General features: G+C 48.6%; 89 protein-coding genes across 89 annotated transcripts; 48 read left to right on the forward strand and 41 right to left on the reverse strand.

Moving 5' to 3' along the window:
* Positions 1–7,092: 7,092 nt before the first annotated feature.
* DSM5745_01416 (uncharacterized protein) lies at positions 7,093–9,919 on the forward strand (the record flags this gene model as incomplete). The annotated part of the gene is made up of 3 exons (XM_026743432.1): positions 7,093–7,318; positions 7,365–8,224; positions 8,273–9,919. 3 exons carry the CDS (start codon positions 7,093–7,095, stop codon positions 9,917–9,919), a joined length of 2,733 nt encoding a protein of 910 aa, XP_026609277.1.
* Positions 9,920–10,256: 337 nt separating this feature from the next.
* Positions 10,257–11,843, forward strand: DSM5745_01417 (fungal specific transcription factor domain-containing protein; the record flags this gene model as incomplete). The annotated part of the gene is made up of 2 exons (XM_026743433.1): positions 10,257–10,777; positions 10,826–11,843. 2 exons carry the CDS (start codon positions 10,257–10,259, stop codon positions 11,841–11,843), a joined length of 1,539 nt encoding a protein of 512 aa, XP_026609278.1.
* A 669-nt stretch (positions 11,844–12,512) lies between these two features.
* On the reverse strand, positions 12,513–13,588 carry DSM5745_01418 (SDR family oxidoreductase; the record flags this gene model as incomplete). The annotated part of the gene is made up of 5 exons (XM_026743434.1): positions 12,513–12,565; positions 12,613–12,707; positions 12,776–13,365; positions 13,419–13,505; positions 13,559–13,588. 5 exons carry the CDS (start codon positions 13,586–13,588, stop codon positions 12,513–12,515), a joined length of 855 nt encoding a protein of 284 aa, XP_026609279.1.
* A 2,123-nt stretch (positions 13,589–15,711) lies between these two features.
* DSM5745_01419 (uncharacterized protein) lies at positions 15,712–16,711 on the reverse strand (the record flags this gene model as incomplete). Its single annotated transcript, XM_026743435.1, has 2 exons — positions 15,712–16,254; positions 16,541–16,711. The coding sequence occupies 2 exons, from the start codon at positions 16,709–16,711 to the stop codon at positions 15,712–15,714; spliced, it is 714 nt and encodes a 237-aa protein (XP_026609280.1).
* A 2,767-nt stretch (positions 16,712–19,478) lies between these two features.
* On the forward strand, positions 19,479–20,910 carry DSM5745_01420 (uncharacterized protein; the record flags this gene model as incomplete). The annotated part of the gene is made up of 5 exons (XM_026743436.1): positions 19,479–20,028; positions 20,093–20,187; positions 20,249–20,614; positions 20,675–20,824; positions 20,878–20,910. 5 exons carry the CDS (start codon positions 19,479–19,481, stop codon positions 20,908–20,910), a joined length of 1,194 nt encoding a protein of 397 aa, XP_026609281.1.
* A 2,465-nt stretch (positions 20,911–23,375) lies between these two features.
* DSM5745_01421 (glutathione S-transferase family protein) lies at positions 23,376–24,053 on the forward strand (the record flags this gene model as incomplete). Its single annotated transcript, XM_026743437.1, has 1 exon — positions 23,376–24,053. The coding sequence occupies one exon, from the start codon at positions 23,376–23,378 to the stop codon at positions 24,051–24,053; it is 678 nt and encodes a 225-aa protein (XP_026609282.1).
* A 266-nt stretch (positions 24,054–24,319) lies between these two features.
* On the forward strand, positions 24,320–25,574 carry DSM5745_01422 (Nif3-like dinuclear metal center hexameric protein; the record flags this gene model as incomplete). Its single annotated transcript, XM_026743438.1, has 4 exons — positions 24,320–24,387; positions 24,457–24,500; positions 24,558–24,683; positions 24,742–25,574. 4 exons carry the CDS (start codon positions 24,320–24,322, stop codon positions 25,572–25,574), a joined length of 1,071 nt encoding a protein of 356 aa, XP_026609283.1.
* A 345-nt stretch (positions 25,575–25,919) lies between these two features.
* DSM5745_01423 (Tim22-complex subunit TIM54) lies at positions 25,920–27,414 on the forward strand (the record flags this gene model as incomplete). Its single annotated transcript, XM_026743439.1, has 2 exons — positions 25,920–26,016; positions 26,078–27,414. The coding sequence occupies 2 exons, from the start codon at positions 25,920–25,922 to the stop codon at positions 27,412–27,414; spliced, it is 1,434 nt and encodes a 477-aa protein (XP_026609284.1).
* Positions 27,415–27,893: 479 nt separating this feature from the next.
* On the reverse strand, positions 27,894–29,877 carry DSM5745_01424 (uncharacterized protein; the record flags this gene model as incomplete). Its single annotated transcript, XM_026743440.1, has 3 exons — positions 27,894–28,779; positions 28,828–29,433; positions 29,486–29,877. The coding sequence occupies 3 exons, from the start codon at positions 29,875–29,877 to the stop codon at positions 27,894–27,896; spliced, it is 1,884 nt and encodes a 627-aa protein (XP_026609285.1).
* A 1,805-nt stretch (positions 29,878–31,682) lies between these two features.
* DSM5745_01425 (putative C6 transcription factor) lies at positions 31,683–34,355 on the forward strand (the record flags this gene model as incomplete). Its single annotated transcript, XM_026743441.1, has 4 exons — positions 31,683–31,829; positions 31,901–32,399; positions 32,452–33,214; positions 33,272–34,355. The coding sequence occupies 4 exons, from the start codon at positions 31,683–31,685 to the stop codon at positions 34,353–34,355; spliced, it is 2,493 nt and encodes an 830-aa protein (XP_026609286.1).
* Positions 34,356–34,957: 602 nt separating this feature from the next.
* On the forward strand, positions 34,958–36,479 carry DSM5745_01426 (uncharacterized protein; the record flags this gene model as incomplete). The annotated part of the gene is made up of 3 exons (XM_026743442.1): positions 34,958–35,597; positions 35,711–36,345; positions 36,399–36,479. 3 exons carry the CDS (start codon positions 34,958–34,960, stop codon positions 36,477–36,479), a joined length of 1,356 nt encoding a protein of 451 aa, XP_026609287.1.
* A 718-nt stretch (positions 36,480–37,197) lies between these two features.
* On the forward strand, positions 37,198–37,803 carry DSM5745_01427 (DUF4202 domain-containing protein; the record flags this gene model as incomplete). The annotated part of the gene is made up of 1 exon (XM_026743443.1): positions 37,198–37,803. The coding sequence occupies one exon, from the start codon at positions 37,198–37,200 to the stop codon at positions 37,801–37,803; it is 606 nt and encodes a 201-aa protein (XP_026609288.1).
* Positions 37,804–38,234: 431 nt separating this feature from the next.
* DSM5745_01428 (VIT1/CCC1 transporter family protein) lies at positions 38,235–39,161 on the reverse strand (the record flags this gene model as incomplete). The annotated part of the gene is made up of 4 exons (XM_026743444.1): positions 38,235–38,279; positions 38,303–38,600; positions 38,655–39,033; positions 39,095–39,161. 4 exons carry the CDS (start codon positions 39,159–39,161, stop codon positions 38,235–38,237), a joined length of 789 nt encoding a protein of 262 aa, XP_026609289.1.
* A 2,002-nt stretch (positions 39,162–41,163) lies between these two features.
* Positions 41,164–41,480, reverse strand: DSM5745_01429 (uncharacterized protein; the record flags this gene model as incomplete). The annotated part of the gene is made up of 2 exons (XM_026743445.1): positions 41,164–41,170; positions 41,236–41,480. 2 exons carry the CDS (start codon positions 41,478–41,480, stop codon positions 41,164–41,166), a joined length of 252 nt encoding a protein of 83 aa, XP_026609290.1.
* Positions 41,481–41,906: 426 nt separating this feature from the next.
* DSM5745_01430 (oxidoreductase, short-chain dehydrogenase/reductase family) lies at positions 41,907–42,953 on the reverse strand (the record flags this gene model as incomplete). Its single annotated transcript, XM_026743446.1, has 3 exons — positions 41,907–42,339; positions 42,401–42,839; positions 42,899–42,953. The coding sequence occupies 3 exons, from the start codon at positions 42,951–42,953 to the stop codon at positions 41,907–41,909; spliced, it is 927 nt and encodes a 308-aa protein (XP_026609291.1).
* A 1,301-nt stretch (positions 42,954–44,254) lies between these two features.
* On the reverse strand, positions 44,255–46,758 carry DSM5745_01431 (guanine nucleotide exchange factor VPS9; the record flags this gene model as incomplete). The annotated part of the gene is made up of 5 exons (XM_026743447.1): positions 44,255–44,300; positions 44,354–44,982; positions 45,055–45,230; positions 45,288–45,365; positions 45,414–46,758. The coding sequence occupies 5 exons, from the start codon at positions 46,756–46,758 to the stop codon at positions 44,255–44,257; spliced, it is 2,274 nt and encodes a 757-aa protein (XP_026609292.1).
* Positions 46,759–47,153: 395 nt separating this feature from the next.
* On the forward strand, positions 47,154–48,991 carry DSM5745_01432 (asparagine synthetase domain-containing protein; the record flags this gene model as incomplete). The annotated part of the gene is made up of 2 exons (XM_026743448.1): positions 47,154–47,894; positions 47,951–48,991. 2 exons carry the CDS (start codon positions 47,154–47,156, stop codon positions 48,989–48,991), a joined length of 1,782 nt encoding a protein of 593 aa, XP_026609293.1.
* Positions 48,992–50,900: 1,909 nt separating this feature from the next.
* On the reverse strand, positions 50,901–52,952 carry cpcA (amino acid starvation-responsive transcription factor GCN4; the record flags this gene model as incomplete). Its single annotated transcript, XM_026743449.1, has 2 exons — positions 50,901–52,577; positions 52,740–52,952. The coding sequence occupies 2 exons, from the start codon at positions 52,950–52,952 to the stop codon at positions 50,901–50,903; spliced, it is 1,890 nt and encodes a 629-aa protein (XP_026609294.1).
* A 2,696-nt stretch (positions 52,953–55,648) lies between these two features.
* On the forward strand, positions 55,649–56,488 carry DSM5745_01434 (alpha/beta hydrolase; the record flags this gene model as incomplete). Its single annotated transcript, XM_026743450.1, has 1 exon — positions 55,649–56,488. One exon carries the CDS (start codon positions 55,649–55,651, stop codon positions 56,486–56,488), a length of 840 nt encoding a protein of 279 aa, XP_026609295.1.
* An 839-nt stretch (positions 56,489–57,327) lies between these two features.
* DSM5745_01435 (uncharacterized protein) lies at positions 57,328–59,109 on the reverse strand (the record flags this gene model as incomplete). The annotated part of the gene is made up of 4 exons (XM_026743451.1): positions 57,328–57,968; positions 58,023–58,521; positions 58,574–58,772; positions 58,832–59,109. 4 exons carry the CDS (start codon positions 59,107–59,109, stop codon positions 57,328–57,330), a joined length of 1,617 nt encoding a protein of 538 aa, XP_026609296.1.
* A 4,007-nt stretch (positions 59,110–63,116) lies between these two features.
* On the forward strand, positions 63,117–64,505 carry DSM5745_01436 (uncharacterized protein; the record flags this gene model as incomplete). The annotated part of the gene is made up of 1 exon (XM_026743452.1): positions 63,117–64,505. The coding sequence occupies one exon, from the start codon at positions 63,117–63,119 to the stop codon at positions 64,503–64,505; it is 1,389 nt and encodes a 462-aa protein (XP_026609297.1).
* A 241-nt stretch (positions 64,506–64,746) lies between these two features.
* DSM5745_01437 (putative prefoldin subunit 1) lies at positions 64,747–65,281 on the reverse strand (the record flags this gene model as incomplete). Its single annotated transcript, XM_026743453.1, has 3 exons — positions 64,747–64,912; positions 65,014–65,180; positions 65,252–65,281. 3 exons carry the CDS (start codon positions 65,279–65,281, stop codon positions 64,747–64,749), a joined length of 363 nt encoding a protein of 120 aa, XP_026609298.1.
* Positions 65,282–65,786: 505 nt separating this feature from the next.
* DSM5745_01438 (isopenicillin N synthase family dioxygenase) lies at positions 65,787–66,946 on the reverse strand (the record flags this gene model as incomplete). Its single annotated transcript, XM_026743454.1, has 3 exons — positions 65,787–65,986; positions 66,052–66,553; positions 66,608–66,946. 3 exons carry the CDS (start codon positions 66,944–66,946, stop codon positions 65,787–65,789), a joined length of 1,041 nt encoding a protein of 346 aa, XP_026609299.1.
* A 1,715-nt stretch (positions 66,947–68,661) lies between these two features.
* DSM5745_01439 (uncharacterized protein) lies at positions 68,662–69,402 on the forward strand (the record flags this gene model as incomplete). The annotated part of the gene is made up of 1 exon (XM_026743455.1): positions 68,662–69,402. The coding sequence occupies one exon, from the start codon at positions 68,662–68,664 to the stop codon at positions 69,400–69,402; it is 741 nt and encodes a 246-aa protein (XP_026609300.1).
* A 1,137-nt stretch (positions 69,403–70,539) lies between these two features.
* DSM5745_01440 (uncharacterized protein) lies at positions 70,540–71,677 on the forward strand (the record flags this gene model as incomplete). Its single annotated transcript, XM_026743456.1, has 2 exons — positions 70,540–71,548; positions 71,607–71,677. The coding sequence occupies 2 exons, from the start codon at positions 70,540–70,542 to the stop codon at positions 71,675–71,677; spliced, it is 1,080 nt and encodes a 359-aa protein (XP_026609301.1).
* A 1,051-nt stretch (positions 71,678–72,728) lies between these two features.
* Positions 72,729–74,079, forward strand: DSM5745_01441 (Rcd1-like cell differentiation family protein; the record flags this gene model as incomplete). The annotated part of the gene is made up of 4 exons (XM_026743457.1): positions 72,729–73,209; positions 73,264–73,419; positions 73,479–73,854; positions 73,902–74,079. The coding sequence occupies 4 exons, from the start codon at positions 72,729–72,731 to the stop codon at positions 74,077–74,079; spliced, it is 1,191 nt and encodes a 396-aa protein (XP_026609302.1).
* Positions 74,080–75,003: 924 nt separating this feature from the next.
* Positions 75,004–77,718, forward strand: DSM5745_01442 (putative PHD finger domain protein; the record flags this gene model as incomplete). The annotated part of the gene is made up of 5 exons (XM_026743458.1): positions 75,004–75,216; positions 75,260–75,357; positions 75,419–75,638; positions 75,689–76,534; positions 76,579–77,718. 5 exons carry the CDS (start codon positions 75,004–75,006, stop codon positions 77,716–77,718), a joined length of 2,517 nt encoding a protein of 838 aa, XP_026609303.1.
* Positions 77,719–89,379: 11,661 nt separating this feature from the next.
* DSM5745_01443 (HMG-box domain-containing protein) lies at positions 89,380–90,937 on the forward strand (the record flags this gene model as incomplete). The annotated part of the gene is made up of 3 exons (XM_026743459.1): positions 89,380–89,547; positions 89,601–89,657; positions 89,723–90,937. 3 exons carry the CDS (start codon positions 89,380–89,382, stop codon positions 90,935–90,937), a joined length of 1,440 nt encoding a protein of 479 aa, XP_026609304.1.
* Positions 90,938–91,893: 956 nt separating this feature from the next.
* DSM5745_01444 (DNA replication protein PSF1) lies at positions 91,894–92,753 on the forward strand (the record flags this gene model as incomplete). The annotated part of the gene is made up of 3 exons (XM_026743460.1): positions 91,894–91,920; positions 92,010–92,557; positions 92,660–92,753. 3 exons carry the CDS (start codon positions 91,894–91,896, stop codon positions 92,751–92,753), a joined length of 669 nt encoding a protein of 222 aa, XP_026609305.1.
* A 911-nt stretch (positions 92,754–93,664) lies between these two features.
* DSM5745_01445 (sulfate transporter family protein) lies at positions 93,665–97,101 on the forward strand (the record flags this gene model as incomplete). Its single annotated transcript, XM_026743461.1, has 6 exons — positions 93,665–93,878; positions 93,949–95,274; positions 95,322–95,521; positions 95,568–95,801; positions 95,846–97,020; positions 97,077–97,101. 6 exons carry the CDS (start codon positions 93,665–93,667, stop codon positions 97,099–97,101), a joined length of 3,174 nt encoding a protein of 1,057 aa, XP_026609306.1.
* A 1,175-nt stretch (positions 97,102–98,276) lies between these two features.
* DSM5745_01446 (uncharacterized protein) lies at positions 98,277–100,023 on the forward strand (the record flags this gene model as incomplete). Its single annotated transcript, XM_026743462.1, has 3 exons — positions 98,277–99,593; positions 99,656–99,721; positions 99,778–100,023. 3 exons carry the CDS (start codon positions 98,277–98,279, stop codon positions 100,021–100,023), a joined length of 1,629 nt encoding a protein of 542 aa, XP_026609307.1.
* Positions 100,024–100,474: 451 nt separating this feature from the next.
* Positions 100,475–101,519, reverse strand: DSM5745_01447 (putative mitochondrial carrier protein; the record flags this gene model as incomplete). The annotated part of the gene is made up of 2 exons (XM_026743463.1): positions 100,475–101,388; positions 101,450–101,519. The coding sequence occupies 2 exons, from the start codon at positions 101,517–101,519 to the stop codon at positions 100,475–100,477; spliced, it is 984 nt and encodes a 327-aa protein (XP_026609308.1).
* A 693-nt stretch (positions 101,520–102,212) lies between these two features.
* DSM5745_01448 (ceramidase) lies at positions 102,213–103,359 on the forward strand (the record flags this gene model as incomplete). The annotated part of the gene is made up of 4 exons (XM_026743464.1): positions 102,213–102,299; positions 102,361–102,547; positions 102,619–103,135; positions 103,185–103,359. The coding sequence occupies 4 exons, from the start codon at positions 102,213–102,215 to the stop codon at positions 103,357–103,359; spliced, it is 966 nt and encodes a 321-aa protein (XP_026609309.1).
* A 312-nt stretch (positions 103,360–103,671) lies between these two features.
* Positions 103,672–105,179, reverse strand: DSM5745_01449 (putative toxin biosynthesis protein; the record flags this gene model as incomplete). The annotated part of the gene is made up of 3 exons (XM_026743465.1): positions 103,672–104,714; positions 104,778–104,916; positions 104,982–105,179. 3 exons carry the CDS (start codon positions 105,177–105,179, stop codon positions 103,672–103,674), a joined length of 1,380 nt encoding a protein of 459 aa, XP_026609310.1.
* Positions 105,180–105,732: 553 nt separating this feature from the next.
* DSM5745_01450 (BRCT domain-containing protein) lies at positions 105,733–108,353 on the forward strand (the record flags this gene model as incomplete). Its single annotated transcript, XM_026743466.1, has 3 exons — positions 105,733–105,828; positions 105,883–107,682; positions 107,733–108,353. 3 exons carry the CDS (start codon positions 105,733–105,735, stop codon positions 108,351–108,353), a joined length of 2,517 nt encoding a protein of 838 aa, XP_026609311.1.
* A 1,046-nt stretch (positions 108,354–109,399) lies between these two features.
* Positions 109,400–110,637, forward strand: trm8 (tRNA (guanine46-N7)-methyltransferase; the record flags this gene model as incomplete). Its single annotated transcript, XM_026743467.1, has 3 exons — positions 109,400–109,569; positions 109,660–109,847; positions 109,919–110,637. The coding sequence occupies 3 exons, from the start codon at positions 109,400–109,402 to the stop codon at positions 110,635–110,637; spliced, it is 1,077 nt and encodes a 358-aa protein (XP_026609312.1).
* A 314-nt stretch (positions 110,638–110,951) lies between these two features.
* DSM5745_01452 (LIM domain protein) lies at positions 110,952–113,463 on the reverse strand (the record flags this gene model as incomplete). The annotated part of the gene is made up of 3 exons (XM_026743468.1): positions 110,952–111,278; positions 111,326–113,241; positions 113,367–113,463. The coding sequence occupies 3 exons, from the start codon at positions 113,461–113,463 to the stop codon at positions 110,952–110,954; spliced, it is 2,340 nt and encodes a 779-aa protein (XP_026609313.1).
* Positions 113,464–114,509: 1,046 nt separating this feature from the next.
* On the forward strand, positions 114,510–116,075 carry DSM5745_01453 (uncharacterized protein; the record flags this gene model as incomplete). Its single annotated transcript, XM_026743469.1, has 2 exons — positions 114,510–114,680; positions 114,786–116,075. The coding sequence occupies 2 exons, from the start codon at positions 114,510–114,512 to the stop codon at positions 116,073–116,075; spliced, it is 1,461 nt and encodes a 486-aa protein (XP_026609314.1).
* A 196-nt stretch (positions 116,076–116,271) lies between these two features.
* Positions 116,272–119,422, reverse strand: DSM5745_01454 (exosome catalytic subunit DIS3; the record flags this gene model as incomplete). The annotated part of the gene is made up of 2 exons (XM_026743470.1): positions 116,272–119,168; positions 119,227–119,422. 2 exons carry the CDS (start codon positions 119,420–119,422, stop codon positions 116,272–116,274), a joined length of 3,093 nt encoding a protein of 1,030 aa, XP_026609315.1.
* Positions 119,423–119,662: 240 nt separating this feature from the next.
* Positions 119,663–120,739, forward strand: DSM5745_01455 (carbon-nitrogen hydrolase family protein; the record flags this gene model as incomplete). Its single annotated transcript, XM_026743471.1, has 5 exons — positions 119,663–119,674; positions 119,744–119,836; positions 119,900–120,183; positions 120,238–120,316; positions 120,383–120,739. The coding sequence occupies 5 exons, from the start codon at positions 119,663–119,665 to the stop codon at positions 120,737–120,739; spliced, it is 825 nt and encodes a 274-aa protein (XP_026609316.1).
* A 364-nt stretch (positions 120,740–121,103) lies between these two features.
* Positions 121,104–121,521, reverse strand: DSM5745_01456 (uncharacterized protein; the record flags this gene model as incomplete). The annotated part of the gene is made up of 2 exons (XM_026743472.1): positions 121,104–121,182; positions 121,259–121,521. The coding sequence occupies 2 exons, from the start codon at positions 121,519–121,521 to the stop codon at positions 121,104–121,106; spliced, it is 342 nt and encodes a 113-aa protein (XP_026609317.1).
* Positions 121,522–122,269: 748 nt separating this feature from the next.
* DSM5745_01457 (bifunctional ATP-dependent DNA helicase/ssDNA endodeoxyribonuclease DNA2) lies at positions 122,270–127,355 on the forward strand (the record flags this gene model as incomplete). The annotated part of the gene is made up of 5 exons (XM_026743473.1): positions 122,270–123,766; positions 123,824–123,919; positions 123,973–124,467; positions 124,517–124,778; positions 124,837–127,355. The coding sequence occupies 5 exons, from the start codon at positions 122,270–122,272 to the stop codon at positions 127,353–127,355; spliced, it is 4,869 nt and encodes a 1,622-aa protein (XP_026609318.1).
* A 217-nt stretch (positions 127,356–127,572) lies between these two features.
* On the reverse strand, positions 127,573–129,139 carry DSM5745_01458 (ribonuclease P protein subunit p40; the record flags this gene model as incomplete). The annotated part of the gene is made up of 7 exons (XM_026743474.1): positions 127,573–127,798; positions 127,864–128,197; positions 128,272–128,418; positions 128,476–128,577; positions 128,627–128,689; positions 128,796–128,940; positions 128,993–129,139. The coding sequence occupies 7 exons, from the start codon at positions 129,137–129,139 to the stop codon at positions 127,573–127,575; spliced, it is 1,164 nt and encodes a 387-aa protein (XP_026609319.1).
* A 349-nt stretch (positions 129,140–129,488) lies between these two features.
* Positions 129,489–130,720, forward strand: DSM5745_01459 (WD repeat-containing protein; the record flags this gene model as incomplete). Its single annotated transcript, XM_026743475.1, has 3 exons — positions 129,489–129,601; positions 129,685–129,997; positions 130,052–130,720. The coding sequence occupies 3 exons, from the start codon at positions 129,489–129,491 to the stop codon at positions 130,718–130,720; spliced, it is 1,095 nt and encodes a 364-aa protein (XP_026609320.1).
* A 401-nt stretch (positions 130,721–131,121) lies between these two features.
* Positions 131,122–134,061, reverse strand: DSM5745_01460 (putative C6 transcription factor Prf; the record flags this gene model as incomplete). Its single annotated transcript, XM_026743476.1, has 6 exons — positions 131,122–131,892; positions 131,962–132,228; positions 132,279–132,770; positions 132,829–133,348; positions 133,401–133,689; positions 133,746–134,061. The coding sequence occupies 6 exons, from the start codon at positions 134,059–134,061 to the stop codon at positions 131,122–131,124; spliced, it is 2,655 nt and encodes an 884-aa protein (XP_026609321.1).
* A 733-nt stretch (positions 134,062–134,794) lies between these two features.
* On the reverse strand, positions 134,795–136,067 carry DSM5745_01461 (mitochondrial 54S ribosomal protein uL2m; the record flags this gene model as incomplete). Its single annotated transcript, XM_026743477.1, has 2 exons — positions 134,795–134,896; positions 134,949–136,067. The coding sequence occupies 2 exons, from the start codon at positions 136,065–136,067 to the stop codon at positions 134,795–134,797; spliced, it is 1,221 nt and encodes a 406-aa protein (XP_026609322.1).
* A 1,378-nt stretch (positions 136,068–137,445) lies between these two features.
* Positions 137,446–138,992, forward strand: DSM5745_01462 (B-type cyclin nimE; the record flags this gene model as incomplete). Its single annotated transcript, XM_026743478.1, has 3 exons — positions 137,446–138,651; positions 138,704–138,842; positions 138,895–138,992. 3 exons carry the CDS (start codon positions 137,446–137,448, stop codon positions 138,990–138,992), a joined length of 1,443 nt encoding a protein of 480 aa, XP_026609323.1.
* A 527-nt stretch (positions 138,993–139,519) lies between these two features.
* DSM5745_01463 (uncharacterized protein) lies at positions 139,520–140,329 on the forward strand (the record flags this gene model as incomplete). Its single annotated transcript, XM_026743479.1, has 3 exons — positions 139,520–139,792; positions 139,882–139,999; positions 140,061–140,329. 3 exons carry the CDS (start codon positions 139,520–139,522, stop codon positions 140,327–140,329), a joined length of 660 nt encoding a protein of 219 aa, XP_026609324.1.
* Positions 140,330–140,468: 139 nt separating this feature from the next.
* On the reverse strand, positions 140,469–142,168 carry DSM5745_01464 (tRNA (guanine-N2-)-methyltransferase; the record flags this gene model as incomplete). The annotated part of the gene is made up of 5 exons (XM_026743480.1): positions 140,469–140,522; positions 140,587–140,711; positions 140,770–140,975; positions 141,028–141,929; positions 142,055–142,168. 5 exons carry the CDS (start codon positions 142,166–142,168, stop codon positions 140,469–140,471), a joined length of 1,401 nt encoding a protein of 466 aa, XP_026609325.1.
* Positions 142,169–142,687: 519 nt separating this feature from the next.
* Positions 142,688–144,387, reverse strand: DSM5745_01465 (putative histone deacetylase SIR2; the record flags this gene model as incomplete). Its single annotated transcript, XM_026743481.1, has 4 exons — positions 142,688–142,867; positions 142,920–143,099; positions 143,155–144,074; positions 144,141–144,387. 4 exons carry the CDS (start codon positions 144,385–144,387, stop codon positions 142,688–142,690), a joined length of 1,527 nt encoding a protein of 508 aa, XP_026609326.1.
* Positions 144,388–144,659: 272 nt separating this feature from the next.
* On the reverse strand, positions 144,660–145,909 carry DSM5745_01466 (ACL4 family protein; the record flags this gene model as incomplete). Its single annotated transcript, XM_026743482.1, has 2 exons — positions 144,660–145,302; positions 145,353–145,909. The coding sequence occupies 2 exons, from the start codon at positions 145,907–145,909 to the stop codon at positions 144,660–144,662; spliced, it is 1,200 nt and encodes a 399-aa protein (XP_026609327.1).
* Positions 145,910–146,306: 397 nt separating this feature from the next.
* DSM5745_01467 (RWD domain-containing protein) lies at positions 146,307–147,076 on the forward strand (the record flags this gene model as incomplete). Its single annotated transcript, XM_026743483.1, has 2 exons — positions 146,307–146,373; positions 146,433–147,076. The coding sequence occupies 2 exons, from the start codon at positions 146,307–146,309 to the stop codon at positions 147,074–147,076; spliced, it is 711 nt and encodes a 236-aa protein (XP_026609328.1).
* Positions 147,077–147,519: 443 nt separating this feature from the next.
* Positions 147,520–148,668, reverse strand: DSM5745_01468 (uncharacterized protein; the record flags this gene model as incomplete). Its single annotated transcript, XM_026743484.1, has 3 exons — positions 147,520–148,350; positions 148,400–148,584; positions 148,620–148,668. The coding sequence occupies 3 exons, from the start codon at positions 148,666–148,668 to the stop codon at positions 147,520–147,522; spliced, it is 1,065 nt and encodes a 354-aa protein (XP_026609329.1).
* A 456-nt stretch (positions 148,669–149,124) lies between these two features.
* On the reverse strand, positions 149,125–149,792 carry DSM5745_01469 (E2 ubiquitin-conjugating protein MMS2; the record flags this gene model as incomplete). Its single annotated transcript, XM_026743485.1, has 4 exons — positions 149,125–149,185; positions 149,234–149,520; positions 149,567–149,646; positions 149,714–149,792. The coding sequence occupies 4 exons, from the start codon at positions 149,790–149,792 to the stop codon at positions 149,125–149,127; spliced, it is 507 nt and encodes a 168-aa protein (XP_026609330.1).
* A 513-nt stretch (positions 149,793–150,305) lies between these two features.
* On the forward strand, positions 150,306–155,707 carry DSM5745_01470 (putative endosomal peripheral membrane protein (Mon2); the record flags this gene model as incomplete). The annotated part of the gene is made up of 6 exons (XM_026743486.1): positions 150,306–150,383; positions 150,441–150,507; positions 150,559–150,732; positions 150,782–150,988; positions 151,042–151,130; positions 151,181–155,707. 6 exons carry the CDS (start codon positions 150,306–150,308, stop codon positions 155,705–155,707), a joined length of 5,142 nt encoding a protein of 1,713 aa, XP_026609331.1.
* A 489-nt stretch (positions 155,708–156,196) lies between these two features.
* Positions 156,197–157,942, reverse strand: DSM5745_01471 (vacuolar protein sorting-associated protein 26; the record flags this gene model as incomplete). Its single annotated transcript, XM_026743487.1, has 5 exons — positions 156,197–156,411; positions 156,835–156,951; positions 157,071–157,095; positions 157,150–157,622; positions 157,723–157,942. 5 exons carry the CDS (start codon positions 157,940–157,942, stop codon positions 156,197–156,199), a joined length of 1,050 nt encoding a protein of 349 aa, XP_026609332.1.
* A 2,268-nt stretch (positions 157,943–160,210) lies between these two features.
* Positions 160,211–161,079, forward strand: DSM5745_01472 (gluconokinase; the record flags this gene model as incomplete). The annotated part of the gene is made up of 2 exons (XM_026743488.1): positions 160,211–160,468; positions 160,588–161,079. 2 exons carry the CDS (start codon positions 160,211–160,213, stop codon positions 161,077–161,079), a joined length of 750 nt encoding a protein of 249 aa, XP_026609333.1.
* A 604-nt stretch (positions 161,080–161,683) lies between these two features.
* Positions 161,684–164,552, reverse strand: DSM5745_01473 (uncharacterized protein; the record flags this gene model as incomplete). Its single annotated transcript, XM_026743489.1, has 3 exons — positions 161,684–162,404; positions 162,462–164,358; positions 164,417–164,552. The coding sequence occupies 3 exons, from the start codon at positions 164,550–164,552 to the stop codon at positions 161,684–161,686; spliced, it is 2,754 nt and encodes a 917-aa protein (XP_026609334.1).
* Positions 164,553–165,215: 663 nt separating this feature from the next.
* On the reverse strand, positions 165,216–166,821 carry DSM5745_01474 (putative 2-oxo acid dehydrogenases acyltransferase; the record flags this gene model as incomplete). Its single annotated transcript, XM_026743490.1, has 4 exons — positions 165,216–166,280; positions 166,333–166,404; positions 166,456–166,559; positions 166,644–166,821. The coding sequence occupies 4 exons, from the start codon at positions 166,819–166,821 to the stop codon at positions 165,216–165,218; spliced, it is 1,419 nt and encodes a 472-aa protein (XP_026609335.1).
* Positions 166,822–168,507: 1,686 nt separating this feature from the next.
* DSM5745_01475 (putative transcription factor with C2H2 and Zn(2)-Cys(6) DNA binding) lies at positions 168,508–169,903 on the reverse strand (the record flags this gene model as incomplete). The annotated part of the gene is made up of 2 exons (XM_026743491.1): positions 168,508–168,833; positions 168,889–169,903. 2 exons carry the CDS (start codon positions 169,901–169,903, stop codon positions 168,508–168,510), a joined length of 1,341 nt encoding a protein of 446 aa, XP_026609336.1.
* Positions 169,904–171,192: 1,289 nt separating this feature from the next.
* DSM5745_01476 (phosphatidylinositol-specific phospholipase C) lies at positions 171,193–172,653 on the forward strand (the record flags this gene model as incomplete). Its single annotated transcript, XM_026743492.1, has 1 exon — positions 171,193–172,653. One exon carries the CDS (start codon positions 171,193–171,195, stop codon positions 172,651–172,653), a length of 1,461 nt encoding a protein of 486 aa, XP_026609337.1.
* A 253-nt stretch (positions 172,654–172,906) lies between these two features.
* Positions 172,907–173,968, reverse strand: DSM5745_01477 (mitochondrial 54S ribosomal protein uL10m; the record flags this gene model as incomplete). The annotated part of the gene is made up of 1 exon (XM_026743493.1): positions 172,907–173,968. One exon carries the CDS (start codon positions 173,966–173,968, stop codon positions 172,907–172,909), a length of 1,062 nt encoding a protein of 353 aa, XP_026609338.1.
* Positions 173,969–174,370: 402 nt separating this feature from the next.
* Positions 174,371–175,716, forward strand: DSM5745_01478 (anthranilate phosphoribosyltransferase; the record flags this gene model as incomplete). The annotated part of the gene is made up of 2 exons (XM_026743494.1): positions 174,371–174,694; positions 174,757–175,716. 2 exons carry the CDS (start codon positions 174,371–174,373, stop codon positions 175,714–175,716), a joined length of 1,284 nt encoding a protein of 427 aa, XP_026609339.1.
* Positions 175,717–176,110: 394 nt separating this feature from the next.
* Positions 176,111–176,396, reverse strand: DSM5745_01479 (Rpo12/RPC10 RNA polymerase subunit family protein; the record flags this gene model as incomplete). Its single annotated transcript, XM_026743495.1, has 2 exons — positions 176,111–176,135; positions 176,194–176,396. The coding sequence occupies 2 exons, from the start codon at positions 176,394–176,396 to the stop codon at positions 176,111–176,113; spliced, it is 228 nt and encodes a 75-aa protein (XP_026609340.1).
* An 861-nt stretch (positions 176,397–177,257) lies between these two features.
* DSM5745_01480 (putative monooxygenase) lies at positions 177,258–179,448 on the forward strand (the record flags this gene model as incomplete). The annotated part of the gene is made up of 6 exons (XM_026743496.1): positions 177,258–177,486; positions 177,542–177,621; positions 177,677–177,963; positions 178,019–178,336; positions 178,394–178,536; positions 178,589–179,448. 6 exons carry the CDS (start codon positions 177,258–177,260, stop codon positions 179,446–179,448), a joined length of 1,917 nt encoding a protein of 638 aa, XP_026609341.1.
* Positions 179,449–180,009: 561 nt separating this feature from the next.
* On the forward strand, positions 180,010–181,849 carry nar1 (iron-sulfur cluster assembly protein NAR1; the record flags this gene model as incomplete). The annotated part of the gene is made up of 2 exons (XM_026743497.1): positions 180,010–180,111; positions 180,167–181,849. The coding sequence occupies 2 exons, from the start codon at positions 180,010–180,012 to the stop codon at positions 181,847–181,849; spliced, it is 1,785 nt and encodes a 594-aa protein (XP_026609342.1).
* Positions 181,850–182,366: 517 nt separating this feature from the next.
* Positions 182,367–183,830, forward strand: DSM5745_01482 (uncharacterized protein; the record flags this gene model as incomplete). The annotated part of the gene is made up of 1 exon (XM_026743498.1): positions 182,367–183,830. The coding sequence occupies one exon, from the start codon at positions 182,367–182,369 to the stop codon at positions 183,828–183,830; it is 1,464 nt and encodes a 487-aa protein (XP_026609343.1).
* Positions 183,831–184,331: 501 nt separating this feature from the next.
* Positions 184,332–185,560, reverse strand: DSM5745_01483 (DUF924 family protein; the record flags this gene model as incomplete). Its single annotated transcript, XM_026743499.1, has 2 exons — positions 184,332–184,995; positions 185,187–185,560. 2 exons carry the CDS (start codon positions 185,558–185,560, stop codon positions 184,332–184,334), a joined length of 1,038 nt encoding a protein of 345 aa, XP_026609344.1.
* Positions 185,561–186,121: 561 nt separating this feature from the next.
* Positions 186,122–186,967, forward strand: DSM5745_01484 (uncharacterized protein; the record flags this gene model as incomplete). Its single annotated transcript, XM_026743500.1, has 1 exon — positions 186,122–186,967. The coding sequence occupies one exon, from the start codon at positions 186,122–186,124 to the stop codon at positions 186,965–186,967; it is 846 nt and encodes a 281-aa protein (XP_026609345.1).
* A 165-nt stretch (positions 186,968–187,132) lies between these two features.
* DSM5745_01485 (putative formamidopyrimidine-DNA glycosylase) lies at positions 187,133–188,273 on the reverse strand (the record flags this gene model as incomplete). The annotated part of the gene is made up of 2 exons (XM_026743501.1): positions 187,133–187,634; positions 187,681–188,273. 2 exons carry the CDS (start codon positions 188,271–188,273, stop codon positions 187,133–187,135), a joined length of 1,095 nt encoding a protein of 364 aa, XP_026609346.1.
* A 447-nt stretch (positions 188,274–188,720) lies between these two features.
* On the forward strand, positions 188,721–189,376 carry DSM5745_01486 (MIX23 family protein; the record flags this gene model as incomplete). The annotated part of the gene is made up of 2 exons (XM_026743502.1): positions 188,721–188,793; positions 188,856–189,376. 2 exons carry the CDS (start codon positions 188,721–188,723, stop codon positions 189,374–189,376), a joined length of 594 nt encoding a protein of 197 aa, XP_026609347.1.
* Positions 189,377–190,669: 1,293 nt separating this feature from the next.
* Positions 190,670–193,333, forward strand: DSM5745_01487 (peptide alpha-N-acetyltransferase complex A subunit NAT1; the record flags this gene model as incomplete). Its single annotated transcript, XM_026743503.1, has 3 exons — positions 190,670–190,751; positions 190,861–192,813; positions 192,870–193,333. 3 exons carry the CDS (start codon positions 190,670–190,672, stop codon positions 193,331–193,333), a joined length of 2,499 nt encoding a protein of 832 aa, XP_026609348.1.
* A 1,136-nt stretch (positions 193,334–194,469) lies between these two features.
* Positions 194,470–197,413, forward strand: DSM5745_01488 (uncharacterized protein; the record flags this gene model as incomplete). The annotated part of the gene is made up of 6 exons (XM_026743504.1): positions 194,470–194,586; positions 194,645–194,969; positions 195,024–195,220; positions 195,271–195,544; positions 195,595–195,734; positions 195,782–197,413. 6 exons carry the CDS (start codon positions 194,470–194,472, stop codon positions 197,411–197,413), a joined length of 2,685 nt encoding a protein of 894 aa, XP_026609349.1.
* Positions 197,414–197,882: 469 nt separating this feature from the next.
* Positions 197,883–199,657, reverse strand: DSM5745_01489 (phosphoribosylaminoimidazole carboxylase ADE2; the record flags this gene model as incomplete). Its single annotated transcript, XM_026743505.1, has 2 exons — positions 197,883–199,037; positions 199,094–199,657. 2 exons carry the CDS (start codon positions 199,655–199,657, stop codon positions 197,883–197,885), a joined length of 1,719 nt encoding a protein of 572 aa, XP_026609350.1.
* Positions 199,658–200,386: 729 nt separating this feature from the next.
* On the forward strand, positions 200,387–201,505 carry DSM5745_01490 (uncharacterized protein; the record flags this gene model as incomplete). Its single annotated transcript, XM_026743506.1, has 2 exons — positions 200,387–201,011; positions 201,072–201,505. The coding sequence occupies 2 exons, from the start codon at positions 200,387–200,389 to the stop codon at positions 201,503–201,505; spliced, it is 1,059 nt and encodes a 352-aa protein (XP_026609351.1).
* A 552-nt stretch (positions 201,506–202,057) lies between these two features.
* Positions 202,058–205,612, reverse strand: ctpA (Cu(2+)-transporting P-type ATPase CCC2; the record flags this gene model as incomplete). Its single annotated transcript, XM_026743507.1, has 1 exon — positions 202,058–205,612. The coding sequence occupies one exon, from the start codon at positions 205,610–205,612 to the stop codon at positions 202,058–202,060; it is 3,555 nt and encodes a 1,184-aa protein (XP_026609352.1).
* Positions 205,613–206,993: 1,381 nt separating this feature from the next.
* Positions 206,994–207,962, forward strand: DSM5745_01492 (COP9 signalosome complex subunit 7; the record flags this gene model as incomplete). The annotated part of the gene is made up of 1 exon (XM_026743508.1): positions 206,994–207,962. One exon carries the CDS (start codon positions 206,994–206,996, stop codon positions 207,960–207,962), a length of 969 nt encoding a protein of 322 aa, XP_026609353.1.
* A 643-nt stretch (positions 207,963–208,605) lies between these two features.
* Positions 208,606–209,685, reverse strand: rgsB (putative RGS domain protein (Rax1); the record flags this gene model as incomplete). Its single annotated transcript, XM_026743509.1, has 3 exons — positions 208,606–208,691; positions 208,736–209,463; positions 209,531–209,685. The coding sequence occupies 3 exons, from the start codon at positions 209,683–209,685 to the stop codon at positions 208,606–208,608; spliced, it is 969 nt and encodes a 322-aa protein (XP_026609354.1).
* A 991-nt stretch (positions 209,686–210,676) lies between these two features.
* gcnE (histone acetyltransferase GCN5) lies at positions 210,677–212,217 on the reverse strand (the record flags this gene model as incomplete). The annotated part of the gene is made up of 7 exons (XM_026743510.1): positions 210,677–210,682; positions 210,728–211,435; positions 211,497–211,611; positions 211,665–211,873; positions 211,924–211,980; positions 212,042–212,142; positions 212,208–212,217. 7 exons carry the CDS (start codon positions 212,215–212,217, stop codon positions 210,677–210,679), a joined length of 1,206 nt encoding a protein of 401 aa, XP_026609355.1.
* Positions 212,218–213,041: 824 nt separating this feature from the next.
* On the forward strand, positions 213,042–214,226 carry DSM5745_01495 (putative DNA repair protein Rad1; the record flags this gene model as incomplete). Its single annotated transcript, XM_026743511.1, has 1 exon — positions 213,042–214,226. One exon carries the CDS (start codon positions 213,042–213,044, stop codon positions 214,224–214,226), a length of 1,185 nt encoding a protein of 394 aa, XP_026609356.1.
* Positions 214,227–214,721: 495 nt separating this feature from the next.
* On the reverse strand, positions 214,722–218,942 carry DSM5745_01496 (MRX complex DNA-binding subunit; the record flags this gene model as incomplete). Its single annotated transcript, XM_026743512.1, has 6 exons — positions 214,722–214,730; positions 214,793–218,482; positions 218,533–218,616; positions 218,667–218,757; positions 218,821–218,848; positions 218,900–218,942. 6 exons carry the CDS (start codon positions 218,940–218,942, stop codon positions 214,722–214,724), a joined length of 3,945 nt encoding a protein of 1,314 aa, XP_026609357.1.
* Positions 218,943–219,698: 756 nt separating this feature from the next.
* DSM5745_01497 (alpha/beta fold hydrolase) lies at positions 219,699–220,767 on the forward strand (the record flags this gene model as incomplete). The annotated part of the gene is made up of 2 exons (XM_026743513.1): positions 219,699–220,029; positions 220,106–220,767. The coding sequence occupies 2 exons, from the start codon at positions 219,699–219,701 to the stop codon at positions 220,765–220,767; spliced, it is 993 nt and encodes a 330-aa protein (XP_026609358.1).
* Positions 220,768–223,646: 2,879 nt separating this feature from the next.
* On the reverse strand, positions 223,647–226,225 carry DSM5745_01498 (Zn(II)2Cys6 transcription factor; the record flags this gene model as incomplete). The annotated part of the gene is made up of 10 exons (XM_026743514.1): positions 223,647–223,650; positions 223,707–224,198; positions 224,469–224,488; positions 224,544–224,960; positions 225,015–225,325; positions 225,372–225,739; positions 225,791–225,850; positions 225,917–226,020; positions 226,090–226,113; positions 226,184–226,225. 10 exons carry the CDS (start codon positions 226,223–226,225, stop codon positions 223,647–223,649), a joined length of 1,842 nt encoding a protein of 613 aa, XP_026609359.1.
* A 267-nt stretch (positions 226,226–226,492) lies between these two features.
* On the reverse strand, positions 226,493–227,430 carry DSM5745_01499 (Hydroxyacyl dehydrogenase; the record flags this gene model as incomplete). The annotated part of the gene is made up of 4 exons (XM_026743515.1): positions 226,493–226,678; positions 226,731–226,887; positions 226,955–227,062; positions 227,123–227,430. The coding sequence occupies 4 exons, from the start codon at positions 227,428–227,430 to the stop codon at positions 226,493–226,495; spliced, it is 759 nt and encodes a 252-aa protein (XP_026609360.1).
* Positions 227,431–227,998: 568 nt separating this feature from the next.
* DSM5745_01500 (uncharacterized protein) lies at positions 227,999–228,752 on the forward strand (the record flags this gene model as incomplete). Its single annotated transcript, XM_026743516.1, has 2 exons — positions 227,999–228,287; positions 228,352–228,752. The coding sequence occupies 2 exons, from the start codon at positions 227,999–228,001 to the stop codon at positions 228,750–228,752; spliced, it is 690 nt and encodes a 229-aa protein (XP_026609361.1).
* An 860-nt stretch (positions 228,753–229,612) lies between these two features.
* On the forward strand, positions 229,613–231,664 carry DSM5745_01501 (MFS transporter; the record flags this gene model as incomplete). Its single annotated transcript, XM_026743517.1, has 7 exons — positions 229,613–229,973; positions 230,026–230,214; positions 230,265–230,301; positions 230,350–230,480; positions 230,530–230,573; positions 230,627–231,281; positions 231,330–231,664. 7 exons carry the CDS (start codon positions 229,613–229,615, stop codon positions 231,662–231,664), a joined length of 1,752 nt encoding a protein of 583 aa, XP_026609362.1.
* Positions 231,665–256,729: 25,065 nt separating this feature from the next.
* DSM5745_01502 (uncharacterized protein) lies at positions 256,730–258,363 on the reverse strand (the record flags this gene model as incomplete). The annotated part of the gene is made up of 2 exons (XM_026743518.1): positions 256,730–258,190; positions 258,244–258,363. The coding sequence occupies 2 exons, from the start codon at positions 258,361–258,363 to the stop codon at positions 256,730–256,732; spliced, it is 1,581 nt and encodes a 526-aa protein (XP_026609363.1).
* Positions 258,364–258,937: 574 nt separating this feature from the next.
* DSM5745_01503 (uncharacterized protein) lies at positions 258,938–260,045 on the reverse strand (the record flags this gene model as incomplete). The annotated part of the gene is made up of 4 exons (XM_026743519.1): positions 258,938–259,467; positions 259,521–259,598; positions 259,651–259,669; positions 259,815–260,045. The coding sequence occupies 4 exons, from the start codon at positions 260,043–260,045 to the stop codon at positions 258,938–258,940; spliced, it is 858 nt and encodes a 285-aa protein (XP_026609364.1).
* Positions 260,046–260,774: 729 nt separating this feature from the next.
* Positions 260,775–269,313, forward strand: DSM5745_01504 (type I polyketide synthase; the record flags this gene model as incomplete). The annotated part of the gene is made up of 13 exons (XM_026743520.1): positions 260,775–261,389; positions 261,442–261,875; positions 261,932–262,091; positions 262,143–262,835; positions 262,908–263,028; positions 263,084–263,243; positions 263,295–264,309; positions 264,366–265,655; positions 265,702–266,028; positions 266,080–266,141; positions 266,190–268,050; positions 268,109–268,429; positions 268,480–269,313. The coding sequence occupies 13 exons, from the start codon at positions 260,775–260,777 to the stop codon at positions 269,311–269,313; spliced, it is 7,893 nt and encodes a 2,630-aa protein (XP_026609365.1).
* Positions 269,314–269,388: the final 75 nt, after the last annotated feature.

Raw genomic sequence — 269,388 nt, forward strand, 5'->3', positions numbered from 1 at the left:
TAAGCTAGGGCATAAGACTTTACTCTAGCTTTTTTTTATTTTTTTTTTTATATATCTTACTTTTATTTTAATTTATATACTTACCTTTTTGCTAATTATCTTGCTTTTTTTTATAATATTCTTTATTTTAAAAATTTTTAACTACTATTTTATAAACTTTAGCAGTTTAATTAGAATTTACTAGTTAAAAGTTAGGGTTTTATGTTAATTTTATATAATTAAGTATAATATAACTAGGTTTTCCGCACTTAAAATATATTATAAAAGTTAATTTTAACTAATTTTAATTTAGTACTATTCTAGTGCAACTTTAAAAGGGTTTTATTATACTAAAAGCTTATTTTATAAATATTTTATTATAACTTTTTTTAAAAGTTTATCCTATAAGATAACTCCTTTCTTAGGTTTCCCTACCACAAGTAAATCTATGTTAATTCTTTTTTAAATTAGTGATGTTTTTTTCTTATTTAGCAGGTTTTAATTATTTATTATAATATAAGGTAATGCAAGGTTATAAATATAATATATAAAACTAATATTATAAGGCAAGTTAAATTAAATATTTTTTAGTATCTAGGAGTTTTGCATTATTAAGATTATAAATTTTATTTTAAAGTAAAGGTAAAAGCTTACTAAAATAGTGTTAAATTTATATCTTTTTATTATTTTTTAAAAAATACTATTTTAACATAGCTAAATAATTAGCAAAATCCCTAGGATCTTAATTTTTTTTTAATAAGTTAACTTTAGTTTAACTATAATATCTAGTAAACTAGTTATTAAACTTCTTAGGATTATAGCTATTTATTTTTTAAAGTATTCCTAAAAAAATTCTTAATATTTCTTATTTATACCCTTTAATTTATTAGCATGTTAAATTTAGTTACTTTTATATACTAATTTTATTATAGTTAAAGCTCCTAAAATTTATTATTAATTTAATCTATATTTTCCAGGTGCTTTTTTAAAGTTTAATTTTAAAATGCCAAGCTAGTTAAGGCGTTGCTGCAGGCTAAAATTAAAATTATACTTAGGTATATTTTTATTTTTAATTTTACTATAATCCTCTAGCAAATTATCCTAATATTAATATTATTTTAAAAATGTATTATATTTAACTAACTAATTCTTTAAATATTTAATATACCTTTTTATATTTTATAATTATTAGGTTACTAGCATTTTGCAAGTGTTTTAATAATTTTTTATAATAATACTTTTAATAATTTTAATAATAAAAAATTATTAAGTATTAAAGGGTCCTTTTCCAGGACTATTAAAATAATCTTATTTAAAAATAAGGTGTAAGTATACTAGCGGCATAGTATATGTTTTATAGGTAATTAATAGGTAAAAAAGTTAAAATTATAAAAACCTTAAGTAGGCTAACCAAGTATAAAACAAAGTACTAAAAGGGCTATTTAATAAGGGATTAATATTAAATTTTAAGGCCTAAAATATATAAAAACTAACTTTTAGCTAACTATTCTTTGCTAGGGCATTGGCCTTAAATATATTATTAAAAGGGTGGTAATATTATTGCTGCGTGGCGGGTTAATATTACCGTGACTCTTATTTTATTAGTTCCCTTATCTTATCGGGGCCTGGCACCCGTGGGTGTGACATTTAATAAGTTATAGTAGTTATTTAAGGCCTATTAAAATATATATATTATAACTGTAAACCCTTCTTATATATAAATTATTATTACTAATATAAATTATAAGGCTATCCAGCTGCCCTAGTTTTAATAAGAAAATATACTTACTTATTTTATGTAGGTTATAAATTATGTACTATACTATTATTATAATATAAATTATTATTAATAAAAAAATAAATAAACCAAGTAGGTTATTTATTACTTTTATTTTTTTATAGTAATATAACGTGATTTTTAATTAATAAAATTAATTAATAATATATACTACTATCTTTTTTTAGCCTGTAATAATATAACCCTAAATATATTTAATTTAATTATTAGCTTAAAGTAGCTTATAAACTTAAATATAGCTATATATACTAGTAAGTACTTTTTACTTTATTATATTACTAAGTATATTATAAAGCTTAAAAAAAATAAGGTTATATAAAAAAGTTATAAAATTAGTTTTTAAGTATATTAATATATGCTATTTTTTACTATTACTAGTATAAAAAATAATAAATACCTTAATTATAAAGTAAGATTAGTTTATATAAAAGGTTTATTACTATTTATTAAGCCTACTACTTTAAATATTAAGCTATAGTATAGTTATTATTTTATATTTTATAAATTAAAAATAAGATAACCTATTTTTACTACTAAATATAAACTATAATAATACTAGTAATAAAAAAGGCAGTATTAAACAGGGTTTAAATATAATAATAAAGTATATATAATAATTATTAAAGCTTATTAATTTAATATTATTATATTACATGCGCTGCTATACCCTATAGCCTAAAGTATATAAAAAGGTTAAAAGCAAGATAAAAAATTATATTATTTAGTACTACCTAATATATAATTAAGTTATAAACTTAAAAAATTTTGCCTGTGTTAAGTTAATACTTTATTATTTATTTATTAAAATAAATAACCTACATATAATTAATAAATTAATATTTAATAGCTTTTATAATATATATAAATACTGCCGCAAATACCATAGCTATAAAAAAATAGCTATATATAAAATAATAAAAATATAAAAAATAAAACTAATTTATTAACTTAAAATAATAATACTAGCTTAATTACTAAAATGCTTTTTTAAAAGGCTATGGTAGCTTAGTAGCCTAGCTATAATAATAGTTTTTTTATAAAATTTAATAGCCTGGGCTAGTATAATATTAATTAATAATATAACTAAACTTAGTATATAAAAAAACCCGGTTTTAGTCTGGAATTTTAGGATTTAATAAAGGTAAATTACCTAGTAAATATATTAACTTATTTATTAGCTTATTTAAATAGCCTAAAGGTTAAGCAACGCTAGCTATATAATATTATAATTAAATATTATAAAAGTATCTTATAGTTACGTGGTTTATTAATTTTTTATATAAATAATAAGTAATAATTTATTTTTATATATTTATTACCCTTACTAAAGTAATTATTAATTAATTTAAATAATAAGGCTAGTACTAGTAAATTTTATATTATTAGCCTGTTATTTATAACCCTAGAATATATAGCTTTTTATACTAGTAATTATAAAACCTTTATTATTATATAAGCTGTTTTAACTAGTATTATTATATATAATATTAGTAATTAAACCCTATACTTGCTATTTTAATTACTAGTTATATTAAAAGGTAAGGGGGGTTATAATTACTTATAGCCTTTAATATTATTAGCCTTGCAGGCAAGTTTTTATAACATATTATATTTAATTATTAATAAAAAGTTTATAATAGGTTTAAAATAACTATATTATATTAATTAATAATATTATAAAATATTCCTGGACTATAAAACTAAACCCTTTAGTAGCTTAAATATTATTTTAGCTAGGGACTTTTACTAGCTGCCTTTAATTAACTAAAGCCCTTTTTTTAAGACCATGTTTTTACTTATAAATAAAAAAAAAGGCTAGTTAGTATTTATATAATTAATTTAACCTTATTATTAAGCTAAATATTATTTATTACTAAACCGCAAGCTTTTAAATAGCTTATATATTTATTTTTATACTAAAGTGCTTAAAAAAATATTATTATAATAAAAAACTAGGAGCTTCTTATAACACAAGTATAGGCTAAGTTACTTATAAGTAAAAGTAATACCTTTATAAATATAATTTATATATATAAAAAAAAATAATATATACTAGTATAACTATAACTATATATTAAACTTTAGTAAGCCTATAATTATTTTATAAGCTAATTATATTAAATCTAGTACTATAACTATAAAAATAAATTAGGCTAAAAATCTAGCTAAAAAGCTTATAATCTTTTTTAATTATTATATTATGCTAATATAAAATATTTAAATAAAAAAGGGTTTTATAAATAATACTATAGGTATATTAATAAATATTATATAATTATTAAAAATTATAAATCCCACCTAGAAGGCGCTGCTTATTTTAATAATAATTTTTAACTAGTATAATAATCCGCATATTAAAAAAAATAATAACTATAACATGGTGCTAATTTTTTATATAAGGTAAGACTTTTATTACTATAATATTATTTATACCTATATATAGTTCCCGGCTATACTAGCATATATAATAATAATTTATAAGGCTTAGGGGGTTATTATTAAGTAGGTTATTTTAAACCTTATTATATATAAAAAGTTTTTACTAGGTTTTATATACATGGCTATATTATATATATAGTTATTTAAAAAATTATTATTTAAAAAACCTTTTAGCTATAACTAGTTAGTTAGCAGCTTATTTAATATTAAAAAATAAAGGTATAAGGATGGTTATTTAAGGTACTGCTAATATATATTTACTATAATTATAAATAATATCTTTTGCTATAAGAGTAATAATAATATAAGTATAAATTTAAAAATAAAATAATAATTTAAACTAGCTTTATTAACTAGAATTTAGCCTTATAAACACTAATTATTTTTTAATAACTTTTTATTAAAATTATTTAATAAACCAGGGAATTTATCCCCACCTTTTTTTTTTACTAGTAAACCCACTTTTTTTATAAACTTAATTATAATACTAAGGTATATTTTAGTAAATACCTTTTAAGTAATAATAAATATATTTTTTTAAGTAATTATTATATTAAATAAGTTATAAAGCTACTTAGCGCGGCCGCGGGTTTATAATTAAGCTAAAGTTAATATTTAAGTAAATACTTAATTATTTACTAGGTAATATTATAACCGCTTTATAGCATGGCTATTATTTTTTTTTTTAATTTTATATATTTTTTTTTATAGCACGGGCGGCGGTAGTAATATTATTAATATTAATTTTTAGGTTATTATAATTAGTTACTAGCTTTATAAACTATTAGTTAGGGTACTTATTATAATAATTATAATATTTACTTTTTAAAATATAATAGTAATTAGTGCAGGTGCTGGATAGTAACTTATTAATAATAATATAACCTATAAATAATTTATTTTTTCCTATGCACTAAACACAGGGCGTAAAAGGGTACTTTTTAATAATTTATATTATAATTACCTTTATATTATTAAGTAATATAAAGGTGGTTTTTAAGTACTTAACTTATAATTTTAGCTTTTATACTAGTAGTATTTTAGCTAGTAATTATTAATAATAATTACTTATAACCTTAATATAATTTATAATATACTATATAGCTAGCACGCCGGGTAATAATTTTATAATAAAGTATAAAAATATAATAAATAATATAATTATAAATTATTTTTTATAATAATATATTAAAAAAATAATATAATTAGGTTTAATTCTAAAGGTAGCTATATTAATATATAGCTTAGTATTATAAAATTAAGTTTTAAATATTATAAAAATAAATAAGGTAATAGCCCTTTATTACCTATTAAAAGTAAAATATAACTTAAATATTAATAAAATAAGGCTATAATATTTAACTAACAGGTTATAAACTATAATAATATACTTTAAATAAGGCTTTTAAAATTATTAAGTAGTTAATTTATTAGTTTAAAGTTAAATAAAAGGTATTAATAAATTAAAATAATATTAATATTTTATTAAATACTTACTTTTAAATACTAAATCTTTGCCTATAGTTTATACAAGTTATTTTTAATAATATTTATAGTTAACTATACTTAATAAGTTATAATAAATTTAAACTTTTTTATTACTAGGGTCCAGCCCCAGGGAAAATAAACTAAAAGAAACTACTTATTTATTATTATTATTATATTTAATACCCTTAAAACTAGCTTTATTAATAAGGTTATTTATTATAAGGGTTATAATATAGGATAAGGTAGCTAGCCTGGCTATAATAATATTAAAGTTTATTACTACTATAATTATAAGGTAATATAAGTAGTAAATAAATTAAATAATATATATAAGCAGGGTGGTAGCATTTACTTTTTTTTTTTTTTTTTTTTTTATAATCTTTTTAGCCTTTTTTTTTTATTCTTTTTAGCCTTTTTTTCCTTCTTTTTCTTTATTTTATTATTATTATTATTATTATTATTATTACCCAGCATAAAAGCTAAATATATTAGTTAATATATTTATAAATAAATAAAAGCTATAACTTATATTTATTAGTATATTACGCACCCAAGCTATTTTAATAATAATTTATATAATTATTATTAAAGTGGCCTAATATAATAATATACTTTATAAATAGCTTATAACCTTAGGTATAATACCTATAAATTAAATTACCCTTAATAAGTATATTAATATATTACTTAATAATAGCTTTTTTATTAATAAGGCGGGCTATAATCTTTTTTATTATATTAATTTTATTAATAAGCTTATAAAGTATAAGCTTATATTATAAATAATATAATTATTTATAAAATTTTTTTAAAATTATTAATTTATAGCCTAAATAATTTATTATATTAGTAATATAGGCTGCCAGCAGCTAGGTTAATAAAAAAATAAGTAAGTAAGTAAAAGTAGGCAAGTAAGTAAAAAAAGCAGTATTATTATTATTTTTAATATTAGCTATTATAATAAAAAAAATTTAAAAAATTAGGGGTTTATAAATTATAGGTTTATATAAATAAGCTATATATTACTTATATAATTTATTTTTTTATTATTTTTTAAATACCTTTATTAAATTTACTATTATTACGGCTATTAAAAAAAGTGTTATTATTTAAAATAGGTTATTAATAAAAGTATTAAAGATTAAATAAGCTATTAATAGTAGTATTTTTAGTATTTTAGGTGGAATAAACTTTGTTCCGGCCTCGCGCATTACTCCCGGCATTAAAGCTTGCGCCTAAGAAATGACGGGACCTACGTTGCTCACATTTCTTTGACTTCCGCTCGCTCTTGCTCCCCATGACTTATTCATTAAGTCGCCAGATCGATCCAGTCCTGTTCTTGATCAGTGTGCCAGCCAGTCAGGTTGCCATTCCTTGATATCAATAGTATGGAGTCCTTGATTTTCGCTTTCGCAAACGAGACCCGTGTCGTCGTCTGCCAGAAGTGCGGCATCCGTGTTCGACCTAGTCAAATCGAGAAACACCTGAAGAAAAGTGAGCATAGGCTGAATGATGAGGAGGCCGCCACAGTTGCTGCAAAATTGTTCCAATGGCCAGGAGTTCCAGTCAACGACGACGATATTGACGTCCCGAAATTTCTATATCAACCAATCCGTGCGTGGTATTCCACGCCATGACGACGGTAAGCTTTGCGTGGTAGACCCAAGCTGCCGAAACGTGTGTCGCAGTGTTGGATCCTTGGCCGTACACTACAAAAGTGTCCACAACATATCGACGCCCTATGATAAAGCGCCCTACCGGACTGTTTCCTTTCAGCAGCTGTTCACCATATTTGCGGGCTCCCACTACATCCCTATCATTGGCCGTACCGAAGAGATAGAAATTACCCACTGCACGTCGCCCACTCTTCGCCTCGAGCACTTCCTTGCATATGCCACTGGCAAGTTAGCAAGTGATGATGCTGCCCTCAAGGATGCGATGAGCCAGAGGACTGACGGTCAAGAACAAATCACTTGGATGGGTAAGACACAGTGGGACAAGTATCTACAAGGGGTGCACCTTCCAGATCTTTTGGAAATTGTTGCTGCCCCTGCAGAAGATGTTTCCAAACCGAGTGAACGGGCAATGCGCGTGATCTGGGACGCGGTCGACCAACTGATCCAACAGAGCCAGATGGTGGTGCAAACGTGCGGGGCCGATGTCCAGGTAACTGCTACACGGCTAAGCAAGGGTGAAATACCACTGAACACTTGCATGGACAATATTAGTACGCGGAGGGCAGTTCGTCTGTGGCAGGAGATAGTGGTCTGTCTCGGCCGCGTCATGAATGGCTGGAGATGGCGGGAAGCGAAGCTGGAGATATTCTTCACGAAAGCGCAGCGTGCTGGGTGGAAGCAGCTTTGGCTCTCGGCGCAGGATGAGGCAGTCGTCAAACAAGCAAACTCATCCATGAAGCAACACAATTATTTCATATCAACCATTGAGGCTCGATGTCTTCACTTTTGTTTGGAGTTGCTGATTCAGCCCCGAAAGGGACACAACGTCTACGAGTATGCTCTAGTGTGTGCCATGGGAGTGCAGGGATATGAAGGAAAGGGCTAGCAACAGCCGGAGACATACACTCGCAAGCTATCGGGGCTGATACAGGTGGCACAGTCTCTGGTGGTGTATAATGCGTTTTGCATGGATCCTTCAGACAAGGGAAACATCTTCCAGTCACAGGGAAAGGCCACTAAACGTAGTGGCGGTGCTGTCATGGCTGCCAGTGGCAGCGTGTCCGACAGCAATCCTTACCCCTGCTCAAGTTCGTCGACCGTGCTCTCGCCGTCTGATGCAGATGGTGTTGAAAAGAGATCTCTGGATTTTCGCGATTCCCTCGCGTGGGCGGTAAACCGCCTCACGAGCGATCAATGGGTCTGGCCGATGGACATCCTCCTTGACTGGCACACCTTTGGGTCGAAGATAGGAGATTTCCAATGGCATGGGCCAAACACGCTATTTTATCGGCAGGTCAAATACACTATGAATGAACTTCGCGGGCTCGTCTATAGACTTGTCAGAGCGGCCAAGGACAAGCTGGATTGGGCTGTTGGTGGATCAGATGCCGCATGGCCTGTCATTCCATGGTCAAAGCTGCATGAAGACCCGATGCAGGAAATCCCGGGTTGGAGTTTCCTCAAGCATGGGGAGACGCCATGGCCGGTCGATGGTACGACATGGCTATCTGACAGGCTCGCATCGGATCCGTGGGTCCATAACCTTGTAGCTGTCGATCATGTCATAGATCCAACCAAGGTTATTGAGTACTTCCAACAAATGACTCAATTTCGAGTGCTTCTTTGCATAATTGTCCATATGATTGTCGCAGCACCAGCCCGCGTGCCGGAGCTATTGGTCGTCCGGCATAAGAACACTGAGGCTGGTCTGCGCTGGAATGTGTTCATTGAAGACCAGCAAGTGGTGATTGTGACCGCATACCATCATGGACGTATCGCTGGTGATGAGCACGAAATAATGTACCACTACCTCCCGCGCGAGGTGGGCGAGCTCTTAGTTCGATATTTGTGGCTGGTTCAGCCATTCGTGCGGCTCCTATGCCTTGGTCTTGCAGCACAACGGCGCACCGAGGCTTCTGGGATTACATTACCGGAATATGAGACGAGTAGCAGCAGCCCGTACCTGTGGGGTAATGATTCTGAGCGCTTGCTGCAGGTGCTCCGGCGAGAGACAGGGACCCAGTTCCAGCTGCCCGAATACAGCCGCATCTTGATGGCCATCAAAGATCACTTCCTTCGGGCCGAGACCGGCTTCCTGGACAACGGGCATATGGAGCGACAGGAGCACGCGGCGATGCACCTCGAAGACCCGGACCCAGGGCATCGTAGCACTGTGGAGCTCGACGCCACACACTCGTCGCACATAGCTGGGCTTGTTTACGCTCGCGAGGTTTGTGATGGCCAGTCGGAGGGGAAGAAACGGAAGCGACAGATGCTCCGCACTTCCAGCACCAACTGGCACCAGTTCCTTGGTTTCCCATCAGCCAAACTAGCCAGCGTGCTGGGGAAGCGATCAAACGCTCCATGTGAAGCGGAGGAGAACATGTCTCAAATGGCAGGCCGCAGCGGGTGCAGCGAGTCAACGAGGACAGCACCATCAGCAGCTGACACCGATGTAGACCGTCCCGACAATGATCTTGGGCAACAACAGGTAGACAGGTCCGACCAGATGCCTGTTCGTCGCCGTCCACGCCTTTAGGGCTCCCCAGATCTGGACCCCAAGGGACAACACCTTTGTCGGTGCAAGACAGCGACGCCACAGCAAATGGGTACGCGGTATGAATGGCGATTAGAGAGTCACCCTCCTCGGGAGTGGGTGCTCTGCGTTTGGGTCCCCAGCTTACTCTCCGACCAGTTAAAATAATGTGACTGTGCTGGCGCTTACTGAGCGAGACATTGTCTAGACTAAGAAATCACGCCTGTACGGCCCGAAATATGCCCCATTCGCCACATTTGCCGCGAATGCAGGACCCGTACGGAGCGAGATAGCTCTGGCTGGCGTCCATCAGCTTCTTCCACCGCAGAAAGAAGCCAGAATGCTATTCAACAACTTCACAGCAACGATGCATCACGCAATTGGTATCTTGCATATACCATCGACGCGTCAACTAATGGGGGAGGCATATCGGGGTTTATCTACTGGAAAGCCTCCGGATTTGTCCGTCACGATGCTGCTCTTCGCAGTATTTGCCGTCTCAGCTGCGTCCCCACCTCCTGCTCTGTTGCGCTCACTTGAGCCTTCGCCTGAACAAGCAACTCAAGCATATCAAGGGTATTTGCGGACTGCTCGGTCTTTTGTCGAAAACATCGAAGCAGTATCTGCGTCGACTACTGCCTTGGCAGCTCTGACGCTTCTGGCGTATCTGGCCACCAATGGCAGCGGCCATGGTCTCGGCGGACACTTACTCCGGTCTCAATGCTATTGGATGGCGCATACAATGGAGATACATCGACTCGACGGGTCACAACGTCGCGCAGAGCGCAAAGCAAACGAGTGCAATGTGATTGAGCTAGAAGTCCAGCGGCGAATTTGGTGGAACTTGGTTGCGGCAGACTGGTAGGGCTAATATCGCCGAAGTTGACTGTTATCACTAATAGTAATTAGGCTATCTGTATTCTCAGGAAGCACACCGGAAGATGCTTACCTCTACCATCCGAGCCACATGTGCGTTGACCTTCCTAGCCAGCTAGATGATATGGACATTACCGCAACAGGATATCGGCACCCCAAGCCTATGTCAGAGCCAATAGCATCGACCTTTCTGATAGCCCGCGCAAAACTGGCATCTAACTGCCGTGAGGTCGTCGATTCAATGCCATCTATAGCCCCAGGTGTTGAGCCCAGCTATGATACAATTCTAGCCCTGGACGCACGATTTTATAACTGCCTTGCCGAACTCCCGCCTATCTTTCAGCTCAACCAGGATGAAGCAGCCCAGCATAGATGGGCCCGGAAGCCCTACATTAGATGGCAGAGAATAACCATGCATCTATCGGTACACACCAGGCTTTGCCGCCTCCATCGTCCTTATTACCTCAAGGGCATGGCCGATCCAAAGTACCAATATTCCCGCGACGTATGTGTCATTTCCGCGCAAGTAGTTCTCGACCTGTGGCACTCAATGGACGAGAAAAAGACGAATGTCGGTTTGACGCCGGATCAGTTCTGGGTTGTTGCGCAGCATGCTTTCTCGGCAGCGTTAACCCTTGCGACGGATGTTTCGTTTGATGCAAGTGCCCCGGATGCAGCAGAACGCAAGGCCAAAGTCCTCGCTGCACATGATATACTGGAAAGGTCGACGGATGGATCGTGTGGTTTCAGGGAAACGATCGAGAAGAATTTGTGTACATTCATGGCAACGCTGAACTGGCAAGGGCCGAGCGCAAATAATCCAACACCTGGCGCACCGTCGGGTGTAATAAGGACGCCATCGGATATGAATGCTTCTGGGCCAGCAGATATTCCCGGCCTTACCGGCGATGGGGAGGAAAGTGCGGAGATGATTGCGCCATGGAACGAGGACTGGGTCAAGCTGTGGTCGGAATTCTTGACAGTTGCACCGGACCTCGACTTCTCACAGTGGGACCAGATACTTGAGGGGACAGATCCACATGTTTTTTGAAGCCCTAACTGGCTAAGTCTCTTTTCAAGTGAGACAAATATGGCAAAGGTTGCAAGGATGTTTGTGGATGCTACTGGGATCGAGAGCTATCCTTATAAGCCCATCGGAAAAGATGCGAGCCGCCCACTGAAACAAGAGGCAAAAGCAACTGGAGAAGGCACGGTTGGGAACTTGTTTTAACAGAGTGCACCGGTGGAGGGGCGGTTCTTGTTTGGATGGGCAAAGAAACGAGCTGTCACCTATACCCATCCCACACTTGACCTGGGGTTCTGGGACGTGAAATAGAATCGTCTCAGCGGCCAGACTTTGATACGGTACTCAAATGGTTCCCATTATCTATGGCCAGTCACCCCCGCATACTCAACTGATTATGCTTTGGAAACATCCTCAATGTCCATAGCGGTGGCTCATCCTCACCGTGACCACGCTAAGCGGGAAAATCTCGAAGTCCACTTCGGCACTTTTTATGTTTGGTGTTTAGCATCAAATCGGATGACTGGAATTGATAGGTAGGAATACGCCTGAGGGTCCGGAACGAATCTAATTATGTGTTGACACAAACTTTTGAACACGACAGGCTTTGGTGTCAATGACAGCAGTCTATACTGGTTGTTCATCACGCATTGTTATAAGTATACGGATTCCTCATATCCAACCTTCGTCCATAAACTACTTGTTTCTCTCGCTCCACGACCGGTCGAATACGTTGAGTGATCTTTGTGCTAGTGGCAGTCAGCTATCAGCTCACTCAAATTCTTCCATCACCTACCCGATGGAACCACATCCAAAGCCTTCACAGATATGTTTAATGGCTGGTGGAGCATATAGATGGCAGCACCTGCAATTTCATCCGCCTCGAGAGGTCTAATATCAATTCAGCATCAGCACATGTCACCTCAGATACTACGCTTCCGGGAGAGAAATGAACTCACGTATATCCCTCCATAAAGCCATCATACATCCCCTTATCATGCCCCACGCGCAAGGAGTGGAAATTCGTCGCAACAACACCAGGCCGCAGCGCAAGAACCCGGATATTCGTCCCGCTGAGTTCATTACGCAGGGCGTTGGTGAACGCTTCCTGCGCGGCCTTGTTGGAGTGATACACTGCTTCACCGGGGAACGGGGGCACTTCCAGGCCGGTGACAGAGGTGACGTTGAGGATCGTGCCGTCCTTCCGCTTCATCATGGACGAGTTGAGGACGGCATATGTCACGAACATGAGCCCGTTAATGTTCGTGCTGTTCATGGTTACAATGTCGGAGACTTTGAGGTCTGGGAATGCGGCGGGGGCGCCGAGGGCGAGGCCGGCCTGTCTGCAGTTAGTGTAATCCATGATCTGGCGGAGCGCAGGGTAGGTCCAAACATTGTTGATCAGAATGTCGATATCGCCGAGCTCTTTGACCGTCTCACTGACGGCTTTCTCGACGGCCTCGTAGCTCTGCAGGTCGATGGCCTTGTATAGTACCTTTGACCTTGGGTTTTTCCCCTGGAGATCGGCTGTGATTCCTTGCAGTTTGTCCTGGACTTATTAGACCTCGCCGTCTGCCTGGAGATAAAATGCAAGCGTCTCACCACAGAACGCGCAAATAGGGCGAGGTTTGCCCCCTCAGCAGCGACTTTCCGGACGATTGCTTCCCCAATGCCCATGGATGCCCCAGTCTAAACCGTCATTAGTAACGAATAATTGTGGAATCAGGTTTCCGAGAACCTACAATAAGAACATTCTTGCCGTTGAACGCCATTTTGGTCGAGTGACTTGTGCTTCTGGGGTCTGTGAAGGGCAGGGCTACAGACTACCCCAACGAACCATGTCCCTTTTATGAGAGACAATGCAGTTAGTCAGGCGATGGAGCCCCGCGGAAGCCTGGCATTGATAGTGATTTTAGTGACGTCAATCTGCGATTCCATGACTCGCAGCCGTTCCTGTTCTGATTGGCTGAGTCTATAGTTCTACTCCGTACGAGGAAACGAGGGCACAACTTAGGGCTTGGTAGCCTTTAAGGAACCGGCGCTGTTCAGAGAAGATGCTTCATTCACTCATTGGTAGAACTCCTCGACTAGTATTATCTCTCCATGCGTCCTTTATTCCGCTCTGGCACCCTCGTTCAACTGCCGCTTGCCCTGCGACCGAGCCTACCAAGGTGGGTACTCGACGCCATCTGCACAGATCTGGGTAAGAATGATATCCACTGGTGATTGAGAGGTGGGATCAGAACGAACCTATTCGGCGTCGTGGCGTTTCCACGGGGGAAATATGGGGCCATCTAAATGGTCAGAACGGTGCTGGATACCCTTGCTCAGGAGCTGACATACCGGCCTCAGAGTTATCGCGCTTCCACGGGGGAAATATGGGGCCATCTAAATGGACTGTAAGAATGGTGCTGGATACCCTTGCTAAGGGTCTGACATACCGGCCTCGGAGCTGTCACGCTTCCACGGGGGAAATATGGGGCCATCTAAACGAATTGTAAGAATGAGGCTAGATACCCTTGCTCAGGAGCTGACATACCCGCCTCAGAGATGTCGCGCTTCAAGCCTGATGGGACTACGCCAGCTGCAGAGCTGGATGTTAGAACGGAACATGCAGTGGTGAGACCGGGTGCTTGTGAAGACAAGGGTTGGTACCGGCAATGCTGGCGACCAAGGCCATGAACGCAGTAACGGCGAGGATCTTCATGATGAGGATAGGCGGTAGAGTCAACGACGACTTCAAGAGAGGGAGAGAAAGATGGATAGGATGCCGTTCTGTTTCCGGTTATGGTTTACTCTACTCGCAACGGATGCAGGCAGTAGTATTTATACCCAGCAGTGTAGCTGGATCAGGCAACGAGTGCTATCTGAGACCTTTCATCTGACGACTGGCAATCATCGAGTCAGCATTATCGTGCATGTTTACATATTCACTCTCAGAAGCGCTCGTCCTTGAGTGGTGGATAAATCCTATGCTATACACTGCCCTGGACGGAAGGCTTCTGCCAACACCATTCTGGCGCAGAAGGACGATAACACGAGTTTATATAGAGACTATGTTTATTAAGAAGACCCGCGATCTGGGGTAGCCACATTCCTGGATGCAGAAAGGCCGGCGTCTGGGCATCTGGGCTAGTGTACACCTCTATGCGGGTGTCACTTACTAGTGCGTTATGTAAAGGTGACCAACATCGTACCATCACAAGTAGTTTTCGTTGGAACGGCTATAGTATGCCTGGCGTCCAAGTTGGCTTGCAGCTTGGGGTTACATAGCCTGGGGCAGCGGGGAGCAGACGCGATACAAGAGATGGAGGATCCAACTCTTGCTGGGTGCCTTCTTGCTCGATGTAGCCCCCGTATCCAAGTGGGAACTTCCCAATATGCTCTCTCATTCCTCCTTTCACACTTGATTATGCGATCAGTATGGGGTTTCTTGTCGAGGTGATGAGGAACTTACAGGTTCCTGGAAAGAGGATTCCCTGGGTACAATGCCGAGGAACATAGATCAAATCTTCTATAATACCCTCCAGTTAATGTCTTGCCAGTCGAGACTTAGGGTATGGACCACTGACACGCAGTATCAGGCGTTACGGTCCTCAAAGTCCGCGACCGGTTAGGAAATGGGAAGTGTCTGAGATATTCGCTCACGTACGGCTTCCCGATACTATGCCGTCGGAGTCTCCAGAGAGCTAATTCATCTAGGGCTAGTCAGCGTAGCGCAATGTAGGACATAATCCTGAAGTTGAGACTTAAGGGAGCCAGGTTACATTCATGATGCACATATGGCCAGCACGCCCTGTAACAGCATTAGCCAACACATTACCATCCCATATATCCCCATGAACCAAACAAGGCGTGACCTTCCGCTCACCCGTTTCCATCTGCCGAAAGAGTCTCAGAATGGCCTTGTCCATAACTCCCCCCTGAGCACCGCCATCACGCCATCAGGCCCCTGCACCTCTTCCTCAGCGTCGAAAAACTGCTCCATGCTTCTAGAAAATGCCTCCTCCCACGTATCACACTGCGTATTATCCTGAGCGAGTCGTCTCTGACATGTCCGCAGAGGGAATCCAAACTTCCCATCCGGCGAGACCCCATTCTTGTGCAGCTGCGTCACCACGCGCGGGAAATCCGTGAGATCGGGGATGCCACCCGTTATGACGTGGAAAGCGCAGAGGAAGAAGTGCGTTGTTGGCTCGTTTTTGTATGTACCCCATGCTAGTGGTTTCGGGGCAAGCGTGGGCTGGGCGCTGTGCAGGGCGGACATGGAGTGGTACTCTCTGTGTAGCATTCCCTTGCCGGTATTGCCCTGCGCAGCTTTGAGGAAGTAGGAGACTTTGGCGCCGGTGGGGGTTGTTGTTTTGATTTCCGCTGTGCGGGTCCGGGGGGGAGTTACGGGTGGGGGTGATGCCGAGGATGGTTGAGCTGGTGGGGATTTCTGTGGGATTTGAGGCGGTTAGCTGGAAATAACGAGGAGGAGTAAGCGAGGATGCTGCTGACCTGCTAGGACATGGTCATCGACGTGGGAGATCCTCGGGTGGGACGGCGATTCCCTGGTCCCAGACGGAATAATCTGTCATCTTGATATGTTTTCTTCAACTGTGGATGCCTTTGGCTCAGATAGTATATCCAAACAGAGGATCAATCATTGAGATCTTGAATTCTGGGACCCTACCCAGTCTGTGCCTTGGGAAGTTGGAGTTGAGTTCTTACCCACAACGCACAAACTGCGTCTGGCGGCATTGGGAGTCCTTTGGCGACCGCCGAGCTCTTTCTTTGTTATGATATCGGTCATAGAAGTAGCTGAAATTGCTGCTGTTCCCGGAGCTTCTGGAGAGAATCGATGCCTTGAAGGGTGTGCTGATGAGAAAGAGTGTGGATGGATGACGGGCCATCGCCTAACAACGTTCCCCTCTCTGTGTCTCTCCCCTCCAAATCACTCTCTTCCTTTTCCTCCCCGCACCTGGCAGACACAAACCATGTCTCATCTCCCAGGGCTTGAAGAATGTCTGAGCCTCAAGAGCCTTACACAACCGTTAATTTTCGGACAAAAGCACTGCCTGACCTACCTCCTGACCTACCTGACTCTCGCTTCATTCTTGACAGCCACAACCTACTTCCCGCTCATCGACCTCCTCAGCCTGCAATACCGCATCTCCAATCAGCTGATTAATGTCACCATTACCATCTACGTGGTCTTCCAGGCTGTGTCGCCCGCGTTCTGGGGTCAACGGGTAAGGGCAAATGGGTCATACCATACCCGCTTTCAGTGAGAATCATCTTATACCGAGACACATTGCTTATACTGTGGATGGCTACCTCCCCATATACTGTATGGTACTGCATCCAGACTTCTATCCCTTTGATCTTTGGTAAAGACATTTGCGGATACAACGACCTGATCGGGCTCTGCTTCCTCCCCGGCGGACTCGGCGTCATCCTTGGAGGCCTCATTGCAGGACGGCCAATGGACTGGAACTGCAAGCACACGGCGGAAATGCGGTATAGGAACCAACGCAGAAGTGGCATCGGAAAATCGAGGACCATTCCCGTACGAAATAGCCTGATCTCGAGGCTCCTACACCATCCTATCCCTCTCCATCTTCGCCTTGATCGGCTACGGATCGGCGATTGAGCGACATACCCGCCAGAGCGTCCTTTTGGTTCCTAAAGGCCTTCCTCGGCGCTAAATGCACCGCTGCCTTGCAGATGTTCGGCGCCTTGCTTGTCGATATCTTCACTGAGCGGCCGGATACGGCCGCAACCGCTAATAACCTCACCAGATTTGCCTCTTTGCTATGGCGGTTGCTGTCCTTCAGCCGTTGTTGGATGCGCTTGGGCGCTCGTGCTTCTTTGCGGTGCTTGGACTGGTTGATGGCAGCTTGGGGCTGTCTGCTGTCTGGGCTTTTCGGCGATGGGAGGCTTTTGGAGACGGAGGAGAGAGGCTTGATGCGCCTTTCGATATAACTTGGCTCTTAGTCTTGTCTTAACTGTCCATGAGAGTGGCTGTTATTTACTGAGGATGATGCTGTACATTTCACCAACGTGGGGCTCTCGTCATCTGAAACCCTAATTCAGCCACCAGGCAGTCTAGCCATGGAAACATACAAGTATATTCCAAGCTCTATGGACAATACTATTCGAACAGCATTCGCAGATTATGTATCTGCCGCTGAGCACTTACGATTATATGATGATTATGTCCAGATTCTGTTCATATTTACTGCTCTAATAGCATGTATGAGCGCCTGGACCTGTCATACTCCATCACAATTAGTGCCACATACGTCAATCACAAGCAGCCTTTCCCTGGGGCATTGCGTGGACGCCAACATTACAATGTATCAAACGATCATTGACTTGAAGGTAACAGAGATGTCATGCTGATAAGGGGTTGATGTCACATCTGGAAGTCAGGATGGCGGCTCTTATAACTAGCCCCTACCATACCACCGCCAGCCCTTTAGACTCCGAGCCATCATTCCAGAATGCTGCTTTCTCACTTCATTCTAGGCACCATTGCCCTACCGTCTACTTTGGCACTTCCAGGTCCCGACATATTGACCATCCTCAAACATGCCTTTTCCAACGGAAGCCCAAACTGTCTCCAGGCTCGGTTCTCGCAGAAGACGGCCTGCCCGGAGAACATGGTACCGCTACCTACCCACAGCGTCGACGTTCCAGCAGTATTCGTCTATGACTAACGACTTGACTGAGTTCTAGGACGCAACTTACCTAGTCCAGGTATAGAGACGCTGCCTCTGCCTCCTTCTCTATCCCTTTAGCTTTATGATGGCTCACGATCAAAACCAAGAGCGACTCCTGGACCTGCTGCGTACGGACGATGGCCGAAGACAACAGGGCTCCTCGCCAAGCTGGCACCGAATTCCCAGGCGCCGAGCTAGAGCAGCCCCTCCGAGAACGTACGTTCTACCCCGTCCGCTCTTCGGAAAAAGCAGAGCGCTAACGACATACGCTATCCATTTAAACCAATCAGGGCAGTGCCAGAAGCTTGGTTACTCGTGCTGCATACGGGGTGCGTGGTGTCCTGGGTGCTGTGAGGGACGTTGCTATACTGGCACCGACCCCTGGGAGGCTTGGGGGCTGTGCGAATACTAGCCTTGGTAGCAGAGTCCGACTAGCAAGAATATCAAACTGGGCTTTATGCTTTTATCTCTCCCGCCGGTCTTTAGATCCGCTTGTCAACGTCGACCTGAAATCTGCAGTGTCAATGACAGTTGTCTCCTCTGCTAGCTGTAGTTGACAACGTTTCAGGCCTACAGGTCGTTCGGCAATGCTACGGGCATTTCCATTGAGATATGAACGCAGTCTACGAAGGTGAGGTTGAATTCCAGCTACTGTAGGGAAAGGAGGGCAAACAGAGGCCTGGATGTCTTGACTTGAGACATTATATATCTTCTAAAATTATCCCGCCTTCCGATTCAATAGTACCGGTCACAGTTTAGAGCTCTCTAGCACGGTCGCCTTCGTAGATCGAGTGTGTATTTTGCTTTAATGGGGTTCTAAGCGCATCTCACTCCTGACACCACCAACAGACATAAACATCAACCACTAGACATTAGCATCAACCAACGTTGATTATTACCCTGAAAGCTACCTCCAACAAAGAAACAGATGCTACGGGGCTCATGAGACAGCACAATGCCGGATGCGGTCGACGGCCTATATTTGGTCCGCTTTGTCTCCGTCGTCCCAACAAAAAGACCGTCGACGTCAACTCCTGGCTTGATCGGTCCCCTGCATGTATTGTGCAGTTATCCATCTAATCTATCAGCGAAGATTGAGCAGATGTACCGGTATATAGATCTGGCGTCGCCGCGAGCCTGGCGAACGGTGACTGTCGTTCTCTGCTTCCTCATTGCGGCCGCAACGCTGTTCAAACTGCAGCGGCATTTCTCAATCACAGGCCATGCTCATCCTTCTTCGTTCCATCGTGCAGACCCGGTAGATTGGTCTCGCTTCGCATACACCCAGTATGCCACGAATACCGCGTACCTTTGCAACTCGGTCATGCTCTTCGAGACGCTGCATCGCTTGGACAGCAAGCCCGATCGCTTGATGATGTATCCAGACAGCTTCTCCGTTGATGCGCAGGGCCCGTCGAGAGAGAGCCGGCTGCTTCGCAAGGCGCGGGATGAGTACGGCGTGAAGCTGGTGCCTATTAAAGTGCAGAGTCGCGTTAGTGGTGATGGTACGCGTTCGCCTCCTCCTTCTTCTTTTGTTTTCCCAGGCTAACCTCCATATCTCGCGTTCAGTCACTTGGGCAGAAAGCTACACCAAGCTCCTTGCTTTCAACCAAACCCAGTACGAGCGAGTCCTGAGTCTAGACTCGGACGCAACTATTCTCCAGGTACCACACACCCAACACGCCCTCCGCCCTCTTCCCTTTCTACTCTAACCGACCCTACTAGTCCATGGACGAACTCTTCCTCCTCCCACCGTGCCCCATAGCGCTTCCCCGAGCATATTGGCTAAACCCGGAGGACCACACCCTTAGCTCGCAACTCATGCTGATCGAGCCGTCCGCCTTCGAATTCAGCCGCATCATGGTCGCCATCTCATCCGCCGGCCCATCAGACTACGACATGGAGATCATCAACAACCTCTACAAACACAGCGCGCTCATCCTGCCGCATCGTCCTTATACCCTGTTGACCGGCGACTTCCGGGCCAAGTCCCACGCCGCATACCTGGGCAATGAGCTGGAAGTGTGGGATATGGATAATGTACTGAAGAAGGCGAAGTATTTGCATTTTTCGGATTGGCCGGTCCCGAAGGTATGTGGGTTATCCATGCTCGTTGCTTTGGTGTGGTGCTGACATTTGCCTAACCCTAAGCCCTGGCTTGCGGGCAGTGCCTCCACCTCCGCGGTTGTTCAAGAGCAACAGCCTACTTGCGTCTTTAATGAAGCGACCGGGCAAAACGATGATTGTCGGGCTCGAGATCTCTGGCTAGGGTTCTATGCCGATTTTGCTGCTCGGCGCAAGGTTGGTTCACGGAGCCCTAGATTCTCTTGGTTTATGATTGCTGACCGGGATAGGATGTCTGTGGCTCTGATTTGAGCGTCGCGTAGAAAGCCACAAGCTTAGTCTGGTATACGTTTCGAAGCGAATCCGGGGAATGCGAGATATAGCTCATGGTAATGATTGACTCAAAGATGATGGAGCTGAGGAGCGCATGCTTGGACACGGGATGTACATATGAATAGACTTGTCCAGGCGATAGGCAAGTGCACATATAGGTGAAGAACAGGGACATGTACGAATAGCGGCACTTTCCAACTTCTATAGATGCAATCTATCTGAAAACGATCGTCCTTACTATTACTCTTACTCTACGAAACAGCGAGGCCACACCAGCAGGGCTATAGCCTACCATTGACCATGGCCAACGCGAGCATCGACAAAAATTACAACAATATTCAGGGCCTGTCCGACGGGCTGGAGTGGAGACTGGACTGTGCCCTAACTCTCGCAGCCTGAGGCACAAGTTTCAGAGGGAAACACATTGGGAATTTAAACCACAATATATTAATGCAAGAGGAGATTCGGTTGGAAGACCCGAGTACCGTATCATACCAGGAAATGGTCATGGGCGTAAACGAGGAACTAGCTCAGAGCTCTGACGCAGCCCGGACAAGCGCCCGTTAATGAGGGAAAGACGCTTCCACTGACTTGCTGGGTTACATGTCTTGGTCCACATACTCTGCACGTTGCCATCCCCGTCAAAGATCAGCCCATCAACGTAATTTCACTCACCCGCATACTCTTCTGCCAACTCGCCACCCTTGGACCTTCTAGTTGATTGAAGCTGGAGATAGTGACCAATTTGGCTTCAACAGCACAGTATTAAGGATATATGTCAAGCTGGGTCTAAAATGGTTGCGGCACTTTGTTGGTCAAGTGGACCTAATTGGGAAATCCCCTGAAGAACTGGGAGCAGGTGCGTTCGTGACCATCCAAAGCTGCCGAGGATAGTGACAAACTGGTCGAGATTTTGCGGCCATGAAGCAGCTGTAATGCAGGCCGTTCTTTTAGATCAACTTATAAAAGCCCTGGCTAGTACATGAGATGATGTTTCCTGCCAGGGCTGGCAACGAGAGCAAGGCTGTTGTAGGAGAGCTTCATCCATCCTCACCCGGAGGAACTCGAGTCACCAATCCCTACAAATTTGTTGGACGTTGGTGAACTCGACGTGCTACAGTTAGTAGATAAATGCAAACAGCGGGCTTTTCTGTTCCATGTGTCTCAGCTGCAGCTCAAACCGTGTTCGGATTTGGAGATGTATGCAACCTCTGGAGGCATCCTGGAAAAAATTCCCCTCCTCTGTATCTGAATTTATCTGTATCAGAAGCCGTACTGACTGTTAGCCTCGGCCTGAAAGTCTCGATGCCGAACTCGGGCCTCATCGAAAGCAGGCTTGTCATCAACTGCCACCTGCAACTGCGCGGCTTTTCACCAAACATGAGACTAAGCTTAAATCTCCAAAGCTCAGCTACGTGGGGAATAGATCCATTATCCTTGTGGTTATCAATGTTTTCTAGTTTATCTCTTAGGTTGATGTCATATAGGTATATCTCGATGTTATACTATACTAAGCTTTCCACCACTCAGCTTTTTGAGTCTGCTCCTAGGACATGAAAGCAGGAATAGATCTTAGCAGTTCTAGCAACATGTCCCTAAGCATCTCTTTACCTACCCCTTACAATCGAGACAATATATAGATCCACCGGGTCATATATACGGGTTTGTCTTGTTTTCTTTACTATTAGGCTTAACTAGGGGCTATATTCACTGCTGATACACGATAGCTTCAGACTGCAAACCTCGGACCCCAAGCCATGTCAACCGCTGAAGGAGCTACAAGCGCACTGAGTTCAAAAATGACTGGGGCACGCTTTTTGGCCGTTAACATGAGATCTAGAAACGAGCCAATTGAGGGTCAAGGAAGCATGCACGAAGCAATTCAGTCTGTTTGCTCATGCTATCCTGTGAGCCCCAGTCAGATATGTGGTATCGGTGTGTGCTTGTGATAGTATCAATTTAGGACAAGGACAAGCCAATACACTTCATAGTATCTATGATTTTATGTAGCACAAGAATAGGCTAGTTGGTGAACTAGATCCCTGCATAACGCGCAGATCCGCTTATGCAGGACCAAAAGGTGGGTCTGGACCTTATGCAGATGGAGAGCTAGTTGGAGGGCGTTCCGAAAAGCCATTCACTCCCAGTCCAGGGCTTGATTTGCTGCAGGTAAGGTCTATGGCCTGGTAAGAAACACCCGTATGCTAGGGTGTCATCTGCGGAGGAAACGGAGGACACGAAGAAAAAGGTTCAGTTGGTCGACAAGAATGAGCGCGGAGCATCGGAGATTATTATGGGATTGGCCCGGAGAGTCGGAGGTGACGATCTTGGCGGCGATAGGTAAGATAAGCAATGATCGTCCGTCCATGGTGTCGTAAGGTGCCACGGCCCAACTATAAAGCTTCACTGCGACCCCTTTTCATTCTATTATCCCAATTGTCATAATACACCGACCATGCCGCTGACAGTCCACCACCTCCGCGTCTCCCAGTCCGAACGCATAGTCTGGCTCTGCGAAGAGCTCGGCCTCACCTACACCCTCAAATGCTACGACCGCTCGCCCCTCCTCGCCCCGCCAGAGTTCAAAGCCATTCACCCGCAGGGCTCTGCGCCGACTATCCAAGACACGGACGGGGACAGAGACATTACCCTTGCCGAAAGCGGTGCCTGCATTGAGTGGATTTGCCGCAAGCATGCCGGTGGAAAGCTACTCCTTGGCCCTGACCACCCAGCATACGCGGAATTCCTCTACTGGTTCCACTGGTCGAATGGGACGCTTGTGCCTGCCGCGGGACGGCTTATGATGGCGAAGTTTGCGGGTCTGGATGATTCAAACCAGATGGTGGCTTTTACGAAGACGAGGTTGAACCACGGTCTGAAGTGTCTGGATGATCGGTTGAGGGATAACACGTGGCTTGCAGGGGAGGAATTCACTGCCGCGGATATTATGATGGGGTTTCCTTTGACGACGATGCGGTATTTCGGCCCGTTTAGTCTGGAGGGGTTTCCGAACCTTATCAAGTATATTGCACGGTTTGCGGAGAGGGAGGCCTATCAACGTGCCATGAAGAAGGGCGATCCGGACATGGAGCTTGTTTTGGGGGCGGCACCGCCGAAGAAGACTTTTATTTGATGTATTAGCATCATAGCTTTTATGATTTAATTTGATCAACGCTACTCCCATTGTTTCCTCCAAAGTAGTCGTGCTAGAGATCTGATTGGTCCGCTGGCTGTAGTATATTGTGGCTAAGGCTTCTAGCCTCAGGCAGGAAACTGTGGCGCCAGCTTCTCTCCGCGTCTTAAATCAATGCGTCTTTAACTCCGCACTCATTACTTCTTGACATCTCACCCATATCTCAATCATATATGAACCGTTTTCCGATACGCTTGTTCTCCGCCATGTCTGCCTCTGCAACAGTCACCTCATCCCCTTTTACGCGGGCAGTGGTGAACTCGATGAGGAAGCTGTAAGTTCCCCGCAGCTACCTTGACGAAGCTTTTGCTCCGTTGGACATTGTTGACTCTGACTTGCAAAGTTACCCAGAGTCCTTAGCAGATAAGAGCTTTGACAACACAGGCTGTGAGTTACCCTTGCCAGCGTCAATGCCATCCCCTCACTGACGACGTCACACCCTAGTACTCCTCGAAGCCCCCTTCAATCCTACGCGCAGACAGAAAAACTCGGTCCTCCTCGCAATTGACCTGACCAAGGCCGTTGCCGATGAAGCCATTGCTCGCAAAGCCTCAGCCGTTGTAGCATACCGTACGCAGCTCTGATTTATCACAGCACGCAAACCAAGCTTACCAGTATCCTGGACTAGACCCCATCATCTTCCGCGGCCTCAAAACCCTCACATTCAACGACCCCCAACAACAATCCCTCCTCCGTCTCGCCTCGGAAGGTATCAGCGTCTACTCCCCACACACAGCCGTCGATGCGACCCCCGGGGGAATGGGCGACTGGCTCTGTGACGTCGTCACCGGCACGACCACCCCATCCACCCCCTCCGTCGCCTTCCAAGAATCTTCCTCCTCTAAACTCTACTCAGCCCCAACATACCCCCAGCCGGGTCCCGTCTCGCCTTCTTCTACAACAATCCCCCACGCCCGAAGCACAATTCACCCCTCCCCGGCTCCCGTCCCCACAGGCCTGGAAGACGCAGGAATGGGCCGCCTCGTCACATTTAACGACCCTCAACCTTTGACTACTGTCATCGACAACATTGCCAAAGGCGTAGGCTATCCCGGCGGTATTCCCATTGCTATTCCGCAATCAGCGTCTGTCGACGACATCAAAATCCGCACCGTCGGCGTGTGCCCCGGGTCTGGATCGAGCGTGTTGATGAAGGGCGTGAAGCAGATCCCGGACCTGCTGTTCACCGGTGAGATGAGCCATCATGAAACTCTATTCGCGATCGAGAACGGATCTGTGGTGGTTGCGCTTGCGCATTCGAACACTGAGAGGGGGTATCTGAGGGCTGTTATGAAGGATAAACTGGAGGAGGCTCTGAAGGGGGAGTGGGAGGAACTAAGGAAGAGGGAGGGGGAAGGTGCGGAGGCGAGCTTGAAGGAGATCTATGAGGATGGAGCGTGCGAAGTTCATGTCAGCGAGAAGGACCGCGATCCATACGGCATCATGGTTAGGCAGAAATAGGGCTGTCTGATCTGAACCATGGGGAGAACTTAATATCTCATCCATACGGTGCATATTCTCCACCGGGGCACACTGTAGAACAAATTATCGTCCGTCTCGAGCACATTGCGAGCAACAACGCAATTACTCCAGTACGGAGTTGGTGTGTTGTTTATGCCTCATTACTCAGGCAGAACACAGGCCGGAAAAACCGGGCCCGGATAGCTCTGCGGATCCCCAACTTTTTCCCAAGCAACAGCACTCGAAGCCGACAAACAGCAACGGAGGTGGTGATCTCATGCATTCAATCTAAGACATATAATCCACTATATCCATCAATTTTCTATACCTCCATTCGTTCCCATCATGGCGGACCCGTCAAACACCGCCTCAGCCTCCAACGAGGCCTCAAAGGCCGCAAAGCCCGCGCCGAAGCCGCAGAACCCAGCCCTGAAAATGATGGGTATGCCAGCACCGCCAATCCATATCAGTCGGAAGGGCTGCTAATTCTGATGACCAAACAGGCCTCCCAAACATCCGCCTCAAACTCCCCTCCCGCAACTGGCTCATCTTCCTCACAATCACCGGCTCCTTCACCGGCGCGCTCCTCTACGACCGCCGCGAGAAGCGCCGCGCCCAGCAAAAATGGTGCGAGCTCGTCGCCCACATCGCAAGGGAGCCCCTCCCCGTCGAAGAGTCCCGCCGCAAACTCACCGTCTTCCTGGCCGCGCCGCCGGGCGACGGGCTCCGCTCTGCACGCGAGCACTTCAAGGAATACGTCAAGCCGATTCTTGTGGCGGCCGCGCTGGACTATGATGTTATTGAGGGGCGGCGCGAGGGAGATGTGCGTGCGAAGTTTGCCGAGGAGATTAGGAAGGAGAGGAGGAAGAATGGGGAGCTTAGTGTTGTGTCTGTGGCTGGGGCTGGTGAGGATGGCGTTAAGTCCAAGGAGGAGGTTATTGCGGAGGCGCGGAGGGCGATTGGGGTTAGGGATGAGCCCGGGCCACGCGGGGATCTGGTTATCGGGCGGCATACGTGGAAGGAGTATGTTCGGGGTTTGCACGAGGGGTGGCTTGGGCCGATTGATCCGCCGCCCGCGCCGGAGCCGGAGAGCGTGACGGCGCTCGAGGAGCCGCGGGTTCCCGCCGTTGAGGCGCCAGAGCAAGCAGAGCAAGCGCAAGAACCAGCAGAAGAGAAGAAAGACGAAGAAAAGAAAGAAGAGAAGAAACCCGCCGGCCCGACACCCGCCTACGTCTCAACAGCCGACTACCCCAGCCAACCCCTCCCGCCCTCAATCCCGCAGACCCTCGACGGCTCCGCGCCAATCCCCTTCCCGCACCTCCTCGGCTTCCTCAACACCCCCATCCGCATCTACCGCTTCCTGAACCGCCGCTACGTCGCCGACTCCGTTGGCAGGGACGTCGCGGCGCTTGTGCTTGCTTCACAGGCTCGCCCGTACACGGAAGGTCCTGTCTCAGACAACTCAGACTCTGATAGCCCCGTCGATGTATCGGGAACAACAGCCTACGAGCAACAGACGCAGCTCGCACACGAAGAGCGCGACTGGCATAAATCCGTGCATAAGACGGATGAGGCGAACCCGGATAAGGAGCGCGAGTGGTTGGGTGATGTTGTTCTGGACCCCCGCGTTGCGGGCCGGATGCAGAGGTATGTTCTCTCCGGGGAAGAGGAGGCCCGGGCGCAGCGTATTGCGGAGGGCGTTGAGTATATCCGTGGTGAGGAGAGGCCGCCTCATGTCTCCATCTGGCAGCGGGTGTGGATTAAGTATGGTTATGGAGAAGATCCGGAGGTTGCGAAGAGGAAGCCCATCTATGGGAACATTGATGAGGAGAGTGCGTGAGGGAGGCTGTGCGGACTGTTTTGATATGGGATGATGATTTACATAGACGGTTGGGCTTTGAACGGTCTGAGTTCAAGTTCATATCTACATAGACATTTGGCTGGATCCACGGGGATAAGGAAGAAAGAATGTATTACTACCACCAACTCCTATACATTGTACAATAATTCATGCATATTGTGTTTCAAGAAATCTTACACTCGAATCACCTCGTGCCTGTAGGTTCCCGGAGTTTGAGTATTGTTCGGATAGCTGGAACATCAGTGTATACTCATTCATATGCTCCGAAGAAAACACGTCTACCATACGTGAACCATATTGCGACTGTTCGTTTCGATGGTGACCATGCTGAACCAGGCCATTGCCTTTGCACCGCATCTTCATGGCGTTGCAAAGTGAGAAGCCGAAGCATTTCACGAAAAGCGCAAACAGGACGGGTCAGAAAGGAAAGCCACCCGTGCCTTTTGGCCCATTCGAGTTCAGCCATTAATATTATAATTATAGTTGTCGGGACTTGAGTGCTCGAGATTGAAGCCAGCATACTGAAATCCTGCCGGCGGATAGATCGCAGGCCCTTCAGGCATATAACTTGCCAGACCCGGAGCGTAGGTGACAGCCGGAGGCAACAATTTCCTGCGGACAGGCGATGACAGCTTCTGAAACTCCTGCGCCAGACTATGGTGATTCCACCGTCGAGCCCCGTATTGGAGAAGATTGCCCGCTTGGTTCAGACATTCAAGGACACGCTCATGGCATTGCAGACAGTCTTCTAGCTCCAAAGATGGCGGCTTAGGGCAGTCGTCAGGAACCTGGGGTGCAGGTGGGACGAGGCTCACAAGAAGGTCAGGGCTTTGGTTGACAATGTTGATTAAGCGTTGACCGACTTGGTAGACGCGTTGAATCTCGAGAGAAACCATCACATGCCGGATTTGGCTCTCCAGTATCTGGTGAAGGTGATGGACGTACTCTATGCAGCGATTGAATAGAAGTAACTTGGTATAATCGCAGTGTGGCAGATGGCGGGTCGATGGTGATAAAATGAGGATTGTGGTGTAGAGGTATTCCAAATTGTACTTGATAGCAAGGACTTGCGATGCATCCTTGGGTGCATTATTGAACCATTCAGTTGCGTGTAAGTATAGTTTCCACGTAGACGCCGGGGTTTGAGAGAAAGATTCGATAGGGGCAAAGTATTTTTGTTGATAAGCCGCTGACAGTATACGTCTGATTTTGACCATGTTCCAGGCCGGCTCCGAGCTCCGAGAAAAGATATAGCTCTTGTCGACCCTGGAGTGAGACGGGAAAGCGACGCTGACGGAGTCGTCGGAGAACGAAAGAGTTCGATCCAGAGATGTACTCGTAGCCCTATAGGTCGTTAAACGCTACCGTCAACTGGAGTAAGAAAACAAATACCTGTCCAGAGAGTAAACACAATGGAAAACGCGGCGTCGAAGATCTTGCTGTTCTGGAGAAGGTACAGCTTCTGCATGATGGTCCTGGTGAAGCCCCAAATCAACAAGTACCCTGGCTGCCATGCCTACGAGATACCAGGTCCGAAAATGAACCGGGTCGACGAGAGAATACTGAGCTAGAAAGAGGATTCCCTGAATACCAACTAGGGCTCCAGGACGAAGGACATCTTCGGCATACTGGAGTGCTTCTTGGATAAGAGAAAGAGCCTTGCGATGATTGACGTCCATTTGTGAATTGGACATGGAACCGTAGGCAATGGCCAACACCATCCGTACGGTCCAGTTGTCGAACGGCTTCGCAAAGTGAGCGCCATTCTGGTAAACACTATCGACCGAGGCCCAGAAGCTTGTTTCGTGGAAGAAGGGCAGCAAGACGAAGAAAGTATCGAAATAGTGTTGTATAAGCGGAGTGATCTCGGATCGAGGCGGTAGCGGCCGTGGGGACGATCTTGGAATCTGTTCGCCGAGTGAAACTGACAGAAGCAGATTGGCAAAGGAGGTGTTGGATGTAATCCCCTGAAAGTCTCGCGAGGTTGCACTGACAGATCTAGAGGGATGTCAGTAAAGCAGTGTCCAGTATTCGAGAAAGAGCCACCGACAGATAACCAAAGTCGCCAACAAGATCATCTATGTTTGACACCTCTTGGCGATGTGCGTGAGTCGCAGGAGCTGATGAAGCTGACGTTATGGAGCTTTCATGGACGACACCTCCTTCACTACCGGTGAGCATCCGTTTCCGCTGGCGAAGCTCGGCGGCCTTTTTCTCGAGGCGTTCACAGTAGGCTTCCAGAGAACCAACATAGCTTCGTTCTTTCCCCCGTGGGAATTCGTCGCTGCTCGAGCAGGTATCTGCTTTCCCTGCTCTCTCACACGCCGAACAAGCGGGGAGCTTTCCGTCGCATCTGATCTTGGCGGTTCGACATCTTGAGCATGCGGCGACTGGCCGACTGACTTTGAGCAGTGGTCTGTCCAAGAACGAGGAATCGGACATTCTAACTGCACATATTCCCTATACAGATATCATAATCAGAGAGAGGCCCTCAATGTGATTCGACAATGCTCCACAAAGGTGTAGTTTGCGATGTTCAAGGCGCAGGATAAATGTGACGAAACTCGGTTTGTTGAAGAAAAGAGACTATGGTCCTCAACGAACAATTCTCAAATTGCGGCAAGAGAATAAGGAATAAGTTCGTAATGATAAAGACCCAGATGCCACTCACCACTTGTCGCGCCACTGCGAGTGGTTCAGATAGTTGGGTAAAATGAAAGACAATGGGGTATGGATAAATTTCGGAGGCTAAAGAAACCAGAACAGAGCCGCTATCAAGACGGAAAAGACGCAGATTCCATTGCAGATCACAGGGATAACGGCTGGGTTTGAGCGGTATAAGCTAGTCCTGGGCCAAGGCACGAATGAGTTCCAATCCCAGCGCGTCAACGGCTCAACGCCTCACATAAGGCGCGCACCTACGGAAGTACCGTAGACTGGTGGTCCCGAGCAGCAGTGTATCCAGGTACAGCCAAGCCTTGAAGCGGCAAAGCAGGCAAGAATGAGTAGAAATAGACGAGATGGGGCAGTACCTGTAGCGGGTTGCGTCTGGATCGGAGTCCGTGACATGTATCAGGACTAAAGAGAGCGGAAGCTGCCCCGCGGATGTCACCTCCACGCTAGTCTGCATCGGGCACGTCACGAGCTCCGGACTGGTCAAGGCTCCATTTCGATTTGCACGTGATGGCCGAAGATCACCCAAGTCAAAGGAGCCCACCATCGCAGCATCGCTACAGGAGGCACCTCTTGGCCGAGATGACGGAGTATAATTAATGGGCACTGTTATCGAGACCCAGAACAAAGAACACGCCATCTGGACTCGACTGATACGCGTAGATTCCACGGTTGCTGCCCTTTCACCCCACCACCCCCGCTCAGCCTAGATCATGTTCTGGCTGTGCCTATCCGAATCCTCCACACCAAATCAGTCAGTCACTGGCCACTGCTGAGGCTAGGGAGCTCATCGTTGAGCCTGCTTCGGCTCATTTGAGGGCAGGGAGGGCGAAAGAAAGCCTTGGACCTGAGGCTGTAGGCATAAAGCAGAATAATCTGCGTTGCTGACTACATATGCTCTGTGAGGCTCATTGGTCCGCGGATTTGGGTTTAAGACGGAACCGTTTCCCTGAGCCCTCCCATGATTCATGAAGCCTGCCTTAGCTAGCTCGTCCATTTTCTCGGCTTCATCGGCCAGAATTGCCCGGCACTTGACCTTCACTCTTATCCGTGATTCCAGATCGACTCACCGTTTCCCAGGACGCCTCTTTATCCTGTTACCCATTCTCGACTCTCCGCGGCTCTAGCTTCTGGTCTTGACGTCTCATCGTTTGAAGCGGCGACCAAGTGGGCCCAGGTCAGAGCTTAAGGCCGACAACCTCGTCCCTCTTACTCTTCGCGAACCGCGACGACAATCCGTCATTTGAAGGCGCCCGACCGAAGCCGACATTGCAGAAATCAGGAGAACAGATGCCTTGAAATTAACCGTGAGTGACGATCGCACTCTGCTCGTTGTACGACCTCGTCCTGTCCCTCAGTCGCGCCGCGCATTCAAGCCTCGCTGAAACGACATGAATATTATGTCGAAACCGCAATTACTCTTGATAACCCATTTGTCAAACACAGTCGCATGTGCTTGATGGCCTTTTAGACCGTCTTCTTGGTCATACGGATACGGAACAATTGCCACTTTCGAGGCTATATGGAATACTGGATATCTCCTCTGCTGGCCGATTGTAGTCTGATAAACCACCATGGCGCCACAGCTTGACTTAGCCACTACACAACCGCAATTCGCTAATCCTTGGGAGACCTCTCCGTCAAAAGCGTCCGACGAGTCTAGCCCTAGCTTCGATGGTCGCATTGCGCACACATTGGCGGCTTGTACTAGATGCAGACAGGTACGCCATTCAGATACGCCATTCTTCGATACCTTATTGAAGGGCAAGTCATGTACTAACTATTCGCGTAGCGCAAGACCAAATGCGATCCCGGAATCCCAAAATGCGGCCCATGCGATCGCACCAATGCCCAATGCGTATATTATGATTCTGCTCGGAGGCGCACAATACCGAGGACGTACATTGTCCAGTTGCGCGAAACGGCGCGCAGGCTGGAAAAGGAGCTGGAGGAGGAGGAAAAGGATGTCCAACAGGCCGCAGATGCTGAACTGATTATTCGTGGAGCTGGTCGCATTCGGTTCAGAGAACACGATGAGGCCAGGTTTCTAGGGTCGTCAAGTGGTATTGCGATTACCCGCTTGGTTATGGAACTGGCAAAGCAAAACACACAGTCGAAAAGCATCAAAGATGTGGTGCCCGAGTCTATCGCGCAAAAGATAAAGGATGTGTTCAACGATGAAAGCGGGAAGCCTACTTCCAAAGTCAAACCAATGATCAGCCTAATAGCTCAACCAAATCTGCCGATGAAGCATCTGACATACAGACTCATCGATGTCTTTACTGTCAAAGGTATGTAGAGAGTTCCTTCTGTGAATGCTTGGTTGGCTGACCTGCTACCCAGCGCAAGCAATGCTTCCGACGTTGCATATTCCCACTTTCTACCAGGAGGTTGAGGAAGTGTTCAATGGCTCCAATGATCCTTGCCAAAACTTTCAGTTACGCATGGTGATTGCCATTAGTATGCAAAAAATGAGCACTGAATATGCAGGCCTAGCGGACAGCTACTACCTCGCCGCGTTACCGTTTCTCGAAGCCTCCTTGCGAAGAATGGACCTCAAGTCGTTGCAGTGTCTGGTTTTGATAGCCCAATACTCTCTATTGACCCCCACGCGAACGGCCGCGTACTGGGTCGTTGGTATGGCTGTCAAGCTGTGCCAGGATCTCGGGCTCACGGAAGAAGCGACAATAACGCAGTCGCGCACTGGGAAACAGCTGGATCCGCTAGAAGTGGACATGCGGAGGAGATTGTTCTGGATCGTGACTTCCATGGAGTTCGGGCTGTCACATAGTTTGGGACGGCCAAGCTGTTACTCTGTGAGCCATGACCATATCCACGTCAAATTCTTCGAACAAGTGGACGATAAATACATTACTCGGGAGGGGATACATCCGGATGCCAAACCAATCCTGCCCAAGTGTATCGCAATACACTTTTTCAAGATGCGTCTTTTGCAGCTTGAAATTCGGCGAACCCTCTACCTAAATAAACGGGACACTCCTGTTGACGACCATGATCCGTGGTTTTCGCAGATGCTCAGCAAACTTAATCAGTGGGTAGAATCCTGCCCTACCCATGACGGAGGTAGTGGCTTAAGCGGAAAATGGTATAGTCACGTTCCCCTGTGTCACCCCAGATGAGACTACTTACGCATGTCATGCAGGTTCAATGGCCGGCTGCATACCATGATCATTTTCATGTATCGACCATCGCCACAGATCCCTGAACCTTCTGTTTACGCGGCGCAGCAATGTTACGAGTCTGCGGTTTCTAACATCTTCATGCACTTGGACCAAATCAACACAGGGTCAGTTGACCTCACTTGGATATTCACCCAGTCGCTTTTCATGGCGTTGAACACTCTTCTTTGGACACTTTCGTATCCTGAGATTAGAAGGGAACATCCGTTGAAAGAGGTTGAAAAAAACCTTGAAGTTGCATTAGAGGGCATCTTGAAGGCTTCAGACAGATGGCCCGGGGTAAGATCTGCCGGGATGCTCTATGAGACATTGATCGCCGCTTGCCTTAGGGCATATAATACCGAAGAGTCATTTGTCGTCCATTCACCTTCGAACCCGTCTAGCCATGCGACACCGGCGTCCTCTCAAGATGTGCAATCCCCGCCATCTATGGCAAGCCCTGCAAGCACCGCAGCCTCAACACACTCACATAATATCCTAGCCGGCGGTTCTTCAGTAGCAGACACGACATCGGCTGGTACCTTCTCGAGGGGCCCGTCAGCTGACCCTTCCTTCCCTTTTCCGCAAATGAACACTTCGGTATCTATCCCTACCGACTCTGTGAAGGCCCTACAACCGCCTCCTTGGGACCCTACTGTCCCACCAGAAGCTACAACCGAGGCGCAATCCTCTGTGGGCTACGATGCGCCCGATACCTCGCTACTACCCAGCTCCGACCTGAACTTTGATCCAACCACGCCTTTCAATTCATTTCCGTCCGTTGTTCCTGGCCTACCGGGCTGGGATCCCAACTTCTCCTTATCTTCTATAACCACAGCTGATCCGATGCCGTTTTCGAGCGCAACCGCTGACCCAATGAACTGGGCCGATGCTTTCGGCGATCAATACTCTCACTATTTCAACGGCGACTACCCAACGAATTCATGGAGAGGAAGAACTTTAAGTCAGCAAGAACAGCTGGAATTGATGGATTCGCTGGCCGACCACATTCCAGATGTTACTACTCAGCTGGCGATGCAGACGGCGACAGCGCATTATCAGTCCTGAACAAGCCGCGTTCGAAATCTCTGTGTCCGATGGTGTATCTCATCAATACATGTAGTGTACCAAATTTTCTGTTCCAGCGTAGAAATCCAAGGCTTAATCTGATCAACCTTCGGTGTTCTGCAAGTTGCATATGATAGGTGCAGATGAATGTGGGCCCGACGCCTGCCGCCTCATAAATGCGAAGGCTGAAAGCGGATCACGTGCTCTCCGTCATCCAAGGCCTTTCAAGTCCAAGGTTGGTTTCACCTTAATACTGTGCAGATCAAAGGGTCATCGATCTTTCCACCACCACCAACCCGCTGACCTTCAACTCTCCGCTCACTCGCTCTGCATCACTTCATCCTCACTTTACCGACAACTCTGCTGGTTTTCAGGGCGGTCCCTTTGGCATGTGCGACTACCAGAACGCTCGTCCTATCGTCGCTTGAGCGAACCTCGTCCGGCCGTCCCTCCGTCTCTCCTCCGTCTCTCGTGGTCTGAGTGCCGCAATCCGTCCTGGTGGTAGAGGAACTTCGATTGGGGTCTTCTCTTAGGGCTATAGGATAGGGCTGCTCAGACATCCGCCGCCACTCCTCCATCCCCCCCTCCGCCTCAGACTTCCCATGTCCGATCGCACCTCCTCGGCACCATTCCGGACAGGACCCCCTTCGCCGTCACCATCATCTCCCGCCCCGTTCAACTCTTTCAAGGACAGCATATATTCGACGATTCCTCCCGAGCAGATTCCACAGACGCCGACATCGCCTCCGTTGATGTCGGTAAGCGCTCCGAACGATGCCTCCAATCTCGCAAACGTGCAAGCATCTAGCCAGCCTCCGTCGCAACCTGCCAGCCTCTCTACTCCACCTTCCTCGGTGCCCATGACTACCCAGAGCTCTCAGCAGCCGACAGCGGGCGTAACGAACTCATTCCCCACCCCGGCCAGCAGCGTCGACCCCGACCACATGGATAAGTCGTTTGGCGCAGGTTTTTCAGAGGCAGGAGTGCCTAACACAAATAGCGCAAGTGTCGCGCCTGTCCAGCAATCTGAACACAGACGCACGGATCACAACCGGGATTTCGCATCCGCTGAAGCAGGGACAGGAGTACGCGATTTCGCACAAATGGGCGGCTCTACGCAACCACCGCAAGGCGATGCCATGGAACTCGATACGAAAACACCAGCGCAGACTAACTCCAATTGGCCCAGCTTAGAGTCTTTGCAGAAAGACTTCTCGTCAGCTTTCCATCTTTGCAAAAGCTGTAAGAGCTCCCTAATCCTTGCTATGGCTGTTGCCCCTTGTGCACCCCACAATGCTCTCCCATACTTGTTTGGATCTCAACTATGTTAACACAACGTCTTGCAAAATTTACAGCCCACATTGCGACTGGACCAGACCCATCAGTCGATCTTATCTCGCTGTACGGCTTAGGACCTATCGCAAAATCGGTTGTAAGGAATGACCCTGTCACGGGTGCGAAGATTAATCGGCTTCGAAAGTCATACGAGGGCAAATTGAAGGGGTTAGGGCTCGCTGGAAGGAACAAACCGGTCAAACACGATCCTTCAATGCCTGGCGGGCTCAGGCAGATGACGATGTGGCCGGAGGAAGAGTGGCAAAACCAGAAAGTCTTCGGCAAGGAGATAAAAGTGGCTGATATTGATTCGGCGCTTTACAACATGCAATTGAAGGCTATGAAAATGGAACCGGGTACGGTACCGAACAACGACTACTGGGAGGACGTGCTAGGTCATGACAAGCCAGCGAAGAGTAGCGCGGGAGACGGCCCCAAAAAGACCCCTACTTCCGCAACCGCTCCTCGAGCTGTGGGTCAACCGAACGGGACATCTATGCCAGCCGATTCAGAACGAGGTCGCCCGAGCCGAGGCCGAAAGAGGCATTATGATGACAATAGCTTTGTGGGGTACGGCGAGGGCTATGCGGATGACGATGACGATAGTGCGTTCTATTCAAATGGCGAAGGGGGAGGAAAGAAAAAGCGAAAGAAGGTATGAGTGTTATACCTGTCGCTTGAAGATATCAGTGTACTGATGTCTACAAGGATCACGTCCCAAGGATCTCTGCTCCTCCCGACAGAGGGGGCAGCTATGGGGTCGGTATGTTCGGGATTGGTGCGAGGTGACGAACCTCAGACTTGCGCGCAAAAAGCAGATTTTTTACCTATTTATGTTGCCTTCTACTATGCACATCGCATAGCTACGTTACAGACCCACTGCAGAGGCTCAGCCTGCCCTTGAGCCCAGTGGAAGGAAATGATCTCCAGCTCGACGACACCATTGATCGTCAGCATATTCTCAGTACATTTTTTGCATCACGGTGCTGGATATACCCGGCTTACTTGATCGGACGGCGTTTGGGTGTTTGATTCACACGGGAAGGTTTCTTTTGGCACTTTGCCTCTTCGAACGGCGGAAACATCAAATGCTGTAATGCTTGCTTTCATCTTGTGTTAAAGGTCGAATCCGTTGGTCGGATTCCACATGTTTTTCAATTGTCTCGACGCATCACGATAGCGAGACGCGTCCTCAGAGCTGCTTGAGCAGCAACCAGTGCAGAGTCAGTAGATAGAATCAAAGATCTATCAAACTTGTCCACCTCCCACGTAGCTCTCTGTAGCATATACTCCGTAACAATGCCGTACCTTGCTTCCAAATCCCGAGACAGGCAAAGCGGGACTTACCCGGGATCCAACCGAGCCATAAAATCCAGATCTATTACAAACCTACCCACCCCGCAATCACTATATCCTACAACTCAACCGCAATCGCACGCATACTTTGCTACTCACAAAGCACTTCCCCCTCCAATAACCCCAAATCCAACCATCACAACCAACCAAAATGACAACCCCCTTCGACAAAACCCTCTCCCTAATCGACGCCGCCCACGCCGCAGACCCCAAAACCATCACCCCGCCAACCTCCTCCCCAGAAGTTGAACCCATCCCATACGAACTCCACTACGCCAACAAAATGACAAAATACCTCGCCCTCCGCTCCCCCTCCGCCTCTGAACCCCTCCGCCTCGCCGTCCGCGCCCAACACCTCCGCCGCTGGGAGGTCCCCCGCACAGACTTCCCCGCTACGAAAATCGGGTACCACAGCTGGCGGAGCTACCTCGCGAAACGGCAGGCGGAGATCGCGCGGGCGTTGTGCGTTGAGGGCGGGTATGATGAGGCGGTTGCGGGGAGGGTTGCGGCGCTGGTGCGGAAGGAGGGGCTGAAGGGTGGTGAGGACGAGGAGGTGCAGGTGTTGGAGGATGTTGCTTGTCTTGTGTTTTTGGAGGATCAGCTGGAGGAGTTTCAGGAGGGGTATGAGGAGGAGAAGGTCATTGGGATTTTGCAGCGGACTTGGGTGAAGATGAGTGAGAGGGGACGGGAGTTGGCGCTGGGGATGGAGCTTGAGGGGAGGAGTCGGGAGTTGATTCAGAAGGCTTTGGGGGGTTGAGAGAATGCGTGATTTGGTTGTGGGGAGGGGGGTTGCGTTGCGTTAGGCTTGCGCGTGGTCTTTGGAGGGGGTGGGCGGTTCTGGTGATATCTTTGCTGGGTGTTAGGGCTGGGATGCGCTGTCTTGATCTTGCAAGGAGGGTATATTGTTATATTTTGGTTTCGTGACTATAGTACAGAGAGTGGTGGACTGTTATCTAGTCCACCGGGTATCGATATGAGAAGTGAAGTCTTGCGAATCGCGCCGGTCGAGGATGATGCCGAAGAAAAAGGACAGAATATGGGTGAGAAGATCATGTCTCGCCCCCAATCAACCTCACCAACCCAATCGCCGCGCCCGCTGCAACGCCCCCAACAATGACCATCTGAATTCCGCCCTTAATGCCAGCAATGACATTCTCTCGTCCACTCCACCCGCGCACAACGGCCGTCTTAATGTACCCAAAGACCAGCAACGTGACCGCCATTACCGCAACACTGCAATACAGCGCAACAAGCACTTGGTTGAGAAAGAAGTACGGAACAAGCGGAATGAAGCCGCCAATGAAGTATCCCAGGGCAAGCGTGATCGCGCTCGTCCATGCTTGGTTGCAGTCCGGCTCGGACTCCTTGTGATGGAAGGTAATGAGGAATTCGCGGAGGCGGTCGCGCGATGCGTGCAGGGAAGCGTTGATGGGTGCGATAGCGTCGTTTGGAACACCGTGCGAGGCGAAGATGTCGTAGACGATGGCTTCTGTTTCGGAGGGCGAGGAGTCGATGAGCTCTGTCGTTTCGCGGACGGTGGTTTGATATGATTCTCTGCTAGATGTTAGCGTCAATCCATCCGGGGCTAATGAAAAAGGGTAGACATACGCTTCACTCTTTGCGCCAACGTATCCTCCCAATCCCATGGAGATCGCGCCCGCGGCGAGCTCCGCCAGCCCACCAAGCACGACGACCTTTGTGTTTCCTAGCGCTGAGAGACCAGCGCTCAGGGCGAAGGGAACCGTGAGACCATCCGACAGTCCGAGGATAGCATCTGAAACGATCCGGGGATCAATGCGTGACCGCGTGCTGGTGCTACTGCTCCCTGTGCTCTCGACATCGTAGGTGGATGATGATGGCGACGAGTCGCGGAATGTGTGGTATGCTCTGGGCCGCTGGCTTTCAACGTCGCGGTCCATGCTGCCGTTGCTGTTAATGATAGTGTCGGAGTCGTCGTCGTCTTCGTCTGAGCCGAGCAGTGGCTTTCCTATGCGACTGTTAGCTTTGTTCTAGTTCCTGGCGTTGCGCTGCGGGTAGGGCTGACGAACTATAGCTTGGTTGTGATTTGGTGCGTCGCTCAGGGAAGAGTTTCTGCTTGATGAATAGAAAAGCCATGCTGTAGTGTTTTCAGGACAGCAGACTCCTCTGTTTGTCGTGAAATAAAAACGACGCTGCCCGGAATTTCCCTCACAATCGCAGCGGGCGATGTTCCCAGAGTCCCAAAGAGGAAAAAAGCTCCCAGACCCTGACGTCAGCGGGAACCAAGTCGATCGCGAGTGTTTGATGTTCTTCGCAACGAAGCTCGAGAGAAGGCACGTAGAAGGTTGGAAGTGGGTTGAGCAACAATTATGGCAGCAGCGCAACCCAGATATTTATCTTCCAGGCCTAACCTAACTCCGAGCTATGGACGTGCACGTCTGATGTTGCCAATTTTTTTCTCCTCTGCTTCACCCGCGTACAATGCCCCGCTCAGCCAATGACAGTGGAGGCAAAGGTCAGCGCGCAGCAATCGGCCTCAAAAACTATGCAGACAAAGACAGGGAGCAACCCACGGTGGGAGCGGTGGGAGCACAAAGACAAATCAGAGTCCAGGTGATTACTTTCGATGCTGCATCATTACTTTGGGCGTGCTGTCAGTGGTCAACTTTATAGTTCTGGGCTTCTGGACTTCTCGGGATTTTGCCTCGTCCCCGAACTAGTTTCCGCGGGCTCGGTGATAAAATAGTTCAGCCATGCATGGTGATGTCTTTCGAGTCGAGGCCGGGGTCGGAGATGGCAAATTTGCCGGCGGAGATGTGAGACTGACTCGGACAACGACAAAGGGAGCATAATCTTAACCAAGTGTTGATCAAGACTCCAAAATGTCTCTGGAGTCGACGACGAAGCAACCAATGTAGGTACGGGGTACAAAGGCGCAGCCGTGCAGTCGTACGTACTCTATGGAGTACGACCAACTCGTTGAGTCGTTGTACGAGTTGGCATATCCACCCGCGGCAGAAGCAAGGCCTCATTGCTCACCAGGGCCCAGCGGCACATTATTGTTTCAACTTTCAAGAGCCGTGCCCGGAATCCGCGAACGCCGAACGAGAAGATCTTACTCAAAGCCTCAAACTCATAGCCTCAAGTTGCTCCGCTGTTTCAAGGGGAGAGTTCCCTAGCATCGTCTGGAGCTGAGCTTTTCACAAGGGACTGACATTATTTTAATTGCTGCAGGCTTGCTGCGCGGTTTCTTGATCCTAGTCTGAACGTTAGCCAACTGTTCCCGATGCCTTTATCCATATTCCAAGGTACAGCATCCGTCTTACTCCTTTTGTCAGACTATCAGACGGGAAAGCTCCCGTTTCCCACCCAGGAATAAGATACGCCATGGCACTAAGCCGCCCTTTGGGCCCTAGTAATCCGTTGATCAGCACGTAGTCTAGATGCTCGACCGTTCAGGTAAATGGTCGTTTCAACCCCATCAGATCGTCCGACCAGGTCTGCGATTCGCGTATTGTGGGCTGGTAATACCGTAATGGTAGCAGACAATTTTCTTCCTAGAGAGTCGAGGCTCTCCATTGGAAAACTAGTATCATAATGACAACCTCACGGCTAAGGCAGGGGACAGCTGCCAAGCCAGAATTTTGATGTTCCTTTAGCGCACGGGCTACATCCGCATCCACCAATCATAGCTGTTTATTTTCTTGCAAATTTGCTATATAGGTCATCATTAAACAATAACTGTTGCCTTCGGGCATTTGGTCAATTTGAAACGATACAGAGAAGATTAGCATGGCCCCTGCACTAAGGATGACACGCTCAATCAAAGAGAAGCTACCAGTTTTTTTTTTATTACTCCCCGACCTCATCTGAGCGAGATTTCCTTTTTGGGTATTGGGATTGGAATTTTGAAGCTAACTGGGCACGGGTTCGAACCTGGGCGCGGCCTTGAAGATTATTTCCACCCCTCTCCTCTCTGTTTACCACCGCACAGGCTAAGCATAGTCAAATCAATCGAAAATCCACTTAGGAAAGTCATTATTTGGAATCATATTCACATATAATAATAAAGAGGTAAGCACAAGCATCAAAACTATTTACAACTAATCACCCCCTCAACCCGTCCAATCCATACCTCCTAGCGCCTCCGACTCTCAACCTCAAGATCAACATCCATTCAGCTTAGGCACCCCCCTCCCTCTTCGCATACTCCTCCTCCATGCGCTCCTCGTAAAGCCGATCAGCCTCCTCCTTGCTCAACCGCTGGCCCTGCGCATTCGTCGCAGAGGGGAAGCTGCTGCCTGCGAAGCTGGTTGTCGTCGCGTGGCTGGTGTTGCCGCTGCTGCTGGAGGTTGTGCCTGGGGCGCCGGCTTGCTGGGAGAACTGGGTTGTGTTCGGGTTCACTTTGCCCTGGAGCTGGTTGGTGGTTTGTTCTGTGAAGAGTGGGACGGGCATTTTGGTGGGTAGTTGGAGGGTTTTGATTGTAGATTTTGTTCGGTTGGTTCAGGGTGTCAATTTGTTTGAGACACAGGGTATTGTAGATGTATACGCAAGATAATTCTGACTGTAGTATGCAGCAAGAGTGGCCGGAGTCGAAGTAGATATAGCGGAGGTTTACGTCACAGAGCACGGAGATAGAGGCGTTAAACGTCAGGTCAGGTGACTTACGTTAGCCAGAGTATGGACGGTGGCGATGTCTACTTTTGAGCGAGGTACGCCGTACAACGGATACTGGATGGAGATCAATACGGATTTTCGAAGGGCCAGGCCAGGCTACAGCTTTGAGAACAGGCACCAATGACTCATGTTCAAGTTCGTATTATCGTTGCCACATTACGCCACAGCATAAAGCTGTCCCTTGCTAACTATACAGAATCACTATTAACCGTTGAGAACAACACCTCCGTTGGGGTGCAAGCTCTGTCCAGAGATGTAGCTGCTGTCCTGACTGGCGAGGAACACAAAGCAGGTTGCGATTTCGCTAGGCTGTCCTGCACGACCCATCGGCACGCCACTGAACTGCTCGATAGCTTCGGTGGTCATCGTTGCTGGGATGAGAGGAGTCCAGACTGGTCCGGGACACACGGCGTTGACACGAATACCCTTGCTGCATTGCTGGTTCGACAGGCCACGAGTGAACGCAACAATGGCGCCCTTGGTCGATGTGTAGTCGAGGAGATCGGGCCGGCCGATGTAAGGGTTGACGGAAGCGCAGTTGATGATGGAAGAGCCGGACTTCAGGTGCGGCATTGCGTACTTGGAGAGGTAGAACACGGGGTGGATGTTTGTGTCGAACGTGCTTTCCCATTGAGACCTAGAGTAAAGAGTCATCGTTAGCAAACAGTCTCGTCTCCTTTAGGACCTGGTCAACCCACTCGTCCAAATCGCTGATATCAGGAAGCATAGTCTGCGTTCCGGCGTTGTTGACCAAGATATCGATTCCTCCTAGCTTCTCCAACGCTGTGTCGATGACCTTCTTGCAGTTCTCCTTCTTGCGCAGATCCGCAGCAAAGAGATAGCACTTCTGCCCGGCTTCCTCAACCCGTCGCTTCGTCTCCTGCGCATCCTCCTCTTCCTCTGGTAGGTAGGCAATCAAGCTTGAGGCGCCCTCCATCGCGTACAGAATGGCGACCGCACGACCGATGCCAGAGTCGCCGCCAGTAATGATGGCCTTCTTTCCTGTTAACTTGCCAGCGGCCTTGTATGTCTGGTATCCCTGGTCTTCGGAAGGGATCTGTGTTGAGGTAGGCTGAGGCTTCTCCATCTGGGATTGAAGGCCTGGCTTCTTTTGTTGCTGGACGGGGACCTCATGGCCTAGTTGAAGCGTAACACGTTAGCTATGTCTCAATGACCATGTCCCTGTCGCTGCTCACCGGATTGGAATTGGCTTTGAGGTCCGCGCGATTCCTTCTGTGTTTCAGGCTCCATGTTGACTGTTGGTTACGGTTCAGTACCACAGGATAGGTGATTTTGGATACAGTGGATGTATAGTAGTGGAATTCGTAGTTCAGGAAGGATAATTAGAAGATCATAGCTGGTCGAAGCAGTTATACTGCACCGAGGCCGTCTAGGCGTCAGTATGACGTCTGATAAGAGCCCTGAGGAACGCAACATTCGCTCATGAAGTCAGAGCTCCAGACCATGTCGGCTGGTTTTTCATATCCTCTTGGCACTGCTGGAGCCATCGAGAAGGGCGTTCAGAACAGGTAGCAGGGTTCTATCCTGTGGTCTTGGTGGTGTGGACGGTGGTGATAAATAATGACGCATTAAGCCGATCTCACCCTGGGGATTGAAGAAATATATATTCTCCATAGAAGCAGTGGCCTGCATGATGATTTGAAGAAAACAAGAATAATCCAGTTGGTTAAATATTAATGTCACGGCAAGCAGCTTGGATTCGGTTTATGGCGAAGCGGCGACTGGTGTTGGTTCTAGTTAGGGGTCCGTAGCGCTACGATTTCGACGACAGCCAACGATCGCAACACCGAGTATACGAGCAACTTCAGACCTCAAAATTGTTGCTTGCCGACTAGCTTGACTACTAATATTGGACATGGAACTTGAGTGAACTTCTTACACAGGAACAATCGATTCAATACTATGGAGGCTATGGAAGACCAGAAACGAAAAGAAACCTCTTCTCCACCCTCGAGCCACTGGCTCAAGACCTGATGAAAAGGAGTCTCTCGAAGAGAGGAAAGTGCCAAAGAATACGCCTGTCAATGACCCGAAGGCCGTTGAACAGACCGTTCCGCCGCGCTGTGCAATGCAGGGACCAATCTGTGGTGGACCGCCTTCTTGATCGCAGCCACCCAAACAAGGTAAGTATGAAGAAAAAAAGAAGAAAAAGTCCAAAGGGACGCGGGCGGACGAGGAATTTATAGCCTGGCAGGAGGCTGGGAATGGCACTAGTGATTAGCGAGGATTGTTTGGCGCTAAAGCCGCACGTGATCGTAGCTTTGCTGCTACTAGTCACTCCTTCGAGGCTGGCAGAATCCGGCGACGATGATGGTCTAGGTACCGATGCTACACGATGCTACTTAGTGGTAGTCGGTCCGGACGATTATCAGGTGTCAATGGATCCAATGGGATCGGTAAATGTTCATTTACTACCAAGCTGACCTCACTCAGGCTACTACTACTACGACTGACACGGTATGCCCAGTTTAAGACTGAGAGAGCCAGTAACTAGTTCGAAATTAGAGGATAGATTGCTGGTCATCTATGAATTAACCCCCGCTGAGTGCAAGACACGCATCTACCGCCAATCCAACCCTGATTCAGTCAAGTTAGCCAAATCCACAGAACGATACTGCAGAACGACTCACCTTCCCTCCTTCATCTTGACCACATCGTCAATCACGTCACGGTCAAGGTTGGGAAACATATTCGCGAGCGTCTCAACTACGTTGTTATGCTCGGCGCGCTGAATCCGTCGGGCCTGCGCATCCTCAGCGCTGGCCTGGCGGGCAGCCGCATCTTGAGCATCAAGCCTTCGTGAAGGTGAAGGCTGTGCGGTACGTGACCGGGACCTTTCACTAGATCGCCGGACCTCTTCGCCACTGGCACGGGGTGGTTGGTATACGTTAGGCGTGAGCCGCCGTGAGATTTCAGGACGAGGTGTCGTGTCTTGCGGAGGTTCTGTTTCATCCGAAAACATCCTCCCTATGGTAGATAATGGTTTTTGGATCGTTCGCAATAAGCCCGCTACTGGTGCACTATCTTCCTCCCTAGATTGTGACTGGTCCCTTCGACTGGGATTGTTGCGCGGTACATCGGCGGATTTGCGCGATGGCCTAGGTGCGCTCTCGGTTGACGTCCTTGGATCTGACGCTTCGGATGCACGGTGCTGCTCGGCGATAGCTGATACAGCGGCCTCGACGTTTTTCTCAAATTCTTCGTCACTGACGGTCAGGCTGGTCCGGTCTAGTGTTTCGATAAATTGGATGGCCCCGGACTGAGAGAATTGTTTAGTAGACTGCGTAGAGTAGACTGCGTAGACACTCGTGATGATAATATGTGTACTTACCAGAGAAGATAGGTAGTAGCCAGCCTCTCCACCAAGCTTTTCCTGATTACGGAACCGGAGGATATACTGTATATTGGACACCAGGTGCTCCGGGTTGGCCTGGAGTACGACGTAGATTAAAAGTGGTATGAACGAATCTGCCGAAGTGTCGGATTTCTTTGCATTCCGCAATAGACCTCAAGGTGTCTCAGCCACGCACGCAATCTTGCGGTCTTCAGGGAAGTCCAACTTACCAAATATGACCTTGCAGCAGTTGAGAATGCAGATGACTTTGTCGCGAGGCGCCCGATAGCCATTGATTTTCAGCAGTTCTGGAGCTTGTTAGGATGACTCCGGGATAAGATATGAAACGAACTTACCCTGCTGAGCAAGGTTCAGAAATCGGCGGCCGGACGAGCTCACAGGTGCGATATCAAGATGCTCTTCCTTCACCCAGCTGTAGATCCGCATCTTTTGCGCTAATACTTCGTCCCGCTCAACATCTTCCTGGTGTTGACCTTTCCTCCACGGTCCATGCAATCTCTCCATCTCACGCCGCTTGCTTCTGCTCGCGCTCCGCGGAATCGATGGGGGACTTGGTATTGTAGGTGAGAAGGTCTGGGAGTAGAGTCTATTCATCACGAGCTTCTCCATGCCCTCCTTCGCGTTGTCGAATTCGCTGTCTGATACGTCTCGCCATACTTCGCAAGCTGCCATCTTATTCGTTATAAAAGCGAGAAAGTCACTAATAATCTTGACCTGCTCGTGTACCATCCACTGACGTTTCCCAAATTCGTGGAGGAAAGATCGTAGGAATTTAGCGACAGGGTCGGCGGTGCGATGCCGTAATTGTTCGAGGAAGCGGTGGAAATCGAATGGTTGGTCGGGCTCAGGTTCAGGAGGTGGAGGAATCGTTGATGTCGAGGAACGCCGAGTCAAGGTAAATTCCTCTGCAGTGGAATTTCTATGGAGGGTTTTGGCAATCGTTCCAGGCTGTTTTTCGAGGGTAGACGAAGACGCAGACCCAGCTTTGGGGGTTTGCTGATTGGTGCCGGCGGCCATCCCATGATCCAAGCTTGATTTCCTCGGTGGGAAATGACTCTGGGCCCCAAGAAACTGCTCAGCCAATTCCATCCGGGGGGACAAAACCTGCTCCTGAACCCCATCCTGGGTAGCTTCCGCGAACTGGCCCATGATGCTCTGGATTTCCGACTGAGAATCATCATCCTTCGCGCGCCCTTTGCCGTTATCCACCTTCTTTTCATCGCCGCTCGGCACTTCTGGCAGCTCTTTCTCCGTCCACTCGGTAGTACCGGTACGGTTGGTGTAGGGCTCGTCCTTCTCCGGGGGAGGGGGCGGGGTCGCACCCATGTCGGATACGTATTTCTGCTCCGTTTTGTCGTTTGCTATTGAGAGCGCCCCCATCTGCTCTGACGGGGCGGCGTCTTTCTCAGACGCAGTGCGTGGAGTATCCATCGCCGGTGGCATGTCCGATAGCCTTTGAGTTTCGGCTTCTGATGCGTTCCAGGTTCCTTCTCTCATATCTTCCAACGGAGCGCTTCCTACACTATCCGTGGTTGAAGTCGCATGCTGTGTTTGCGCTGTTGATTCGACGGCAGCCGACGTCACTTGCCGCTCAGCCTCGTCCCCCTCATTGGGCGTCTCTGATCGAGTTTGCCCAGGTGTAACGGGGGTCGGCGCGTCTCGGGGGTCTAGGGCGGACATAGGGTATTTGCACGTGTCGCGAAGCAGAGAGAGAGGTACGTTCGTCGAGTCACTTCTAGTAATTCAGGCGGCAGTATGAATCATGTTGCGGGGAGCTGTTCGGAGGAAGCTCGCCGGCTTGGGCGAGCTATCGCGGTACGGACGGAGGCCCCGACTCGGTAGCTATGACAATAAGCTAGACCGGAATATGGTCAAAGCAATATTTGAAACCAGCCCTTGTATAGCCAGGTGGTAGCAAGCTCGTGAAGTTGAATTGTTGACCAGACAATCCGGGTGGGATCATTGTTCTCCCGGGTCCGGTGCCTTCTTGTGAAATTATCTCTTCCCTCGGTGTTGCTCTCTTTCTTTCCGTGTCCGAGAGAATCGGCCCTTATGGGAGCCTGCAACAAAAGAGCATGTGCGGAATCTTCTTCTCGCTGTCCGCGGCTGAGAACCCCGTGCTTCTGGACAAAGACCTACGCTATCTGTTAACTAAACGAGGGCCAGATGAGGGCTCATACAGCATTGGTGTCCGCGGCGCAGGCCTGAACTTGTTCAACCATGAGGGTAGTGGCCGGATATGGCTTTCCTTCGCAAGCACCGTTCTCGCCATGAGGGGAGAAGATATCATTCGTCAACCGCTCACAGACAGCGGCAGAACGGGATCCATATTTGCCTGGAACGGGGACGCTTGGAAGATTGATGGACAGCCTATACCTGAGAGGAACGACACGCAGATTGTTTTCAACCATTTCCTCCAAGCCACCACGCAGGACTACTCATCAGAAGACTACAATGCTGTTTCTAATCCGGTCCAAAGAATGGCAGACGCTATCAGTAAGATTACCGGGCCTTTCGCGTTCGTCTTCTACGACGCCGTCAACTTCAGACTGTACTTTGGAAGAGACTGCTTAGGGAGACGGTCTCTTCTTTGGGGCCTTGATGAGGCAGGGAACTTCACGCTATGTAGTCTGAGTGACGCTTCTTCGCCTTCCTCTTTCCAGGAGGTCGAGGCAGACGGCATATATATGATCGAATTCGAAGATGACCAAAACGCGGACCCTGAACCGGCCCCAGCTGCAGGCCCTCTACGCTTTGACATCAAAAACATACAAAAGATACCATGGAGTCATGAGGTCTTGCCGACATATCATATGGTACGGCCTAACGCGAATGCTCTTTGCTGATGGCGGGTAACTGATCGAACCTCTAGATAAGTCCCATTCCTCCAATGAATAAGGCAGTCCCCGAGGGCATTCCCTCGCCACTAACTACTACATCGTCTGTCCTCAGTGAGCTGGAACGCAGACTCCGTCAGTCGCTGGCATTGAGGATTCAAAATGTGCGCGATCCTCCGTTTGGAGGGGAAGGCAATGTCAAGATTGCCGTGCTGTTCTCCGGTGGCCTGGACTGCACTCTCCTCGCAAGACTTGCCCATGATATTTTACCCGCCGGGGAAACGATCGACCTTCTGAATGTCGCTTTCGAAAACCCGCGAGTTGTAGCGGCAGCATCAAAGGGGCTAGAACAACCTTCATCTGCATACGAAGGTTGCCCCGACCGTATCACCGGACGAGCAGCATTTGCCGAGCTTCAACGCATCTGCCCAACTCGCAACTGGCGATTTGTTGCTATTGACATTCCGTACATCGTGACCGTCACGCACCGCGATACTATCAAGCGCTTAATGCGGCCACACAATACTGAAATGGATCTTTCTATTGCGTGTGCACTGTACTTTGCAGCCCGCGGTCAAGGCACAGCACACGACAGCCAACGACCTGACGCCAAACCTTCACAATACACAACACCTGCCCGTGTCCTCCTTTCCGGCCTGGGTGCGGACGAGCTGTTCGCCGGTTATTCTAGGCACGGAATAGCATTCTCCCGCAACGGTTTCGAAGGTCTCATCGACGAAATCGAACTCGACGTCAGCCGCCTAGGAAAGCGCAATCTCGGCCGTGATAACAGGGTCATTGCACACTGGGGCCGCGAAGCACGGTTTCCATTCCTAGATGAAAACTTTGTCGCCTGGGTGGTGCAAACCCCAGTCTGGGAGAAATGTGGCTTTGGAGTCCCTAACTCTCCACCATCAGATACCGGCATTGACCCTGAGAAGAAAGCCCTTCGTCTCCTAGCGCTCAAACTGGGCTTGGAAAACGTCTCTCGAGAAAAGAAGCGGGCTATTCAGTTTGGCTCCAGGACCGCAAAGATGGAAAAGGGCAAAACCAAGGGGACTGATGCCTTGGACTGAATGATGGCGCTGATTTACTCTACGACCGCTCACTACCAAACGTCGCCTTGTCTCAAATCATATATAAAACGCAGCAATGATGACAATACGTGGATCAGATACTTCCGAGACCTCCTCTTCAAAGCTTCGTTCAGTCCACTCCGTTTCACCCGCGGGTCCTATTTCATTCAGCCCTCCCTAGCTGACGGAGACTGCAACCGCCTCCCGCAAGGGAGACAGCTGGTTACTTCTTCTCGGTATGGGTGCTGGCGCGAATGGATGGGATTTGCATTGTGACACGGGATCCTGGATTTGAATGGGCAAAGGGGATTTCGGGTCTATGAGGTACATTCAAAAAGGCAAGTCTGAGCTGCTCTCGACTTCACATCTTACTATGTCTATAACACCCTCCGTTCCAGTCTGTGCTGGCTGGGTGATAATGCATATATAACATTTACGTACATAGACAGTCTCAATTATGAGTTTGAAGAAAATAGTAGATCTTCTAAACATAGCGCGTCTTGGACTATGTATCTTTGTTCATGGGCGTAGACCTACAGTATCGGTATCTATGGTACACGATATCAAGTATGAATAGTAGGAGAAAGACAGGAATCTATTCTGAGGGTTATTGATTCGATCTGGCGAAACTACGTCGCTAGATAGAATGGCTTTGGCTTCCAATGGAAAAGACTCACCGCGACGTATAAAAGTAAGAGAGACCCAAGGAAATAACCCCCAGACCAAACCAAGAAATGCCAGTAGAAGAACTATATCCAAGTCATCACAAAAGCGCACGTTCCTTACTGAGATACAGAGTATTCTCTATCCAAAGTGTTGATCCTCGCATGAATGGGCGAGGTAGGGAGGGGGCTTCGGAATAGCTTCAACCCTGCCCAAATAGGTATTAAGTACGACGTTTGTCGCGCACCAAGACACGCAGAGGCTAGAGCGCTCCCAGCTACACGTTGCCCCTCCTACAGATCCAGGCCCCAGAGGCTCGTGCTTGCCGCGACACCCGTGTCTGTGCGAGGCTCGAGAAAAGCTGCTGGGTTTCAGCCTCCAGGTCACCGGGGCCCACTGGAGCCAACGCAGTGCAGGGCACTGACTGCAGAGCCGCATCAGCCTCATGACGTGGCACTGTCACCTCGACTGCTGCTTTGCAGATCCCGGAGTCTCGCCCACGGCCAACTCGGGTAGAGTGCGAGGGAGCGGAGTATACAACAATAATAATAGCCTAGTAAGTGATTTTTTCCATCATCATCATCCCAAGACGGAACTCTGTTCCGGCGGGGTCCTTGCTCTCCGGGGGTCAATGGCGGTACTCTGTTGCAGCATCGTGAGGGCAAGATCTAGAGCTGATCTTGGTTCAAGAGTACGATGAGGTGCTAGAATGTCTATGGAGGATCTATGAATAATTTACGAGGACGCAGTGAATCTACGAAATGGACGGTGGAAATGATTGGAGAGCGAAAGTGGAATTGGTAACATTCTCGTCACATGGAGAAAATGACAGACCCAAAGAGAATATAAAAAGGACTGAGACATTCTGGTCCAATAATTAATTAAGAATAGAAGATACTCGAGCACATATAAGGCCACGAGTCGATCCATTGGAGACAGTCAGAACCGGCCTCAATGCACGCTCGAGCAAAAAGAAGTATAATAAAACAAGAAAACCATGGAGATTGAATAGAGAAAAACGCGGCGTAGACATGGATACGCTTGACAAGAGAAGAAAGAGAATAGAAACTTTTTTTGATGTCGAAGCGTCTTCGCCAGGTAACCAACATGTTGGAGACTGGCTGGTACTTCGGCGGGTTGAGACGGAAGGCTTCTCCGCCCCCGCCCACGAAACAAGAACAGCACCGGGATATAGGGAATCAGTCATGAATCAAACGATTTGTCGTGGCAAGGAGGAACGGAACTTTTAATTGACGTTGGCGGTGCCTAGGGCCTCAGCCAAGCGGGCTTTGTAGTACTCAAGGCTCTGGCGGGTTTCCTCCAGCTCCTGTTCGAGCAGAGCGTTTTTGTGCTCCAACTGCGCCTTAATGTCGGCCTTGCGCTGCCGTGACTTACGAGCTGCTGCCGTGTTTCGTGCACGCTTGGCGGCAATCGGGTCTTCGGGGTCGTATACGATCGCCGGAAGTGGCTTGGCTTTTTTGCCACTTGCATTGACCCCGGCAACGGTCGAGTGCTTGTTTGCGGGGCTCGAAGCGGCGGTAGAAGGGACGGGCGGAGAAACAGACTTCACAGCGGGAGTGACAGAGGCATCGGCCTTGACTTCCGGGAAAAAGGATGGCAGCTCCGAGGCAGCCGAAGCGAAGGGAACGGGGAATGAGTCATTTTCAGGGAATAGAGAATTCCAATCTTCGCTGTCGGGAGCCAGTTCCGCGTCCGCGGCGAACATTGGAGACGTGTCGTTGCTGAAGCAGCCAGGCGAATCGAAAGATGGCGTACTGAGCTCCGTCATTGAAGCTGACGGGGGAGCTGATGCATCCAAGAACAGTTCGCTCGGCGATACTGTGTTCGTAGGCAGGTGCGCCAGAGAATCTTTGGATGCCATCATGCCAGTTGGGATGAGGTTAGGCGAGGAGAACATGTCGAGATCGGGTTTGAAATCGTCGCCAAACGACTCAGCGAGGTCGAAAAGTTCTAGAGCATTCAGATCAGTACGCAGGACGAGACGCTCAGTGTCTGTACAATTAAACCCACCTTGATACATGATGCTCGGGGTAGACATGATGCGTCGGCGATGGATTGCTGGCGCGTACTGATTCTGGTTTGGGGAGTTGGTGGTGCTGCTATTGAAAAGCGGAACAGGTGGACGAAAGTGATGAGAATTAGAATTCGAAGCCGCGGGAGCAGAATTCGAAGCAGCGAATCGACGCAGAGCGTGCGATTGATTCGAAGGACTAGACCGAAGAGATGTAGACAGAGGATACCCGGTAGACTGCGTATTCAGTCGGGCTACTCGAGGAACCTGGAGTTTTGAGGAAACTCGGGAGCCGGCGAGCTGCTGAGGCAAGTTCACGGAGTGACTGCGCTGGCTTTGACCAAAGTTTGTTTGCAAGTTTCGTCGCGGATTGTGACCCGACTGGACGATCAAGCGTTGGTAGGCCGCAAACTGTCTAGGGGAAAGGTATGCCGGAGCAATCAAGTCCGTCTGCTGATCTTGAAGAGGTTGCGGACACGGAGCGGGAAAGAGCACAAAGTCCTCCTGCGGAGAATTGCTGCTGTTGTTCTTGTTGCTGTTGGGATCGGAGTTCAGATTCTGAGCCAGAGGCTGCGTGGGCGAGGGTGAAGGAAGCCATGGTTGCTGATGGTTATCCGTGATGAACGACTGAGAGTCGAACGTGGTGAAAGGGTTCGGGAGAGAACTTGAGCTACGCGAAGCGATGCTGAAGTTCAGAGGTTCCTGGGAAGGAGACTCTGAAGTTGTTTGAATGTTGGAGAGGGGAGTTGAAAACGTAGTCCGTTGAGGATCTATGATGTCTGTCTCGCTTGAGAAAGACGACGCGGCGGGGGGTGCGCTTAACAGTCCATCTTGAGCTGGACGTCGAGGTTGAAAGCGTGGAGAATACAGAGAAGATATGATTACGGCTGTCTAAAAAGAGCGCCAGGCAGGTTTGAGAGGATAATAATGTGTGATAGATAAAGACGGAGGAGGGTTCCGGAGAGATGCAAGAAAGAAGGAGGAAAAAGAGAGAAGAAGGCCAGGCAGCGACGGGGGATAAGGCACCTTTTAACTCCGAGTTTGTGTGCGCACTCGCCCGCCCTCTCCACCAATCAGCGGCCCTCGCCTCTCCGCCTGGGCCGCCAGCCGTATGAGGCCTAGCGCCAATTTGACGGTCAGCAGGTGTGAGTCACAGGGCCAGTCGCCGTTCCCATTGGTGGTTACGCGTCTCAAGTGGATCTTCACAAGGGACAAACTCTCGCTGCCTGGACAGAGCCCCAGGCGGGCAGGCTCGTACTCGCCCATCTTCCTGACGTCGTGGTATCAATTGACCAACCAGACGTGCATCTCAATCTACGTTCAGTCCTTCACAGCCCCAGGCTCCCTCGGGGAATGGATTGGGAAATTCCTATGCAGATGGGTTGCAGCGGCGGCCGGTGAGACAGGAGGCTCAGCCCCAATCCTGTCTCCGACTCTCCAAGTCCAAGTCCAGTCCAGTTCGAGTCCGCGACACTCCAGGCCATGGAAACCGCAGTCGAAAGCAGCGCGCTCCATAATTCAGCCTTTCATGGTGACTTTCCGCAAGAAAAGACCGCACAACCTACGTGAGCGATAAAGCCTTGGTCTGCCGCGCAGTGGAGATCACCTTCCCAATCGACTCCCCGCCGTGTCAACTATCCTGGTTGGCGCCGCCGAAGGGCGTGCCCTTGACATTCCAGAACTCAAACAACCGGATTTTTCCGTCGACAAAGGAGTTCATCTGACTTGGAGATTGGTGTCGCTAATGCGCGCTAGTTCCTCCAGATTGATTAGTGCAGGCTCCTGAATATTTTGACACGGTAGCCGGGTCGATTCGCCATTAGCCTACTGCACTGCTGCGATACGGTAATTGATTGAGGCTTGAGTCCGGATGTCGCTTACCACATTACCTCCACAGGAACCAGAGTCGCGTTGATGTAGTCCATTGTTGACTTGTAATCAATAACGGTTCAATAAGCCAACCAAATTGCTCGAGTCTGAGGATCAGGGATGATTTCCGGAGACTCGACAAAGCAAGCCTATCCACGGATCCCGAACGCCGACGCTTTTTGAATTCAAGCGATTTGGACGGGATTCAAGTCCGCAATCTTTCTTTACATGAAAGTGTAGGTGAAATTTTTCTTCTCCAGTCCATCCAAAGTTCAACTATCACTTGGATTGCGCGGCATTGACGACATGATTGTTCTGATGACATTGGTCTGATCTGTGGGCCGTTAGCGGTGGTCCGTGCAGTCAGGAACTGGTGGCCTGATTAACAAGGCGCCAAGTCGTTTGAATAGCCTATCCCCAGCCCTCACGGCTTCCGATCCAGCAAGTAGTGAACCCTGGACAACAGCCTGCAAGTCCCGATGAAACGGACATTCGAAATACATATTCAAAGCGCAGCCCGTCGAGTATGCCCGTTGTTAAGGGGAACCACCACTGGAAGACATCCACAGCCCTACTCCATATTGCCCACACACCTTCTCCATGGCAAGTTCACGCGCTCAAGAATGGCCTTTTCAGATCCTTCTCGAGCCTATGCAACTCTGTGTCAAAGCACGGCGCCGCAAAGAGTCTCTGAATGACGATGACAGGCTTGTCTGAATCTCTCGTGGCTGCAACAACGGTCGAGGTGTAAGAGCTCCCGGCAGTCAAGATATATACTCACGACGCCCGTGGGAAGAAGCAATTGTAGCCTGCCGTAGGCCTCGGTCATCGCAGGAGCAATGAGTTGTGCGAGTCCATCCATGGTGGAAAGATGAATGACATACTTTACAGCTGAAGCATCCTTTTCCGGCTTGGATTTCCATTTGTCCGTCGGCCGCTGCCTCGCCATTACTGCCAACCCGCAGCCGCTTCAGATCCTAGAAACGGGGGCCAGGACCGTACAGTTTGATTCCATGTGCCATAAGGGGGTTTTGATCGTCTGCAGCTGCTCGAAACACGCGACATCCAAGCCTGCGTGTCCTCGCCACTGGCAATGATCAAGCTCCGCCCCACGTAGCTTCCAGAGTTAACCCGGACAAAGCCTCGACAACACTCCACGTACTGCTCACCATCAATAACGAAGAGTCTGAACTGAAACCACACCCCGCTCGTCGGCTGCGACTCCGTGGACAACATAAGCTGTGTCTCCAGCTCGTCCGTCGCATATCTGATCAAGAACCAGGCGTGCTGGATGACCATGGGCATCATTAACATAGCCTATGACATTACTGTTCTTCTCATGCCCCAGCCATTGGTCTGGGGCCTGCAGATAAGCCGCCGCCGCAAACTCTCGCTCTCGGGTGTTTTTGCTCTGGGCGGGTTTGAGAGGCCCTGCCTCCATTAGATACCGATCGGGGGATCTGGCAGATACAAGATTCTTTTGCCTGTAAGTCCAGTACGCGGCGATTGGAAGAGGAGGCGGGGAGGGAGACTCACCTGCACCAGACCAATGCCTGAGTCCTTGGGCAGATACGCTTTACATCGCTGGCATTTGGACGGCGGTGGAGACATACATGAGCATAATCTGTGCCTGTCTGCCCACTCTTCCTAACCTCGTCAAGCATCTCGGGAGAGTCAAGAGTGTATCCGCCGCCTGGACGGGGCGAAGTCCTTCTCAAATGCGAGATCACAAGGTCCGAACGGTGTAGTCACCCCGAACAACTCCTCTCGCGTGCGTCCAGACGGAGGTGGACGTTGAGTGGAACGCGAGGTGATCCTCCAGCTCTAGCGTGGGCTTGGAGGGGTGACGGAGACAAAGGAATCACTGCATTAGCCTCTGGCACTGTAACGACAGACCTCACTGCGTGCTTACCTACGTCTAGTCACCTCCCAGTCCTTTTTCATAAGCTTAAATAGACGGGAGGCTTCGCCTCTTTCTGCTTCGCTGCTATGCCCAACCGCAACACCAGCTCCCCTCCAGTATACCCTACTGCCTCTGCATTCTCCATCTACTCCGACTCCTACTACTCCGTACCATTGTCCCCATCTTCGACATGGCCAGCGCCAGTGCCAGTGCCAGCGCCAACCTCCCTCCTCCCCCTCTCACCCCCAACCCCAACCCCACAATCGTCATCATCCACGGGGCATGGCACAACCCCACGCACTACAGCAGCCTCAGCAACGGCCTCCGAAGCCTCAGCCACAACGTCCTAATCCCCTCGCTCCCCTCAATGAACGGCACCCGCCCCCCAACCTCAGACCTCCACACCGACACCGCCCAAATCCGCCGCTATATCGAATCGCTCGCGGACGCAGGCCACCGCCTCGTTATCCTAATGCACTCCTACGGCGGCCAAGTCGGCACCAACGCACTGGCTGGACTCGACACGCGCACACGCGGGGCTTCAAACCTGCCCGGCGGTGTTATCCGGCTGGTATACATGTGCGCGCATGCCCTGAGCGAGGGCATGTCCATGTTCGGCATTGCCAAGGCCGCGGGCCGCGAGAAGGCGCTCCTCGATGCATTTATTGTTGCTGATGATGGGATGGTCGAGTACCGCGAGGTAAGGGAGCGCATGATTGGACCGCCTGGAGATCTCTCGGAGGAGATGGTGGAGTCTTATATTGCGCGGTTGAGGCCATGGAATGGGAAGGGGCTGTATCAGGAAATTCAGGCGGCTGCCTGGAGGGACATACCAGTGTCGTATCTTCTTACCTTGCAGGATAGGCTGATGCCAGTTGCATATCAGAATGCCATGGTAGCGCGCTTACGGGCTGAAGGGGTGGAGGTTGAGGTGTTTGAGTTGGAAACTGGGCATTGTCCGCATGCTACGACGACAGGGAAGGTGGTGGAGATTTTGCATGCTGTTACAAACAGAGAAACGAAGAAGTAGTAGGACAGTTACTAGACTTGGAAACTCCATGGTTGCGTGTCCTAGATAGATACAACCAGTCTAGCCGAGCTATGTACTCAAAATAGTCCCACAAAATAAGATCATTCAGTAGACGACGACAATGTCGTTAGCAAAGAGCTCAGACTACTTCTATGCCTGACTCGGGGTTCAATAAGAGAAATAATGCAGTGTTTTCTTACGATGGAAGACAAGCCGATGTATAGTCATAAGCCCAGGCACGAAAAATATATATCAAAAATGCATTGGTTCTATTAGCTATTACCTATGTTGCCAATCGACGAACCGCCGGCGGCGGCCCATGGTAGGGTCAAAGAGTAGAGTGAGCATCCAAACTAAGCCAGATTCAACACGTAAATCACCCTCGCAGCCCCAAATCACGACAGTGCATCAAACGGCCACGGCAATCAAGTCACAAAGCAAACAACAAAACAGCAAGTGGTATCAATCTAGAGAGACGGCGCATGATCTCCCAGGCTAAAGGGGTATCCCCTGAGAGATCGGATATCATAAAGGAATGGACTGTGACTCCCGATATCATAAACATCAAAAGCAGCCACGAAATCGACCGTCAAAGTAGCAGAGGGTATCATTGACACACCGGTGCATGGACCAATGCTCACAAGCAATGGGTGCAAGCGGCGCGACAGTGGCGATATTAAGCTGGACAAGATTCGAGTATCGACTGGAATATACTGAGAATTTTTATTGGTTTTTCGGTTTCTTATTGCTTTTCCGTCTTTTGATCATGACGCGGAAGCGCAGGAGAACTGATACTGTTTGTCCCACCACTTCTCTAACTCGACCGGCCTTTGTGAAGTTCAAGCAGCAGCCTGAACAGGGGCGGCGGTGGAAGGAACGACAGGCTTGGCCTCCTCAGTGGCGGGGGCCTCGGCGGGCTTGGGGGTCTCCTCAGCGGGGCCCGCCTCAGCAACGGTCTCGGTCTTGGGCTCAGCAGCCTCAGCTTCGGTGGTCTCCTTGGTCTCGGGCTTCACGGCCTTGCTGGGCTTGCGGAAAAGGCCACCGAGCTTGTTCTTGGGCTTGGCCTCACCCTCAGCGGCCTCGTCACCAGAGTCGGCCTTCTTCTTACCGAAGCTGCCGAAGAAAGATGTGCGGCGCTTGTCCTTGGTGGCAGCAGCGGGGGACTCAACGGGAGACTCGGCAGGAGTCTCCTTGGCGGCCTCAACCTCGGGAGCGGCGGTCACGCTCTCAGGCTCAATGGGCTTAGCAGCCTCCTCGACAGGGTTGTCGAGCTGAGGAGCGGTGGTAGCGACAGGAGCGGGTTCGGCGGGGGCAGCGGCTTCCTTCTCACTCTTCTCCTGAGAGGGGCTGGTGACCTTCTGGAAGAAGTTGCCGAAGAGAGAAGAGCGCTTAGACTTAGGGGCGGGAGCGGCCTCGGTCTCCTCCTTCTTGTCCTCTTCCTTCTTGTCGGCGGCCTCGACAGCGGCAGGAGCGGCAGAAGCTGTGTTGATGTCAGTAATATGGCCAGTGTCCGATGTTTTCAAATGTTTCGTACCCTCAGCAGCAGCAGGCTCAGCGACAACGGGAGCCTCAGCAGCGGGGGCCTCGGTGGCTTCAGCGGGCTTAGCCTCCTCAGCCTTGGCCTCCTCCTTCTCTTCCTTCTTCTCCTCCTTCTTCTCCTCAAGCTCCTCCTTCTTACCTAGGAGAGTACCGAAGATGGAGGTCCTCTTGCGGGAACGGGAACGGCTCTTGTCCTTGTTCTCCTCGGCGGCAGCAACAGCAGGAGTCTCCTCCTCCTTCTTGTCCTCTTCCTTAGTCTCGGCGGCCTTGACGGGGGCAGCGGCGGGCTTGCTCAGCTTCTCGAGCTCAGCCTTGTAGCCCTCGCTAGAGGTGATGGTGTCCTTCTCGGCCTTGGCCTCGGTGGACTTGGCCTCAAGGGCAGCAATCCAGCTGTCACGCTCAGCAGTGTTGGAGGCCTGGAAAGTGTGCTTGTGACCGTTGAGCTTGAAGAGGAACTCGTCGGAACCCTCCTTGGTCACATCGGAGATGTCGGCCTGTAAACATATCAGTGCTTGCTTCGACCCGAGTTCCTACTGCGCCACTCACCAAGCTGATGATGCCAGCGGGGGTAGCCTTGTCCTCGGCGCGCTTCGTGAAGAAGAGCAGACCCTTGCCGGTCTGGCTGGCCCAGGCGACAATGGGGTTGGCGACAGCGGGCTTCTCGTTGCTGCGGAAGACGGAGAGCTGCTTGGCCTCAACAGCCTCGTCGCTGAAGTAAAAGAAACGCTTGGCAAAGCGGAGGCTCCTGGAAGTTGCAGATATTAGCTATCATTGCATGCGCCGCCCACAAAATCGGAAACTTACTTGACCAGACCAGGGGCCTTGTAGCCGAGGATTCCCTCAGAGGCGGGGATAACCTCCTTAGCCTCCTCCGCAGGGGCCTCAGCCTTGGACTCCTCGGCGGCAGCGGGGGCAGCCTCAGCAGCAGGCTCGGAAGCCTCAGCGGCGGTCTCCTTGGGCGCTTCGACGGCGGGGGTCTCGGTGGCGGTAGCAGCCTCAGCGGGGACAACAGGGGTCTCGGTGACAGGAGCAACGGGAGCAACCACGGGGGTCTCCTCAACGGGCTTCTGGGCGTCAGACATGGTGTCGATGGTAGATTAAAAAGTAATTATAAAAGGTATGGATGGGATTAGATAGTCGTAGAGAAGCGAAGAAGCTTCGGTAAAAGAAGTGACGTCGAGCTGGGTATCTTAAGGGGGTATCTCAACAGAAAGAAACAAGAGCAACCTCAGCACAGGGCTAGAAGAGCTCGGGTATCACAACGAAGGCAAAGGTGGTGGTAGAAGGGCAGGTATCTGTGGCAGAGAAGGAAGAGAGAAGAGAAAGAGAAGGAAGAAGAGGCGGGAGGAGCGAAGAAAAAAGAACTTATTTGAGCAGGGGCTGGAAAGGAGGGAAAGGAGGGTAAGGAGGCAGTGGGCAGGTCGCCCGATCAGGAAAGGAGCTGCAGGGCGGCCTCTTCACCAAGTTAATTTGGTCCTTTTAATTTTCTGATCGCGTTGCTAGTAGCAGAAAAGGGGCCTCGACTGGAATTAGCTATGGCTAGTGCGACTCAGAGCACAGGAGCAGGGCAACTCTGGCCCTTTGACGAGGGGCTTTGGCGAAAAATCTGTTAGTACGACCTGCAGTGTCAGGACTCAGGACAGAGCTACTGGTACCTATAGTGGCATGGAGAGCTTGCCGATATGCAAGACGGACGGCTGTCTCTCCCGCTGTCTACAAGCCTGAAGTCATATTCAACCATTAATATATCTGATGGCCATGTCCACAGCGATAGATGCCCTATATATGGCTAATTTACTCGAGATGAGAGTGATCCCTGATGGATGTTGTTATTGTTGAGAACCTTGGAAAAGTCAGGTGCTCAGTGGGTCCCTTGGATCCATCAAAGAAAAGTGCCTGAGACTGCCCTGAGCTTCACCACCAGCTCGTTCATCCATGCCTGAGCTCCTTCTTCATCCCTGCCACACCGAGATACTCATATCCCTCCAGGACCAGCGCATCCTTCCATCCAGGCGCCCATGCCTCTTCTCCCTGGCGGTGCAGGAGCCGTTGAGCGAAGAGCGCAAACTAACTCTGGCGACTTGTGGTCGTCCATGGTTCTGGCCGCGACCAACCACAATAGGCAGTTAGCTTGACCCGTGGTCGCTTACCTAAGCCCAGCCAGTCCTCGGCCACGCGACTCGACGACGAAACATCCCATGACTGCAGCCACCACCAAATTCACCAACCAGCGCCCAACGAGCCCCTCCACGACCGAAATCCAACGCCCATGTCATAATTCCCAGGCATACTTCATGGTCCTCACCTGGTATCAGATTACGTGCTAGCCTGCTAGCCTCCAAGCCTGATAAGTGATAACATCTCGATGGCCACGATGGCGCCCGCCCCACCGACCAGCCCTACAAAGAACTCTCAATCTGTACACCATGACGGAGCTCCCGGTCTCGGAGTAGCCGCGCCATACTAATCGGACTAATCACTAGTAAAGCGCACTTGCAGACTCTCTACGAACGACGTCGTTTGCCTCGTACCTGACTCGCCACGCGAGACCTTGGAAGACAATCCGATAGAAGTCGAAACCTGCCATTCCAAATGGTGAGATGTTTCGGATCCACCCCCTATTCAGCATCCCACCGACGACCGTCTCCCGTCCCCGTCGTTTCTGGCTCTTTTGATGGTGATGGACGCCAACCAATCAAGGCCCCGTCGATCTGATGATCCTTTTGAGCCGTGTCCAACTCTTGCCGACTTTAGTCCTGCTTTCTCTTTGGCTGTCGGAAATTTTCGTCAAGCCGCTGGCGCTCAAGCGCCGTGTTCTCGCCGAATCAATTATCATGCACGTTCTTCGGTCCCCTATCCGCTTGGAGCTGGATGCTAACGCTCGCTCCACTTATCTACTTGGAAGCTGAAACACTCGAGGATCGAACTGAGGTCCAATCCAAGCCACATGCGCGACTCGCGACGCACAGAGGCTAGAGCTAGATACATTGCGTGCTCAAAGCACGGTGTACACGAAGATCATGTAGATAACCGGCTGTCTGTGCAGCTGACGGAGCACAGAGTCCGATAGTGCGAACAGCTCAAACTCAACGAGCCCGTACCCCGCTCGCTCGGCTTAATTGATATCGGCATTCGCGACAATGCCAATATGGATGCGACATTTCGTTTCAGACGCAGAGGCGCCGGACGCCGGTATGATGTATCAGCCCATACTGCAAAGTGGCAGTTTCTCCTGCAGAATCGCAGCCCGCGGCCCTCATCGCCAGTCCGGTCCTGCAGCCTGCAGCGCATCGACTGCCCCTCACCAGCATATTAATTAACCATCTTTATCGCCATACCACCTTATATGCCTAATTAGCGTCATGCAAAACGAACATCACATACCTCAGGCTCAGGTGAGCTAACCCAAGGCCGACCTAGTCTCCAAGTCCATCGGAAACGGCAACCAGGCGCCTGATCACCTCTTGCCTCTTATCATCACAATCATCCCTCCGATCACGTTATGCGCGTGCCCTGATTCCGTCCCATTCGTGTGTACTTACATGCTCCCGCGCAGGTCGGACTGCAGCTGAATCGCAATAGTCAGGCCTCGGAGCTTTGGAAAAGGACTGATTTGCTGGCCATCTGTTGTGCGACCCGAGTCTGCGAAGGAAGTCTTCCGGACGGTTGGTCTGCATCCAACGACTCAGCGTCTAGATGCCGTTTGGGCTTTAGCTCTGGCCTCGACAACCCCAAGCATAAGCTCATAGGTCTAGCCCACGCTCCGGCGGGTCGCTGGACTTAGCAGTATAGATTGATATCCTAGCACGTATACCGTAAATCGCTGGTATCTGGACCACTCGCAATGGAATGGAATGCAACTCCAGATACCCCCCTCCCGCAGTCCCTCTGGCGTGCAGTGCCGTGCACACGTATCGTGTGCAAAGATCACCAGCTGGAGCTTCAACGATCACTAAGACTTGCGATAGTAGCTTGGACTGGTGCGCTGGCGTTTCTATCTCGCTACGGAGTGATGTAATACTCAAGCCAGTCCCTTAGCGATATTCCCCTCCTGCCGTAGCGCGGTGCCTCGTCGTATCCCCTCTGGCCTGTACATAAGACCGTGTGTACGGTACGAAGTAATTAGGTAGACTCTTCTTGAGTACACTGAGAGACCCCTGTTGTCAAAATCTGATAGGTAGTATATTGAACATGATCTATAGGTTCACGGGGAGAGTAATAACCCTGAACATTAGGGAGTCCTGCGTACACTCCAAGGTCTTGCATGGTAGGTAGATTACGGATTGACCGACCATGATACATGCCAGCTATCTGGCTGGTAAAAAGAACATGTAGCTTCATACCAAGCAAAATGACACTCGATTGGAGCTTTGTGAAGCAATCCTCTCGCATATCGCAGGTATAGACGGGTGTCAGCCCCATCGACCACGAGAATCTCGTGGCTCTCGTCCGAACAAAGACCAGGGACAGGAAGCAGAGAATGATGGGAACAGAGTCTCCATGTCCGGCGCTCTTTATTCTGATGTCCCGGGCGGATTTTGTGGTTGGGTAGTGGGTTCATTTGCAGTTTGGTGGTTGCGAGTTGTAGTGAATGTGAAAAACCTCAGAACCCGATGTTCACTTCATTCACTTCATTGACTGGGGCTTCGAACCACCATAAATACCCCACGAATTTACCCCCAGGATGCTCTTTAGCACTTACCATCCCTCTCACTTGCCTGTTTCCTTCTACCTATCCGCTCTTTCCTTGTTGAAACCGTTTTAATTGTATGTTTCCTGTTCACCTTGGTGTCGAGTCCAGCATCAACTTCACCCCATCTCTTTACTTGCCTGTTCTCCGGGCTGTCCGTTCTTTTTTCGCTGTCAAAAGTGCCGTCTCAGGGTATGCTTTCTTCCTTCGAGGTGTCGGTCGAGTCCAGCATTGAAATATTCGTTCATAGGTAGTCATTGGGTCCGTCCATCCTCACCGATCACCGTACCATTACAACGCACGGCACTGCAAAGCTTCATTCCTTAAAGTCCAAGTGAAATCAGTACCATGTATCCACGCTTCCCCCGTGCAGATTTCGGTCATGACATGGTCCCTCCCATGTCTACCTCATCGACCACCAGAGGCTCCGAGAACCTGCGTCCGAACGAGTTGCGCTCTTCTGGTAGCAACCAGGGCCAGCGCCAGCGCCATCCCGAGTTACAGCCACAAGCAAGCTTCCCCAACAATCATTCGGTTTTCCTCCGTCGAGACCCTGCTCATGGTCACTTGAACCCTCCCACGCCTGCCTCAACCACCTGGGATTTTGAGAGCCTGCGTCCATACCAGCTGCAAGCATTCGGTGCCAACCAGTTCCAGGCCCGTGGACGGTCCCAGACAGGCTACACTCACAGTGATTCGGTTTTCCCTCGTCAAGGCCTTGCTCACAATAGAGGTCTTCTCACGCCGCCCACGCCTCCTACCCCCAGCTGGACCATTAAGGACAAAGCAAATCATCCCCCGGCCGAGCGCCAGGCAATGGGAGCAAGCCAGCTCAACCTACAGCCGCTGTCGCAGTTTAACCTCTCGAGCAATTATCCTGCGTTTCCCCGTGCTGACATGGGTCATGACATGCGCATTCCCACGCCTACCACGCCTGTCTCGTTCATAGGGGGCTCGGAAAGCCAACGTCCAGAACATCACCGGGCAGTTGGTATCAACCAACTCCAGCTGCAATCCCCGCCCAACTTCAAGGGCCTTTTCAACCTCAGGGTCGACATGCTGCGCGCCCTCAGCGAGGCCATAGTCCAGTCACTAGGTCCTGGAACCTCGTTCAACACGAGCGACTGGTACACAGAGACAGCACCCCGTCCCACACCTCCTGTGACAGGCCATAGAGTTCTCGCAACTTTCTTGCCAGCAAAAGTCACAGCAGCAAACGAGGCAAGGGTAGAACAACAGGCAGGCCCGGCAAACAAACAGCCAAACGACTGCTTCTGCCCACCAGCCCGTAGACCGTACTATGGATACCGCGATTTCACGCCCTTTCCGACTATCGTCATCATTACTGGCTCTAGTGGCGCGAGCTCACCCTCGGGACCCCCAGGCTCGGACGGCTCGAACCAGGATTTCGTGCGCGACGCGCGCTCCTGGTTCGCAGCCTCTAAAGGCACCACTCGCATCGTGCTGATCCACACATATAATGCAGAAGCGCACACGCTGACGATTGAAAAATGGCAACTTGCGATGCCTCAATTGAATGTGCCCGCCAGGAAGACGGAGTGCTCCATGAAAGCCCAGGAGCTACCGCCGTTGGGTAAGGTGCCTGTGGCGCTTCAGCAGCCTTATTGTTCGCAGCGGATGGTGCTGAGTGATGAGGGGCTTGAGGGAGGCCCGCTGCATATGCATTTCCAAGCGCTTATGAGTAGGCCTCCTGTTTCACAGCAGGGGGAAAGGGACGTTGTGCTTATTGGTTGGGACTTGCTGAAGGATGTCGCGCGCAAGCTTTGAGTGTTTGTCAGACTGTTGCTGGATTTTGTACCGGGGTCAAGCGACTCGGAAGGACGAGGTACCTAGTGCATACCATGTTAGACGGTTCAGCATCTCAGTGTCAAGATTGGCGACCACAATAGCCCGGTTTTGGAATAACGATGTTCATAAAGCGCCATGTTTTGAGCCATCCATCCATTTATAGGAAGAAGAAGATAAAGACAAAAAGAAAAAGGAATCAATAAAAAGGAGAAAGAAATAATCACGCCCGTCCAGATTTCAAAATCGCCTCCAGGTTCTCCCGACTGTTCTTGAACGTCATCTCTAGATAGTTCATCCTCTTCTCCAAACTCTCAATCTCCCCCTTCAGCTCCCCGCTCTCTGTCGATATCCGCTTGTCAACTGATGTTCTGGGGACCGCAACGAACCTACGAAGTGGCATTAGCTCCATTCCGCCTTATCCTCCCGATACCTCCCAAGTCCCAGTCCCAGTCCCAATGTTGGTGGTCCACGCGGCGGACAAACTCACATCTTCCCAACACCCTCATAGACCTTCGTCTCGGCAGGCAAAGTGCCCAGTTCCTTTGACGTAAGCTCCAGCATCCGGATATCACGGTTCTTGCTCGTCATCTGCGCCTTCGTAATCCCGATCTGTTGCTGTGAGGTAATCACGCGGGATTCGATCTCTTGGAGGAGCTGTTGAAGAATAAATCGTTAGCAGCCGCAGCTATAACTGGGTAAGACAAGAAGCTTGATCGCGAACGCACCTTTTGGAGAGCTTCATTTGGAATAGACATTTTGGGATGTGATGCGGCGGGCGGAAGGAGGGGTTGCGATGTGGTTAGGGCCGGATTGTGGTGTTTCACGGGCGTTTCCGTATTTTGAAATGGAAAGAGGTATATCCCAGCGGACCAAGAGATGTGTAGACGGTTAATACTGAGTTCAGGACTCGGATTAGTTATAGTTCGCGACTGCAATAATTTGTTGTTCTGATGCGGCGAGTCGGGCGGAGCTGGAGACAAACGAACGATGCCGCCGCTCTTATCGGCTTGGCTCCGAGCTGTTTCTGCCTTAAGGCATCAAATGGCATCTTGAACGAGGGCTTAGGGCTGGCTGGTAGGGAGATATGCTTCAACTCATTTAATAGAAATAGTCACTAGGGAAAAAATAATAGCAATGAATATAACGTTTGTTGTAGTTCTTGTCATTTTTTTGATATATTTCGTTTGTGGTGTTTGAAAGAGATGTGATGCTCGATCGCCAGATATATATTTGCAAGCCATGAAACCAACAGGAGTAGGTTCAATACATCATAGCCATCCTCATTTTGTTATAATCTCCGCGCGTGATAGGCTCATATTTCGCCGGCTCTCTGTCACTAATGCAAGACGGTATACACTCCACGACAATATCGTCATCCGGAGACATGAAGAAGGGAATGGAGTATCGTTCACGAGTCATCCGGTTCGGACCCTCAATTCGATCAGACAGTTCGGGCAAGCCTACCCGGTGGTTCGTGGAGCAAAGATGATCTGCCATGCATAGATTAGCCCTATAAAGTACGTACTGACGGTACTGCCCGTATCATTTGCCCAACGAAAGGAAAACAGATAGGGTTTCCAGAACGAACCGTTACTCCACCTCTGCAATAGATCCCCTACGTTCATGATAATACTATTCTTCACAGGCCGCGCAGGCACAAACGACCCCGGCCGTGAGACATCCTCCACCTCGAGCCCGCCACAGTCGTCTTGGAAGAGCAAGGTTATTGAGCTCCAGTCGGTATGCGCTGCGCAGCGACTCACGCGGTCCTGCTCTAGATCTTCCGCCGGGACTGGTAAGTAGTGTAGAAGTCGGAGCTGATGGGAGTTTCCCGAGTGTTTCATCGTTAAATATTCTGCGTCCTCGAGATCCAGGCCCACGGCCAGGGCCCGGAGGATATCGTTGCCGACACGGTCACAGTCGCTATAGAACTGTATCATGAATTCCCTAAAGCCAGGAAGCGTGGCGTCGGGAAGCCATTGATTTGGTTCATGGGTGTTGTTCTCGCTGCCGATATCGTAGACTTCCTTTTACGGAGTCAGCAATGTTCAGCTACATGGCTCCCCCGAAAAGCAACGCACCTTGACATCAGGCACCTCTCTCAATTTACTCCTCACCTCCTTGTCGTCACCGGTGCTCATAATCTGCGAAACCTTCTCTAGCCCAGGCCACGAGTATCCGCGGTGGACTGCCCAACCTTCTGGGTGAGGGGCCTTCATCTTCTCCTCTTCTGGGAGCGCAAAGAATTGCCTCATCCACTCGAATGCCCCATCGAGGCTGTCTTCTGGCAAAGAGTGGTTGATGATTCGAACAAAGCCCACTCGCTGACAGGCGTTTACCAGCTCTTGCGCCACGCCTTTTCGCGAGGCTTCATCATCGAGGTTATACCATGACGAAAAATCTACGACGGGTAGCGCCATGATTGTAAAAGTAGGCCCGGTTCTTTTCTAACAGATTGACGACAGCTGGGGAAATTAATCTGAACGACCGGGATGCTTGTCTAATCGGCTGACGGTCACATGCTCTGCAAAGTCATCCTTAGTAAGGAATGATCTGGTCTCCTTGCTACACGGTCAGATTCGTAATCGAGAAAGCGCCTCGATTGGTATTAGACAAGGTCAGTTTCACTTGTACTGATGTTTAATCTTGGTGACCTCAATATATGGGGGTTGCCGCCTGCGGAAAATCCAGCCGTGAGCTTATACGGAAAAGACAGCCACCCGCGGGGTTCCTGATATCCTCAGTCAGGAGATCTTAGACTATGGAGAGCCATGTCTTTCAAGTCTCAACAGTCCTGTATTGTATCATATGAATCACCAACTTCAGTGAGATTTTAGCACCAGTCGCATCCATATCCGCCTCGCTTAAGCCAAAGAACTCAAGTGTTAAAGTAAATGTTGCCTTTGAATCAAGACACCTCAAGCTGTAACTCAGGTACATTCAAGGCCACCAATAGAAGATGCATAACGGGCCAGAGTAGAAACTTCAACCCTAGATGTTTCTGGTTGCTTGATCCTTCTTTGACGAGGTGATATGTCAAAAGCCTAGGGACCAAGGGTAATTTAGCAACGGCTGACGACGTTTCCGGCGAAGCTTAGTATAGAGTAGCTATGCCGAAATTATATACCCTTGGCGCAGGGGAGAGCTTGACTAGGGCAGCCCGGCGTGTACTATTGCCATTTAAGACCGAAGAGTGAAATCCAGGTTGAGGCAGTGAGTACCCTCTGCGAACAGAGCAAGCGTTTCGACATAAAAAGTAGTCGGTACCGCAAAGAGTAGAACTGTATCATGCCTTGCGTTGTTCAGAATGGCTAGCCACTCTTCTTTCGCACGTCATTTTGAGACAGAAGTCTCCATTATCGGGTGAAAACAAGGCGTTAAGTGTTGAGCATACGCGTTCATTGTAGGAGGAGTTTGACAAAGAAGGCTGATCAGATATCGGCATTCGGTCAGGGACGCTCGGGTCTTTTGCGTTTGATCTGAGCCATGCATCATAAGTTCAGCACGTTAGTAGTAGTGAGCCATTGGCTACGGGAGAAGATCTCAACAATGGAGCCGGGCGCTCGGAAGCCGAGCTGGCATGTCGATGGGTCGTTTACATTTAGGCATTGAGCGATCCTGATAAGATTGACTTGGGTCGCGCAATATCCAACAGACGAAAGACACTTGCCATATTCGAGAAGGGTCCTTTGATTGTGGAGATCGCTCAGTAGATCAGGGTGTGGAAGATCGTGGAGGCGGATGCTGCCCGGCATGGATATGACGACGATATGCTAAAGACCACGACTGGACAATGGCTTTTTAGCACAGCTCTCAATGTTAATATGCTTATTGTATTCATCCCGAGACACTTGCTCGGGATAGTTGTGGTTCGGCATTGTTGCGAGTATCGTGAAAAGCAGGAGGCTGGGGTCCACGAGTCTAGAGCGGGACCGACGGCCTTGCCATTTTTAGTAATTTGTTGATTGCCCCGGCCCAACCACCTCACAGCCAGGGCTTCACTCCATCGTCATCGCTACCTAACGCCGATTCTTGGCCGATTGGAGGTCCCTGCAAACCCTGTTCTTCTTCACACCAAAACCGCCCATATACACCAATTCCCCGACCGGCGGGACGACGAAGCCTACCGCACGAAATGAAGCTATCCGGTTGGATCGCAATCGCATTCTTCGGCGCAGGCGCCCTCTCAACCTCCCCGTCACACATCCCCTTCGACCACCCCATCACAGCAAGCCCTGAAACAAACCGACGGGCATACGATATCCTGCAACTCCTGAACAAGCGCGACGGCAACTGCCCCGGCGGCTACAGCCCATGCGATAACCTCGACAACTCCGGTATCTGCTGCCGCACCGACGCAATCTGCACGAGCGACGACGCAAACCACATCGCGTGCTGTCCCAGCGGCGCAAGTTGTACGGGGACTCTGGGCGGAGGCTCGACGTCAGGGTCTGGAGGGTGGCAGACGACATCGGACGCTACGACGACAACCGACGATGACCCGACCTCGACGATCACGGGCTCGACGATGAACGGCGGGTACCCGTTCGTCTATGTGCCTACTTCATTTTCGGATGCGGATGAGTGCTCGTCGTACTACGATCGCTGCCAAAGCAGCTACACGGCGTGCGTTACGTATTTCGGGGGCTATGGGGTGACCGTTACGGGTGGGGGAGCGGACTTTACGCAGACCGGGGGCGCGGCGAGTGCGGTTGAGACGTGCTCGAGCTTGAGTCAGAGTGCGTGCCGTGGGCTGAATCTGGGGGTTTGTGGGAATTATGAGGGCGGGACGGATGGCGCGGGGTATCGGAGGACGTCGAGCCTTCAGGATATTGTTGTGGGGATGGTTGTTGGTGTTGCTGGGTTCTTCATTTGAAGACACTGATGGACAATGGACATGTTACGACTTGGATGACGGATCCTTGGTAGGGATTTGTATATGATTTTTCTGTCTATGGATGATATATGGAATGACTGAATGAGTAATGTTTGTACTGTTCTACGTTTATGTACCTACTACTTTGCTATGTCGAGGTCAGACACCTATCTACATACCAGCAATTGAGCCTCTACATAAGCCTCGAGTCCTTGGACTGAGACAAAATCGCATGACCACCTTCAGACACACCGCTTGACCCTCAACCCAAGTCCTGCAGAACAAGCGGGATCGACGGATGACTGCCATGCTGTCTCTGTAGTCTCCATAGCCAGCAACCAGTAAGTGAACAGCGCAGTGGAGTGCCCGACGCCTGATTAGCCCGAGCTGCCCAGTACCTGATAACGCGAGGCGTTGGTGCCAGTAGGGGAGTACCCGAGATAAAACCCGGGTATTCTACACCTCGTGAGTCAGAATTGTGACCTGATTGACCAGATTAGGTACGGAGTACGAGCTGCCCAGGCGAGACTTGAGAGTGGTAATATTAATAGTCGGTATTATTGTTCTCGTAGTGATGCGGGGCTGGCCGTTGTACTGAGGGAGGGGCAGATGCGATGTATTCAGCTTGACGAAGTGAGGGTTGGAACGTGACGAAGCAGGGTCCAGTCCAGCCTCTAATTTCTAAATAAATCCGGAAATCTACGGTGTAGAATTGGCCATAGTAATAATGGGGAACTGTCGCTTGGCCGTGGTTGGCCTGTAATTGCGGTGGTTGGGCTTTGTATACCACTTGCATGAGGAGGCTGGGAGGTTCGCCCGCAGACTCGGCCAGGGCACGACAGCAAGCCTGAGCTCCGACAGTGCGACACCCCTCCCAAGTCCATCCCTTCGTTTTCTTCTCCTCTTTTAGTTATCGTCATACTTTCCGCGTATCTTCAAGATAATTCTTTATTCTCTCTGTCGTCTCAGGGAGTTGTTGCTCGCTGTTGATCGCAGCCGCAACAATCTAGGGCAGGTTTCTGGAGCGACGGAGTCAGAGTGTCTCGGGCCCTGCAGCCAACAATTGCAGCTGTCAGAGCATTCCTACCTACTTCCATTCCGATCGTTTGAAATCGTCGGGCTTTTTCTATATTAGCCATGCATACCTCGCGATTACTACAATCTGCGATATCGATCTTCGCATTACTGGGTCAGGCTCGACTCGCCGATGCGACGCCGTTAGGGCCGAGCGCTGAAGGAGTTTCGCTCGAACAACGATCTTGCGACAACCCCTGTGGCTACTACAGCCAGCTTTGCTGTGCCTCAGGCGAAACATGCACTACAGACGATAAAGACCAGGCGGTTTGCTCTTCGAGCAGCGAGTCCAGCAGTGGAAGCGGCAAATGGGAAACGTATAGCAGCACCTGGGTCGTGACCGAAACAGACGTCGAGACACGCACATCGGTATGGAGCAGTTGGGTCGCGAGCCCGACGGGCGGTAGCGGGAGCTGTCGAAGTGACCTTGGTGAGAGTGAGTGCGGTAGCGACTGTTGCGATGCCTCGCAAGTTTGCAACTCCCACAAGAAGTGCGTTCTGGCGGCCACCACCTCAGTCTGGGCGACAGATACTGGAACCGCCACAGCCCCCGTACGACCGACAGACTCGAGCACTGTTACCAAGACCGCGACAACCACTCAGGCTTTCGAGACGCCAGTCACCACTGATGGATCGCCAGCGCTCGGAGTGGATGCTCCGGATGACGGCGGCGGCTTGAGCGGCGGTGCGATTGCGGGTATAGTGATCGGAACACTCGCCGGTGTATTCCTTTTATTCCTACTGTGCCTCTGCCTGTGCGCACGAGGACTCCTCAATAGCATCCTCGCCTGCTTGGGCATTGGACGGAAGAGACGGCAGGAGACGACATATGTGGAAGAACATCATTCGCATCACACGCATCGGCCTGGCCGCACGTGGTTCGGCACTCGCCCGTCTGGGCCTCCGCACGAGGACGAGCATAAATCAAAATGGGGCAAACTCGCGACTCTTGGAATCATATTCGGTGCAATTGCGCTTTGCCTCGGGCTGAGAAGAAAGGGGGACCACAGCGACGAAAAGAGCAGCACCTCTTACACGTACCCAAGCTATTATAGCTATTACACCAGCACGAGTAAGTGCCCTCCTGGTCTCATTGAGGGTGGATCATCCTGCTAACTGTTCATAGCGAGCTCGAGCTCAGACCGACGGACTCGACGGAGCAGACGATCAGGACGATCTAGGTCCCGGGCATAACGATTGATGACGACACGGTGAAGTGGCCGACATGATTCCACGATTTCTTGATATGATTCGACCTCTCTTCATATATGTGAGACGACACGACTGATGTACTTGTTCGACTGCCTTTCGATGGCAGCTCCCCTCTGTTGCAAAATACCTGTATTATGAGCAATGACTTTGATGTGTTGTATGTTTCCTTTCGCATTGATGTTGCATGTTGATACGCCTTGACTGTAAATAGCTTATGATGAGAATGTGAATACCCCTTACCAGACAGTTTCTTCACCAATGGTATAGATAAAGAAGCAATATGACATTAACAGCAGGCAGCCCGGTTTTTTCAAGGAGTATAGTCACTCCGTCAAGCTCCTGATATCGGAAGGACGTCGGAGCAACGCAACAACGCAGGCACAGGAAGGGCGCAGTTGGCAAGGGAGCTGCAAGTAAGACGCACCGAGTCAAGCTGCTACCACCAAGGTAGGCACGGGGTACCTAGATGGATACGAATACTGCACGTAGCTCTGTGCCAGCCATGCATCTGTCAGAATAACCCGTGCGTTGCGTGTAACAAGCTCGGGCCTCGACGGTTGTAAAGCTGGGGATATTTCAAGTAGCTCCACGTTCCCGAGCAACAAAGCAAGCCATTGAATCTGAAGTGAAAGAATTGGCCAGATATACTCTGGACTCTGCCCTGGACCTGAGGAGATGGATTAGGCATGAGTGGACGACGCTAGCTTGAAGCGTACTGTATCTGAGTCAGTTGAGCCCCCGGTCGGAACCTGCGTCTCGCCGTCTCCCCGCCTCCCGGAGCCCGAACCTCGCTCGCCTTGATCACCGTTTCACATCCAAGCCAACCTGACCCTCTCCCACTCACTCGCTGCGAGTGTCCCCCCTCCATTCACTGTTTGCAACCCGGCTCGGCATATCAATCAATGAATTTTCTATCGCCTTCAGCTCACTGACAACGCTTTCTTCCCCCGCCCCTCCCTACCGTCAATTCGAATTTTCCGGTCGGCCAGGGCCGATTGCAGCACTTACGCTCCTGAGGACTGATCCTTCGTCGGCCCGTCATGCTCCAAACGCAAAGCCAGCACGTCTTCACTCACCAGCATCAGTACCCGCAGGCTGATGCCGCCTGGTTGCAGCATCAACAGCAGCAGCACCAAGCCCAGCACCACCCGCACCAGGCCCAGCAGCATTCCTCGCTGGTCACTCAGCAGCATGCCCAGGTACAGGCCGCCGCCGCCGCCGCCCACATAGCTCAGCAACAGCACTACTCGAGAATCGCCATGGCCAACCCCAGTGCCTTGAACAGTAGTGCCGCGGCGAACAACTCCACTCCGGGAGTCGGTGCTGGGGGCGTCGGCGGGGATGGCGCGCTGTCGAGTGCGATGTCCATGATCGATGGCGGAGTCAGCGATGAGAACCGGAAGGTCTTTATGTGGGTTGCGGAGCTTCTCGACCCGGCTCGCAGGGAGGCTGCTTTGATGGAGCTCAGCAAGAAGAGAGAACAGGTGCCGGAGTTGGCACTCGTCATCTGGCATTCTTTTGGTAAGGTCTTTTCGATCAGGCTTCCCATCTCACCCGCTGACCTGATACTATTAGGTGTCATGACCGCTCTGCTGCAGGAAATTATATCAGTCTACCCCCTGCTGAACCCTTCACAACTTACCGCTGCGGCTTCAAATCGGGTCTGCAATGCTTTGGCTCTGCTACAGTGCGTAGCGTCTCACAATGAGACTCGCACCCTCTTCTTGAATGGTACGTTGCGGCCCCTCTTTGGTTAGAAACCGCCTACTAACCCTTTCACGTTCTAACAGCTCACATTCCTCTGTTTCTCTATCCCTTTTTGAATACCACATCGAAATCTCGGCCGTTTGAGTACCTACGTCTAACATCGCTGGGTGTGATCGGCGCGTTGGTCAAGAACGATTCGTCAGACGTCATCAACTTCCTCCTCACTACCGAGATAATTCCTCTCTGTCTTCGGATCATGGAAACCGGTTCGGAGTTGAGCAAAACAGTCGCCATCTTCATTGTTCAAAAGATCCTCCTAGACGACATTGGCTTAGCGTACATCTGCGCGACATATGAGAGGTTCTACGCGGTTGGGACGGTTCTGAGCAATATGGTCACCCAGCTCGTTGAACAGCAGACCGTGAGACTTCTCAAACATGTCGTGCGCTGCTTTCTTCGGTACGTCCTTGCTACTTATCGGTTTAGCTACGTTCTAACATTACTAGACTCAGCGATAACAGCCGTGCTCGTGAGGCCCTACGCCAATGTCTTCCTGAACCCTTACGCGATGCCACCTTTTCATCGGTCCTTCGCGATGACGCAGCCACGAAGCGGTGTCTCGCCCAACTTCTCATCAATCTCTCCGATAATGTGTCCGACGGCGCAGCGGGTGTTGCTATGTAAAAAGTTGAAAAGCATTGTTTCCCCTCGATTTCGATTTCGATTTCTTTGGTATATTTGATACACTTACGACTTGCATGGGACGGCTCCGGCGAAATGGTTACAAGGCGCAACTGCGGTATACATGCATGACGGGAAAAACGAAAACCCCAAAAACAACTGAAAGAACTGGGGATACCAGCATGAGCAGGGGGCGATTTGTTTGAATGAGAGATCAACAGCAATGGTGTTCATCAGCATACTGGGCTGGGTTTGGTTTCTTGTTGGCCAGGGTTTGCTTTCTTGTGATTATTTTTTTGTTCTGCCTCATCTTCCGGTCACCTTATTCCCCTGTTTATCCATCTACACACTATTTCTTATGGTCATCATGGTACATGGCTGTTTGATGGCGTGGATATTGATATGGACGGCGCTCTGTTTCTGTTTCATTGTCCTCTGGTCTTTTTCCGCCCTCCATATGAGTGAAATAGACCTGTGATGCGAGATACCAAGATCTAGTTATGTGTTTCGTTAGTTGGCTGAGACTCTGGTTCTTTAGTCGCAATTGATCATACCTCACCTACTCTCAAATACAATTGTATTACCTCCCGATCTCTTCAGTGCCTCCCTAAGCTGCTCTGTACTTTTATACTACGGTTATACTACGATATACTCTCAGCGCTCTCAGCCTTATCGTAGGTCACCTGACGGGCGGATCTCAACGCGCCTCCCGGAGATTCTGTGAGCTCATCCGTTCTTCTCGCCTGAACACGCCCACCTGTTGGAGTGAACCATTTTCTGATTTTTAGGATCAAAACGGCAATTTTGCACACCTTTGCTCTTCTCTCATACCTCTAAACGTCATCTTTCCCGCACGTTGTCGAAAGCTCAGGTTGTCCGAATTTTGCCCCTGCGCCGCGGCGCCTTTTTAGGTCTCGAACCGCGCCCATGGTATCGCGAAAGCGCACCCGCTCCGAGGCGGACGCTGCCCCGGAGCAGACCAAGCAGCCACACGAGGAGCCTGGCCTGTTAACGCAGCTTCGGAACTGCTGGGAGTTTGCGAACCTGATGCAGTATATTGCGATCTTTGGGAAACTCATGAAAATCGACGAGGATTTTGGAATTGAGGTACGCGACTACGCCGGCCCTAAGATCGCTAGCGTACGTGTAATGTATCGCGGGCTGACATATTTCGCGTCTTTAGGACCTGGAAAACGAATGTCTCAAGCCTGGTCCTTCGGAAAAGCTCTTGGAGATTGGACTCTGCCTGCTCAAATGGGTCTCGTCGCATCGCGGCCTCACGTACGTGCACAACCCTGTATTTGCGACTGCCGAAGCTTATAATTGTCTTTTATGGCTGCAGGTTCGATAACTTCGATGAATACACGCGACGTCAGTACAATGCGAAAGCTTCACATCTTACGAACCCCTTCGGGTACGACGAGGTCCCGAATAGGTTTTTGGATTTCGATGTATTCCTGAAGCTGCGCGTCCTTCACCAGCTTACCGTCTGGACGTTCTGGAACCCCGATCGGATCCGTGATAAGATGCCGGAGCAAAGGGAGACGGATCAGTTACAGTGGGTGAGTATTGCATCTTCGCGCCACCTTGCGACGCAGGCTGACGGACGCAGCGTATTGAAGAAGTTGGATATGACCGACAAGGCCGTTATTACTACATTCTAGACGACAATAGACTTTATCGCCGCACCGATCCTCCCCTTCCTCCCCCGAAGCCTGCCAAGTCGAAGGCAAAAACAAAGAGAAAGAACCCACGAGCCGTGAGAGCATCCAAGCGGAGAAAAGTCGCCAACGCGGAGTACGATGAGGAGTCAGAGGAGGACAACACCGAAGTTAATGTCGACGTTGAGAACCCTTACGCGTCGATGAAGTGGGAGTGCATTGCAATTTCGCTGGAGGACTACCAAAAGTTTCTTGATTCGATACGGAATACGAGGGATGCAGATGAGAAGGTACTTCGGGACAGAATTGAAGATCAGGTGCTCCCGATCATTGAGCAGGAGCAAGCGGCCCAGGAGCGACAGAAGGTCAAGCGCGAGAAAGAGCTTGTCAACCTTCAACTCCTTGCTGGCGCTAAGAGGTCTAGTCGCCTTGCCCAGAAGAGCGAGAAAGAACGGCATGAACGAGAAGCCATTGAGGCAGCTCAAAAGCGGGAGGAAGAGTTAGCGGCCGCTCGCAAGGAGGAGGACCGGTTGAAGAAGATGGAGAATGATCGACATTCACGTATCATGACTCGCGAACAGCGGATCAAAGATCGTGAGAGGAATCGCGTCCTGCATGAGGCTGAGCTGGAAAGGATCGAGGAGGAGCAAAAGAAGCTTGAAAGAGGAGAAAGCCGGATCTCCGAACGTCAGCTCAAGGCTGAATTGGAGAAGCAGCGAAAGAACTTGGAGGACCTCTCTCAAGAGGATGAGTGGATCTTTGATTGCTCCGGCTGTGGCGTTCACGGAGAAAACATTGTAAGTCTAACTCGCCAACACCTGTGCTTTGCTAACGTGGTTAGGACGATGGTTCCCACAGTGTTGCCTGCGAGAATTGCAATGTGTGGCAGCACAGCAAGTGCCTTGGAATCAAACAGGAGGAGGCCGAGCGCGAGGACTTTCATTTCGTCTGCCGGGATTGCAAACGCCGCGAGGAGGATGCAAAACTCCCGAAATTACCGCCGCTTAAATTCAAGGTTGGCTCTTCGCCATCCAACGCCGATGGTAATTCTGAGACGAAAGCCATTCCACCTACGAACGAAGAAGATGCGGTCGTCAATGGGTCGCCCTCAAAACAACCTTCCCTACCTCAGCCTACCCAGCTTCCGTTGCCTACTTCTCCTGAACGCCGACCTCAGTCAAATGCGAGCTCATTCAGCCCGTCGCGCGCTCCATTCTCCCCTTCAAAAGGTGTAAACGGCGTTGCTCCTTCTCAAGAGCAGCCGAAGCTGCCTCCGATTCACCAGTTTGTCCCTAACGGCCGTGGCCCGCTTCCTCCCGCTCCTTCCTTCGCACAACGACCATCATCCTCTCACTCGATCCACAGCCCGACTCTCCCGTCTCCTATCCAAAACAGACCCTCGATGTCACCGACGCAAGGCAATCGCGACGTTGGTCCTCTGGCGGGATTCCCCCCCATGGCTTCGTCCGACGGTCCCGTCCCAGCTCCTACGCCATGGACGCCGTATGGACAGCATCAGACTCCGCGTCCCAGCACCGCCCACCAGGCTTCATTTTCGTCAGTCCACAGCGGGAATGGATCGTTCGTAGCGACACCTACCGCCAACCGGGCATCGTCCCCCCATTCTCATCATCTGCTTTCCGGCCTTAGTCCTACCAAGCCCTCGCCACGGCCTCTGACTGCCGGAGGCATGGCGGGAGCACCGATCTTGCCTCCAGTACAAAGATTAGAGCCAAGCCCGAAGTTGATGGGGAGGAGTTCGCCGGACGCGCCGATCCCGCCCCCAGTGAAGTGCATGACGCCGGAGCAGGAGGAGCGCAGGCAGAGAGAGAACGCGATGGGTCTACACGGCCATCTGTCGCAAGCTAATGGTCAGCATGCAATGTCGCCGTCCATCAATCGCATCCCCCCGCTGGAGCCGTCGCCATTGGTTCCGAAGCCCGAGCCCACGCAGCCAGGCATTGATAGTTCGCGTCCATAGATACCACATCAGCAGTTGAACCATGTTTCTCTAACCGACCACTTCATTTCCACTACTTCTTACGTTATTGATTCATGAGCTGCAACATTGAACAAAGCCCGCCAGTTCGGATACCTATGTGGGTCCAGTCACGCATCTGGTCGGATATACGCGCTCCCCATCTGGTCTGGTCTGAGGTCTGTGCTCGTCCGACCATGCCTCGGAAACATTAGCAGCGACAAATCGGTGAAGCTGTTTCACTGATCGGAAGCAGTGGGTACGCCCGTGAGGTTAATTGAACGACAGCACTTGAGACATGACGGCAACCTCCCGCTGTCTCAAAACTATCGATTTGATAGACGATTTTGTACGATTATCATCTGGTATGGGTGGATCTCTCCACGGATTGGATGTGATGTTTACTCCTTCTTTGCCTGTCGTCAGCTTATCTCGTGTCGCCCCATTTTCGCTTTTGACTTCTTCCTCCTGCACGCTTGGACTTTCAGTCAGTCAGTTCGGATGTACTAAGAGTCGGATTGGGACGGATGCATGCATACACTTCTTTATACACAAATGGGTACAACGAATCGGATAGGATCTCGGTGCAGCAGTTGGCGTTGGTCTGGTATGGTTTGGGAGCTGGAGTTCGCATACATGAGACACCTATACCTGATAATCTAGTCTCCCATCAATATCAAGGTCTAATATAAGGCCTTACCTGATATATTCCCATGTATACTCCCTTTGGACAATCTGAACCTAGTCCAGTCCACCCTCCTACTCAACATCCAACCCTCCCAGAAGGAGAACCATGCGCTAGCACGCACCACTAATGCACCATTACTTCTCAATCCCTGCAGAAGCAGTAGCCCCCGCTGGCGTCACGCAGGATAATCCTATTATCATGTACGACTACGGAGTCGCTAGCCCCCACTGCCTTGGGACATGCCCGCAGGACTAATCCCATTGTCCGTAGTCCGCACAAGCAGTGCTAGGCTGCTAGCACTTTAGGCGCATAGCAAACAAGCTCCAGCTGCAGGATGCAGGATGCAGGACGCAGCATGCACATTGCACAGCCGCCCATCTCGCACCGCACCCGCCGCCGCCGCGTCGACGGGCGGCTTGCTTACCCGAGAGTGAGACTCGAAACGATGGCTCTGTACTCCGTACTCCGTACTACTACTCCGCAGTCTCGTACTCTAGCGCGGCGTGAGATTTCAATTCGGGCTGCAGGGGGACAGGCGGGGCGCGGGGTTTGCCGTCTGGGTGGATGGAGCCCGTTGCAGGGGGCTATCCCAGGCGCGTCCGGTGCAGTGCATTTTCGGTATTGGTAACGACTAACGAGATACCTGGCTGTGGATTTGGATAGCTTGGTGGGTGGTGTCGAGGAGGGAGTGTGGGAGGCGAGAGGAGAGACGTATGGTCGTCTCGGATGCTTGCAGGACTGACCTGCCGATGCGATGGATGAAGAGTGAGACGGCTTAGTCTAGGTGGAGCTGGCTCCGATGTTATGCCCCAAGGTTGCTACCTATCCGTATTGCTACTGCATTTGGAGGCCCTGATGACGCTTCGAGACAAGGATGGGGTAGGTGCATGAGGAACCACTGTCAGTGCACCGAGGACGACAAGGCTCAGCAAGATGCCGACTCCCTTGTTGACAAAGGGATCCAGTGTTGGACCTAGAGCGTAACTAGTTGTGGTGTGGTGAGCAGCAAGTACATCTCTACGTCAACGAGTAGTCTACCATAGACTCCTAACCCAGGACTGACACGTCCGATAGAGCGCTCCGCATGCAGTCCCAAGCCCAAGCCCTAAGTCCCCAAGTTCCGTACCTAATCCCTGCATATACTCCGTATCCCATCCGCCATTCCGAGTATAACCACGGAAATATACTCCACCGGTCCGCGAGAAGACAAAGGCAGAGCCCTGCATGAACCCCTTCCCGTCGCTCTCCGCTTCCACCGCTTCCACCCAATAGCGCACCCTCTTGTGTATCCCAATATACAGTTTGCGGAGTAGACGCACTGTCAGCCGGGAGTGGTACGACCAAGGAAAAAAGAAAAAAAGCTGGCGGAATGGGTCCCGGTGGCCGGCTTAGACAATGTCTCTGTTTTTCGGGAGGCTGCACAGATTTCGGGCGGCTGCTTGCATGCAGCAGATGCATCATGCAGCAAACCTGGGGCGTCGTTGCTTTTAACGAGTCTCGCTCTTGGGCTTTGACGAGCTTGCCTGAGCTGATGTCAGAGGCTGATGTCTTAAGTCCCGATGCCTTGAAATGCAATGTCTTATCGAGCACACATTCTGACCATGCTTCGGTCTTCTTTGGGTCGTTGGTGGTACTCGGATAACTGCATGCATGTCCTTTGGCTCTTAGCCCCAGCCTATAACTGATGCTGGGCTCGATGCTGCTCGAAACTTGAGACTAGGGCCGAGTCTGGGTCCTCGCTGCACAGGGGCGAGCGAGACTGCGGGGAGAGAAGAAGCCGGACTAGGCTAAGCAATCATGCAGGCAGCCTAGCAGGGAACATGTTGCTTAGCTGGGAGGTACATGCATATGCATCCTGCAGCTGGCGCGAACTAGATATTGAGGAGGCAAGACAACATAGGCCCCAAATAGTCCATATCTGGCATGTAGCTTCGGTCCTTGTTGCAGTTGAGATGTTGTGTTAACCGCAACGCTCAGAGACTATCTACCCCTGTACTTTAGTCTGCTTGGTGACTGGGTACGCGTTGGCAGGTTCTCGGTCCTGTGCGTATTTCGAATTTACGGGCGAAGCGGTAGCAGCGACTCGTGCAAGGGGGAATACTGTGCTCGGCAGCTCGACACTCCTCAGCAGATATGGAGTGATATGAGAAATATATATGCAGAATATCGGATGCTAGCCCATAGGCAAATGCCGGCGTCTATCTTTGCTCCTGTCACATAGTAATGCGAGGGACGCCTCGCTAGACGTTACTTGATCGCAAATCAGAAGACACTGTTTAGAAAGATAGACTTACTCGCATACTTGTATAGCGGCAGGACATAGTACAAACTTCATCGCAGATCTACTCCGTAGAATGCATAGCGATATGCTGAAGTAATGCAGTAAATATGCATGCACTATTCAACCGCCAAGAAGGCGCCAGCGAAGTCCCGAGTACAAGTACGATGCGTGCTCCGTACGCACGTAACGTAGTACAGAGTACATTCTACAATCACGGTTAGTGAGTACGCAACTGGAAACGAAGATGGATTACCGTGTAGAGACTAATCCAAAAGCCACTGAACTCACGACTGAATCACAGAATCATCACTTCCCGATTTCTAGGCAGCACTCGTGATGGCATCTCCTTTTCCTGAGGCCGCCATGGCCAAAGTACTCTTACGGCCGTAAGGAGTGGGGACCGCTGGAGAGAGCATCATCATCGACATCATCCATCACAGCGGGTCCAGTCCACGGATCCGGCGAACCTTGGCCAGGCCCAGCGCAGAATCGACGCTATACCGCATTGAAGACCCCGGCCCGAGGTCCATCGGCGGAGTTGGCAGCGATCCGCCGATGCCCCGGACCACCGACTTTGGGTCGTGATTGGACTCTTGGAGAGACAGCCTGGACGGGAGGCGGGAGTCCATCTCCGCCTGCTCTGCCATTGCCCAGTGATTGTAGCTGGATGGACAGCTCTCTGAGAATCAAGCAATTGGATTTGGAATCAGCCTCCTCGGTGCGCACTTGGATTCCATTCTGGGAATGCGTTGGACTTCACTAAGGCCGGAATTGAGCCCCGTCTCGACTGGACAGTCTAGAGCAACCGAAGCGTTCGTCGCTCATTCCTGCAGATTGAAGCTCGATAAAAGTACTATGGGGTTGTTGTCCTATTTTCTAGGTCACCCTCAAGAAAGTTCAATCGCCAGATAATGGTCTTTGCGATAGGATGGGGAGAACTCGGGCAATTGGTGTATCCCTATGGAGTGCTGCAAGGTTTGCACTTGACAGGCTTGACAGGTTTCTAGCCGTTACTTTCATAGCTCCCGTGAAAGAGCGGATGAAAGAGCCTGACAAGTGACAATGGTTGTCATCTCGGCTACAGACAATCGCCTTCAGAATCCTTGGGGGATCGAGGGCCGCACACCCTCAGTGGACAGTGACAAATGAGAGGCTTATGGGTCCAACATTGAAACGAGGGCTCCAACGTTAATCAATTCGTCCAATCATTTTCAACCACAGACGAGATTTCCCTCGCTAGTATGTGTGCCGTCACAGCTGTCATAGAACGAATTCAAGGACAGTCTAGCCAGGGCAAGAACTGGTTGTGATTTGCGATTTGCGAGTTCGCGAGCTGCGATCCATCTCCACAGTGCGCGCCAGTGGCACAGTCCGCTAAGACCCTAAAGGATCCGATCCGGATGCGTTAGCCCCTTTGCGCCTGTCTTCCCCCGAATACCCGACCTGCTCATGCATTACTTGGAAGTTAGTGATGTCGTTGACTTGCTGATTAACTCGAAACAATCGGAGACTTCGGCCGCCACCGACAGCCACTCATAGCCGGCTGATCATGGCGAAAGATCGAACCTAAAACTGCCCACATTGTCAAGTGTGTGATCCGATGAGGTTCGGTGATTGTCCGTATCTCAAAGTACGTTCCAGGCTTTCTATCACCTGCCCATCACAGGCGCTTGTCTCCAACAGTAGAGCGATGGGGTCTCGTATGGCGTTGGAGTAGGTCCGGGGCCTCCGGACAAGCTGAGAATGACAGTCAATTTCAAGATTCCTTTTGAAGGTTTATGGCACTCAGCCGAGAAGAGTACGGAGTAAGGTGCTTACTTCGGGAAAGCCGGCGCGTACCCTATCTAACTCTAATTTCCCAGAAGGAGAGGTTCGTGCGCTGCCTGCGCATTGGTGCAGATGTCAGGCGCGTTGCCCAGGAAGGGTAAATCAAGTATACCGCCAATTAGGATCCTCACGCCAGCGCAACTGTCGCTGCATCGATTTCACAGCGCGTAAAATATGCGAATACCCGACGCACAGTGCATGAGCGTGTTTCATGAGGGTGCTTGACAGCTTATGTACTCCATCTTCGTAGAACGTCATCTGATAGGCATACGGAGGACGCGATGATCGACGCCCGGCAGCGGGATCATTTCCCTCAACAAAGAGAGAGCTGATATGACAGCGACGAGCGTACGGGGAAGCTATCCCCCGCCTACCTACCCGCTAGCTCTCAGCTTCTCATCGATAACAATGCTCCATTGACAGCCAGCCATGAATCGCAGGTCGGTATCTACGGAGGCGATACCCGTCCATGAATATGGCGATTATTGAATATGACAGACATAGATCGACTGCATGCAATCAACGACATTCTACAAAACCGTCCTGAAATCGATAGGCGGTGTTGTCCGAATTCCGGCCTTATGTCCGTTGGAAGTAGCCTTGCTGGAACTCCGTTATACGGAGTATGAGTGGTCGTCAGCGTCCGCTATGCGCCGGCAGATCTCCATAACACTTTTCGAATGTCATTATTACCGTTGGGTAAAGTTAACCTCTATCGCTCCAAGCCAACCACAGGCCTCGCAGGGAGCGTGTGTTGGTTGGAACCATTTGCGAGTGTGTACCGCTTGGCTGGAGCTTGAGACCCATAGCATCACGAAAGCCGTTAGAACGAACGCTAAATAGGCGTCTGATAGGGGCTCTATGGAGGATATGGGAGGCAGAAGCCAACGTGACCGAGATGCTATGCGGAGACTGGAAGAAGGGTGCGGCCAACTACCAAGTGCGATCATGAGCGGCACCAATGAGATCGAGCAAGTGCGGTAGAAGTGTTGGATGTAACGTCTCAGCCGCTGTTCAGCCTGACCTGCTATGGTCCATGTCTGAATGCCTGATCCCTGCCTTTTGGCTTGAAAGGTGCAGCTTTTGAGTCATTCGGCGACACTATCGGTGTAGAGAGTTCTTGACGCCCATAAAAAATGAGCTCCTCTCCATTGCAGCCTGCAGCAACTAGTCTCCACCGACATTCTGCCGCAGACTTGTAAAGCCTAAACGTCAGATCACTGGACGGGCTCGTGTCCACGTTCGAATTTAGGTTATGTCGTAAGGGAAAAACGTGCAGCTCCCTAGGTTGACTTGCTTTACCGCAAGAGCTCGGCTCGTGACGCAAAGCCAATTGCAGCGCCGTTTAATCAGAGAGGCATTTGCTTGATGTCATGTCGATCTATACTGTCTATCTTCTGGGGCCACGTTTGTCACTCGTGCGCGGGAGCCCTCTATTCAAGTAGTGATTTCTGGGAGTAGAGCAACAGGCATGCAGCAACCCGCGGACTTCAGAATCATGGAAAGGGTCGAAGTGCTCTATCATGGCCCTGTAAGTCAACAAGACTCAAGCTCGAGCTTGACGACCGTAGGCTTATAGACAAGCATAATACTCCGTAATAATGTGTTCGGGATCGGGTAGACTTGCCTTCCCCAATCCCAGAGCCTGTCCGATTCAACCAATCTCTGCTTGATACCAGTTTAAATGCATTGATAGGCCCAAGGTCCGCTCTTGCTTACATGAAGGCCACCGTCGGCTATCGCTTGGTCGTGAACCCGATTGGAAAACAAGACTTCGGAGAGATTGAGAGTGCCTTGGCCATATTTTGGCACAACTTCTGGAAGGAACTAGGTCGAGGATATCCCGGGGTGCTGCGCCATATTCTGCCGTGTAATTTGAGGAGTTGGAAGCCCCAAGCCCCAGTATCGTGCTTTATCGCAACTTCATGATCATCGTAAATAGTGACCCTGAAGATAAGAAGACGCAATTTCCCTAGCTGCTAAAAAAAAGCGCTCCCCTGAACACCCTAAAACGAACGTACAGTTCGAGACGCAGTGAGGCGCAGCTTTTCAACCACGGGAATGGCTCTAGACGGAACAAAAGAAGGTGGGAATTGTAAGTATTCTTAGCCTCTCTAAAACAGCAACACTGCTGTTTCAGTAACAAACTATCTGGAGACAGACAAGACGATTCAAGGAACCAAGGTCAGATGCCCTGAGAGGGGTCGAGAACGGCAGGATTCGAATACTCGACGCCCTGGCGCTGTCAGGCTGTCAGCCGAGTCGCCGACCTTCCACGAAGTTTCTCGGATTGATGATCAGAGGGGACCGTGAGCAGACCAAGGACCGGATCTGGAAAGGTGCATCTGCCTGGCGTGCGTCGAGCGCTCTAAACTTTTTCTAGAACGCCTTAGAAGGTCCAGTCAGCCACGGTTGAGTTGACCTGTCGAGGGATGAAGGGGTCCGTAAGTTGGCGTCCACGGTTGCTATGGGTACTAATGGCAATCGCATCAACCATGTTCCCAGCTGCAGGCTACTGTACGTAACGCCATGACTCGTAATGGTGTGCGTGGCTCTGTATTCATATTCATGTGAGGCAGAGCTGCTCAGCAGGTGGGATCATCGACGCTTTACTGGTACAGAGAAATCCAGTCGGCTCCTAGAAAGCTCCATTATGACCAGTGGGCCGAAATCGGATCTAGGGAGCCTAGGGTTGGTGTGAGGATGAAGGAGTAATCTGGCGATAGGGGCTCAGCACCACCAACCCCGGATAAATCGCTAGACCAACAAGCCAGGAGAATAAACTTTCCCTAGTAGCATGTAGTTCATGCACTTTCTGGCCCAGGCCGTTAGATGAAAAAGAAGAAAAGAGAGTTCTTCCTTTGGCGTTCCAGCGCCGTTCGTGTGCGGTTGATGGAAAGAGGACAAAGAAAATGGCCGCGGAACTAGCTTGGCTCTCTCGTTCCTGCGTAAGTCGTCCAATAATCCAACCTCTCAAGACGTCCATTTGTTCCATATGGCAGCCGCAGAACCGTAGATCATGAATCGGGCACCTGCCGCCATGCATTAACAGTCTCTAAGCCCCTCACAACATTACCACTCTGGTTCACCTGCAACCTCACAGACAATGAACTATCCACGAGGCTGGATTGAGAACCAATGGCATTGAAGCTGGGGATGTTGTAGACAGTTTCGACAGCACGGTATCAGCTCGAAAACCAGGGTGGTGATGTTGGTGCATAGTCGTTCCTCGGGAGCAGTCCGCCATCATCCAACCGCACCCATAGGATCTGTTATCCATCCAAGATTAAACCACTCCTTTCCCGTTCCACTGATCCGGTGCCTTCTGGGTAGCTTGGCGAACCTCCAAAGTTTCAGTGGCTGCCACATGCGGAGGTCCTTCTGTCGGGTCCAATGGTGGTCGCTCTAGGAAGAAGCGGCTGGAAAGTAGTGCACCACGAGCTGCAGGTCAGGAGATGAGCAGTTAGCATACGCATGCAAGGACGGGTTATCTAGCTAAAACAGCAGTCAACAGTTCGCTCCGGACGTGAAGGGCAAAAACACCTGCATTTTCGATAAACAGCCCAGGTCGCCAACAGAACATAGTCCTCATGTCGAGCGAAGGAACTGAAGATCGCGGCCTATACTGCGATGGGTTAGACTGGACCAGGATGACAGGTGCCATGAGAATAACGAGGAGATAAGCACCCCAAGATGGGAAAACAAAGTTCTTGTCGCCAAGATCCTGCCAGGGTCATGCAGCCTGTCAATGTCAGGACGAGGACTTGAGAAACGAATAAAATGTCGACGTTGTCGAGGCGTCGTTGGGAAAGTAAAGTGCAAAGTTAGCCGGGAAGGTGTGAAGCGACCCAGAGATGAGCCATCGAGTTGACTTTGGCCCTGTTGACACTTGTCACTGGCCTCGGAGTTAAAACCCGGAAGTCCACGGGCCTGGAGAGACGGGATCAGTTCGATATGGCCAGCACCCGAGGTCAGGGTAGAGGTACAGGTACTTAGATACGAGGTACTCGGGACTACTTGCTTCCGTGGTCCCGATCTTGTAGTCGGTACGGAGACATACAGACGCAGGTGACCTCTCAGCTGTATCTACCTACGGAGTACAGGGGTCTGTCGGAGCCTCAAGGCAGAGAGGCAAGGCCGCGAGGAAACTCTCCACGGTGATACAGATTGCGGAGTTGGCTTGGCTTGTACCCCGATACCGTATGTACCTATGTACCTACGCATCATGGCCATCCGCGGAGTCGCCAGCTGAAGTGCAAGCCCGACAGGCTGGATACCCTACTGGTCCCCGATTGCCCGATAGTCAATTATGCACGGATGCTTCCACAGGCAGAGCCGAAAGCTAAAGCCGAGAGTAATTGTCACGACTATCTTCGCACTACCATGCTGGGGAAAGTACTGTTAGCAGAGAGATGGGCGCTGCTGGATCGATGATGATCTGCTGGTGCAGTGGTGCTAGCCAGTCTGCGAATGATAGCGCGACCGGAAAAGGGAGCCCAGCCAATGTGCAGCCAATGAGAAGCACATGGCAGATTAGCACGGTGTCATCGAGATGAGCTCCAGGGCTCTTAATCAGCGGGTCCGGAACCGTACCTGTCGCCCAGTTGGGATTAGTCCTTCCTAGTTAGTACTTCTACCTACGGAGGCTAGCACAACGAGCACTGCACAGTCACACACTACCTACAAGCCTCACTCCGCGGCTTCTGTATACTTGGTTCCCTGGCTGAAGTCAGCCATGACCTCCTATGTACTTCTGCCGCGAACTCGGTAGCCATGGCTGCGATGTCAATTCCATGGACAACTTTCTGTTTGGTTTCTCCTATCAAACATGAGCTGCCTGCTCCCGAACCAACTTTTGTGGGGAGGCCCCCTCAATTTCGCCCCTACCTGCCGTCGCGATGGCCGTGGCACAGCACTCAGTCAGTCTAGTTACAAGTTGTTGCAATTGAGTCTGCAGCAGACCTCCTGAGTTTGACCAGCTTAGGGCTCAAGGTGCCAATCTCGTTGCCAGTCTGAGCGTTGGTGGTGGAGAACTGTACCTAGACCTGGGGCGATCGCCATCCGCGCAGAGCTCCACCTCATTTTCCTCCGCCGTACGGGCTTACGAGCTGTCACGAACGGGCGAAAACCAAACCCCGCCCAGATCTTGCGAACTGATGGTTGATTCATGTTCATCAAGAACGTGGACGGGGAGGGAAGTTTGGTTGACGTCCGAAGGTTGCATCCACCTGACGATCTGGGACTCTGGGACGCCCCGCCACTCACTGTCAGTCTGTCACTGTCAGTCAGGACTCAGTAGTCGGGCAGTAGTACAATCCGGTAAGTTCGGGACTCTGGGGAACTTGTATTACTGATGCGATAAGAACCGACAGCTGAGACGAGGCCGATCACCTATCCAGGCTCTGCCGTTCTGATATGCCCAACGCGGGGAATTGTCTGAATCCGGACAACAGTCCACCCCGACCATAGAGTAGCTCCTCTATAACCTCGCAATTTGAGGCAGCATTTGACTTTCTTGGCCGCCCCGATCATTCCGCATCCTCGATGAATTTGCCTGCGAATGGTGATAGGTCTACCTGTCATGGCCAGACCGTCTAGTGCCTCCTGTTCGTACCTACAGTAGGGCCTGGCGCAGAGGATCCACCGAGCGAGCCACAGGGCCATGTAGCCCCGCGGCAGAATCTCGCCAAATTAAGCTGTCACAGCCTCTGTGGGGGGTATTATTAGGTGCTAATTGATAGACCCTGCTCCTGTGCCCTGGTGCGAGTCATCCGCTAATTTAAGACTTGGAGGACTACGGGGTACGGTTTGGGGGAATCAGCAGAGCCGGATCTGGCAAGCAGAGTTTCGCCCCAGAGTTCTAGAAACACAGGCAGGATTCTTCTTCAGATGCTGAATAGATTTGGCACAAAGAGTAGCTCTTCAGGGCCGAACTGGAAACAACCGGTGAAACTGAGGGCCATTGTAGAGGCACGAGTAGGGGAGGGCAGAAGGATGGATTCCAGACAGAAAACGTCTCATGGGCCCAATCATAAAATAGCAAAAAAGAGAGAAAGATAAAAATAAAAAGAGATAAAAGAATTAAAATAAAATCCCAAAGAAAAAGAAAAGAGGCTTTCCCAGCAGTCTGGTAACAGCCTAACTGGACTGGGACAAAGACCAGCCATCGCGAAGACAGAATTAATCCTGGCTGATGATTTTCACTAGAGCAAGTGCTGCAGCAAGATTAGCGTGTCCATGGTTGTGCTGCCAGAAAAACGAACGCCGCATATCTGCACTGCAGTCTTAAGCAGCTTGATATCCACCTCCTTTGCTTCTACAACCAACAGCACAACAACACTCCCTCCTCCTGCCTTTCCATAAGGCACCAATAGCCAGCTCCCTTCTGAATCCTGTCTCTCCGCCTCTTATTGTCTGAGCCTCTTGCTCCCGCTCCCCTTTCAGACTCTCCATCGACAAGCCTCTGTCCTCTGTCCATTGCCATCTCATCGCCCTCCTCTATCATCCATCCTCTATCCTGTCTACTACCTCCACTGCTGTTTTCAGACAGAATCAATCCTAGGTGCCTGATTTCATCCACTCTGAGGTCTGAGTCGTTTGTCTTAGCTGTCAACCGATAAGAGGACTGTTGCCTGTCTCACCTGGTTTCCGCTCTGGCCGGAATCCTTATTTTTCAATTCAACGTCAGGGGCTTTGACAGCGTCATCTCCCACCAACCTCTTCTCTGTCTAGTCATTGACAGACGCAGCCGCCCAGCTTCGCCATCCCAAGACGCGGAGCAGAGTTAGCTCTCAGAGTCGACTAACAAGCAGAACTTTTCTCCCGTGGCGATTTCAACGTCAACAATCCCCTCTCGCGACATAGAATCATGCAGCAGCAACTGCTCCGCAACCCCCCACCCTCTCCTCCTCACTCCAACGACGGCGACCTGGCCTCCGACGCTGATCTATACTCAATGTACGGCACTCCGGAACCCTATGCAGGTGGCGGGCAAGGCGGTGATGAGAGCTTCAGCGAGCAGAGTTCGGTGGGAATTGTAAGTGGTTAAGCACCTTGCATCCTCTACCAAGAACTAACACGATTTGGCAGAACATCCGATATGCGCCCACGAGCGACTATCCTCAGAATGCGTCTCTGCATCATTCGGTAAGTTGTCAGACCCTTCCTGTCGGTTGAGATTCGTGACTAGGCCACGACTAATGCAACCATAGATGATGCACAATGGTGCTCGGGTCAGTACGCCACCGACCGATGACTCGTTTGCTCCTGGGAGTCTTGACTCAACGGCATCCACCAGGTGGTCGTCGCCCGGACGGAGGCAGAGCGCTGCACGAGCGAGAGTATTGAGGTCCCCCAAGCAGCGACGCAGGGCAAAGAACCGCAGTAATACGGAGTCGACATATGCTTTCAAGGAGCCTTTGAGTATCTTGACGGCACAACTGACCCATATCGAGGTCAAGGACATGGACAAACATGTTAACCGACCGATTGAGGAACGCCTGATCGAAGTACAGAAGAAGGACGGGAAGATCCCCAGGCCCATGAACTCGTTTATGCTCTACCGCTCGGCGTACGCTGAGCGGGTCAAAGAATTCTTCAGACAGCAAAATCACCAAGTGGTATCGTCTGCGTCGGGCGTCAGTTGGAATAAGGAAACACCAGAGATCCGGGCAAAATACGAGCGACTCGCGGTAATTGAGAAGAGAAATCACCTCAAGGCACACCCCGGCTATAAGTTCACTCCAACAAAAGACAAGAGAAAGCGTGGGACACTCGACGATACCCGTTCCTTCAACAGTGAGTTCGGCGGGACCTCTGACGGCAGCCCAGCGTCGCGTCATATCAGTCGGCTCAGCACTTTCAGCACCCCCGAGATTAGCAGTGGGTGGAACAGCGGGCATCCGACGCCTCCTGACATGGGCGACCATGGCTTGCCGACAGACTATGGTTTCCCACCTACGTGGCCTACAAGCCATCCTGCCAGGCCAACATCGGGAATGATGCTCACCTCTGACCCTTCGCACTTCATACAACACGCCCCACACCCAGAAGAAATACACTATGCTCCGTCGACAGCCCTGGCTGGCCTACCCGGCGCAGCCCATCACGACCTCCTTCAACCTCAGGGACAACCAGGCGGCCAAGTCGACCCTGCGCTGCTGGACTATCCCAATAGTTCACTGCACCCCGAGGGTGGGAACCATGCCTACGGGCACCCCCATTACCCGGTATGGCAGGAGTCCGGCACCAATGCTTATGCTCCTTTCGAGGCTTCCATGGCACCCAGCCCTAACGGCCTTTCTGGAGCTCAGCCCATGCAACAAAGTGTGGACGGCCAGGAGACATGGGAATCAGGCCAAGCGGCAACCCTCGAGCCCGCTGGCGGTGAATTCGATAGCTGGCTCAACCACCCTAATGGGTACTGATACCCTTCTTCCTGAATCATGTAACTAATGACAAGCTGGATGAACCTGCTGGACTCTGGTACATGAATCAGCTTGTCTTCCCCTCCTTCCCTTCTCTCTGTCTGAACAAACTTGTAATCAAAGTTTCTCGGCAATGAAAACTCGCATGACGGCAGCTTGGGTGGTCTTTGTCTTGCGTACGAACGATGCGTTTTCCTTCTTTTTCAGAGTGATATACCTTCTTCTACTATCTGTTTTGCTATTGTCTTTCCCGTGAGCGCATCCGGGCGGTGGTCTGTTTTCCTTCTTGCCATTTGGGTGGTTATTTCCAGGATTTGTCACATAGAGGTATACCAGTTTAGGGCACGATACTCATCCATCTTTTGACCCTTAATTAGACTAGAGAACCATTCTCAATGTTGTCTTATTCTCCAGAAAGAAAATATAGATCCCTAGTCAATGATAGGACAACACCAGTCGTCTGCTAAGTTGAAGACATGGATTGGGCTGACTTGAGACATTGACGGTAGTTCGGCTGGTACCCCTGGGTAACAACGCCTATCCACGTGGTGACAAGACTGGCCAAGAACACCAAGAAAAGGCGTATCTTGCAGATTTGCTGATGGAGTACAGAAACAAAGAATCGAGGGGATCCCAAGAGCATCAACAAAACCACGATGCCGAGCGCTACGTACCAAAAATCTTACCTCAAGTCACGTGGGTCGCGTTAAAGCAGCGCGACGGACCGCAATAAGGTCGAGACAAAGAGATCCATCAACAACACGAACGCACCTTGACGAGACCAACAAATCCCTCTAGCGGAACCACAGAACGCCTACAGCTAGGTTTAGCCACATCTTCAAAAAGCCCCTCGGCCATTGATCGCTCCCCTCAGTTCCTCGGAAACGCGTCCACGAAGCGCCATAACCACCACGCCTTGAATACCACTGAATCACCGATTACCCATTCCACACACAATGTACGGAGAACTAGGGAATAAACTTGTATGACAGAACAGATTCCAAGCACCCTTCAGCATCTCCGGGAAGACCCCGGGGAAGGATCTAGATTGTGCTAACCAATTCACCCTCAGGTTCAACACGCCAAACGCACCCAATCTCTCGCCCACCTCCCACCCTACCAAACAGAGCTCGTCCGCACGGTCGCCCGCGAAGTCCGCGACCTGGACCGCGACCTCGCACACCTCCTCGCCCCCTTCGAAGGTTCCTTCAACCCGTCCCAAGAACCGGCCGTCGCGTGCGCATTGCTAGTCGACCATCTCTGCATCCGGCGCAACAAGCGCTGCCTCCTTGCCTACCACCGCGTGCGCACAGAAAAGCTAGAAGAGCTATGTTGGAAGGGCATTGATGTGCTGGAACAACAAGCGGCCGCGGCGGGAAGAGATGATGGACAACCGGGAGGGCACAATCCGAACAATGCAGGTCCGCAGGTCGGGAGCGGGAATGAGAGCTCACTTAGTCCCGAGGAGGAAGAGTATTTTCGGCAGTATAGCGACATGCTGGCTACGTATAAGGGGCAGTGGACAGATATCGATCTTACGGGGAGCCTGGAGCCGCCAAAGGATTTGTTTATTGACGTCAGGGTCTTGAGAGATGCAGGGGAGATACAGACGGAATATGGGTATGTCTTCACCGACTCAGCGGCATCTACAGATCTGCATAGTGCCTTGCGTCTGCTTCGTTGACTGTTTGTGCGTCATGCGCCGCTAACGTGTTGTTGCAGGGTGATCAATTTGACGAAGAATAGCCAGCTGTACGTGCGACATGGCGATGTGGAACGGCTGATTGCGCAGGGCTTCTTGGAACGGCTGAGTTGAACCCCAGTAATGGTCTGATGCAGTGTGCTTAGCGGCGGTGGTTACGTACGACGCCAGTTGGAGTTGGGATTGATTTTCGTGATACCCTTGTTGTTTCTGATGCGCTAGGCATACACCATTTGCAGTAGACCGTAGACTACTGCAGACCATCTTCATCACCCTCATTAGTGTGATAGCCAATTTTCCTATGAGCACGGGAATCGGCGCCCGTGCCGGATATCGGTGTCTACATTCCATGACTAAATGCGCGGAGAGCTTGGCTGCTGAAGTGGAGTGGAGGTGCCAAACGCTTCAGCTGCACGTCAAGCAGGTGCGACGTTATTCTTCCCGCACGGGCGCCCTACCGTAGCTTCGTTTCGGCCGATCTCCGACAAGCTTGTAGTTGTGGTCGACTCGGTCTTGTACACAAAGCACTGCAGCCGCTGTCATCCTGATCTCACCTGCTTTACTACACCGTACACAGACACCGGCGCACCTCAATTGACCCTCTCTAACCTCATGGACCCCAGTAGTAGTCTACTAGCACCGACCTCAGGCGACGGACGGGCAGGAACCAAGTGGGCCCGCCAGAGTCCAGAATCCAGAACCCCCCCAGATAAGAAAGACTTTTTACTCAATTCGCCGACAACAGCCTGGTAACCCACCAAAGCAAAGCTTGCTGCCGTTTATTATTATCATCCAAGGCTGCTCTGACTCTGTCAGTCCAGCTTCTTCACTCTTCTCTCTCCCCTCTCATGTCGTCATCTGTACGTTTCGGGCGTTGCGAATTGCTCCCGTCGCCCTAGAACAGTCTTTGCGTCATCCCCAAGCTGCCGACAGCTCGGATTCGAGACTCGCCTGCCTACGTGCTTGATTAGAGCATCCGTTGCGAATCAACACTCTTCCTGTTATCTGCACGTGCCTCGACAGCTATGGGCGTTGCCGGCACCCGCGCCGACTCGCAGGCCTCGCAACCTCCACCAATATCCAATGACAATGCCGCTTCCGAAACGGTCAGTGTGCACGCCGGGGCGGGGTGTTTTACTCGCGTGCCGGAGTCAGACCCTTTAGTACCTGGAGGGATGGGGGCAAGTTATAGAACGCCGAGCCGGTCATTTTATCACCGCTCATTCCACAATGCTTCCGGTATGTCTACTAGTGAGGACCTTATGGCTTGCGCGATGGCTAGCTTCACTTTTACTGACTGGGGCTTCAGATCCGGCGCACTACTCCTCTCATGGCCTTCGTGAACAGTCTGCGGAGTTGGCTTCCCTCGCCTTATCCCGGGAACGGAGTGCTTTGCCACCAGCTATGGATATCTTTCGGTCTTCGGAGGGATCGACTGATTCGGATGCGCCATTGTCGTTGTCAGGTCCAGATGGGACGCATGAGGTCGGTCAATCGCAGACCATCCATTCTGGGGGCTCCTCGGTATTGACAGCTTTGATTCGCGATCCGTCTTCAAGCGTCAATAAAGATCAGGGAGAAAGCACCGGGGATGATAATGCTTTAGTTGAGCACGCCCATACAAATGGGGCATCTGCTTCGGTTGATGCCGGAGAAGGGGATGCGAGCACGGAGCGGACGTCTTTGCTGGCCAAGACTCCTTCGAGACCCTTCAAAAGCTATGGGGGAACCCGCGATGTTGAGAGCCAAGTGCATATTCCGAGACAGACGCCTGGAACTGTTCATATCGCTATTTTGCAGATATCAACATGCTTTCAGACACTGTGCCATCCGAAGTCGTGGGACCGCCGGACAGTTTGGCAGCAAGGCGTTGTGCATCCGCTGAGTCTGCTGCCTTCGGTATTTCTGGGTCTCCTGTTGAATATCCTCGATGCACTCTCATACGGAATGATTCTTTTCCCACTGGGCGAGCCGATATTCTCTCACCTAGGATCGGATGGTATATCCATGTTTTATGTGAGTACGATCATTTCCCAACTGGTCTTCTCCTGCGGAGGGTCGATATTCCGTGGGGGAATCGGAAGTGAGATGATCGAGGTCGTCCCATTCTTTCATCAGATGGCGTATACGATTCTGGCCAGGGTCGGGCAAGACAATCCGAAATCAGTTATAGCCACAACGATCCTAGCATTCTCGGTCAGTTCCATCCTCACGGGGTTGGTGTTCTTCCTGATGGGGACGTGTAAGATCGGTTCACTCATTGGGTTCTTTCCCCGTCATATCCTCATTGGATGTATTGGAGGAGTAGGCTTCTTCCTCGTTCTAACCGGCCTCGAGGTATCAGCTCGGCTGCCTGGATCATTTGAGTTCAATTCACCCACCATGCAGAAACTTTTCCATCTAGCCACGATCCCCCTTTGGGTAACGCCGTTGACTCTCGCGATTGGTCTTCTCGTCTTGAAGCGTTTCCTCAGATCTAACTATCTAGTCTGTGTTTATTTCATTGCGGTTGCCTTGTTGTTCTATATTGTCAAGTTCATTGCGCATATACCCATCGCTTCATTGCGGAATAGCGGTTGGGTCTTTGATGCCCCTTCGTCTTCTAATCCGTGGTACCACTTTTATACCCTCTATGGTGAGTCACCTGTCGCTGCATGATTTGTCGCAGTCTGACGGTTTTAGATTTTTCGGCCGTCAACTGGTACGCGTTTGTCGATACCATCCCGGCAATGTTTGCGCTCACTTTCTTTGGAATTCTTCATGTTCCCATCAATGTGCCGGCACTGGGAATCTCCACTGGCGAAGATAACTTGAATGTTGATCGGGAGTTGATAGCTCACGGTGTGACGAATGCCCTCTCGGGATTCGCTGGTAGTATCCAGGTAAGACTGATGCTATTGCTCGGAGGTATGTGCTAACATGATTTAGAATTACCTCGTATATACCAATAGCTTGCTCTTCATTGACAGTGGAGGCAATTCTCGCTTAGCCGGTGTTATGCTTGCAGGAGCTACTACGGGCATCATGCTGGTAGGCCCCATGATTGTGGGTTATATCCCTGTGATGGTTGTAGGCGCTCTGATATTCCTGCTGGGAATCGAGTTGATGGAGGAGGCTCTTGTCGATACGTGGGGGAAGTTACACCGACACGAGTACTTGACGGTGAGTTCTAGTTCACGGTTGATGGGCAGCGGCTGATATTCTAGGTTGTCATCATTGTCGCGACCATGGGTATTTGGGATTTTGTTGCCGGTATTTTGGTTGGAATAATCCTGGCGTGCATGAGCTTTGTCGTTCAAACGTCACGAAAGTCTGCCATCCGCGCCACATACTCGGGCAAAGTTGCTGGCTCTACCGTCCGTCGCCCTCCGATCCAACACCGGTACCTGAAAGAGGCTGGACAGCAGACCCTCATCCTCAAGCTCGGTGGATATCTGTTCTTCGGCACGATTGTAGATGTGGAGAACACGATGCGAGGATTGATTGAAGACGAAGCATTCAGTCGGCTTCCAATCAGGTTCATAATTTTGGACCTGTCCCGGGTATATGGCATCGACTTTTCGGCAGCCGAGGCGTTCACTCGTATCAACCGAATCTTGAAGAAGAGGAACGTGCGCATGACGATATCTGGGCTTGATGTGGAAGGAGAAGTTGGGAAGAGCCTTCAGAATGTGGGACTGCTCGAGCCAGAGTTGGGCGTCCGGATTTTTGAGGACTTGAATTCTGCGCTGGAGTACTGCGAGAATGATTACCTTAATGTTTTTTACACCCACCGAGAAGCGTTGTTAAGGAGGAGGACCAGCCCTCAGAACCTAGAGGTTCCAACAACGCAGCAGCGGCCGCAGACTGTCGATGAGATTTTTGGGTCTCCACGCCACCAATACCTCCAGCGCGCAGCCACAACAACACTCAGCGAAGACGAAAGCGCGATTCTTGTCCCGGCCGCTTGGTCTGCTATGCGCCAACCCCTCCCTCTGCTCCTCCAAACCTTTCAAGGCTTAACCTCGCGCAACGAAGACTTCTGGTTCGCTGCATGCCCTTATTTCGTCCGCACAACATACGCAGCAGGCAGCATCCTGTTTCAAGAAGGGGAAGTCGCTGATGCGTTCTACCTTCTTGAGGCGGGAATGCTTCGTGCAGAGTACGAACTTCCGCAGGGACGGTACTTTGAGCTGATTGTTGCCGGACGGCCATGCGGCGAGCTGCCATTCTTCAGCGAGACGCGCCGGACTGCGACGGTCAAGGCGGAGCAGGATTGCGTGACGTGGAGCCTTGATGCGAAGAATTGGAGGGCGCTTAGGGAGAAGGAGCCGGATGTTGCGCGCGAGCTGTTGACGGTTAGCTTGAAGCTGACGACGGAACGGATGGATAGTATTACTTCGTGAGTATTTCGCTGACTCGGCTTTTTGAGCTGGGCGCTTGCTAACCTGGATACAGTTATGTTCTTACGACGGCGGCATGATGTGATGACTATTGGGTGGTTGTGGTGGTTCTTGGTTGGTTAGCGCTGTTGCATTCGTGGATCGCATGTGTTCATGCAGTAGGTAGTTGTAGATATATCCTGATTTGTGGTTTCCGTTTGAGGGGCTGTTATCATTAGCCATTGACACTTGGATATTCGGAGTATCTTGAGGCACAGAACGAACTTCTGTGCGCAATGAGGCTCTTACCTTTGCCAGAACTTATAGCATTTGGGCTACCGTGAGCTTATCTTCTCCCGGCACTTGATGGGCATAGACAAGACTGGCAGATGCAGAGTCTGGATCGATCGATTCTAGAATCTGACAGCGGGGTATGGAGTACCGTATGGGCCCCGGCACGAGGTGGACTGGTAATGCGGTCAGGCATGCACGGAAATTTTCTGTTTCCTTTCATGCCTGAGCATATGCACTCCGGAGGACTTTCTGCAGAAACCAGATTGTCTGTACAACAGCGGGCCATTGTCGGATTGTCCTTGCATCTTGGAATGATGGAATCAGGATTGGGAACTGACAAGGCTGAGCCGCTGAGGTCAGTGGGGCGGCGGTTCGCTTGCAAGTTACTGATGCAGACAGGCAGGGGCCTGACTGTACTTGGTAGTGAGTAACCTTGGATTCACTCGGGATGGACCGTGGTGGTCCTTGGTAGGAGACAGGAATAGAGTCAGCTGTAAACATGAACTTCAAGTAGTTTCATCAACCGCCAGGATAGTTAGTAGCTAGCAGCTACTCTGTAAGCCAGCCACTGCTTCATCGGCCGATGTCATTCCAGATGATCAGCCGCCGCCCAATCGACCCAATGACGCCGATTCCCCCACTCCAGCTGAGCCGCCCGCTATACCGCTGCCCTCCCCTCCTCTCGTCATCTCTTCCTCTCTTCTTATTCCTTTGTCGCTGTGCTTTCATCGCTGTTTCATCCGCTGCATCTTCACTCTCTCCGGTTGGTGCCTGGCGCTTCAGCCGCACTGCCCCTCGTCTTCCCATTTGGCCCCCACCACTCACGGCCATACTATCTGCCCAGTGCCCTCTGACCTGGCTCTTCGCTTCCTGCCCACCTTGCATTGGCCTTCGTGTTCCCTTTTCCCACAATCTTATATTTATCTTCCGAGCCGAGCCTTATATCGTGTGGTCATCTCATCTCATCTCATCCTCTTAAGACATGCCTCGTCGTCGACACGGGCGCCGTTCTTCCTCTTCGGAATCTGAAAGCGACGATTACTCAGAGACCGACCTCTCCATAATGGAGGGAGCCCGCAGACACGTTAGGAGACGATCTATCTCCCGTACCCGCTACGGCCCCAGCTCAACCACCTACCTAAGCCCCCACGGGCATCTCTACGAAGACGTCCACATCAAACGTTCAGCTTCAACCGGTGCCCGCCGCGACCGCGAGCGTCAACGGGAGAAAGAGAGAGACCGTGAGCGGGACAGAGACCACCGAGATCGCGAGCGAATTGACCGCATCCAGCCCCAGCCATCGACCGTCATCGTCGACATCAAGAACGACTCCCGCAACACAAGCTCCAACAAGAACCGCAAGCAGCACCGTGAGTCGGCCTCCCATAACCTCGAAGAGAACTATATAGACCCCTACGAGGAAGAAATCGATGAGGCGGCCATCCGCCGTCGTCAACGGTCTAGGGCACGTGCTGCTACGACTAGCGTCTCCCACTCCCGCGATGCATCGCCCTTCCACGCTCCTGCCCGCGACTATGACCTCGTCATCGACCAGCGGCTGCTGGAGAAGAACGACCAACGCCAGGACCTTGAGCTCCTACGTCAGCAGCAGGAGATCGAGCGGCTCGAGCGGAAGCTTCATCGCCATCGTGACCGTAACGAGCAGACGGAGATCCGCATCGTGAAAGAGGAGGAGCATGATCGCTACGAAGATGACATGACTGATAGACTACGGCGGCTGCAGCGGTACGAGGAACAGGAGCGCCTAGAGGAGGAGAAGCGCAAGGCCGAGCGTCGGTACAGGCTGCACCGGCTGGAACAGGCCGAACGCGAGGCCGCCGAGCAGGAAGAGGTGCGTCGGAAATTGCGTCATGAGCAGCTTGTTGAGCTGCAGAAGAAGATCGAAGAGGAGGAGGAGAAGGAGCGGATCAAGAAGGAGATCCGTGATGAGGAGGCACGCATTGCCCTTGCCGAGCAGGAGAAGAAAGCCAAGGAGGCGAGGATGAAGGCCGCTGCTGTGGAGGAGTGGAGGCTCCAGCAGGAGCGTGCTGCCATTGCGGCACGGGAGGCCGCAGAGAAGCGCGATAAGGAGTTTAAGGAGCGTCTGCGTCTTGAGTTCGGGATGACGCCGGAGGAGTTTGCAGACTTCATGAAGAAAAAGGACAAGCAGGAGGAGAAGAAGGAAGAAAAGAAAGAGGAGAAGAAGCAAGAAAAGAAGGAAGAGAAAAAGGAGGAGAAGAAGGAGGAGAAGAAGAAGGAGATCAAGGAAATAGTCGACCACAGGTCTGCTTGGATCAAGGTATGTCGAGCCGCCATCCATCTATCATCAATATCTTTTTATCCTAACCGGGAGCCCAACAGGTCAATCGGAAATATCTCCTCCCCGAAACTCTAGACGCATTCCGCCTCCCCTGGAAGTGGGACGAGGTAAGTCGCCAATCAATCCCATCATACCTTTCCTGATAAATAACAATGTACCCCAGGACGACGGCAACTTCCTCGTGATCATGACCTGGATCGACGAAGACCTGCAAGACGAACTCTTCGCGCACACACGCCGCATCCGCGAGCGCCACGCCCACGAGCGTGAGCGCTCCGAACGCAAGATGATCACCGAGACCTCCAACACGCTGACCGAGCTCCGCATCAACGACCGCGATAAGGACCGCATGTACCTCGTGCGCAAGAAGAGTCCCGGCCGGAAAAGGCTTTTCTTCACGGGGATTTAAAATATTGGCGCATCCGGGTCTGCGTCTGCCTTACTTTGGCTATATACGGTTGCTTCAGTTGGGACTTGATGAGTGAGACTGAGCGGATTGGTGCTCATTCGTTCATTTGACTGTCTACCTATGTTGTTTTGGTTATTCTCTCCACTTTTACGGCTTATATCCATTTGCTTTCTTTTTTTTTGGACATATCCATCGAGATGCTCGGCTCCTTTTCACGAACGGGAGTTGCTTGTGAGATAATTTGTCTGTCCCTGTTGGATGTCATGAGTTGTGATTTATTTCTTGCTGTTTACGATACAGATATGATTTGAACGAATTGACGATTGATACGTATTCTTGGTCTAAACCGTCGCATTGCAGATTTCACATATGGTACAATAGTAGTATATCATCCGTACATTACACCATGGCATTCCATCCCGCCGCGTAGCGTTGCATATACTCCGTACTCTTACAGTCTCGCTTCCGCCTCATCCTTCGCCCACTTCGTCTCCGCCCTCAGAATCAACTCCTCATACACCGTCCACGCAAGCGCCGAACTCAGTGCCTTCCGTCCGATCCGGAGCCCTAACCCGCCAAACAAACTGCGCACTCCGTCCTCCCGCACCATTAGCCGTACAGCACGCAGCATGTTCCCGTACTTCGCCGGCATGAGCTGCAGGCGCGTCTTGACGGCATCGAACGGGTTCGTGATGGCCGTGGCCAGACCGGCGGCCAGACCACCCGAGATGAAGTTTATAGATGAGGAGGAGGACGAGGTATCCGATGTAGTAGCGGCTAGATTCCGCTTTAACTGCTCGTAGAAGAGCACGTAGAGACCCGCATATGGTGCATCCCGGGCCGCTGTTGCGCCGAACCCCGAGAAGAGACCGCGTACGCCCTCTGTGCGCACGATATCCCGACCAGCGCTGTACAGACTGCGGTAGGCGTAGTAGTCCGACTCGTAGCGGACTTTGAGGACTGTAACGGGCATCATGACGAAGCCCGCGGCGACCCGCGCCGCGGCTCCGGTGGTGAGGTTTGCGGTGTGCGAGAGTTTCGGGAGGGCGGATGATGACCCGCCCCCTGCGCCCTTATTTAAGTTTGGATTGAGAGCCGCTGAAGCAAGGCTCGTTCGTAACGCGTTGAGAGAGGTAAAGTACAGCGCGGAGCCGAAGCCCGTGCGGAGGGCGGAGGGGAGGGTTCCGCGCCATAGGTTCCGGACCGGGTTTGGAGAGGAGAGTATTGTTTTTACGGTTGAGAGAAGGGAGGAGGGATGGGCGGATTGCTGGACGCGGGTTTTGAGTAGGTCGGCGGGTTGGAGGAGGATGGAGGATGTGAGACCTGAGAGAAGGCCGGCTCCGAAGTGGAAGGTTGTTTTGGAGGCTGGAGTCGGGCAATCGGTTAGCGAGGTGGTTCGTTCTGTTGAAGGGGGATAGTTAGGTACATTTAGATACTGTCTTTACCGGCGGAGGTGCGTATGTAGCGCTCGCGCCGGGACTGGCATTGTTTGCCATATCGCCTCCGATGTCCTGAGAACGAGCTCGATTGATCTCGACGTTGGGCGAAAGCAGTTCTGATCGGAGTGGACCGTTGATAAGCACGGTCAGAGGACGGCAGGACCTGCCCGCATACTATCCAAAAGCGGAGGATGCGAAGAGTCGGAGTGAGCGAAGTCTTTGATATACGGTTTAGAGAAGTAGTTTTTTCAGCCCTGGATGAAGTCATCCATCCGCGGCTTTGCGGAGTGGGCGCTGATTGGCTGGCTGCTGATAAGGGCTCGAATGTCGGTGTATTGTCGGTATCGGCCGTAATCCCCGCAGGCAGGAGTCAAGCTGATGAACTGCAGCTTATTAGTAGATGTATACCGTCCCTCTGTGACAGGTACATACGGAGTAATACTGTGCAGAGTGCGCGATATAAGCAACATATTAAGTGGCTAAGATTGTCCGGAAGCTGCGGAGCGTCTCGAGCACAGCCAATCGGGGTGCGAACAGCGAGCATGGGCTGACTACGTCACCGGCCCTGAGCGCCGCCAGATCGGTTCCTGCTGATTCGAACCAAACCCTCTTGAGGCTGTTTGTTACTTCCTCTCACTATCCCATTGTACTTTTGTTGACGATCTCATACCTAACCATATCTTATTGCTCTTTTGCGAGGCACAGCCAGGTTCCGGTTTCCTAGGAGTCTGTGGCTGCCTTTCCGTCACTATGCCTCTACTTCCCTCCATTCCGTATCCGCCCTCTGGCGTTGGATATTGGGACCCTGTTACCTCGACCTTGAACTGGTGCGAGGAAGTAAGCTTTCCATTCTGAAGAAAGGTCTCGGGGGTGCAGGACTAATTATTTTGTTTTATAGGATTACTATGCTACCATCTACTCCGCCGAGATCGTCAATACCCTAACAAACCTACTGTTCATGGCCTTGGGAGTAAAGGGCATCCAGAGCTGTCGGCGCAACGGGCACGATACAATATTCCAGGTGGCATATTATGGCTACATTATCGTTGGAACAGGCAGCTTTCTCTTCCACTCGACACTCAAATGTAGGCCTGCCCCTCTCTTCCCCGCATATCATGAGATGCGACTACGGAGCTAAACACCGGTCCAATTACAGACCCAATGCAGCTCGTCGACGAACTCTCTATGATCTACACCACATGCCTAATGTGCTACGCCTCCTTCTCCTACTCCCGCTCAACAACCTACCGCGTCCTCCTCGGCGTGTTCCTTACCTCCCTAGCGATCTTCATAACCCTATACTATCACTACCTGCAAGATCCGCTCTTTCACCAGAACGCCTACGCCCTCCTCACAGCAATCGTCCTCATCCAAAGCATGTACACCATGGAAGTGAAGTTGAGGCCGTCATGGCGCCATTCAACTGAAGAAGACAGACTCGAGCGGCAGAGGAAGGGCCTCCCTGTCCTCTCGAAGGAACGTCAACACTATGAGAACGTGCGCGACTTAAAGACACTCAAGACAATGTGGCTTATGGTTGGGTATGGGCTGAGTGTCTTCCTTGGAGGGTTTGCTATCTGGAATCTGGACAACTTCTTTTGCAGTACGGTACGAAGGTGGCGAAGGGATATTGGCCTTCCTTGGGGGATTCTGCTGGAAGGGCACGGTTGGTGGTAGGCTGAATTCCCTATAATCCTTGGGTACCTGCTAATATTCGATCAGGCATATCATGACCGGTACCGGCGCGTACCTTTACATCGTCTGGGGCATCTGGCTGCGCCACTGCCTGAACGACCGGCAAGAAGAGTACCACCTGTGGTGGCCGCGTATCTGGAACATCCCCGAGATTGTGCGAACGTCAAGCACGGCAAACGGCTCCGCTAAGAAGCTGCAGTGATGCACTAGCTACAGCTTCTATTGACTACCCTCCTCCGGCATTACTTTACGAAAGGCAGTGGGCGACATATCTTTACGACAGGCAGCAAAGGAGGTTATCATTAGATCGTTTTTGCATTGGATACCTCACTCTCCATCATTATGGTTGTGGCTCGGTTGCATGGTTGACTCATTGATAGACATGTCGACTCTTGTGGTTGGTAGATGTTATAGAAAGACTAAGGGCGGTCCTAGAACTATACATTGATTCCTTTCGTATGTGCAAAATAGTTGGTTGTAGTCTATGATGTATATATGGGTGGCACAGACAGCTTCACAATTTCGACTTCACCTCGTTCTTCTTGGGTCGCACAGGAGCCGGTACGTGCGCCTTCCACCGGTGATCGATAGTGACCTTCTCAACTTTGGACTTTTGACTCCACTGATCCTGAAACAGCTTCTCCTCTTCTCTCCAGCGTTGGAGTTCGGCTCCTAGCCACTTGCTAGTCTCTTCGGCGCATTGTACTGGCGCTTCTTGGGCCACGAGATGCCCTTTACCCTGTAGAACTACGTCTCGGACACGACCGGCCACGACTCCGCCACTACCGCCCAGTCCGGTACCTGTGTGTGATAGCTTGTCCGCTATCATCGTAGGCGAGGACATGTCTGATGTTTCGCCAAAGATGTAAAGCACGCTTGGGCGAAGATGGGGAAGCTGGGCGAATATCCGGGACGGCTCTGGTCGGTAGAAAGGCCACGACCCCAAATGGTCGGGGTCAAGATCTGGATGCGTTACTTTGTTCACGGGAACAGCAAATCCTGGCGGTCCGTCGTAGTTCGGTCGGGAAAAGGTGAATACTTCTTGATGAAGGGTTGTTCGTAGGGTTACGGGACGGTCGGCGCTGTTGTTTGAAGCTTCATCGAGCGGGTGGATGGATGTAGGGAGGTCCCGGAGGCCGTATTCGACCCAGCGTTCGAGAACACGAGGATCCCAGGACTGATAGAACGGGTTCTTCTTGTATGAGTCCAATGCAGCCTTGCGGGAGGGCCAACGGTCGCGTCTGTATGTAGAGGACTGAGTGGTTTTGGCAATGACGAGTTTCTGCTTGCCTAGATCGCCAGGGTCTAGCTGTGTGGTTTGACGTTGAATAACGGGATCGAGTAGAATCAGACTGTGAAGGAGGCGTGGATGAATAGTCGCTAGCTGGGTACTAAGAAGGAGACTGTTATCGACACGCGTTTTACTTAGAGGAAAGATGGGGACGAACAGGTGCGCACCGCCCATACTATGTCCGACGCCGATGATAGGGCGTGGCATCTCTTTGCGCTTCACATTAACTAGGTGTAGGAGGTCGCGAGGATGGTCGAACCAGCTGGCTATTGGCGCACACTATCAGTAAGAGGGTAATGATGAACGTGTCAACCAGGCCTGTCACCCACGGTCGTTCCCTAGTAGGTCCTCGTTGATCACACTACTTTCTCCCTGGTGTGCAACATCGGCCATCCAAATGCTTCGGATACGGAACCCATTGACTTTTGATTGAGCATGTAACTCCTCCCACAGAGGCTCATAGAGCTCCTATCCGAGCCATTGTTAGATGCGATACATTCTTTAAGGAGTAAGCAGTATAACATCAGTCGTACCTTTGGGAAGCCGTTCGCATGTGCCGCGAGTATAGTGGCATCTCCAGGCTGCGGATTGGGGTTATCCAAAGGAATATATTGTTTCACAACCAGGTTTAGGACATCCTCCTGTTCATTCGCAGTAGCCCCAGGATACTCCCGAATGTGCTGACCGGCAACCGTATGCTCGACGATGCGGAAGGGGCCGGACGTCGACATGGCAGTTGTATCAGCGCTCCGAGGCGGAATACTGTAGAATCGAGACCATTTCAGGCTGGGACCCCGGGTTTAAGAAGGATGGGGGCTGACCCGCCGGCCTGGGGTATCGGGAGCATCCGAGTTGACTGTTGCCGAGGGGCGCCTTGACATCTTGAGCCGAGGCTCTCCAAGCTGCCCGATCACGACTTCAGGAGCAAGACAGGGGCCAGTCGGACGAAGTGACCCTCTCGTGGTATGCTCCGCAGAGACCAGTAGTTGTCTTGATAACTAATCTGAAAATAAACCCAAACAAGTCTTGGACTGGGTGACGATGACAAAGTGAGTGGTCTCGGAGAAGGAGCGGCGCGCACGTGACCTGGCGTTTGGCCTGGCGCGTTCGAGCGCGTCGCATCGCATCGGGAAGGAACACATCCCACCCGACTTTTCAAGACACTGCAGGCAACACCCCTTCTTGATCGCGGGGTTGCTCATCTACGTCTAATCTCATCCCACCTCCCAAACATTCCAACGAACTGGACATTCATCTCGTTAGCTCAATAGCAGGTGTTTTCCCATGGCGGAACACCAGGACGAGAACCTGCAGCTGTTCGACCAGTTGAGGGTCTGCATAGTCTGCTCCAAGGACCTTAGCCCAGATGTCGCCCACCAGGTGAGTATGTTATCCTCGTTTCTCTTTCTAGATTCTAACGTCCATCTACATTAGCTCGCGTCTACCTTAGAAGCCCATGGCGGCGAACCGGTCGTTTACGAGCCTCCGGCCGACTTCCCAGACCTTGGGACTTTCAGTCATATCATGTCAACTACAATCGATTTTCCTCAGTTCGACGCTGCGAAAGACGCCTTGATTCCGGTCGTCAAACCCCAGTGGATGCACGCATCGCTGGCAAAGGGAAAGCTCAATAACGTCCGGCAATACAGCCCCGATCCCAGACTCTTTTTGAACGACGTTGTTGTCACATGCGGTGATATCCCAGAAGGTGATAAGGATGCCATCATTGGCGGGGTTTTAGCGAAGGGTGGTCTCTATAACCCTAGAGTCACTGGGCTGTGTACTCACCTTGTTGATTTGACCATTGATTCGGACAAAGCCAAGCAGATCAAGCAACGAAAGCTCAACGTCAAGATTGTTCTTCCTCACTGGTTCGACGACTGCTTGAAGCTTGGACGGCGAATTGATGAACGACCTTATACGCTCCCTGACCCTGAAATTCTTCGCTCAGCACCAGACGCGCCTATCCGATCTGCAGAGAGCCGCGACATTATCGGGGCATCTACCCCAGAGCCTAAGCTGCCCGCGCCACTTGCTTCTCCTTCTAGGCCCAAGTTGAGCGTCTTTCAAGGAAGAGTTGTTATGCTCTCATCGGACCTGGAAATCGGCTCGCGCCTTCAAAACACGATATCAGGGATAATCGAAGAAAATGGAGGCAAGATAACCAGTGAAGTTTCCAAGGCAACTACCTTCATCTGCCGCTACAGAGATGGATTTAACTACCGTGTCGCTTCCAGGTTGAACAAGGATGTCGGAAATCTGTCATGGCTTTATCATCTGATGACCTACGATACTTGGACTTCTCCCTTTCGACGCCTATTACACTATCCGGTGCCAAAAACCCCTATACCGGGATTTGAGAAGTTCAAGATCAGCTTGTCTAATTACGTTGGCGAAGCACGGTCATATCTGGAGCATTTGATCACAGCCACGGGTGCGGAATGCACCAAGACCCTGAGGCAGGAAAACACGCACTTGGTGACTGCTCATGATAACAGTGAAAAGTGTGCTGCAGCAAGAGAATGGGGGTTGGAGGTTGTCAATCACCTTTGGCTAGAAGAATGTTACGCGCAATGGAGGATACTTCCTATTTCTGACAACCGATACCACCATTTTCCCCGACGAACGAACTTGGGCGAGGTTGTAGGCCAGACCAGATTGGATCGGTCTGTTCTCGAGAGTATGTTCTTCGCGTCAGCAGAGACGCCATCGGCACCTCCACGAAAGGCAATGCATAAGAGAGACCAAAACATCGCATCCAAGAAAGACTTGAGCTCCTCCATGGATATCGATGAGACAACTGTGTCCGACACCGCAAACGCCACACCAGTGGGCAAGTCAAAGAAGAAAACGAACCTACAGACACCTTCCCATCTACGTCTTGCTCCTGATGGCAAGGAAAACGATACCCCGTCCTCTACCAGCAGCCGCAAATCCAAGGAGGCGGCAACAGCTAGGCTACATGAGATTGCACCAGACATCGCGCTGTACGAGAAGGAGAAGAAGCGTGTCGGTGGTGTGATCTACGGTGGCCGGAAGAAGACGGACGAAGATCGAGTGATTTTGAACAACAGCAAGAAACGAGCATCAATTGAGGCTCAGTCCGAGAGTGAGGGAGAGGACAATGCGGAATCTAAGCGGCAAAAGAAGTCAAAGCCCCCTATCACAATGCATCTGCTCATAACCGGCTATCAACGCTGGGTGAACAACATCAAAAAGGAGGATGCCGACAAGGTCTGTCACTCTTCTAATCTAGACAAAAGCAAATAGCTAACCAATATTAGCGTCAACTCCGGGAGCTCGGGGTCATGGTCGTTCAAGATGCACGCAAATGCTCCCATCTCGCTGCACCGTCTGTCCTGCGCACTCCAAAATTCGTCAATGGGCTCGCATATGGCCCGATGATTATTCAGATCGAGTTTATCGACCAGTGCCTGAAGAAGAACAAACTTCAAGATCCCAGCGATTTTCTTCTTGACGACAAGGAGGCGGAAAAGAAGTTTGGGTTCTCGTTGGAACAGGCCAAGGCCAACGCGAAGGCGAACAAAAACAAACTTCTTCACGGATACCACTTCTACTGTGACGAGAATATTCGTGGAGGATTTGCAGCTTTCCAGTCCATCGTCAACGCGAATGGGGGAGAGTGCAATTTGTTCCGAGGCCGTGTTTCCCAGCAAGCACCACGCGGAGAGAATGAGCGCGAAAACGGCGAGGTTTACCTCCTCAGTAGTGCATCTCCCGACCACCAGAAATTGTGGCCACGATTCAGGCAGCTGGTGAACAATATGGGCAAGACCCCGCGTATCGTGCGAGTCGATTGGCTCCTGGATATGGCGATGTCTCAGGAGCTGCGTGGCGCTGAGGACTATGAGCTCAACGAGGAGATGATTGAGCAGTCAGAGTGATGAAGCTGGTGGCTTGGTGTTTGACATCTCACTTATGATACCTGCATGTCTTGTCTGGAGTTTTTGTACGGCGTATATCCCATAACGTTTGCATAATAGTTGGCGATTTGTGTATTGGCGACATTAGCATATGAAGGAAGGCTTGTTTGAGCGAGTTTAAAAGAATTTCACTCCCTCTTGCCCTTCACTGCCAAATATCTGGGCTTTTCCCTGTTTGACAAGAACGTTCAATGATTTCATCATCACTTCGGGGTCCATCCCATGCCATTCTACACTGTCAGTAATTGCTTGGAAGTCTACCAGTACCAATCATCTTACCTTGCGAAACAGTGGCTTCCCCTTCGAGCAACTCATAAACCGTAAGCACGACATTCTTCTGCCCTGTACCGTCGATCTACACCCAAATGTCGTTAACCTAACCCCAACCATGAAGGAAAGCAACATACCCAGTCCCCAATAATCTCCGCCCACTCCTCCGGCCTCCTCCACCAAACCCACCAGATCCACGCCGAGGTTCTGGTATTCGCATCAACCCACTCCGCCCGTCGCCCGCCACCCCGCTCCTCCTCTGGCTTGCTCATCCACTCCAGCACCGCCTGCGCATCGCTCAAGCTCAGCTGCTTCTTAATCGTCGTGTTCCGGAATAGCGGCGAATCGATAGCTTCCACGAGGTTGAGCTTGTAGGCCCGGTGGTGTCGGCACCAGGATTGAATTAGCGACGACCAGTGCTTGAACTGGACATCGCGCGTGTTGTCATTTGGTTGGATGCTGAAGAAGGGTGGGAAGGAGTACCGCGCTGGGAAGGGGAAGGGAGCCGGCTGCTGTCGTAAAGCCGTTGTCATTTTTAGGTATATGTCAAAGCAGTGATCAAGCTGAGAGGTGTCGAGCTGGGTCGGTGATTTGGATGGAGGTCTGCGATGCGGGGAAATGATCGGGCCAGCTCCGCTCCGCCAAAGTGACGTCCGCTCCCGCCGCGAAAAAAATTCCGCCCGGTCTTAACCTCAACTCAGTCAACGTCTCCAACACCACTCCCAATAACGATCACCATGGGCGCCACGGCAAAGAAACAAAAGCGCGAGGTCTACCGCAATAAAGTCGCTGCTGCGACCTCTGCGGAGGTCGGCGATGTAGCCCTAGCGGACCTAAAGCTGCCGCAGAAGAAGTACTACCGCCAGCGCGCCCATGCGAATCCATTCTCGGATCATCTGTTGAAGTAGTATGTTCTCCTCTCTCATTACAGCTCTCTATTTGATAGCGGGACCGATTGATTGTTTTGGAAAGAGGTTAAACTAACCAATGTATGAAGCCCCCTCTCCCCAGCACACATGGACTGGAGCAAGCACTTCCCGGCCTTCGTGAACCCCGACCCCACACAGACGAACCTCGCCGGCACAAGGAAGCTACTCAGGGACGTGGAGGTCGTCGATATCGGATGCGGCTTCGGCGGCCTACTCGTTGGGCTCGCGCCCGTTTTGCCCGACTCGCTTATGGTTGGTACGTATCAGCATCAGCCATCAAACAACCCCCAGAAACGAAAGGAGTCGGAATCTAACGAGAACCGGCAGGAATGGAAATCCGCGTCCAAGTAACCGAATACCTCACAAACCGCATCAAAGCCCTACGCGCCCAACAAGCCCTAAAACGCCAAATGACCTCGACATCTACACCCTCAACGCCCGCCCCCGAACCCTCCCCTGCCCCTGCTACCGCCTCCGAAACCAACCCCAACTCCAAACCCGCAACCCCCGACCCCACGGTCGACGACTCCGAAGTCTTCCCAAACTCCCTAATCCCCGGCGGCTACCAAAACATCACCGCGATCCGGGCCAACACGATGAAATTCCTGCCGAACTTCTTTGCGCGCGGGCAGCTGTCCAAGATCTTCATTTGTTTCCCGGATCCGCACTTCAAGGCGCGCAAGCACAAGGCGCGCATTGTGAGCGAGACGCTGAATGCGGAGTATGCGTATGCGCTTCGGCCTGGTGGGTTGCTCTATACGATTACGGATGTGGAGGAGTATCATTATTGGATTTTGAGGCATTTTGGGTATGGGACGCCTGTTGAGAAGGGGCAGGGGCCGGAAGGGGGAGAGGAGGGGTTGGAAGAGGTGAAGAGGGAGGGGTCGGCGGAGTTGTTTGAGAGGGTGAGTGAGGAGGAGATTGAGAAGGATGAGTGTGTTAGGGTTATGAAGGATGCGACGGAGGAGGGGAAGAAGGTTGCGAGGAATAAGGGGAATAAGTATGTTGCTGTGTTCAGGAGGAAGGAAAACCCGGAGTGGGTTTGACTTGAATCCATACTGTGAGAAGTGCTTTTTACTGGAGTTCCCAGGGTTACTTATACGTTTCTAAATTTACTATGCTTATATTTAAATAGACCATATATGCTTACCTACCAACACCAACATGAACTCGATATCGAAACAGAAGAAGAAGGGCCGCTAATGTCATCAAATCGTAAGAATATCGCTCGCCATGCACATATGCAGTCATATAGAAAAACAAAGAGATGAGAAAGATTTTTAAACCAAGGCATAAACGAGATCTTGGAATGGCGTTAGTCCTGAAGCCCGAGATTGCCTAGGTGCCGACCGGGACGATGTCAAGCTCTAGGTGAAGACTTCAGTCGAATGCCCTCGCATCGCTCGCACACGGCCAGCTGGACCGGCCCTCCAATGATTCGGCCTTTGGCGGTCCGTCTAGGCTCGCCCTCCTTGACGAAATAGCGACCTTCCGGGCCGAACCCATCGCCGCATTCATGGCAGACAAAGCAGTTTTCATGCCATTTGCCGCCCACCGCGGTGATCACGACATCATCGAGGACAGGCTTTTTACAACCTGCACATGTAGGTGCAGTTCTGCGAGAGTGGCAGTTCAAACACCAGGCATAGCCATCTTTCTCCACAAAGGGAGTTTGCGAGTTGAAAGGCTGTGCGGAATTAGCAGGAGATCTCGAATAGGGTTATGGGTACGTACATCTCCACATTCGGCACAGAAGAAGTGGCCGACATGCCACTCTGCTCCGCAGGCAACAATCACTTCTCCTTCGATAGGTGTCTTGCAGCTTTTGCATCTCGGACTGAACATTTCGTGGAAGTCAAGATGACAGTAGAACCTCAGAGAGTGAGCGTCTTCATCTGCCGAAGATTCTGCAAGTCGTTCATTTCGCTTTGCATCCGGCTCCTGATAGAACGCCACGCATTCTAGTGCGGTGTGGCAGTGGTGACAGGTGAAGCACTCTGGGTGAAAACGTGTCCCGGCAGCGGTGACAACCTTACCGGCAATAGGAAGTGAGCAAGCTTCGCATGACGCAGTAGGTACGCCGGCACGGGAGTAATGAGACATCCACCGATCTTGAGATGGCACAAACTTTCTGGGCCCGGATCCCGGTCGCTGACGGTCCTTTAGTTCTGATGGCGGTCGAGGGATCGGTTTGTTGTCCTTGGAAGGACTCATTTCCGCTATAGTGGGCTCCTTCTCATCCGGTAGATTGATAACAGGAACAGAAGGCGCCTCGGATACTTCGATAGATGGGGGTGACGGAGCAGACTCAGGAAGTTGAATTTCCGGTATCTCTCTCTTGGGAGGGCTCTGCGCTACTGTTGGCTGCCAGGACGAATCGAAGCTAACAATTGGTCGGCCGACACGATCACTGACTGCAGTAGGCATGGGGAGCCTTGAGCTGCGCTCTGATCTCTTCTTGCTCGTAGCTGCCCTGATATCTTCGCTGCGGATTTCAAGTCCATCTTTTGTTGGAACCGGCTCAGTATTCTCTTGCGATACTCCAGCAATAGGCGGAGACGGTGCGTTGGTCTTGTACTCGGCATTTTTTGACTGAGTAGGCGGGTGTTTATGTAGCTCAAAGCGAGACAATTTATCAGCAAACGGAATGCTACCAAATCGGCCTGGTAAAGGTCGAGATCCTTGAGGAAGTGCATTGCGCGGCTTCGTTCGGAGGGCCGACGAATCCGACCTTGAGAATACAGAACGTTTGTCGTCATTTTGGTCAGGATTATGGGGCTCTTCGTAAATCTGGTCTTTCGGGTTTCTGAAAATGCCTTTAGACGAGTCTTTACTTGCCCCCGCAAGCGCCAGTCCACGGCTACTATCAGTTTGCTCCGGATCCCCCGCAAGCGCAAAGTCAACCTTATGGTTTTTCCTTGGGATGCCGCTTTTTCTGGGAGAGCTTTCCTCTCCTGGTTCAGTAGAGTCGGTCTCTGGAATGGTTTTGGTAGATTGACTTCGGAAGGAAATACGGTGACTGTCACGCCACGACTTTCGAAATGGGCTTCGAGGTTCGTATGGTTGTTTCTGATCTTCGGACTTCTGTGGGCTCTTCATGTCTGGGTTACGGTATGGCGCATAAGGGTTCTTGAACTGGAGACCTGGGTTTTGGTGCATCCAAACCAGTTCCGTCGCTTCGTTCTGTGCATCTTCATGGATACGCATTTCGTCGTCAATGCCCATTCCCTGCAAGGCGTCACGCAGAGCTCTTGCTTCCTCCCGCTCTTTTTGCCGTTCGGGACTTTCTTGGTAGCTCGGTGTTGGAGTACTCGCTGAAACCCGAGAGAAAGCCCGAGTTGGCGAGACATTCTGTCGAACGGGAACAACTCTCGGCTCCTGAACTAATGGGCGGCCGTTTGAGCTGCTGAAAGAGCTGCGGAATGAGACTGGTCGGTGGTTCGAAAGAGCACTGGCGGCGCGGGGTCGTTCAATCTCAGCTGGCGCAGCTGCTGGAGGCGCTCTCGAGTTCCCGTACATCGACATTGCAGATGTAGCCCGTGGCGGAAGTTCGTCTCGAGGTTTGGAAGCTGAGTCTGTCCTGGTAGGTAACGGTCGAGAGCCACCTGGACGTGTTGGTCGATTGGTCCGCAAGTCTTTCAGATAGCTTGCTGAGGGCAATTGATTAGCAAGAGATGGAAAGAGAGCAAGAACAAGTGCAAAAGCAACATTGACAAAGCTCAGTAGGCTATCTAAATGGACGAAGATCGCCAAGACTCGGCCACGCTGCACTCACCGATCTGATCGTTGGACATGTATGAGGGGCCAGGCGGAGTAACCTTCCTCTGAGGATCTTTGCCCTTGTTGTGCTGAAGAGGAGATCGGTGGATCATCTTGAACGAGGATTAAGGTCTTTAAGTACCATATCAACAAAGGAGAAAGCGCGAAACGGGAAATGTATCAGTGGGACGTGACCGATCGTGTCGTGTCAATCTGGATACAGTTGGCGATGAGGTACGCAAGTAGGGCCAATGAGCGTCGAGGAGGTGGCTGGGAAAAGAAGGGAGTGGAAGGCGAGAGCTGATGTCGGGCGCAAAAGAACGTGGGTCGGTCTCAGTTGGTGAGGGTGTTTCAGATACTTTCAGGAAATGAAGTTGGAAAGGAATGGAAGCGAAGGACAATGAAGCTGAAGGCTGTTATCAATGACGACTGTAAACAAGGACCGGGATTGGGCTCCATTGCGGTGCCTCGGGAGACAAGGAGCTATGGCCACATTCCAGCCAAACAATGCAAACCCAGTGAGGGGTCTCTCGAGCCGCTGAGTCAGTCAGCCCTGCCTCGGCCAGAAAGGGCTTAGCGCAGCTGAACGGTCGTACCTTCCTATTCGGGATGTTCGCTCCCACCTCCAGCCAGCTACTCCGTACAGCTTCTGATAGTACTATCCTGTAGCAAGCCTCCACAGAATCAGGCTATTAGCAGATGCTCTAAGCTATGAGACCGAGCACTTGGCGTATCTTCTCGTTCTGACTTCACTCTTGATCGGCACCGTTGCCGGCCGCATGGATCCATGGATGCCATGGCCCTACCCCAAACCCCAAGCCCACCTCCAATATGGGCGCCAATGATAGCCAGCACGGCCCTCGGACTTGTGGCCGGCCTTATGCCTTTGGGTCTAGTTAGCCTTGGGGTTTAGCTTCTACATTTTTTCTCGAAATCCATGACTCTTCACCTCGGATCTTTCCTCTGTCTTTCTCCTCTTTTGTTTGAGGTCGAGATCTTTATATGGAATTGACTTATCTATCTGCTCCTATGTGCGGTTCAACTTCTTGTCTGAGTCATTAGAGTGTGTTTCCCTGCGCAGTTCACGGTCCCCTGCCATATATGACGCTAGGCTAAGGCGTCATCTCCGTATCCTCTGTACACGCTCTGGGCCTTGTCCATGGCAGACAATACCCCTATCGACATAATCCACTCTCACGACGATGACCGTGGTCTAGGTCTGCGGGAGTCTTTCAAAAAAAAGCACCCCGAAAGCCTAGAGCATAACCGAGGGCTTGCGGTGGAAGGGAAGTCCGGAGATGACCTGCCGCCAGATGGCGGATATGGCTGGGTTTGTGTGGCCAGTGTCTTCTGGATAAACGCCCACACATGGGGGATCAACAGCGTCGGTATCACCGGTCCATGCAGTAGATGGAGGTGCTAACGTGCGTTATAGAGTTACGGCGTGTTTCTTTCCTACTATCTTTCCCACGATGTATTCCCCAACACCTCGGCACTTATGTATGCCTTCACTGGTGGCTTGAGTATATCCTGCGCTCTCCTAGTTGCGCCTTTGGCCACCTACCTCATTCATGTCTTAGGAACCCGCGCGGTCCTGAATCTGGGCGTCTTTTTCGAAACGCTGAGTCTGATGGCATCTTCCTTCGTCAAGCAACGATGGCAATTGTTCCTTAGTCAAGGTGTTTGCTTTGGTATCGGCATGGGATTCCTATTCGTTGGCAGCGTTGGGATCACGCCTCAGTGGTTTCACCGTCGTCGAGGCCTCGCTATGGGAATCAACGCAGCTGGGTCTGGCCTGGGAGGCTTGATCTACTCTCTGGCGGTGGGGGCAATCATCCCACGGCTGGGGCTTAGTTGGGCATTCCGGATACTAGGAATTGTCTCCTGCGTTGTGAACCTGGTGTGCGCGAACCTGCTGAAGGATCGCAATGCAGCTGTTGGCAGCCGGTTCAAAGCGTTTCAGTTCCCGCTGTTCAAGCGCCCCGAGTTTCTTCTTTTCCTTGGATGGGGTGTTTTCTCCATGCTCGGCTATGTTGCTATCTTGTTCAGCATGTCCAGCTTCGCCCTCTCTGTCGACCTCTCTGCTCACCAAGCTAGTATCGTCGGTGCCCTGCTCAACCTCGGCCAAGGGCTTGGCCGGCCCTTCGTGGGTATGTTCAGTGATAAGCTTGGCCGTATCAACATTGCAGCCTTTCTTACCTTCCTCTGCGGGGTCTTCTGTCTGCTGATCTGGACATTTGCCCGCAGCATGGGCCTTGTGTCTTTCTTTGCGGTACTAGTTGGCACAGTTGCAGGTACTTACTGGGCCACGGTGGCGCCAGTGTTGGCTGAGATCATCGATCTAAAAGACCTACCTGGAGGACTTAGCATCACATGGCTTGTCCTGGTGGGACCGACCACCGTTGCTGAGCCCATCGCACTTTTACTGCGGGATAACGACTCAGTCAAACGCGTCTATCTGCATGTTCAGATCTTCACTGGCCTGATGTATATTGCGGCCGCAGTGTGTCTCTGGGTTGTGCGAGGCTGGAAAGTGGGAGACAACCTTCGGGTGAAGCAGGAGAAATCAGCAAATGCCGTGGTCACGGATGGGAAGGGCGAGGATATCGTCCAGCAGAGTGGCGAATCTGGGTCTGTTGCGAGTCGACCACAGCTGCCTACAGGGATTGCGCTTTGGTATCCGCATACCCTCATGCGCAGGATGGTGTCGAGCAAGAAGGTCTAGATCTCGTACCGCGGAGATTATACCAATTAATAACAAGTAATGAAAATCACCAGCTTGAGTGGCCCTGAATCGGGAAATAAACATATATTTTCTCAAATCGTATTGTCAAGACATATTTTTCAGGAATATCCATCAAGCGCCGTGATCAACCCATCTAGAACACAAATGGACAAGCAGTAATTCTTCTATCTAACGCTTATTTCTTTTTGTTGAGGATCAGGATTCTGACTCTCCTCTTGCCAACGCCGCGTCCAGTCTCCTCCTTCACAGAACTAACATTAACCTTAACCCTCTGGAAGAGCTCCACACACACTGATCGCTCCTGTTGTCCCTTATCAGAGACCTTGAGGGTATACTCCTCCGGGTCAAAGTCACTCTCGCGCCGCGTAACAAGCTCCCTGCGCTCCTCAACAGCGCGTAGCGCCTCGTCACTGGGTAGAACAAAATCCTCGAGTCTGACGACGCCCTCAATACCAAAGCGCGGCACAAAGACCACAACACCATTCTCGAAGACGCGCATGACATACGCGTCTTCCTCGATACCGCTGTCGACGCCGTCGGCGGCAAGTTTCTCACTGCGGGCCTTGAGGGCCTGGCCGACGTAGTACTCGATGCTGGCGCGGCCGGCGTGCTGCGCGTTGCGGTGGCGGTAGTTGATGTTGCGGCAGATGTCCTCGAGGCGGTTCCGCGTAATGGAGCCCTCAATTGTGGCGCGACCGTCTTCGCCCTCGTAGTTGATTGCAGCTGCGAGTTGGCGGTGGACGAGGAGATCGGCGTATCGGCGGATTGGGGATGTGAAGTGTGTGTAGATGGGCGAGGCAAGACCGTAGTGGCGGAACTCGGACTCTGCGTGCGCACCGGCGCCGAAGTACTCTGCGGATGTCATGCAGCGGGTTGCGAGGATGCGAACGAGGGTGTTGAAGAAGGGGTTTTCGGCGTCGGTGCAACGGTCAAGTGAGTCGGCAAGAGCACCAGAGCTGGAGACTTCGAGGCGCATGTCACGCTTCTTGGTGAGCTGGTTGATGAGTTCTTCGAAGTTTTGGGGTGGGGGTGTAGCGTGTCGTCTGAGCATGGCGGTTTGTGGGAATGTGCTGTAGATCTTGGCGGCGACGGTGATGTTGGCGTGAAGCATGAATTCTTCGACGAGGCTGTTTGTTGCGAGCATCGCTTTGGTCTTGACGTCTGCGAGGGGGTCGCCGACCTCGTCGTTGTCTGCTTCGATGCGGACTTCTGGCGATGCAAGGTTCAGGGCACCAGCATCCATACGCTTTTGGCGCAGGATCTTAGAGAGATGCAGGAGAGTACGCATGCTTTGTGTCAGTTCGTCTGTCTTTGAAGGGTCGTCGATCCGTAGCTGGGCTTGTTCGTAGCTGAAGGCTTCACGCGATCGAATCACAGATTTCGTGAAGTCAGCGGAAACAACTTCTGCATCCGGCGTCATTTCCCACAGAACTGAAAAGGCATAGCGCTCTACATATGGTTTAAGGGAGCAAAGATCTGTACCGAGAAGGTGCGGAAGCATGTCGATACGCTTGTCCACCAAGTAAACTGTTGTTCCACGAACGCTAGCCTCGAGATCCATGGCATTGTTCGGCTTCACGAAATGAGAGACATCTGCGATGTGAACACCCACTTCAAAGTTGCCGTTCGGCAACTTCCGCGCATGAAGCGCATCGTCAATATCTTGACAACCTGGAGGATCAATACTGCAAATGAGAAGATCTCGGAGATCCCTTCGCCCTCTCCAACCAATGTCGTCTGTGCTTTGGGGAACACGCCAATCGTGGCCCTCTGAGGGCAGGCAGTCCAATACAGACTTCGGGAACGGCTTGTACTGCACATCCCACTCGAGGAGCAGAGCTTCTGTTTCGGCAGATTTTGTCTCCAACTCTCCCAGTGACCGAATGAAGTGTCCGGTCGGGTATCGTGAGTCGCGGTTCCAAGCATCGATTGTGACAAGAATCCTTTGACCCAACAGATCCGCAGCCTGCCGCGTTCGGACTCGAATCTTCGGGACCTTTTTCTCCATCGGGAGAACGAAAACATTTTGCTGTCTGCGCCCAGAGGTTTGAGAGCCTGTAGAGGTTGAATCAACGGTTCCGACGTATTGGCGCCAATTTCGCTTCACGACGCCCACAACCTTCGCCGTCGGTTGCGGCCGACCCTCCAGATTCTTCCCATGCGCTTGCCTAACCTCCTCTTGTAAAGCTCTCCGCTCCCTCTCAGTGACGACAGCTTCGTTGTCCTCGCCCTCGGGGTTGTCATTCTTCGTTACGACTTCTTCGTCCACAATCTTTGTCGAGGGTGACTTCCATTGGTCCTTGGGTAGAACTTCAACCACAACGACATCTCCGGAAATGGCTCGGTTACTGTTGTGACGGCCCATGATGATGAGTGGCTTATCGAATGCCGCTACCTTGATTTGCCCTTCGAGATAGTTGTATGGCGAGACATTAAAAACTCCTTGGTGGAGGTTTCCGGCCCGTAGGCCTGTCATCATCTTCGACATTGAGTAATACTCTGGGTAAAAGAGTTCTCCGCGAGCCTCCTTCGCTTCTCTTGCTTCTCTAGACTCGTTGATCATATCGAGCAATCGATCCGCTTCCTCCAGTCCACTGACGTAGTTTTCCAATGACAAAGCGGTCACATTCTCCTCCTTTGCTTTGCGCAGGTTCTCCTTGTCATCCGTAATAACCACGATAGCCGGCACAGACTTCTCCTTCTTGCTCTTCGTGACTGCGCGCAGGTGGTCCATGTACCATTTTGCGACGGTTCTCACGGCTCGGTCATTTCGGTCATTTATTGACTCATCCTGCTCCCTCCTAACATGTGTTTCAAGGCGGAACTCGTTGAAGAAGAGGTAAAATCGTTTCTCGTCCGTTTTGATCAGCGCAAGCAAGCGGTTGTACAGTGGAAGAGACTGGTTCTTAAGCTCTTCGAGAACAGTCTGAAGGATTATCACATCGTAGAAAGCTCCGGTATGCTCGAACAGGTCCATGCCATTCAAAAGCGCATTCGTATCGGGGACGATGTAGTGCCCGCGAGGGAAAGCGGTTGTGCCGGCGGGTTGCTCGGAGAGAACGAATGGTACAACTGCAGCATTTTGAATTAGCAATGAACTTCAACGGCACAGAGTGAAGGTCTTCCTCACTGTTTCCATTTGCATCTGTCGGTGCGACCGACGGACATATCGTACATAACCTCGATGAGCAAGGAATATCCTGTCTGAGGTAAAGCTCGCGAACAATCTTTTGCACCTTTCCACTTTTTGTGGACCGGACGAAGACTTTGCTGGTCACATTTGCAGTGGAAGGGTCTCCAGAGAAATCGCGCCTGAGACTCTTCATCTTGGCCCAATTCAATATCCCACTTCACGAATGTAGTTGTCTTGGAGCAGAGCTGGTTGTTGCAATCGCTACAAGTGCGGGCGGCGATTATCTGATAATTCCGTAGTTTGGAGGCCGTCCCGAATCGGGAAAGTCTCCCGGGGCGCCGATTGTAGATCACCTCAGGCTCCAACTCGTCGACGTGATCTTGTACTTCGCATACCTCGTAGTACTTGATAATTCACTATCTTGAGGATCAAAATGACTATCGCAGTAAGTATAGCCACTGCGACTTTTCTCAAGGTCAGGTATTTACTTGCGCATCTCGTTAACCGCTGATAGGCCGTTGGGCAACTATGTTCAACAGCAAGCGTCTCAGCCAACTTGGCTCAGTGTCGAGTCCTTGTGCAAAAGGCAGCTGAGGCAGGCGCGAAGGTATTGCCTAGATAGCCCTATTGCCAGAGATTTATCGCCTGACCAAGACGTGCCATATACCAGGCCTTATTCCTGCCAGAGGCTGCGGACTATATAGCGTCATCTCCGGTAGAGTCCATATCACTCGCTCGCCCAGTCCAGCAGAGTGAATTTGTCCTAGGTTTGCAGGATGAGGCTCGTAATAACAACTTGCATATCAATGTTGGCATTCATGAGCCTGCATCCGATGAGAGAGTGAAGAACACTCTTATCTGGATCGATAATAAAGGTGACATTACACAGCGCTATCAGAAAATCCATCTATTTGATGTAGATATCAAAGGAGGGCCAGTGCTGAAGGAAAGCTCGTGAGTTGTATCTCTACTATCTCCCACGATTCATAAGCTGATCGGTGTATAAAGGAGTGTGGAGAAGGGGAACGAGATACTTCCGCCATTCGACACAGTACTCGGCCGTGTTGGTCTAGCGATCTGCTTTGATGTAAGTTCCCTTCCAGTATGCTATATCTACGGCAGAGAAGGGGATACTGATGGCTTGATACTACAGCTACGCTTCCCCGAGATCAGCTTAGCATTAAAGCGCCAGAATGCTCAGATTATCACCTATCCATCAGCGTTTACAGTCCCCACAGGCAGAGCGCATTGGGAAACGCTTCTGCGTTCCAGAGCAATTGAAACACAATCCTATGTGATAGCTGCTGCCCAGGCAGGTCCCCATAATGAGAAGCGACGAAGCTATGGTCACTCAATGATTGTAAACCCATGGGGTGAGATCGTGGCTAAGCTTGGTGACGAGTATGAAGAGCCGCAGATTGCTATCGGGGATATTGATTTGGATCTTCTGGCCAAGGTCAGAAGAGAGATGCCGCTGCTTAGAAGAACAGATATATACCCAGAGATATAGAAGGCCTATTTCCTTGTCACAAGTAGAGCGGGCTGCTACTCATACATAGATGAAGACACGCCATAAAGCCAGAGTCAGTTCAATGCTAGCAACCTCTCAACAGCCAGAAGACGTCTATTGGTAGATTTTCTCTTCCTTTTTCGTAGCTTTCTAAATCAAAGCGTGGGAATGGACAGTTCATGATACAGTATGGGAGAATGCGCGCGGAGAACAAGCAAAGAAAAAGAAGGTGGAATGATATAAGACAGCCAACACCTAAGGGGCGACGCATCTTGACCGAGATTAGATGCTAGGATCCGACCGGGATTGTCTTGTTGTGCCACGCTATGTACACAGTACAACGAAAATCGGGCGATATCACAATTCACTTGCGCTGAGGATCCTCGAGGATACCTTCGGCTTCCAGCCTCCGTCGGGCTTCCTCCAGAGCCCATGTTTGTATCCTAGATATCAAGTTAGTCTATTATCCCGTAGCTTGAGAAGGCGGGCATTCGGTAAATGCCAGTGCGCGGGACATACGAGGTGTCAGGCTTGAAGACGTATGCGACACCGGCAACGAGCAGGCTGCCGATGAATCCGTAGTACCAAGCGTTCTCCCAGCCTTCCTTCACGTACTTCTGGCCGGGCTTGACACCGAAGAGGTAACCGGTCGGAGGGTCGTAGTGGTCGCCATGGTCGGCGCCGCCGCGGAGGTTGCTTCGCGTAGAAAAGCCCTGGATGTTCTGGGGGTTGCGACGGACGCAGCGGGTGCGGAGGCAGTGTGACAGAGGACGGGCAGTCATCGTGAATATGTGAATTGCGCTTTGTACTTGATAACCGATTGATACAGGCGGTGGCGTATGGACCCCTGTCGGACAGAGTGCGGCGAGCTCGCGGAGGATGGGTCGAGCTTGGGGTTCGTTATTTTCGACGGAGGATGAGAGGAGATGGCCCAATTGATAAGCCCCGAGGGAAACTCGTTCGCTGGGATCGCAGGATATGACTGGTAGAGGGGTGACGAGATGAGCCGGTGTACGATATTCAGAAGCCGCAAAAGGCCGATGGAGCCAAGCGGCTAGCCCCAATCGGGCCAGCTGGTATGCCGCCTTTATGCCTTACTTTACAGGCATCAGTTTCTAACTAACAAGGCAACATGGGACTAAACGCGTCGACGCGCCTAGACACACGCTTCAATGACCGTGCTCTGCCCTGGATTCCAGATTGTGCTCCGTACGGGGTACGGCTTAGACCATCGGCTTGCACGAACAATATAGTCTTATTCTCACTTCTTTCCTTCTCAAGGGGTTAAACCAGACATTGACTGGTAAAGTGTCCATACTGTTCGGTTCTCTTCCTACACGCGCTTTTACTCACTTTCCGGAAGCAAGACCTCGAAATGCCCTGCCGCTCAGCTTGCGGGGACAAAACACCAACATGAATCCCAACATGAATTCCGTCTATAAAGACCCGCGCCCAATTCCAGCCTCCGCGGCTTCGCGCTCGAAACTAGACGCGTTCCGATACAGGAACAATAACCAGGCTGGTACTGCAATGTCCCCGAAGAAGACGTCGCCCAAGAAAACATCCCCGCAGAAAGGACATACAAACAAAGAAAACCAAACTTCATGGCTAAATGGTGTGGTGGAACAAGGTGAGTCGAAATCGGATAATCAGCAAAATCCGCACGAAACGTCGGAACCCAAGGGGATCAAGGATTGCCCACAGACTCCGGGTAATAGGCTCCCTCTGGCAGATCTTATTGGGAACGCAGAGGACGCTTTCAGCAGGGCCCCGGTAGGGCAGGAGCTCACGCCAGAGGACTATGTTATATGGCAACATGCCCCTCCTAGTTCAAACCCGAGTACACAAACGCCCGCAACACAGAGCAAGAAGCGCCGTCACAGCTCGTCTCCGAGTAGTTCTCCTTTAGCCGGTTCTAAAGGGAAACGAAAAGAGTCTTTTGACCTCCAAAATTTTCAAAGCTTGCTTAAAACTCCTCAGAACGATCTCGCCACCGACCTATGGAATAACTATGTGGCCAAGACTGCCGCGAATGTACCCGACCTTCAGCAGCCACGCTTTGCGAATCTCCTGTCATCCTCCCCACATACACCCGGGTCGGCCAGAACCGGTCAGGACTCTTCAGGTTTAAGGCGATCAATTAGCTGCAATGCCGAGTGGCCTAGCACCAAAGCGAAGCGGAGGAAGGTGGATGGAGAAAGCTACCACAAAGGCCGTGCTATATTCTCACGAACGAGAAGCAACATTACGGTACCGAAAGACCTCAAGGCGGCGAACTTTAGCTCTCTCGTTCAAGAGATGGAGAGAAGCCTTAAAAAGGCGGCTCCAAAGCAATCCGACCCATCCAAAACTGTACCGGTGATAGTACACAATGCGACGCGACAAGATCGATCGCCCTCTCCATTAGAAACCAAAGTCGCTAAACCTCCTACTCGGCAGGCAAACACGGGTAATGAAATGAAAGTTGCTGCTCCTGCACCTACTAATAGAAAACCCTTGGAAGATTCATCGTCTGATTTTGGCGATGATGACCTCGATGATGAGTTCCTCGGATTAGCAGATACTTCGGACCCCTTCGTTGAGCATACCCAGGTGAACAACTTGAGGCCATCAAACACCGGAAACGAGCACGCGTTACCTGCACTGAACGCAGTCCAACATTCTTTCAACTATGGAAACAGCAATATACGCGCAGAAGCGAATACGGACGTGAAAGCCGTCTCTAATAATGACACTGATATAATTGACATTGACGAATTTGACGACGATTTCGAGGGGCTCTCAGATAATATCGATGAACTCCTTGCGGGTTGCGACCAGACCGCAAGCACCAAGTTTTCCAGTGTCGTTCAGCAAGAGCCTTCAATATCAGAACTTCAGCCGGAAAAGCCGCCGAAATTTGGAACTGAGTTGCAAAATGAAGCAAAACAACAGCCTATAGCTTCCAGCGATGAGTTTGATGACGATGACTTTGACATTGATTGCTTGGATCAGCCCATTGCACAAGGTGAAGACAGTCCAGATGATGTTCGTCCTTCTTATGGATATATTTATCGAGAGTTTCGCTAAGTACTATATAAATAGACCTATAGAGGCCGCAAAACTATCAAACGTTACTTGATCGTTGATATTGCCGAATCTACTTATGCCACGAAGAGAGGACGCATACAGCCAGAGAAGGTTTGCCGTTGCCTGCCTTTATAGTCCTTTGACCCAAACTAACTCTGTAAAAGGTTTTGTTGGTCCAAGACGAGGCTACAAAGCTTGAAAAGGTCGTCGTGCTCAGAGAATCTTGGTATGATAGCCCTTGCGACAAGGACCATTATATACACTTGATCGGCGAATTCGATATGAACGGTCACTGCATCGTCAGCGACGCTCAGAATATGATCATAATCCATCCCGACCACCTTATATCTGCGACAGTTGTTGCGGACTCGATCAGTTGCCAACGGCGGGCCGTGCTTCAGGACCGTATCAAGCGAACTTCAGATCTCGGAAAGCCGCAAGTATTCGGCAACATATTTCATGAGGTTTTCCAGGAAGCCATAACTTTGAATCAGTGGGATACCGCGTCCCTGAGGGCGTTGATCGAAGATGTGGCAGTTAAGCATGTGGAAGAGCTCTACCTGATCCACATGAGTATCAACGAGGCTGTTGACCATGTGATGAGCAGAATTCCAGGTATACAGCGTTGGGCAGAGCTCTTTCTTCGAAAAGAACCAGGCGTAAGTGCAAACTCAATCGATATCCATTCCTCTGGCTGACTTGCGGAAGCCACAATCCTTTGTCGAGGACAGGAATAGTTCGAAGCTGAAATTAAGCGTCAACAAGCTGTTGGAAGTAGAGGAGCACGTCTGGTCACCGATGTACGGCCTCAAAGGCAACGTTGATGCAACGGTTCAAGTTGCCTGCAATGACGGTACTGGGGATAAAAACCTGATAGTACCCCTTGAGCTTAAAACCGGTCATAAGGAGACGAACGAGGCTCATCGAGCACAAACCGCGCTATACACTCTGCTACTCTCTGACCGTTATGGTAGGCATAGACCGAGCTTTCCTTCTTAGATGGGGTTTGCTAACCATGCTTTTACCAGACGTCGAAGTGACGTTCGGACTCCTATATTATCTTGAGACGTCAAAGATAATTCGAATTCGAGGTATACGTCACGAACTTTTGCATATGATACAGGAGCGCAATCGCGTGGCGGGATATGTACGTGAAAGGGCATATCTGCCGCCAATGATTAAGAAGCCGACGTTCTGTAACAATTGTTATACGAAGACAATCTGTTTCATATACCACAAACTTGCCGACGACGGCAACGGTGAGACCAGCGGGCTTGGTGACGATTTTGATAAAGCAATGGAACATCTAAACCCGTCACATCGAGATTTCTTCCGGAAATGGGACGATCTGCTGACTAAAGAAGAAACGAGTATGAGACGATTCAAGAGAGAACTTTGGACATTGCTCAGCCACGAGCGAGAGGCTCTTGGGCGGTGCTTTGGCAACATCGTTATCGAACCCGGAACAGCTTGCGAAGACAAAGATGGAACAAAAATCAATCGGTATCGCTATACCTTCATCAAAAAACAACAATCGCCCACGTTCTCGTTCACCGAGTCCCAGATAACTGTTGGAGAGCCAATTGTCATCTCGGATGAGAATGGTCACTTTGCCTTGGCCAACGGATACGTTGTGCAAATCAGCCCTAGACGTGTCACTGTCGCGGTCGACCGGAGGCTTCACAATGCCAGAACAAGAACAGGCGGGTTTGATGCTAAGATGAACCAGTCATTTAGAGGTATAATGGAGATCGAGGGCAGCACTTCGACCGCGTCTCCAATGGAACTGGATGAAGAGATGCTGTATCGACTGGATAAAGACGAGTTTAGCAACGGAATGGCTATAGTCCGAAGCAACCTTGTTGCAATGATGGAAAAAGATTTGTTTCAAGCCGGGCAGCTGAGGAAATTGATCATCGAAGGGAAACCGCCTGCGTTCAAATCCAATGTTCCCAAGCTACCTGGCTTAGAAGAGGCAGGCCTGAACGTCGACCAGAAACAAGCGATCAACAAGGTCATGAGCGCACAGGATTATGCACTTGTTCTAGGCATGCCTGGAACAGGAAAAACCACGACTATCGCTCATATCCTTCGAGCTCTTGTAGCTCAAGGAAAGAGTGTCCTGTTAACCTCCTATACGCACACCGCTGTGGATAACATTCTCTTAAAGATTCGCGACGACAACATGCGTATCCTCCGCATTGGAGCAGCCACCAAAGTACATCCTGATGTTCATCAGTTCGCAGAACTTGCCGCTACCCCCAAGAAGACAATTGAGGAGCTGAAGGCTGCTTACGAAGACTCACAGGTGGTTGCGACTACTTGCCTTGGAGTTGGTCACCACATATTCAACACGCGCGTCTTCGATTACTGTATCGTCGATGAGGCGTCTCAAATTACACTTCCAGTCTGTCTAGGACCTATCAGGATGGCGAAGACGTTTATCCTTGTCGGAGACCATTATCAGCTTCCTCCATTGGTGCAAAACAAGGAAGCGCAAGCCGGTGGTCTTGATGTTAGTCTATTCAAGCTGCTTTCCGATGCTCACCCGTCCTCGGTGGTCAATCTCGAGCATCAGTACCGGATGTGTGAAGACATCCAGCTTCTTTCCAAAACGCTGATTTACTCCGGTCGTCTAAAATGCGGCACCCCCGAGGTCGCTGCGCGCTCCCTGGAAGTTCCCAATATCAGCGGTCTCAAGCAACACCACCTTAGTGATTTTTCTCAAGCAAGCAAAAGCCGCCAGCTGTGCTTGGGAACAAGCCAAGGCAGCTGCTGGCTCCGTGATCTCGTGGACCCCTCGACCAAGACGTACCTCGTCAACACAGACACACTTGGAACACCTGCTCGCGACGTCACCAACGGCGCGCGAATTGTAAATGCCACTGAAGCAACCCTATGCACACAGCTCGTGGAGGCGTTCATCTCTTGCGGCATCTCAGCCCGCAGCATCGGCGTCATCACTTTCTACCGCAGCCAACTCAGTCTCTTGAAACAAAACCTTCGCCACCACCTTCCCGCCCTGGAAATGCACACTGCAGACAAATTTCAGGGCCGAGATAAGGAAATCATCATCCTCAGCTGCGTCCGCAGCAATCAAGACAACTACGTCGGCGACTTACTGAGCGACTGGCGCCGCGTCAACGTCGCCTTCACCCGAGCCCGCACCAAGCTCCTCGTCCTGGGCAGCAAGAATACCCTCCGCAACGGAAACGAGCTCCTCGGTAAATACGTCAACTTGGTCGAGCAGCGCGGCTGGGTCTATGACCTTCCGAAGAACGCTGTTGAAAACCATATCTTCGACGACGTGCCGCTTTCGACATTTGATCGGTTCACACCTAGTCCCGTGAAGAAGAAGAGCAGTCCGAACAAGAGCCCCAATGTGGTGAGAAAGGCAGCTCGCAATCCATTAAGTCCTGTTCAACAGCGATTATCTCTATCGGGCCTCAGGAAGCCCGCAAAGAAGGGCATGAATATATTGAGTGGCCAGAAGATCCTGGGGAATCGACCTGTGCTGCAGGATGTGGTTAATGACGTTGTGGGATGATGAATAATATTTTTGTCTGGTTTTGCATTACTTGATTTGGCGTTTCTTTTGGCATTTGTTTATCAGGTTGCGTCTGGATATCCATAGGCTTGGTAGGTTGGTTTGGGTTGGGTTTATGATTCATTAGTTGGGAATTGTACTCGATGACTGGATGGTCTTATTTGGTACAATGCATAGCGACGCGTGATAGCTTACGGTCAAATATAATCTGTTTCACTCATAATATCGACGCACCTATATATTCCCAGGAAATGAAGTGGCGAGCGTCCATTGCCTTCGCATTTTCGTCTTCATGGGCACTATTCCCAGCACTAGCGGAACTTACCGCGGGCAACGCCATGATTGTATACCCATCTTTACTCTCGACTGCGTCTCTTCCAAGGGTACTTGCAGAGAGAGCAAACCAGGCCGGCGTCCCGGTAATCCGAGGTGCAGTTTCTCGGCTATTTCATGGTCAGCATGTTCTTCCCTTGTGGGTCCAGGTGCATTTAGGTAGAGTAGCACATACAAAAATGTAATAAACAACTGCAGAATCCAGTTGGGAGGAATGAACCCGCGCCACTTCAGGCTGACGAGATCAGTGGCACTGTTCGTCCCTATCTCTGGCGCATCATATCGGCACAGGTACGGATCTATATCGTCGTATGCGGAAACACGGCCAGATCGCAGAGACACCAAGGCTAGCCATTCGGAGATCTCGCCGCAGATATCCCTCATGTCTAACTCGGACTGCGCTGCGATGTTAAAATCTGAGAAGGAGGGTGTTGTGATGTTTTGGTGGGTTGTGAGGACTGGTGAGCAGGGGATGAGTTCGGGGTTGGTGCCCTTTAGTGATTGGTCATCTATTTTCCCTATCAGCATGTCCTTGTTGGGTAGGCAAGCCTACATATCAGTTAATTGGGATTGTGCCGTGTACCTTCTGCTACACCTGTGGAGTCCGTGCCCAGATCAAAGAATAGCCATTGTGTGGGCTTGTTCAGGACGTTCTTGAAAGCCCATTCTATCCTTTGGAAGCCCTTCTTGCCATGCAGCATTGATGGCAGCCGTAAGTTGAGCTCGACGACTGCAAAATCCATTAGCTAGTGATAGCAGTAATTCGTGATGTAACAAGACCGCATACCGAACCTCTCCTTTGCATGCTTCTTTGCACCAGTGCGGACAGGTTTACCCGTCAACCCTGTCTTTTCGTAGTCCTCTTTGCCGAGTTCTAGCTTTAGAACTCCTGAGAAGAGTCAACTAAGCCCAAGCAAGGACACGCCTGTATCTCTTACCGTCTATAAGGGTGTAGACACTGTCCAGCCCTGACCGGCCTTCAGATATCATAAGAATGTTTCCTGCGGTCGTTATGATTAGTAACGTTGAGATATGGATAGGATGTGATTTCGTCCGACCCGGGGCAGACTGGCCATGTGGATAGATTTCTAGTTACGGGTCTTGTACCTGTTTTGATATAGGTGTTGAAGAAGTCTCCGTCAATCAATAACGAAAGTGTCATAGAAAGGCGAGCATATTGAAGCTTTTGCAGCTTGGAATTTAATTGGCTCTCAATGGAAGAGTAAATTTCTTTGGGCATGGTAACTTCAACCTACTACGCAGTCAGCAAGCTTCTGATACCTCTAGAGAAGCTGGGAACTTACCGTATGCACGAAGTGATTGCTCAGAATCGTAGAGAATGGGGACTGCTTGGTGGGAGGTTGCTTGGGGTCAATGAACTGAGGCAGGCTGGCTATGGTGGTGTAGCATTTCTCGCGCCCTGAGGCGCCATCTTCCTCTAGGCCAAACATGGTAGCAGAGTCAACAGAGTGCTGGAGAATGATATATCTATGCAAGCGCAGCTCAAGCTCAGGTAACGGGATCCCGATGTTGAAAATGATTGACGCCTCAGGCATTCAGGCAGCAACACCACCGTCGAAACACCGCAAACCAGAGCATTGGCTTGGGTGTGATCTGCTGGAGCTTCAAGCTGCAACTGAGCTCAGCCCTTCGTCGTCAACCCGGTGACTCTTCGCCCGTGTCTCCTATCTACCGCTGTCGCAACTCTCGCGTTCACCCGCATTTATTCGCTGTCGCATATCGCCAGCCCCTCGGGGCATCAACTCCGCTAGCTACTCCGTACGCCGACGAAATACAAAAATGGCACCTCCGCGGCGAAATCTACTGGCCAAAGAGCGCTTCAGTTTCGCCTTCGGCTCACTCCGAACACAAAGCTATCATGATCCCGCTGCCAAGGGACCTGGGACGCATACGTACGTCTCCCGGAGAAGCGCCGCGCGACTCTGGACCAACGCATCCTTGCAAACAGAAGCTCATGCTTATAGGAATGCCGCAGGATACGCTCAATTGCATGGAACCCAACAGGCCAGCTGATCGCTACGGGGTCCCAAGACCGCACCCTTCGAATCTGGAACCCGGAACGCTCGCAGGCGCGATATTCTACGGAACTGCGCGGCCATAACGCAGGAATCGAAAAGGTCCTCTTCAACCCGGCCAGGGACTCAGAGCTAGCTAGCTGTTCCGGAGATGGCACCGTACGGATCTGGGACGTACGCTCTAAAACATGCGTCAGCCGACTAGACGTCGGGCCTGACGCATTTACCTTATCCTGGTCCGCCGATGGGAAGGTCCTAGTCGCCGGGAGAAAGGTAAGCCATCATCCATGCGTGCGGAAACCCCAGGCCATAGCTTACCAGTACTAGGACGACACCCTCATACCCATATCCGTCGAATCACCCTCTTCCCCAACAATCACAGGCACAATCAACCCCCCCAAACCCGCCATCTACAAAACCCTCGACCCGCACCCGCAATCCATCCAAACCAACGCAACCACCTTCTCAAACCACATCCCATCCGCCGACGATCCCAACCCAACGCGCCACCTCTTCGCCACAACCGGCGAAGGCACCGTCAAGATAATCTCCTACCCATCCTTTGAAACCCTTTACACCCTGCACGCCCACACCTCCGCATGCCTCTCCATCGCCCTCGCCCCAACAGGCCGCTACCTCGCCATCGGCGGCAGCGACGCCCTGATCTCCCTCTGGGACACAACGGACTGGATCTGCCGCCGCACGGTGTCGAGCAGCAATGGCGGCGCGGTGCGTGGGGTGAGCTTCTCTTTTGATGGACGGTTTATCGTCGGCGCATGCGATGAGCAGGGGTGTGGCGGGAATGGGATTGAGATCTTCCATGCGGAGACGGGCGAGAGCGTGCATACTGTTGCTACGGGCGGCAGCTCGAATACGGGCATTTCGGCGGTTGCGTGGCATCCGTCGCGGTATTGGTTGGCGTATGCGATTACGGCGGATTATTCGACGCCTGGCGGGTTGAGGATTGTTGGCGCTGCTGGGGGTGGAGGGTTATAAAAATTGTTGCAGATGATACCTATCTCATACATCTTTGTTCATGTTTCGTGTCTCGTTATGCATTGTTGTCGAAGGTAAATGGCGGCGCCAGTCATATTATCTCAATATATAGATGTATTCTATGTGAACCCGATGTCTATGTTATAACTCGCTAGCCAAGTTAACGATATGCGTCTAGAGACGAGATTCCAATGTATTATACAATAATGTTGTAACCTTTAGATGACCACCGCCCAAATCCAAACACAACCAGTCCCATCTTACAAGCCATACACCAAAAGCAGAACTCCAAGCTCCACGCCCAGACCGTGATGAAGTCCAGCCAGTCATTAGTATGTCATTATATACTCCAAGCGTATTTACGTATGTAGATGTCGTCAAGGGAGAAATGGTACTATCAATCAAGGATTCCACCCTCCAGAACCCAGGATATGAGCCCATTGGGCACTGTTGAATCCATCCATATCTGTGTTCATTAGATCGATAGCCACCGAATTCGGATCATTCGGGTCCCCGCTAACATTAATTGGAAAGTCCCAGGGAGATGGCATGCCGGTACCCTGTTGAGGTTGGTTTGGGCCACCAGGTGTATTCATGGAGCCCATATTGAACAACGAATTAGGCGCACTATTGTTGTTATTATTAGGATTGGAGGAGTCAATAAACTGGTCTAGGTTTGTGCCGTCAAATCCCCGTGTTGCTGTAGCCTGGTCTTGAACGGGGGTATTCAGTGCGCCTGTCGAAGTCTGGGACTGGGATTGTGGCTGTTTTGGAGACGAAGGTTTGTCTCCTCTCATGAATGACGGTGTGGATGAGGAGTTCATAGTGGATGAAGCAGAGCTTTCGGTGGCGGAGTGTGAGTTCGTTACGTCGTGGAAGCGGGAGGGGATTTCGAGGTCAAAGAGGACGCCGCCTGTAGTGGCGGTGGCTGTGGGTATTGCTGGGGCTTTACTGAAGCCCGGCAGGTTATTCATCACGGATAAGGGCGGCACTGCGGAAGCACCGATAGAGGAAGGTTGCTCTCGCGTGGTCTGGCGTTGGCGATTTGGAAGACAAACGGGCAGGTTGGCTCGGTTAGGGTTATTGGTATTGGTGGATGGATCCCATACGGTACATTTGCCTTGCTTGTCCACCTGAGGTGAACGATTGCGTACCTGCGAGTATGGAGCGGTCTGTGCATGGAGTAATGGATAAAATTAGAGACAAATTCTCGTGGGCAACCAGGTTTGAAGTGCACGTACCTCCCCATATGCATGATCCGCAAAGAAATTCCTGGTCGACGGGCTAGCTGAAGGCAGTCGGACATCTTGGAACGGCGTTCCTTCGATATCAACCTCCAGTTGGACGAGAAAGGATTCGGTAAGAGGATTTTGATTCTTCAGAGCATCAAGGACAGCAAAGACGAATTGCAGCGAAGAACGGGCGGCCGTGTCATCGGGGCGGAACTTGAGATACTGTACAAAGACGCGAGCTGCAACATACACACAAAATGATACAAAGGGGTTCATCTAGAGGACATTAGCACGTGTTGTGATAAGTCGCAACATCGCCATCTTACCTTGCTCATATCCATTGAGCTGACCATTTTCATGATGCTAGAGATCTGGTCGGCGGCAACGATGCACCTCCGCTTGCTTTCCAATATGATCTGATTCGGCATGCTGTTTCTCTCAGCTTTGAAGATAGCCGCCTGGTGGAGACATATCGTGGAGGTGTGAACTGCTAGATTGCAGAAGAGGACATTCGGATCGGCAATTCCAGCTGGAAGCCGCAGATGACTCGGCATCGATAGCGCAAAATGAAGTAAGATGTTGTCATGAGACCTATGGCGCTGCCAGAAAACGCCATTAAGATCGTTGTCATTGTCTTGAGGTTCAGGGCGATGGAGATGAGTCAGGTTTCGGCCTAGCAGACATGAGACGAATGCAACGCTTCCAAATGCTGATAGTTCCGCCAGGTCGGTGCCCTGCAGCACGTCGCTGAGACGGGCGGTTTTCTCTGATTTGCCGTTGATGAATGCTTCTTCGGTCGCTGGGAGATTTGTCATGATCTATTGGCGCTTGTTAGTCCCTTCCGACTCTACAGTCCAGTGTGAGAAGATAACTCACATCCCGCTCGTCAATACAAGTGGGCCACCCAGTCCCGATGCTTGCATATCTGTCAACGGCGAATGCCATCCAGAAAACCCTTCGTCGTTCCTCTTTCTCCGTCCAGTCTCTCGGCATTGGTAGGCACTGTTTCACCTCGAGGCCCTCACCATCCAGGCGATGCAACCCGAGCATAACGGCTAGCCTAGCAGCAGAACCAGCACTAAGCCATGCCCTAGGGAAGAACATCATTTTGTACTCGTAGCAGCCAATGAGAAGCCATGCTTGACAGTGAGTCAATGTGAGGATACCCTCTCCGAGACCCTTCATTTGATCCAACTCGATGTATTTTCGGGCACGTTGGTAGAAGAGTGCATGTAGATTGGAGTACTTTTCACTGACGGCTGCTGCATGTGCCCAAACGATGTACTGTAGGCATGCTGGCGGTCGCGAGCTAGGCGCAAAGTCCATCGCAGCCATGTACCGAGGACGGTGTATAATAGGCAAGAAAGGGTGCACCTTGTCGAAGTAGATGAGGTTCCTGGCAAGGGTGTGAGAGGAGTGCGCCTGAGAGGTGCGGAAACAGTACATACAACTCATGGATGACCTCCCGAGCCGGAAAAGGCTCCTCCAAACCCAAACTAATCATATCCCATCCAAATGTATTCGCGGCATCCATTCTCTCCGGTGTGAATGATGAGGTCGGTCCGCTAGCCGCTGGGGCTTCCGTCGGGGATATTGAGTTGTTCATGCTGCTCCCCATGACATGCATCGAGGCGCCGGAAGGCTCATTTGGCAGGTTTACAGGGAATGTATGCTCTTGAGGTTGTGATACGCTGGCAGTGCCCGGTTCCTGGGTTTTGAGTAACGTCTCAACCTGCGCTGAAATTCGAAAACAGCATTAGCATCGATTCCATGAGTTTGCGACTTCAACGCACCCAACCGGGCTTCCAACTGCTTCACGTATCCCCTCTTTGGACCGCTCTTCTTCCGCGCCTCATCGTATGTGCATTCATGCCCTAGACGCGAGCAAGTCCCGCAGCTCGGCTTTCTCCCATCGCATCTAAGCTTCCTCCGCCGACAGACAGCGCACGCAATGCGCTTGGGGCGCGGGACGTAGCCGCTGTCGCCATTACTGAGGCCCGGGGCGGCGGCTTGAGAGTGGTACTGGCTTGTGGAATCTTGTCCGGTGTGTGAAGGAGGTATATCGAAGTTGATTTGCGGCTGTGTTTGATCGTCGAGATAGCCCGCCATGGCGTGTCGATGTCGTGGCGCTCCGGTCTCGATACGGAGATTTCAAAGGAAATGCGGGATGGGAGTCAATCAAGGCCTCAGTCACAAAGAAAGTGTGAGCCGGCCTGGGGACCCCGCATCAGGGGAAATGAAGTGAGGCCACAGCTGGGACTGGATAGCTTGATGAATAATGTAAATGTCGGAGCCTCGCAGGATTATCGATAGGCAGCACTGCGCCACGAAGTCTGGAGCTTCTTTTGGGTCCCATGGTGGACGGATACGGGCGCCACGTCTCGTATCTACAGAGTCACGACTCACAAGTCGATGACTCTTAAGTCTTTCCTCGGGTCTGGAACGATGCGCTTATTTGATTTGACTTTATTGACACTGCACATGCAAGATGCAGAGTCTTTTCTCGAGTTTCCCGAGGCTCAGATAAATACTCCGTGCACAAATCACGTCTACGGGATACAATGAGACCTTCGAGACGTTGAATCACCACAGCATCGTCATAAGCCATAAGCTACCCGGAAACAACATCATAAGCAGGCTTGTGTGTTTCTATCGCAGCCCATAATTTTAAATTTAACGCCGCCCCGAAGAAACAACCATGAGCGAACTTAATACAGTAGAACAGAGAGATATCCAGGCCCGCCCTGCAATTGAGAGATCAACATTCGTATAATACAATAGGTACAACAGATATGAGAAAGCAGACGTTTCGCGATCCCCAGTCAGGCGAACAGAAGTACGTCTAGTGGTATCCTCTGCGACGCTTGCCCTGGTTGCGGACTCTTGCAACAACAACTGCCTTGTTGACCTTCCACTTAGGACGTGTCTTATAACCGGATTTGGCCTATGACAACAGTTAGCAGGTTGAAACAATATGCAGAAAGCGGATTACGTACCGGTAGACCCCAGGGACTCTTCGGATCGATGTTACCCTTCGACTTTCCTCGTCCACCACCGTGAGGGTGGTCTTGGGCGTTCATGGCAAGACCGCGCACAGTCGGTCGAACGTTGAGCCAGCGTGATCGTCCAGCCTTTCCGAGCTGGGCGTACTTCTTGTTCGGGTTGCTAGCGACACCAATGGTAGCACAGCAGTCCTTGTGGATAAGGCGAACCTCACCAGAGGAGAGACGGATGGTGATGTGTTGGAGAGTGCGCTCCCGAGCTTGAATCTCTCGCTGCCGCATGGGCTTCTTCTTCTCTTCCGAGCCTGCCAAGCTTTCCCTGCTCTCTTGGTCGGCTGCAGCCACCTGGTTGACACCTTTAGAGATAACAGTCGCGAACGTACCGGCGCTGCGGCAGAGCTGTCCGCCTCCGCCAGGGCGCAGACCGACGTTGTAAATAAGTGACCCAACAGGAACCATGTGTAAAGGCAAGCAGTTTCCTCTCCAGGCAGTCCTAGCAGCCATAACACCAGGATCAACCGTTCCTCCCATGCTTCGCCACAGGTCTTCAGGAATACCAGCCATGTAACTCTGCACGACATCTCCAGCCCTCATACCGTCCGCAGCCACAATGTAGCTCAGCTTTCCGGTTTCTTTGCTGCGAAGAAGGGCGATGTGAGCACTGCGTCCGGGATCGTGTTCGATGCGCTCAACAAGTTGAGGGCCGGGATCAGCCCGCGTAAAGTCTACCATTCGGATTCGACGCTTGTGTCCACCACCATGGTGTCGGACGGTAACTCGACCGCTGTTATTCCGGCCTCCTTTGGCGTGACCCCTCTTGGGAAATGTCAATTTGTGTACCGGACGACCCTTCCACAGATGATCGTTCACGGGCCTTCGCAAATGTCGAACACCGGGAGTGCGCGGTGTGTATTTTCGGATGTTAATGGCAGAGTCCGATCGGATAGGAGGAGGAGCGAATGAAAGGCTGGGATCGATGCTCGAGCTCGAAGACTGAGCGGGAACAGTCTCTGTGTGTGCCTCAATGCCCGTCGAGTATGAGCGAGGGAGAAGAGATGAGACGCATCGGAAGGGAAGTCGGACACCCTTAAGGGCAATCCGATGCTGAAGCATATTGTACGATATGCTCCTGTGGGAGATTCAATCGCCCCAGGCGTGGCAAGTCGTAAGAGTCGGAGGGCAGCGGATTATTGCTGGATCATACTAGCCCGAAAATATGCCAGTCCTGCAGAAGTGTCGTCAGGGAACCGTGACTTCAATTGCCAATAGCACTCCGACCCCGATTGAGCAAAAATGTCTCCGGACGATTTGCGGATGCGGCGGTGCGGATTGGCACGTGACTGCACCGCCACTGCCAAGGAACGTGTGGCTGAACGGAGAGTCACAGGCGCGTGTTGTCCGAACCACTCGAGTCCATCCTATTGCCCGGGTAACAGCTGTTTATTGACTGCCTGATCTTTCAGGACACGCGCCTTAATCGCGAGGATCGCGTTGTTCAACCTCATCGCCTGGCCAACTTCCGCTCCACGCTGCTGTTTCGCTCCCCGACCGTGGTCCGTATTATAAGGTCAATTTTACGACTTGGATACGGTATCCAACAGCAGGCCTCTTCTTTAATTCACAGTTCCCTCCGTCTTCCCTCCCTTTCCTCTTCACCGTCACCAAACTCCTCGTTTCTCTCTTCCTAAAAGCCTTCCCAGTCAATCCCAACCGTACATAGGGGACACTATACAAAAGTGCAAACAAGTACTCGGTACATACTCCTGCCAGCGACGTAATTGCCCGCGGCCGAACAGGTTGTGCTGCTGTGCTGTGCCTGTGGGTGGGGCAGCGTCTTTCCCTTCCCACGCTAAAAGAGGGCCAAACATCCTCTTTGCCCTGTCAAGTGGCCTACCCGTCTTTTCCTCCAGCATCCACCTCATCAACATACCTACAACCGCTGCCTCTACTACACGCTTCATTGACGCTTCCTTGTATCTTCTCGCGTCACTGTTCATAATTTATCCTTGCACATTGCTCTATACCCTATTTCACAACCTTGCTCCCGTGCTGAAGCGAGCTGCGCGTCCTGAACTTACGTGTTGACCCCAATCGACACCAACAGACCCCGTAAAGACCACGATTCGAGGGACTTGTTCCACATTCTTCTTGATTTATCTTGTCGTTCTTGCATTATCTCGACCGATTGCTCGAGGTTGACATACTTGCGTCTGGTACGTGCACCAATGCTGTACCCCTGGTTACTTGGTTCCACCGAAGGGGAATGCTGACTGAACGTTAGCGACGTGCATTTACAGAACAGACGACCTTGAACTTTCTTCTATCCGTCGAGGGCTTTTCTTGCACCTCGCCCTCTTCTAGCTATGCCTCCGGTAAGGGTTCTCCAGATCTAGACGCGTCGCCAACCAGTTGTGACTTAACCTGGTCGACGCGTGCTGTGGCTAATATCTTCGCTTCTATGCAGGCCCGCAACCTTCGCACGCGAGGCGCCATGAACGAAAACGATGAAAATGGTCCGTCAACGCGTCTTACTCGCGCCAAAGCCGCCGCCCTTACAACAGACGCTCCCGCTACCAACGGCGCCCTCAAGAAGCCTCTCCAGACGAAGAAAGCCGCCACTGGTGCAGCTGGGACACAACGAAAACGTGCTGCCCTTGGTGATAAGAGCAATGTTGGAAATGTGGACAATGCCGAGACCAAGGACGCGAAAAAGGTCACATCTAAGACTGGTCTGACGTCAAAAGCTACTTCGCAATCTGGAGGTGTCCAAAAGCTCAGCCGTAGCAACCTGTCACGCACCGCCCTCGGAGCCAAGGACAACAACGTGAAAAAGCCTGCCCCAGAGGCGAAGCGCCCTGGGAGTGGATCCGGTATGGGAAGTGCCATGAAACGCACATCTAGCCAGAAGTCTCTACAGGAAAAGACGGCCCAACAAGAAGAACCTCCCCGCAAGAAGGTCGACGTCGAGAAGGCCGTGGAAAAGCAACCTGAAGTTTCAGTCAAGGAAAAGGAAAATGTCAAGTCACGCACACAAACAGGAGAACTCGAAAGAGCCCCTCAAGATTTCGTTGCAGACCTGGATACTGAGGACTTGGATGATCCCTTGATGGCCGCTGAATATGTGGTGGAGATCTTTGATTACCTTCGTGAGCTGGAAATGGAAACTTTGCCGAACCCCGACTACATCGATCATCAGCCCGATCTGGAGTGGAAGATGCGCGGCATTCTCGTCGACTGGCTCATCGAAGTCCACACTCGCTTTCGCCTTCTTCCTGAGACCCTTTTCCTCGCTGTCAACATCATCGATCGTTTCCTCTCTGCCGAAGTCGTTGCCCTGGACCGTCTCCAGTTGGTTGGTGTTGCTGCCATGTTTATTGCTTCCAAGTACGAAGAGGTCCTCTCACCTCACGTCGCCAACTTCAGCCACGTCGCCGACGAGACCTTCACTGACAAGGAGATCTTGGATGCCGAACGCCACATCCTGGCCACCCTCGAGTACAACATGAGCTATCCTAACCCGATGAACTTCTTGCGCCGTATCTCCAAGGCCGACAACTACGACATCCAGACTCGTACCCTTGGAAAGTATTTGATGGAGATTAGTCTTCTGGATCATAGGTTCCTGGGTTACCCCCAGAGCCAGGTTGGTGCAGCATCCATGTATCTGGCTCGCCTGATCCTCGACCGCGGGCCTTGGGTAAGCTTCACCACGCTTAATAGCGTTAATTCACGCGCTAATCAAGTCATAGGATGCCACTCTCGCTCACTACGCTGGCTACACCGAGGAGGAGATTGACGAGGTCTTCCGCTTAATGGTGGATTATCTCCACCGCCCCGTCTGCCACGAAGCGTTCTTCAAGAAATATGCAAGCAAGAAGTTCCTCAAGGGTAAGGTCTCCTCTGATCGAACATTCTCTTCTTTACGCTAACGTCCAAGCAGCTTCCATCATGACACGAGCGTGGGCCAAGAAATACCACCACTTGTACATCGAGAGCTCGCTCACAGAGCCATACACTTCCATCCGAGACAGCGAATAGAGAAAAGTGGTATTTCGACAGTCTGCATATTCGTTCCCTGTGGCTAGGAGTTGGTTGATTTATGTTGGCATTTTGTTTTTGATGGGTTTAGGCACTCTTGCATATGTTTACGACGGCATCCTGGTTCAGTTGCGGATATTGGCATTCTTCGGTTTCGAGGGGGGTGTCTGGCGCTATGTTTTGATGCTTGCTATTTTCACTTCTCTATAACTTCTTGGTGTCTTCGGGATGCTTCACCTTTGCTTAATGAACTTTCCCGACACTCAGCGATTCTTCAATTCATACTATTCTATTCAACCTGGTGAAAGTCATGATGATTTGAGCAGTGGCGGCGACACTGTTTACATTGGTCAAAGTCATGATTGATGTATATTTTGAAGCGAGTGGGTGCTCGGCAACAGCCGAGGCCCGGAGAACCTCGAACACATAGGTATCCATATCATCCTTACCAACATTCTTCTTCTATACAATGGATTATTGATCATTCTTCCCTGCCAAAGTTAATTCTCCGATATCATTGCCGAAAAATGTCCCAGTCATGCCCCTTCTGTAAGATCGCCGCCGCCCACCCTCCAGTCGCCCCTTCGGCATGTCTCCGAACAAGTCCCATAGAGTGTGAATCCTCAGCATCAACGCCAAGGCCTAGCGTAGGCGAAGATGGCCACGCCTTTCTTATCCTGTCCACAAACCATGTCCTAGCATTTCTTGATATCATGCCCCTAACGCGCGGCCATGTGCTCGTTGTTCCGCGCCGACATTATGAGAAGATCACTGAGGTGGGGGTCGGGGTTAGTCGGGAGGTATGTTTCGGCATCTTCCAGTTGCGTCTTTCTAATTACAGTACCGGGCGCCTGTACGCATATCACGGTATACTGATCTCTGTACATAGCTCGGCACATGGCTCCCAGTCCTCTCGCGTGCCATTATGAGGACCGTGTTTGGCGAAAGCGAGCATGAGAGCTCAGCTACGGAGCCAAGCTGGAATTGGAACATCGTGCAGAACAATGGTACCCCGCGCCCTCCTCTGGTACTTATACTTTAACAAGGGAAGACTAATGAGACGTAAAGGAGCCGGGGCTGCCCAAGTTGTCCCGCACGTACATTTCCACATTGTGCCTCGGCCACCTCTAGGCGCGGCGGGGACAGCGGCCAAAATGAGCTTTGTGATGTTTGGGCGCGGGCAGAGGGAGGATCTGGATGATGAGGGGGCGGAGAAGTTGGTTGGTGAGTTGAGGGAGGAGATTGCGATGGAAGTTAAGAGGGTAAGGGAAACAGAGGGGGTAGATCTTGAGGAGGAGTTTAGGGTTGAGAGTCAGAGTGAGAAAGGGAGGTTATAAATCGGTGGTTGAATTTGTAGAAGTTGACGATTTTGGTTCATTGGTATTTTGCTTGACTTTGGCTTCCTTCAGCATATATAAGATGGTATAGGGCATGAGCTTATGCATTGAAAAGTTCGAAGATCATACGATCCGCTTATCATTGGGGAGCCGGGATAGGGCTTTTCTTCTGCGGTGGCTTTTTTGAGAAATACTTCAAGATAGTCAGAATGTGCCCCGATAATCAGTTAGAAGCAAGTGGGAAAAGTTGGACATACATTTCTCCTGAAGGCGTTCAAGTCATCAGCATTGACGCCAGCTTCATCTTCCTTTCGACGTCCCGTTGATACGTCCGACAGCACGCCCTCTGGGAGTCTCCGGTACGTAATCAAACGTCGTGACCCTAGTAAAGTTGTACTTTTAGCTTATGTAGAGGCAAAGGTCGCTCGAGCGGTGCTTACAGTTATTGAACGGCTGGACGGAAACGCTGAGGACCTCAAGATTCTCGTGCATGGGGATAGAAACCTCTGTTCCTTCTTCAATGGATGTAGGCATCCACATGCATAAGCGACCATCAGTGACGAGCGTACGTGCGGCAAAGGCGAGGATGTCGTTCATCATTGCTTCAAAGCCATAGGGCTTCTTGGGCGCTATGTAGCCGGGTCGACTGGAAAATATCAGCAGGCAACTCATAGCATAGACACAAAAATAAGACATACAGATGCGCAGGGAGACCGTCAATAATGAGCTCCTCCTTGCGACGGTGGGTATCTCGCATCCCCAGTACTCGAAGACCTTCACGGACGCCGTATGGGGGATCACAGACAATGCCGTCCAAGAATTGCCGGTCCAGCAGTGGCGTATTTGTCAAATCCGAAGTAAAGCAATCCCCAAACTGGCTGCTAATTCCGTACTGCTGGAAGTTAAGCTGCACACCCGTCATCTTCCACTTGTCCATTTCTTTCCCACGGAAGCTTCGCCCATCAATGTCAGAACCCAGCGTGATGGCACCGAAATGAGCTGCCGCAACACTGAAACTACCAGTTCCGACGAAGGGATCATAAATCAACTTCCCAGGCGCCGCATGAGCCATATTAGCAGTGATCAGAGTCAACTCCGCATCCATAGACGTAGTGCTGATGTACCGCCGCTTCTTCAGGTCATACTTGTTCACGACCTCACGACTGCTCTCTCCAAGCTTACGCGCCAGGTATATATTCACCGGAAGCGCATCCGGCCCTGTCAGCGGCGGGGGGTGCGAGGCACCAGCAGCAAGGAAAGGATTATGCGTGCGATCATAAAACTGCTCCATGACCCAGAAGTCCTCATCGGGGTTCTTCAGCCTGATTGGACCCTTAAAAGCCATGTAAGAAAAGGACTGGATGATCTCTGTCTTTTGAGTCGAGCTGCGCTTGCCCGCGAAACTGTCCACGTTGAACTTGAACGAGACTTGCTCGTACTGCTCCCAGAGGTGCTGCGTCCGCCTGCGGACGTCGGCGTGCAGGTCCTCATAGGTGGTGCCGTGGCCCCAGAGCTCGAAGACATCTCTTGCTAGGATGCTGCGAGAGATGAGGGTTCGCGCTGCTTCTTCACTTGGGAGACGGACGACGCAGTATGGAGACTGGAAGTTGTTAGCTGGGTGATTCTATTTTTCTTTGCTGAACGAGGGGCAGCTCAGTATGCCCCGCACCATGCTAGAGGCAGATCTCAAGTTCACCGGAGAAATTGAGAAGAATTAGCACTTACTATTTGGTCATAGGAAATGATCTCGAGATCGATATTGTGCAAACTCGCAAGCGCCTGAAGTTCCGGTTTCCGGAAGGGCTCGTGGGTTTGGGCGAAGCGGATGAGGTATTCCATCCTTCGCGTGGTGCTCAATGTGCCAAATTGATGCTTGGATAATCTTCCTGTGGGAATAACTTAGACAATGCCGCAGTATGGGTGATTGTATTTTCGGATTATCAATGGAGTTGCGGTGATGTGGGTTGTGATGGCGGTTGTGATGAGTTTTTTTCTTGTCGAGATAAAGCTGGTACGACAGAAGGGTCGCGATTTTACCTATCTATAAAGAATATTCAACTACAAGTACTTAAAAGAATAGAGTGAACATGGAACGATTGGAAAGCTTGTTCTCGAAGTAAAAATTGGCATCTTCTACGCGGAATCAATAAACGGTCTATAACATACACTTGATGCCCTAGGTATCGTCCCTCGGGATATCAGCAACTGCCTGGGAATCTCTCAATAGCAGAAAAAAACCATAAGAAAGAACAGGAATAACAACCCCAAGCATGCTTTGAATGATAAATATCATGAAATGAATTGTCGGTAAAGACAGAGAAACGCAATAACCATCCGACCAGAAACTCCACCGCTATGCTACCCGCTAACCTTGAATACATGTCGTGAGCCATATCCGAAAACTGGAGTAACGTCGACGTTCTCGTCGGGGGGTATCATGTCATGGTTGAAGTCCCATCCAGCTCGACGGCAGAGCTCGGACACCACCACATCACAGTCGCCTAATAGATCAATATCAAAGTTCGTATGTGTTACAGGCTATAGAGCGTTAGCACCAAACCTCAGCGCTTGGAACAAGTCAAAGACATACGGTTCGGGATATGTAGATCTGAGGTATGTGAGGTGGCAGTACGCCTGGAACTTCCGCGACGGGCGCGACTTTCAGCGACGTTCCAATGACAATGACCAAGTCAACCTTGTCCCGATCATGGTGAAGGAGACGGTGCCCAAATTCATCAGGAAGATCTTCTCCAAAGAATGTGATGTCCGGCTGAGCAAGTGGGTCAGTGATCGAACAAGAAGCAAAGCCAGTCTCGCCTACTAACCTTCATCACCCCTGGCGTGGGTATTTCGTAGTCTTCCTCATCAGAGCTGTCCTCTCCACTCTTACTTCTATCCTTGTGAGCGCCAGTGCTGTTGCGCTTCCGCTTCTGTCCTTGGGGCTTCTGCGCCTCTTCGGCGATGCGCTTGCGGCACTGTGCGCATTCAGGGACCACACCTTTCTTAATATCGTCATGGATTTCATCCCCAGGGACCTTATACTGACACTTGACACAAGTGGCCTTCGCAAAGGAGCCGTGGCACTGCACGATGTTCTCAGGAAGCACACCAGCGTTGGCCTCTATGTTGTCGATATTCTGAGTGTAGTTGGTAAGCAGCTTCCCCTTATCCTGAAGCAGTCGGATGAACCCATGAGTCGGCGAGTGCTTCTTCTCGGTTGGGAGAATATCCTTCGCAATCGAATAGAAGATACTAGGGTCTTCGCGAAAAATGTGAATATCGAAGACTTCCTGAGGATCACTTAGACCAAGGTGCTCCAGCTTGGAGTAGAGACCAGTGTCTTTGGATCTGAAATCCGGAATTCCGAGACTCGTAGAGATCTGATAGTTATCAATACCCGCTGCATGTCTGAGAAACAATGCGCCACTTACACCGGCTCCAGTCAAGACAATGATATTCTTGGACTGCTTAAGAAGTTCCACAGCATCATCAACCGAATTGTACTGGGGTAACTTCCGACGCCTCGTAAATTCTCGGGATATAGCGATCGCCAACAATGGATGATACGCCTCATCGGGTGCGCCCTCGAGGAAAGAGGGCGGAAGAATCCCAAAAGCAGTGCACAGTTTCTTCGCGGTCACTGTGTCGCGAGCGATCGTCTCCTCCACAAATTGCGCCTTGCCGACTTCATGCAGTCTTTTCCGAAACTCAACAGCCTCCTCGAAGGTACAAGCATCGGGGATTGCTGACACCCGAGACACGGTCAGCCACCGTTCTGGACTTGGGCTAGGGCTTAGATCTAGATACTTACAACCGTCGCGAAGCTGGTCGTCGCGGATCGTTTGGATGGAGTCCTCGTAGAGAGATTGACTCTCCCATTCATCTTCCAAGCCATCGCTGTCAGTCTCGTACTCGGAGTGGGTGTTTGCTCCCTTCTCCTCCCCAGCCTCGGCAGTGTTCTCTTGCGGGAGGCTTCTTTCCACCTCCGCGGACTCGATCTCCACCAGCGGGGTCTTCAACGGCGGGCTCTCCCCACGGGGCGCTGAAGCGAGGTCCATCCTGATAACGAGAATGAGAAACCCTCAGCAGCCTCTGAATATGTCGACTGAATCACTCACATTGAGCTTTTCGCCACGCCATTATAGGACGATTGGCTCTGCACCATTGTACGGGAGCGTGTTCGGATTTACATTAATCCGGAGGATTCCGATAAGGATTTCGAGTCTTTATCTCCAACTGATAGCGGATCTTCTTGCATGAGGTTGGAGAATGTGAAATGTGAAAGACAACTTTTCTATTGGTATCATCATGAGCATTCGTTCTATAGACATTACGAGTCGGCCATCTCGTGGTCACTATCTGACTCAATTCCTTCCCACTCCTCTTCACCTTCGGCGTCCTCAGGGCCGCTTTCGTCTTCCATATCTTCTCCGAGCTCCTTGTTCATAGCCTCGACTAGCTCGAGAGCGTGCTCTTTGAGCCTTTCATCCTCATATTGGACAAGGTCGTACAGTGTCAGACTTTGCTTGAGCCACCCTCGACTGGCAACAAGTGAGGCATGTCTCTTGGACTCGGGCGTCTCCTTTGACTCTTCCTCTTCTGGATCCTTGGGTGCTTCTCCCTTCTCAGCCAAAAGCTGAAGACACCAGCCTCCTAGATACCATGCCTCCACACTCTGATCATCTTCCAGGATCAGGCGCTCGAGCACTTCCAGCGCCTCCAACAACATCGAGACCTCCATGAGAAGACGCGAAAGACTGATTCTTGTTGGGAAGTCAGGAACACGCGCATCCTCTGGGGGCAGATCCTTCCATAATTCCAAACTCCTTGAGAGCGCTGCCCGCGCATCATCTTCTCGTAATTGCGAAATGCGAATCGACGCCAGCGTCTGTAGTACTTCGGGAGAGTTGGGCTGGACCAACAGGGCTTCGGTGATCAGATTCTCACAGCGGGCTTCCGCGTCTTCTTCCCATCTAGAAACGATCAGCTCGAGAAGGAAAGACTAAAAGATGAGGGGACCTACGAAAGATCGGTCATATAGATCTCCGCAACACCGCAAAGAGCGTTGGCCATCTTTCCCTTCTTCTCTTCGAGTTCCATTACTTGTGCAGCACCATTGTTCGCCTCTAATTGTTGAATGACGTTCCTAAGAGCCACAACGCCCTTCTCGAACCACTGGACACTATCCTTCCCGCCGAGTTCACTCAACTGAGCCAACCATAGAAACTTTTCAGCGCCGCCTCCCTCAGCCTCTGAGATAGAACCCGTCGGATCGAGCTCAACCGCTTTCAAGAAATGTTGCCTCGCGAGGTCGACCTCACCTAGCTCGACGTAAATTTCCGCAACCGCATTCAGACTCGAAAGCTGTGCGGGGGAATTGGCGGGCACAGCGTCGAGAGCTTGTTGGGCTAGCGAAAGCGCAGCATCAGCCTGTCCGGTCTGAAGAAGTATTGTCGCCTGCTCAAGGAGCTTGGTAGGATCCTCGTTCATCTTTCGTTTTGAGATCGAGCCGCCGGCGCTCAAGACGGACTTTTCGCGGGTTTTGGAAGCTTTCTTCTTGTGAGGTCTGGGCTTCCCCATGGTATAGTTGTCGCAATATAAAAGAACGTACTGTCTGCGATGTCACGGTAGATAATGACCTTGCCTGAAGGATAGCTATATATTCAAAAAGTTCTCGAAAATTTGTATGAAAGATCAAGTCTATTTCCTGATTTGGGTGGAACATTTTTGGTCGCTTTTCTTATCTGTTTGCTTGGTTTGCATGAGGGTCCGGCGATGAATTGAATCAGTCAAGAGAATTGCGTCGGCGCTCTCAAGCTCAGAAAACTACGTTAAGAAATCCGCTATTTGCACTGTTATGCAAAACACCCCATTACGGTCTTCTAACCATATACCTGTTTTGTGAATGTTGCAGTAGCGGCAATTTCCTTCTCTCCGAATAGCCTCAAAATACCCCTCCTCTACAACAGAAGCTAAGATGGGTCGCGAGGAGCAGATCGAAGAGCGCGAGGTGCTCGACTCTATTTTCCCAGATGAAATCACAGGTAAGATCATAGATGCCATATATGACTCAAAGACCAAACCAGAAGCTAATTCAACGCAGATGTATCGGACACATCCTACCGGATATCAATCACGCTCGAGGCCCCAGACAACGACGAGCAAAGCGCCGAAGCCGAACCTCCCGTTCTCATCCTCCAAGTCTCCTATCCTGAAGACTACCCCGATGTTGCGCCAGAGCTCGAGCTATCCGCACCCCCCAACGCCCCCAAACACCCCCGCCTAGACATCGCCGAAGACCGGGACCGACTCCTCGAAGCCCTGCAGCCGACCATTGAAGAGAACATGGGTATGGCGATGGTATTCACTCTTGTCAGCGCGCTGAAAGAGAGCGCGGAGTTGCTTATGGCCGAGCGCGTGAATGCTGTTCATGCGGTGCAGCAGGCGGAGGCTGCGAAGGCTGAGGAGGAGGAAAACAAGAAGTTTCAGGGGACGATTGTGAACCGGGAGACATTCTTGGAGTGGTTGGATAAGTTTAAGAAGGAGATGGAGGAGGAGGAGAGGAAGCTCAGGGAAGAGAAGGAGGCCGAGGAGAAGAAGGCTAATAAGAAGGGTCCCGCGAAAGAGGAAAAGAAGCTTACGGGGAAGCAATTGTGGGAGCGGGGGTTGGCTGGCAAAGCAGACTTTGATGAGGAGGATGAGGATGGGATGCCGGCTGCTGTGGAGAAGATGAAGATTGCAGCGTAGGGTATCTTCTTCCAAAAATAAATCTATGGTACATGAAAGTAAACTTGTATATAAGGAGAGCGAGGCGTGTCTGGCGTCTTGAATGCCCCAGGATGATGTTTCGCAGACTAACGGCGATATGGCCTTGGCCAACGCTCGTAGATTGCCAGGTCGGCCACTCTGCTTGATTGAACGCCCGCTTCCAGGAGTTGTCTGAGTGACAAGCCGACACAGCAACTTGGCCCGACGAGTGTAAAGTCAAAGCTGCTGGATAAGAAGCAGATATCGTGAACCAGACCCGAGCCATTAGCGCCAGCATGTCCTACAGACCGCCGATCAGCGAAACTGGGCGGTGCTCACGCGTATATAAACCCGGAGACAGCTGTCGAAGCCAGTAGTCATGATATCTGGACTGATAAGTATGGTGGCATAGTGCAATGTTGTGCAAAGACTTGTCTCATGTCTCATCCGTTCTTTGCCTGCCTTTTCTTCGGCCTGCCTCTCTTCGGCTTCTCTTCGTCCTGTTTCTCTTCAGACTGCCTTCTCTTCGGCCTCCCTCTCTTTGGCTTCTGTTCGGCCAGCTTCTGTTCGGCCAGCTTCTGTTCGGCCAGCTTCTGTTCGGTCTGCTTCTGTTCGGCCAGCTTCTCTTCGGCCAGCTTCTCTTCGGCCAGCTTCTCTTCGGCCTGCTTCTCCTTTTCAGCCAACTCTCGCTCTGCAAGAACGATGTTCCACATAGATTTTGCAAGCGCTGCCCTCTTTTCGTTATCTTCACGTATTTGAACACGGATATCGTGAATTGCGGTTCTGAGCGCGCTAGACCACTGCTCTCCATCCTCACATCCAGTCGTCAAATCGTCCCATTGATCTTCATCTTTGCAAAAAAGCACCTCCAGCTCTAGCCTGTCGCGGCGGTCTATCCATTTCTGTCGTTGGACAATCTTACCCCGTATCAAGCGGCTGAGCGATTGTGGTTGCGGCTTGCTGATTCGCAGGAACGGAATACCGGAGGCATTGACAAGGGTGGGGATACGACGCTTGCCGCTCACCACAGCCCGAGGGCGCTCTAGTATAGGTCTTGCCTCCGGATGTCGTTGAGCTGTCGCCGTCTGGAACCGTCGGTTCTCTTCTGCCTTAACTTGCTTTTTGTTCAGCTCCTTGACGGGACGAATTGCGGCTAGCGCGTTTTGATGCTGCCGTTTTCGCTCCTTAGCCAATTGAACCTCGGAGAGTAGTTTCGTTAATCGACCAATATCTTCTTTATCCCCTTGCGCGGCCGAGTATACTAGGTCCAGAGCCTGACGGATTTAGCCAGCGGTCATTGGGAGTGGAATGATGGCTGCATACTTCGTACCCAGCTCGGAGAGCGTTTGCAGTTTGCGATGGACTCTGAAGGTTTTTGTATCTGCGAAATCGCTCTCGAACATGGGACTCCGGAGAGACGAGGTCCGGCCTCGATTGCTGTAGGCTGTTACATTGTCGAAGAAGTGCCCGATAGAGTGCTAAGCCTGACAAGGCGTGTCGTGTGAGAACTGTAAGAAGAGTAAATAGAACTTTCTATACTTACATGCAACCCGATGAGCATGGGATTTCTTTGGAACAACCACGCGACGCATTCTTTTTCTCGTACATTCGGAGTTCGGTCGGAGGTGACGGGCAGATAATCGCAAAAGCTAAAAGGTGATGGTCATATCACGTGCCACGTACAATCTATAAACCAAATGGCTAGACAATAACAGGATTCAACGATCCGTATATGAAATTGATACCAGAAGGCTGATTATATGGTCAAGATGAGTATTAAATTCGATAGCATTATATGGTGCGGCTGTCAGCCCTCAGGGTTATAACGCCATTCGAAGGACATCAGTCTATGAGCTTGGGTTTTACCACACAAAGAAGCCTGGGAAGTTGTTTAAATGAAGTTAAATTTCGACGTTGTGAGTCGAGATCTGCTGCAATGCGTAGACTAAAATATGCTCTAGAAAGTCAAAGAGCACAAGCTAATGAACTCGACGGGAACTGACCGAATACTCCGTTTTCGACTCGTGATTTATTCATGATGCAAGAACCTAGAACGTCGAGCCCTCGGGAGGTTGAGGAAGCTTCTTATGTTGTGGCAAAGCCATGTACCTGAAACCCTAAGTAACGCGCCCAACGACTAGGACTACCCGGACTTACCTCCGAAGTTCAATCAAGACAGTCTCCATAGTGTAGTCGCGCTTCCACTGGGCCAGACAAGGCAACTTGGCGGGGTCGACCTGAGAACCATTAGCTTTCCCAGCTACTGTCTGCTCGGTATTGAGTAAATCGAACCTTGCCCGAGTGGGCATCAACGCATGGGAGGTTGACGCGCGAGATGAACTGCAGAGTCGGAGGGCTATCGGGGTATTCGGGACCGCAATGAATGTTGAGGCTGTATATCCTGTTCTCGTGGACGCTCTATTGTCGCGTGACGCCGATGTTAACTAACTTGATCCTCAAGCATCGGAGACGAGATAGTGTGCGCCGTACGTGAGGGGGACCAAGGACGGTGCCATTCCAGTTGCTCATCATCATGTCCTCGCCATCGGCAAGACCGTAAGAGCAGGCCTCTGTTTGGAAACGAAGTAATAGATCAGCTCGTAGATCTATAGAAATTGGCCGGAGCAGCATGCTTACCTGCTCCTAAACCCTTCTCGCCTTTCTCTAGCTCTTCTAGGAGCCTGAAGTTTCGGGGAACCTTTGCGTTTGAAGCCATTGCTAATGAAGAGCTCTAGAATCTAGAAGAGAGAAAGTAGAGGGAACAGAAAGTCAACAAGCGCGAGCCTAGCCACAGTGAGGGGGGCGTTGGGCGGAAGAGAAACATGGAATTCCGTCACAAGTAAAATGAGGGGCTGTCGTCACGGTCCTTATCGCTGATAGACACGCTGCTGTAATTCCATTACGGCATCTAGCTAAAAGGTAGATTCGCAGGTAATGTGATACGGTAAAGTAACAGGCACGTGGAGATAAGTGCTATCACGTGAAGATTGTCTGTCTTGATGCCACGGCGGATGGCTCGCCGTTGTTTATACCTGGTTGTCTTTTGTTCCTATGGGATGCTGGCCATTTCTGTTACATCTGTGTGGAGATGAAACTGGGCTGCTGTTAGTTTTTACTGGGCTGTTCTCGGTTTCCTTGCAATCCATGAAGCTCGCGTATTTGTCCGCTTGATTGTCACCCTGTTGCTGGACGGGCCTCGGCCATGCGTAGTCCGCAACAATAACTGGAAATGTCCTCTCAATTATTGCAGGGAGAACTCCTGAATCTTATACAAGAATCAAAGAGAAAGTACTCCGACTTGCGAAATGTCTGCCTCTTCCCCTGTGGAGTATGCATGTCAGAGCCTCCAGCTGACTAGATGTAGGCCGCCGAGGAGTCCCTCAATGACCTGAAGGCGCTTCCTTCCACATCTGAGGCGCAAATCTCCGCTGGTGAGCTTGGAATCCTAGATAACTCCTAAACAGAACACTAAGAAACCAAAGATCTGGCGCGAAAGCCTCGGTTTGTCAATCCCTTTATCTTGGCATGTCATACACGCCATGCCAAGATCGCCGGCATAGGTGTTGTTTGCCTGCAAAGACTTGTTGCTTCTAAATCCCTGCCGTCAGAGCGACTGAAAGATGTCCTCGGCGGACTGAAGGAGATCACGAATCTGAGTTGGTTTCAGCCTCCACTACCGTACGGAGTGAGACTAATGTGGTGAAGCCCTGGACATCCAGCTCAAGATCCTGCAGACCCTGCCATCTCTGTTGCAGCACTATTCCAAGGAATTGGGTGGTGAGCTCCTTGTCACGACACTTGAAATATGCGCCACCCTACAATCAAGCAAGACCCTTGCGGTCTCAAGCACGGCAGCAGCTACACTGCAGCAGCTTGTTGTTTCCACATTTGAGCGGGTATCAATAGAAGACAGTAAGTCTCATAATCTGGACGCCCCATCTGTGGTGTGTACTTATATTATTTAGAGATGCAGGAAGATTCACGGCCAACGACCACGGTGAAACTTGATAGTGGTTCTGTAAGAATAGGGTACTTTGCCCTTGATGCTCTGCGAGTGAGTTGACAAAGATTCTTGACTAAAACTAATCCAACTGACTGTTCAAGGTTTTGGATGACCTTTGCCGCCTTGTCGATGGTGAACAGTTGCACTTCTTGAGAATCAAGTCGTTGTCTCCAACATTTACCCTGGAACTCATCGAAAGTGTTTTTCTCAATAGTGGCCAACTATTTGTCGACCACCCCGAACTCACGCAAGTGCTACGGGCTCGTCTCATCCCCATGACCGTTAGGTACTTATCGGAAAGGCACCCTTTCTCTCAAACAGTGCGAATTGCGAGGATCCTTCTCATTCTTCTCAAGCGATATCTGTCCCTGATCACCGCGGAATGCGAAATGGCCCTTGTGCTCCTGACACATCTCCTTGAGCCCGATGGAACGGCATCATGGAAGCGAGTGCTATGTATGGAGATGTTTCGAGGTCTATACGCCGAGCCAGGGCTCGTCAGGATCATCTACTCATTATATGATGGAGTGGAAGGCCGAAAAAACATTCTTCGAGACCATATGGCTTCATTAGTCCGCCTGGCAGCCGAGAAGCCTTCTTTGATTGGCGTGAGCAGCCGCTCAACGGTACCGTCGAGTGCGGAGCATTCTAGTTCAATCACTGAAGAGCAAATAACTCTCGAAGTCGGAGGAGTGGCTGGAGTCATTGGAACAACCGTTCCGTCCAATGATACTAACGTTCCGGGCATCAGCAGCCAGTGGAGTGTAGTCCGCTCACCATACCTAGAATTGCTCGATAAACCCGATCCTCCACTGCCGCCTGACACATATATCTACAGTTTGGTGTTGAACTGCGTAAGCGCCTTTTCTGAAGGACTTGCCAAGTTTATACTTCCACTTACAGTGCCTGACCTAAAACCGAAGCGCAAAAGTCGTGTTGCTAGCGAGCGAAATGGCGGCTCAACGGCGTCATCACCTGATCTACACAGGGAAGATTCTCTTAAGCGATCGAAGTCGACCAAGAGATTCCCTATACCAATCAATCCTCTCGATCTAGAGTCTCATCCTCAGCTCTCGGCAATCAAGGCCTGCGCCGGGATTGTCGAAGATTGTTGGCCCGCTGTACTTGCGACGTGTTCCACCTTTCTATACGCGTCATTGGACGATGATTTCTATCACAATCTTGTCCGTTCCTTCCAGAAACTCACCCACGTCGCCGGTCTCCTTAGGCTCTCTACGCCTCGTGATGCTTTCTTAACTACGCTTGGGAAAGCTTCTATGCCAGCTGATACGAGCATCGCTAAGCCCGTTAGTTCGGTAGCAACACCGAGCTCTCAACATAATGATCCTTTAGAAAAGAAGCAAAAAGGCAACGAAGCCTCCTATCTCACTCCTCAGACACCCATGGAGGGTCCGGCAGCGCCTGTGAGTGACCAGGCCCTGTCTCTCAGTACAAGGAACCTCCTTTGTCTACGTGCTCTGCTCAACCTGGGCATTGCCCTCGGTCCCACACTTGACCAGCCTGCTTGGTCGATAGTCCTCGGTACGCTTCAAGATACAGACTTGTTGGTCAACAAATCCCCGACAAGGACGCAAGGCTCAGTTAGTAGCTCTGGAGAAGCGGCAGTCGGGACCAAAGGAGACATGCCTCAGGGAAACCTGGGAACAGAAATTATGGCTGTACAGTCCGCATCTTTCAAGTTGTTTGAGAGCAGTAATGATTACCCAATTGGCACTTTTCAAGACTTTCTGGTTGCACTATTGGATCTCTCTGCAACAACAGAGGAACCCGCGGTGTCCAAGGCAACAGAAATGGCAGCCGGACAAAAGCACTTGCAATCGAGCTCCGGCCGCATGCGGCGTTCGTCCCGTCGTGCTTCACATGCGTTGGGTAAATCAAGAATCCAGGATGAGGAGCTGAGATTTGTTTTGGAGAAGGCTCAAGTCTTAGCTAAAGCGAATCTTGAAAGGCTGTCGTCGTTGGCAGACGACGACCAAAGTGCCTGGCAGCTTCTTACAGACAAGTTGATGGCAACCGCAGCTAACGGAGAAGTCAGCCAAGACCTCCGTCTGCTCGCAAATGAAGTACTCAATGGTCTGGTTTTTGAAACCATGAAACAAAGTGGTGATGAAACTGATGGAGAAAGGGATGCTCGACAACTGAGAAATTTGGAAACACTCCAATCTCAAGTCAAACTGCTCTATGAGTGCAGCGAATGCACGTTAGGCTCACCATCAGCTTCGGTACTCGAGGTTCATGAGCAAAGTTTGGAAACGTTGAAAAGCATCTTAGAGCAATATGCTGAGGCCTTTGTTCAGTGCTGGACAGCTGTATTTGGTCTCATCTCCAGTGTATTCGGCGAGCCGGCCCAGGAGGAGAGTCAAGATAGCACGACAGACGTTGGAAGGGGCAAACGGATGCTCATAGCCAACTCACCCCGACTAATCCAAGTGGCATACAAAAGTCTGCAGCTCATTGCGTCTGACTTTCTATCGCAGCTCCCGCCGCCCTGTCGTCTTGACCTTGTGGAATCCTTCTCCAAATTTGCCCTACAACAGCAAATCTTCAACATCTCGCTTACTACAACATCATCCTTTTGGAACGTTTCTGACTTCCTTCACGAACAAACCGGCCGATTTTCCATCGAGACACATGTTGATCTGTCTGTCAGCGAAGAGAAACTCGCTGCATTAGCCAAGACGGATGATCCATCTGCTTCGAGCAATGCGCTTTGGCTACTCCTCCTTTTACGAATTGTAGACATTACGACGGATAGCAGATCAGAAGTCAGGAATTGCGCAATCCATACTGTACTGAGGATCTTCGATGCCTACGGCGAACAGCTCTCACCTAATGCTTGGTGTTTATGTTTGAACCGTGTCTTGTTCCGGATGCTTGAGCAGATCGAAGCCACTTCCTCTAGCATAATGAGCAGGGATGGAGGGGCGTCCGAGGCAAAGGCATGGACAGAGACGACAGTTCTTGTGATAAGAGGAATATCTGACCTTGTTACCAACTTCTTTGAGACTATCGTCAGAGACGATAAGTTTGACCATTCTTGGGAACGATTACTTGATCACTTTCGAAAGCTGGCAAAATGGCGCCTCTTGGAATTTAGTCAAGCTGTCTTTTCGAGTTTGTCAGACATCCTCTCACGGATCCAGCCGCCCAGCGAACTGAGCACACAGTCGTTGCGGTCAGCCTGGGCAGTTTGGTCCAATGGCCACCCCTTGGAAACGGAAGAAATACTCGACTTGGACCAACCCAATCAAGATGCTTCCATTTCTTACTTAAATACTTTCCAGCAGGTATATCGTCTGTACAAGGATAAATTGACGAAGAAGGACATTGGCACAATCCTACAACATATGAAGCTGATCGTGTGGAACTCGATAAGTCCGAAATACTCGCCTGACATCGACCGGCCGTCGGCCTTGCAGGTGCTAGTAATTGACTGCGTGAGAATGATGTGCCTAGAGAAGGACGATTCTCAAGGACAGGTTATCCAATGTCTATCGGAGTTTACGGACTCTGCTTTAACGAAATGGTCTCCGGAAAACGACTCGAGAAAGCCGACCTACGTTGCGTTCTCCAAGAGCGCAATAGATCTTCTCACATGGTATGTTGCGGAGTACGGCATCAAACAAGACATATTCGCGGACGGCTCTCTATCAACAGCATTGGAACACATCGCAGTGCCGGTTATTCAGAGGTATGAATGGCCTGGGAAGGATAAAGAGCCTAGCCTTTGGCGAAAGTCTACTACAGCATCGCTGAGCATTTTACGCGTAGCGATTCCGTACGTCGAGAAGCAGTATGACACTGCAGGCGAAACTGAAGTATCCAGATTCTGGAATGGGGCGGTTGAGATTGCCAATGGCATTATGGCCGCCAAGGGCTATCGGACAGCAGTCATTCCGGCACCTACTCTGCTGTCTGACGAGGCTTTCGACGTCGAAGCGTTTTCCACACTGAAGCTCCTGATTATTCCTTCCCTCGGTGCATCAGCTATCCCCGACGGTATCCGACGGGATTTCGCCTGCGCCCTGCTCCACTCTTCCTTCATCTACCTCCCACAAAGGCACGACTTGCCCGCGAAGTACCGCGAGGACGGACTTTTGGAAGGTATATATAACGTGCGGCCAGGGCGAACCTTTGAACCACCACCAACCACACGAAGCAAGATGGCATACGTGGCGCTTGACACTCTCTTCGAACTATCGTCATCACCCGATCAAACCCAACCCCAGCCCCCCAACGAAGCGATAACTAAACGATCCTCCATCGCGCGCTCAATATCACCATACCTCATCCTCCGCTGCGCCGTCTCCCTAAAAGGCTACATCGCAGACCAGCCCCTGCGTGGCCTTATGCCGCAGCCAACACCAGCGCGCAAGGCCCTCCTGCATCTCCTCCGAGGAATGGTCGAGCTGCAAAGCGAACCCTCCGCTATCCCGCCGCCCCCTATGGCGAGTTCCTTATCGGGCGGGGATCAAAGCCGCAAGAAGCACCTCGAGTGGATTTATCCGCTTGCTGTACAGGCGGTGCAAGTGGCCGGCAAGGAGCGAGGCGGTGGGGAGGTTCTGCGTGCTCTTGGGGAGGTGTTAAGCGTTGTTGGGGCTGTGTAGTACTATATCGGTAGATTATGGCATCCATTATGTACAGTTCTCTGTTTCCAGTGTCGAATTCATGTTGTGCTCGGTATTATCGCTAGACGTATATCGTAGCCGCGTTCAATGGGGCGAGCTCTAGGATCTGCCTTGGGCGAGAGAACGACAGTTGATGCAATAGACCGTAGGCTATAGAATTTAACACTGGGAAATTTGCATAGAAATTGGCTCCATGGTCTGTATGCAGGGTGGGTAACCGCCACGAATCCTCAAGTCAGGATAGGATTTCCGCGGGTCTAGGGAAGTGGAAAGTAAAAGGTAGAAGTGTATTCCACACATGGCAGGCTAAGATGTAGTCACAATCTTGATAAAGACACGGGTTACGTTTACAGAAATATACATTGTAGGAGGACTAGTAGGGGAGGGGCAGAAGGGGTATATGTCGATCTTGGCTGATATCTAACCATATCAGAAGTAGGTATCTGTATACTAAGGAATAATTCTGATCTAAGCTGCAGGAGCAGAGACAGCTTGGTGTTGATTGCTCATGTGCTCTCGTCCTGGGCCTGGAGTCGCAGAGCCGGGTGGCAGCTGGTGGTGGTTTTGCTCCGCGGCCTGCTGCATCTGAATCTGCTGCTGCCTGGCAACCTCGGGTGTTGGAGGGATCTCAGGTGCCAGACGGTGGAGGATGATTTCGGATTGCTTAAAGTAGCGGCGGGCGTCTATAGATCCGAGGAAGTTAGCATAAAATATAAGAGCAAGCAGTGAGAACCTGAAATACAGCGACGTAACGTGATGACGGTGTAAAGTGTAAAAAAAAAAAGACAAAAAGGGCAGGAAAACTGGGGACGATGCAGTGGAGTCAACCACGTGAGGGGTTTGGTTTAGCGTGGGGGTTTCCAGCCGGGGAGAGGCCGATAGCTTGGTGCCTGCGACAGCCCGGGCCGAACGCCGCGCAATGTTGAGTGGTCCGAAACCGTGGTCAATTGCCGACGGTTATTGAGGGGTTGGAGATGCAGGATTGGCGGTGTAATAAACTGTACTCAGACCAGGTGCCACCACATATGGCTGAAGAAGAGTTTCAAGAGTAGGTGCAAGGTCATAAGGGGAGACACATCACAAACGTGTGTAACCAGCCAACGTACCTTCGTCGATGAGTACCAGACTCAGATAATAACGGGTTGAAAACTTCATGTTGACGTCGCGGAATGTTGGTGTCAAGTCAAACCCACCAAGGAACAGACGGATAGGTATGGTTTCACCTGTTGACGGTAAGCAAGGGTCATTTCTCCCAAGTTTTCGCTCGATAAGCTCTTTGCCGAGGAAGTCTAGAAGACAGCTTCCCCAATTTGAGCGCACTTCAGCAACGCAATGAGCTTACCTCTAGAAGGTGACCCGTCCATGATCTGTGATGCATCCATCAGCAAACAATCCTCTAGGAATAGCGTCCTAATACTAACCTCGAACCGAACCAACGTCTCACTTTCATTATATTCATTCGGCCGCGTCCCAGTCGTCTCTCGTCGAATGATCGACAGCTCCATGTGCTTGATCTTCAGCCGCACGAGCAGGAAATAGATGCGTCCCACGATCACATCCTTGAGATGATACTTTGATTTCGAGTACTCAAACTCAATATGCAGACAATCCTCGATACCGACATCCATCTTGATCGGGCTGTTGGTCTCCGGCGGCATGCGGTAAGAGTAAACCCACAAGTCCTTCTCCCGGATCACGTCCGCCATGCGCCGGGATACCGTCACCCGGACAAAGTATCGTAGTTTCACGTTGATGCCATTGTATGATTCGTATTGCTTCTCGACGTTCTTGAAGTTGAAGGGGAAGGTCTGCGGGTGTTGCAGCTCGCCGGGAGCCGCGAGTTCCTGAACCAGGGATAGGAATTCGTGATGGTTGCCTCTGTCATAGAAGATTTCTGTTCCGCAGGAGAGTTGTATTAGCATATGGACACGGAATCATCACGCGATGGCTCGTTTCGCATCAAACGAAGCCAGCGGCTTAGGCAGCGCCCATACCTATCGTTCCAATGAATTGCACTTTAATACCCGTGTGCTCCAGCCGTTTCCCATCCTTCGGTCTGACAGTCACAGCACCCTTGACCGATTCTCCGTCCATGTACAATGGAACTTTCTCCCGATGGCCTTTCTCCAGCTTGGTGTCTATCATTTGGCGCTCGTCGCCATCCTCGAGAACAACATCGATGTCGAGCGGGGTTGAGAAGAAGAGGGAGGTCATCGCGGATGTACCGATATAATGGTAATCGGCTAGGCTGATTGAGTAAGGACAATGGTGGCGGTTAAGGCGAGATGTGAGCTCCGTCGAGCTTCTTGCTGGGTTGAGGCTGGAGCCGCATCACATCACTGCCTGCCACTGGCGGTGATGCGTAGGACGCCGATTACGTAAGGACCCTGCCGCGGGTCTGGGAGCAACAATGTTTCCCTCTGCTTGAACACCGGCGATGACTTGAGATTCGTATTCTCTTGAGCTATGTCTGGTATCACAACGTTATTCCTCCGCATGGCAAGTGGCTTAGTGTTGCTAAGCTGCACATTGGCTGATGGCTTACGATCGCTGCTGAGAAGACAACTAAACGGTCAACGGATGCGTATCACCAGTCCAGCAATTTGACTAGCTCGCTAATGACCTCGCCTCTATGGATTACATTTAAGAGCTCTCTAGGACGTTACAGAACAGGTGCCTGAAGACCCAACGATACGTATAACAACTGAACCGGCGATTTCGGAAGGGATGCCACATAACAAGTGTGGCTGTGCAGCCCCATACCTACTCAAGGGAAACCCATTTCCGCTGCACCTCAAGCAAGGAACTGAAATGTAGTTGCTCAATTAGGCAGAACTGTGCCGCGAGCCCAACATGCTCGGGAAAATGATGTCGCGTCATTCGCGGAGAGCGGCAAGATCATCAGGGAATTGTCGCTTCCTGCAGGACGACATGCATCATGATGCATGGTTGGCACCCCATGAGCCGCTTAGCGGGCTTCCCCGGATCTCAGCCACACCCAACTGTGACTTTCCGGCCAATCACAATGCCCCGGTGTTCTGTCCTCGATGGGCGTTCAAGATGAGGTTCCGTCATCATCGAGCGGCCTGACAGGGCGGGATTCTGGAGCAGGTCAGAAGGACATGCCTTTGATAGCTCGCGTCACACCATCCAGGGCTGAAAGTGATATTTGACCAGGGTGCGAAAGTACGGATGTTTTGGCCGATTGTTACTTGTCCACGCAGCAACACGAAGAACGGGGTGCTTGCAGGTTGGGCGGCATGACCATTTCATGGCCAGTGATAGCTGGAAGAATCACTGGGCCCAGGTTGGAATACGATGAAAGCAGGTAACACTGCAGGTAGAGGCGCATTAGACAGGTCACAAAGTGCCTTAGGCACGAATCTCCATGCTTTCGCAAGGGCCTGTCCGTGCCACTGCCTTCTGGCCGTTGTTAACTTGTTATCAGGTTCGGTGCCGTCGGCCCATTTTAGGCCCGTGAGAGAATCAGAGAGATGAAACAGCCAAGGTGCTCCGTACGGCGTTCTATTGAATTCCGAAGATATCCCACGCAATAGTACATACTTGCCTAGTTCGGGATAGCGTGGGGGTACACAACGGCGAGATATGGAAGCTTTGCACAGAATGTGATTGGGCTCTGGGTCAGAATCTTCAAATTGCAGCCAATGGTTGTCCGTGCCTTGGAGATGGACATCGGAGTAGTAATTTTGCTTGTGTGCGCCGTAAGGATGAGGTATGTATCTGCCATGACAGTGACTGCTAAGTGCTTCGCCCCGGTTCCCCGGCTAAACAGTGTGACATCATACATAGATGATAGGGGCGTTCCACGGCCACCACTCAGGGACGACAGTGTTCTGATATCAAAGTGACGGAGTATTATCCTTGTACCTCGAGTGTCGCAAGTCTCTCCGGCCAAGCCAATGCCGTGCGCTGGCAAGCCTGGCAGCGTGTCGCAGCAGAATGGACGTGGGACAGAGGTATAGACGCCTAAGATCAGCCGCTAACAAACAGAACCAAACCGCTGGACTCTTCCTCGATGCTTCCATCTCTTTGTCTCCCCCACTCCCCCCCACCGGTATTGTATTCTTCTTTCACCAGCAATTAATCCCCGGATAAAGAATCGGGATGTGGCCCTGGAATCTCTACAAATACCGTCATGACCCACTGCGCAGGCCCGGTGCCGACTCCTGAGACAGCCCTGATTCACCCTTGACACAGGTACTTATACGCCGTAATCTCCTCCTGTCTTTACTCCAGCTCTTTACTCCTTTTCTCGACCCTGCCTTGCGCAAACGTGACTCGTCCATTCTAAATCACGGTAATTTGACTAAAAGCTATCCTTTGTCTCGAGGTATTACAGGCGCAACGCAATCAAACCTACACCACAACCCAACTTTGCGACGGGACTGCAGCTATCCTTCCTCAAAACTCTCTTACTTTCACTCTCTACCCTTCCTACACATACATAAAGAGATCTTCAAAATGCTCTCCGCCAGTGAACGCAATCCGACTCCGGTCATGGACCCATCGCGCACCAAAGTCTCAGCGCTGAACCATAACCACACCCACCACCACACAGTCCCCTCTGCCTCAGCACAACAACAACTCGCCAACTCCTCAATGCCCCCGCAATTCATCCAGCACATCTGGGTCGTCACCGGCCCCGCCGGCAGCGGCAAAAGCACCGTCGGCCGCTATCTCGAGCAGGAATTGGGCGTGCCCTTCTTGGAGGGCGATGATGTAAGTACCGTACCGTACCGCCGTCGTTCCTGGGAGGGGAGAACTATATATTCCAACACCACACCAGCACTTTCCCCCCCTCTTTTTACAGAAAACACGAACTAACTTCACAATCATAGTTCCACCCCCCCGCCAACAAAGCCAAAATGTCTACAGGCACCCCGCTCACAGACGCAGACCGCTGGGACTGGCTGATCTCGCTGCGCAGCGCCGCAACAACACTACTGAGCACGCCCGTGCCCATCCCAACGCCCACAAACCCCACGGCCACAGCAGCACCGCGCGGCGTGGTCGTCGCCTGCTCCGCGCTGAAGAAGAAATACCGGGACGTCATGCGCGTCGCGGCCTACGGGTCCCCCAATGTGCACATCCACTTCGTGTACCTGAAGCTTGAGGCGGAGACGCTGTATGCGCGGGTCTCGGCGCGCCAGGCGCACTATATGAAGCAGAGTATGGTTGAGAGTCAGCTGAGGGATCTGGAGGAGCCGAGGGGGGACGAGTGGGATGCGCTGACGGTGCCGGTTAAGGTGGAGATGGGGATGGGGGATGTGCAGAGGGAGGTTATGCTTGCTGTACGGGGAGTTGTGGAGGAGTATGAGAAGGCTTCATAGGGGCTTTCCTCCTCGGGATCTAGCTCTGGCTCTGGCTACGATTTGGACTCTGAATTTAAATTTGGGTCTGGACTAGAGGGCTAGGTGCATGAAACGAATATGCATGGGTGGCGTTCTTTGGCGTTTAGCTAAGATTTTGCGTTTGTCTTTGGGAATTCTGGTCTGAGCGAGTCTTACACTCATGGTTGAATCAGCCATGCGGACCCGGGAGAGGATGAAGTGAGGCGGCACTTGTGCTACTTGGACTGCTTCAATGATTTGCGGCTGTCTAGAGAGACAAATGAACTATGCTATTAGATGCTGAACAATAACATGCTTCGCTCTCTTCGCTTCTTGCCCGTCATACACCTCAATAACTATGCTTAGCTTAAAGGAAGTTGAAACGCAGCCCGTACCGCAAAGTTTTACGAATGTCGTCTCTCCGTTGCTTTCCATGACCAGCCCTACCGTATTTGCAATCCGAGTTGAATAATCCCGCTTCAGAGAACATTGGAACCAGACCATGTCCACAACAACCGGGGAAAGCCGCTTAGATTGTTTTCTGACAGGAGAAGGTTGAGATTCAGACCGTGTCCAATGGGCAGGGAAGCCCCGTAGAACAGTCCTACTCCGCAGGGTCTACCTGGGGATCTTCCTCTCGAACTGCGTCCTCGGCCACGTCCTTAAGTTTCTTGTATTCCTTCATCTGCCCTGTGAAAGGATCCCATTCCTCCAGCTTTTCATCAGGGCTGCTAAATGCGCGAAGCCAGCCCTCAAATTGCTCACGGCACTCTCGGTCGTCTAGGCTAATCGGTTCGCCAGGAATCAAGTCAACTAACCGGCGCCGGGGGTCTGACTCCGTGCATCTCTCTGCAATTACCTTGCACTGGGGGAGTGAAGCTGTGACTGGAGGTGCACATGCATGTTTACTGACATAGTAAAATAGTTTCACTTTCCGGTGGAATGCCACGACTACCGGTTTTCCTCTGGGGGCGAGGCTGGATCTGTATTCGTCCGTGTCCTGCAATTTTTGAACGACGTACTCCAACGTATTTGCCCATTCCTCGGGGCTTTCGTGCCGCTTATGTCTGAGAATCATGACCAGGCCGCTGCAGGAAAACAGCTCTGTTTTCAAAAGCCTATAACCAGTTGGTAGGAGGCACGGATAATGCGCAGCAACGATGCGGATAAATCTAAATCTGGACATGTCCGATGCTTGCAATAGACTCAGAACGTAACGCTCAAAAGCAGCCTCGAGATATTCCAAATAGAGGTAATCCGGCAGGGTAAACAGTCGCTCTGGGTCTCTGTCGTCCGGCCAGTAACGACCAAGTTCTGCTGCCTCCCTTGAATGATGTGAGAATTCGACATTGGCCTAAAAGAAGAAACAAGGTGGAACTTACTCGTTAATCATGTCCTTTTGATCTTTCCCGGGATATGGAGGCCGCTTCAGCGGTATACCAGGAAATTCGAAGCTCACTCCATTTATAACACTGCTCCGCTTCCCTATCCCTATGATGGGGCTTACCGTAAGCTCGTCTGTCTTCTTTGGTTGGCGCCACAGAGCGTTCTTGTTTTCCTTCTTGGAATCGACAGATGAGAGTAACTTGCGACCAGAGTCCAATTCCTCGAAAGTCCAGGAAGCAGTGGGCTGTTCTTCGCAGTTTGGGACTAGAGCGTAATCATCGTTGAGACGAAACTTGCGATAATAAAAGTCTCTGCAGCAGTTCGATACTTGAGCAAGGGAGAGGTATGTTTGATGGTCCGAGAACTCCATGATTCTTATCAGAATCTCGTTGGGAAACACGCGCGACTTTGTGCCTGCCAGTTTCTGATTCATCGCTGAGTCGAAGAATTGTGTCAACATGCTGCCAGTGATGAGAGGAATCACGATGTCGGAAACATCTTCATCGTCGCTATCACGGCCATGGTCGTCATCATCGTCCTCACCAGCTTCATCATCGCTATCATCGCTATCATCGCTATCATCACTATCATCGCTGTCATCGTCGTCAGTATTGCCATGATCGCCGCCGTCATCGGCATCATCAACGCCTTGAGCGTCTTGAGTGTCTCCAGGTCTGCCAATGCCGCCATCACCGTCATCATCATCGGCACTGCCTGCGGCGACGATGGCTTCTTCGGCATCATTTTTATCGTTGTTCCCTTCTTCAGCCTCTTCTGATTGGTTCCCATCTGTCGATTCTTCCCCCAGTGGAAGCTCTGTCCTTCTCGACCGCGGTCCATTGGGGTAGTTCGACTTATCCTCATCGAAGTAAAGCAGGTTCATCAATGGCGACCGTGTGACCTTGATTTCACCATCTTTACCTTTCTCGACCTGAATAAAAATGGCGTCCAAGATGGAGAATACCAAGGCTTGAAAGGATGTTAAGCCTTGATGAAGGCCACTGTCCACGACTTTAGCCACCGCAGCTTCTTCAACCTCGACAAGTTCCGTTCTGGGCGTTAAATAAACAAGGACGTTTCCGAGCCAAAAGGGATTGCTTTGAGGGGCGGATCCAGAAGCAGTACCGGGACGGTGGCACTCGTGAAGGAGTAGAGGAAGCAAAGTCTGCTCTTCTTCCGGGTGCTCATTGTCAGGGATTAGGAAGAATCCCTCACGCGAATATGTTTTGTTGACATGCTCGGGGCATACAAAAGTTACGTCGCCAGCGGCAATGGACAAAATGCCAAACGCAATCTCTCTGAAAGGAGAGGAGGTAGAAGTCCACTCGGTGTAAGACCTGTCTATAAAAGGCCGATACTCACGGCAGACGGCTAAGCTAGCTTTGACGAGCAGGTCTTGTCTGGAGTTATTGACTGGATCGAAATTTCCCCAGGCCGAAAATAAATCAACCTCCACGTTGAGAGAGTTGTATCTTTGCTTCATTTTGACGTCCACGTCGAGCATGGTGACCGTATTTGCAATAAGATCCAGCGGTGTGTTACTGGCCAAAGTCCTGCGCCTACGGCGGTCTTCGGTCAAGTAATCGTGCCAGCTAGGGTGGTGTGGTAGTCGGGAAAGGTTGAAGGACACGGATTTGTCAACAGTAAGCAGTTCACGATCAAGGTCGATGGTGTACGTCCATTCAATGGAAAAGCTACCATCACCAGCGTCCAGCAGTGCGTAGGTTGGAGGGGCTTGGAGCCTATCATCCAAAGCGCGGTAGCTTTTGGCAAACCGCTCGATGGGCGAGGACATGCCTCCAGGCTGGCCGAACTTGGGTGAAACACAGAGTATTTCGTCTTCAAACTCCTGGCCGAGACGGCTGTAGGTCTGTCTCATCTTTTCCAGCCATGCTGTGCCAGCATTAGTGTATATTTAAGCAGCATGATCTGCAATTAAGCCATGGCCTACCTCGATATTCCTCAGGGTCGGCAGGGATCTGGCGAACGATTGCCTCGCCCAAGCCTTCGGGGTAGCTGTCCCAATGGTTGTAATAGACATAGTATCTGCCATTGCAGCGGTAGATCACCAGGCCTCTGGTGCCCATGTTGACGGGAGTACGGACCGTGGTCGAATGTTCAATTAATGTAGAATATTGTGTGGTTGGAAGACTCGAGCCTGAATGGGCACCTCTCAAGGGGTGGGAAAAGGAGAGGGACAAGGTGGGTGAATGTGGGAGAAGTGTTACGGTTGGTAGGGAGTTCTGCTGCAGGTGCAGGTGCCGGGGCGGCAGTGGGAGCCTAACCAAGGCAGTACCCGCCTGCAGGCCTATTGAACATGGTCTAAGTCAACCTTCTCTTGTTAGAAGTGGCTTTCTCTAGTTATTATGGACACGGTCTGGTTTTAATATTCTCTAAAGCAGGATTATTTATGATTCATACAGCTACACATAGCTGCCCGCAGAGCACATTCCACCAACACTACTATCAACCATGGTCTAAAGCACACTTCGAAGTCATGAGCAACTTTAAGAGAACAAGTCAAACTATCTATAAAAGCTGCGATTGCGGAATAATCAAGTCATCAACATGGAAGCCTATCTACATAGCTTTGAAGTTTGTTATACCCTCCCTGCATGTTCGGGCTAGATTTATCATGTTTCATACAAACCAAGGGCGGATTGAAAAGTATGATTACCTTCTTATATTAGGTCTATCAAGCTAGGTCTAATCACTGCATCTGGGTATTCCATAGACTTCATAAAAGCAGGCTATCGCAGACTCACGAGCATCCGCTCCGGCGCCTCAATGAGCTCCTTCACTTTACCCGCCATCCTTGCCATCGTAGCACCATCGATAACGCGATGATCCGCGCTCCAGCTGAAGTTTACCACCTCGCCTTTGCTAACTTGACCAGCCTCGTTGAAAACAGGTATCGTCCTTGCCCTTCCGACGCCGAGAATCGCGAGCTCGTTGGTCACGATCACCGGGCTAACATATGTGCCTCCGATATTCCCGATGTTCGAGACTGTGATTGTGCCACCGCTGAGGTCGGCTGGTGTAAGTTTGCCTTCTTGCCCTAGTGCGCTGAGACGGGAAATCTCCTGCGCAATGTCTAGGATGGTTAGGTTGCCCACGTCCTTGATGTTGGGGACTATCAGGCCCTGCGGGGTGTCCATTGCGATTCCGATGTTGTGTCTTGGGCGTAGGATGAGTTGGGGCTTGTCGGAGTTGGAGGTATCTAGTTTGGCGTTGAGGATGGGGTACTCGGTTAGAGCGAGCGAGACGGCTTTGACGACGAATGAGAGGAATGTGATTTTTCTTGGATCGTCCTTGGAGTTGGCTATTCTCTTGCGTAGAGCTGTAATGTTGTTGATGCTAAGCTCGTCACCGAATCCGAGATGCGGGATTGTCAGGGACCGGGTCATGCTCTTGAACATCTGCGTCTGGATAGGCGTTAGGCTAACAGCTGTTTCAGCCTGCGGGGATGTTGAGGGCGATGGTGATGGAGCTGTGCTCGGCGCGTCTCGCGCTGCAATAAAACGGTGGATATCCTCCTTGAGCACTCGGCCATCCCTGCCAGTTCCATTCACATCCTCGATGTTCACCTTGAACTGCTTGAGGAGCCCGCGGACAGCGGGGGTTGCAAGTGTAGCATGGCGTGACTTTGGAGCACTGTTTGGGGGTGGCGGGGCTGAGGTATCTGGTAATGGGACACTCGGTTGGGGTACTGTTTGCGAGTCTATCGTGGTCCGCGCTGGTGGAGAGGTCTCTGCGTTTGCTTCAGGAGGGTCTTCGGGATATTGAGCGTCGTTGACTTCAATGTCACAGAGCGCCTAGTCAAACCATTGTTAGCAAGTAAAACGAACAAGGTGTATAGCTTCTTACCCTCCCGGTAGGAACAGTATCATCTGCCTGAAAATGTAGCTTCTTCACCACGCCCTCATACCGCGAGGTGATCTATATATATCAGCGCCTGCTCCGCATGATCTTACAGAATGGAGAACAAACATCATCCACTGCTTTATCAGACTGGTACTGGCAAAGCGGCTTCCACTCTTCCACTCTCGCCCCTTCCTCAACGTACCACTGAATGATCTGAACTTCCGTTATCCCTGCGAAGACGAATCGAATGAGCAACGGGACATTGCAAAAAATGGGAAGTATTGGGAAGAGACGGAGCTAAAGTTCAAGCTCACCTTCTCCAACATCCTTCAGAACCTGAGACCTGATCCCTCCAAGAGCCAAAGCAGCATGGAAACTCCGCCGGGGAAAATATATCGAAGGCCGCGGTGATCGAGCACTGCTCAGCGCCGTAAGGGATTGAGAACGCGTCCTGAGGCTCGAGAGGCCTCGACTGAAGTGCAGGAGACTCATTGTCACGCAGAATAGTAATCAAATGAGAATAGGAACGAAAGACCTTCCGCTGGGAGGAATCATCAACAACACCCCTACTTATCTCCCCGCATTCTGCCTTCGAAGGGCCGACGATAGCCGCCGCCTAGCGTCATGTCACGTGTGGGTCTCTCCGCATTGTCGGCGATCCGTTGGAGACGTCACGTGTTCAGGAACGGTTCGTTTTTGTTAGGGCTCGGTAGATCGTGGTCTCGATTTAAGCATCAGGAGATCCTTAGGTTCGAGTCAAACCACCCGGGTCTAGAAATCACCGGTGGCTGAGCGGAGTGGCTCCATAATAAGGGAGCCCCTGAGCTTATGTAGGTATCTACCGTGTGGGTATTCTCCGGTAGGTAACAACATAGTTAAATGGTAGGTAGGTAAACTCCGTTGTAGGTAAATCCCGCTGTAGGTATTCCCCAGCCCTAATATGGGTCCACGTCGGTGTTTACCAACATGTAGGTAATCTCCAATATAAGAAAGGGGTTCCTGAACCATCGCAATTAACCTTGTCAACTCTCCGGAAAGTTCTAATTTCGTCTGATAAAGTTTCTCTTGCACCATGGACGTGATCCTCGACGTTCTAGATACATTTCTCTTCGACCGGGTGTACGCTTCGATCTTGCCGGCTTCGAGCACAGTCGATGATGCAGCATCAAGATCGCAGAAGATCTATAATCAAAACATCGGTCGTTATGTTCCTTTGCTGCCGTCTCCATACGTGGACGGAAGTATGTGGAAACGAGACGATATAGTGCGGCAATCGATCTCACTGTTCCTGATTGCATGGTATGCATCCTTATCCCCGCTGTGAGGATGTGCTGACCAAGGCATTTAATGATGTATAGGATTTTTGGATCGGCCATGTATCTCATCGGAAGCGTGATAGTCTACCACACGATGTTCGACAAGCGGCTCCTGCGACACCCTCATTTCCTCCCGAACCAAATCCGTCTTGAGATCAAACAGGGCGTGACCTCGATCCCGGTGATAGCCATTTTGACAGCACCTTTTTTCCTGGCAGAGGTTCGCGGCTGGTCCAAGCTATACGACTTTGCAAGCGAGGCTCCATTCCCTGCGTACACATGGCTGCAATATCCGCTGTTTGTGTGCTTCACGGACTTCGGCATCTATTGGATTCATCGGTGGTTGCATATCCCATCCGTATACCGCTGGCTTCACAAGCCGCACCACAAATGGATCGTGCCGTCGCCGTTCGCTAGCTATGCTTTCCACCCAGTAGATGGCTGGTCGCAGAGTCTTCCGTACCACATCTTCCCATTCCTGTTTCCGCTGCAGAAGAGTGCGTATATTGGGCTTTTCGTCTTTGTCACCTCGTGGACATTGTGGATCCGTAAGTCCATCTGTACCTTTGACGGGTTCCATGGGCACCCATACGGAGGTAAAAATGCTAACAAGAAACAGATGACGCCGAATACCTCACCAAATCTGTAATTGTCAACGGACCGGCCTGCCACACAATGCACCATTTGTACTTCAACTATAATTATGGACAATTCATGACCCTCTGGGATAGGTTGGGAGGGACATACCGCACGCCCAAGGAGGACGGCTTCTTGGAGAAGGAGAATCTCAAGGCCCAGAGCATCAAGCATGACTAAACATGCTTTGTATAGTAATAATAAATGTTAGACAAAGGACAGGTGTTCATCCCTTGCCTGAAGCTTTTGGTGTCTTCATATACAGAGTGCACCATTCGATGAACTCTTTCAACTTCCCCAGATCATCCGTTGCAGCGCTGTTGGTGTCCAGGTACGGAAGGCTCTTGCGCTGGCTGACAATGTCAAGGGTCGCAGTCAGCAATAACCATAGTTCTTCTGCGTGCTTCGGGTAGCCCAAAAGGAGCTTTTGCTTGTTGTTTGAGGATGTCCAATCCCATATCTGTTTCCAATTCTTGGCAGCATGACTTATCTTCTCCAACGGTACGGACCCGAAGAAATCAACTCTGGCCATGAAAGCGAGGGAATTCAGCGCTGGAGATCCTTTATTAGCATAGTTATCAATGGGAATAATGACTGGGTAACATACCGTAGATCATGATAAGTAAATGCTCCGCTGACAGTGATATTCTGGATGGTACCGGTCCCGAGTCCGGGCTTTCTAGTAGTAACCGGACCGCTTCCCTGACGGAGGGTAGAGGTAGCTCTGTTTCATAGCCCTTAGCCATGCGGCTAAACGTGGACGCATTCTCCGCCTCCCATAGCTCTGTCTTCCAAGGAAACGAACAGTCGAGCTCGAAGATCGATATCGTTGGGCGATTCTTGAAACACAGCGTGAGAAAGCCATCTGCAAGAAAGACCCATGAAGCAAGCCGTATACAGACTTCCTCTGCAAGTAATGACCTCCACAAAGAATCATCGCCCTCACTGGCTGTGGGGGCCTTTGACCGCTTCAAGTTGAAGATTCCCAAGCAACGCATCAGAGATACTAAGCTTGGATGGCGGATAATTCGAATGCGACGCCTAGTTTCCACTCTCTCTTGACCGAATTGAAGCATCTCAATAATAAGGGCAGCTTGAATGAGCTGAATCGTATTCAATTGGCTCGTAGGATCTTGGGTTGACTGAGCAGATTGGGTTGAAAGAGCAGTAACTCTTCGAAAGATATACTCCTCGGCAACATCAAGAAGTCTCAGTAACAGGACTGCTTCGTCGAGAGAATTGCTGTACGTTGCACCTGTCAAGAATGTGGAGAGTAGGAGTGGGTTGGAAACATTGCCAGGATCGAATGTAGGAAAGTGCACAACCGGGAGATGCCAGTGGAGTGAGTGAAAGAAGACTGAAACAAAAATGCCAACATTAGAGACGGTGAAGAGTGGAGCGAGCTGGGTAGCATCAAGAGGCAGCAGCGTGGTCTCAGAGTCCTCCAGTCCCATAGACTTGGAGGTTTCGACCAGCTCCATCAGGAGCTCGTTTAATTGCTTTGAGAGTTTCGTAGGCCCTGTTCCAGAGGACAGAAAGTCCATAGGTATGTAATCTTCCATTGACAATGATGATGGAAAGAAGGAGCCAGCAGCTGAAAAGTCACCAAACCAAGCGGCCATGGAATCAAGTGGTATGAGAGCATCTTGAATATGGGAATAGAGTGTTTCCAAATTTCTTCGGACAGAGCATTCTGCTGTCGTCCCAATGGCAAGTCTGTCCTTTTCCAGTTTAGGGTCGGTGAAGTGCCGAAGAAATGAGAACAGAGAGCTGTCTTTTGATGACCTAGAGGGTTGTATCGAGGACAGTGATGGGATGTCCGTCAAGTCGGATTCCGTCGGGGAAAGTCCTTGTTGCGACTCGAACGTGCAATCTAATCCTAGCAGTCGGCATCGAGAACATGGGGATCCTCTGTCACAAGACCTTTTCGTCGAAAAGCATTGCCGACAGGACTGCCTCTTCCTCCCCGGTTTAGCTGCGGGAGCAGGCTGTTGATTGTGTTTTATCGCACATGCTTTGCTGTGTCTCCGGGCGACTTCTCTGTAGGGAGGCCAATTAGAAACAGTCAATTATCTAGAGCCAAAAGACAGCATACGGTTTCAAGAAAGATTTCCCGCAGACTGGGCACGCAGAGGCCGCCTGGCCGGTATCTAATTCGTGGTCAATGGGTGAGAAAACAGGAGTCCGTACGGTATTGCTTACGGGTCACCTCATGGCGCTGTAAATGAGCTTTCCTCTGGTAAGACTTATCACACTGGGAGCACCGGAACATGGTCAAGTTCCATACTGGGACTATACAGAGACAGCATCGGATATTGAGGATAAAAGTGGAGATGGAGGATCATGTCGTTGCAGTATAGAAGAGTCATGTGACTGGCCTAAATATGATTAGTCATCGTTCTACAGCACGCATACAATTGCGGAAGAAGTACTCATTATTGGTGCTTGTCCTCGAAATGAATTGTGTGGAAATTTTCTCACAGTACTCTGAGTACTGTGGTGTACTCTATACCCAGTGTCAAAATATACGCCTGCACGTAAGATAGGCCACTGCCCGAATGCAAGCATCATGGCTCGGCTTCTTACCCCTCCCCCGCCATCAGCAAAAGGTGGTCCAACTTCTGGGGTGATTCTCAGCCATCAATCTCAGTCTGATCTGCGTGGAATTGAACTGAACTTCAGCTAGCCTCGATCTCGGGCTGAGAGCCTGAGACTGACTGGAACTCCTAATTGGCGCCCCGCCCATCGAGGGTGTTAGTGCGACAGTAACCACAGATCTTTGGAGCCTAAAAAGCTGAGCAGCGTCTGGACTTACTTTAATTCCTATTTATTTCCAACGATTGACTCTTCGGTCTTCGGCGGGTTCATTTTATCTTGTCGAAAACAGATTGCCTTGCAGATAACGGACACCATGGTGGCTGAACACTTGACCATCCGGAATCTCACCTCCACGCCAATCACACTGAAGCGCATTGAACGCTTTCGCGCGCCGGAGAAAACTCGCGATATCGATATCGGTGCTCTAGCGAAGAACTTCACCAGACTAGTGACCAATGTCACCCGCGCTGACGCCCCTGTCGCAACAATCACGGATGATTCCAAACCTTTCCAGCACAAGGACCTCGACATCCATGTTGAGCCATTCAAGACAATGCGCACAGAGCTGCGCTCATACATCGACTCGGACAAGGAGCGAATCCGCTGGGTATTCGAGTCCAAGGGCGAGCGACACCAAGTCCAGACTCCAGTGCCAACGACCGAAACAGCCAGCATGAAGCCGCTGAGCAAGGACGCGAAGCTCCGATTCACGGGTATCTTCTCGCCAGCTGAATCTCATCTTGCCGTCTTCTCATCTGCGAACCTGCATGCGTGGATGAAGGAGCTCAAAGATGACACCTTGCTCTCCTCCCTTTCCATACCAGGAACTCACAACTCCCCAACGTGCCACGTCGCACCACCCTCAGTTCGCTGCCAGGCCGTCAGCCCACGAGAGCAGCTAAAGAACGGCGTGCGCTTCTTCGACATCCGCGTGCAGCCCAAGTTCCCCAATGACGCGGCCAAGGACGAACTCGCCCTCGTGCACAGCAACTTTCCTGTCTCCCTGACAGGCGAGAAGTACTTCCGCGACCTGGAGCGCGAAGTCAACGACTTCCTCGAGCACAACCCATCCGAAACGCTCATGATCTCGCTGAAACGCGAAGGACCCGGAACCCACACAGACGAACAACTCAGCCGCATCATTCGCGACCACTACGCCCGTCCAGGGAGCAGGTGGTACACCGACCCTAAGATCCCAACCCTCGGCGAGGCCCGCGGCAAGATCGTTCTCGTCCGCCGCTTCAACATGCTCGAGGAACTCAAGGACATCCACGGCGGCCGCGGCTGGGGTATCAACGCGACAGGCTGGGCGGACAACTGCGCCAACGCAACCTGCCCCAGCGGGCAACTCATCATCCAGGATTTCTACGAGGTCCTAGAGACACAAAACATCGACAAGAAAATCCAGTATGTAAAAGACCACTGCAAGCGCGCCGGTGAAACATGCTACCCCTTCGGTGTCCTTCCCGGACCCAAAGCAACAAGAGCCCATCCATTCTACATCAACTTCCTGAGCGCAAGCAACTTCTTCAAGCTGGGCACGTGGCCGGAGAGGATTGCGGAGAAGTTGAACCCCGCGACAGTTGATCATCTCTGTCGCAGGCATGGGGAGAAAGAGGGGGCCGACTGGTCAACTGGGATCCTGGTTACGGATTGGGTTGGGCTCGATGGAGACTGGGATCTTGTTAGGGCTATTGTGGGCTTGAATGCTAAGCTCATGGTTAGGCAGAGGAAGCAGGAGAATGAGCACAAGGAGGAGCATGATAAGAAATAGGGAAACGGCGTTATATGAAACCAGATGCTGGTTTGACGGTCTGGTATAACGTGCGAATTAATACCCAGCTATGTTTACGTTTAATGGTTATGGGATACTAAGTATACGCTGTTGAAAGAATTGTCATGAAGAAGAAGTTTGATATTGAGGGCTATAAAAGAAACCCCTCTAGGTAATCATAATCTTTACAATCGATCAAATACAGTCCTTATTATACAGATGGAACCCAAAATTCAAGACGGCAGCGTAATGACTACTCTGCCTTATCCTCACCCTTCGCCTCGCCACTAGTGCCCTTCTGCTCATCTTCTAGCACACTCCTCCTGCTCTCAAGAGTGACGTACAGACTCTTTCCAGCCCCCTCCAAAGTGCTTGTAATGCTAGATCCCATGCTCTGCAAGGCCATGACGAGTTGAGACCGCAAACCATCCATACCACCTTCGATGCTTCCGACCCACTTCGTCTGGTCGACATCGAACAACTGGTTGTCCAAGCGCGCAGCGAGAACGCTCAGTTTGTTCAGACCGTTCTGAACAGAAAGCTCGTGCCAGTCAGGGTTGGCTTTTCGGGTGGGCGCAGGGTAACCGAAAGCCTTGGGCGCCAGAACGGTCAAGGCGGCCTTCAAGTGCTCTGGGGACATGTGTGGGATAGTGAGGGCGGCAATGGGCCCAGCAAGAAGGGTGGAGAGTTCATGCTTCCCCTTCTTGTGGCGCACAGCAGCCTGAGCCGCGCGCGAGAGATCGTGCGTCAATGTTGGGTCGTCCTTCGAGCCTGCGAGCGAGATCTCCGCGGAGGTCTGTGTAGCTGGGTCGTTTGCGCTGGGGGGCTTGCCCATTTCCAGCGTCTCCTGGCTAGGTCGGAAATAATCCACGATACGCAACGCGACGTCGAAGATGCCGGGCTGAATGATTTGGACCTTGATATGGGGGGCCAAAGCTGGAGCGGAGCGGCCCTCCGCGGCAATTTTCGCGTCAACCTTCTGCATGGCCTTGCTAAGTTCTCGTCGGATAGCCGTCCACTCCACTGATTTGAGGTTGTCATGTTGAAGGAACACCATAAGAGGCGTGGTACGAATGATAGAGGTGTATTGGCGGAGAAGTTGAGAGCGTCGGTACTCGGGCCTGCGGTGCGATGGGGGTTGTGAGGGGGGGAATCTGGCGATTGGAACGGGAGAAGTGGTCATCTGCTCAATTGAGGGAGCAGGAGTCGTGACTGTGCTAGCATATCGAACTAATGTAGGAATATCGGATTGGCACAGGAGCCTTTGACACCGGACGGGCACCCGGGCATTTGCAAGACGTATCCGGGGAGGCATTGTGGCTAGATAATGTGCAGAGATCCGGAGAGAAGACTTTTCGAAAGAAGGCTTTCCCAGGTAGATGCACCAGGCAGCGAGTAAACCCTCTTTTGAAGAAAGAAATGGCGAAATGCCAGTATTCAGCGTCTCCGATCGAACCAGGCAAAAAAACAGCCCTGGAGCCGGCGATGAAATCTAAGATCCCAAAGTAGACTAGCGCATCACAATGGCGGTAAGATTCTGCCAAGTCCCTTACACCGGAACCAAACCGGAAATCGCAACTATGTGTCACAGGGCGATTCTCAATTATTGGATCAAAGAACTTATAAAGCCGACCAACCCCGGCAGGTGAAGACCTACGATCTTGAGTCATTGTTCGCCAAGCTATCCGGATCCCTCCTTGTTCAACATCGAGCCGCCATGTCTGTCACACCTCGCCAGAAACCGGAGAGCATCTCCATCAGCCCCCTCCTCAAGAAGCTCGCGTACCCCGCGTCCGAGGTGGCCGTCGAAGCCTCAGAAATTGCGTCAGCGTTCGCATTGATCTTCGAGGACCGTCTCTCCGATATCCAGACCGCGGCTCTTCTTACGCTGCTGCATTCGACCCAATTGGACAAAGACGCAGAAGTCATTGCAAAATGCTCACATCGCATGAGGGACGCCGCTCGTCAAACCGACAAGGTCGCGTTGAAGAAGGCGATCCAATCGCGCGGCAAGAGTGAAGGCAACTACAAAGGTGGCCTAGTAAGTCTTAATTTCAGAGCTCAGGCTGCAGTGCGCCATTCTGATTGACGTTCTTTTTGCAGTGCGACATAGTCGGAACCGGCGGTGATTCGCATTCCACCTTCAACATCTCAACGACCTCCTCTATCCTCGCTTCTCCCCTCCTCGTCATGGCCAAGCACGGAAACCGCGCGCAAACCTCCTTCTCCGGATCCGCCGATGTACTCAACGCTGTCTCCCCCGTACCTCCCAAGATTAGTGCCGTCAACGCCGAGAACCTGAGCGAGGTATACGCCGCGTCCAACTACGCTTTCCTTTTCGCCCCGAACTTCCACTATGGTATGATGTACGCGGATAATGTGCGCCGAAGTCTTGGACTGCGAACGATCTTCAACCTCATGGGTCCTCTCGCAAACCCTGTCGACTGGGCCATTGAAGCGCGCGTGGTGGGTGTCGCGTATAAGGCGCTCGGGCCCGTGTTCGTGGAAGCTCTGCGGCAGAACGGGGTAACGAAAGGTCTTGTTATCTGTGGTGAAGAAGACCTGGATGAGATCAGTTGTGCGGGAAAGACGAACTGCTGGCAATTGTCCGAGATCCCTAACCCGGATTATGATGAGTCAAAGGATGAGGACGATGATGATGAATACAGGACACCTCGTACGATAGCCAAGTTGGACGAATTCCAGCTAGAGCCCGCCGACTTTGGTCTGCCTGTTTATCCGCTCACTGCAGTATACGGGAGGAAGATGCCCAAGGACAATGCGGCGAAACTGATGGAGATCCTACGGAATGATTTACCTCGGGATGACCCGATCTTGAGCTTCGTACTCATGAACGTGGCCGCGCTTCTGGTTACCTCGGGAATTTGTGAAGCAGACAGCTCCAACATGGGCCCTGGCGATGATGGCAAGGTCATTACCGAACGCGGTCCAGGAGGTGGTCGCTGGAAGGAGGGTGTCCGCCGAGCGCGCTGGGCGATTGAGAGCGGTGCTGCTCTGAAATGCTTCGAGGATTTCATTGAAGTGACAAACAAGCTCCAATAGGCTTTGATGTGAACATATTTCGGGTTATCTTATTTGTCTCATTCTTGCTGTGAATTATTGGAGAATCAAGCCTGGGTGCTTGACCTTTTTTTGAACCCCAGGAAAAGTAATTGGGTATATTGAGTATCATGTCACATCATTTCAATGGATTTTACCCAGACAAGTTCCGCCCATGGACATCAAGATGCAGTGCATATTTTCTTTCATCCATCTGTAGCAATACCCTTGCGCGTAAATGCCTCCACGAAGCGGCGACACTGTGCTTCGCTGTTCTGAATCCCAACTCCCAAAGCGCCACAAAATGCACATAACAATCGTAAAAACGGATGGCGTCGCAGGTCGCAGTATTAGGCTTCTCACTCCTCCATCCGCCATCGCAACCTAATCCACCACTCTATCGCGCCTCGAACTGAACCATACTGTACGGCCAAATCAGCACACTCCCCAGAAACCCAGTAGGGAAAGAGAAAAGCTCACCGCTTCGTCCGCTCCTTGTACAGAACACGGTGTCCGCACTCCTTGCACCGGATCTGGTCGCCGCGCTTGAGAGATACACGGGCGTTGCAGTCACCGCACAGGTAGGCGACGATGGGGCCGTCGAGGGAGCCGGCGCCCATGTTGTCGTTGCTGAAGGCGTTGCCGCCGCCGAGGGAGGGGACTTGGTAGGCTTCGCGGGACATGATGGGTGTCAGATTTGGATTTGATTTGTGAGGTTCGCTCGCAGGTCAAAGGGATGGTGTGGGGGCGTAAAAGTGAGGTTCTTGGGATTCTGAGGGAGGATCTGAGGGCTTTGGTGAGATCGATTTCTGCGGCCCGCCCTGAACCTTTTTCGGGAGATTAGTCAGCCACCCTGGGGTGCTCTTTGTATGGATGTGTACTCCGTATGGCACCAGTAGTTATTCCAGCTCCTTTCAGCTCATAATTCCTGAGCACTACTATTCATTCAAAGCATGGTTCTCAAACATGACCATGTAGAAAGCAGCAGAAAGATGATCATTTTTGGTGTCCTGTGCTTTGCGGAGTATTTCGCAGCATATAGCCTAACCCCATCACTTGAGGGCTGTAGGCGATCATCACGATGCCAATGGTCCCAGCTCTATAGATCTGTTTATTGGCATAATTGCTTCGATTTGTGGTTGAGGGGAATCATAGCTCTATCCCCTCTATCCCTCGGACCTCCTGTCAGCCTCCTTGACAACATCATCCTTGGCCCCCAACCACAACAGAAACCCACTCGCCGGAATGAAATGATAGACAGATCCCGCCCCTTGTTTTGTTCAGTCTGAAGCGCCGAGTCGGCCGCCAGAGGATCCCGCACCTGCATGGGTCATGGGCACTAAGCAACCTGATTCAAGCTTACGTCCCACAGTAAGCGCTATCCCAACACTTCTAGGCTTCCAGCACGACACCATACCCGGATAGATTAGTTGGGACCGGATTCGCGTTGCCATTAGCCTAATGCTTCCTTACATAAATATGTTATTTGGAGCCCGAACACGACATTTGATATAACAAATATCTCGCCTGTGCTGCTACGAATAATGGACCCTTTCGGGGAATGTGAAACCACAGAAGTGGTCATCTGCGGATGTGGGCCAACGGGCGCCATGCTCTCAGGCTATCTGGGACGGATGTCTATAAGCAATGTCGTCCTCGAGAAGGAGAGCGGGATTACTACGGATCCCCGAGGAATTGCACTGGATGAGGATGGCATCCGTTTAATTCAAGGCCTTGGGATATACGACCAAGTCCATCAAGACATTGGGAGCTGTACGTTGCTTCTCTATATAAGTCCATGTATTGCAGGATACTGACACAAGTATAGGTATGCAGATATTCAAGTTCATTGGAGGTACACAGAAAGACCTTAGTCGGGATGCATTTTTGGAGATGGATTATGCTACGGTTTGTTCCTCCTTGGCTTCGATGCCTGACATCTATCTCTAACGCTGTTGACAAGACAGAGGGAGGCACAGGCCATGTTGGCTTCATCAGCCATAAACAGCCGGTGTTAGAGAAACACCTTCGGTGCGCTATGGCCTCATCAGACTTTTGTCAACTCAGGTCTGGATGCAGTGTCGTTGAGATCCAGCAAGATGACCAATGGACATACTGTCGATACCGTGATGAAGCCGGAGAGATCCGTTCTATACGGTCCCGCTTTCTCGTCGGGGCTGATGGCAAGACCGGTTTTACTAGAAAAAACTACCTCGAGCCTTTGGGGATACAAATGTTGCAAGCACACGAGTAAGTCAATGAAGCGGACAAGCTTGCTGTCACAGGGCACTTACCGATATCACAGTGCCTTCTACGACGTAACTTGGGTAGCGCTGAACTGGGAAATAACCCTGCCTGCAATGGATACGCACCCTGATTTTCCGCTATGGAAGCTAGGATATTCGCCAGAGCAGGTGTACGATCTTTTCTTTCCCAAGAACTTCCGCTTCTTGTGCAATCCTGAGCGCCCGGCTATCTGCACTCGATTCGGTCTCCCTTCAGACCGGCTCTGGAGATTCGAGTTTGTTGTCCTAGATGACGAGGATGGTGATCTGATGGCCTCGCCTGAAAAGACTCGAGCGGTCATCTTTCCCTATTTGACGCATTCTGGGAAGCGGTACGGGTAAGCTGGCCTTGGCCTCCTTGACTATGGGAGGTGAAGCTGAACCCGAAATCCCAGGCTCTTACATGATGTGCAGTATCCGGAGGACTGCATTCGCGTCCTGAGGTCGAGACCATTCCGGTTCTCTGCACGCAGTTGCAACAAGTGGTCCCTCGGTCGCGTCGCTCTATGCGGCGATGCGGCACACGTTTTCCCTCCATGTAAATTTATGGATCCAAATCGCTGGAGTAACTAAACTAACCTTCTACATAGTCGGCGGCCAAGGCATCTCATCTGGCTTTCGCGACGCCGTATCTCTGGCCTGGCGTCTTGCTTTACTTTGCCGTCAGGGCACACTCGACCCGCCCCGTCACGAAATTGTCCTCAAGAGCTGGTACCTGGAGCGCAAGCAGCAGCTAGAGAGATCCCTCGCAGTAACGATACGAAACGGAGAATTCGTCACAGAAGGAAATCCGTTGAAGATATTCCTCCGCTCTTGTTACTTGTTTATCATGAACCTAGTCCCCAGCTGGCGACGAGAGCTGCGACTCGGCCACAGAAAGGGTATGATTCGCTATCAGTTTGCAGCCGGTATGCCCTTCATTCCCGACCTAAATGGAGGACTTTGCCTTCCTCAGGTGTACTGCAAGTCTAGAACTGGGGAAGTATTCTTCACGGACGATGTCATTTTCCACCCATCCAAAAGGGGTTTGTTCCAACTGCTTATCTACCTCGAGAACCCGAGTGAGCTTGAGTCCGCCAGGGAGTCGGTCTCTTCCATCGAGGGATTTGCGAAGGGTGAAATCCATCTTGACGAGGCTACCTATGTTATCAATGAGACCGAGCAGAGTTTCGACTCCTCGAACCTCCATGGCGCAGACTCGGTGTATCAGCTCGCAAGCGCTGAGGAGTTTGCAAAGTCTCCATTGTGCGAAGGGCGCCCTGAACCTCAGTACTATGATATGCACTACCTTGGCAAGACGCTCGGAGGGAGCAAGTTTGTAATTGTCCGTCCGGATCGTTTTATATATGCTGCGTGCAGTAACGGCGAGGAACTCAAACAAGCAATTATAGAGGCCGTTAATTATTTGCTGCATGCAGTAACGGCGAGGAACTCAAGAGAGCGACTATAGAGGCCGTTAAGTATTTGCAATGGTGTCTTGATCTGGTTTCTTGGCCGATATATATTGAGTTGTTAGGGCTAGATAAGCCGGATCTTCGACATCTCCCAACCGGCAAATAGAAGGCACCTGTTCCTATATCAGAATACTCAACTTTCAAGCAGTTTGACGGCCACTTCTAGAACAGCAAAAGTAACGTTGGATGAACTATAGAAGAAAGAACGAATGGTGTCTCTTTGATCAACGATTATGGCTGTAGGTCACGTGCACAAGTGCTGCAAGCCCACTCCGATGCCGGGGATTTGCAATCTTGGATCCATCGGACTGCTTCTTATCGTCTCCCCGCGGAGCTTCAAAAAATGAGCCCGTCGCCACGCAGATTACAAAGCATATATTCTCCCCATATCTCGCTTACCCCGTCGCCTCTTCAACTTGTCTCTCGGCTCTAATACTTCCTATCACCTCTCTCTACGTTGATCGTTTATACCGAGCCGCAACCATCCCGACAGACAGACTCGACCCCGCACGTGTATATCCTAGTCATCATCCGGAGGGGTCTTCCCCGCTGCTACAATGAGCGCCATTCTCTCCGCAGACGACTTGAACGACTTTATTTCTCCGGGAGTTGCCTGTATAAAACCCGTTGAGTCGCTTCCGCAGAAGCAGTCTTCAGAGGTAAGCTGCCAATTCACCACATCCAAGGAATGAGTACTCATTTGAATGCTATTAGAACGCCTACGAAGTTACGACAGAAGACAAAGTCCAACCCGAGAACCCACCTACCGCGCAGATCTCCCTCACCGATTGCCTCGCATGCTCCGGCTGCGTCACTTCCGCTGAGGCGGTGCTCATCTCCCTACAGTCTCACAATGAGGTTCTCAACACCCTCGACGCGCACCCTGAGATCCGATTAACGAGTGGCGAGCACGGGACAGCTGTGGATGTAGATGCGCAAACAACAGATGATGGCCGGGTATTCGTCGCGAGTGTCAGTCCCCAGGTGCGCGCAAGTCTGGCGGCTACATACGGGATCTCGGAGAAGGAGGCGAATCATATGATCCAACAGTTTCTTAGCGGACCCAATGGGTTAAGAGCAGGAGGCAAGCATGGCAGCGGCTTTAACTGGGTCGTCGACACAAATACCCTGCGGGAAGCCGTATTGGTTTTGACGGCAGATGAAGTCAGCGAGTCATTGACGGGTGTGACTGCCGACGGTTTGACGGCGCCTAAACGACCCATTCTCTCATCAGCATGCCCAGGCTGGATCTGCTATGCTGAAAAGACACATCCATTTATCCTCCCGCATTTATCTCGACTGAAATCACCACAGGCTTTGGCGGGTACTCTCTTGAAGACGGCTATCAGTAAGAAGCTTGGTGTGCCTGCTTCTCGGATCTGGCATCTGTCAATCATGCCCTGCTTTGATAAGAAGCTCGAAGCTAGTCGAGAGGAATTGACCGATGCTGCTTGGAATAGGCTCTCATCGGGCGAGTCACACACTCCTGTTCGTGACGTTGACTGTGTCATCACCTCTCGCGAGCTTCTCAGCCTAGCTTCAGCCCGAGGAATTTCATTGCCCAACCTGCCCTTGGAATCTCTTCCCGACTCTCTTCGTCTATCCTTCCCAGATCCGGAACTCGACGCTTTTCTTTTCTCCAAAATCTCTTTGTCAAGACAGACAATTGCCGCTGGGACCTCAGGGGGCTACCTTCATAATGTGCTCCTCACCTTCCAAGCTCGGAACCCAGGTAGCAAAATCGTCACTCAGCGGGGTCGAAACGCGGATGTTGTGGAATACACGCTGATGTCGCCTGGAGGGGAACCAATCCTGAAAGCAGCCCGTTACTACGGGTTCAGGAATATCCAAAACCTAGTCCGAAAGCTCAAGCCTGCGCGGGTTTCTAGACTTCCAGGAGCCAAAGCACCGACCGCAACAGCTGGAGGTCGGCGGCAGCCAATGTCACGCAATGGAGCTGCTGCCGGGTCAAGCATGGACTACGCCTACGTGGAAGTTATGGCATGCCCTGGCGGCTGTACCAATGGCGGAGGCCAGATACGTATCGAAGATGCGAGACAATTCAACGCACAACATGATGCTGCAGAGGTATCTGAGGCCTCAAAGCCTTCACCGCATGAGCAGCGCTCATGGCTTGCGCGCGTGGACGAGGCCTACTATTCGGCAGAATCAGATACGGATGAGGTGATGGAGGATGTACAGGCGTCACCAGTCACGGCAAATGAGGACAGAGTCCACAAGACTCTACAGCATTGGTCCGCTATGACGGACATTCCGCTCGCAAATCTGGCCTACACAACGTACCGCGAGGTGGAGAGTGATGTTGGCAAGCCGACTGCACCGAACGATACTACGCGGGTTGTGGAGTTGGCCGGGAAGATTGGTGGTGGTTGGTAGAAGTTGGTTGTTATGCTTTATGATTGATATATACCCTTTTGTACTACGTTTCCCATTTTGGTATATTATTGCATGGGCTGCGTGGGCATAGATATAGAGTGATACCAGAAATCTATTTGACTCTTACCCCATCATCGCGAGAACTAGACAGGACTGCTTTATACCATCTACTTGGTATCCGTAGTCATTCCCTGCAGGTTAAGTCTGGGCCAGAAACAGAAGGTCCGTCTGGAAGCTCTTCACGGAGGCCGTTCCTTCCCTGGGAGTGAATGTTCCTTCCACCCACCACCACTCTTCTCTTCTCCTCTTGATATTTATCCCCCTTCTTATCCATCTCACTCATTTGATCACCCAGCCATTCGTTCATCAATCTACCCCAGTCACTCGCTCTACTGTGCATGTTTATTAGGGTTCTCGTTCTTTGATCCCACTACATATCCTAATCATATACCTTACATCAACTCCCGCCAACATGATGCCCTCGTTCCCCGTCCTCTCCGTCCCTCTCATTTCCACCATGTCTCTCTTGGGAAGCGTTCATGCTCGAAGCACGCTGGAAGGCTGCACCTTCACCGAGATTGCCAACGAATATGACGAGTATTCCATTGTCTGGTACGTCCCCGAAACCGGCGAGATCTGCGACGTCCCTGCTTGCGGCGGCGGCCTTGATCCCTACAATTACGACAACCCTGCTTGCCCAGAATATACCGGCACGGCCCCATACGAGCCAAGCTACCTGGAGGACTACGAGCCTCGTGTGCCTGTGACGGCGGAACCTGTGGCAGGCGCAGAGCCAACTACCCTCCCGGACTGGTCTGAGGAAGCTGAAGATGAGGAACCTGACGAGGTGGTTCCGGACGAAGAGGACGATTACGAGACTACGTCGATTACACCCGCCCCTACCACGAGCACGGCCGTGACTAGCTCTACTGAAAGGACAAGGACCACATCGACTCCCCTAATTACTTCCTCCACGTTCACGTCGAAGGCGTCGCCCAGGCCATCGCCATCTAGCTCGGCAGCAGTATTGGGTAGCGAAAGTGCGCGCAGTTCGACGCCTTTGTTTGGTTCTTCCACGGCCCTGAGGCCATCTCCAACAACCAGTTCCGAAGCTGTGCTGGCCAGTGAAAGTGCACGCAGTTCAATTCCCCTGATAAGTTCTTCTGCGGTTTCGCTGCTGCCGACACCGCCGCTGAGCCCTACACCCACAACCACCCCGGTGGCTGTGGTAGCCAGTGAGACTGCACGCAGTTCAACTCCCCTGGTCTCTTCTTCACCGGTTACCTTGCGGCCAACAACCAGCTCAAGAGCCATCATGGCTAGCGAAGATGCACGAAGTTCGAGCGCTGCAATCAGTTCCCCAGTTACGTTGCTGCCTACAACCAGCTCAGTGGTGGCAGTTGCTAGTGAGAGTGCACGCAGTTCGAGCGCTGCAATCAGCTCCCCAGTTACGTTGCGGCCTACAACCAGCTCAGTGGTGGTAGTTGCTAGTGAGAGTGCACGCAGTTCGAGCGCTGCAATCAGCTCCCCAGTTACGTTGCGGCCTACAACGAGCTCGGTGATGGCAGTTGCTAGTGAGAATGCGCCTAGCTCGACTTGGATCAGCTCTTCCCCAGTTGCGCTGCAGCCTACAACCAGCTCGGCGATTGCAGTGGCGAGTGAGAATGCACGCAGTTCGACTGTGGTCAGCTCTTCCCCGACCACATTGCTGCCAACAGCCAGCTCTACGGTTGTGGTGGTTGGTGAAAGTACGAAGATCACTTCGAGCTCACTGACCACATCCTCTTCGGGTTCATTGCTGCCAACTCGTTCTTTAGCCCCTCCGACAACCAGCTCTGTTAACGTGGTAGTTGGCTCGACTACCCTGCTCGGCTCTTCATCAGTCTTTGTTTCCCCAATCCCAGCAGTCAATGGCGCAGGCTCGCTGCGACTCAGTGCTGGCTTAGGGGTTCTTGGATTGCTCGCGTCATGGATTATGTGATTTAGGGCATGGCGTGTTGGTGGAAGTGGGAAGGAACCTTTCCGTCTGTATCTTTATTCTCCCATGAAGAAGAGCTTCTGTTGTACAGCCTTCGCCAACGTCTTGTATAGGCTGGTGATAGGTCCATGCGCACCCAGACAGCCATTGTTGGTCAAGAACAGGGGTTGTACCTAATAGCCGAAGCAACGTATTTTTATTTCCACAACATCTAATGAAATACATCTTTAATGTAACTGCTGTGCTCTTCACGTAGTTCACCCTTTCTCCTCGAAACAACATCAACAGATGATGGGGTTCTATGGAGGATTGGCTCGCGGCTGTTTATGGGTTGGAGTGAGGTATATCATTTGTTCATTGATTGTATGTGTACATCTATAATGTGGAGGTGCAGGTCAAGTATACTCGTCACTCCGCTGAGCCTTCGGCAAACCCACGGGCGGCCTAGTGGGTTTGCCGAAGACTCAGCGGAGTGACGAGTATGTGCAGGGCAGATAACGAGCATCAAGCAAAGGAGATATTGGCCTCTTTGAGGAACTTCTCCTCGTCCGGCGTCGTTGTCCGCCCAAGCACTGCATTCCGGTATGGATACCGCCCAAACCGCGCAATGATATCATGATGTTCCTCCTGGAACTTGAAATTCAGCGATAGATTCGCCTCGACAGCTTCCCTGTTACTCGCAAGTATCTCGCGACAAGTTAGCTCACTCTTACCTAGCCCCTTCGCCGGCTGCTCATCTAAGAGCTGACGGATATCTGCATCCATCTCGCGGTAACTTTTCAACACGAGTTCCTGGTGACTCAGGTCCTCGGAGTGCATGAACGGTAGATAAAACCAATGCCTTAGGGCAAGTCTATACCGGATCTCTGGTGCTGATGGGACTCCCTCTTCTAACGCCGCAGAGGCAATGGCTCGCGCAATGGGGTCGAAGAATGTATAGACCAGCGCGGCCTCTGTGCCTCTGTAGCAGTTTCGGGGGAGCTGGTCGAGGAGGAGGATGAGCCCGAGCCAGTCTTGGGGTGTTGTGGGGTTGACAAGCGACAGGATTGCTGAGGCTTGCGAGGTGACTTGGGATGGCGGCGGGGGTTGGGTCTCGCTTGGGCTTTGGGGTTCTGGGTGGGATTGGTGGGATTGGTGGAGGGCTGCGAGGATAGGTTTGAATTGGGTTCTGGGGGTGTTAGTTTTTGTTACTTTGTGGAGGTATAGATTGGGAGTTTGAGAATGAGGGAATGAGGGATTGAAGCACCAATGGAAGACCAAGGGGCGAATGATTGAGGTTGAGAAGATGGGGACTGAAGGATTGAGCGATTGAAGGGATCCAGGAACTGAGGATTGAAGGATCAAGGGCCCAAAACTCACGCGCACTCCAAATCAAACACCGCATCCTGCGTAAACCACGGCTTGTACACCTCGGGCGTCGGCAGCGTCAGATTCTGGTCGTTCGCGACATGCTGGAACCAGAAGCTGTAGACGCGGCCTGGTAAGGACGGTCCAAAGAACTTGCCTAGGTCGACTTTTGGCTCATTGGACACCTTTGGAGCACTTTGTGGTAGCGGTCCGGTGTGCACTGCCCTTGTGCCCGCGGTTGAAGACGCAATTGGGGTTGAGATTGGTTTGCACAAAGAGAGTGAATGGGAAGCTGACTGTGCTCTCGGCGCGCTGTGAGGTTGAAGTTGGGGGCGGATGGTGAGGAGACGTCTGTAGGAGGATCTGGGGCGGAGGAGGGGGAGCATGTCTTCGTTGCGCAGTGTATATCTTGATTTTGTTATTTAGAATTCAAATGAATTCAATTGAATGAGTGTGCGTGGTTGTTCGGTGCTTGAGTCAAGAGCTCGAGTGTCTGTCGAGGAAGATCTTCCCCGGCTACTGTAGGTACGGTAGGTATCGCTACGTCATGGCCTCGACCCAGCAGAGTGTTAGGGCACATTGGCAGCCTTAGGCAGCAAGTCCTATCAAGATGGGTTTATGGTGACTCGCTTCAGCAGTGTTGGGCTGATCAAGGCCAAATCCATTTTTACTTCTGCTTGGAGTTGCTTAGCGAGAGTTGGTCATAACCAAGAGAGTAATGCCTTCCAGAACGGTGGACCATGTCTCGCCCAGTGCCACCTTCCCAAGTCTGCTCTGGACAAAGACTGCCCACAACAAAGACCGTGCCCGAGCTCAGAGGCAGTGTTACTCGGGTTACTCGCGCTCATATCTGCATTTCTTGAGAATATTTCTTAGGAACATCTCCCACCCCTGTTGTCGTTCATACAGAAGCCACTGAATCCGCCAAATCCTCTCCAACCTATACGATGTCGCGCGCACCGCAGCCTCTGTCAACCGATAAGGCTAAGGAAAAGAGACGACAAGTTGTCAAGGAGGTAGAGAAGCAAATCCCGGAAGTCGTCAAATTGAGACCAGAAGCTCCAGCCGATGGATATCTATGCTTGCCAGACAATTACCCACCCCTACGCCCGCAACTTGCGAGAGTGAAGGTAATTGATGGCGACGCCTACGAGGCTGCCATCGAACTCACCAAGGAAGCCATCAAAGCTGGAGACAACAAACCGGTCTGTGTGCTGAACAATGCCAACGCCGGCATACCAGGCGGGGGCTACCGTCATGGATCGTTGGCCCAGGAGGAAGACCTTTGCTATCGTAGCACCCTTATTGCAACTCTCAAAAAGGAACTCTATCCGGTGAAAGACCATCAAGCCATCTATTCTCCGACCGTGGTCATCTTCCGTACCCGAGGCAATAAGGACTACAACTGCGAGTATCCTCTGATGGACTTCAGTAAACCTCAGGACTTCCCTGTCGTCAGCGTCGTCAGCGTGGCGGCCATTTATCACCCACAGGTCGACAATAAGGCAAACCCACCCACATGGGCAAAACAGAGTGATCGGGATCTTATGTATGAGAAAATGCGGATCACCCTTCGCATTTGCGTGCACAATGGTCACCGTAGCATTGTGCTCGGGGCTCTAGGAGCTGGCGCTTATGGAAACCCAAATCAAGCAGTCGCAATTGCTTTTCGTGAAGTTTTACAGGAGCCAGAGTTCAGGGCACGGTTCGACAACATTGTATTCGCTGTGATGCAGGATAGACGCAAGTGCTACGATGTGTTCCACAAAGAGTTGGACGGGGTCCAAGTTTAGGCACCTCGACTGTTCAAGATTTTCGGGTTGGAGAAAATGTTTCAAGTTCTCAACAATCTTCAACGAAACGGCATCACTTCCTTAACCGTGCTGAGCGTCGTTTTGTCTGAGTTGTCGGGTTGGAGAGTATGTTTCAAGTTCTCAACAATCTTCAACGAAACGGCATCACTTCCTTAACCGTGTTGAGCGCCGTTTTGTCTGGGTTGTCGTCTTGTCTTTGCCCGCATCCTCATCTTCCTCAACCTTGACCGTCTGTTTGCTCTGTTTTTTCGAGTCTGCTTTCTTCGTGCTGGTTGCCTCTTTCTTAATTGCCGTCCGTTTTCGCTTGGTTTCGCGCTCATTACTGCTCTCATCCTCCTCTTTTACATCACCTGCCACGGGGCCAGTCTTCTTTTGCACGCTAGGAACCACCGCACTGGTCCTGCCACCGACAGTGAGGAAAGTGATGGCCTCTCCGTTTGGTAGAACCGAGGCTTTGTTCTTCTTCCCCTTGCTCCATCGATGTTTGAACAACCAGTGTTCCGGGAACTGGTCAGAATCTGCCAATACTTCTGTGGAGGTGGAACAAATGTAATGAAGAGATGAGTGAAGCTCTTTGATCTGATCGTCGGTCAATGTGTTGCTGTATTGTTCCGGGTGTATTTTTGCGTGGTACAAAATTTCGTCCCTAAAAGCGTCAGTCATCAAACTATATGTATTCGTTGCGAACCAACCCCATCCAATTCCCAATTCCACTAATAACCGCCTGGTCGAGAAGAAGCGCCTTGACAGGCACCTTTTTGCTCTTCAACTTCCCACCCAGCCACTCTTCCGTGACAACGTCCGTATCAACAACAGGGTCCGGCCCATTCTCTTTCAGAGGAGTGTGCTTCCGAATCTCATCGGCCGGACAATCAACCAACCGAATTCGAGCCAGTCTGCGGAAATCCACAAACGCCGCCTCAGTCTTCGGATCCCCATCCGTCTCCAGCAGGAACTTCCAATACTTCGGCGGCCACTGCTTATCCTCCGGCTTGTCCGTGCGGTAATAGTACGTGTCTGCATCGCGGATCTTCAGCCAGCCGGCCATGCCGAAATGCATGACAGCATGTGGTGGCGAGGACATCGTGATCCAGAAGTATTTCCCCTGCTGCCCCGCGCCAGTCACTTTTTTGCCCTCCATGGCCTTTTGAAACTCGGCTGCACTTGTGCCCACTTTGCCGTAGATTATGTCGTCGTGTTGTGTTGATACCTTGCTTAGTGTCTTCCCGACTAGGTGCTGTCGGATGAAGTGCACGATGCGGTGTATTTCAGCTAGCTCAGGCATTGCTTCGTTGTATATGGAGCTGAAGGTAAGTAAGTATGTATATCGAAGATGATAGAGCTTTATCGGGATGAATTGGTTGTTGTCAGCTTTCAAACGCGAGCTGGAGCTTTCACGCGTTGACGGGTCACGTAGTCACGTGCTACTGAGATAGTGATAAGCCGGTGGCTTGATGACATCCGGTGCTTCTCTGGACAACTAGATTCTTGTATTTTACCATTCAATCGGATTCGGAATAGCTGCTTGAGCTCTATAGTCACCACTAATCGTCCCACCAAGTCTCCCACTTAGTCGAGCGGAGCGCTCTTCTTCCACCCCAACAAACCACCACCTTTCAAGCTCTCTTCATAGCTTGACTACCCAGCTACGGTATTCAATCTGGCTTGGTTCTGGGACACGGCCGCGAAAGAGGAGCAGAAACCGGGGAGCGCGGAGCCCAACAGCCGGAAGATGGTGCGAGCGTCGTCAACGCCGGCTCCAACACTGAGCCCGCAGTTCTGCTTTAATGAGCGCCTGCTGAGAGGTACCTACCTTATACTCCGACCCCTACCGTGATAGCTAGGTAGCAAAGGCTAACTAATCCAGACTTCCTAACCCTCTCCCGCAGCACAATCGACGACTCCATAACACAGAACCTCAACGCCCTCGTAACCCCCGCCCGCGCCGGCTTCGACCCCTCCTCAACCTCAATCCGCCAAACCGACTCACCCGCCCACAAGACAATAGACCCCGTCGCCTGCCAGAACTTCAAGGACAGGGTTCTCTTCCCGTCATGGCAGACCCGCTCTGATGTGCTTACGTACTGCGCTGGCGTCGCGACGAGCCCGGATCCCGAGGACCCGGATCTCCTGCTTAGGCAGACGGAGTCGGCGCGGGATCGGGAACGGGTGGTGGATGAGCGGTTGGATCCGTATAGTGCGAGATTCTTTCCGAGGGAGGCGAGGACGGAGAGTTTGGCGAATCTGGTGCGGAATCAGAGGAGTGTTGAGGAGATTATTCGGGCGAGGACTTGGGGGCTTGTGCTTGAGAGGTGTGGGGGTGGGGTTGATTCTTCTTCGGGGTGGGAGGAGGCACTTAATAGGTGGCGGGAGAGGAGTCAGCGGTGATTCAGGGATTGTCTTTTCTTGGAATCTAGATTAGGGTTTGCATGTTTATGAAAAGCGTGTCTCGGAATTCTGTATGTAATGTATGTATATATAAGACCATTTCAGCTCAAAATCCACTCAATGTACGGTTCTTGAGCCAGGCCATGGCCCAACTTGAATGATTGGATATCTGACCCGCGAGACGATCGAAAGGATTTCGAGGTTGATTCTGGCCGTGGACCGAAGATCAATACAGGGTGCCCGGATTTGATTTCCGAAGCCATAACGGATCCTCGCATAAGCACTGCAAGCTTGGTTCAAAGTGATATATTCGGCACCATTTATGTGCAGCTCAGGTCTGTGCACAATAGGTTAGTTATGTATAAACCTCAGGGATAGCAAGCGAACTGATGATCGACGCCGCGTTGTGCGATTAAAGTCGTTTCCGAGGAACTCTATTCGCTTGTAGATTCTTGTAAATAGAATCAGGCCGTCCCAGCGTGTTTGTCTGTGCACCCCGAGGCCTGCAATGAATTCAGCATCAATTGTTGAAAAGATGGCCGTACCATCTTTACTCGTCGGGCAACTAGAGGTGCCATCCTCACTGCCAGATTTATGAACAGAGCTGCCGCATGGATAAGGGATTGACCCGTCCCTATGCCGGTTTGACCTTCATAAAAGATGTGCGGTTGGGGTTTGACTCGGCGGTTCAACTGTTCTGCAGAAGATGGAGAAATGGTGTAACCCAGGCGTCCAGGAGACAAGCTATTTCGCGCCAAACCAAATCCCCGGTAGGGATTTTATGAGGTGATGTGCATTTCGTCCGAACAAGTCTTCTGTCATGCACAGATCCCACCCTTGCTGAGCCGTTGCAACACTACCCAGGTGGTCCCGGGGGCATTTTGACTTCCCCAATGTGTTTCATGTTTAGGTATCATCTAACATGCTGAGTTGTGGCATGGACACTTCCTCCGATAACTATCCAGGTCGAGTCGCTATTGGCGTGGGCAGGGGTGTGGTTGCACTCGATCGGATAGGTGATCGTCTCGCGGGCTGTCCTCGAGAAAGTATCAGTGAACTGAGAAAGCGTGAGGAATAACCGCATTAGGCGTCCAGCAGGTGGCTGGAAAAAGCAGCATGGGCCAGGGCTGTCGAGTACATTGAGAGACGTAAGGTTGGCCGCGGCGTTGAGCTTATCGCCTGATTGCTGCTCCGGGCCAGCTCCTCGTTTCCGCTTTTCTTCCCCCGCGCACTTCAAGCCTCTCCCTCGCTCAACTCCAACAAAACTCCGCCGACAGGTCTGCAACGCCCACCATGCCGCAGCAATTGAGCTCGAAGGATGCCTCCCTGTTCCGACAGGTGGTCCGCCACTACGAGAACAAGCAGTACAAAAAGGGTGAGTTCCTGCCAATGCCCTGCCGAATTGACCACGCTGGTCCACGATTTTCATGCGGGCAGACGTAAAAGGCTAACTGTGATACTTTGCTTTTCTCGAATCATTGCAGGCATCAAAACGGCTGATCAGGTCCTTCGGAAAAACCCAACCCATGGCGATACGTTAGCGATGAAGGCTCTGATCATGAGCAATCAAGGTGAACAGCAGGAGGCCTTCGCCTTGGCCAAGGAAGCTCTGAAGAACGATATGAAGTCGCATATCTGCTGGCACGTGTACGGCTTGCTCTATCGCGCGGAGAAGAACTACGAAGAGGCTATCAAGGCATACCGGTTTGCCTTGCGGATCGAACCGGATTCCCAGCCCATCCAGCGCGATCTCGCCCTCCTCCAGATGCAGATGCGGGATTACCAGGGGTACATACAGAGCAGAAGCAGTATGCTACAGGCTCGGCCCGCCTTCCGACAGAACTGGACTGCTCTTGCTATCGCACACCACCTCTCCGGTGACCTCGAGGAGGCTGAAAAGGTGCTGACAACATACGAGGAGACCCTGAAGAGCCCACCACCTCTGTCAGATATGGAACACTCCGAGGCGACATTGTACAAGAACATGATTATCGCCGAGTCAGGGAACCTTGAGAAGGCACTGGAGCACCTCGAGGCCAACGGATACCGCTGCTCAGATGTGCTCGCTGTGATGGAGATGAAGGCGGACTACCTTCTCCGTCTTGACAAGAAGGAAGAAGCCGCCGCTGCCTACACTGCTCTTCTGGAGCGCAACCCCGAGAACTCTCTCTACTATGACTGTCTTATTAAGGCCAAGGGTATCTCCAGCGACGACCATAAGGCTCTCAAGGAACTGTACGATTCATGGGCGGAGAAAAACCCTCGAGGTGATGCTCCCTGCAGAATTCCCTTGGACTTCTTAGAAGGTGATGACTTCAAGCAGGCTGCCGATGTCTACCTGCAGCGCATGATCAAGAAGGGCGTGCCCTCTCTCTTCGCCAACATCAAACTCCTCTACACCAACCCTAGCAAACGCGACACAGTACAAGAGCTGGTCGAGGGTTACGTCTCAAACCCTCAATCAAACGGCTCAACTGACGGCGACAACACCGAATTCCTCTCCTCCGCATACTACTTCCTCGCACAGCACTACAACTACCACCTTAGCCGCGATCTTTCCAAGGCTCTTCAGAATGTCGACAAGGCCCTCGAACTGTCACCCAAGGCGGTAGAGTATCAGATGACCAAGGCCAGGGTATGGAAGCATTACGGGAACTTTGAGAAGGCAGCGGAAGAGATGGAGAAGGCTAGACAGATGGACGAGAAGGACCGCCACATCAACTCGAAGGCCGCCAAGTATCAGCTGCGCAACAACCAGAACGACAAGGGCCTCGAGAATATGAGCAAATTTACGCGAAACGAGACTTTCGGTGGCGCTCTCGGCGACCTTCACGAAATGCAGTGTGTGTGGTACCTCACGGAAGATGGTGAGGCATACTTGCGCCAGAAGAAGCTCGGTCTTGCGCTCAAGCGATTCCACGCTGTCTACAACATTTTCGATGTGTGGCACGAGGACCAGTTTGACTTCCACAGCTTCTCCCTGCGGAAGGGTATGATCCGAGCTTATGTTGACATGGTCCGCTGGGAGGACCGTCTGCGCGAGCACCCTTTCTACGCTCGCGCTGCACTTTCCGCCGTCAAGACCTATATCCTTCTCCATGACCAACCGGATCTGGCTCTTGGACCCCTTCCTGAAGTCAATGGTACCGATGGAGACGATGCTGAGCGTAAGAAGGCTCTGAAGAAGGCTAAGAAGGAGCAGCAGCGGCTGGAGAAGCTCGAGCAAGAGAAACGGGAGGCGGCTCGAAAGGCTCTCGCGAACCCTAAGAGCGCTGACGGAGAAGTCAAGAAAGAGGACCCTGACCCTCTCGGCAACAGGCTTGCCGAGACACAAAAGCCGCTTGAGGAGGCGCTGAAATTCCTCACGCCCTTGCTGGAGCACTGCCCCAAGAACATTGAGGCTCAATGCCTTGGCTTCGAGGTACACCTTCGAAGGGGTAAGTTGAGGGTTCCACAGACTTCACGTGAGCATAAGACTGATTTACTTCTCTAGGCAAATATGCACTTGCGCTCAAGTGTCTCACAGCGGCCCACTCCATCGATGCGTCTAACCCCACACTCCACGTTCAACTGCTCCAATTCCGCCAAGCTTTGAATAAGCTCGCTGAGCCTCTCCCGGCCCAGGTCGCGGAAGTTGTCGACACTGAGTTTGAGGCTCTCCTTCCCAAGGGGCAGAACCTCGATGAGTGGAACAAATCTTTCCTCTCTGCGAACGAGAATAGCATCCCCCACAAACATGCTTACCTTACCTGCCAGCAGCTTCTGAAGCCCGATACCAAAGCTGAGAACGAGAAGGAGCTTACTGCTACCCTGGATGCAGACATTGTGTCACTTGAAACAGCCCTTGCTGGTCTAGACCTCCTTGGTGACTGGGGGAGCAACCAGAACACAAAGACTGCTTATGCTGAGAAAGCTAGCAGCAAGTGGCCGGAGGCGTCCACCTTCCGACTCAACTAAATGTTGACGATGTTTACTTCTATCTTTGTTTGTGTCTGTGGTTGTTGGTTCTGTTGGTTTCATTGCGCACACTTAGCGAAGCCTATAGAACAGATTGCGATCTCAACTTCAGCTGAAACGCCAAGATGAATGAAAAGACCATGTATGAGTATTTATGGCTTTTGTTGGGGAAGACCTGCTTGGAATATATACTAGGCTCGGAGTATAGCAAAAATCTCCTGAGGGATAATACACAACTTTTTATTCCACCTACCCTCCTCTGCGAAGCTTCCATGGCACGTTTCCTAAATCTACCCAACAATTGACGATTCAAATGGTGGTAACTGCAATAATTAAGCCATGCCCTGTTGAATTGACTCGCGACCAGGCAGAAATAAAGCCAGAGTGATGACGTCACCATTATGGCCCACCCGAGCATCACCACAACTTCAAGACACGAGCTCAGGAACTTGGCCGTGGACAGTTTCCGCCGTAGCATCCCACTGGACCAGCGTCTGGACGCACCGTTAAAAGACCTAGACCAGTCGTCAGCCCAATGCGCGGGTCCACTGAAACCTTGTCCCGACCCCCCCCCAAAGCTGTCGGAGCTCCCTTGCTCAATGCCCTGCTGCTAGGGCCAGCGCATCGAGCAATTGAGCAGGTTTATTGCATCTTTTTGACAAGTTTGGGATCCGGACATGTGAGTCCAGGATCGGGTGTCATAGCCAAGTGCGAGCACGGAGTTTAGTGGTTCGATCTGTTAGTGCAGATGTTGATCCTGTTGGATGATCTCATGCTGGAGTCCCAGTTATACTTCGCGATCTTCGACTCCCAGCGTGTAACGATCAACGAAAGCGTGACGTCAAGGCCAACTGCTGGAAAGTCGCAAGCGGCTTGCGTACATATAGCGTTCCCTACCTCAGCCCTGCTCCTCCTTCTTGCCCTTTAGACTTACTCTTTCCTACATTCCAGATACCCAGGATACCCCCCGATACCCAGATACCCCTTGACTCTTTTCGCTTGTTTTCATACCAATCTCACTTGACCCCTACCTTCGGTCCACATTTTGAAGGTGATAATCGATAATCGATACAACGATACTCTTATCAACTTAATCGCTCCCTCGCTCTGCCATTCATAGCTTGACCTCGCCCACCATGCCTTCTCGCGCGGTGAACAAGCCTGTCGACCCCAAGCAGAGGGATAAGGACATCAACACCAAGCTTCAGCTGTTTGGAATGTACCATGCTTTCAAGAACGGCAAGCTTCCATCTGTATGTCGCACTCTACGCCGCCATCCATTGCTGCCTGCTGACTAGCTTTCGCATACAGAACAAGCAAGCCGATGTCGCCCTGAACTCTGCGCTGGCCCACAGGTCACTTACAAACCCCTCGAAAGAACTCTCTGAGGAAGGTCGCGGGCTCGTGCAGGATCTCCGTACTGTCATTGAAGAGGCCAAGAAGCTTATTCTTAGCAAGAACGACGGCCAATTGCTCCAGGAATTCATCTACGATGCTCAGACGATCACTGCGGATGATGTGCACAAGCCCGGAGTTGCAGGCAGTGATTCCGCTGAACAAGATGCCGCTAAGGCAAGAGAAGGATTGAAATCTCTTGGAACTCTCATGATTACCAATGGCGAGTTCCGGAAGCTTCGTAAGTCGACGATACCCCAGGTTTCGCGAATCCTGGACTAACATGCCATCAAAGTTAATGACGCAATGATCATCGCCCGCGATATCGCTGGTGATGCTTCGCAGAAGGCTGCCAACAAGGTTCGCCCCGGGGAACATGAACTCTCCCAGGTCGATCAGGCCGCCGAAGACAACGTCTGGCATGAGAAGCCTGACCTTGCCGGCCAAAAGGAACAGTTCAAGTCTCGCTTCGGCAGGAACAAGGACAAGGCTGTAAGTACCGTCGCCCGTTTTCAAGTTGCCGGACACTAACATCCGCAAAGCAACAGGAGGCTTCTGACGTTGCAAACACTGGTGCTCAGGCTGCTACTGGCCCAGGTGGCTCATCCCTTGATCCTTATGCTGGTGTCAATGCTTCTGTCGAGCAGGCCCAGTCCAAGGTTCCCGAAGACCAGCAGTCCAAGGCTACCAACAAGAGCCAAGAATACAAGGCCAGAACCCAGGACTACCTGTCGAGGAAGTTCCCTCCGGAACGTCGTGACCAGGCCATTTACCGCTTGAAGAAGATGATTATTGAAATTCAGGGCCACCGTGACTGTACGTCGATTGATACCTGACTATGAAAGCAAATGCTAATGCAAAAACAGACCAGCAAGCCATCGAGACTCTGCTTGATCTCGCCGAGAAGTACGGTGCCCGTTCCAGGCACATGGCTCAACAGGGCTCGAGCAGTGTTCAGGGAACCCGCGGCCAGGGCAAGATTCAGACCATGGAGAAGAACCTCAGGGTAAGTCACATCAACTGCATCGAGAACATGATACTGACGGGAAGCAGACTTTGATTGAGCGCTTCGCCAACAGCACATCAATGGATGATTTCTTTGATTCTCTAGAGAACATCTACCGCGATGCAGACAACGACCCCGAACTCAAGGGATGGTTCAAGAACACCAACAACTTCCTCCGCAAGACCCTTCAGCAGCAGGGCTTCGTTCTGCAGGACGACTGGAACCGCCAGTATGATGACCTGGCTGAGCACGGTCGATTCCTACTCCGTGACCGCTACAGGGACCACACCAACCGCGTGCTTGATGAGGTCAAGTTCCTTGGTGACCAATTCAACCAGGACCGTCAGAACCGCGCGTTTGGTGACGCCATGCAGAAGCTGTTCACCGACCTCGGCCAGGATGAGAGTGGCAAGCCCAAATTCAAGAAGCACCTTGTGAAGGATATCACCGAGGTCATTCTTCCCGCCGTATTTGAGAACGTCCGCTATGTCCCTGTTCCTCGCATCGAGGTGCAGGATGCCATGGCCGATGTAGTCATCGAGAACCTCGTCGTCGAAAGTGACAACCTCATGCCCAATGTTGTCGAGTTTGGAAGCGACAACTACTACCGCTGGGGAAGGAAGAAGATCAGCAGCAAGCGGGACAACAAGATCATGATATCTGTGTCTGGCATCCAGGCTGATCTGAGAGATGTCAGCTTCTACATCAACAAGAAGCAGGGCTTCCCCTCCATCACCGACACAGGTGTGATGGATATCTTCCTTGGCGGCGACGGCATCTCCTTCAAGATTGCTGCTTCTACTGCGCAGAATGAGGACCGCCAGAATTTTGTCAAGGTCGACAAGGTTTCTGTCAAGCTTGATGACATAGACATCAAGCTCAAGAAATCTAAGCACAAGATTCTTTTCACTCTATTCAAGCCTTTGCTCTTCAAGACCGTGCGCCCCGCCCTCCAGAAGGCCGTGGAGAAACAGATCCGCGATGCCTTTGAGAAGGCTGATGCGTATGCTTATGAGGTGCACCAAGAGGCTCAGCGTGTCAAGGGCCAGGTTAAGGAGAACCCTGAGGATGCGCCCAACATTTACAACCGCTACATGAATGCTCTCCGGGCCAAGATGGAGGAGGCCAGACGCAAGGCTCAGGAGGCTCAGCAGCAGGCTGCCCAGCGCGATTCCAAGGTACAGACCACTACCACAATGAAGGCTTCCCTGTTCCCGGACATCAAGCTTCCTGGTGGCATTACCACCAAGGCTACCGAGTACGAGGAGCTGTCGAGGAAGGGTGAGCGCTGGGAGTCTCCCATCTTCGGCATTGGCTCTGCCTCCGAGTCCACGGACATCCCAAAGCCGGCCGAGATCACTCGGAAGCCTCACAATACCGCTGAGGGCAAGCTTCGTGATCGTCAGCCCGCCGGCTACGAAAACGGCAGCGCCGCTGGTGGCCTCGCTGCTGCTCCTCGTGGTCCCATCACTGACGGAGGTGCTTTGGCGACCGGCCGAGTCACTGATGGCGGCCCAGCAGCTGCCGGCCCAACCATAACTAACGGTGGCACCGGTGTGACCAACGGTCACGCAAAGCGCCATGACTCCATGCTGAGCAGCGGTACCGACAGCAACGGCAGACTCCCCCATGACATCACTAGCTTCTCTGGATCCGGATTCAACCCTCAGACCGCTTGAATACGAGATTGAGAAGTGATTTGAGAAAACGCTTACGCCTGTTTCATACATTTTTCCTTTGTACTATGAGAATACCGAATACCTAATCGTCGCAAACGTTTCGTTGGATTCCCACTCGTTTTCTTTTGTATTATATCTGTCACGCAGTGATGTTTCTTGTCTTTTTATAACCCCGTTCCTGGCTAGCTAGGTAGTTTCAATCGAGTACCCCTTCTGTTCTGAATAATCCTATGTAACCTCTATAACTCTCTAGGTCTGAATGAGAACCGATGAGCTTCAGGAAGCACGACTCCGAGTTATTGAAGGCTATCAATACACCCTTCGCCGTCAAGGCCTATGATTCTATGGGCAATGATACTAGGGGTAGACGTAATGTCAAACTTGAACTGGAACAAACGCTTTCATTAATCCTGACTCCTCTATACGTATCCTAAATCAACTTTTCCTCCCTTGCGATGCTAAGGCTCCTTTACATCTGCTTGAAGTACTCATCCCAACCCAGATCCTGCATCTTGACATTCTTCACATCCATGTTCTCCTCGCGAGCCTTCTCAGCATACGCCTCAACCTTGCGCTGCACAGCCGGGTCAAAAGCGCCGATGATCCTGGCCGCCAGCAGCGCGGCGTTGATGCTGTTGTTGATTCCGACCGTCGCCACGGGGACTCCGCGGGGCATCTGCACAATACTGTAAAGACTATCCACACCGTCCAGTGAAGACCCCTTGACCGGGACGCCGATGACAGGGAGCGCCGTGTGCGCTGCAGCCATGCCGGGCAGGTGAGCGGCACCGCCAGCAGCAGCGATGATCACCTTGATGCCGCGGGCTGCTGCGGAGGCGGAGTACTCCGCCATGAAGGTGGGTGTGCGGTGGGCGGAGGTGATATCCACGGCGGGTTCGATGCCGAATTCATCACGTAGCAGCTTGAGACCAGGGACGAGGGTCTTGAGATCGCTGTCGGAGCCCATCATCACGGCCACCTGGGGCGCGGGCTTGGAGACGCCGGAGGGAGCGGGCTTCGTCTTGATGTCGGGCCGCTGGGCGCGGATCTCGTCGACGACGTCGATGAGCGGCTGGATGTACTTCTCTGCCTCGGCCATTGTCGGTGCCGTGACTGTGATGTGGCCCATCTTGCGGCCGGGCTTAGCGGCGCCCTTGGAGTACAGGTGGATGGCGGCGTTGGGGATGGCGAGCGCGGCCTCGGCGGCCTTGAGGTGTGTGTCTGGTTCGCTGCCGCCGATGATGTTGAGCATGATGGAGGGTTGGCGGAGTTGCAGGCTCTCGGGGGGAATGGGCAGGTCGAGGATGGCGCGGAGGTGGGTGTCGAATTGGGAGAGGGCGGTGCCTTCGATGGTGTAGTGGCCGGAGTTGTGGACGCGGGAGGCGAGTTCGCAAAGGAGGAGGCTGTTGTCGTTCATGAGGAACATTTCCACGCCGAATGCGCCCTTGCCTTCGAAGGTTGCGACGGCCTTGCGGGCGAGTTTTTGGGCGGCCTGGTTGATGGATTCGGGGACGTTGCGGGCGGGCGCGTAGACGAGCTTGCAGATTGAGTCTTCTTGGACGGTCTCGACGGTTGGGTAGGAGAGGACGGCGTCCTTGGTCTTGATGACCATCACGGCGAGTTCCTGGAAGTATATGTTAGGGTTTGATGTCGGAATTGAAGTGGGTTGAGGGATGCAACCTTTTGGAAGTATGCCCACTTCTCTGCGTATAATGGGCGGCCTTTCAGGAACTCGAGGGCATCGGCGATATCGTCCTTGGAGTTGACGCGGTAGTTACCACGTCCATCGTAGGCCATGGTCTTCGACTTCAGCATTAACGGGTATCCTAACTCCTCACCGGCCTTGGCCAATTGCTCCGGTGTGTTTTCAGAGAGCTCGCGGTGCTCCGCCATTGGGATCCCATGCTTTGCAAGATGCTCCTTCTGGTTGAACTTGTTCTGGATGGTGCGAATGGCCTGCCAGCTGGGCTCAATCTGGACTTGGGAGTCAACCTCCTCGAGCGCATAGGTGTCGACGTGCTCGATTTCCGCGGTGATAACGTCGCACGTTTTGGCCAATTCCCGGACCGCCTCGCGCTCCTTGAATGAGCCGGTGACATGGCCGTCGTGGGCGCTGATCTGCTTGGCCGGGGAGTTCTCCGCATCGAGGACGTTGACTTGGACGTTGAGTCTGTTGGCGGATTCAACGAACATGCGGCCCAGCTGCCCGCCGCCGAGGACGCCGACTTTGCGTGAGTTCCACATCTTTAATTGCGGGGGATTATGCTGATTGAAAGACGGAGAGGAGGAATAGAGGAAAGGACTGGAGATGAATCACCGCTCACACGAACTTGTGCCCCTCCGGCTCCGCAATCGGCCAAATGAGGAAAAATCGAAAAAAGTGTCTATCATCACGTGAAAAGGCGATAAGATTGTCGATCCTCACCAATGAAAGGCTCGGATTGGACAGGGGGGCAGCAGATTCCCCGCTATAAATAACGCCCGCGGGTAACTAATACGTCTTGGTACACCAATACGCCCCATGATCGCAGAGCAAGGCATCACGTTCCTGAAGCTTAAGCTGTCTTCTGACCATCTCGCTGGCTCTGCACCTACGAGCGCTCCAGAGAAATGTCTTTAGGTCCGTATACCCTGCCTTGGATCTTGTATTCTCGTGCAGTATCATTGCTTGCCTCCCTTTCTTGACGCTGGCGCGTTTGAAGCTCGCGGACTAACATCGTCATCCGATCAGATGAAGAGAGCTTGGAGATAGCCGCCAATGGCGGCCAGATGGATCTGTATGCTACCCAAGGCATTGGCAAAAGGGTCGCAGCTCGTGTTGATGCTAACGTGTCTACCTAGTGATAAATGGCCAACCATCGTTGAACCACTGCTCGAGCGACTGGAATACGTGCGCAAATTGCTCCCTTGAGCCTCATTTACGGTGGCTGACGGTGGCTGACAATGTCCTAGATTATCTATAATGCCTTTCCAATGCCCGAGCTGCCCTCCGACTCTTCCTCCGCTCCCCAATACCAGCAGCAATACCTAAACCCGACGACATCCTTCATCCACGACCCCCACCCATCCAGCAGCAACAAGGAGAATGCAGCTCCGCCAGACTACGAAACAAACCCCCAAGCTCCGCCGTCACTCATCACACAGTCATCATCGTCAACCGAGCGCATCCCAGACTCGTTACCTGCGTCGCAGACAGGCACCGCAACCGCAAGCCTCCCCGCACCTCTCCTCCTTATCCTCCAATCTATCCAGTCAACCCTTCGATCTCTATTTGCGTCCAAACCACCACATACTATCCAGCGACTAGCAGAACTCATACTCCGTCCTAATGCACACTACCGAACGCTGCCGTCTTATCTGCGGGCCCTTGACCGCGTTGTCTCGGTCACAAGCAGCGCGGACATATTCCCGTTCCCCATGCAAAGCGGTGCTGCCGCAGCGCAGCCCAATGGGACGCTGAATGGCGCGGAGACCACCTTTAACTTCTCTGACAGCGCGCTGGGAAGTGACGAAGCACTGGGCGGTGCTCTTCTCACACCTATACCTTGGCTGAATAATGCTTCTTCGCCGGGGCCTGAAGGCGCGGGTATCGATGAAGGTGAGTTGCAACTCTAACTCAAGGCCACCTTAACATCCCTAACAATGGCGTTCATTGCAGTATCAATAGTAACATCAGCCTCACCTCTCCATAACCAACTCCTCACGCAACCCGCCGACCCACTCACACAACAGGGCGTCGATGCCGGGGACAGCATGCTCGAAACCGAAATGCCAGCTGAACCCACCGACGAAGTCCCCCACGCTCGAGGTCCATCTCTCCTCGGCGTCGAGGACATGGGTCTACAAGACGGCAAGGGCGTCGAAATGACACTTCTCAACAAAGACGCAGAGACAAGCGCTCCCTCTGTTGAGGAAACTACCACCCAAGAGTCCGCCCAGGATTCATCCTCCGGTACCGAGGCTACGGACTCGGCAGACCAGAACGCGAAAGACGCAGCTACAATCGCGGCTACCGTCACAGATAGCGATGGAGATATCACCCTGTCCGACGAGCCTACTATACCGCAGGGAGATCAGGACGAGAAGAACTAAAGGTCACGGAATAATAGAATGTATTTGTGATAGGCTTGATGACACGCGTCCCCTTTTATAGTTGGACTTGATACTGCTTGACTTCCATGAATGAATGATGACCTATTTGTTATATCGATTTCCGTAGTACCCTGGCTATTGTTTAGAACCCATTATAAGACTGGTGCACTATATAATCCTTACCGGTTGGCCTCGCTGGGTTGTAAATACAGTAAAACATATATTCTTGCTAATCTTGACCAAGAACCCCAGTAAGCGTGAGATACCAAAATGCTACAAAAAAGGAATGCGAGTGTAGCGAAGATAGAAAAGCTTTGCAATATATATCTATCATATTTTATTCATCATAAGATGTGTAGGTACATGTATCTAGCATAGCACAAAACAACGAGAAAGAGGTATCATAATATGCAAAGAAATCATAATAATCAGAACAATCAGAATCCAGCAGCGAGAAAAAGGTCATAGAACATCATAACAAAATACGCAACCAAATCAATCAGTCACCGGAGTATCTCGGGAACACCCAAGTTTGTGTAAGGCAAGCCTAGACTAGACAGCCGGCTCCACCGTCTGCAGAGGCACATAGCTGGGCTCGACACCGGATGACTGGTTCGGGCGTCCCGTGAAAACAGACCAGACCCTAGCAGCGACGCCCTGGACCCACTGCCTAGCACGACGAGTGGTGTTGGGAGAAGTGAAGAGCGTCGCTCCGAGCCAGTTCTTCCGTGAGTCGCCGTCCGAGGACGTATCGAATTCCCTCTCCAGGAGCTCAGCGTCCATCCAAGAGGGGCGTTTCCAGAATTTAAGCAGGAGACTGCTTACGACGACGGAGACGCTGGAGAGGGCCATTGCGGCGCCGGCAGCCATGGGGGGTAACATGAAGCCGCCGAAGGGAAGGAAGAGGCCCATTGCAAAGGGGAGGCCGATGACGTTGTACCCGCAGGCCCAGACAAGGTTTAGCTTGATGCGGTTGAAGACGGAGCGGGAGAGAGCAAGACTGGCCGGGACGGAAAGGAGGTCGTCGGGCCGCATGAGGACGATGTCCGCTGCCTCCATAGCGACGTCTGTGCCTGAGGCGAGGGCGATGCCGACGGACGCTGTGGCTAGAGCGGGCGAGTCGTTGATACCGTCGCCGACCATGGCGACGCGCTCGCCGCTGTCTTGAAGGGATTCAATGAGTCCTTGCTTGGCCGAGGGGGTGACGGAGGCGTGGACGGCTTCAGGCGGGATACCGACGGCCGAGGCGATTGAGATGGCTGCTGCGTGGGAGTCGCCTGTGATCAAAGAGGTTGAGATCCCCATCCGGTGCAAGGCGGCTACAGCAGCTACAGCAGTTACCTTAACGGTATCCTGCAGTAGGATAGTACCGGCGTATTGGCCGTCAATAGCCACGTGGATCTGAGTGATGCCGACTTTAGAGTTCTTGGGACCGGGTGCATCGGGTGTTTGCTCAGCGGATTCGGGGACAGCAATGCCGTTGGACTCTAGAAACGCAGCATTTCCAATTAGGACACGGTACCGGACGCGTTCGACATTGGAGGCAGGCTCCACCAAGGCAGATATGCCTTTGCCTACGCGGGCATCAAAGTCGCCGAGGCTTCCTGGCAGACCACCCTCGCCGGAATTTCCTGATTCGTCCCTTGCTGCTGAGTAGATCGTTTTCCCAATAGGATGTTCACTGTTCATCTCGGCGAGTCCAACAATTAACCACCAGAGCTTACGCCGCCAGTCATTTGAAGCCCATTGAGGCTCGATTTTGGCCTCGGTGACGCTCATCTTCCCTGTTGTCAGAGTACCGGTCTTGTCAAATACAACATGGGTAATCTTGGTGGCAGCTTCGAGCACAGCACCGCCCTTGACGAGGATCCCCTGAGTCGCGCCAACTCCCGTGCCAACCATTACCGCAGTGGGAGTACTGAGTCCCAGTGCGCAAGGACAAGCAAAAACGATGACCGAGATACACAGCTTCAGACAGACCATGACTTTGCCTCCGCCTTCTTCCGCAGAGAAGATCTTCGGAGGGTTGGGCAGCAGGTGACTCACGAACATCCAGCCAAAGAAGGTAACCAACCCCAGGCTGATGATAGATGGGACGAAATAGCCAGCAACGATGTCCGCCATGCGTTGGATAGAAGCCCGGCTTGTTTGTGCGTCCTGTACAAGTTTCACAATCTTGCTGAGCTGAGTGTCCTTGCCGGTGCGAATGACCTTGACGTCAACTGCGCTGGTACCATTTACTGTACCAGCGATAACCATGCTTCCTTTAGTCTTACGGATGGGTAATGCTTCACCAGTGATCATACTCTCATCAACATAAGTTTCGCCCCGAATAACAACGCCATCGGCGGAAACCTTGTCGCCCGGATGAAGGACGACAATATCTCCAGCTTCAATGAGCTCCGTGGGGATGACCCTCTGGGAAACGGTGGGTCTGTCATTTGAAGAAGCTGGCGTTTGCTCTTCCGAGCCTAACTTTTCCCAGTCCTCCGCTAACTTCTCGGCCGCTATTGGATCATCATAGATGGTTGTCATCGATGGCGCAAGAGACATAAGCCGGGAAAGAGCAGCAGACGTTTGACCCTTGGCTCTGTTCTCTAGCCAACGGCCGAGTGTAATGAAAGTGATAAGCATAGTACTCGTGTCGAAGACGGTACTGGGCCTTTTGTGAGGCTCCAGAAGAATGGCTACAATCATTGTGAAGACACTGTAGAAGAAAGCCGCTGAAGTGCCCAGCATAACGAGAACATCCATGGTTGGGGCACGGTGCCGTAGGGACTTATAACTTGTGATGTAGAACCGTTTACCGATACCGAATTGCACAGGGATTGTCAGTAATAAACAGGCAAGCTCGCCAAGATAAAGACCCGGGATAATTCGAGTCCCGCCAAAGTCGAGCATTGGTAGGTACATCGGAAGGATCATGTTGATCAGGAACACGGGGATGGCGAAAGAGAGGGAGACCAGAAAGGCGCGTTTCCACTCCAAGACCTCTTTGGTCTTCGCCAAAGACTCCAACTGCGCATTCTTATCATCAGAGTCCGCGAGTAAAGCATTGTATCCTGCGGCTTCGATGATGGCAACAATTGCACGGATTCCAACCATAGAGGTGTCGTATGAAACCACCAGTCGAGAGGTAGCGAGAGTCACTGAAGCCGAGACAACGCCTGATTTCTGCATTAGAGAGTCCTCCAGACCCGCAGCAGAGCTCGCATCGCGCAAGCCGTGGAGGTCAAGCGTCACTCGAGTCAGGTTGCCTTTCTGAGCGTGCGCCTGAACTTCCGAAACAACCTTGGCATCAAATCCCGCATCTTCGATCATGTCGACGATTTTCTGGGAAGAGAGCATTTGAGGATTGTGGGTGATGATTGCTCGCTCAGCGAGTAGACTGATGTTGAACTGGATCACACCCTCCACGCCGTCGAAGGCACCCTGTACACTCGACGTACATGCGCCGCATGTCATACCCTCAATGGCAACAGTGGTGATCGTCGACTGAGAGGGGGTGTCTGTAAAGTCCTGAGATCCGCGAGGGTCAGCCTGGGATGTCGTGGTTTCCAGCACCCTTGCATCAAAGCCACGATCCTCCACTATCTCCGCAAGCTGCTCGGCCGAGACCGTCGACAGATCATGCTCGACCACTGCGCGCTCGGAGAGCAGCGAGACATTGACAGATCGTACGCCAGAGTTCTCGGCCAACCCGCCTTCTACTGCAGAAGTGCAAGCCCCGCATGTCATTCCTCCAACCGCCAGTGTTGTCGTCGCGAGATTCGTCGCATGTGCCTTCAAATCGCCGGAGCTCTGCGTCGGAATCGAGGAACTATCGGTAGATATTACAGTCGCATCGAACCCGCAATCTTCGATCATCTCGGCGACTTTTTCTGGAGGCAGGAGACTGGGATCGTGGTGGATGACGGCCCTGCTCATCATCAAGCTCACAGAAACCTCACCAGCACCTTCAACACCTTTGAAGGCGCCCTCGACTGCAGAGGTACATGCGCCGCATGTCATTCCCTCCACGCTCACGGTGGTCGTAGCCATTTGCGATGTTGGCCGACTCGGAGAAAGGGCGCCATCCTCGGCGGCTAACGTGTTGGGGACCGCCATCGTATCGAGACTATCGACGGATAGCGACAAGCCAGGCACAAGCCGGAGAATAAACCACGGTCACCGCATAAGAGCGAACTGTCGCGTTTAAGGACGAGAAGACGGAAAGAAAAATGTGGAATGAGAAAGGGCGAGGGGAAGAATGGAATTAATCAGACGGGGCGGAAGTAGCGGAGCTGACGGCGCCTGGCCTGATTCCTTGAATGCCGAGTGCTGAGAATGAGATAACTGTGCTCGCAAGGGAGATTGGAGATTGGGCCATTGTCTAAATGGAACTATTGGCCGATCAACGTTGCTCCAGCTGTGCTAGGCTCCATGCGATCGGGCGGAGCATTTCGATATTTCCTCATCTTAACCTGAATAGATGGGCATTTGCGAGTCTCTGACTAATGCTTTGAGCGCAGAGACAATGGAATCCGGTCGGTCCCAACAAGGACAGGTCTATGTTCCAATCAGAGCCTTGCATCGCTTCTATTCATCTATTGAACGCTCAATAATCGCTGGATACGGTTGGCCAAGTGGTGTCGTAGCCTACTTCGTAGCTCTAGCCCATTATGCATGCTGGGTGCCTGAGCTTAGCTTGCAGAGACGTGGTCTCTTTCCTTTCTATTCTCGGCAAAATGTCGAGTATGGTCCAAATCTCCGTACGCCGTGCTCCAGGTCTATTACTGATTGATATACCTGAAGCGTTCGTGGGGGTCCTTTGTCCCCGAAACATCCTTGACAGTGGTTGGCGTTTCACCTAGAGTATACCGCAAAACACTGGCAAGACTTCGGCATCTCAAAAAGCTCCTACCAAGCTGCAGCCACCTACCCCTTTTCAGGGACAGGTTCAAGGAAGGGGTTCGCAGGAGCATGATTAAGTCCAACCTTAACTGAAGCTCATGGTGAACACTGAACGAAGATGGCGTGAGAGGCAGCATTCTTGTCCCAATTTGGAGCAGTCACACCAATGGTGCCTTGCTCAGATGTGACTCGTGATGTTCAAGTCATCACAATGTGCCATCAAACTGACTGCCCTTGGCATTGAATAGTATTGCACTAGCACAATCTGCCGCATAGTAGTACTTCGTAGAAAGCTGTTGTATGCTTCGTTTGTTCCATGATGCCCCCACTTGGAACGATGTGGAGGGAGTGTTTGCATTGCCTGCAAACTCAGCGGACCTGACCTCTCGAGTCTCGACTGCGGAGTACACTGGCCATCAACAGTATTCAAGTTTCAACGGCCTCATTAGCAGACTCAATCACCATTTCTCGCCTCGATATGATAATCGTCCCGACTTGATTCTTCCTTTGCGGCCGACATTACCATCAACCGTACGACCTACTCTACCGGACGATCGAATTCACGAGCAGCTCAAGCTCCGTGAACTCAACAGAGATGGACCAAGTCCACCACCGGGCCCTAGACGCCCTCCAATCTTTCATCGCCCTCGCCGATTCCGGCAGCGCCTCATCCCCTCGGTACGCCGCCAACATCATCACAAACGCAACCTCCAGCCCACACACCTACGTCTTCGCCGAGTTGCTCGAACGGCCCGCAATCCAAGCCCTCCGGTCCCCAGACACCCCCGCCGAGCTCCAAGGCTACCTTACCCTCCTTGAGATCTTCGCCTGGGGAACATGGCAAGACTATCAGAACACACCTAACCTCCCACCCCTCAGCGACGAGCAGACACGCAAGCTCCGTCTCCTCACCCTCTTATCTCTCTCATCGACTATTAAACCCCTCACCTACGACTCCCTCATGACAGCTCTCTCCCTCTCTGCTCCGTCCGAACTCGAATCCCTCGTCACAGCCGCTATCTACTCTTCACTTATCACGGCTAGGCTTTCGCCTGCTACGACCCCGCCAACTGTTAACGTCACATCCGTCGCTCCGCTCCGCGACGTCAAACCCGCCTCCCTCCCATCAATGATCTCCACCCTCTCAGCCTGGGAATCCCGCTGCGGATCCGTAATCTCCGACATCGAAGCCGAAATTGCGAAGATCAGAGCCGACTCCGCGCAGCGCCGCAGCAAGGAGAATGCTCGCGCCGTGGCCCTCGATAAGACGCTTGAGAAGTGGATCGCCCAGAGCGGCGAGCAAGGGCAAGGCGGCTCCCAGGGCAGCCAGGGCGGGCTCGGATCTAAGAAGATGGGCTGGAAACCGAGAGATCTGGGCGCTGCAATCCGTGAAAGAGGCTTCTTTGGGGGCGGGAGTAACAAGCGCGAGTTTGATGATGATGGGTACTTTGAGGAAGGGCCCAATGACTTTGATCCCCACGGCTCTGGGATGGATATCGATGAGGGCGCCGGGGCGAGGTCTGGAACGAGGCATTCGAAACGTTTTCTTGGGAAGAAGACGTAGCATAAGATCTCTATCATAGCCTGGGATCAATATTGCATGACTGTTGCGGGGTCCTCCACTACCCCTAGCTATTAATGACATGGACACCACTACGTGATGCATAAGCAACGGAAACACTGCAAATAGACCTCTGCGATTACGATTACTCAAATACCAAGCTAACTAAGTACCAAGTACCAACGAGATATCCGCAACACCAAGGCTTCAGCAAAAGTCATCTAACGTACAAGTTCAGGACCGAAGGGGTATTATAGAAAGATAAAAGAAAAAGTAACCAAGCTCAAAACCAAGACAAAGGAGATGGCACAGGCTGAACAGATGCATGCTCGCAAGAACTGAATGCTGTCGCTGGAGTAGAGGCCCCCACCCTGATGGCTGGCGGGGGCAACCTTGCAAGTATGATAGGTCAACTCCAGCGGCAACATCGAATTTCCCGAGTAAGGTTGAGAAGTAGACCGTATAACCGTGAAGCATGGTATCAAAAGAGCAAGATTAAAGCATCGTACCGGGAACCAAGATGAACAAAATACTCAATGCTGCAGCGACAAAAGATGCAATTAGGACTGTGGCAACAGCTCGTTTCACTAGGAGTTTTCGGACGTATGGTTCACGAACTGGTGACCAGTTCATGAAGGTATATTCGCTATACCCTGCGAATGCCATGACCGGGTCGATCTTGTATTGGTAAGAGACAATGAAGTAGGACGCGATGACGAAAGGTAGAATAATCTGCCCCAAGTTAGTATAACAAATGATCGCCTGATGGTTATTACGTACCCAGCAACGAATGTGCCTTGGTTTATCACGGAGGACCACGTAGAAGGCACCCCAGAAACCTCCACCAAAGCTGATTAGAGCGAACGCTAGACGTGCCATGATCGACAACGGGACGAGGTTACCCAGGGCTTTCGCCTGCAAAAACCCTGGGAAGGCATCGCGCTCCATCGCCTGGAAAACGTAGTCTTTTGCCGGATCGAATACTTCTGGGTCGTCTCTGCCGTCATCTTCCACCAGATTGATGATTCCAGATACCATTTCTTCGGGTAAAACAATCTCTCTTTCGGCCCCTGGAAGCAAATATGTGTAAAGAATCTTCTCTGCACTGGAACGAATATCCCCGCGCGCAACCGTGTGACCTGGAGAGCCGGACTCTTGTTGGGTTAAGCTCGGCCTTGGCAAATCATTCGACATCGTGCGGGTTGCATCGTTTTGCGAACCTAGACTATTCTGCGGAGAGTGCCCAGATGAATGTCCATCTGTGCGGAGGAAAGCCGACAATCTGTGATCAGCCTCCCTATCCTCCGAGTTCCGCAGAACGTGTCGAAGCCCAGATGGCCCAGCTTCCACAAGTGGGATATCGTTCACACTCTCGAAGTTCTCCAAAGGCGTCGAGGATCCTTTGCTCTCGGCCTTTTCGAGGTCGGGGGTTGCAACCAGAACGGATCGTCGTAGTTCTCTGACATAGTGACGGCACAGTGACATGTGTTGGGATACATCGAGCCTAATTCGTTGTGTCGTTAGCATTGGCCCAGCAAGTATCATGAAGAGCCGCATTCGGGGGCGCATACCAGAAGTCCAGATAATCGACAGAACGTTGTTGATCGCGCATATAGATGTAGAAGGAGAAGAGATCGACAGGTGCTAGAGTCCGACGACTCAGGACCTCGAAGAGCGTCGGCAAGCGATTTCGCTGCTCCAGCTCTATCATACCCGGCGTCGCCATTTTGGTCCGAATGGTCGAGTAAAGAGTTTGCTCAAGCGGTTGTTCGTAAATTCGGGTTGTTCAGCTCGGACGTGAAACAAGGAGGGGCCAAAAGGGGGAACGAGTGTGACCAGGGCCGAAGTAGATACGAGTAAACAAGTACACTGTTCATCCACGAAATGTCTATTCGATGGCTTCAACGACAGAAAACAACGCTCAACGACAGTCAAGGGTAGCGAATGACAAGATGAATTAGGCGTAGATTTTGGATAAGGTGCGAAAGCGAAACGAGAGGCTGACGAGCTCCCTTTGGTAAGGAAGTTGTCCAAGGGGGAAAACGAACAGCCACCGGACTGGAGCAAGTTCAAGAGGAGCAAGCCCAAGCCATTCAGAGGTGAATGGAGGGGGATAGAAGTATGTGAAAAGGATGAGCCAAGCCAGCCGGCACAATGAGGTTTCCTGCAGTGTCTGGTGGTCTGCAGTGAAGCATGGGAGTGTTTCTTCAAACGGCCCGCCTCAACATTGATCCGAAATGAATGGCTCCACTGCCAGCCACCAGTGGCCTGGATCCAGAGATCCTCTCAGGTACCATTTGTTCGTTGAAACAATTTGGCCTGGCCGATCTCCGTTCAGACCGTTACTATGGTGGATAGCACGCCATGGTTGGGCCCAGCAGCTGTAATACATCATCGGAATCCGGATCATCCCCAGCGGCTGGGTTCCCCTGGATTCGAGATCTGCACGATTGAAAGCTTCGGCCACTTATTGGATACGTCATTTGTCCTGAGGAACCGTCTCACCAATCGAGTTCGTCCCTTGATGCAGTTTGGGATAGAATAAAAAGTAAAAAGCCTGATATAGACCATACGCTCCACAATGCCACATGCTAAACCGGGTATTCGTAATCAAAGCCCTAACAAGGCGGAATCGCCAGCCAAACTCCCATCCAACGCCTCCATGTCAAAATTGTTGATATATCATCAATGGCCATCGGCAAGGTGCTATATAAAGGTTACCACTACATCACCGCGATAACAGGGTTGAAAGGGCTAGGAGTACTTACCGACCACTCGGGGATGTTTCGAATCTGTTGCCACATGAACTTCTCCAGCTTATTCGCGCTTTTAGCGTAGGGCGTGCTTTCAGGATTGTATCGGCGACAATTGTCAAACATCAATGTGGCGTCTTTGATAAAGTCTTGTGGCATCGGGTACATGTCCTTCTCGTGTTTCTCCTCCATTGTCGACAGATCCATTGGCTCCTTGATAATGTCATAATAGTCAACAACCTCATCCTTATTAACAGGTTGAGTAAACGGCCATGCTGCACTGTGGTTTTGCATATCGTTGAGAAGATGTAAGAGCTGATTGTAGTTGGGTCCGTGTCGTGGTTGACGGGCAAGCTCGTCCATATCGGGTGACCATCCCGACTCCTTGATGGCGGGAATGCTTAATGGGTCGATCTTGACAGCCCCATTCTTCCACTCCTTAGGCGGCGGATGGATGATATGTGACCTGCTGAAGGCACGAATTTTCGCGTGAACCGCCTCTTTCTGTTTCAGCAGCATGCGCCCCGATTCGAGATACCGGATCTTTGGCAGCATTGTGCACTGCATAATTGTCCCCCCTTCATAATCTTTAATGTATCCCATCCATATAGACCGGTCCAGTTGAATCTCTTTTGTGAACCCCTGTTTCTTGAAATACCCAATGGCGTAGTTATCGGCATAGGTCAAAAAGTGCATAATGTCTGAAGTTGCTTTGACGTAATCCTATAGATGTCCAGGTCAGCACCGAGGTTTTGACGAAAGAGGGCTCCCCTTCAGTGCATACCTTCAAGTGCGACATTAGATGCGCGCCATATCCCTTGACCTGCTGATCTGACGAAATGGCACAGAACACTATCTCTGCAAACCTGCGGCTATTAAACGGCCGGTAAGTTATACCTCTACATGGAAATTAGCGAACAGAGGGCCACAAAGTCCGAGGGTTGATGCTGACCCGACAACTTCCAGCGGATGCTTAACGATAGCAATCGAAAGATGAGACCTATCGTAGACCAATCGCGCGATATAATCCTTGGGCATTTTTGGGAGCTGTTTTTGGAAGATACATTTCAGCCCGGTAAGGACCACGAAGCTGTCGCGAGAACCATCGTTGTTGACAACCCGGAATTCGATTTCGCCTCGGCGCTCTTCCAGTACTGCAGGCTATATCTGGGATTAGCGTGGCCCTCATCCGAACATTGCCCGCGGCTCACCTTCTCGGGGAAAGGAACGATTCGCAACGCCGGCTTCTCTAACGGATCATCTTCGGTCTATGCGCAGGGTGATTAGACGAAAAAATTATATAGATTCATATAGAAGAGAGAAAGGTACCTTCAAGTCCCGTTCCGGGGAGTTTGTGCGCGCTTTCTTGCTCTGTTGTTGAGAATCTGGGGAAAGAGCCTCCTCCGAGGCTTTCCGCTTTACGTTCGGGCCTAGATTCTGTCAATATGGGCGTTTCGCAGTCGAACCAGATTTGCCCTAACAGCCTGCAACTCACTTTCAGTCATTATGGATCGGTAAACGGCGATGATGCTGGTTTTTCTCTCGATTTCGATCTGTCGCATAGGCGCTGCTGTTCGCCGCGCGGCGAATGATGGGGGGGAGGGAGCCGGGCCAACAATGTTCCAGGCTCCGGTCGGGCCAGATCGACTCTCCGTGGAGCTTCATCAGCTCCGACTCGCTGGTCTCGACTGGAGATGTCTGTCATCTTCAACTATCCCGTTCATTCAATGCTCTAGCTGTATTTTGTGCGCAGCTCTAACTCTCATTTGCAAATCTGCTGGTCTGAATTGCTGTACAATACCCAATGTCGCTTAACCAGGTCTGGGAAGCAGCTTCTGCACGCCCTTATACTCCTCTCATTGCCAAAGATAGCCAGTTTACTGTCGGCTTTTCTCTTCTGCTGCTCGGTGAGTCCAGGCACATATTCAATTGTTCTTATTCGCTAACCACTTACCAGCTTTCATACTCACGGGACTTTTCGGTCTGAGTTAGTGTCAATCACTATAGTATTACTCGAACCTCCTCTAATCCATTGTATAGACCGATCATTCTCAAGCATTGTGTCGCTTGGTGCTCCGGCATCTCTGGCTTTCGGGTAACATGACCTTTGTCTCTATTGCTCGGCGGTTGCTGATATTTGGCCAGTTTCGGAGCTGTGTTTATGATTTGTGCCGTTGGAGTCTACGTCTAAGTGGCATCTTCCTCCTACATACTCATGTACGGTTGTCTGGAGAATTGAAGACGCAAGCTGTATCACTAGAAGCACCACATACAATAAATACCCGGTGTCCACTCTGTACTGCTCTATATCTCCTATCTATCCGCAACCATGACGGACACCGGACCAATCTTCACTGCTGTTTCTAGCAACGCGAACCAACTCTACACCTTACTACACTGCATCAGCTTCGCCCAGAATGCTACTGTTCAGATAACGCCGGACGGGATCCGCTTCTCCGTGGAAGAGGGGCGAGTGGTACAGGGACTTGCATTCCTGGACAAAGCTCTTTTCACCACCTATACTTTCAATGCACCCGCATCTGCCGGTACCGACGATGACACTACGATGGACACAGAACCAGATGGATCCGATTACCCCTGCTTCGTCGTCTCATTATCGGCTCTTCTGGAAACACTGAAAATATTCGGCGTAGGCGACTCCTCAGCCGCCGCCAGCAGCAGAGCAGCGAGCGTCCAACCCTCTGCCGCCTCAGCATCGAACGCATTCACAGCCCCGGCCTTACTTCTCAACCGGTCCTGCACGATCCAATACCTAACCCACGGCTCCCCCCTCAGCATAACTCTAGCCGAGACGGGCGTCAAAACCGTCTGCGAACTTACGACCTACGAGCCCGACGAAGGCGACCTGGAAATCCCGTTCCAGCGCGACGGCGTGATCATGAAGATTATCATGCGCTCCGCCTGGCTACACAACGCAATCACCGAACTCGGCGCCACGAATCCCAGCATCCTGAAGATTTCGGCGTCCTCAAAAGAAGAACCATACTTTACCCTCTCCGGCGCGGGAGGCCCATTTAGCGAATCAACAGTCGAGTTCTCTATCGAACAACAAGATGGCCAGGACGGTCAAACCAACGGAACGGATACACACCGCAAAGTCCTGACAAACGACGGGATGAGAGCCAGAGCAACAAGAGCAAAACTCGCGCCCACAGTCACAGAGACCTTCCTCGTCAGCCCGCCCTCCTCAATGGGAACGCGTCTACGTCAGGACTTCCGGTTTGGATACATTCAAAAGGCAGCCCGTGCGATGGCGACTGCAAACAAAGTGAGCATCCGCGGTGACCGGCAAGGAGTCTTGAGTCTGCAGTTCATGATTGAATTTGATACGGCCGGTTCTGTCAGTACGAGTAATAGTATGCGCTCTGGCTCTGTACGGGGATTGGATGTGAATGCGCCGGGGTCGGCAGTCAGCTTCGTGGACTTTAGGTTTGTCCCGCTGCTTGATGAAGATGAGCTGGGGGGTGCGGCTGTGAGGGAGGATTTGGGCTAGACACGGCAATGAGGAGAAACCATCTGATGTCAGACGGTGCCTGTTCGGAGTTAGAGCTGTATATGTCCATGAATGTATATCCATCCACCTAGGTGTCGCTCTTCTCGCTCCTTTCTCGGTTGTCAAGACATCATGTAGATACAAGTCCCCATCGTCCAATGAAGCCCAGACTGTGCACGATTTATAAACTTACACAGGTAGAACCGTACCATAGTTAGGCACTATCGGAGGCCAAGGTTCAGAATTACTACTTTGTGGAAGGAGACCTACCCGAAGAGACTGATTATTATTTTTGACACCTATCCCTACCCATGCCCTACCTACCGTACGCCGATAACACATGCTAAACTTGAGTATCTCAAATGGCGTACATGAAATGGAAAAACGTGAAAAGGTCGAAATAACCTGAGACTAAGAAAGATCTCTCATAATCTCGCACAAAAGAAAAGAAAAGGCCGAGATGGACTCCAGAAGAGGACACCGAATGGCGGGCAATCACAGAACCTAAAGGGAGTCAAACATCAGCTCAAACGTCCTGGAAGCACTGCTGAAGGATTAAAGCTTACCTCAGCAATAGACTGCCTTTCAATAATCGACTTCTGCCTCTCATTGCGCGAAACCCGATAGTAGTAGTCGCTAAAGTCACCGCACTGCATATGGCGCAGGAATTCCTCGTCGTGGGTAATAACAATAAGCTGGAAATTCGACTGCTGCTGTCTCGCCTTGATAATGTCATGCAAACTCTCAGCAAGCGAGCGGATATTGTCTCTGTCGAGGTTCGTCGTTGGCTCGTCCAGCGCGATCAGGCCACAGTTGACGCCAAAGCACTCGGCCAGCGCGAGGCGGATGATAATACTAGCGAGGACCTTCTGGCCTGCACTGCATCGTCCACGCATGTCCATTTCTGCGCCCTGTTTCACCATGCACACGCGGTAGTTGTAGGAGCGGTTGCCACGCGCGTTTTCGTTGTCAGAGCGGATGAGGATCGTGTCGACGTCTGTGCCGCGGTAGGTTTTTTGCCAGAGCTCGCCGATGATGGCGTTGATTTCTTCCATTTTAATACCGTGGTATTTCATGATTGCCTTGTCAAGGGCCGTGCCGTAGCGGGCGAGATCCTCGACGGCGGCCTTTGTCGTTTCGACCTTGATGTGCGATTCCTTGTACTTGTACGCTGCATCTTTGTAGTCCGTATCCCAGTCCTTGATGAGTTGCATGAGTTGGTCGTCTTTGGACTTCATTTCGCCCATCTTGCTGGATTGTTTCGCAGAGAGGGCGTTGTGTTCGCGGGACCGGCGCTCGGATTCCTCTTTGAAGCGGCTTCTGTCGACTTCGGCGTTTTTGCTTTCGAGTTCCTGGATCTCGCTTGTGACTTTTTCGAAAGCTCGCACTGACTGGCGGTATGTCAGGTTATCGGCGTACTGGCGCTTTGTGTTCTCGCTGTCCTTGAGTTGTGTGGATATCTTATTGATTGACCTGGTGATATCTGCCTGTTCGGTTTCAAGCTGGCCGATTTCCTCCTCAATGGACTTCAGTTCACGTCTGCTGCGATCGAGTTGCTGAGGGCCACCTCGCTCATTGTATGCGTCGATCTCTTCGTTCGCAAGCTCTACCTGGTGTATGCTATCAGACAGTTGGGAGATTACTTGTTGCATTTCTCGCTCGCGTGCTTCAGCCCTTTGGCTGATATCATCATACTTGGCTTGATACTTGAGCAGCTCGGGGTTCAGATCCTCGATGTCTCTGTCCGCCTTTGCAATTGTTTCCCGTTGCTGGCTGTTGAGCGTCTTGTACTCCTCTATGCGAGCGACGAGATCAGCTTTCCTCTCAAGTTGGAACTTGACATTGTCAAGATTGCTTTTCACATCTCGGAGTTGCAGTTCCAGGTTGTTGAGCTCTGCACGAGCCTGTTCTTTCTCATTTGTAAGCTTCGTAAGAGACTTCTTAAGAGCTCTGGATTTCTCGCCAATGCTGGCGATCTCATCCTGAATGTCCTCGAGCGTACGGGAAGCCGCCCCATCTTGCTGCTTCGAAGAAAGTTCTTGAACCTGAGAGCGGATGGATTTGATCTCGCCATTGTACCTGACGATAGTGCTCACTGTTTTGGACAGAGCCTCAACGTCGCGCTTCTTCTCAGTCGCCTCACTGACAGCCTTGTCACGGTCCTCCAGTTGACCCAGAAGCTCATCGCGTTCTAAGGTGTATTTGTCGTCTTCCTGTTGGAGTTCCGGAATTTCAGTCTCTTTGAGACGCTTCCAGGTATCGTAGGCCGTGCTGGCGGCACGAGCAGCACTGAGGTCCTGTTCTAATTGGTCGACGTCCTCGGCTTGTGCCTGCAGCTTCGCTCTATTTATTAATGCCTCGAGCCTGTTGAAGAAAATCTTCAAATCGCTTTCGTTCTTGAACGACCGAGCGCATACTCGACAAACCTTTTCCTGCTTAGCAGTTGTCAAGCATCGATTCATGTACTCTTCGATACCAGCGCTTTGCTCAGCGGTACCCTTCGCCATGTCCAGCTGGTTCTGCCGCTGGCTGACAACGTCGGGATATTCCTCGGGCTCATCATCAATGGCTTCGCGAATTTCTTCAACGCACTCCTTAAGCTCCTTTTGCCGCTGGCTCAGGGATCTTTCAGCGTTCTTCAGCTTGTACTCAACCTGCTCCAGTTCGCGGCTAATTGCATCCCTTGCGCGTTCAGCCTGGGATACTGCTTTAGATTCGTCTTCAAGGGTGCGTTGAAAGTCTCGCTCCAACGTATCGATCTTCCAGTTTTGGTCCACAAGCTTGGAAAGGCGCTCCCCATGTGCACCCTTCATCGTCTCCAAGCTCCGCTCCCGATCTTTCAGCTCTTTTTTTAGGTGGTCTAAGCGGGCCAGGTCGCCAGCCTTCTTTGTTGCTTGGATAAGCTCCGCATTCAAGCGGGAGCTTTCATCCTCGAGCTCTCGAATCTGCGAGTTCAAATCTTGAATATCTTTGTCTCTAGAAACAGATCGTTCACGCTCCTTGGCCTGGTTCAGGCGAGCCTGAATATCCTCAGCATTTGACTCAAGAGCAGCTTGAGCGCCCTCGTCCACAGTGATTCCATTCAACTTGGCCTGATAGCCAGCGGCCTCTTGATCGTTGGCAGCTATCTGACGCTTGGCTGCACCTTTGCTTTCCTGTAACACAGATTTGCGCTCGCTGATCTTGTTCACTGATGTCTGTGCCTCCCTCAATTCGGTATGTGCCTCCCTCTTAGCTCGATCCAACGACTGATTCTGGTCTTTCAAGATTTTGCGTATCCGTGCCATGAATTCGTCCACATCAGACTGGTCCACAATCCTATCAAACCCGCGAATGTTGTAGTTTCGTGCAAGATCTTTGGACATCCGCTGACGCCTTTCAATTTGGCGCTCAAAGTTGGCCTTGTCATTCTCATGTTTACCGTATTCGGCCTGCTTGAGCCCGAGCTTGTGGCGCGTTTCTTCAATTTGTTCCCGAATCTCCATATACTTCTCTTTCTGAGATTCCTCTTGCTGCTGGTACTGAATTTGCTTCGCTTCGAACTGTTCCAAATTGGATTCCAGCCATTCATCCGGCTCGTCGAGCTCCACCAAATGGCGTTTGAGATTGTCGATCGTGGATTGGATACTTCTCGCTTCGATCCTTTTACCCTCTAGTGCGCCGAGAATCTGAGAGTAGCTTTCGGACTCCTTCCACGCTTTGTCCGCAAGTTCCGCGACCCGACGCATTTCCTGAGTTAGTTGTTGTGTCTCAGCTCGCAGGTTCTCAATTTCTTCCTGGAGCATGATAGACTTCTTCTCAGCTTTGTCGGCCTTCTCCTTGTCCTCCTTGGCATGCTGCTCCATGATCTTGTACTTGCCAAGCTCCTCGTTCTGCTTCTTCCGTAACGCCTTGATGTTGTCAATTGCCTTCGTGTACTTGACGGCTTCGAATATCTCGTCAAACCGTTTTTTCAGAACGGAAGGTTCACTCATAGGCCATAAACTCTCGTCTTGATGGCAGAAAATAACGGAGTCGAGGATGGCTTTGGAGACTCCCAAATACTGTGGCATGATCTGATCCAGCTCTGCCACCCGTGATGAGATCGCAGTTCGCTCTCCATCCTTGATCATAAGAAGTTGGCCCTCTAGTGTCTTTTGCGATCGCGTTGTCTTCTTCACCGTGAGCTGTAGACTTCTGGTCGCCACCATCTTTGCACCCGATGTGCCCTTGAAAGATAGCTTCACTTGGGCAAGGACCTCTTTCTCTCCGCATAGCTTGTATCCCTTAGCATTGACCCCGTCTTTATTAAATTCCCTATACGTACCTTCGGGTCGTGGATGAACGCGCCACCCTTGCTGTTGGGCGGAAGGTCCCCGGTCGTGGCATATTTAAGACATTCGATGATGGTCTAGGACGGATTAGCGTGAGCCTTTCTGATCGAGCAAAAGATATCGCTACCGTCTTCCCGGAACCATTGTAACCGACGATCAAGGTGAGCGGCGTATGGAATTGGATCGTTTCGCTGCGGGTGTTGTCGAAGGAGCGAACACTGAAAGGCGTCAAATTGGTTAGCAAGAATTCCAAGATGGCTAGGAATAACTTATGGACTGACCCCAAGATCGAGAGTTTGTCGACTTTCGCTATCGGAGAAGTCAGTAAGCTGCGGAGAAGTTCGAAGCTCCGCTACTTACACCTATCTTCGTCAGTATGTGGGTACAGCCTGGCAAGTATCATATGAGGACTTACATGGTGAGTATATCGCTGCTACCGCCTCCTAAGAAGCCTGAAAAGTGATAGAAGGGGCGTTGTGCATCGTCCTGCTCTCTGAGGCGACTGTTTCTGCCTCGCGTCTGCCTCCGACGAAGAGACGCGGGGAACGGCGCGAAGTCACGTGAATCCGTCGCCTTCTGTTTTGAGACGGAATTGATCAGTCTTCTTCTCCGTATGGTAGTGCTTCTTCAACTCATATCACGCTGAGCGACTCTTCGCGATGAGTCGTCTTGTCAGTTGCTTGTTAATGGTCTGCTCAATAACTGGACATGTCCGTATACACCGGGCGGTCCTCTACGGTACATGACTCAAGTCTCTTGGGAGAGAAAGAACCTCGCCGTCAATGGCCTGGCGACAGCCAAGAATCGCTTCCTCCGACAGATGAAGCTTTCTGTATAGGCATTCGACCCCTGATATGACTTATCTTTTCAGTTCCAGCTTCATCTCATCCATGATTATTCTCGGCCACCATACATTCTCGCCTCTAACCCTAATAGGAACAGCTCAGGCTCCCGTGATAGCACCACTTTGAGGCTGTGGTCAGCTCATCAACCTTGACGACATCCATAGGGTGCACTGCGCGAACCCGTAGACTTCTGGATACACAACTCTGAGAAATCGACCATGGCCGAGTCAATCACCCCCCAGGCGCTTCTCACTTCCCCAACCTACCATCACCACATAACTATCCCCACGTCAGTCCCCAATGGCCCCCGCCAGATGTCCTATACCGATCTCGGCTGCCCCACCGGCCCAGTCCTACTCTTGCTTCCTGGAATGTTCGCCTCACGATTTCTTGGCCTCCCATTGCATGTCCTCGCTGAGCACACAGGCGTGCGGTTGATCGTTATTGATAGGCCCGGTATAGGCGGGTCAACGGGGGTTCGCGTCGAAGAACGAATCGATTCCTGGGTCGATATGCTCCCGATGTTCTTGGAGCAGCTCGGTATCGAACAGGTCAGCCTGGTGAGCCATAGTGCGGGGACAGTGTATCTGTTGAACACGCTTGCAAGGTGTCGGCGTGTCGTGACCAGGGAGCTATTTTTCTTGGGTAAGTACCTCCACGATACCAAACTCTCACTTGCTTGCATACGATGAACTGCGGGCTATGTACTGATAACCCTAAGCGCCCTGGGTGGACCCCGCTCACTCCCATGTCACATCAATGCAAATGGCACAGTATCTTCCAACCAAGGTATTCAGCCTCTGGCACCATATCCCGCGGTTCGTCGTGACGCAAGCGAGTCCCATGCTGGCGTCCAGTGGTGCCGTGATGCGAGGGATATCGTCGGTCTCGTTACCGGGGACGAACAATAATACCCAAGCAGAGGAGGACAAGACATTCCTCGACTCAAACTGGCGGCGCATTGAGCGTGACTATGGCGTTCCCAAAGAAGAGTCGGCCGAACTATCTCGGCTAGTGGTGGATGCCTTGTTCAAAGGGGAGACGGTGGGGGCGAACGATGAGGCATTGGTTTGTCTGAAGAAGGGAGAGGCGGGTAGTAACTGGGGCGCTTGTTCAGATTACAGGACGTGCGTTAGAGAATTAGGAGCAAGGGAGCACGCTGCTGGTGGGGAACTAGTTGTTCGGGTGTACTTTGCTGAGAAAGATGCAATGGTGGGATACAAGGGCCAGAAGTACTTCGAGGAGTGTTGGAGGGCCGAGGGGTTGCAGGGAATTGATTTTCGGTCTGTTGTCGTCAAGGGAACGGATCATGATACTGTCTCTCAGGCCGTCGAGGTCTGGGAGGAGATCCTGCGAGCTGTCAAAAACGCAAATATCCTTTGACTCGCTCGTCCTGCCTTCTCTTACGCCTTAGGGCCAGGATGCCGATGATACATAGTACGCTCCAGCTTGGGACCGACTTCAGATGAGATTGTCTGACCACTGAATTGAGCTTCCACTGCTACATGTACTTCTCATTCGACTCCCGAGAGGTAATCAGGAGCCGGTATACAAAAAGGCACCTGCCCTATGTTGAAATTGGCAAATTGGCAAGGGCTCATTCTTGGCCCCGCTCCGTCTCGATAGGATGTCAACGAAGCCCTTTGTCCATCTGAAGCTGTATCGTAGGGTATACGCATACCCACGTAGATAATTCTTTCTTCCAGATCACACCTCTCTGCTTGCACTGTGGCTTACAGCCGGGCGTTTTTCCTTGCTCTCAAGCTAGGAGTACTGAGTCCTTGCTATTTAGAGATAGATGTGGTCATGCTTGCCCCTTACTGTCGTGCTGGACCATGTTCGATTACCTTGCGGATTGCGATGCTCTTATCAACATTTCTTTCGCCAGCAATGCCCAATGTTCGCCCGGACGGTAAGGATATCGATGGTCTGACGGGCTTCGACCAAGAGATGGGATGTCATGTTTCTCTAGATGGTGTTCGAGTATCGGATGCATATTTTGAACCGCGGCTACCGAGTGTTGATGTTCTTTAATTTCTCGATGAGTGCAATGCAAGATTAATCTAATTGTTTGATTCACTACTCTATCATAGATCCATGGATAAGCAACTTTGGATTACCAGCCCTACCCTGCGGGCTCTAAATCCGCTCATACCATAGTTGCTCCATCGCGTTACCGGGATACCGAGGACCCTTCTCCCAGCGCCGAGAACTGTCCAACATCCACAAGCGTTGGGCGGGATCGTGTGGCATGGCTCCCAGATTACGTTCGCCTTGGATAACAATGTGTAGGCCATCGTCACTGCAGCCAAGCCAGCGAATCTCTGTATCACACGCGTGGCATTTGTGTTTGTACCCTGTCTCGAACAGATAGGCTCTGTACAGCCAAGCTAGGGCATGCACATGCGGGCACAACAATACCGGCTCAGTATTGTGCGGCGTTCGATAGCTGTCTCGGTAGTCCCAATAATCGCCGAGATACTTGTGCGATGATGACCAGTAGACGTCGTATCTGGTCGTGACTACTAGACAGTTTTCAGCATTGAGGGTGACCATGATCTTGAGGGCGACGAAGGCGTCAGGTTGGCTTGTCACCGTACAGTTGTGAACAAGGAACCGTCTGCTGTTGAGCACTTGGAACTGGAATCCCTGACGGACGGCTCGGTGAAGGAATCTGCTCGGTGCCCCTGTCTGTATCCAGGCCGCGAGTTTTGCGCCGCTCCAGCAGGTCAGGGCAAGGCAGGCGCATAGATCGACAACACCCACGTCACCAATGCAATATCGATATGATGGTAAGCCTGACGTTCCGTATATAAAGCAGTTTTCCGGGTGAAGCTTGAGACAGCCACGGCAATATTTCCAGCGGGAGTCTTCCAGCTTGAGCAAGAGATCACTCCGTATGCTATCATTACCATATAGTTTGCACGAGGGTAAAGGGTTAGCCAGATACCTCGGCCAGGCCAGTTGTTCGTTATCGTGGGCAGAGCGTATTAGTCTGTAGAGAGGCTTGCAGGTGAGCGCCAGGCAGGCCTGGGATACAAGTGGTAAGTGCGGTATGATAAGAAGCAGAATTTCAAGCGGCAGCTCTAGTAATAAGGACGAGCGGGCCTCCTCTTGAGGGGTTAGACGTTCGTAACCCCCTCGTCGCTTGGAGAATCCAAGAAAGACCAGGACCTTTTTGATGGAGCGCGGCATCGTCGATGAACCAGCTTGCTTGGGATGAGACGAGTTGATGGAGAACTTCCAGATCGGCTGTGGGACGAAAGGCCGTCATAGTCTTATTTGATTCGGAAACTGCGTCCGCGTGGCCATTGCGTGGTCTGGTGGCCCATGACTCTTATCTGCGGATCTTGCTGCCGGACCACACATCCAGTTCCATCGTCATCAAGCTCAAAGGTTTGGGTTTACCACGTGGCGATCAGCCGCGGCGCAACGATCAGACGGAAACGAGCCTACCTAGGCATCAAGACTGACCGTCTAACTGAGAGCCCCGTATAGTCTGGATCAACAGAGCATTTGGAGCTGTCTAGTCAGATAATGCCTCCAACCATGTTCCTGCAGAGGCTAATTGGGCCTTTTGGTAGGAAGCTGGCGACGTTCACGGGTGCATGTCGATTTATGGGCATGCTTTCTGGAGTGTGAAAGTGGCGCAGTGCGTGGTTACCGCATAATAAGAAGCGCAAAACATGCATTGGTGGAGAGGGACAGTGTAGCATGGCCATGGCCTTGAGTGCGAGTATCAGAGGATGAGCCCAAGAAGCCATCCGTATTCCTCAGTATTAATTATCTTGGAAACACGCACATATAACCTGAACAGGTCAGGGTTGAAATGCAGACGGGCCAGGGCCATGTCCCAGACTATCGCCCGCGTTCTCCTAGGCAGGGCATTACGTTTCTGCGCATGGTGCCGGCGAATTGTCCCAAATGCCGCAAGATCTGTTCACGAAGATTGAGAGATACAATGCGCAGTAGCAGTTTCATGTCAAGGACTCGGACCCTGGTCGCATCGATGTTGAAATATGATCAGGATGGGAGTATATATAACAGTAAAAGAAAAGGAATGTGGTAAGACTGGGGTTCGACGGCCACTTGTTAGTGCTTTGTTCCAAAAGATATAAGATAAGACCACCAGGTGACTCACGTGGGGATTTAGGTATTCGCATTGAATTGTCAGAAGTTCACCGTCTTAACCACTCAACATCTTACCGCTGGATCACCGTTCTGGGCGTTAACCGGGTTAGCAGTATATCCGTCTGTCATATTCACCTAGAAGCCCATGTTTAGAGAGATATCAGACGCCTTCTCAGCCATGAAATGAGTACATATCCGCCGTCAGCCAGCCAGCAGGGACCTCGCTATTGAAGAGCTGCCACATAAGCCCCTCAGCTGAAAGATCCATTTCAGTATTGTGGAAGTGCATCGACTCATTATCCAAAAGGTTGATGCCGGCGTCGCCGTCACCAATATAATTGATCTGGGGGATATCATTGACAGGGCCTGAGACGTTGGCAGCGGTATGGCCGTTCGTGGCAGGAGTGGTAGACGTCCCCGCTTCTTGCTGTATGTGTACATCTGCAGGCGGAACATGTCTCGTTGGGTAGGCACCGTCCGTATCTCTCTCCACAAACAAGGGCTCGCACATCCTCTCCAAAGACTGCAGCAGACCCAGCAGCTTTCCTAGATGGGGATCTTGTTTGAACTGAGACAAGCTCTCGGTGATGCTTCGCATGAGGTTATAGTCGTTGCGATCTAGGGTGCCAATGATATGACAAAAGACCACGAAGAACGCGCTGAGAGGATATAGAAATAGCGTCCTGTATATACGAGGTTAGAAGGTAGTACGTAAGGAATGTAAGCGGGCGTCAGACCATGTCAGGAATGACGGGTACGGATCGCCAAACGACGGCTCGACCGGATGCTGATGCTGCTGGAGAAATCGGAACGCTTGGAGGCATTTTCGAGCATTTAGCAAACATTGTCTATGTATCAGCGGAGTAAAAAAGCTCTTCAAGCGTGTTCGCTGCACTTCCACGAATATCGCGTAATAACAAAAGTCAAAGGAGGCCCAGTCGTATTGGACAAACTTGGGAAGCGCGTCGCGATTCTGGTATAACCTATCTTAGCAACCTGCTTAGTATGAATTAAAAGTTGAGGCATACCGCTTGTATTGTCGGAAGCATGCTGTGCATCTTTGTCTCCAAAGCCTGGCATGTCTCGACGACCGCCTTTGCCTCGTTCATGTTAGGATTGGATATCCTGTGTAGTTCTCCTTGAATCTCGGCGAGCTCAAGCACGATGCGAAAGACGCCACCATATGGTGAAGACGGGTCCAGTGTGATTAGGTCAACAGGGGAAACCTCGAGGTCGGGAAGTGAGACGGGTCGACCTAAAAGAGAACTCAATGTTCGATCGAGATAATAGCACCAGCACACGGCGCCGTAGATCTCTTCTTCGGTTTCCGTGTATGTTTGTGATTTATGAATCTTGTGGTAATTGAGGGCAGTAATCTGCCGAGCAGCGTAAGAGATGATGAGCCAGCACTGGTTGAATCTCCCTAGATTCTGCATAAGCAGGGCCTGTGGCCAGTGTTAGTATGTCCGTAATAACATAGGAAGAATCCATGAACTCACGCTAGAGACCAACGACTGTATAGATACCAAATCGGGCCACTGGAGCGGGTTAAACTGGCGGATGCTTTTGATCGCCGCGCGCGTATAGATCTTCTTGGATTGTGAGAGCTGGCGTCTTATAGCCTGGTTTTCGGTAGCGCGATAGAGTCGAAACGAACGATAGACAGCCTTTACGTAAACGCAAATAGAGTACTGATGGAATAGCCGCTCGTTAGGATCGAGTTCTCCCTCGAGTAACGCTGTCGCCATCCGCTCGTATGCCTTGTCGGAAATGTGGTCTGGCCATTCACTGCCCATCGACTCCGTCGGACCTGGTCGAGTTAGTCACGATGATCGTTGGGTAATAACTTGACATACCTCGAAGAAGCATGAAGAGCATTTCTCGAGGAGGCGATTCAGGGACATCAAGTCCGTCATCTGACAGGTCCTCCGCAACCATGTCAGCTTGGTGACGCTCACTAGCAGCAATCTTGGTCACCAGCTGAAGAGCAGATCTCAATATGGCCTGTCGTTCCTGACTAAACCTAGAATCATCTAGCTCAAGCTGAATGATGTTCTTGGCCTGGATAGCATGGTAATTCGAGGCATTGTCACCTTCGGTTGAGGGGGTAGCAATCGGAGATGTCCCCCTTGTAACCTGTCGAAGCACAACGGGACTTTGCTCTGTGACCATCTGCCTATCGGATGAGTCTCCAACAGTTGGGCTTTGTAGGGAATCGTTCGTCCTGAATTAATATCAGCCTTCTGTTCGAAGCTCTTGCGATGCTTGCTCTGACCGTCGTATTCGACGTACTGGTTCACCAAGATCTACTATCGATTCTGCGGACAACAATTCGCTGCCAACTAGTATCAGTAAGGCTTGATCACATAGAGAGCTCCGTATCTTGTAAAGGCTGACGAACTTTGGCAATGTCCTCTTCCTAGAAGACCTTCCCTGCCGCAAGCGTTGACATTCCGCACCAGCATCAACGCAATTGGCACAAGGCAATCGCCTATCGCATTTCACCTGGTCAAGGTAAAATACATCAGATCAGGGCATCCCAAAAGACGCGAATAAATCAGATATAGTCTATACCTTTCTGCCATAACACAAATCGCACTGGAACGCTTCGTTAGCTAAGGCCTGGGCTTGAGAATTCAGCATAAAGTGCGCAACCAGTGGAGCTTACAGCGGGAAGAATGTCGCTAGTGACGAAAGGGCCTTGAGACATGATTAGCGCATGTTGGCTAAAGAAAGGAGCGAAGGTGAGGATTTGAAGCTTCTGGCGACAAGATGACTAAGCAGGGCCCTTCCACATTTGGAGTTGACTCATTCAACGATCTCCGGTGTGTTCTCTCTGTCTTCTGAATTTATTCTTGTCTTGCCTAAGCATGGCCATCTAGACCTGTCGGTCACGAATGGTTCTACGGTTCTGGGGTTGAGCGCAGCACGACCTTTGGCTAGGTATTCGAGTCAACTACATATTTTGAGACAAGATTCACCACAACAAATCCTTCCCATCATAAACGGCCCTCCCATTAGAACCATCCCATCCAGGCACGCGAATGCTCTTGAAACATCCATTATCCTCGGACTTGAGGCTCATCACAACATCCATAACGGCCTCCGCACCCTGGGCTACGGTCAGATCGGCATTCTCCCCGCCCATATCACTCTGCAACCACTGGAGAAGGATTAGCAACGGCGATAGTGCACCCCAGCAGTGGACGACTTACCCCCGGATTTACGGCAACCATAGTGAAGCCCTCGTCCTTATATGACAGCGCATATTGAACGGTGAGTGCATTCAATGCGGCCTTGCTGATTTTGTAGGCTGGGCATGGAGCGTATACATAGCTCTGGGCCAGAGCTAGGGACCCGTAGCCGCTTGAGCTGTGAGATGGACTGTTAGTGCTATTCTAGGTGGTGAACGAGGAAGACCGGATTAGCTTGAACTGACATATTGATAACCTTCTTCACGTCGCTGTTTTGCATCAAAGGTATGTACTGGCGAAGGACGTTATGTGCACCAACTACATTGACTGATAATTGGTAGTCAAGATCGGGCCTATATCGCGCATTGCTGTCAGTTCCGAACTCCGTAAAATGAAGTTTGGACAAAGCATACATTTCAGCAGTCTTTCCAGATGTCACGCTATAAACGCCCGCGCAGTTGATGAGGATATCCAGGCTCCGACCCTGCAAAAACCCCCGTACCTCGTAAGCGGAGTTGGTAACACTCTTCTCATCGGCCAAGTCAAGGGCGACAAAGACCACCAATCCATTCGACCGCGAGACTGCTTCCTTCAACGCCGGCGAGCAACTTCGAGCGGTAGCAATAACCAAGCCTCCCTGCTTACCAGCTTGAGCGGAGAACTGCCTCACCAACTCAAGGCCGAGGCCTCGCGAGCTGCCAGTAATAAGGATGGTCGACATTGTGGTTGGAGGAATGCAAAGGCCTGGTAGGATCGGGCTGCGGTAACAGGAGTAGGCATTTTTATAAGGTGCCCGGCAGACGGAGGTGACACAAGAACCACTGATCCACCGAGTAGGGCCAATAGGGCCAATATCCATTGGCCCTCCTGAGACGAGCATACGCTGTTCTTTGTCCATCCGGGGCTTTTAGTCATTGCTTATCGTCCAGCCTACCTACCAACTGATCTCTCGTCCAGCCCAGCCCAACAAAGGCGCCAATCGGCATTGACCGGCATCTACGCCACTACCTACCGGTTGGGTAGATAGACCCAGCAGATCTTCGAGCGGGACTGTTCCGACTAGAGAACCGTAACCTCGGAATGCGCACGTTGTCGGCCTCCGAACAAAGAGATCATGGATGGGCCCTGCTCGGGTTTCCGACCAAAAGGGGCTTAGCTCGGGACCCATGCCCTAAGAGCAAACCTATAGGCTATTGCAAAGATGTTGACATTGCCTAAATTTTCAATTATAATTATACTCAGTTATCCTCTGACGTGACTAATTACTCCTATCGAGAACAAAAGTCAAGATGCCGCCCGCAATCCCATGGAGGCTCCTCGGCGGCACACTAACAACAGGGGGCGCTTGCACGATCCTCTCCTTCATCTACATCACCCGAGAAATCGAGTTCATTCCCCTGGCAGCGTCAGATCCAATCTTCCACTCGGAACATTTCAAGCAGTGCAATCCCAATGGCAATCCGACCATCCACGACCTGCATGTCCAGAGGGTTCCGTTGTCGCGAATCGACCCTTCGTTGCGTGCGGACCATGGCAGGCTTCTAGAGCGCTATTGTGGTGGGGTTTGGGGCGGGTTAGGTTCGAACCTCATACCTATCAGGTTTTCATAGCGATGTATAAGAGTCTAACAACAATGCTACAGGCTTCGCACCTCAACGCCTCCTCCTTACACGGGCTCATAAGCACAAAGACACAACTAGCCCTGCATCCCTATGGACCCACACCGAACTACTCGCATCCGCATATCAACCAGGCACTGACATCGCGGGCCACTTTGAGGTGGTTGAGCGATCGGTAGATTCAATCCTCATCCGTGGCGGCGACGAGATCTCGAATCGGGGGTTACGGCCGCTGGACGGATTGATTGAGCTCTCGGCGTCGGTGGATCACCAGCGCGATGTCGTTGAGTTTGGGTGCAAGACTGTCTTCTTTCAGGGGCTTGGTGAGACGAGAAAGCTGCCGATGCCAGAGCCAGTGATCTGGCTGCATGAGCTATATGCGAGGGCGCTTTTGGCGTCGGGGGTAAGAAATGTGCTTGGGTGAGGATGGTGTGGATAATGTCATTTGTACAATGTAGAATATACGCTAGAATTGCTTTCCTAGACCATCCGGTGGTCAGATATGCTGGTGGAAATGCAATAATCACTATCGCTAACAAGCTCGCGGGTTTGAGCCTGGGGCCAAGGATTGAGCACGCCTAGCTCGACGACATTACCGAAATGTCCTGTGTAAGGACGAAACCGGGGATCTTAATCCTGGATAGAGACCTTGGCCGATGCGTTGCCCTAGTTGTTAAAGTGGTTAGTTAGTATGCTGAATCTTCTTGGGAAAGATAATGAAAATGTATACCTTTTGGCCATGGGCATACCGGTATACATAGCTGATCGGGCTCGGGTTTCGGAATTCCTAGTCCGTTCTGTACCTAGGGCTGGCATAGGGGATGTCTGTGCCAACTCTGTGGCCCACTGGCCCCGGTGATTGGCCATTAAATGGGACTAGCTTAACCAATCGAATTCTGGCTCGATGCATTCCCTCTTTCTGGAAATGACGTCATTGCCATGATTAGAAATCGGATAAGCTCAAGCTCGTGATCATTAATCGAGATTGCGGAGAAGATGCTTAGCAATCCAACCAACGCCCTTGATTTGCTGCTACATGTAATTAGCCTGGACCATGGATTCAGTGCAGTGCTGGCAGACGTATCCAGAAGATATCATGACTTCGACTGCCTTCTCGGGTCAATTACATATCAGCGCATTATTAACAATACCTAATGGCTTGGAGGACTCATCCTGCGGTTATAAGACCTTGCCCATACACGGTTCCAACATGGCATTCGAACACAGCCATCAATCGCTCCAGAGCACAGCTTATCTACACAACTGCTTATTTTTGTGACCACCATGTGGGACGCAATCCGTGATTCGCCCTTTGGGCTTACAGTTCGCTTTTTCAGCAAGAACAAGCGACTGCAGCATATCGAGGAGACGGATACCTTCCAGCATCCATATTATCCTGCAGTTGCGGGCGATCACGTCCAAGACCTCGAAAAGGACACGGAGGAAGAGACCACCAGCAGATCGTCATCGTCAACAGATCTCGAACGAGCCGATACAAATCTCAGCAAGGACGAACTCGACCAGAATCTCATTGAACGCCTAGTAACTCAACAGAGCTACCACGAGCTCGCGAAGAACCAAAGCAGGCCGATCAAACCTACCCAAACGTCGGATGGACTAATTCTGGTGGACTGGTATACGACTGGTACTTAACTTCAACGCTGGATGGTTTTGATAGTGTATCTAACTCCTGTCAGACGACCCTGAAAATCCTCAGAACTGGAGCCCGCTCAAGAAAGCATTTGTCTCTTTTGTTATATGCTTCTACTCTTTCGTCGTCTACTTCGGCTCGTCGATAACTGTCGGTGCTGTACCAGAAATTGTCGAAAAGTTTGGTGTGAGCATTGAGGTCTCGTCGCTGGCTTTGGCACTCTACGTCTTTGGCTGTAAGTGACTCATATTCTGAGATCCATTGCTATACTGATAACGGTTGCAGATGGACTGGGACCATTGTTGTTTTCGCCCATCAGCGAGTGAGTTTTGGTTCCAAGCATGTGAAGTTCGTATCTGACAATTCGCAGAATGACGGCAGTGGGCAGGAACCCTCCGTACATCATCACCCTGTTCCTCTATACAATGCTATGGATTGGTGCTTCAACAGTCCAGAACTTCCCTGGTTACCTCGTTCTTCGCTTCTTGACTGGCTTCTTCGGTGGGTCTCGAAGCCCTAACTGGTCTGGGCAACGCTGACTGTCTGCTAGGTTCTCCTGCGCTTGCTACTGGAGGAGCTTCTTTTGGTGACATGGTTCGTTCTCACCTCCCACCTGCACTTTCTAGGGTTATGCTAACCCGTTGAAGTACCCTCTAATCAAAGTTCCATACGCACTCGTTCTCTGGGGAGCTGCCACCGTCTTCGGACCCGCCCTCGCCCCCGTTGTCGGTAACTTCAGCGCCCCAGCTAAGAACTGGCACTGGGTATCATGGGAAATGCTCTGGCTCAGCGCTCCCGTCGTGCTCATCTGGTTCTTCTTCGTCCCTGAAACATCAGCATCCACAATACTCTACTATCGAGCTCGCCGTCTTCGCAGAGTCACAGGGAACGACAAATACCGAACAAAGGACGAGATCAACCAAATCACCAACAAAACCACGACCAAGTCAATTGTTTACGACGCCATCATGAAGCCTGCTCAGATAAACATCCTCGACCCAGCGGTTCTGTTTTCGACCGTCTACACAAGTCTTATCTACGCCATCTTCTACTCCTTCTTCGAGTCGTTCCCGCTTATCTTCGAGGCTATTTACCACTTCAAGTTCGAGCTTACCGGGCTTCCCTTTCTTGCTGTTCTTCCTGCTCTTGCCATCGCGGCAACGTTTATCAGCCTCTACTGGTACTACTCTGTCGTCCGGCACTTCCCAGCAAGAGGCTTCGAAGCCTTCGGTGCCCCAGAACGTCGTCTCGTCCCTGGCCTGGTAGTCTGTCTTCTCACTCCAATTGGGCTGTTTATCACTGGTACGCAATCCCTCTATCTAGATCCACCAACCCTACTAATTCCTATAGCATGGACCTCCCGCCCATCCATCCACTGGATCGTCCCCATAATCGGCCTAGCCCTAAACATAGTTGGGACATTTACGGTGATAGTCTGCATGCTTCAATACCTGGCATTCACATATCCGCGCTACGCAGCCTCGCTATTCGCCGCAAACGACTTTGCGCGCTCGAGTCTAGCCGCTGGCGCCATTATGTTTTCGCGCCCTATGTTCTTGAACCTGGGCATTGCTTGGGGAATTAGTCTGCTGGCGCTCTTGGATGTTGTTTGTTGTGTGCTGTTGTTTGGCCTGTGGAGGTATGGGGGCGTGTTGAGGGGGAGGAGTAAGTTTGCGGAGGCTTAGCTATAGGGTCTACTACGGTACTTTCTCCTGGCCGTGGTCGGATCCTTTGGTCATTAATGGCCTATCTCTTACTATTTGATAATGGGTTAGAAGGCTTGGGAGTTCGGAGTTGGTTTGATAGACGGCGGTCTTGTCGGCCTCTTTTGGCGTGCTTAAGATATATATAATCACTAATACATTTGCCTATATATCTTAGTTGCAGTATAAACACGATGAATGCGAGAATAATCCAAGAATCGCGAATGCTCATAGAGTCGAATCATCCAGGATACGCTGCCCCTGATCTATAGCTCTAAGTTACAGGATAAACATGGGTAAATGTTGGATAGGCCAGAGGAGCTACTTATAGAGATAAAATAAAAATATCGCAAGATAAATAATAATGTTATAAAATAATAAGTAAATCTAGCTAAAAAATAATTTATATATAAAATTTTTAATAAAAAAAATAATATATAATAATACTAGCCTCTTTAAAATAAGCACGGGAAATAAAACTAATTTAAGCTAAAGGCTTTTAGCAGCTTTTATAGCTTACTAGTTTTCTGCTTTAATATAGCCCCCTAGTATTAACATGCTAAAGCTATATAAAACTTATAAAAACATAAAAATTATAAAAACATGGTAGTTAGGTAGCTAGATTTTTAATCTTTTATATTAAATTTATTACCACTAATTTTAATATTTTAATAAAACTTTAAAACTTTACCTTATCCAGCGCCTTTATTAAGCTATTTACTAAATTTTTAATTTTATTAATTTTTTTAAACTTTATAAGGTCTTTAGTAATAAGATTCTTTATTAAAAAGTATTAAATATTTATTTATTTAATCCCTAAAGTATACCCCGGTTGTCAACGTCGGCCAGGCCACCAACGGCATATACTGCCACCGGCCACCGCCATTAACTAACCAACCCCTTTCCTAAAATTAAGCTTAGTTAGTTTTAGTTAATTAATTAGTTTCTTTATACTTTATTAAGATTATTATTTATAATAACAATAGTAGCATGTCGCAGGACATAACTAGTTAAGTAAATTTAATAACTTAATTAGGCACGCTAATTAAAATTAGGCTAGCAAATGCTAACTAAAAAATTCTTAGTATTTAAAAAGCCTATAAGATTTCTTTCTCTTATTTTTTATAGTTATCCCCTATTTAATTTACTTTATTATTTACTTATTTATTTAGTTATCCTATATTAAACTAAACAACCAACTAAACTCCTAGACTTTTATAAGTTATTTATATCTAGCGGTTAGCTAATAGTTTTTCTCCTTTTTTTTTAAACCTTTTCTTCTTCTAACCAACTAATAAATTTAATAAATTTATTTTTTTAATTCTCTTTTTATAACTAGTTTTTTTAGTTTTTAATAAACACCTTTACACAAACTTGTTTTCTTTATTTTTTAAATAATAGTTAATAATCCCGGATAATATAAAAAGGGCTTAAACTAAATAGGATAACGCCTTGGTAATATTAGCCCACTAGCTAAAGATTTTTTAGTAGGTTAAATAGTAATTCACAAGAAAATTTAACTAAAAAATAGTATTTTTTATTAATTTTATAATATATTACATGGTTATTTTATCTTTTATATAATACACCTATTCCCTAGCATGGGATATTAACTAGTTAGTTTTTTACTAGGCTATAAAAAACTTACTATCTCTTGGTTAAAAAATAGAAAATATATAAATTAATAAGTAAAAAGCTTAAAAAATTACTTACCCCGCGCCTGTAAATTCTTTCTTACTAAAACTAAAGTAATTTTTAGGTTAAACGCGTGCGGGCTCGCGTATTAATAATATTATTACTTTAAAACTAACTTTTAGTTTAAAACCAACAGGGCAGGAGCAAACCACTATAATTAAAAATAATAATTTAATAACCTTATAACTATTTATTAATAATACTAGCTAGCTATTTAACTTAGCCGCTAGTAAATATCCCTAAAAACCACTAGGGTATCCTATTTTTTTTTATAATAAATATTTTTTTATTTTTTAAATTACTTACAGGCTTGTTTATTCCTCCTGCTATTACTTTTTAACCTAGCTTATTTACCCTTTTAGCTACTGGCCCTATAAACCTATTTATATTTCCTACTAAAATAACTAGGTAATAGTTAAATATGTTAGCAGCACACAGCCTAGCTAGCCGGTAAGCTTAATTAATTACTAGCTAATATTTCTAGTATTATTTAAAACAAGTAGTAGCAAAGCTAATTACTAAACCTAGGCGTTTTATAAAGCTAATTATAAAACCTAGGCGTCCCCCCGTCTTACTAATTATAAAAAAAGGGGATAGTACTATTAATATTAATATTAATACTAGTGCCAGCCCTTAAATCTATAATATAAATTCCCACGTAAATTTAAATCCTTAATAATCTCTTAATCCCGGCCTATAACAGGCAAATTAATAACCTTTTAATCCCAGCCTATAATAAATAAATTAACAACCTTTTAATCCCAGCTTATAACAAGTAAATTAAAATTAACAACCCCTTAATCCTAGCCTAGTAAATTACTAACCTTTTAATCCAGGTCCCTAATAAATAAATAAAGATTTTAAATTAATTTTATAATAAAAATTAAATAGCTATCTAGAAATTATTAATAACAGGCAAGCCGCCTTTAAAAGATCTTTAAAAAAAAACTTTAAAAATTTTTAAAAAAATAATTAAACTAATAAAACACAGGAATTAAAAAACATATATAAATAAAATCTTAAAAATATATATAAAGTCCCTAGCCTGGTTTAATAACTAAAACCTTATTTTAAAAGGCTAAAAGCTTATTCTTAAGTACCTTAAAAATAAAATCTAGAACTAGAACCCCTAAATTCTTTTTATTAAAACTAAAAAAATATAAAAAAGGGGCGCGAACACAGAAAAGGTAAATTTATTTTACTAGTTAATAAACTAAAACTAGTTTTTTAGGAGAAAAAGCCTTAGCCCGCTAAAGCTATACTAAAAAAATACTATTAAAAAATAAAAAATATTAGCTACTTCTAGCCCAATAAGGTTAATAATAAAAATTTATTAATAAAAAAGCACGGGTTAAAAACCTTTTATAAAAATATATATATTTTTATAAACTATATTCTTAATATAGTAATTCTTAAAAAAAAGCAGTTATTAAAGTTAATATTTATAGTTATTTAAAAGGCATTACTTTAAAATAATATACTATAAAGCTATCCCGTGCGGATAAGCAAGAACTATAAGATTTTTTTTAAAGTAAAAATAAGTTATAAAACTTATTAAATATTTTAAACTTTAACTAGTTAAAGTAATAACTTATTTTTAAAAAATAAGTTATAGTTTTATAAATATTTAAGCTAGTAAAACTTCTTGTTTCTTTATGTAAAAGTTTTTAAAAAATATAAGGTTAATAAATATTAATAATATATTTAACTAACTAACCCTAGCTTAAAGTAAACTAAATAATATATTATATTAAAAAATTAATAAACTAACGCGCCGCACAACGGTAATAAACTTTTTAAATATCTTTAACTTTAAATTTAGTATTTAAAGAAACATTATTAAATTATAAGATAATAAGCAAAAAGATAAGCTAAAATTTAAGAAACCCTATTATACTTTTTATTAAGTTAACTAGCATTCCTAAAAAATATAACCCTAGCTATATATATAAGTATACTAGGCATAACTAAATTATTAGGTTTAACCACTATTACTATAAATAATTTTATAAATAATACCTTGGCCGCCTGTTTATTAATAATTTTAAATACCTTTAATTTTAAACCAGGCTACCCAAGGATCTAAAAGTGTAAGACCGACAAGTCTCGAAGATCTTTACTAATAATGAAGATATTGATAAAGGAATCTAACTAATAAGAATGGAGTATTTTAAACCTTGTTAGATAATACTAAAAGAGTTACTTAAAAATTTAGGAAAAAGGCTGGCCTTAAGGCCACCTTTATAAACCTTTAAGCTACGCTTAAGCTATTTTTAACTAAAAAGTAAATATAAGTTTAAATACTTTACGCACAGGTCCTTACTCTAGCCTATACTTAGGGCCTACCCTAGCCTTGCCTAATTAGTAGCCAAGACCTTAAATACTAATAACCTAGTTAAGTTATATAGCCTAACATGGTAGTAAAATATACCAAGCCTTAGCGGCCTAAGGCTAAAGCTTAGGCACTAATTTTAAACTAATAGTAAATTAGCTTTGGTAATATTAAATAAAAAAATATTAGCCTTAATAATTTYTTTTTCCCTTAATTAAAGGGTCGTCCGCGACCCGCCGCTAAACTAAAAAAAAATAATAATAAAACACCACTATTATTATTAATATTAACACTAAATATAGCTTTATTATTACTATTCCTAACTTTATTAAAGTATTGTTTAATATATTAAATTTAATGTCTTATCCTTATTATTTATAACGCTTTAAATAAAATATAATATTTATTTATAAYTARAAGGGGAAAGGCGGCGCTTTAATAATACCTAGTATAAAAGTATAAATTATAGTATAGTTTATAGTTTTATAAACTTTTAAACTTATTAAATTTTTTACTAAATAAAAAGTTGCCCTTTTTTATTATAGCTAAAAGAAAAACCCTTTTAGGCGCTGCCCTGGCTTTTTAGTAAGTAAAAAAAAAGCGCCTGGCTATAATTATAGTAATTTAAAATACCCTTACCTTTGCCCCTTATACTCCCACTATGGTATAATTATGAAACCCCTTTAGTATAATATTTTTACTAATTTTAAAAGCCCTTGGCATCCCTAATTTTTTTTTTATACTAGTTTTTTATTAGTTTTAAAAACTTTAATTTTAATTAGTTTTTAGGCGGCAATAACTAGTATAACTTATATTTAATAAGCGCCTTTAAAATATATAGCAAGGTTATAGGTAATAATTTAATAAGTTTTTTTTACTTTAATAGCTGCTAACTAGTGGTGCTCCGCCGGCGCTTTATTAAATATACTAACTTTTAATTTTATAATAACTACCTTATTATTTAATTATAGCCCCCGCGCCTTTTAACTTACCTTTTTTTACTTTACCTAGCGCTGTGCTAGCCTTTACCCTTATTAATACCCTTACTATAGGTTTTATACTATTACCCCCTTAGGCTTTTTTTTTTTTAGCCTCCGGCCTTTTTTTTTTTATAAGTACACCCTATTCTTAACTAGTCTGCTAGTAAAATAGCTTTAATATAAATATTAGCTAATAAAAAATAGGTCTGCTTGTGGTGTGCAAAGTATGTCTAGGTATATAAAAATAATAAGTTAATTAATAGCCTTAACCACTATATTTATTTAGCTATTAGGCGTAACTACTTTTATTATATTTATACTAAGGGCACTTGCCTTCCCCTGCTATTTTATATAAAAAAAAATATTGCCTTTTTATAATATATAAATCCTGCTAATTATAATAAATACCTTTATTACTAAGACATATTTAGTTATTAGGTTAAACTAGTAATAAAGGCCTATAACAAGAAAATAAGCCCCAAGGTCCGTGTAATAAAGGTGTTAGCTTTAATTATATAAAAGCTTATTTAGTTTTTTTGGCTTGCTGCTAAATAGCCCCTGGCCTATTTTAATAATAGCTAGAATAGCCACTGGTCCGCTAATATTTTTTTTTTAAAAAACAGGCCTATCACGCCTTTTTTTTTAAAAAATACTAAATATAAAAAAAAGGTATTTATAAAGGCCCCTGCTCCTGTTTTTAATACTAAATAGTGGTTTCCTATTATGGCCCTTGCCGCGTAGCTAGTTATTATTTTTTTTTTTTTTTAAAAAAAATAAAAATTTTTTTTTTTTTAATACTTTAACTTTAACGTAAACATAGTCCTTTTTTTTAAATTATAATTTAAAATAAGTTTTAATACCAAGCCAGCGGTATTCCAGCTATAGTTTATTAAACCTTAAAACCTTATAAAAAAATAAAAAAAATAACTACTTTACTTATGGCCTTGGGTATAATTTTAAAATCTTATAAAATAAAAAATTTTATACCCCTTTTTATAGCCATAGGTAACTAGTAGTAATTAAATAGTGGTTTAATAATTCTTTAATAATACTAGTGGTTTATTAAACCTTAAAACCTAGTAAAAAAAAAAAAAAAGATATTTAACTTAATAAGGTTATTATTTTTTTTTCTTAAACTGGCGGCGGACTAGTATTATTATAGCTAGTTTTTTATAATTTATTAGGGCTTTTTATGCATGCTTAAAATTAAAAAGTAGTTTTTATAAGTTTTTATAACTAGGCCAGCCCTTTTACTTAACAAGAAATTTATTATATTTATAAATTTATTATTTTTTAAGAATAGCCTTAACTTTTTATTTTTTTTTTTTATTAACTAACTTTACGGTTAGTAGTTACTTTTTTTCCCCCTTAGGCTTATCTTGCTATATAAATAGCTTTAAAAAAAAAACATAAAATACTAAATAAATTTTTAACTAACCATATATACTAGTAAGCCGGAGCTAATACACCTACTTTTTAATAATAAATTTAATTTTAAAGGGTTTATTATACTTTAGGTCAAGTTTTTTACTTAAATATATTAACTTAATATTTTTTAAAAATACTAGGATGTTGTTTCTAACCTTAAATTTTACTAAATAATATTTTTAATTATGGTAAAGCGCCTGCTTTTTTTATATTTTATTTACACGATTTTATAAGTTTTTATAAAGCCATTTTAAATAGCGTAAGCGCTTTTTAATAAAAAAATAAAATATTAATTTTTTTAGGTTTTTAAGCCTAGGAATTACCGGTTTTTATTCACGGCTTGCTATAAGTAAAGCGTAGCTAGTTAAGTTATTTTTTAAGTTATTATAGGCAAAGCGCGCTAGTAGTAAGTATAACACTTAATTACTTTACTAGTGGTTATAATACACGCGTAAATACACCTTAAGTATTTAGTTTTAGCGCTTTATTTAACTATTTAATTAAAAATAATATACTATACTAAGTTATTACTTAATACGCAGCGCTTAATAAAAGGCTATTTAATACTTTAAAGTAAAAAGTAAACCTTAATTTATTATTATACTCCGGGGCGACCCTGTATTATATATAATTTTTTTAATAAATAGGTTAGCCAACTTTTTTGTAGTAATCTTATTAGTAATAAAAAGATATTTTACTTTCTTACTAAATTAATTTATAATTACTAAAATTGCGTTATAAACGCGCCCTTTATACTTTAATAAAGGTAGGCTAATAATAAAGTTTATAAAAATATTCCTTTACGGTGTATCTAGCACTAAAAAAGATATTAAACTTTCCTAAAATAACTACCTTAAAACCTTAGACCTTTAGTATAAAAAATATTTTTTAATATACGCACGCGTATTTTTATTAAGCTTTTCTTACTAAAACTTGTGGGTAAATAGTTTAATAATTTTTTTATAGCTAAAGTGGCCCGTATAAAAATTATTATAATATTATTTTATAATCTTGTGTTACAACGCGGGCACGGGAGGTATATAAATAACACCTTTATAAAAAAAAAGTCCTTTTTTTTTATACTACTTAGTAATAAAAAAGGCCTGCCTTAAATTAATAGGGATTATATTTTTAAGCTATTATTATAATTAGCCTGCAAGAGTGTTTTTTTATTAGGCTGTAATTAATTATTACTAAAGGGTATTTATAACTAGTTTAGTAGTTTTTTTTTTGCTTGCTATCTTTATAGTAAATATCCTAAGGCTTAAAAGTTTTAGGTACTTACAAGCCTAACCGCGCGGAGGGATAGCTAGGTCCTTTAGTATTATTTTAATAATGGTTTATTAAAAAAATAAACTTAACTTTTTTTATAAAGTAGGGAGCATCCTAACTTAGTGCTTTTTATTTTTTATTATATAATTTAATTACCATGATAGTATATTTACTGGATTATACTTACCTAGCTTATACTTAATTTTAAAGTTATAAGTTATAAGTAATTCCGCCTATTATACCTGCCTTTAATTTAAGACCTTTATTATAAAAAAATAGTGTAGGTTATTATAATTATACTACATGTGTATAGGGTGTAAAAAGCCCTTAAGGTAGTAATACCACTTCTTAAAGTACTTAATTACCATAAGTAGTTTTTAATTATGGATCTTATAGTAAAGCTTTAGTTTATATAGTTAATAAAAATAAAAGGCTATAAAATACTACTAGTCCCGTTTTTTCCCGCTGGGTAACTTTTTTTACTTTAGCTATATAATAATTTTAGTAATAGTAAACCCTAATATATTAATAATAATAAAAATTTTTTTTTTAAAATTAAAGTGTTATAGTACTAGCAGCCCAGTAAAGTTTAACTTAATTTTTTTAAATGTGTTTTTTACATTAGTAGAAAATAAAAAAGGCCTACTTTTATATTTTTTTACTATCCCTACCAAAAGCTAGGTTATTAAACGCGTTACTTTAGCATAACTAAAAATAAAATATTAAAAATAGTTTATAAAGCCTAAAAAAACCTATAACTTATAAAATAATATTAATTTTAGCTAATTAATAATAATCTAGCTGCGGTCTGGATTAATAAATATTTTTTTTTATTTAATAATAAAGCCTAAAAACTTTACCTTTTTTTTATAAAAACTGCATTTTAATAATTTTGCATATAAATTATGCCTTTTTAACTAATTAAGAACTTTTTAAACATGGTGCACATGTTTTTCTTCCATCTCCAAAAAAATAAGAATGTTATTAAGGTAAATAATACAAAATTTATTAAGAATCCCGCTTATGGCTATATTTATATAAAATTAAAATATAGCTGGCGCATTTATTAAGCCAAAGGGTATAACTATATACTTATAGTAACTATAACGGGTCCGGAACGCTGTTTTTTACTTATCTTTCCTTTTAATTTATATCCTATAATACGCGTCACGCAAATCCAGCTTAGTAAAATATTTTATATTTACTAGTTAATTTATTAGCTTATTAATACGCGGTAGTAAATAATAATTTTTATTAATTATTATATTTAATCTGTAATAATTAATATAAAAACATAAAAATTTATTAGGTTTTTAAATAAAAAGCACCGGCGCTCCAGCACTACTTTAAAATAGCCTAATTTATTTTTTTTTAAGTATCTTATTAAAATACTTTTTTAATATCTGTAACTTATGCTGGGAGAGACTATAAATAAAATTTTATAAAGGCTTTTTACCTTTTTTTAATAAGATTTTATGCTTTACTTTACTAGTTAAAAGTTAAGCAGCTTCTTGCTTAAAAAAAACTTTACTTTAGTAAATATACTAGGGTAGTAGGATTACCTTTACTCCCCCTTTAGTTTTTTTTAATTAATAAAGTATTATAAGTACTGGTTTCTTGTGCATAGTCTTTGCAAACTTTTATAATATTTTAATTTTAATAAAAGGTGTATGGTTTTACTAGGTTTATTTTGCTATAATAAGGTAAAGGTCTGGATTTACTTTAATTATTTAGGAATATTTTAGGACTACTTAATAGTCCTTATAAACAAGATTAATAATATAATATATTAAATTAAATATTTTTATAACTTTTTTTAAATTATAAACCTAAGTACAGGCTTGCAAATACCTGTAGTAAAAAGTAAAGGTACTATTAGTGTACTAAACTAGCTATATTATATAGTTAGTATTTATTTTAATGCCTTGCTTTTATAAATATTAAACTAAAATAAAATTAGTATTAGCCCTAGTGTTAAGTAGTACCTTAAACTATTAATTTACCTTATTTTTTTATATTTTAAGATTTATAAGAATAAAAAAAGTAGTTTTTTTTTTTAAATTATATAACTCTAATAGCTTAGGGCCAGGGGATTACTATTTATTTTTTACTAATTTTTTTTTAGGCTTTTTCTTATTTAAATAAGCCTTTAACAGGTGGCCTAATTTATTATAATTAAAATAAAGGCCCTTTTTCTTACGGCGCTTTTTCTTTTTTTTAAAAAGCAAGTTACCGCTCTTTTTCTTACCTTTTTTTTTTTTCCCTTTTTTAAAAAAGCTGCTCTGCCGCTGTTCTAATTTTATTTTAAGTTATTTTTATTTTTTTTATTTTTAAAGTTAGAACTAGCTCCGGACTTTTTTTTCTTTTTAGCCTTTAAGGCCTTATTATGCTTATTAATAAACTTTATATAAATTACCGCTGTATTTACTTTAAGCATAGTTTTTAAGGGTTTTTTTAACTTTTTTAAGTGTAAGTAAATATTTTTATTATAAGTTTTAGTAAGTACTTGCGCCCTAAACTTTAGATTATTAAAATATAGGCCTAATTTTATAAAGCGGAGTCCCTAAAAAGCGGTATTTTAAGTATTTTATTATTTAATTAAAAAACACTAGGCGGCGCGGTGGCCCTAGTTTGTAACCAGGTTAACCTATATATATATAAATTTTTTAAAATTTGCCTAGGTTTGCTTGTTATCCTAAAGTTTAACTTAACCTTTTTAATAATTACGGGTGTTTTTTAAAGCGTTCTAAACAGTAAATATAATCTTTTTATTATTTATTTAAAACTATTTAAGGGCGCCATAAAAGCAATTTTTTAAATTTTTAAACTAAATTTTAAGCTTTGTTATATTCTTCCCTTTTAACTTCTTAACCTTTTTAAACTTGATTTTAGGCTCCTAAAAAGCCTTTTTTTTTTACGGCGGAGCTTATAATCCCTTATAGCCTTTTAATACCTTTTTTTTATATATTTAAAACTTCTAAAGTTTTTAAAGCTAGTGTTATTAATACTAGGTTTTAAAAATAAAGTGGCTCCGGGATAATAGCTTAAATTATTTAAGCTTAATTTTAAACTAAAATTAAAAAAATTGCTGGGATTAATTTTTTTTAAAGCTTATTAAAAATATTAACAAGAAGATTAGCGCGGGGATTAATAAAAAAATTAATATAAAAATTAATAATTTAACGCTATTTTAGCTTTGGGTTATAAGGGTAACTTTCCCTTATTTTTTTTTAAAAAATATCCTAATTTTAACACACAATATTAATCACGTTAGGGTTAAAAAATAAATAGGCCAAAAGTTATAGTCCTAGGCTACTCCCCCTTTAAAATAACTTTAGTTATAATAAATTTTGGATTAATAGGCTTTAATAATAATATAAAATAACAGGGTAAAAGGTATATCTTACCCTATGCTTTACTAAGCTAGTAAACTAAATTATTTAAGTTAGGTTCTTTTTTTTAACTATTTTTAATAATAATAGGATTTTTAAGCATAAATAAAAAAGGGGACACTTTTCTGGCTATTTAAGTCTAGGTTTTAGGAACCTTAACTAAAACGCCTGCGGACTACCTTTGCTTACCCTTTAAAAATCTAGTTTAGAATACTATTATTAAAAAAGTTTAAAAAGTAGTAGGTAAAAGCAACTTTAACTATAAGACTAATAAGTCTTAAAAATCTTTATTAATAATAAAAATATTAACAAAGGAATTTAACTAATAAAAATAAAGTATTTTAAACCCCGTTAAATAATACTAAAAAAGTTACTTAAAAATTTAAAAAAAAGGCTAGCCTTAAGGCCACCTTTATAAACCTTTAAGCTATGCTTAAGCTATTCCTAATTAAAAAGTAAATATAAATTTAAATACTCTGCGCACGGGTTTTTACTTTAGCCTATACTTAAGGCCTACCCTAGCCTTGCTTAACTAGTAGCTAAGACCCTAAACACTAATAACCTAGTTAAGTTATATAGCCTAACGTGGTGGTAAGGTATGCCAAGCCTTGGCGGCCTGAGGCCAAAGCTCAGGCGCTAACTCCGGACCAACGGTGGATCGGCTCTGGTGACGTCAAACGGAAAAACGTTGGCCCTGACAAAAAGGAATAAATATCCTACTAAAAATAATAAAAATTAAAAAAACTTTAAAAACCAATACTAACGCGGGTTTAAAAAGCAACCTTAAAACTAGTATAAAATAAACTAAAATAAAACTTTTTTAACTTAGTTTACTCCTGCCCCTTAATTACAAGTATACTATATTAATTTAAATACTAGTGCTTTTTACACCTAGGTTTTAAATTTAGGTACTCACGCTTTTTATACTAAACTACTAGTAACTTTATTATTTACTTATTATAGTAACTTTATACTACCCTTTTTATTAACCATATATTTTAAAAAATTAGCCAAGACGCTATTAATAGCTTACTTTAAAAAGCTATTTAAAAATTAAGACTAGTACACCAGCAAATACATAAAAACTAATAATTTAAAAAAAATATCTTAAACTTTAACAAAGCTTAAGCTATACTAGCTAATACTATTATAGCTATATATTATAAATATAATAAAAAATTTGACTTTAAAAACTCTTTATTTATTTACCTAAAAACTTATAAAAAACAAGCTACTTAGTTAGCTGCTTTACTTACGGATACTAAAGTTTTACTAATAATAAAGTTAAAAATATTAGTTAAGACTAGCATAAAAAATAAACCTTATTAATTATAAAAATATTTAACTATCTCCTTGGGCATTAACTTAAAATTAAAAATAAATAAGGTTTGCTTAAATACTAGGTGTGCCAGGACCTTAATTAGCTATTAAATAATATAAAATTTAGGCCTAACTCTAAAATTAGCTAAATATATATTAATATCTAGTATTAATTTTTTTTACTAGGTAAATAAAATAGTATTCTTTAATACTTATTTACCTAGCTAGGTTAACAGCTAGTTAGTACTTAGTAAAATCCTAATAACTACCTATATTATTAAAAACCTACTAACTAAGTTACTTATTAGTAATAACACGCTAGGTCTAAAAGGTTTTAGAATTAATTTCTAAACTTAAAAGGGGTAAGTATATACTTATTAAGATTTAAAGTTTTTTTTTAAATTTAGGCAAAACTTAATAAAGTATATTTAATATTTATATACTTTACTAGTTATGTAATTCTGCAACCTTATTATAAAGGTTATTTACTAGTAGTAATAAAAAAGCCGCTTTTTATTAATAAAAATTTTTTTTTAAATTAAGTAACCGGCTAGGCTACACGCTATTTACTTAGTTAATTAACTTTTTTTTTTATAAGTTAAAATTAAAAACTATTTCTTTTAGCCTATTATTATTAATTATTAAACAAGGCTTAAATACCTTTTAAACGCGGACTTCTTAATAATAATATAAATTAATAATAATAAAGCCTACCTAGTAGGATTAGATTTAGCCACCTAGTTTTTTATAATAAAATTTATTAACCTTTAAAAATAGGCTTAGCGCTAACATAACTTTTTAAGAAATTACTTATTATTTAAATTACTATTTTTTAAACTACCTTTATATTTATTTTTTTTAAAGGTATTTAAAAATCTTTAAACTACTATTTTATAAAACAGCATCTTTATTTATAAAAAACTAAAAATTATAAAAAAAATCTCCTGCCTTACAAAGGATTATTATATTTAAAAAAATTTCTTAAATAATAATATAGCTTTAATTTTAAAAAACTAGTAAATAAGCATTTTTTTAATTAAAGGCTAAAAGTTATAAATACTAAAACCCAAGGTTTATTACTTAGGGCAAAAAAATAAAAACCTAGTAAATAAAATATTTAATAAACTTTATGCTAATAATAAAATAAAGTAGGTAAAAAAGTATACTTTAAGCACCTATCCTGTTTTTATAATTTAAAAAAATATAATAAAAAATAGTAAAATAGTTTATAAAGGCCGCGTTATCGTGAATATTAAATATTTAAATATTATTTTTAAACTAAATCTATATTTAGTCCTAAAATAAACTAAAATTTTAAACATACTTAAAGATAAACATTTTATTTTAGTTATTAATACTAAGGCATGTTTTTACTAATAACTAGTACGCCTAAATTACTAGTATTGCCTGGTAGTAATAAGTTACTAAGGTTAAGAATATTTTAATATAGCTATTATAGGGTATATAAATTTAGTTATATTTATTTAATAATAAATAAATCTTTTATTAACTAAATTTAGGGACTTTTACTAGTATTACATAAATAATATTATTATTATATTAAAAATGTTTAATAAGCACCTAACTTATTTATGCCAGGTATTTTAATAACTGCAAGATCTAAACCTTAGCCTAAATTTAAAAAAAAGTTTTTTATTTACCTAAGTGTCTAGTTGCTTGGGTAGCATGTAAATATTTTAAAACTTATAATAAATAAAAAAAAATTATAGTTATATAATATTTTTATTTCCCTAGCATGCTTTACTAGCTAAAAACATATTTTAGTATAACTAGGTACCTATATTATTATATTTTTTAATATACCTTTATAATCGCGCCTTTGCAGGAGCGCAAAGTATAACTTTTAAAAAAAATTTTTTATAAGATATTTTTAAAAATAATAGGTGGTTAAAACCTTAGTTTCCAACCCTACTTTTCTAAAAATTAAAGCCTACTAAAAACTTTAAGCTAAATTTACCTATTTTAAATTTCTTATATATTATAATTTATTTAAATATTTTTATATTAATTTAGACGCTACTATAAATAAATATAGTATAATAATATATTATATTAAAAACTTATTTAAGCACATAGACCTTGCTAAGCCTTTGCTAAGGTTAACTATTAAGTTAATTTTATTTTTTAATTAAGGCTTAACGCTGGTAAAGTTTAATTACTAGTTAATAAAAATTAAGATTTTATGCCTAGTTTAGGTAATAAAAAAAATATATTACCTTATAAAGTTTATTTTATATTACTTACTTATAATTATTTATTTTAATTACTTTATAATAACTAAAATATTTAAAAAGATATTACTTTAATTATAAGCTATTAAAGGCCTAAATTTTTATTTAATTTATATATTATAGTATTTATAATAATTTAACCTGCTAATTTACTACTAACTAGGTAAGATAAACTTAGTCGCGGATGCTCTTTCCAGGCTACCAAGAAATAATATATAAATAATAGTAAAGAATCTTAACCTTAACACGCTAATAAAGTGTTTATTTTTTAATATAGATTCCGCACTAGTTTAACTAAAATACTTTAAAGTTTATATTAACCCGGACTTTATATATAAAATTTATTAAAAATATAAGAATAATACGCGGTACGCGGTAATTATTAACATCCTAACTAATATAAAAAAAAATAATACTTTTTCTTATTTTATCCCCTATTAAATTATTAAAAAGCTTTTTTACCTATAAAAAAATAATAAAAAGCTCTGGTTAGTAATCCTATAAAAACTACTTAAAAATATTTTTATAATTATTTATAATTAATAAAAATATATTAATTTAAATACTTACTTATTTAAACTACGCGGCTTAGCTATATATAAAAAAATAATAAAATTATAAAAATATATCATGGCTTGCCCCTGTAAGCTATTAATAATTTTTTATTATAAGCCTTATAAATTTTTAAATTTTATTATTATATTTAACGCGCCCTATAAAACACTAACTATAAATTTTATAATTAATTTATTAATTACTAACAAGGGGTATAACCAAGTGCTTGTCCTGGTTAATAAGTTTTTAAAGTAAATTAATTTAATTTTAAGTTATTCTTAATAAAAAGCTAAAAATTAGGGCGTAGCACTTATTTAATTTATATAATTAAAAAATTAGGGTATTTTATAAAAAATTATTTTAAATTAAAATTTAAAATTTATTTTTAATTTTTAGCATGTAATTTTTAAGGCTCTTAATATTTAATAATTATATAGCACGGCTTATTATTTATAAACTAATAGCTAGTTTAAAAAAGTAATTTAAATAATAAAAATAATACTTTACTATTAATTAGTATTACACCCTAAGCTATAAATTATATAAAAGTTTCTTTTATTTTTAACCCAGGCCGCCCTTAATAGCTTAAAAAAATTATTTACTAGCCTAACTTTTTATAAGTTAATATATAGCTAACTAATTTATTAAGCATAAAACTTATTAAAGCGCCTAGGTAATTACTTTTTTATAATATATTAAAATACTTACAAAGTATTATTTTTTACCATAGTTTAAATAAAAAAGCACTATAACTAAAAGTATTAAGTAATATTTTTTACTATTAATAATAAGGTGCTATTACGCCTTTATTAAGGATATAATATTTTAATAAATAAATAAATATTAAAAAAATTAAGCTAATAATTCGCGGGTTTTTTTCGCGTTATATACTAAATAGGTTAATTAACTTATAAGTTAAATTTCCTTAAAAAATAATAAATCCACCTTGTTATTTTTATACAAATGCTAAAATATTTTAAAAAAAACTTCTTTAGCTAATAGTTATTAAAGCCAGGTGTAATAATTAATAAAGGCTTCCTAATTAATAAAAACTAGTATAAAGTAAAAAAAATTATTAATAAAAAGACTATATATATAAAATATAAATAAACCCTAGTAATAAAATATCTAGTCCACTAAATAAGTTATAAAGTAAAAAATAACTAGTAGCTATTAAAATTAAAACTAAAGGGTGTAAAAAAGCTGGTTAAGAAATATAATAAAACTTATTTAAAGTAGTTTATTATATTTACTTTAATATTATGTAACTATCTTTATTATTAATTTAATTTTTTATGTTATTTCTTAACCTTACTTTACTTTAAAAACTACCTGTGCTTAAACCCCCACGTTACTATTTTTTATTTTTTTTTAGTAAGCAAAGTTTTTTTATTTTATTATTTAATTTATTCTTATTCTCTTATCCTAGCAAGCAACTTTTTTTATTTTAGCAAGTAAATCTTTGTTTTTTAAGCAATTAATTTTATTATTTAATTTATTTTTATTCTTTTATCCCAGCAAGTAACTTAAGTAAATTTTTATTTTTTAAGTAATTAACCAAGTTTTTTTTAAGCAAGGCCTAGCAAGATCTTTTTTACTCTTTTTATTAACTTATGTCTTTTTTAAATAAAGCCTCCTAATCCTCCCTTTAGTAAGTAATATAACTTATTACCTTTATTAAACAAGCTCTCTTTTTATTACACTAATAATAAAAAAACTTAGGGTAATCCGGAAACAGGATTACGCGAATATTATTAATAAAAAAAATAAAAAATAAAAAAAAAATAAAAAGAGCTGCGTAAAACACTACTAAAAGTAATATAATTATTATAATTATTTTTTAATATATTAAACATATAATAATAATAGTAATAACTATAACCACTTATAAACGCGCGTAGTAAATAATAAGATAAATTTAAATAACCTAAAGGTAGGGAGAAAGCTTGCAATTACACTAAATAAATAAATTAAAAATCTTAAAATTTATAGCTTTTTTTTAAAAAAAATATAAATTTTAAACCTTAGTGTATTTTTTATAATTTATATAATAAATAAATTATTTAGGCACAAAAAATACCTATATAATTTTAATTTTAATAAAAATTTTAAAGTAAAAAAAGTGCTTATTAACCTAATTATATAAATTTATATACATGGGGAGTACTAGTTCCTTATATATTATAAATAAATAGTTTTATATAATAGGGACCTAGTATTTACTAAAATATAAAAATTAAAAAATATAGTTTTACTAGGTATATTAAACTTAAATTTTATATTTAGCTTTATTACCGGGCTAAGACTGCACCCTATTAAAATTATTAAAGTAAATAACTTTTAATTATTATTTTTAATTATTACTATAAGTTATTATATTTTAAATATTTTTATTTATATTATTTCCCTAGGAAGAGGCCCAGTAACATAAGTAATAAAAAAAATAAATTATAATAAGTTTACTTAGGCAGTAGGAGGGAGCTATTTATATTTATTACTTTTTAATAATTTTATTACTTATAACTTTTATTAAATAATAAACTATAATTTATTAAATTTATTATTAAAAACATACCTTTTACTAGTGCTTAAGGGCCTTAACATAATAAAAATAAGGGCCTATTAACTTTAAGCCTTAGTAAACTAGGTCCTCCTATTAATAAAAACTAAAAAAATAAAAAAGTATTAAAAATTAGGACTAACTACTAAAGGCGCCCTAATATTATATATAAATAAAAATTTAAAGTTAAAATTAATTAACAAGTCCAAGCTAACTATAACAAAGTTAAAAAATAATATTAATATAAAAAACTTTAATAACTTTAATAAAAAGAAAGACTTTAACAAGAACTTTAATAAATTTAATAATATTTTCCCTAACCTAAATATTAATAAGAATAACTTTAAGAATAATACTACCTTTAATAAAGTATAATTAAAGATTATTAACTTGTAGACTAACGCTTGGCCTAATATTATTTAAAAAGTGAAAACTTTAGGCCATCTTAACTACTTTAAAAAAAAAAGGTTATTAATATTTTAAAGAAACCTGCGCAAAGCCATGGATTAATAAAGTCCTTTAAAAATAAAAATAGTACTAAATAAGCCTATTTCTAGTGCTAAAAATATCTAGAACATGGCAGCCTAAAACCTATTTACTAATAAGTAAAAAGATATTTAGGCTACTAACGTGTTATTTACTAGTAATTAAAAATTATTAAATTTTTTTATTTTTTATACATGTTTACTAGTAATTAAAAATTATTAAATTTTTTTACTTTTTTATATAAGCTAGCTAGTATGCTTGGTTTAGGCCTATAGCAAAGCTTAAGTTTCCGCCTTTTATAACTAAAACTAGGCTTTATAATTTTTAGCAAACCGTAATTACCCATGCAGCCTATTAACTAATAAAAAAATACTTTAATTTTTTTAGCTATTTTAATAATAATAGTATTAGTAACCAAGCAAAAAAAGCAAAGGCTTAAAAAAGTACTTACTAAATTTAATAAGCTAACTCCTGCTGCTAGTTAAAAGCTAGCTAATAAATTAATAACACTAGTTCCTTAAATATTAACATATGCTAGTTAAAAACTAGCCCTAGTCCCTTAATTAGCATAATTATTTTTTAAAACCTTAAACACTTTAGCCGCTCCTGCTACCCTATAAAAAAATTACTTTAAATATACTTACTATGTTACCCTTTAAAACTTTTACCGCGTGTTTAACTTTATTAGCCCATGCTTTAATACTTTTATTTACTTTTTTTAAAAAGCTAATAATAATATTACTTAAAACCTAGTCCTTGCTTTACCTAATAGCCTTAAATTATAATACTTTATTTTATTTTAGTATGTAAAACCTTAATTTATTAGTAATTAACTATAATATAATATTAAACGCGCTAAAAAAAAATACCCTATTATTTATAAGGCCATGCAAGTTTTTTTAAAAGCCTAAATACAAGCTTTGCTAAAGGCCTAAAGGCATACTATTATTAATATAGCTTATTAAATAAAAAATTAAGTTTTAAAGGTTTTTATAAATATGCTATATTTAATATTAAAAAGGTTAAAATAAAATTAAACTTAATAAAGTAACTTAATAAAGCCTAAAGTCTTTACTTCTTAAAACCTTTAAGCCTTATTTTTAGTATTACCTACTAGTTAATTAAGATTTACTTTTATGTTTTTTTTGTTTCTTACTAGCTTAAGCCTTTAACTATTTTTAAATTATTTTTACTTATATTTTTTACTTTTATTACTTTTAAAGCTTTATTTATTACTTTACTTACTACTTTTGCTTGATCTCCAAGCGTCTTTTTTTTTATTTAGTAGTGTTTTTTATTAATAAATAAGGGCATCCGCCTTTTTTTTAGGGGGGACTTATTAACATTAGCCAGGCTATTAATAGCATATACTGCCACCGGCCACCGCTATTAACTAACCAACCCCTTTCCTAAAATTAAGCTTAGTTAGTTTTAGTTAATTAATCAGTTTCTTCATACTTCATTAAGATCGTCGTCTACGATAACACCGGTTTCCCTAACTTAATAATTATATTTACTAAATTTATATAAACTATTATAAATTTTTTAATATTAAACCTTAAAGCTATATATAACTTTTTAAGCTAAATTACTTTTTTTATTATTATATTAAACATAATAAATTCTGCTAAAGTTAAACTTCTAGCTATAATTAATTATTTTATAAATTTTTAAAAAATAGGCGTGCTGTAAAAATAAAATATATACACCTTTATTAATTTTTCTTTTTTATAATTAGCATGTAAACTATTTATATATTTAACTAGCATTTTATTATTTATACCTAAGAAAATATAAAAATTTTAATACTTTTTAAGGTATTAAAATATATACTTAACCGCGGCAAAGTTAGCATTTTAAAAATTTAAAATATACCTTAGTAATTTTATAGTAACATATTTAATATCTAGCCTTATTTTTTTTAAATATCTAGTTAAGCTTTCCTATTAATTATTAATACTTTAAAATATCTTTTTTTTATAATAGTTTAAATATAGCAACAGCTGCCTTTATTAAGTATTTTTAACCTAAATTTATTAAAATCCTTTGCCTGTTTAATTTATTAAAGTTTAATTAATTTAGGATCTTTTAAATATAGGTCTTTTAAAAAATAAGTATTTTTTTTTATAAAATTAATATTATATCCCAGGAACTATTTTAATTTTTTAAGAATTTTAAGCTTAAAGTACTTAGCTAACTTTTTTAAAAACTTTTTATAAATTTTCTTTATAAGCACCGCTACTAAGATATTATTTATATAAATAATTATAATACTACCCTTATAGGCGTAATAAAAAAAATATAAATTTTTTTTAATACTTTAAAAGCCTATACTTTTTAATATATTTATAAATATCCTATTTTTAAAGGTATACCGCTTTTTTTAATTTATATAAGGCGTGAAAAAGTAGGTAAATAAAATCCTTTTTTTTTTAAATTTATAGGTTACTTTATAAGAACCTTTTTTTATTTTATTATAAAGTTAAGATAGGCGGTTACTATATTAAATTAAATATAATAGTAACCCCTTTTATAAATAGCTATAAAATAAATCTTTACCAGCGTGTTAATAATAATTAAAGTATATATTTTTAAGCTACTATTTTTAACCTAAAAGTTACTATATATAACCTAGCAGGCGCGAAACTCCTTAATATTATTTTTTTTATTTTTTTTAATATTAAAAACCCATTTTCCTAGTATAATTTTTTTTTTTTAAATAGCTATTAATTAAGGCACTAATCTTTATATAAAAACGTTCTTAAGCTTAATATTTTACTTATTTATTACTTTAATCTAGTACTTTTTTTAGGGAGATTTTATTATCTTTTTATAGTTATTTAAAATTAATATTTTATAGGTCTTAAAAAAATAAATACTATTTAAAATTAGTAGTATAGGTAAAGCTAATAAATTAGGTAATTTTAACTTTCTCTTAGCATTATAGTGTTTTTGTTTTTACTTTAATTACTTTACTTACTTATTTACAAAGCGTACTAATTTAAATTATTTTTTATTAGCTTTTTTACTAGGCAAAATTAGCCCTAAATTTTTTATTATAAATTGGGAGTGTTTTTTTTTTCTTTTTTTTTACTTTTATAATACTATATCTTAGCCTTAAAATGTTTAGCCATAGCTATACGCGTTTTATTATTAATTTTTAAAAGTGGTAAGTTTTCCAAAACTTCTTGCTTTAAAACTACTTTATTTTTTTTATTTTAATTAATTATAATACTTTTTATACTTATATTTCCTATTTTCTGCAAGGCAAGAATACTAGCATATTATTAAAAATAAATAAACTTAGTAATTTACTTACTTGTATTCTTTTTATTTTTTTTTTTATATTTTTTTTTACTTTTTTAACTTTTTTAACTATCTCTTTAACTATTAGCTCCTTAAATAATTATATATAATTTATACTAGGAGTATTTTCTTCCTTTAATACTTATATAAGTTTTTTTTATATAATTATAGTTTTTAATACTACTTTAGCCGCTAAAAGCGCTTTTTTTTTAATATTTACTAATTAAATGCCTAAGCACGTGGCCTTAACTAGTATATTAGCTAAGCCTTATAACTTAGTAATTTTTTTTTTATTAATGTAGATTTTATAAATTCTGGGGCTAGAAGCGCTAAATCTAAAAATAAGGTTTAGACCCTTTTAGTTATAATAATTTCTTTATTTTTATTAGCTATTTATAAATTATTATTATTAAAATTTTATATTTTAAATTACTTATTAAAACTAACTAAACCACCAGGGCCTTTATTATTAAAATTANTAAAGTATTATTTAGCACTAGTATCCCCAGGCCTTTTATAAATTTTTTTACTAGTAGTTTTATTTTACCTTTTTAAATAAGTTAATTTTAAATATATAATATAAATTTAACCACTAGTAGTTATAACTTTTTTAATAGCTTTATATTTATTATTATACTACGGGTAATTTATATAATATATTTATTAAATTACTTAATTTTCCTATTCTTCTTAGGCGTATAGCTTGGAGTTTTTTTAAATTTAATACTAGTTTAATTTTAGCTATACCAGGCCTTATAACTATTAAAATTCCTAGTATTATTACTTTTTATTTTTATAATATATACTTTACTTATATTAAGCTATTATAAATACATGTAAATAAGTATATTTACTACCTTATTTTTTTAATATAAAAACTAGTAAAAATAATTCCTAAAGTTATTATTAAGTACTAATAAAATATAATTATATTCCTATATACCTTAAGGCTTTATTATTTAAATATTAACATGTATTATTTATAAAGGCTTTATAGCTTGCTATTAAAAAGTTTTAGAAACCTTTTTTTTTAACTTTACTAGCTTATAAATTTTGCAATTTGCAATTATCTTATTAAGATATATTTATTTTTATTATTAATATTATTTAACTGCGCGCGGTTTTTATTAAGTTATAATATTAATATATGGCCTAATTACCTATATTAAACTCTTATTAAAACTAAAGCTATATTAAAGCTTGTTTTTTTATTAATATTTAGTTTGCTTAGCCAAGGCATGTTTTTATTAATATAAACCTTAAAAATAACCTTATTATTCTTTATTTATTAAATTTTTAATAATTTACTGTTATACCAAAGGCCTAGGTTTATTTTAATTTTTTTTATTAGTAAAATATTACATGGTAATTTAAAAAACTATAGGTAATTAAATTATAATATTAATACCTTATTATTATTTAACTAAATATATAGGTTAACTTTACCTTTCCCTTTAAAAATTACTTTTTTATTATTTAATATAGTAAAAGCATGCTATAAAAGCTAAATAATATAAAGATTCTTTATAAGGTTTTTATTATTATATACAGGAATTTTGGAGCTAGTATCCATAAGCTATTAATTATAAAACTTTAATATTATTAATATAATAAAAAGCGTAGTATTATATATACTAAAGTTTATACTATATTTACCCTAAGTTTATTAAAAAACTATAGCGGCGCTAGGCTTGCTATTATTACTATTTTTAGTATTATTTAAATTTATTAGCCTAATAAACTTATAATACTAAATCTTGCTTAATAGCCACTAGCTTAATAATTATTTTTTTAGTATTAAATAATAATATTTTAAAAAATTATAAGGTTTTTTACCGCAATAATTACATATATTTTTTAATAATTTTTTTTAAAGCTATTTTTTTTTTGCTATTACTTATTAAACACCCCTTTTTTTAAAGCGCCTTAATAAGGTACGTTTTAATCTTTATTTTTAAAATTAAAACTATTATTCTTGTTCCTACTCCCATTCTTATTATTATTATTATTATTATTATTTTTTAGTATCACCACTTAAACAAAGGTTTTAACCTTTGCTTTATTTAAAACTTTATAATAAACCTTTTAAAACTATGCTATAGTTATTTTTTTAATAACACTTATAGGTATTAAGATATACTTTACTTTATAATATAAAGGTATCTCCACCCGCAGTTTCTTTAAGAATAAAAAAAATTATTAATATAAAGTAATAATTATATTAAATTTATTATTAAATTTATACTTTTTATAAAATATTTTAATAAACTCCTGGACTATACCATAACTAGCCTAGTTAATAATAATAACTTTTTTTAAAATTATATAAGCTATTATATATTTATTTTTATTAAAAACCTAGTTAATTTTAATATAAAACTTATTTATATATAGCGCCTTTTCTAAATTTATATATATTATTTATATAATATTATTTATTAAACTTTTTACAAGCTATATCCAAACCTTTTTTAATATAGTTACTTATTTTTAGTATAATATTAATATTAATATTAAATATAAAATATTTTTTTAATAAGTGTCTTAAGATTATATAGGTCTAATTTTAGGCTTATTAACTAGGTTTATATATTATAATTTTTTTTATCTTTTAATTTTTTATTTACCGTGTTAAGTATAAAGGCTTTTTTTTAATAAATTTATTACTTAATTTATTATAATAATAGGAATAAATATTATCTTTATAACAAGTATAAAAGTTATATTAAGTGTTATAAAGCCTTTTAATATATTAAAAGTAAAGGTATTTATAAATATTAGTTAAAATTAATTAATTAAATTCTAGTGCTTTTAGTATTATTATTTTAATTAATTATATATAAATTTTTAAAGGTAAAATAAATAAAAGTAAGTAGTATTTTTAAATAAAAAATTAAGAAAATTAGGGGCTTATAACCTATTAAATAGGCTAAAAAAGTTACTTATAAAAATAAAATAAAAATATTATAAAATAAATAATAATATTATAAAATAATAAGTAAATCTAGCTAAAAAATAATTTATATATAAAATTTTTAATAAAAAAAGTAATATATAATAACACTAGCCTTTTTAGGATAAGCGCGGGGAACAAAGCTAATTTAGGCTAAAGGCTTCTGGCGGCTTTTACGGCCTGCCAGTCCTCCGCTCCGACAGTAAATGCTACCACCAAACGGCATGAAGTAGATCTTATTAATATCACTGACTAATGCTTGGTTTATCCGAGGATCTCATGTATATTTCAACCTGTACATGATCCCGGAGGATGATGGTTTCCTATAAGGGAAGGCACGGTGCTGGTCACGGGACTGAGGCCATCCCCTCCCGCGTCGATCTCGCTCTCGTTTGCTTCTCTTCAGACCGTATCACCTCACTAACGCTGCATATATCTTTCCTCCAAGAGAGCTCCAATAACGCTTCTGACCCTCCCATAAACCCGGTTGTTATGCGGATGCAAAAACTCTGGCCACTACGATAGCTGCGAGGTTTCGCTCCGGATCCCCTGACGCGGCTTGAACGCCTGGGTCATGGGGTACTTCTTCACGAAGAGACCGGAAATAAATCCAACGCCGGCGATTCCACACATGGTCAGCCATACGATCCCCACGGACGAAGCATAGGCTTGCTCAAGCCCGGTTCGTTCATTACTCCCTTCGGCTAAGCTCTGAATGTACCGGACCAGTGTTGCTGCGTCGCTTGCCAGGTTCTCCGCCCTGCCACCGGATAGGCCAGCCACGTGCGCTGGTATCTCAACCCCGAGACGGTTCTGTATCACTACGCCTCCGATTGCGACGCCTACTGTCTGGCCGAGCGTGCGGAAGAACGCTGCCATAGTGGCGGTTATCGAGAGGAACTGGACGTCCGCAGATGCCTGCACGGCGAGCATCATCGAGGTGAAGAGAGTGCCGAGGCCGAGGCCGGAAACGAGAGCAATGAATATCCACTTGGGGATACTGGTGCCCGCTTCAAGAAGGTAGAGGATCCCTATGCCCAGTGTGGTCAGGGCCCAACCCAGCCAGATCGCCCAGCGGTAGCGACCAGTTTTGGCAATCACGATGCCAGTTATCGCAGAGAGGGGCGCGACCGTGAGGGTCAGTGGGAGCATGGCAGCACCGGCGATGACGGCGCTGTAGGCGAGGCAGGCTTCGTAGTAGAGTGGCAGGTAATAAAGAACGCACCACATGACCATGCCATGCAGAAAACAGCCAAGGTAGTTGATTGCAGTGGTCGAATTGCGGAATATCTGGGTCGGAATCAGAGGTTGGCGAGGGACGAACGACTCATAAATGATGAAGACGACTAATCCGACTGCCCCCAGCACTAACGGAACAAGGGTGTGCCAGGAGTCCCACGCGTACATGATACCGCCCCAGCTGAGCGGGACCAGAAACGACGACAGGGAGCCGACAAAGAGGACACAGCCTAGGTAGTCCACTGAGGAGAGGCGGATCCAGAGTGGGCTCTGGTCGCGGTGCAAGCGCATAACGACCGGAATCAGGATCAAGCCCAAACCACAGAAGGGCAAGTTGATCCAAAATATCCAACGCCATGCATGGTCGGCCAAGGCACCACCGACAACAGGGCCAAGGACGGTCCCGAAGGCCCAGGTGACTGCGCGAAAGCTCATCCACTTCCCCCGTTCGTGGAGAGGGATCAAATCAGCAATCAACACTTCGGTTAGGGCAATAATGCCACCGCCGCCAATACCCTGGATGCATCGACCGACCAGAAGGAGGTTGAAATGTTGCGAGACGGCAGCTAGAATAGCGCCGAGAGTGAAGGCAACGACTGCCCCGAATAGCATCCGCGCACTGCCAAAGATCTCAGAGCACAAAGTAAAGACGGGCTGGAAGACGCAAGAGCAGACGAGGAAGGATGTTCCAGACCAGAAGGCTTCCACCGCCGTACCCCCTAGGTCTTCCGAAATCCTCTATCACAGCGTTAGCAGTGAACACAGCATGGTCGAGACACCAGACAACATACCGGAATCGCTACCGAAATGGAGGTTGCATCAAGGGCAGCGGCAAAGTTTAGAAGACCGATAACTCCAAAGATACATCGCAGCCGCCAATCCGGCCGAAATTTATTCTCTTCGGCAGCCATGTTCGATGGGTTGGATGCACCAGCTGCAAGTCTACAACAGGCTCCTGGGAACAGCTGAAGTATTCTACCATCGGAACGACTGCAATTCCGCCAGCCGACTGTTCTCTTTACCTAACTACAACCAAGTTCTTCAAGAGCAGACGAACCTAATCGATCGACATAGTCTCATTGGGGAGAATGAATCAATCATTACCCACATGATCAATGGTGCGGGTCGATGGCGTCTGTTCATCAGCTGAAGATCGGCGGCTGCCAGCGCTTCGATCCCACTCGTGGGAAAGGTCGGAAAAAGAAAAACAAAGTATGAGGTGGTGGAGGTACGGTAGTGTACGTTGGGCATTCGGACATCTCGGGAAAACTTTTCGGGTTGTAAGAGTGGACAGAGATCTGCAGAGCCCTAACTTCTGCACACCGAGTCATTCGGGATGCCCTGCTGCAGGCTAAGATCCGATCAATCGGCGCTATCAGCCACTAGCACTGTACGCTACTGCACGAAGTACTCATTTCCGGGATGCCACGTTGGCAATAGTGTGCAGATTCGACAGTTCAAAGTACTCTGACACCACTAGGTACATCAATGATCGCCCTCAGCTGCCAACTCGATCGCCCTCCGCGCCACATTAACGCTCTTCATCAGGTCATAGTGAGCTCCCGCCCCAGGGACCGCGTGCCCACCAGAGTGCACGTAGCAGAACAGACGCTCCTGCGGAACCAATTTCTGCAGTTCCGCGGCCTTAGCCCGGTCAGGATCATGACGGCCCCAAATCAACGCGGTTGGCACAGTGATTATCCCCTGGTGCTGCTCAAAGTCAATTTCCCTGACCTTTCCACTTTGTTGGAACTCCTCGTAATCCATAGCTCCTAGCCGAGGGGAGAAGAAGATAGCGCACTTGAAGGGTCGGGGCTTCTGCTCTTGGATACAGCGCAGGATCAATGTGGATGCCACTATGATACCTTGGCTGAAGGCGATCACTCCGTCGAACGGGCCTTCGGCTTCGATAAAGCCCTCCAAGTCATCCACGGCCTGCAGAGATGGAGTGGCAGCGGGGTTAAGATCGAAGTAGGAGAAGCCACCAGCCTCAGTTGGGAAGATGCTTTTGAGCTCTGCAATAGAATGAGGATCATGTCTTCCACTCAGCTGGGTAGGCTTGACGAACCTTCGTCTAGAGGCTCGTTGAACATGCCTTCGGCAAAGTCGTAGGTATGCCCGTCACCCAGCTCATAGCGGAAAGCAGCTGCACACTGTCAATGAAGCGGCCAACGGCTTCAAGACTGACTATTACTTACCTGTTTGGGTCTCCAAAATCTACCGGCGATCTGTTAGCAATAGCAAATTCTGCAATCCAGAGTCTGAGATGGCGGTATACTTGCCTTGGAACTAGTCCCAGTTCCATGAAGACTGCAGGCGTCAGCGACGGAACTTTCAAGCACAGGGTCCATAACCGACGTACCAGAGGAAATGCATCTTGGACTGTTGAGTTTGGGACTGAGACAAACTTGGCCGTGGTTCGAATGATGCCAGGATAGTCCGAGGCTACCCCCCTTTTATCACGAACACCTGGATGACCAACAGGTCTCTGAACGATCACCACGGCTATGGAGATAACAGCCGGCGCGTGGACCGGATGATGACGCTTCCTCTGTTCGGCGATGCCGGGACAGTGTGATGAATGGGTGATCATCGACAGCGCAGCGCATAGTCCGGGCCGTCCGGCTGGATGATGGGCGAACAGACTATCCATCTACTGGTAATCCGAAACAGCCCATCAAAGAAGGAATCCACTTGCCTCGTTGTACGCTTCGTGATATCCAGATCTCGACGCCACCGCTTCCGATAGATACTCCGCTGATCTGGATCTACGCCGGTGTGGGTCCGCCTCGTTTGTGAAGGATCGAAGTAGATCTACGCTAGTGACCGCGCAGTGGAGATTCAATTTGAGATATCTTGCGGTGGGAAGCAGGTCCACATTCGCGACAACTCACTTTCCTTCCGATGGATCTACCAAATTGGATTTATATCTGTGAATATGCCATTTTCAGGGAGTTCCGAGCTGGCAAGAGCGCGTGGATGATCCGGTTCGAGCGGTGGACAACGTGAAAGCCATCTGGGAAAGGGCGTACGTCATAAACAACACAGGGGCCTCCGACAGATACTCCGTGATAGTCTTGGGCGCTGAGTGTGGGCCTGCATTGTTCATCAAGTGGCCGGGCCTTACATCCGAGATCGATATCTGATGTTGAAAGTGGATGCTAGACCGAGACGGGCGTGAAAGCTGAAATGAAACTGATCAGATCACAACCGAAAGATCTCCGGTCAGATAGTCTCCTGCATCATAAGAAGCCTGGAATCACCATTGGAACAGTTGCCGTCATTTAGAGATACTCGGAACATACTTCAATCTACAGAAATAATGCAACCTCCCAAACAGACCTCTAGCAAGTTGCAGCCTCTCGCAGTGGTGGGATATGCCCTGCGCTATCCTGGCGATGCCACAACCCCCGAGAAGTTCTGGGACATGCTCATTCAGCGGAAATGCGCATCATCCAAGTACCCAGCAGACCGTCTAAACATCGATGCTCACTACAACCCAACCGCCAATCGACCGGATACTCTCTCCGTTAATGGTGGTCACTTCATCACTGGAGATTTGGGAGCTTTTGACGCTCCATTCTTCTCTCTCACTACTGCAGAAGCAGAGGGAATGGACCCACAGCAACGCATGGCGCTGGAGGTCAGCTACCAGGCCCTGGAGAATGCAGGAATCTCGCTGGACCAGGCCTCTGGGACAAAGACCTGCGTTTTCTCAGGATGTTCAGCAAATGACTACGGTACACTGCATGCAAAAGATCCTCAGGCGGCTGGAAAGTATATTGCCTATAGCCAGGCCATGTGCATGATTGCCAATCGGATCAGCTGGGCATTCAACCTTGCCGGGCCGAGCGCGAATGTCGACACTGCGTGCTCGAGCAGTTTGGTTGCCTTGGACATGGCCTGCCAGTCCATCTGGAGTGGGGCGTCGACGATGGTATTATCTCTTGTCCTCTTTAGTATTCATCCCTTGCTAATACTTCCTGCAGGGTCTAGCCCTAGGTGTCAACCTGATCCTCGCTCGGGAGTGGTCGAACAGTCTTGACAACCTGGGTTTCTTTTCTCAGGACAACAGATGCTTTAGTTTCAGTGATCAGGCAAACGGATACTCTCGTGGCGAGGGTCTCGGTGCTCTGATTATAAAGCCACTAGAAGATGCTATTCTGGCGGGTGATACTATTCGCGCGGTGATTCGGTCCACGCTTTCGAATCAGGACGGCCGCACCCCAGGTATCACGCAGCCGAGCCGCACCGCGCAGCAAAAGCTCATCGAGGACGCATACCTCCACGCTGGGCTTTCTCCTGCGGCGACAAGGTATTTCGAGGCCCACGGCACTGGTACTGCCGTAGGGGATCCGACGGAGTCTAGGGGCATTGGAGCTGTTTTTCGACCTCATCGGTCACAGGAGGAACCGTTGTACCTGTAAGTTCGTTGCTCTCTTTTCATACGCCTCAGCCGCGCCGACACTTGAGATTTAGTGGTTCTGTCAAGTCCAATATTGGACATCTTGAAGGCGGCAGTGGAATCGCCGGTGTCATCAAAGTCATATTGTCTCTGGAAAGGGGGATTATTCCCCCAGTCAGTGACTACTACAAGCGGTTGAATCCGAGAATCGACGCCGAGCATCTTCATGTTCAGGTAGGTGGACACTGTAAAAACTACGCACGTACCTCTAACAAATGGAAACAGGTCGTGTCCGCGCCTATACCGTGGCCTGAAGGTCTCCGTCGGGCGTCAGTCAGTTCGTTTGGCTTTGGTGGTGCGAACAGTCACGTCATACTCGATGATGCGTATCACTTCATGAAGTCTAGGGGTCTTGAAGGGAACCATAATACCGTGGTGGACCCCGCTGTCGTTCGGTATCTGCTCGAGACAGACGGGGAAACGGGGGAGGTCATTGAGCATCCTAGCGGACATGCTAACGGCAAGGCTAATGGACATGCTAATGGACCTATGAACGGCCATCTGAATGGTCACGCTAACGGACATGCCAAAGGTGAAGCTAATGGCGAACCCAATGGGCATTCGAATGAAACCTCCAATGGCGCAGAAAATGGCTTCGATGGAGCGCTTGCCAATGGCCAAGCTACCCACCAAGACTCACCTTGGCATCTTCTTACCTGGTCCTCTGCGGACAAGGATGGCCTAGGTCGGCTTTCTGAGGCATGGGAAGCATACCTCGACTCATCGCGGAACAACGCAAGAGATCCTCGATCCCATTTTGCGAACCTAGCTTACACCCTGAATGAACGCCGCACTCATCACCCATGGAGAAGCTACGCCCTTTCACAGCATGACACTCCAGCTAAGGACATAGTTGCGTCATGGAGCGCGCCAGTCAAATCCATGGCTGACCCTACAATCGGGTTCGTTTTCACAGGTGTGAGTATCAACAATCAGCCGGACGGCAATGCTCCCCGCTAGTGACCTATGTAATAATAACATTTCATACAGCAAGGTGCGCAGTGGCCCACGATGGGCCGTGAGTTGATGGCGAGATATCCGGTTTATCTCCAGTCACTGCGTCATGCAAGCGGATACTTGCGGACGTTGGGAGCTGAGTGGGATATCCTTGGTTAGTTTAGTCTTTCAAATTCTTGATTATAAGGGAGCTAACTCGAGCTACACAGATGTGCTACAAGCTGACAAGGGGGTGTATCCTATTGACGGACCAAGATTCGCCCAGCCTCTTTGTACCGCTATTCAAATTGCCCTAATCGACCTGCTGGAGACATTTGGGCTCCATCCAGCTGCTGTTGTTGGCCACTCTTCTGGCGAAATTGCTGCTGCGTGAGTACCCCCTGAGAGATCAATAGATATAAAAGCTAAGCTTTCGTCAAGATACTGCTATGGCGCCATCTCGCGGGAATACGCTCTGAAACTGGCGTATTTCCGCGGTGTGTTTGCGGGAAAGCTCGCTCAATCTTCTCGTATGAATGGTGCAATGATGGCGGTCTCATTATCTGAGAAGGAGGTTCAGCCTTACCTTGATGGCCTTCGTGAAGGAGGCAGAGACGAAGATCAAGCCGTCAGTGTGGTAGTTGGATGCTTCAACAGTCCGAAGAGCATCACTCTCTCCGGTCAACGTGACCAGCTCGAGAAACTCCAGGTCCGGCTCAAGGGGGCCAACGTACTCGCTCGGTTGTTGCCTGTTCCCGTTGGTTACCATTCTTTCCAGATGCAGGAGGTTGCTGCAGCGTATTCTGCGGCTGTCGGTGATGACGAATCCAGTTCAGCTAAGCGTCGTGCGAAATGCCGAATGGTCTCTTCCGTGCATGGAAATTGGGCATCTAAGGAGGAACTATCCGTTGCTCAATACTGGGTCACAAACCTAGTCTCTCCAGTCCGATTCGTCGATGCTGTCAGGAAGTTCCAGCCCCGAACGGGCCAGCTCCCAACGAAGAAAATCGATGGGTCTCATCGCGAGTCGGCTGTGGTCGACGTGCTGTTTGAGATCGGCCCCCATGGTGCCCTCCGCGGCCCTTGTCGCGACACCCTGCTGGAGTCGAACCGCATGGGGAGAGTGGAATACCTCTCTGCGCTTGTGCGGAATAGGAACGGAGCCCAGAGTCTTTTGGAAGCAATGGGGCGATTACACTGTCTTGGAGCGCAGCTTGACTTTGCAGCCGTGAATCTAGCTGAAGGGATCGGCAAAGTCCTTACCGATCTGCCTGCGTACAGCTTCAACCACGTCAAGTCATACTGGCACGAGGGCCGAGTCAGCAAGGGCTTTCGGTTCAGGAAGTTCGGGAGGCAGGAGCTTCTGGGTTGGCCGGAGGACGACTGGAACCCTCTCCAGCCCAAGTGGAGCAATATCCTGCATTCGTCAGACCCGGTTTGGGTGCGAGATCACGCCGTGAGTCTTGAATACCTTGCTAGCAGGCTTCAGTGGTCGTCTAACTGGCTACGCAGATTGACAACGTAACTATCCTTCCCGGTGCTGCTATGATAACTATGGCCATAGAGGCTATCAAACAGGTCACGGACGACGCTTCTTCCATTACCGGCTTTGAGCTCAAGAACGTCAACTTCCGATCCGCACTGAAGGTTGTGCCTGGCGGGCCTGGAGTAGAAACCAGATTTTATCTGCATCCGCCGAGCGCTGGATCCGACGGCAACTGGTTCGGCTTCACGCTATGTAGCTACGACGGCTCCTGGGTGACAAACTGCGATGGGACAATCCAGGTCGTCACCAGCGGTAAGCCTGTCGAGCCAGTCTCCCCAAAGAGTCCCGACGACCACCAGGCGTTGATTAAGGACATCACAGCGGCATGCACAACTTCGCTCGATGCATCCCGCTTCTATGAGATGCTCGGCTCGTTTGGGTACCAGTTTGGCCCGGCGTTTGTCCGAATTTCAAGTATTGCATGTGATGATAAAAGCCAACTGCTTACGAAGATCGTGCCGTATCCATCTGACAAGCCGCACTGGACGGAGACATACACGATCCACCCGACGACCTTAGATGGCCTGATGCAAACGGTTCCTACGCTCCGGTCGCGCGGTGGGCAGCGGAAAGTCCCCATCTCTGTTCCTCGTCACGTCTCACGGGCTTGGATATCCCCAACTGGTCTCAGTGGCCCGAGCTGCAGCGGTATCAAGGTAGGTACGAAGATTGAGCACATAGGCCGCCAGGAATGTGTCTCCAACATCTCGGCGTTTGATGAGAGTGGCGACGAGTCACTCATCCGCCTCGAGGGCGTCGTCTTCGCGACTATCGATTCCCAGTCACCTCAGGGCGACTCGGATGAAGAAGTCGCTGCTTCGAAGTGCCAACACATTGAGTGGAAACCTGACCTGCAGCTCATGACTCCGAATGAGATTCAGCAATACTGCAACGATATTGCTCCCACTGACACGGAAGCCCCGACTATGCTCCGCCTCAGCATTGACACTGTTGTTGCTGGGTTTATTTCGCGTATTGCGAAGGTTCTGTCTTCGACCGGCCGCCCCAAGGAACTACCTGCCGTGGTGGAAACATATCTGGACTGGATATCCCGTGAAAGCAGCAGCTTGGCCAAGCTCACATCGAACGACGAAGACGAGGCTAGGTTCGAGACTATGTGTGAACTTGTTGGCAGTTCTGCCGAAGGGAGGTTAGTGGTTGCGACTGGCCATGCTTTGCTGAAGTTCGCCCGTGGGGAGCTTGATGCATCTGATATCCTCTCAAGTGGCCTTCTTAAGGCTGCGCATGCTGAGGCTGTAAGGAACACCATTCCCGAGCATTTCATGATGCTAACTGTAGCAGTGGAATCGAGCCCCAGGCTCGCACCGTTGGACTGCATACTTGGATGCACTAGCGCACAAGCAACCAGGCATGAAAATCCTCGAAGTGGACGGCGGTGCTGGCTCTGTTGCAGAATCTATTATAGCTACCTTGAAGCTGGGTGACGCTGGTGATGCTGAAGTCCCTCGGTTCTCTCGCTTTGATATTGCCAGCACGGGTCTCGACCTACCGGCTCTCCAGCAGGGTCTAGGTGAGACTGGCAATCGGGTTGCTTTGAAGGAGATGGATCTGCTTCACGAGCCTGCTGTTGAGGAGCGTGGTCAATATGACCTGGTCGTTCTGCATATGGTGAGTTCCTCGTAATGTTCAACATTCTGGGGACGTATTAACAGTCAACAGGGACTGGGTGGCTCGATGGCTCAGGAAACTATTTTGAGGAACTCATATTCTCTGATGAAACCGTAGGTCTTACAATATGTCCATTGGAGATGGCAACTGACATCAGACAGGGGCGGTAAAGTGGTGATTATCGAGACGACCAAATTGCATCCCCGTCGTCACACCTTCATCCATGGACTCAATGAGACTTGGTGGATGGATGAACTTCCTAATGGCTCACTCAAAGGAACGGAAAACAAAGAGGTCAATAAGAAAGTAGCAATCCCGCCCACTGAGCGGGATTGGGACAGTCTTCTTCGTCAAATTGGTTTCACGGGAACTGAACTGGTCTTTACGGATTACGAGGATAGCGTTTGTCATGAGACAAGCATCATCGTTTCCACTACAGAGTCGGCAGTCGAGGCACAGAGGCCCACTCCCCCTGTCATCATCATATCTAACCCGGTTGTTCCCAAGCAGCAAGAGCTGGCCGTTGAACTGGCTAGTCTGCTTGGGACTGTCGAGGTTGACCATTACTCCTTGAGCCAAGCCCTGACAGCAGACATTCCCTCGGAGGCAGTGTTGTGCATCCTCTACGAGGTTGGGGACCCGTTTCTGGCAGACATCCAGGAGGAGATATTCCAGCAATTCCAGCAGCTATTCTCGTCCTCTGCTGAGAAAGTCATCTGGGTGAACTCTGGCGCGGGAGAGAACTCATCTCCCAGCTTCCGTGTTATTGACGGGCTTTTCCGTGTCCTCAACTCTGAACTGAGCTCGAAGACTTTTGCTACGCTGTCACTCGGTGAGATCCCGAATGTAGACCTAATATTGCGTGTAGTCCGTTCGATCACGTCTTCGGCTACGCCTGAGACTGAATACGTTGAGCGTTCTGGGATCTTGCAGATCCCGCGTCTGGTGAACGCCACCGAGGTCTCGCGCTCTCTTGACGAGATGCAAGTATCCCAAGCCATGACCCTTCAGCCCTGGAACGCCGAAAGCGCACGGAAGCTATCGATCAAGACCCCGGGACTTCTGGATAGTTTGCACTTTGTCGAAGATACGGACAGACAAATCCCCCTCCCAGACCACATGATGGAAGTTAAAGTCAAGGCTGTCGGCGTCAACTTCCGTGATATCCTCATCATGCTCGGCCGCATGGACCAGACAACTGTTGGTTTCGAATGCGCCGGCATTGTGACCCGCGTCGGGGCCGATTGTGGGGACTTCAAGATCGGGGATCGTGTTCTTGGCTGCGAGTTCGATACGTACCGGAGCTATGCCCGGCTACAGAAAGACACGGCCGTTCGCATCCCTGATGGGATCTCGTTCACTGAAGCTGCGGCGATCCCGATCAACTTCATTACTGCGTGGCATGCACTTGTTGCCCTGGCCAACACACAATCCGGAGAGAAGGTCTTGATTCACTCTGCAGCCGGTGGCACCGGGCAGGCTGCGGTACAGGTAGCGCAGTACTTTGGCGCTGAGGTCTTTGCCACCGTCGGATCTGTCAAGAAGAAGCAGCTCCTTATGGACCAATATGGCATCCCCGAGTCCCACATATTCTCTAGCCGAAACCGAGACTTTGTTGCGGGTATCAAGCGCTTGACGAATGGGCAGGGGGCGGATGTCATCCTCAACTCTCTCTCCGGAGATGCCCTTCCTGCTACTTGGGAAATCGTTGCACCTTACGGCCGGTTCATCGAGATTGGCAAGCGGGATATCCTGGGTCATAGGCCCCTGGACATGTACCATTTTGAGAAGAACGTGACGTTCAGCGCGATCGACGTGGCGATGATGGTCAAGGAGCGCCCGGCATTGGTGGGCAGAGCCCTTCGCGCCGTGGTACCGCTAATCGCAAGCGGTGCTCTGCGGCTCTCGAGTCCACACATGGTGTATGGGATTGGCGAGATGGAGACGGGTCTTCGCGCCCTTCAGGGAGGACAGAGCGCGGGAAAGGTAGTGCTGGAGATGCGCGATACAGATCTCGTTCGGGTACGAAGTACTTTCCTGCCTGTTAGCTCAATTACAGTACGCCCGCTAACTGAGCCAGGCAATTCCCACAGCCAAGCGTCCGCATCTGTTTGATCCGAACGCTACGTATGTCATTGCCGGTGGACTGGGTGGTTTGGGACGTGGTATCGCTCGTTGGATGGCGTCCTGTGGTGCGCGGTACCTTCTTCTGCTTTCGCGGAGGGGGGCCGTCGATGACGAGGCTGCAGCGTTCTTGAAGGAGCTGGCTGCTAGTCAGATTAGTGCTATTGCAACGCCGTGCGATATCACGGATTATTTGATGTTAGAGGCTGTTTTGGGTGCGGCGTCGCATCGCTTCCCGCCGATCAAGGGGTGTATCCAGGCGACTATGGTTCTCAAGGTATGATTCTCTTCGCAGGTACAGTCCTGACTTGCTAATCATGGCCATAGGATACCATCTTCGAAACAATGACCCACGATCAATGGGCCGCCGCCACAAACCCCAAAATCAAAGGCACATGGAACTTGCATCAGCTCCTCCCATCGGGCCTGGACTTCTTCGTCATGATGTCTTCCATCTCTAGCATCATCGGCAACCGAGGACAGGCCAACTATGCCGCTGCCAACTCGTACATGGACGGCCTCGCACACTACCGACATGCCCAGGGGGAGCGTGCTACATCGTTGAACCTAGGTCTCTTCCTTGACGCCGGTGTGGCCACGCAGTCACAAGCACAGCGGGACAGATACCTAGCCAACCTGCCTTTCAACCCAATCACGGAGGGCGAGTTACACGCTCTCCTAGCGTACCACTGCAACAGCAGCAGCAGCGCATCAGCCACCCAAACAATCATGGGCCTCGAACCCTCCAGAAACGGAAGCTGGGATGCAGACACCCACACCTGGCTCGCTAGACCAGCCTTCCGCCATTTCGCTCTGTCTCACGCCTCTTCCGGCCAAGAGAACGGCGCAGACCAAAACGGCTCGAACAACCTCAGCGCCGAACTCGCATCCGCCACATCCCCCGAAGAAGCCGCGGCCACGATGACACAGCTCCTCGTCGCAAAGCTCGCGAAGGTCCTTGGCGTAGGCAAGGAGGAATTTGATACCTCGAAGCCCATGCATGCGTATGGTGTCGACTCGCTTGTTGCTGTGGAGATGAGGAATTGGTTTGCTAAGGAGGTTAAGGCTGATATGCCGATCTTTGATATGCTTGGTGGGGCGACTATTGAGGGCGTTGCGGTGTTGGCTGCGACGAGGTCGAAGGTTATGGGGAATAAGTAGCTGAGACTGTTACGTGTAGGGACTGTTGAATCTGATAGATTGGCTTCATTAAAGTTGTTCTTCAGGGCCCGCTTG

This window comes from Aspergillus mulundensis, assembly GCF_003369625.1.
Source record: "Aspergillus mulundensis strain DSM 5745 chromosome Unknown scaffold_0, whole genome shotgun sequence".
Lineage (NCBI taxonomy): Eukaryota > Fungi > Ascomycota > Eurotiomycetes > Eurotiales > Aspergillaceae > Aspergillus > Aspergillus mulundensis.